The sequence below is a fragment of the Thalassophryne amazonica genome, chromosome 1, assembly GCF_902500255.1.
Source record: "Thalassophryne amazonica chromosome 1, fThaAma1.1, whole genome shotgun sequence".
In the NCBI taxonomy this organism is placed as follows: Eukaryota; Metazoa; Chordata; class Actinopteri; order Batrachoidiformes; family Batrachoididae; genus Thalassophryne; species Thalassophryne amazonica.
This window is the reverse complement of record NC_047103.1, coordinates 41906180-42194537: the sequence shown is the minus strand read 5'-3', so window position 1 is coordinate 42194537 and position 288358 is coordinate 41906180. Positions and strand designations below refer to the sequence as shown.

Genomic DNA, 288358 nt, shown 5'->3' with positions numbered 1-288358 from the left:
TTTAATTTTCCTTTTTGTGTTCTGTTTTGAACTGTTTCATGTTCTGGTTTGTGTTCTGCTTTGCACCATTTTATGGTCTGCTTTTTGTTCTGCTTTGTGCAGTTTTATATTCCTCTTTGTGGTCTGATTTGCACAGTTTTACCCATATGGAAAAGATATACATAAATTTTATAAAGTTTGTATCTGTTCTATCTGGAACTTGTAAGTAATACATGTGACAGTCAAACCAGATATACAGTAGTGTTCAGAATAATAGTAGTGCTATGTGACTAAAAAGATTAATCCAGGTTTTGAGTATATTTCTTATTGTTACATGGGAAACAAGGTACCAGTAGATTCAGTAGATTCTCACAAATCCAACAAGACCAAGCATTCATGATATGCACACTCTTAAGGCTATGAAATTGGGCTATTAGTAAAAAAAAAAAGTAGAAAAGGGGGTGTTCACAATAATAGTAGTGTGGCATTCAGTCAATGAGTTTGTCAATTTTGTGGAACAAACAGGTGTGAATCAGGTGTCCCCTATTTAAGGATGAAGCCAGCACCTGTTGAACATGCTTTTCTCTTTGAAAACCTGAGGAAAATGGGACGTTCAAGACATTATTCAGAAGAACAGCGTAGTTTGATTAAAAAGTTGATTGGAGAGGGGAAAACGTATACGCAGGTGCAAAAAATTGTAGGCTGTTCATCTACAATGATCTCCAAGGCTTTAAAATGGACAATAAAACCAGAGACATGTGGAAGAAAACGGAAAACAACCATCAAAATGGATAGAAGAATAACCAGAATGGCAAAGGCTCACCCATTGATCAGCTCCAGGATGATCAAAGACAGTCTGGAGTTACCTGTAACTGCTGTGACATTTAGAAGATGCCTGTGTGAAGCTAATTCATTTGCAAGAATCCCCCGCAAAGTCCCTCTGTTAAATAAAAGACATGTGCAGAAGAGGTTACAATTTGCCAAAGAACACATCAACTGGCCTAAAGAGAAATGGAGGAATATTTTGTGGACTGATGAGAGTAAAATTGTTCTTTTTGGGTCCAAGGGCCGCAGACAGTTTGTGAGACGACCCCCAAACTCTGAATTCAAGCCACAGTTCACAGTGAAGACAGTGAAGCATGGTGGTGCAACCATCATGATATGGGCATGTTTCTCCTACTATGGTGTTGGGCCTATATATCGCATACCAAGTATCATGGATCAGTTTGGATATGTCAAAATACTTGAAGAGGTCATGTTGCCTTATGCTGAAGAGGACATGCCCTTGAAATGGGGTGTTTCAACAAGACAATGACCCCAAGCACACTAGTAAATGAGCAAATTCTTGGTTCCAAACCAACAAAATTAATGCCTCACAGATGTGAAGAAAACATGAAAAACTGTGGTTATACAACTAAATACTAGTTTAGTGATTCACAGGATTGCTAAAAAAGCAGTTTGAACATAATAGTTTTGAGTTTGTAGCGTCAACAGCAGATGCTACTATTATTGTGAACACCCCCTTTTCTACTTTTTTTACTAATAGCCCAATTTCATAGCCTTAAGAGTGTGCATATCATGAATGCTTGGTCTTGTTGGATTTGTGAGAATCTACTGGTACCTTGTTTCCCATGTAACAATAAGAAATATACTCAAAACCTGGATTAATCTTTTTACTCACATAGCACTACTATTATTCTGAACACTACTGTAAGATCCTTAGTAAGTTTGTACAATGTGACTCATATAAATTGGGAACTTACAAGAACAATATATGACAGTAATTCCACATACAGAATCCTTAGTAGATATGTGTAATATCAAACTGAGACTCATAAGCACAACACATGTCAAATATAAAGTTTATCACTGGAACTGATGTAACTTCTTGTAAGTTTTTTCTATTTCTTTTTGATATGGGTATGTTCCTCTCTGTGTTCTGCTTTGCACTGTTTTATATTCCTCTTTGTGATCTGCTTTGCACCATTTTATGGTCTGCTTTGTGGCCTGCTTTGGGCAGTTTTATGTTCCGCTTTGTACCATTTAATGTTCTCCTTTGTGTTATTGCTTTGCACTGTATTATGTTCTGCTTTACACCACTTTCTGTTCCACTTTGTGGCTTATTGTTGTGCTTTACACCGCTTTGTCCTTTGTCACTTTTGGCCTGAGATCTGAGCCATTGGTTTCATTTGCCCATCAAGATCGGTTTTGTGACATTCACAAACCAGAAAGTAGAACTCCTCATTTTTCTCTACACATCTGCTGAATTGCTTCACATATTAATTAAATATCAAAAACATCTCACATATATAGCAAAATTCCAATCTTTACAATAAGTGCGACGACTTTGTGCTTTTTCTACTCACAAAATATTTCAGTATTGTAAACAACTAAATAGGTTCTCTGCACCATATTTTATATCAATTCACATTCACACACACACACACATTGTTGCATATTATTATTATTATAATGATGAAAATTTTCCCTCTTCAACACCACTCGTCGAGCTCGGGTTTGTGTGTAACAGATCACTGGTTCCCTCCCACTATATGAGAAAAGCACAATTACGCGTTCGTCTGGAGGCACACTGGCCCTGTCAGCAGCACCTCGTGCATAATACATACCTGACATTCTGCTAACGTTACCTGCCACATGTAACCAGTCACACGGTAAAGGTGTTTGTCTGCTCTCCCGCCACTCCAAATGCTAGATATTTAAAATTAATGGCTGTGATTAAGATACTTTAAAACCTGCAAATGGTATATTTAAATATTAAGTCACATGTAATTAAGCAGCAAGAAATATTCATCCCTGTTGTTAGAGCAATTAGAACAATTTCCATCAAGGGATTTCTCAGCTTGACTTTTGTTCTGAGCAATAGCGATTAACATTATGGCTAATTGAAGTCATTTTCCAAGATTTGAGGCATTTCTTATGCCTTGACCCCCCCAAAAAAGGTGGACACATCTTAATGCTATGATTTGTCCTGTGAGCATATTTAACTGTGGGCGGGAGGTGTCCGACCCCAGGTGGCTGAAGAGGTCAGTGTCTCCTGTGGGGGCACCAGACAATCGGCGATGAGGACTCAGTTGGAAAACTCCACTCAGCAGTGGCTGCTTCCTTATCCCACCCAGAAAAATAAATAACTAAAGGGCTGATGCTGTGATGTCCACCATGTTGGCTGATCGCCTTGTTATAGCTCATCACACAATGTTTTTATCTCATCAGGATAATTCCATTAAAATGATATCACTGATTAATCTGACTAAAGTGAATGACAACCTACCACTTGTTAGTTTAACAGCCTTAATTAATTCATTTGACCGCAGCTGGTTGTGCAGGAGTCACGATGGGAAGATTATTTCCCTGACTGGTCATTGTTGCTGGACTTCATGCATGAAATGTTCATCCTCACAAGATTTGACATTAAAAGTGAACTCTGGAATTTTTCAACCTGTATGTCTTTGGCTGTGCTTTTTAGAAGTCTTTGGCTTCATCTTTTCACTCAGAACAAAAATGAAATCAATCAAGGCAATATTAGGTTTAGAACACAAAGGCATCACAGGCTAACCAGCTACTAATGTTATTGGGTGGGGATATCAAAAATGCCCAGCGTAAACCACTTTGTGTCTATAAGACCCAGACCCTCATGGCGAAGTACTTAGGAATGACTCAATGTACACCTTGTGTTTGCAGGAACAATGGTATACAAAGAATGAATATTTATGAGTTCAATGGTATGAATATTTCATGAGTGGTAAGATGGAATGCACCATTCAACTTGGCTTTGCTTTGTTGAATGGCACATTCCAGCTTTCACCAAAATAAATATTTGTTCCATTGAAAGGATGAAAAACATTCAGTATTTGTTTTATGTAATGGCAACAATAGATCCTTGTCATTTGATATTTTATTAATTTATAAACAACAGAAAAGGGACTTAGATTTTGGTGTTCATCACTGGTGCTTTGACGTCAACATAGTCCAACATGAACTTTAAATTGTTTGTTCTTGAATTTTACAATCATTTAAAAAGTATTATCAAAATAAAAAGTGTAAGATATATATTTTTCAGTGTAAATAAATTTTTGATTCAGCTCTGTAATTTTTTTTGATCAAATAATTTATTTTCATTCATATTTCTTTTTTTCACCTTCAGATCTTTTTTCCACTTTCAGATCTTATTTTTTCAGTTTCAAACTTTTGGCCCTGTTCTGGCATGGGAGGGCGTGGCTTCGATTGAGAGGGGCGTGGAATTGTGAGTGACAGGAGAGCAATCAGTCATCACATGAAAACATCAAACATTGAATTTTCAGTTTCAAAATTTTTTTTTATTTTCAGATTACAAAACTTTTGGCCTTGATTTAGCTCCATATGTTTACAGACAAATGTGCTTTTGTAAAATATTCCACTTTTTTATTTGTAAAAAGAGGCATTTTTACGGAGCCCTGGAAGTGTCATCGCAAAATGTTTTGCATGTGGAGAGAATGTGTGCACTTTTTATGATATTGTAAAACATGCACTCAATATTGTCTTGACACATAAATGTTGGCTATTCGCCCTACTGACATTTCAAATCCCACAAAACTTTGAAGAGGTCACCGCGCTGCGAGATCTCAGTAACATTGAGAACTGCACTGAGACGCTCTGATCGGGCTGCACTTTAACCGCTGCACATGGACAACTCCATTAACATCGCAACATAAAACTATTTTTATATTGTGCCTAAAACTCTTGTGAATATATTCTCTGGGTTTATAGACATTGTTATTGTTTATTTTATGTAAACATGCGAGAATCACAGGCTGTCTCTCTGTTATTTTCAATGGGAGCTGCTGTGAGCTACGCTCGCTTCCTGATCATGTCGTTCTGGGGGAAAGTGAAGTTTGCTCTTTAACGTCTTGATTATTGTTCTTTACAACACTGTTTGTCCCCTTTGTTCGACAGTAATATATATAATATGTCTGAAATTCGGTTTGCATTTATTAAATTCCATGCAGATTAAACGTAACAGACACAGATTATTTGTTATAATTGTTTTAGCAAGTTTACAGGGTATCATGCAGCAGTCTCTTATTAACATGACGAAAACCATAAAAAAAATACATTTTTTTAGTATAATATTATTTTACAACTGTCATCGTGTTGATTCTCTATATGTTGTTGTCGACTGCAGTGACTCTCTGTCACGCAAAGGATTATGGGATGCGTCAATAGGGGGAATGAACACTACTGGCCAGTAGATGGCAGTAGAGACCTTGAAAACTTGCCAAAACAAAATTCCAGATAATCCGTGTCTGCTACATTTAAGATGCGTGGAATTTAATAAATGCAGACACAATAACAACATCTATAAACCCAGAGAATATATTCACGAGAGATTTAGGCACTAGAGTTTAATGCTGTTGTCCGTAGAGCCTGATCAGAGTGTCTGAAATGCATTTCTCATGTCGTGAACATACTGAGATTACCCTATCCTACCCATAATGAACTGCTGGGCACAGCATATATCCACACTAAAACCTTAAAAATTAGCGCATTACTTTAAAACTAAAACATATATCTGATATTTTCACTTTATAAAACTTCAGACATGACATTAAATAACTTGTCCAACATTAGTTTGGTTAAAAGTTGAACCATAAGTTAAAAATGTATGCTTCTGGATGACTTGGGTGATATTGCCTGCGTATCAATATGGGGTTAAGAGAAATGAGTTTTTTTATGTTTTGCAGAGGGTAGAACTACACATCAGCTACAAAACATTTAATAGGTAGGTGCTCAACTGATTTTAAGTTTTATAAATATTTGTAGCTGTTCAGCTTTATTTACCACGTTATCGGTCTAAAAATTATCGGACAAAAATTTATTGCAAGACAATTAGTTCAATAATGGTTTTTAAAGTTATCTAAAAAGATAATCCGATAATGAAAACATTATCTTCGATAATTATCCGTTACCGGATTATCGGAACTGTGCCCACCACTGCCAATGGTACAAAAGTATGGAACCAAATTTGCATGGTAAATGCAATGCAACACAAATGGGAGGAATAATCCATGTCACGTGACATACAAAACACCAATCAAATGACAAGGATCCACTCGGCTGTCATATACAACAAAATGACACCTGAAACATTTCATCACTTGGTATACTCAGTCCCAAAATGTGTCAACTCCTGTGAGGAAAAAAATGGTAACATTACAAAGTGGGAAATGCATTAGTATCCCAAATCTTTTGTGATGTGCTGCAGTCCTGAAATACAGAAATGGATGTGTATTAAAAAAAGAATTGAATTTGACCAGAAAAAACCTGAAATATCTCACGTTCATACTATCTGCAATGAAATAAAAGTGAAAGTAAATGTAAAAATCACTCCATTTCTTTTTTTATTCACATTTTTCATTTCGTCCTAACTTGATTTTGATGTACAAGCAACTGCACCTGCTGAGTTTTACTTCATGTAAAGATGCAATTGCTTTGGGTCTATATCTCACTGGGCTGTGACAGCATGCAAATGGAAATTGCAATGGAAATCACTTGATTTCGCGTGGTATTCGCTGGGTGCCACTCTTCCTTTGCTTGACTTGCACAGCATCTCATGCATCATACCTGGGTTTTGAATGTTTCAAAGCTGGAGAGGTGAGAAGGGTCCTCACCACACAGTCCCACACACTCCCAGAGCCATCGCGGGTGTCAGGAAGCCCTCTGAATGTAGTACCCTAAAGGTAATATTTCACTGGGCTGCGACTGTCAGACAGTAGGTGGAGACAAGATTTAGTCATCAAACACATAAATGTGTGTCAGATTCACAGTTGGTATCTCACTGAAGTGGTACAAACTTGTCTGCCTGAATGTCAGCTGTATTTCGCATGGACTCACGGTGAAGATGTCTGTATATGTATGGCGGGAGTGCCATATGGCATTGGCGCGGCTTTCAAGTGGCACAACCTCAAGAGCACAACCTTTGCAGATGCAAGGATCTGCTGTTTTGCATGTGAGTGCCATGAAGCACTGTCACAGATGTCAAATGTCACTTGCAACTGAAATGACGACATTTTTTGCACACAAAGTGTTCAGCTGGTATTATGCTGCTATTATCCTGCTATTATGTGAACAGACATTGTGGAAATTCCCAACTGTACCCATTAAGGAACACTGCTGTAAATAAGGATGGAATAAAATACGATAAATAATAAAATGATAATAAAATGACAACTAAATGGCTCCACAGAAGAGGAAAAAAATACAACAGGAAGAAAACTATGAATGAGGCACTCACCCACTTGCACAATAATTTTCCACAGGATGAAATATGCAATGTCCAGTGGTCTACACTGAAAGAGGTCCTGGATGCAACTGTTACACACACAATTGCCAGACAGAGGATGAAATATGTAACGTTCAGTGGGGAAGAGCATGGATTGCACATGACATCCTCCTGTGAACAGGCGGTTCTCAGGAATGACCAGTATTCATCCACCACTGCGTTGAAGTCCACCTCTATGTGTGGGCTCCTGCTGTGGTCCACTATATAAAATTAAAGATATTCCCATCTGCCACAGTCAGGTCTGTCTAGCCCGCTGACTATGCATGCATGGCAGCATGGAATCCCTTGAGCACTTTCAGAAGCGCTGTCTCTCTCCAATCATCTCTACTATTTTGGCATGCTCTGAAGGCAGCTCCTGTTTGTCTCCCACAGGGAATGTCAGGATCCCCCAATTTTCTTAAATCCTCCAAACTGTGACTATCCAGGGTTGGGACCAGGAAGCAGAGTTGTAGTCTTACACACCTCTCTGCAGCTTCTCTCCCCCTGCCATCCCCTCATTACCCCATCCCCGTAGAGACGGTGCCTGCTCCCAGACCACCAATAACCAGCAAAAATCTATTTAAGCATAAAAATTCAAAAATAAAAAATAATATAGCACCTTCAACTGCACCACAGACTAAAACAGTTAAATGTGGTCTATTAAACATTAGGTCTCTCTCTTCTAAGTCCTTGTTAGTAAATGATATAATAATTGATCAACATATTGATTTATTCTGCCTTACAGAAACCTGGTTACAGCAGGATGAATATGTTAGTTTAAATGAGTCCACACCCCCGAGTCACACTAACTGCCAGAACGCTCGTAGCACGGGCCGAGGCGGAGGATTAGCAGCAATCTTCCATTCCAGCTTATTAATTAATCCAAAACCCAGACAGAGCTTTAATTCATTTGAAAGCTTGACTCTTAGTCTTGTCCATCCAAATTGGAAGTCCAAAAACCAGTTTTATTTGTTATTATCTATTGTCCACCTGGTCGTTACTGTGAGTTTCTCTGTGAATTTTCAGACCTTTTGTCTGACTTAGTGCTTAGCTCAGATAAGATAATTATAGTGGGCGATTTTAACATCCACACAGATGCTGAGAATGACAGCCTCAACACTGCATTTAATCTATTATTAGACTCAACTGGCTTTGCTCAAAATGTAAATGAGTCCACCCACCACTTTAATCATATCTTAGATCTTGTTCTGACTTATGGTATGGAAATTGAAGACTTAACAGTATCCCTGAAAACTCCCTTCTGTCTGATCATTTCTTAATAACATTTACATTTACTCTGATGGACTACCCAGCAGTGGGGAATAAGTTTCATTACACTAGAAGTCTGTAACTAGGTTTAAGGATATGATTCTTTCTTTATGTTCTCTAATGCCATATACCAACACAGTGCAGAGTAGCTATCTAAACTCTGTGAGTGAGATAGAGTATCTCGTCAATAGTTTTACATCCTCATTGAAGACAACTTTGGATGCTGTAGCTCCTCTGAAAAAGAGAGCCTTAAATCAGAAGTGCCTGACTCCATGGTATAACTCACAAACTCGCAGCTTAAAGCAGATAACCCGTAAGTTGGAGAGGAAATGGCATCTCACTAATTTCGAAGATCTTCACATAGCCTGGAAAAAGAGTCTGTTGCTCTATAAAAAAGCCCTCCGTAAAGCTAGGACATCTTACTACTCATCACTAATTGAAGAAAATAAGAACAACCCCAGGTTTCTTTTCAGCACTGTAGCCCGGCTGACAAAGAGTCAGAGCTCTATTGAGCCAAGTATTCCTTTAACTTTAACTAGTAATGACTTCATGACTTTCTTTGCTAATAAAATTTTAACTATTAGAGAAAAAATTACTCATAACCATCCCAAAGACGTATCGTTACCTTTGGCTGCTTTCAGTGATGCCGGTATTTGGTTAGACTCTTTCTGTCCGATTGTTCTGTCTGAGTTATTTTCATTAGTTACTTCCTCCAAACCATCAACATGTCTATTAGACCCCCATTAGTTAATGCTTCGATCTTAAATATGATCAATCTATCTTTATTAGTTGGCTATGTACCACAGGCTTTTAAGGTGGCAGTAATTAAACCATTACTTAAAAGCCATCACTTGACCCAGCTATCTTAGCTAATTATAGGCCAATCTCCAACCTTCCTTTTCTCTCAAAAATTCTTGAAAGGGTAGTTGTAAAACAGCTAACTGATCATCTGCAGAGAATGGTCTATTTGAAGAGTTTCAGTCAGGTTTTAGAATTCATCATAGTACAGAAACAGCATTAGTGAAGGTTACAAATGATCTTCTTATGGCCTCAGACAGTGGACTCATCTCTGTGCTTGTTCTGTTAGACCTCAGTGCTGCTTTTGATACTGTTGACCATAAAATTTTATTACAGAGATTGGAGCATGCCATAGGTATTAAAGGCACTGCGCTGCAGTGGTTTGAATCATATTTATCTAATAGATTACAATTTGTTCATGTAAATGGGGAATCTTCTTCACAGACTAAGGTTAATTATGGAGTTCCACAAGGTTCTGTGCTAGGACCAATTTTATTCACTTTGTACATGTTTCCCTTAGGCAGTATTATTAGACAGCATTGCGTAAATTTTCATTGTTACGCAGATGATACCCAGCTTTATCTATCCATGAAGCCAGAGGACACACACCATTAGCTAAACTGCAGGATTGTCTTACAGACATAAAGACATGGATGACCTCTAATTTTCTGCTTTTAAACTCAGATAAAACTGAAGTTATTGTACTTGGCCCCACAAATCTTAGAAACATGGTGTCTAACCAGATCCTTACTCTGGATGGCAATTACCCTGACCTCTAGTAATACTGTGAGAAATCTTGGAGTCATTTTTGATCAGGATATGTCATTCAATGCGCATATTAAACAAATATGTAGGACTGCTTTTTTGCATTTGTGCAATATCTCTAAAATTAGAAAGGTCTTGTCTCAGAGTGATGCTGAAAAACTAATTCATGCATTTATTTGCTCTAGGCTGGACTATTGTAATTCATTATTATCAGGTTGTCCTAAAAGTTCCCTGAAAAGCCTTCAGTTAATTCAAAATGCTGCAGCTAGAGTACTGACAGGGACTAGAAGGAGAGAGCATATCTCACCCATATTGGCCTTTCTTCATTGGCTTCCTGTTAATTCTAGAATAGAATTTAAAATTCTTCTTCTTACTTATAAGGTTTTGAATAATCAGGTCCCATCTTATCTTAGGGACCTCATAGTACCATATCACCCCAAAAGCGCGCTTCGCTCTCAAACTGCAGGCTTACTTGTAGTTCCTAGGGTTTGTAAGAGTACAATGGGAGGCAGAGCCTTCAGCTTTCAGTCTCCTCTCCTGTGGAACCAGCTCCCAATTCAGGTCAGGGAGACAGACACCCTCTCTACTTTTAAGATTAGGCTTAAAACTTTCCTTTTTGCTAAAGCTTATAGTTAGGGCTGGATCAGGTGACCCTGAACCATCCCTTAGTTATGCTGCTATAGACTTAGACTGCTGGGGGGTTCCCATGATGCACTGAGTGTTTCTTTCTCTTTTTGCTCTGTATGCACCACTCTGCATTTAATCATTAGTGATTGATCTCTGCTCCCCTCCACAGCATGTCTTTTTCCTGGTTCTCTCCCTCAGCCCCAACCAGTCCCAGCAGAAGACTGCCCCTCCCTGAGCCTGGTTCTGCTGGAGGTTTCTTCCTGTTAAAAGGGAGTTTTTCCTTCCCTCTGTCGTCAAGTGCTTGCTCACAGGGGGTCGTTTTTACCATTGGGGTTTTTCCGTAATTATTGTATGGCCTTGCCTTACAATATAAAGCGCCTTGGGGCAACTGTTTGTTGTGATTTGGCGCTATATAAATAAAATTGATTTGATTTTGATTTGATCCTCAGTTTTGTCTCCAATCAGTCACAATGTAATTTCATCCACTGTCAACCCCTCACATGCTATCACAGCCCAGTGAGATAGGACCTTTGACACCATATGTTTCTGTGCAATTCTTCCAATAAAATCAACTAATTGACAATTCGTGCTTACTTATGACAAAATACAATTTCAATTTCAATTTATTTTCTTTTATACAGCGCCAAATCACAACAGAGTTGCCTCAAGGCACGTCACACAAGTAAGGTCTAGCCTTACTAACCCCCAGAGCAGCAGCAGTAAGGAAAAACTCCCTCTGAGGAAGAAACCTCAAGCAGACCAGACTCAAAGGGATGACCCTCTGCTTGGGCCATGCTACAGAAATAAATTACAGAACAATTCACAAAACGAATAGAGAAAATGCTGTTGGTGCACAGGACAGGAGGGTCTCCAGCACAAATACCACACCCATCTCTGGATGGAGCCACAAGGGGTGTGCAGCCAGTACATTCTGAGTGCCGATCCCAAGCCCGGATAAATGAGGAGGGTTGTGTCAGGAAGGGCATCCGGCGTAAAACAAGCCCACCCAACTATGCAGACTAAGAATCAAATTTCCATACCAGATCGGTCGAGGCCCGGGTTAACAACGTCTGCCACCGGTGCTGTTGCCCAGCAGGGTGCCGGTGGAAATTGGGCTACTGCTGGGCAAAGACGATGAAGAATAGGAGGAGAAGAATGTTTCCACAAACAGCGAGAGAAGAAGAAAGCTAGAAGGTGGAAATGAGAGTGGGAACTTTGAATGTTGGAAGTATGACTGGTAAAGGGAGAGAGCTGCCTGATATGATGGAGAGGAGAAAGGTAGACATATTGTGTGTGCAATAGACCAAGTGGAAGGGAAGTAAGAGCAGGAGCATCAGCGGTGGGTTCAAGTTATTGTACCATGGTGAGGACAGGAAGAGGGTCATTTTAAAGGAAGACTATGTTAAACGTGTGTTGGAGGTTAAGCGAGTGTTTGACAGGGTGATGAATGTGAAGTTGGAAATTGAAGGGGTGATGATGAATATCATCAGTGCATATGTCCCACAGGTAGGTTGTGAGATGGGCTTTGGGGTGGGGGGGCTTGGGGAGCACTGCTGGCTTCGCTGGGGGGCCTGGCTGTCGGGGGGCTTTGTGCTCTTCCTGGCCCTGGGGTCAGGCCTCTTGTCTGGGGCTGGGCCCCACCCTCGTGTGGCTTGGTGGTCCCTACCTTGTGCTTCGGATTCGGTTGCGGTGGCTTCTTTGCTCCCCGTCCTTGCCACTACCCGCTCCCGCCCTCGGGGGCCGTGGCCTGGGTGGCGTGGTTCTGGGGCTCCCCCTATTGGTGGGCCCATGCCAGCGCCCTGTGTGCTTCCCTCAAGTTTGGGGCAGCTCCCTGTGACCCTGTGGGGGGGGGGGGGGGTGTTGTCGGGGGTGAGTTCCTGCGCCGTCGGCCGCTCCCCTATTGGTTTGCTGTGCTGCCCAGTGGCTGCGGGGGCTGCCTTTCCTGGCCCCTGCGCCCTTCCATTGCCCCTTTTCTCCTGGCTCCCCGGGGGCCCTGCGTCCTGGACCCACTTCCGTCTTCGCTCGCGGCCGGCCGCGTGGCTTCTGACGTGTCGGAGTGGTCCACGTCATATGGTAAGGCTCTGTACTCTTGTCTTGGCCCAGAACACCAGCCACAGTAGTGATTGGATATTTAGCTGTGATCTGGGTCTCTGTGTGTGGATGGTCGCATGTTTGTGGCCGTCACCACAATTCGGTTTTTGGGTGCTCTTAAGATGATTAACACTACGGCGTTCTGGATTAGGGTATGAATGCTCACTAATTATACAACAGACTGTTGCTGTCACTGTTTTTTGTCATGGTATGTCATATGGTTGGGGCCCCGTCTCCTCAGTGTCTCACGTCACACTTATTGTCTTCACCACTTGTCGCTTGTTCTTGTCTGTCTTTGTGATGTTTTGGTGGTCGGCCCTTCCTGATAGAAGCTGTCGGTTGGCTTTGAGTAGGATGTTGTAGGCTGATCAGGAAGGGCGGATGGGGGTCACACACACACCACATTCACTCATGCACTACATACCTTCAGTCTTGCAAGAATAAATTGCATATATGCATATTAATGTTCATAAATGGTTCTGCCAGTGTGGCACTTACCATTACTATATATGCAGAAAGGGGGGGGGGGGAGGATAGGAATGGGGAAGGACAGATGGTAATTGATTTTGCAAAAAAGATGGAAATGGTTGTGGTGAATACCTACTTTAAGAAAAGGGAGGAGCACAGGGTAACATATAAGAGTGGAGGAAGGTGTACACAGATGGACTACATTCTTTATAGGAGATGCAAGCTAAAAGAAATCAAAGACTGTAAGGTGGTGGCAGGAGAGAGTGTCATTAGACAGCATAGGATGGTTGTTTGTAGGATGACTTTAGAGGTAAAGAAGAAGAAGAGAGTGAGAGTTCAACAAAGGATCAGATGGTGGAAGCTGAAGGAGGAAGACTGTTGTGTGAAAATTAGCGAGCAGGTGAGAGAAGCACTGGTTGGAAGAGAAGCAGTATTGGACAACTGGAAAAGTACTGCAGATGTGGTGAGGGAGACAGCTAGGACAGTACTGGGTGTGACATCTGAACAGTGGAAGAAAGACAAGGAGACTTGAGACTTGACTAAGAAGAAAGAGGTTGGCGAAAACGTTTTGGGATAGTTAGAGAGACGAAGAAAGTAGAGAGGAGTACAAGGAGATGCGGCATAAGGAGAAAAGTGGCAAAAGCGAAGGAAAAGGCATATTTCAAGCTGTACAAGAAGTTGAATAGTAAGGAAGGAGAAAATGACTTGTACCAATTGGCCAGATAAAGGGACAGAGCTGGAAAGGAGGTGCAGGAGGTCAGGGTGGTAAAAGATGCACATGGTAATGTGCTGACAAGTGAGGAGTGTGTGCTGAGAAGGAGGAGGGAATATTTTGAAGAGCTGATGAATGAAGAAAATGAGCGAGAGAAAAGGCTGGATGATGTGGTGAGAGTAAGTCAGGAAGTACAAGAGATTGGTAAGGAAGAAGTGAGGGCTGCTATGAAAAGGATGTGACAATGTGACAAAGTTTTATTCGGCACACAAAATATTCAAATAGAAAATGAACAATTCCACAAACAAACACAGACAAAACTAGTGAGTCCGAAAGGGTGTGGGCTGAAGCAAAGCTTATTAGCGCCCACCCCTGCTCGTACAAGTCCAACAATTCTTATCAGTCATATTTACATAAATACAAATTCACTACTACATGTCGACACACAGACATACACATCAATATACTATTCACTTATAATTATATTTATATAGTACCAGATCACAAGAAATTCGAATCAAGGCACTTTACACCAGTAAGGACTAACCTTACCAACCCCCAGAGCAAGCACTAGGCAACTGTGGTGAGGAAAAACTCCCTATAAGGAAGAAACCTTAAGCAGACCAGGCTCTTGGGGGTGACCCTCTGCTTGGGCTGTGCCATATATACCTATATACATACTTATATACTTTACAAACATAAATATATACATACATACACAGTCACTTATATACATATACACCTACCCATATCTATATATCTACATACGCATATACATACCCACACATTCAAATATACAATGCGTCCCACTTATAAATTGAACATTCCATATAAATCAAATTATATTTGCTTCTTTATGATACTTAGACATGATGTTCTTTTTGAGTAGTTTCTTAAATCTTACTAAGGTACTACTCATTCTAACCTCTGTTGAACATTTGTTCCATTTCCTCACCCCAACCACAGACACACAAAAACCCTTTACATTTGTTCTTACTGGTGGTTTCATAAAAATTGCACAACCTCTTAAACTATATCTGGATTCCCTCAATCGGAACAGACTCTGGACATGTCTCGGTAAGGCTTGGTTTTTCGCTCGAAATAAAGTTTGAATTGTAATGTAATCGACCAAATCTATGAATTTTAATAAATTTAAAGACACAAATAAAGAATGAGTTGGTTCACGATATTGTTTATTGCAGATGATTCGTATGGCTCGTTTTTGCAAAAGGAATATTGGATTGGTATTTGATTTGTAAGTGTTTCCCCATGACTCAACACAATATGTCATATATGGTACCATCAAAGAATGATATAAAGTAAGTAACCCTTCTTGCGGCAGTAGGTCTTTGGCTTTATACAGAATGGCTATAGTTTTTGACAATTTTGATTTCACATAATTTATATGTGGTTTCCAGCTAAGTTTATTATCAATTATAACACCTAAAATGTATTCTCTGTTACTAACTCAATTTCCTTATTGTTTATAGTTAAATTTTTACATTTGGGTGCCTGTTTATTTCCAAATATAATACATTTAGTTTTCCCAAGGTTGAGTGACAACTTATTAGCATCAAACCAAACCTTAAATTTTTCCAGTTCTTTCTCCACTATGTCCAGAAGCTGTTCAAGATTTTCACCGCTACAGAACACAGTTGTATCATACGCAAAAAGGAGACATCTCAGTCAACTCGACACCCAACTTATATAATTTATATAGATTATAAACAACAAAGGACCCAGCACTGAGCCCTGCGGCACCCCACATGTGACATCCCTGAGTTCAGAATTTGTATTATTGAATTGAACATACTGAAATCTGCCTTGTAAATAACTAGCTATCCATTCATATGCCAGACCTCTGATTCCATATTTCTGCAGTTTAATTAATAGTATTCCATGGTTAATTGTGTCAAACGCTTTCTGTAAATAAAAAAAACACCTATTGTGTATTGTTTATTGTCAATTGCAGTTGCTATACTTTCCACAAAGTCCATCAAGCATGTGATGTAGTTCGAGACCTTCTGAATCCATATTGTTCTTCACAAATGATGTTATGCTTCAGTAAATAATCATTTAATCTTTTAGCAAATATTTTTTCCAAAATTTTGGAAAATTGTGGCAGGAGTGATATAGGTCTATAATTAGAAAATGTGTGTTTGTCACCAGTTTTAAACAGAGGAATTACTTTGGCTGGATGAAGAGTGGAAAGGCACTTGGTCCAGATGACATTCCAGTGGAGGCATGGAAATGTCCAGGAGAGATGGCAGTGGAGTTTCTAACCAGATCTTGGAAAGTGAAAGGATGCCTGAGGAGTGGAGATGAAGTGTACTGGTTCCTATTTTCAAGAACAGAGCTGCAGTAATTACAGAGGCATAAAGTTGATCAGCCACAGCATGAAGTTATGGGAAAGAGTAGTAGAAGCTAGGCTTAGAAAACAGGTGAAGATCTGTGAGCAGCAATATGGTTTCATGCCGAGAAAGAGCACTACAGATGCAATGTTTGCTCTGAGAATACTGATGGAGAAGTACAGAGAAGGCCAGAAAGAGTTACATTGTGTTTGTGGACTTAGAAAAAGCTTATGATAGGGAGCCAAGAGAAGAGCTGTGGTATTGTATGAGGAAGTCTGGAGTGGCAGAGAAGTATGTTAGGGTAGTGCAGGACATGTACAAGAATAGTGTGACAGCGGTGAGATGTGCAGTAGGAATGACAGACTCATTCAAGGTGGAGGTGGGATTACACCAAAGATCAGCTCTGAGTCCTTTCTTGTTTGCAATGGTAATGGACAGGTTAACGGATGAGATCAGACAGGATTCTCCATGGACTATGATGTTTGCAGATGACATTGTGATCTGTAGTGAGAGTCGAGAGCAAGTTGAGTCTACTCTGGAGAGGTGGAGATATGCTCTGGAGAGAAGGGAAATGAACATCAGTAGAAGCAAGACTGAGTACATGTGTGTGAAAACCCAGTGGAATAGTGCAGTTACAAGGAGTAGAGGTGGTGAAAGTAGATGAGTTTAAATATTTGGGGTCAACTGTTCAAAGTAAGGAGGGTGTGGTAGAGAGGTGAAGAAGAGAGTGCAGGCAGGGTGGAGTGGATGGAGAAAGGTGGCAGGAGTGATTTGTGACTGAAGAATATCAGCAAGAGTGAAGGAGAAAGTTTACAAGACAGTAGTGAGACCAGCTATGTTGTACGGTTTAGAGATGGTGGCGCTAACAAAAAGACAGGAGGCAGAGCTGGAGGTGGCAGACCTGAAGATGTTGAGATTCTCTTTGGGAGTGACGAGAATGGACAAGATTAGGAATAAACATATCAGAGGGACAGCTCAGGTAGGACGGTTTGGAGACAAAGTCAGAGAGGCGAGATATAGGGTATATAGGGAGAAGGATGCTGAGGATGGAGCCACCAGGCAGGAGGAGAAGAGGGAGTCCAAAGAGGAGGTTTATGAATGTGCTGAGGGAGGACATGCAGGTGGTTGCTGTGACAGAGGAAGATACAGAGGACAGGGCGAGATGGAAACGATTGATCTGCTGTGGCGACCCCTATCGGGAGCAGCTGAAAGGAAAAGAAGAAGATCTCTGGATGGAGCTGCACCTTAAACAGAGAGAAAAAACAGAATCAGGCATCAGAAAGACAAGAAATACAGTACAATCTGCCAGCATTAAACAACAAGAAAAACAGGAAATACTAAGGTGATCGCCGGCCACTACCCCTAAACTAGAGCTCAGGGCCCAGATAAAGACCCAGGATTTAGGTAAAGTTGAGGCTGCGGCACGCTCCGTTTCCTAATAAAATGAATTAAAAGAGTGAAAAGTGTAGAACTATACTATCCCAGTACGAAAGGCATAATAAGTGCGTCTTAAGTCTGGGTTTGAAAGTCTCCACAGAATCTGACTTTTTTATTGACGCAGGGAGATCATTTCACAGAACAGGGGCATGATATGAGAAAGCTCTATGACCCACAGACTTTTTATTCACCTTCGGGACACAAAGTAGTCCTGCACCCTGAGAACGTAAAGCCCGGGCTGGTACATAAAGTTTAATTAGGTCAGCTAAGTAGGGAGGTGCCAGTCCGTGAACAATTTTATAGGCTAGTAGCAGAACATTAAAATCTGATCTCACTGGGACAGGAAGCCAGTGAAGGGATGCCAAAATGGGTGTAATGTGGTCGAACTTTTTGCTTCGTGTCAAAAGTCTGGCTGCAGCATTTTGAACCAATTGGAGAACCCTAATGCTAGACTGCGGTAAACCAGAAAATAGAACATTGCAGTAGTCCAATCTAAAAGAGATAAATGCATGAATCAGGGTCTCAGCATCAGCCATAGACAGGATGGGACAAATCTTCGCTATATTTCACATGTGGAAGAAAGCAGTCCTCGTAATATTTCTAATGTGGAGGTCAAAGGACAATGTGTGACCAAAATTACCCCAAGGTTCCTCACTTTGTCAGTGTGATGTATGACACATAAGCCTCGGCTAAGCATTAAGTGGTCAAATTGATGCCAATGTCTCACTGGATGAAGAATCATCATTTCATTCTTATCAGAGTTTAAAAGTAGGAAGTTTCTAGACATTCAGCTTCTCACTGATGCAAGGCAATCTTCTAAGGATTTATGTGAATGAGATTATCAGCAGTTATCGGCATGTATATCTGAGTATCATCAGCATAGCAGTGAAAGGTAATCCCAAAACGCCGCAATATGTGCCCAAGGGGTGCTATATAAAGGGAGAAAAGCAGGGGGCCTAAAACAGACCCCTGTGGAACCCCCCAATTTCATGCCACTAAGGTTAGGTAGTGTTATTGTAAAAAACAGTGAGAACAACTGGTCAAGTATGACCTGAACCATGCAAGGGCACTCCCAGACACCACTTTTCCAGAATTTTATAGCAAAATGATAGATTTGATATCGGCCAATAGTTTATCAATACACTAGGGTCAAGATTAGGTTTCTTAAGTAATGGTTTAATCACTGCAGATTTGAAACATTTAGGAACAGATCCAGAAGTTAAAGAAAGATTAGTCATTTCCAGCAGAGTCGGCCCAAGAGTGGGCCACAGGTCCATAAACAGTTTTGTTGGTATAGGATCAAATAAACAGGTTGTACTTTTTCTTGACATTACAGGTTTTGCCAGCATGCCTCGAGAGATACTCTCAAATTCTGTAAATCTAGGTAATACCTCAGTAATGGCACCCACCACAATAAAAGGGTGTTGTGGCTGGGTTAAGGCATGCTGGGATATGTTTAACTGAATGTCTTCTATTTTCTTCTCAAAGTAATCCAGGAAATCTTGTGCTGTAAAAGGAGAGCAAACTATAGGTGGCTGTCCATGAATAAGTGTTGCCACCATGTTGAACAAGAACTTTGAGTTATGCTTGTTCTTGTTGATCAAATCAGACTAATTGGTCCACTTTGTAGCCAGTAGTGCATGCTTATAGTCTAAAGGCCCGGTCCCACTGGTGTTTAGGAAGATTTGCGTATGGATTGCACACAAAATTGGCTCATATTCGCCAAACATCCGCAATATCCGTGAAACATGCTTGTATGAGTCGGCCGACACCCGCACATATCCGCAATTATCCACAGAGGCACATTTTTCCATTGCCAGGATTTTTGAGCTGCACAAAATTTTGGTTGTGGATGATATCCGCCTTACAAACTCAATACATACTCAATATATACTGACGCTATGCACTGTATATCCGCTGTTAGCCGCTGATATCCACAACTGATGGGGATTTGCGGCTTGGCAGTGGACTGGGACAGTGTGTAAAACTGATACGTATATTGCGTGCCTATCATGTCCACATCACAAACTAAAATAAGTTGTAGCAAATGCATACAGATTGGACACAAATAAAGCCTTTGGATTACGTCTGCTTTGCAGCTGATTTGCAGACAATCTGCGACTGCATAACAAACACGTCACGTAAACCCAAAGTACTATATGAGGCAGAAAGCGACATACCTGCCAGTCATTGCCAGTCCAGCTGTGGAGATCCCCAAAGACGTAATAGCTGCTGCAATCCAATAACATACTGTAAATCCTCAGAGAAGTCAGCTGTGGACCTCGGTTCTCTTTCAGGAGTTTTATTTAACACCAACAAAAGGAAGAGTTGCTGTTTAGCCACAACTCAAGCTGAAATCTCTCTTTTGAAGAAAAAAAAAAAAACCCACTGTCTCACAACCCCGAGCAGCTCCCCCCCTCCGCTCCCTAAACTCATGAACAGTTAACCCTTGCATGACAACATGAACATCAACGCTGTGATCAACTTGTCCGAGTCCAGCTATTGCTCCAGAGGCTGTGGTGTTGGTGTGAATAGTGATGCTGAAAGGGGGTTCTCTTACCGCAATGCAGATGCCGCGCATGCGCAACATGTGCGCGATGCATTAACAATACATCCGTAATAATTGCAATGCGTCTGATCCGTTTCCTCAATACATGCGTTATACAACCATGACTGTCCGTCATATAGTCGCTATACATTATTAATATATCTGTAATTCATACTGGGACATTTGTCATTTTTGGCCAATTTTGTTGCGGACGACAACGAACGCCCATAATTTGTATGCTCAATTCATGCACAATTAATCCTCCCCCCAGTGGGGCTGAGCCTTTAGATAGCATCACGCCACGCAAGGTGGAATACTTCTAATTTTGAACTACACCATTTCCGTTCCAGACCTCTAGCCTTATGCTTGAGGTCACGCAAGTAATGAGCCAAGGTGACTGTATTTTGGGGGGAGCGCAGTTTTAACAAAGGTGGCGCAATCATGTCAAGTGTAGTTTGGAGCACTGAGTTTAAATTATCCACAAGGCTGTCTACTGATTGGGCATTTGCCAAATGTCAAGCTAAGACATCAGGCAGTCTAGCTTCGGGTTCAGTCTTAGTTGAAGAGTTGATGCATCGCCGTAGTGATATATAAGGTTGTTGTTCCACTAAACACGGCAGCAAAACTGTGTAAACTTAATAAGTGAGTGATCAGAGACCACTGATGTAAGAGGCATGATGTCAATGTTCGTGACAGCAACAGCATGTGCGAGACCCAAATCCAGGGTATTTCCACAAATGTGTGTCGAGTCCCGAATGCATTGCCAAAATCCAAATGCATCAACAATTTCCATAAATGATTTGCAGAGGGGAACAGGAAGCTTATTTATATGAACGTTAAAGTCACCAATGATCAGAATGCTGCACTAGTTGACAAGTTAGAGATGAATCACCAAATTCATCTAAGATGTTGTGTGGGCCGCTGAAGAGGAGGTACTGCTGGCCCACCACCACCAGAGGGCGCCCTGCCTGGAGTGCGGGCTCCAGGCACCAGAGGGCGCCGCCGCCCCACAGGAGCAGCCTCGGTAACAGCTGTCACCCATCACCTGAGACAGCTGACGGCAATTATCACTGGGGTATATCAGCAGGACGGCATCTCCACCTCATCGCCGAGATATCGTTTCTACCAGAGAGGTAACGTATCAAAGCTACGGAGTGTATCTTTTTGGATTTGTGCTTAGTTTGTGGATTACTGTTCCAACGAGAGGTGGAGGTAACTTCCCTGCTGTTCGGAGTCCTGGGTGCAAACGCGCCCCCATCTAACTGTCCTTTGTTCCTCGCCAGCAGTACCAGGTCCGACACGCGGAGGCAGTGGCCACCTGGGAGTTCGGGACTTGGCGGCTCCAGTATTCCCGGGTCCTGTGGCGGAGGAAGCCGTGTGGTTCCGGTCTTACCTTGGAGAGGCGTCTCCTATCTTCGAGCCTGCCCACACGACACTTTTGTGAATTGACTGTTGTCCATTGCTGTGATTGGTGTATTCGTTGTGCACATTCACAACAGTAAAGCTTGTTATTTTGACTTACTCCATTGTCCGTTCATTTGCGCCCCCTGTTGTGGGTCCGTGTTCCTACACTTTCCCAACAGGATATCTCGGCCAGCGTCATGGATCCCGAGGGGCGTCAACCGGCTGTTGAACGGCCAATGGAAGAACAGGACGCGCAGGCGTCCGCGGGAGGGGTATCGGTGAGTTGCAGCGGATCCTCACCGCTTTCACGACTCGGTTGGATTTCATGACCGAGCAGAACGTCCTCCTGAACCGCAGGGTGGAGGCTCTCGCCGCGCAGGTGGAAGTGCGCCCTCCGGGCGCCGCTGCGGCTCTCCCTCCCGTAGATCCTGTGCGTAACGTTGACGTTCCACTGGTTGTTCAACGACCTCTCCCTCCTCCCCGGAAAGCATACATAAGCCCTCCAGAGCCGTACGGAGGCGTGTGGAGACGTGCGCGGATTTTCTGATGCAGTGTTCGCTCGTCTTCGCACAGCGTCCCGGTATGTACGCGACCGATGCTAGTAAAGTAGCTTATGTCATAAACCTGCTTCGCGGTGAGGCACGCGCTTGGGCTACAGCGCTCTGGGAGCAGAATTCACGGCTCCTTCTGACATACGATGGGTTTGTGAGGGGCTCAGAAACCGTGTTCGATCACCCTAATAGGGGCGAGACCGCTTCAACCGTGCTACTGTCAATGAGACAGGGGCGCCGGAGCGCAGCTGTTTATGCAGTCGACTTCCGCATCGCGGCTGCGAGATCCGGCTGGAATAACGCTGCCCTCCGCGCCGCCTTTGTAAACGGACTGTCTTTGGTTCTCAAGGAGCACCTGGTGGCTAAGGACGAACCGCGGGATTTAGACGGGCTTATCGATCTTGTCATACGGTTGGACAACCGGTTAGAAGAACGTCGGCGGGAACGAGATGAAGGGCGTGGCCGGGCACGCGCCGTCCCTCTCCCTTCCGGTTCCGACCGCGCTCCGCCTTCCCCACGCTCCACGGCCCCTGCGCTCCGTGGGGCCACAGCTCCCCCTACTGACGAAGCTATGGACACGAGTAGGGCAACATTTAGGGCACCAGCTGCACAGAGGAGACGGGCCCATGGAGCTTGTTTTGTTTGTGGTGCGCTAGAGCACCATGTGAGAGACTGCGCCGAGCGGTTACAACACCAACGCCCGCCCCTAGAGACTGGGCTAGGGGTGGGCCGAGACATTCACGTGGGACACACCCACATTGCTACACGACTCCCAGTCACGATCCTGTATGAGGATTTAACCCTGAAGGCCCCAGCACTGGTGGACACGGGCTCTGAGGGGAATCTGTTGGACTGCAGATGGGCCAGGGAGATAGGGCTCCCTCTGGTGGCGCTTACCTTGCCTGTGCAGGTTCGAGCGCTAGATGGCTCCCTGCTCCCTCCGATCACACATAAGACACCACCTGTAACGCTGGTGGTGTCAGGAAACCACCGGGAGGTGATCGAGTTTTTTGTGACTCAGGCCACTTCCCGTGTGGTTTTAGGCTTTCCCTGGATGTTGAAGCACAATCCCCGGATTGATTGGCCGTCCGGGGTAGTGGTTCAGTGGAGCGAGACCTGCCATCGGGTGTGTCTAGGTTCCTCGGTTCCTCCCGGCTCCCAAGCTAAGGAGGAGGTCAGAGTCCCGCCCAATCTGGGGACGGTGCCGGTGGAGTACCACGACCTTGTCGACGTGTTCAGCAAGGATCTGGCGCTCACACTCCCCCCCCACCGTCCGTACGATTGTGCCATCGATTTGGTTCCAGGCAGTGGGTTCCCGTCCAGTAGACTGTACAACCTCTCACGGCCTGAGCGCGAATCAATGGAGACCTACATCCGGGACTCGTTAGCTGCCGGGTTGATCCGAAATTCCACCTCCCCGATGGGCGCAGGTTTCTTTTTTGTGGGTAAAAAAGATGGCGGACTTCGTCCATGCATCGATTATAGGGGGCTGAACGAAATCACGGTTCGCAACCGATACCCGTTACCCCTGTTGGATTCGGTGTTCACGCCCCTGCATGGAGCCAAGATTTTTACCAAGCTTGATCTTAGAAACGCGTATCATCTGGTTCGGATCCGGAAGGGAGACGAGTGGAAGACGGCATTCAACACCCCCTTAGGTCACTTTGAGTACCTGGTCATGCCGTTCGGCCTCACAAACGCCCCCGCGACGTTCCAAGCCTTGGTTAACGACGTATTGCGGGACTTCCTGCACCGGTTCGTCTTTGTATATCTAGACGATATACTCATCTTTTCTCCGGATCCTGAGATTCATGTCCGGCATGTACGTCAGGTCCTGCAGCGGTTATTGGAGAACCGGCTGTTTGTTAAGGGCGAGAAGTGTGAGTTTCACCGCACCTCTTTGTCCTTCCTGGGGTTCATCATCTCCCCCAACTCCGTCGCACCTGATCCGGCCAAGGTTGCAGCGGTGAGAGACTGGCCCCAACCCACAAGCCGTAGGAAGCTGCAACAGTTCCTCGGCTTTGCGAATTTCTACAGGAGGTTCATTAAGGGCTACAGTCAGGTTGTTAGCCCCCTGACAGCCCTGACCTCACCAAAAGTCCCCTTCACCTGGTCGGATCGTTGCGACGGCCGCGTTCAAGGAGTTGAAACGGCGCTTCTCGTCTGCACCCGTTCTGGTGCAGCCCGATCCTAGTCGCCAGTTAGTGGTTGAAGTGGACGCCTCGGACTCAGGGATAGGAGCTGTGCTGTCCCAGAGTGGGAAGACCGATAAGGTCCTTCATCCGTGTGCCTATTTTTCCCGCAGGGTTGACCCCGGCTGAACGGAACTATGACGTCGGCAACCGAGAACTCCTTGCGGTGAAGAGGCTCTTGAAGAGTGGAGACACCTGTTGGAGGGAACGTCCGTGCCATTCACGGTTTTCACTGACCACCGGAACCTGGAGTATATCAGGACCGCCAAGCGGCTGAATCCCAGGCAAGCCCGCTGGTCACTGTTCTTCGGCCGTTTTGACTTCCGCATCACCTACCGGCCCGGGACCAAGAACCAGAAGTCGGATGCCTTGTCCCGGGTACACGAAGACGAGGTCAAAGCGGAGTTGTCGGATCCACCGGAACCCATCATCCCGGAGTCCACTATCGTGGCCACCCTCACCTGGGACGTTGAGAGAACCGTCCGGGAGGCCCTGGCACGAAGCCCGGACCCCGGGACTGGACCAAAGAACAGACTTTACGTCCCACCAGAGGCAAGGGCTGCAGTCCTGGACTTCTGTCACGGCTCTAAGCTCTCCTGTCATCCAGGGGTGCGAAGAACCGTGGCAGTTGTCCGGCAGCGCTTCTGGTGGGCGTCCCTGGAGGCCGATGTCCGGGACTATATCCAGGCCTGTACCACCTGTGCCAGGGGCAAGGCCGACCATCGCAAGGCTCCGGGACTGCTACAGCCGCTGCCCGTGCCTCATCACCCCTGGTCCCACATCGGCCTGGATTTTGTCACGGGCCTCCCGCCGTCCCAGGGAAACACCGTGATCCTCACGATAGTGGACCGATTCTCCAAGGCGGCCCACTTCGTGGCCCTCCCGAAGCTCCCAACGGCCCAGGAGACAGCGGACCTCCTGGTCCACCACGTCGTCCGCCTGCATGGGATACCATCAGACATCGTCCTCCGATCGCGGTCCCCAGTTCTCCTCGCATTGTCCTGGAGGGAGCTTTTGCCGGGAAACTGGGGGCCACGGTCAGTCTCTCGTCCGGGTATCACCCCAGACCAACGGGCAAGCAGAGCGGGCCAATCAAGAAATGGAGCAAACACTGCGTTGTGTGACAGCCGCGCACCCGGCGGCCTGGAGTACTCATCTGGCCTGGATCGAGTACGCCCACAACAGTCAAGTGTCATCAGCCACCGGCCTCTCCCCCTTTGAGGTGTGTTTGGGGTATCAGCCCCCGTTGTTCCCGGTGGTTGAGGGAGAGGTCGGTGTGCCCTCGGTCCAGGCCCACCTGCGGAAGTGCCGTCGGGTGTGGCGTGCCGCCCGTTCTGCTTTGTTGAAGCCCCGGATGAGGGCGAAGACCCATGCAGACCGGCGGCGGACCCCGGCCCCTACGTATCGCCCCGGGCAGGAAGTGTGGTTGTCCACAAAGGACATCCCACTACAAGTGGCCTCCCCTAAACTACAGGACAGGTACATAGGACCGTTTAAATCCTCAAGGTCATCAATCCCGCCGCAGTGAGGCTTCAGCTTCCAGCCTCACTGCGGATCCATCCTGTATTTCATGTGTCGAAGCTCAAGCCCCATCACACCTCGCCCCTCTGTACACCCGGTCCGGCACCACCTCCTGCCCGGATCATCGATGGCGAGCCGGCTTGGACAGTGCGCCGGTTGTTGGACGTCCGTCGGATGGGCCGGGGCTTTCAATATCTGGTGGACTGGGAGGGGTATGGTCCCGAAGAACGCTCCTGGGTGAAGAGGAGCTTCATCCTGGACCCGGCCCTCCTGGCCGACTTCTACCGTCGCCACCCGGACAATTAAGTGATGTGTAAATATATGAAATAACAGGGAAAAGTGCAAAAAGACATGGAAAGCCAAGACATCAGCTGAACTCTTTTTCCACGTTTAGTTATGTTATAGCCTTATTCCAAAATGGAGTAAATTATTTTTCCCTCAAAATTTGACTCACAACACCCCATAATGACAACATGAAAAATGTATATATTTTTTAAATTTTTGCAAATTTCTTAAAAAAAATAAAAATAAAATTTTTGTGTAATATATATATATATATATATATATATATATATATATATATATATATATATATTTTTTTTTTTTTATTTTTTTTTTTTTTCTGATGGTATTGGTCCATTTTGGAAGCTGCCAGAAAATGGACACACATATGGACAACATGAATGCAGAGTGTGGACAGAAGACTCCATATTTTCTCCCCTTAAATGAGGCCTGCCCACCAGCATATACATTTAGTCACGTCCTTTGTGATGCGAAGCAAGGCGGGGGTGTTGCTCTTGTTTATAAATCTAGGTTTAGCTTATTAGCTGCTGGGGGTCACATATAAAACTCGTTTGAGCATCTGATTCTCCGCTCTGCTCAGGATATTACGCATTGCCAAGGTCAGAAGAATAAAAATCAGCCGTATTACTTTGTCAGTGTATACAGGCCTCCTGGCCCATATTCTGAATTCTTATGTTGGGAAAGTGTAGGAACACGGACCCACAACAGGGGGCGCAAATGAACGGACAATGGAGTAAGTCAAAATAACAAGCTTTACTGTTGTGAATGTGCACAACGAATACAACCAATCACAGCAATGGACAACAGTCAATTCACAAAAGTGTCGTGTGGGCAGGCTCGAAGATAGGAGACGCCTCTCCAAGGTAAGACCGGAACCACACGGCTTCCTCCGCCACAGGACCCCGGGAATACTGGAGCCGCCAAGTCCCGAACTCCCAGGTGGCCACTGCCTCCGCGTGTCGGACCTGGTACTGCTGGCGAGGAACAAAGGACAGTTAGATGGGGGCGCGTTTGCACCCAGGACTCCGAACAGCAGGGAAGTTACCTCCACCTCTCGTTGGAACAGTAATCCACAAACTAAGCACAAATCCAAAAAGATACACTCCGTAGCTTTGATACGTTACCTCTCTGGTAGAAACGATATCTCGGCGATGAGGTGGAGATGCCGTCCTGCTGATATACCCCAGTGATAATTGCCGTCAGCTGTCTCAGGTGATGGGTGACAGCTGTTACCGAGGCTGCTTCTGTGGGGCGGCGGCGCCCTCTGGTGCCTGGAGCCCGCACTCCAGGCAGGGCGCCCTCTGGTGGTGGTGGGCCAGCAGTACCTCCTCTTCAGCGGCCCACACAACAGGACCCCCCCCTCGACATCTGGTGAAAATTGTATGTCAATAGCACCTTCAGAAATATATTTCCTGAGAAAAATGGCGACGTGTTCAATACTTATTTTACCCACTGTGTGTCTGTGTGTATATGTCAGCCCAGTCTCACGTTTTTTTTTTTTTTTCATCCTCCTGTCACGAAATTATTTAAATTTTCGTGACAGGGGTTTTTTTAACTCACTATTACTAACCCAACTCCTACCCCCAACCCTGACCTTAACCATTACCTAACCCCACTCCTTCCCCTAACCCTAACCATAGCCACCCGAACCCCCCCCCCCCCCCGCTGCACTTTTAATTACATGCAGCCATCACAGAATGAATTAGAATGAATTTGTGCTGCCATGATGAACATTTGCACTTTTTGTGAAAATATGATGAGCCAATAGATTAATGTATATTTCGTGCTGCTGAATCACGACAATCCATGAGACTGGGTTATATATAATGGGTATATATATATATATATATATATATATATATATATATATATATATATATATATATATATTACACAAAAATTTAATTTTATTTTTTTTTAAGAAATTTGCAAAAATTTAAAAAATATATACATTTTTCATGTTGTCATTATGGGGTGTTGTGAGTCAAATTTTGAGGGAAAAATAATTTACTCCATTTTGGAATATGGCTATAACATAACATAACAGCCATGATGAACATTTGCACTTTTTGTGAAAATATGATGAGCCAATAGATTAATGTATATTTCGTGCTGCTGAATCACGACAATCCATGAGACTGGGTTATATATAATGGGTATATATATATATATATATATATATATATATATATATATATATTATATTATATATATATTACACAAAAATTTTATTTTTATTTTTTTTTAAGAAATTTGCACAAATTTTAAAAATATATACATTTTTCATGTTGTCATTATGGGGTGTTGTGAGTCAAATTTTGAGGGAAAAATAATTTACTCCATTTTGGAATAAGGCTATAACATAACTAAACGTGGAAAAAGAGTTCAGCTGATGTCTTGTATATATATATATATATATATATATATATATATATATATACACACATACATACCCACGCCCATGGATCCCCATGGGATTGGGTAGTATTTATTAAATAGGTAGCTGACATTTTTCAAGGGTGGTCATAAATTATGCAAAGTTTCTACAATGAGTTGGAATGGCGTGTGAGTCCAGAATGTTTTTAGAACCTTAGACCTCAACAATTTTTAGAAGAACTTTGTTATGTGTCGACGCGGGTTGAGGAGCGAACCTGCGTCTGACGGAACCCAGCGCTAAAATAACCAGAAAGCGGTTCCAATAACAAAACAATTTATTTTTCCACCCTCTGGTGCATAACAAAGTGTATGAACAAAAAATGCGTCAGTCTGGTGGAGTGAAGGCTGGCACGCTCTCCAGCGCCTAAAAGGATCGAAGCCCAGCGCTTCTGGACTCACTTTTACCGCCAAACACCCCCCAGGTGGACACGACAAACCGACTCTCTGCGAAGGATAGAAGAGGTGAGGTAACTCAGCAGCTACAACCAATATCCTTCAAAAGGCACACACTATCAGCAACACATTCAGGTCTGTATTTAAGCTTTATGTAAATGAGCAGCTTCTCACAACAGGTGGAGGATCACCAGTTCGCACGCCACGGCAGTGAGAAGCGAGCTGCACAATTCTCATCACAATTCAAATATACTGCATAACAAAATACCAAGTTACTATCAACAATTAGTCAAACAATTAATCACCTCTGATGTGTGCTGACAGCATGTGTCCCTCACCCTTCTTCCTTCACAGGCACGATGTGTCAAACCCAGACGCGGTCCTCAGCGTCTCACAAACGAACATCACAAGGTCGAGTTCCCGGCAATTCTGCTTGAATCACACATGGCTTAAATGCAGAACGCCATCTCATTATCTGCTTCAGCTAAAAGTCTTTAAGGTTGCACGTGAGCACCATCCACAGGTGCTGCACATAACGTTGATGAGGGTGAAGGACTCTTCTGCCAGCACCTTCTCCACAGACAAATCAGTTTTCATACCACCTGGAGAGCAAAGAAAAGAAAAGAACACCAAAATGTCCAGCCACACCCCCCCAACACACAACAAACTTAACCCTTTTATTTCCTGTTAATTATGTAATTTTTAATGTTAATGTACTGTTTTAATATATTTATAAATTGTTTAGGTTCTTGTTAACATATACACATATTATCATTATTATCAGCATTAATATTATTATATTTTAATTTATTTTATTATTTCTTCAATTTTGTCATTTGATTTTTAAATGGACCACAATGGAAATAAGTGTTAATTATATTATGTACTTACATTTAACTTACAAAATCGCCAACATCACGCCATTTATGTGGAATAATAATAAAAAAGAAAGAAAAAAAACCACACCACCTAGGATGCGAACTCATGCCTTTCAAAACCTCTGATTCCTAGTCAGAGACTTTACCACTGAGCTACAGAGCTGTTCTTTGAAAGCTGCGGGAAACTGCCTCATATCAGGAAGGACATGGAAGTATTACAAAAAAGAATTGAAATCACACACCATATAAAAACACAGCATTTATCAAGCGAGCAATACAAATATGATCCGTTCTGTTCCTCTGGTGATGACCCATAGTCACAGACATACAGTCATGAAATGACATGAATGAGAAGCAGTGCGCTCTGATGTCCACCTCTACTGGTCAGGTGCGTCCAGTCAGCCATGCGCATGTTCTGCCCGACACACGTCTTGTGTACGGGCGCCACAGCACAGACACCGTGTCATGTGGAACAGAGCTCACATGGGTGACGTGACAGTCAGATCGCCCGCTGCTTGTTCTGATCTGACAATCCGTTTCAACTTGGGGGGCTGTCAGTGTCTGCTCCGTGTGCGCACTCACTTGCTGCAGCTTGTCGCCACCACAGCGGTATACGTTTTTATTTATGTCCACGGAAATACAGCAATCAGACACATGCATCTCACAGTGGACAGTTGTTAGTCCATGACTGTCCAAACACAGTAGGTGTTGTCTAGCTGGAATGTCTAGAATGACAGATCTCCACAGCCGCTTCTGTTGGAATCTACACCTCCCGTGAGTGGAGCGCACACACCCACGTGTCAGTGTGTGTGTTTGCAAAGTCACACTCGTGGGGACCTTAGACAAATTTCACAGCAGTATGACAGTGGTCGTCTGCAATCTGTTGTCGTGTGAAGACTGCAACTGGCCACACATTTTCTAAGTGCCACATGAGCAGTGTTAGATGTTCGTGCGTGTCACCAGGAATTTGTCCAACAGCTGATGAGAGAGGGTGCAATGGGTTCGCACAGCGAACACTTTGTCTTTCAGGCACTTTTGTGTGCAAATGGTTGTAGCAACAGATGTATGAGGCATTGAAGGCAGGGATGATATTACATGGTTTGCACACAATTCCTGCGTCATGCGCACTAAGTGTGCACTTCGTCCAAACTTCGCACTATGTGTGAAGGGGCCCTTTACTACTGAAATCATGCCTTTGGACAATCTTAACTGTCACATGAAATAAGCTGTTTGGCTGATAAGTTCATGCCCTTGCATAGTCTGGTCCATAAGTATTTGGACAGCAGATTTTCAGATTGTCAAAAATGTACATTATTACTCGTCAATTTTAATAAAATTCTCGTTGTCAGAAAGTTCAATCTATTTTATTAAATGGCTTAAATTTTCCACTAAATTTGACATCATCATACTAATAAAAGTACAAGTGTGAACCATTTGGAAAGAAACGGAGGCTAGGCCAAACTGGCCACAAAGTATAAGTCCAATTTACGCGCTACACAGCGACCGATTTATGAAAGATCAAACCATCAGGGTGGTGAATCATCAGGGTTTTATGCCACTTTTGAAAATGTACTTTGCCTTCAACCTGGTGTGAAACTGGAGTTACGAAGGAATTTCAACTGCACAAAAGGGATCATGTGAATGGTGCAAAAGTCCAAATCTGTCCAACAGATGTCAGATTGTGACATTTGTCTTAAATGAAAGTTCTGACCACCAGCCTTAACTGATGCAGAGTTTATAGAATAAAATATAATAATAATAATATAATATCACGCTGATCTCAACTGACCTCCAGTTAGATACATTAATAAAAAAGGCAATAAGCCAATTAACACCATGTGAAATCACTTCCCCAAAAACAATTACTGCACAGAATATTGTATGTGAGGGATAAACACAAATACTTTGCATTTAAAAAATAAATGTGTTTTTTTTCTCTGGCCTAGTGGACATTCTTCAAGTCGTCAACTGGTGATGCATTTTATGAAAGTACTTGCCAGCATTCAAATAAAGGAAAAACTGGTGGCCACCAATATGTCACTTTGAGGGCTTCTACCCAGATATTAATAAGGTGACAGAGGACATTTCCATTGTTGGAACCAATGCACCATTTTATATTTTTATGTGTCATTGTCATGAGTCACAGCCTACAAACAGGCATTTGGTTAGTTCATAGCACATTTAGATCCATCCAGTGGTTTGTGTGTCGATATTGTCTGACTCTAAAACCAATTTTCAACTCACATTGGTGAATTGTTACACCCAAATTAGCAACAGTTGTTGTTTTCTGGTCACATTTTGGAAATCAGAGGTTTCTCATCAAGTATGTCAGATTAAGTTTTAGCCGTATATTTTATGACATTTTATCAATCAATCAATCAATTTTTTTATATAGCGCCAAATCACAACAAACAGTTGCCCCAAGGCGCTTTATATTGTAAGGCAAGGCCATACAATAATTATGTAAAACCCCAACGGTCAAAACGACCCCCTGTGAGCAAGCACTTGGCTACAGTGGGAAGGAAAAACTCCCTTTTAACAGGAAGAAACCTCCAGCAGAACCAGGCTCAGGGAGGGGCAGTCTTCTGCTGGGACTGGTTGGGGCTGAGGGAGAGAACCAAGAAAAAGACATGCTGTGGAGGGGAGCAGAGATCGATCACTAATGATTAAATGCAGAGTGGTGCATACAGAGCAAAAAGAGAAAGAAACAGTGCATCATGGGAACCCCCCAGCAGTCTACGTCTATAGCAGCATAACTAAGGGATGGTTCAGGGTCACCTGATCCAGCCCTAACTATAAGCTTTAGCAAAAAGGAAAGTTTTAAGCCTAATCTTAAAAGTAGAGAGGGTGTCTGTCTCCCTGATCTGAATTGGGAGCTGGTTCCACAGGAGAGGAGCCTGAAAGCTGAAGGCTCTGCCTACCATTCTACTCTTACAAACCCTAGGAACTACAAGTAAGCCTGCAGTCTGAGAGCGAAGCGCTCTATTGGGGTGATATGGTACTACGAGGTCCCTAAGATAAGATGGGACCTGATTATTCAAAACCTTATAAGTAAGAAGAAGAATTTTAATTTCTATTCTAGAATTAACAGGAAGCCAATGAAGAGAGGCCAATATGGGTGAGATATGCTCTCTCCTTCTAGTCCCCGTCAGTACTCTAGCTGCAGCATTTTGAATTAACTGAAGGCTTTTTAGGGAACTTTTAGGACAACCTGATAATAATGAATTACAATAGTCCAGCCTAGAGGAAATAAATGCATGAATTAGTTTTTCAGCATCACTCTGAGACAAGACCTTTCTGATTTTAGAGATATTGCGTAAATGCAAAAAAGCAGTCCTACATATTTGTTTAATATGCGCTTTGAATGACATATCCTGATCAAAAATGACTCCAAGATTTCTCACAGTATTACTAGAGGTCAGGGTAATGCCATCCAGAGTAAGGATCTGGTTAGACACCATGTTTCTAAGATTTGTGGGGCCAAGTACAATAACTTCAGTTTTATCTGAGTTTAAAAGCAGGAAATTAGAGGTCATCCATGTCTTTATGTCTGTAAGACAATCCTGCAGTTTAGCTAATTGGTGTGTGTCCTCTGGCTTCATGGATAGATAAAGCTGGGTATCATCTGCGTAACAATGAAATTTAAGCAATACCGTCTAATAATACTGCCTAAGGGAAGCATGTATAAAGTAAATAAATTGGTCCTAGCACAGAACCTTGTGGAACTCCATAATTAACTTTAGTCTGTGAAGAAGATTCCCCATTTACATGAACAAATTGTAATCTATTAGACAAATATGATTCAAACCACCGCAGCGCAGTGCCTTTAATACCTATGGCATGCTCTAATCTCTGTAATAAATTTTATGGTCAACAGTATCAAAAGCAGCACTGAGGTCTAACAGAACAAGCACAGAGATGAGTCCACTGTCCGAGGCCATAAGAAGATCATTTGTAACCTTCACTAATGCTGTTTCTGTACTATGATGAATTCTAAAACCTGACTGAAACTCTTCAAATAGACCATTCCTCTGCAGATGATCAGTTAGCTGTTTTACAACTACCCTTTCAAGAATTTTTGAGAGAAAAGGAAGGTTGGAGATTGGCCTATAATTAGCTAAGATAGCTGGGTCAAGTGATGGCTTTTTAAGTAATGGTTTAATTACTGCCACCTTAAAAGCCTGTGGTACATAGCCAACTAACAAAGATAGATTGATCATATTTAAGATCGAAGCATTAAATAATGGTAGGGCTTCCTTGAGCAGCCTGGTAGGAATGGGGTCTAATAAACATGTTGATGGTTTGGATGAAGTAACTAATGAGAATAACTCAGACAGAACAATCGGAGAGAAAGAGTCTAACCAAATACCGGCATCACTGAAAGCAGCCAAAGATAACGATACGTCTTTGGGATGGTTATGAGTAATTTTTTCTCTAATAGTTAAAATTTTGTTAGCAAAGAAAGTCATGAAGTCATTACTAGTTAAAGTTAATGGAATACTCAGCTCAATAGAGCTCTGACTCTTTGTCAGCCTGGCTACAGTGCTGAAAAGAAACCTGGGGTTGTTCTTATTTTCTTCAATTAGTGATGAGTAGAAAGATGTCCTAGCTTTACGGAGGGCTTTTTTATAGAGCAACAGACTCTTTTTCCAGGCTAAGTGAAGATCTTCTAAATTAGTGAGACGCCATTTCCTCTCCAACTTACGGGTTATCTGCTTTAAGCTACGAGTTTGTGAGTTATACCACGGAGTCAGACACTTCTGATTTAAAGCTCTCTTTTTCAGAGGAGCTACAGCATCCAAAGTTGTCTTCAATGAGGATGTAAAACTATTGACGAGATACTCTATCTCCCTTACAGAGTTTAGGTAGCTACTCTGCACTGTGTTGGTATATGGCATTAGAGAACATAAAGAAGGAATCATATCCTTAAACCTAGTTACAGCGCTTTCTGAAAGACTTCTAGTGTAATGAAACTTATTCCCCACTGCTGGGTAGTCCATCAGAGTAAATGTAAATGTTATTAAGAAATGATCAGACAGAAGGGAGTTTTCAGGGAATACTGTTAAGTCTTCTATTTCCATACCATAAGTCAGAACAAGATCTAAGATATGATTAAAGTGGTGGGTGGACTCATTTACTTTTTGAGCAAAGCCAATAGAGTCTAATAATAGATTAAATGCAGTGTTGAGGCTGTCATTCTCAGCATCTGTGTGGATGTTAAAATCGCCCACTATAATTATCTTATCTGAGCTAAGCACTAAGTCAGACAAAAGGTCTGAAAATTCACAGAGAAACTCACAGTAACGACCAGGTGGACGATAGATAATAACAAATAAAACTGGTTTTTGGGACTTCCAATTTGGATGGACAAGACTAAGAGACAAGCTTTCAAATGAATTAAAGCTCTGTCTGGGTTTTGGATTAATTAATAAGCTGGAATGGAAGATTGCTGCTAATCCTCCACCCCGGCCCGTGCTACGAGCATTCTGACAGTTAGTGTGACTCGGGGGTGTTGACTCATTTAAACTAACATATTCATCCTGCTGTAACCAGGTTTCTGTTAGGCAGAATAAATCAATATGTTGATCAATTATTATATCATTTACCAACAGGGACTTAGAAGAGAGAGACCTAATGTTTAATAGACTACATTTAACTGTTTTAGTCTGTGGTGCAGTTGAAGGTGCTATATTATTTTTTCTTTTTGAATTTTTATGCTTAAATAGATTTTTGCTGGTTATTGGTAGTCTGGGAGCAGGCACCGTCTCTACGGGGATGGGGTAATGAGGGGATGGCAGGGGGAGAGAAGCTGCAGAGAGGTGTGTAAGACTACAACTCTGCTTCCTGGTCCCAACCCTGGATAGTCACGGTTTGGAGGATTTAAGAAAATTGGCCAGATTTCTAGAAATGAGAGCTGCTCCATCCAAAGTGGGATGGATGCCGTCTCTCCTAACAAGACCAGGTTTTCCCCAGAAGCTTTGCCAATTATCTATGAAGCCCACCTCATTTTTTGGACACCACTCAGACAGCCAGCAATTCAAGGAGAACATGCGGCTAAACATGTCACTCCCGGTCCGACTGGGGAGGGTCCCAGAGAAAACTACAGAGTCTGACATTGTTTTTGCAAAGTTACACACCGATTTAATGTTAATTTTAGTGACCTCCGATTGGCGTAACCGGGTGTCATTACTGCCGACGTGAATTACAATCTTACCAAATTTACGCTTAGCCTTAGCCAGCAGTTTCAAATTTCCTTCAATGTCGCCTGCTCTGGCCCCCGGAAGACAATTGACTATGGTTGCTGGTGTCGCTAACTTCACATTTCTCAAAACAGAGTCGCCAATAACCAGAGTTTGATCCTCGGCGGGTGTGTCGTCGAGTGGGAAAAAACGGTTAGAGATGTGAACGGGTTGGCGGTGTACACGGGGCTTCTGTTTAGGGCTATGCTTCCTCCTCACAGTCACCCAGTCAGCCTGCTTTCCCGGCTGCTCGGGATCTGCCAGGGGGTAAGTAACGGCGGCTAAGCTACCTTGGTCCGCACCGACTACAGGGGCCTTGCTAGCTGTAGAATTTTCCACGGTGCGGAGCCGAGTCTCCAATTCGCCCAGCCTGGCCTCCAAAGCTACGAATAAGCTACACTTATTACAAGTACCATTACTGCTAAAGGAGGCCGAGGAATAACTAAACATTTCACACCCAGAGCAGAAAAGTGCGGGAGAGACAGGAGAAGCCGCCATGCTAAATCGGCTAAGAGCTAGTAGCTACGCTAAGCTAGCGGATTCCTAAAAACACGCAAAGTGAATAATGTGTAAATAATTTAGAGGTGATTCAGCAGAAGGAGTGCTTTAGTTAAGGCACGTAAAGATTACACTGGGAAACAAATCGTAATCTAGATAACTAGATCAATCTAACTGCGCAGATTAAACAGCTAACAGATACAGAAAAACACCGCTGTGCTCCGGAACAGGAAGTGATACAATACCGCAGTGAGAGCCAACCACCAGATTTTATCAAGCAAACATACGTCAGGCCTCGTCGGTCAACCTGTGGGAAGGTTGGCCAGAACCTTACTCTCACGAGCGCCACTAGCTTATCTTATGGCAAGCTAAAAGTGGATGCTCTCGTTTTGGCTGAACTAGTTTTTGTATATTCTGTGTTAGTACGCACCCAGGGCCGACGTGCTTGATGAATTCCTGCACAAAACGTAGTTCCCAACCAGTGCTGTATTTGTGATGACAGTGCGTTTTCATGGGTAAGGAAAACATGAGTATATTTGACACAAGAACTTGTGTATCTCGTGTGTTTTTACGCTTAAATTATTGTAAGTCAATACTCACACTCATCCAGCAGCATCTTCTCATATCGGCAAATTCAGCACTGGGTCAGGCCAAAGTAGTCCGGCGAGCTATCCCACAATGCCAAAATAGCAGAGATGTCACTCCAACTGGGCAGGGTGGGCCAGAATTTATCATCTGTTGAAATGAAAGCTCTTTTTTATTTGCTTGTTGGTGGCCTTACGTGAATTCTCCTACTACCATGTGTGTTTACATGTTGATTTATATAGCACCCCTTGCAGCGTTTTGGGGTTGCTTTTCATTGCTATGCTGATGATACTCAATTGTACATGCCGATAACTGCTGGTAATCTCATCCACATAAAATCCTTAGAAAATTGCCTTGCATCAGTGAAAAGCTGGATATCTAGCAATTCCCTACTTTTAAACTCTCATAAGACTGAAATGATGGTTCTTTGTCCAGTGAGACATCAACATCAATTTGACCAGCTACCGCTTAGCCGAGGCTCAAGTGACATAGATCACATGGACAAAGTGAGGAACCTTGGAGTCATTTTTGATCCTACTTTGTCCTTTGACCTCCACATTAGAGATATTACGAGGACTGCTTGGTTTCAACTGTGAAATATAGCGAAGATTTGTCCCATCCTGTCTATGGCTGATGCTGAGACCCTGATTCATGCATTTGTTTCTTCTAGATTGGACTACTGCAACGTTCTATTTTCTGGTTTACCGCAGTCCAGCATTAGGGCTCTCCAGTTGGTTCAAAATGCTGCTGCCAGACCTTTGACAGGAAGCAGAAAGTTTGACCTCATTACACCCATTTTGGTGTGTCTTCACTGGCTTCCTGTCCCTGTGAGATCAGATTTTATGGTTCTGTTACTAACATGTAAAATTATTCATGGGCAAGCACCTCCCTACTTAGCTGACCTACTTAAACTCTACGTACCAGCCTGGGCTCTGTGTTCTCAGGGTGCAGGACCACTGTGTGGCCTTGAGTGAATAAAAAGTCTGCAGTTCACAGAGCTTTCGCTTATCGTGCGCCTGTAAAGTACCTGTTCTGTGAAATGATTTCCCTGCATCAATAAAACAGTCAGATTATGTAGAGACTTTCATGTCCAGACTTAAGACGCACTTATTTTCCCTCTTGTACAGCTAGCACACTGGCATAGTATGTTACTATGCTTTTTACCCTTTTAAATCAATTTTATTAGGAAGCAGAGCAGGTTGCAGCCTCAACTTTATCTCAAGTCTGGGGTTTGTAGTGAAGCTTAGGGCTAGTGACCGGCGATCACATTAGTATTTCTTTTGTTTTTCTTGTTGCTTAATGCTGACATATTATACCGTATTTGTTGTCTTTCTGCCACTGGATTCTGTTTTTTTCCTCTCTGTTTGAGGTGCAGCTCCATCCAGAAGTAGGAGTGGGTTTTTTCTTCTGCAAGTCTCCCATCCTGTACACCAGCATGGACTCCCAAAATTTCCTGAATATTTGTATTGTCACCTGTGTCAGTAGCATGGCCCAAGCACAGGGTCACCCCTTTGAGTCTGGTCTGCTTGAGGTTTGTTCCTCAAATCATCAGAGGGAGTTTTTTGTTACCACTGTCACCTGTGAAGCAGTTTTGCTATGGTTTGGCGCTATATAAAATGAAAAATATCGAAAATTGAAATTGATTTGATGATGTACCTCGAAAGCAGATGACTGCTTTCTGTAAAATGCACTGCCATCCAGTGATGTTCTCATGTGTTTGAACATTCAAATCAAGGCTTAACTGTCCATCACCATTCACATCAGACTGTACAACTCCATTTCCTCAACTCAGCGTAAGCATGCCATCATCACTGATACTGGCCCCCTTCTCCATGGTGCCGTGACCCATTTTAAAGATCAACGCGAGCCTACGAGCACGCACCCAGCAGTTGTCCTCCCTCTGAATGTTATTACAGAGGGAACCAAGGTCAGATTGCAGGGATGATGATACATGGGAAGCACTTGAAATAAGAAAGTCCTCTTTTTTTCACTCCTGCGTAGCATATTGACCTTGGCATTTTTGACAATCGCATCCATCACACACATGAAACCATTCCAACAGGCAACGCTGGTCTACCGAGCAGCCAAATGAATCAGATTAAGGAATAACACCAGTAGATGGATGCCTGACGTCAAAGCGGCAGAGGGATCAGCCTCCATCTTCCTCATGCTTCCACTGCCCCCATCACCCCCGCACTGCCACGCTGGCTTAACTTTCTCTGATTTTGACACAAATGATGAACGGCCTCCTTTGTTTTTGATCGATACTGCAGCATCATTGTGGTAATTAATTCAGTAGAGGATCGAGAGCTTGTCGATTGAATCATCTCTCAACACGGGGTGCATCGCTTCATCAAAAGTGAAAGTTCTGTGAAATTTAAAGTCTGTCCCCCCTGTACAAATTAGTACTCCCTCTGAATTCTTGCTTTGTATGTGTATGTGTGTGTATTAGTTATAATGCAATTCATTATAAATGGAAATCCGGCTTTATGAAAAAAACAACAGTAATTTAACAGCCTTTTTTAACTAATCTCGACAACAGATCACTTACATCACTAATAAAGTGTTACAGTGTTTACAAATCTTAGACTTCTGCTCTCAGTTTTGCTGAACAATTAACAGTCACTTAACTTAGCTAGTAATTTTTATAGAACTCATATCACAGTTTAGTTCTTAAGATCGCTCAGCAAGAATTTTGAGATATGGGCCAGTCCGAGTTTAAAAATATGCAGGATACTCTGGTCTCAAGCACAGTGTTTAACCACTAGACCATCACCTCCACAAGCATATTAAACTACAGGATCGTGTTGTGCAAAGACAAAGGCAAGAGGGGGACCAGCAGCTCATTTTGATTTAAAGCAACAGATGCAGAAACAGGTTATTTCTTACACTGGCTATGTCCCAATTCAGTGGCTGCACCCTGGTAAGACTGCATTCATATAGGCAGGCACATCATAAGTGTGGCGACGAGGCTGTTCCATTTTAAGTTGGCTCTTTTTTCAGTGAAGGATGTGGCCCTGAACTGAGACACAACTGCTGAAAAAAGAGAATTGTTGGACCAACTTAAAAAGGTGCTTCAATTGGTGAAACTCAAAAAAATTAGGTTAATCCAAATGAATATTTCTGACAATTTGTGAACTTAATTTAGACGAACTGAATTCAGTTATTAAAGATTCTTAAAGTTTTCTTGTGTTGAGGTTTAAAAAAAATGAATATTTTTTTAAAGGATTACTTCAGTCGATATTTTTGGCTGCAGCCTTGAATATCTGGTGACCGACATTAGCTTTGTAGGAGGAAAAAATTGTTAATATAATATAATCCGCTTTAACAGATAAACTCTAAAATATTTCTTCATCAAAAAACACCCTCATCCAGCTCATATCGACAGACTTATCTACTACTCGCCGAAATAAAAAAAATTACTATGAATGAGAAAAACAGTTGTTACGGCTTTATGCTTGCTGCTGGTGGTTTATAGAGGGTGCAAGCGTGGAAAAATACATTAACACCAGTGCACGTCTGAATGTGTGTGCATGTGTAGGTGTGCATGCACATACTGTAAAGTCAGGGCTACACTGAAGTACTCAGCTGGGAGCATCCAGTCAGTGACCCCTGTCTGTCAAACTGTGTGCAGAGAGCCCTTCAGCATGCAAGCAACACAGAGAGAGAGAGAGAGAGAGAGATGAGGAGGAGAGAGAGAGGAGAGAGAGATGAGGACGAGAGAGAGGAGAGAGAGAGAGAGAGAGAGAGAGAGAGAGAGAGACGGTGCAAGGTACGAGTACAACACAAAGAACAGAGGAGCATTGTGTGGCACTGATCCTGCTCAGGTTCAGTCTGAACATGTCGCCCGCACACTCCGGCACATGCAACACGGCCCGAGGAGACGTCCTGAACTGCCACTGGCCTTTGCACTCCACACCGACGGATTCACACAGGACATTGTGGCGAACTTGTCCAGTCTGCCTGATGAGTCAAAGGTCAACACGATCGCCAAGCTGCAAGGAAACACGTATTTAATATTCTCAAGATAGAAGTAGTGTTTTAAAGTTATAAAGCACCATATTTTCTGAAATACAAGTTTTTTGTAACTAGTTTTGGAGGTCCTGTGATTTATCCTCTGGTGTGACTTATATACCAAAAATTGCACATTTGTTGAAAATAATAATAATATTTAATATTATGATGATTAAAATTATGATATTATGATTATTATTATCATTATTATTATGATAATTATATGGCTTTCCTAGAGATCAAAACATGAAGCAAAATAAACTCCAATAATCAAAGCATAAATGCCAATAATAAAAGTATACAACAGAAAAGTACAAAAATCCCAATTTAAAGAGCTGACATACAGAAAAAAGTGCAAGTTATTCTACTATGGAAAATGTAAAGTTCTACAATCAAAGCAAAAATGTAAGTTGTAACATTTTTAAATTCACGTTAAACATTTGAATGAATTATTTCTCTGGTTTTGTTTTGCCCCAGTTAACAAACTTATGAAAATTTCTTTCAAACTGTTCTGAATTGTTGATTCAAATCAATTGTAATTACAAATTTTCTCAGTGTTTGCATGTGACATTTATCAAATAAACCCACAATGCATTTTATTTTACATATAATTTAGCTATGATTCCTAAGAAATTACATATTGAAAGCCACGCAGTGAAGAACAAAGATCATTTGTAATTTGAAATATATCTATTTCTAATGTAGTTATGTAGTTATCCAAACTGTGAGACCAGATGGCAGTGTGATTTTAACAAGATTTTTCATTTTTGAGCACTAAATAAATAAATAAATAAAAACTGGCAGAAAAATTTTATGAAATTTTAGCCAAAAACCTACAATAGACTAGATTTCTCGTTCTGTTGTTTAAACCAAAATGTGACTATAAAAATCTGTCTTTTTCTTTTCTTTTCTTTTATTAATCTCAGCATGATGGTGTTTCCTCAGTTTTTTGTTGCATCAGCTGGACTCTGCAGCCACAGTGGACTTTTTTCTCTCTCATTTTTACCTTGCGTGAACCCTTCCCCCAACCCTGAAGACAACAGGATGGCACCACAACAGCTGTAGGTTACGCAGCTTTGTCCATTTACAGCATATGGTAGAGTCTTCATGGACGATTTTGGTGAAATGTAGCCCTCGCTGTACCCAGCAAAAAAAACAAACAAAAAAAAAAACGCGGAGGATTCATTTTGTGTACACAACTTGCGAGCGTAAAGGCACAAAGCTAAAATGGAGAGGGTGACTTGGGGTTTTTTTTGGGTAGGGGTGGGGGTGGAGGTGGGGATGAGGAAGCATATTCCAGGGTTGCACAGAGTGTTTGTGCCCAATCAGTGCGGACTTGGAGCTCCCTCTACCCTTCAGAAACCAGAATGCAGGTCTCCGAGTTGCTTCGCCTGGAGCCGTGAGGGGCCAGGCCATGCTCCTGCTCCCCAGAATTTTAACAGAAACCATGAGAGGGAGGATTCTTTAAAGGCTTCATCAACTGTGACCAACCACCGTCAGCAGTAACCCATGTTATACAGGCCGCAGTTATGACACCCTCAAAGGGCTGCCCCCGAGGAGGCAGGCGACAGGGAGGGAGTACAAGGGCAGCAGGGCCTCAGAAGGTTCCCACCTTCCCTTGAACCACAGCCGTGCACCCTCGGCAGGAGGCGGACAGGGCCAGCTTTGAAAAATAACACCTTTGTGATCCCCGGTGTTTGGGGATGGATCGTGGCCTGCAGATGTATGGAGCTGTACAACGAGATGGGGAAAGACAGGGAGCAAAGTGGGAAAAGACAACAAAAAATATCTATCTAAAAACCTTTTGAATATTACAGTACATCTTACACCATGATGATGTTAGTTTAAAATACTATTTTCATCATGCACGGTCAACTCTGTGCATTCATAAAAGATTTTTTTTTTTAAAAAGGTTGTTTGCCTGGAAAACAGATTTCTAATACATTGCAAACAGCAAACAGTTATGATGAATCGAGGCTCAGATTAAGTTACTAAAAAACACACCATCACTCCGCGTTCACACGTGTCCTGCATGTGGCTAGCTAATGGGAGCGAGTGGAAAAACTAAGGAGCAGACATCGAGACGAGGAGCCAACAGAATTTGTACAGGGTGGAATAAATTATTACAGGCCCGGCAATTGTGACAGTGGGGGAAGAAAACAGCGCGCTGAACTTCTAACCCCAGATTCTGAAATCATTTTTAGCCGCAGCTGACAAGTCAGTTTAAACAACCACCCGAGAGAAAAAAAAAAATCACAAAGGTGAGCGGCGCATTTCCGGTGGCGCCACAGGAAGGCCGATCAGCTGATTTGATTTTTATTTTGGATTTCAGCGGGGAATAAAAGCATGTTGATGCTTTTGCAAACTTGCATGTTTTTACCGCTGCAAACATTTTGACTTGTGCATTGATTACACTTAATCAGAATGTGTCCAAATAACATACTTTTCTTGTGGTTCTAATTGAGAACCACATGAAAAGTATGTTATCTGGACACATTCTGGTTATGTGCAACCAATGTACATGTCTTAATCGTGTAAATTCAACCAACGTTTTCTGTGTAGTTCACAATGTGAAGATGTGCATGAAGGAAAATAATGTCACCATAAGATATTTGGACTTTTGTGTTTAATTGATGGATTATATTGACTTCTTCAGCGCAACTCTTCCTAATCTGGTTTATTGATTTCAGTGGATCTTGACATACTGGTAGCGCATCATACGAAGGTGTGTATGATGGAAAATAATTCCAATCTGATGTTTTCAAGCAGAACTCCTCCAACACTGGTTGATGTGTGATATCATAATGTGGTTGTATGCTATGTGAGCATGACAGAAAATAATTCCTGTCCAATGTCCTCAATGTAAAATAATTGGACTTTTGTGTTTAATTGATGGATTATACGTTATTGACTTCTTAAGTGCAACTCCTACTAGAACGGCTTATTGATTTCAGATGATCTTGACGAAATGGTAGAGCACCATATGAATATTAGTCATGAAGGAAAATTATTCTGGTCCAATGTCTTCAATGAAAGACAACTGGACTTTGGTGTTTAATTGATGGATTATATGATAATGATTTTTTTTTTTTTTAAGGCAGACCTCTTCCTGGATTTCAGTGAAACTTCACACAGTGGCATAGTACACAAGTACACGATAGAAAATGATTCTCACCTGATATTTTCAAGAGGAACATGTGTGTTGAGGGTATGATTAATTGCATTTTGTAAGCCTGAATGCAGATTTCATGTTCTTTTTTCAAACAGGGATCATATGATGCAGCTTTCGCTCTGCCAACAAAGTTGGGTGGAAATTATGTTTGTATGTTTGTTTGTGAACAGCCTGTAACCCACAATTTTTCATATATTGTTATGAAATTGTTGCAGAGGTTACATATCCTGATAGGCAAAAGCTGATTCAATTAACAATCGAATTTTCAAGAAAAAAAAACCATTCATATTTGAAGCATTATGTTGGATGGTGTCCTTTATCGACGGACAAAGTTTGATCCAGATCTGATCCAGATTACAGATTTTGTGGTCATTTAAATTTAACATTGAAACCCCCATTTAATGTATATTTTAAATTATATCTTAATCAAATGTGTCCCAATCACTGTCATAGGGAGGTGCAGACTGGCACTTACTATCACCCAATAAAGTTTGATCTGGATCTGATCCAGATTGTGGATTTTTGTGGACATTTTAATTTAATATAAAAGCCCATTTGGTGTACATTTTGCATTATATCTCAATCAAAGGTGCCTCAATAACTCTCATTTTTCTGTTATGGATTTACCTACACCACCAAAAATGGATGGAGGTTTCAGCTTTATGTCTGTTTGTCTGTCTTCCAGGTATCAGTCAGAAACCAAGTGTCAAAGAGGAATGATAAACTGTATAGCAGAGAGAACCAGTGTTCTGTGAAAATTACCTGAAAAAGAATTCAGAAACCAAAAAACTTGAAAAAAAGACCTGACAACCACACAAAAAAAAACCTTTGATTCAAGTGCGTGAACTAAATACATATATACGGGTGATTCTTTAACTACGGGCACTATTGGCCTTGTAAATGTCATTTCCACCACACCATTGCCTTACCATATAAAGCGCCTTGGGGCAACTGTTTGTTGTGATTTGGCGCTATATACATGTGCTCTGATGTCACTCTTTATCTCCATAGAAACTACCCAAACAATCTGTTTAAAGGGACATTACAGTGTTGTGGTGGAAATTACGGCAATAGTGTGGGACAACTACATTTTGATTAAAAAAATCACAACAGTTGTATGACATTGAATACCCCAATTATGTTTTGATTATTTTACTGATATTTTATTCAGAGATATTTTAAAACATTACAAAAAAACGTTTTTTACCATTCATTTTTATCATTGAAGATCAAAAGTCTGGGTGTGGGACAAGCACAAAACGGCAATATTTGCATATAATGATGCTGAAAAAAGGTGAAAAAGTCATCATAGACTACTAGAACAAATTTCTTAAAACACTTTCATTATAAAGATAACTATAAAAGTGTGAAATTTCCCCTTTTTTCTGTTTTTCATACAATATGATCAAAGGACATAATAAGTGCCCGTAGTCTAAGAATCACCCATACATGACAGTTGATCACATTTAATTTAGATATTGAAAAGCCACTTCTAACCAGGAATTTGACCTTGAAATTTTTTTCCAAGGTAAAAATTTGTGGAATTGGAAACTATTGTTGGCAGAGGTTTGCGCTCTACGTGCTCTAGTTTCAGAAAGTTTTCAGTCACCATGTGTCTTAAAACATATTACAGATGATGCTTTGTAAAAAAAAAAAAAAAAAAAAAAACATCATTTACAGGTATTTATCATATTTCTATGCCTGTTAATTTAAATAAGGAGTTGCTGGGTGGGATGATGGGTGTTATTGTTGCTGGGTGATTCTTCTTCTTCCAAGAGACTGTGTAGATGATGTAGTCATCTGTGACATATGTCACAGAAATCTCAAATGAGCCATTTCATGCCAACAATTTACTTATTACAGGAAACGAGCACAGCCGCAGAAATCTGGAGCATTGTAGATTTTGAAAGTGAAACCCCAGACATATATATATAAAAAAATGTATGTAAAACATAGACCATACTAATTTTGCATTATGACCCCTTTAAAAGACTGGGGACGCATGGGAACACCACTGTCTTCTGTTTAGTAGATGTAAAATTCACCTGATGATCGTGTTACTGTATTCATCCAACAACTCGGCTCTCGGAGTCGCCGTGAGTGTCCGTCTGGGAGCTCGGTGAAGGAGTCGGTGCCTCGCGAAGGCTTGTGTTGCCTCCAAACAGCTGTGCTACCGCTTTTGTGTTATTTGGAAGGCCTGTTGCCCCCTGCTCTATTCAGGGCTTTCACACCAGTCTCACTCACTTCTCACTCTCTAGGTTGCTCCTCACAGGTCATAAATTAAGCTGAGGAAGGGGGGGGGTTGAGATCAGAGGGAAAAGATCAGTCAGAACCTTATTTCACTTTGTTTTTTAATCACATATTCTATGATATAAAGGCACAGAAAGAGTCCAGGCTTTGGGACCAACAGAACAAAACAAACCTACCACTTGAACAGTAAATGTCTCATGTGAGGACAACCTGCTGGATTTTTGGTTTTAAGGTGAAGCATTTCAGCTTTATCCACTTTGGGCCACAGTGCTGTTGACACTATATGTTATTTTAATGAGTGCTGTGGTTAATGTGGTCACGGTGCCTGGCACAGGACTGCATGAGGGATGGAGTGAGTGCAGGCAGGTGGGGGTGCTGACAAGCACAGGGATGACTCCTACTGGCTTTCCTGTCAAAACAACAATGTAGCCAGCACGGCCCTGTCTCTTCAGATGGACGCCGTATTCAGATTTTTTTTTTTTTTACAAATGTGATGGGCATATTGTGTTCCGTAAGATCGCCACACACTCAACCCAGCAGTGCGTACTGTGACAATGATTTAATAGCATGAATGGTGGAAATATTGCACACTTCAGTGGCTCGTATTGCCTGCTATATCCCTTTGTGGCATACAGAAAGCTAAAAACAAAAAAATGAAATATCATGCGACACGTGGGATCTATTCAAAACTCCCATTGAAAAACGCTTAAATGGCTTCGTGTGAGGCTGTGCCGCGGAACCATATGGACGCTTCCACATCTCCTCATTTCATACATGTTTCTTTTGATATCAATAATGCCTCGGTATCCAGTGGCGTTTGGAAGGCATCCAAAACAATTATAAAGTTGCCGTGGAAACTGAGGTCCTGTGCCAGGGCGAGGCATACTGTCTCCGCTCAGATAACCACATGGAAAGTCACAGCAAACAAAGCACTTGACAGGGGTGCAGAAATGGGAGAAATAAAAAAATTTAAAAAGCAAGGAGGGAGGTAAGGGATGGGCGAAGAGGTGAAGAGAACAAAAGCAGGGAATGTGGCAAATTCGGACACAATAGATTTGTGTTTGTTTTGGGTTCGAATTACAGACCTTTTGTATGAAGAAACCCAACCACACGCTCTTTTATCATAACATGACCGCGAAAGGGAAAAAACAAGGCTTATTGTTGGATTTTGTCTGCATGTGCACCAACGAACATTACCGCAGAAAAGTAAAACGGGGCCGCCCAGTGACACGTGCAATTTTGTGCATGGAACACTGGAACTGGAGGTAATGCATTGTAACCTTATGCTCACCTAATGAACACGAAGATGAAAGCGGCGTAATGGAGGCATTTTTACATTTATCTTTAGCCTCCTCATTATGCTGCAGGATATGACAAGCTCGTTAGGAGTGCACGAAAGATTACCCATGCGGGTAAAGAGCACCACCTTCGACAAACACGCAGAAAAATTGTAAAACAGGTAGAAATGCAGAAAGCACCGACTGTACAATTGGTGCACGCAGACAGACAAACCCCCAGTGGGAGACAGCGGCCTCTCGGAGTCAGATAGACAATCTGACTGGCGTTCAAAGACCCCCTGACCGTCCGGCGTGTTTATTCAGATGGGAGCCGAGAACACCAACATTTCAAAGCACTACTTTGTTTTGATCTCGCTGATGAAGAACATCAGTTCGAGCACTTTGGGTGATGTAACGGACCCTTGATTCAAATGCAATGCAGCATGCCTGAAGACTGATTTGAATACCATTTTTTTAAAAGCACATATTGTAGTGATAATTAATGAACTTCCTATTTGTTTATGCACGATTTACAAAATAAGCTGGATTGTATGTCAGGCCACTATAACCACACGCTGTAACATGAATCAATTAAAACATATTTTAGTCATCAGAGGCTGAGGTGTCAGCAGATCTGTGTGCGAGTCATCATTTATTCTCATTAGTGTTTCTAGGAGAAATCAGTAGAGCTTGAGGAAATCAGGTAATTTGTATTCGCAAATAAGGATACTCGACCCAACATCGCGTCATTTGTAACAGCGTGGCTATCGTCCACGTTTGTGTGTTTGTGTGTAAGTATTTGTGGCTATTTTGTTTCACAATGAAAATGTAATTCCTGCATTAGTCTTAGTAATGGCCATGAGGCTGAGCATCATTAGCTCAACACTGCTCTCCAGTGGATAGAAAGTATAATGACTCTTACATAAACTTCCCACTGCACATCAATTATGTTGTTTTTTTCCTTCCATGTGCAGCTATGTTACTGAATTATGGTATGTGCATTGTTCATTTTATATTCATTTTTTTTAAGTGTATCATACAGTGATTTCAAAATGTAAAAAAAAAATAAATGAAAAAGGCATTGGTGGTTGATGCACACACTGTGCTTAAGGTGTTTTTTAAACTGTACATAAGTCAGAATTACATTTCCTCTTGAACTCACTTTCAAATATCAATCACAAATATTTTACTGATTAACATGAGCTTGGGATCAAATCTCTAGTCACACTGATACTGGAGATATGATGGGCTGTATATTTGTTTGACTTTAATTTTTGATCAATCTTTTCAAAATGTCAATCATCTGAAGACATTAACCCCAATAATACTCCTACCAAGTGTGGTGAAAATCTGTGCTGTGACAAATGTTTAAACATGTTGTTACCTCCACCGTCAAGATAATGTTTTCACCAGCATTTGTCTGTTTGTCTGTTAGCAAGATATCTCAAATGGTAATAAATAGATTTCAATTAAATCCGGTGAGCAGATAGCTAATGTTTGAGGAAATATGTGATTCAGTTTTGGACATGATCCAGATTACATTCTAAAACTGAGATGCATTTGGCACACAGCAACATTTAATCCTCTAATGCCACCTGTATCATTTCTGATACATACATTTTGTTGGTCATGCATTATAGGGTTAATAAAAAAAGTTGTGAGAGGATGTTGATGAGATTTGGTCAGCAGATGATAAGGTCCTAGAAAATGAGGGGTTTTATTTTGAATTTTATCTGGAACATACTCTTTAACTGTGGATTCAGAGAAAGTTTCAATTAAATTCAATTTATTTCATTTATACAGCCCCAAATAACAACAAAGCTGCCTTAAGGTGCTTCACACAAGTAAGAGCTATATGGGGTTAAAATTGTCTCATTAATATTTGTAAATGCATGCAGAGTGATCTACAAATCATTGATTTGCAAATATGTTCAGCTATCCACAAATGCAAATTTCACATTTGTAACTTGTAAATTGGTCTTTGCAAATAATGTTGTATTTGCAAATATAAAACTTAATTTGTAAAAAAAAAAAAAAAAAAATTACATTTGTAAAACTGGAAATTGTATTTGTGAATTGAGTTTCAGCATTTGTGGTTCCATTCATTGATGTGGCAAGCTGAAACTATATGCTCCCGGATGAGAGAAGACCGACATTTCAGAATAAATCATTTCACATTACCGTAATGGAGGCGTCTGATGGATGGGTATGTATGTGGTGATATTGTCTGCAAGGTCAATTATTTTTTAAAATTACGTGTCCGCGGATTTCATCATGGGTAGGGGGGGCGGGGGTGTTAGTGTTGTACTCTTTAACGCAGTGGTTCAAATAAGCGTATTAAACAGCATTGCGCCTGTGCATGCTCCGTGACACAGACATGCTGCAAAATTCTTCTTTTAAAAACTTGAAAGTTCTAAAAGTTTGCGATGTTCACATAATGTTGAGGAAGAAACCTCAAGCAGACCAGACTCAGAGGGGTGACTCAGTGCTTAGGCCATTATAACAGTTACAAGGTTTTTACAAAGTTTTACAGAGCTGAAGAAAGCGGAAACAGGAAATCAAAGCAACATCAGAAGCAATGTGCAACTGTCGAGATGACCACACAAGCATTTATGCTGCAGGCAGGGGGTCATCCAGCACCCTGGGGTGCAGGGCCAGTGCTCATATTGTTTGCAACAATATGTGGCCTTGCCAAAGGTATGCACTCTGTTGAGTGCTGAGTAGTTGGGCAATGTTTTACTTGACCTTGAACTTTGACCAATCTGCTTCAAAACACAGTCATCTGAACCAATGATGCCGGTAACGCGTTACTTGGTAACCCGTTACTTAGTAACACGTTACTCTAATCTGACCACTTTTTTAGTAACGAGTAATCTAACGTGTTAATCTTTCCAAATCAGTAATCAGATTAAAGTTACTTCTCCAAATCACTGTGCGTTACTATTATTTTTACATTGTGGGTCAATAGCAGCATTAAACTTGGTCCGTGGGCGAGAGGTCGGGGTTCGACTGAACTGCCCACTTTAAGCGAGCTGTGAGCTTTTCATCCGCGGTTTTCTGCAGCAGCTACGACTCGTCCTCACCTCTAAAAGCGCAGTGACAACAGCACACCTGCACTGAGCTTTACAAAGACATTTTTTAATGCTTTTTTCTCCTTTATTTAGAATTCTGAGCTGAGCTGCTCCGTATCTGCTGCTAAAAACAGCTGATCCTCTGCGACGCGTCAACAACTAACACTATTTTCCACTCAAATGCACCTAAACTCTCTTTCTGAGGACCACATGATGTGAAAACGCAATAAAACTTTCTTACCTGTAAATCTGGTCATGTTTTCTGCATAAATAAATGTTATCCATTCTTTGAGCTCAAACACCAAAACAGGGGCGAATGGAATGGGGGTGTGGGGCAGGGATGTGCCCCCCCACAACACCCCTAGATTAAAGGTCCAGTTTTGAAGCCATTTTTTTACTACAACTACTAATACTACTTAAAATAATAATAATTTCGACAAGTAAAATGTTTAGAGAGAATGTAAATGTTAGAAAAATGTTAGAATGAATTTAATAGTTACATTTATAAACAATGTAAGTTCAAAATTGCAAGTTTTACTGTTACAGTGCTGTCAACAGTTAAATATGAGGTCAAGAAAGAGGTCTTTATTTTACTTTTTATAAAACAAGTATTTATTTTCATTGAAGTCAAGAAAGGGTGACTATAAAGTGAGTTTTGGCAAAACAGGTATCATTGTCATGTTGACATGGGTTGTTGTCGGCAGCTGGGGAAAGTAACTAAAAAGCAACTAGTAATCTAACTTAGTTACTTTTCCAATTGAGTAATCAGTAAAGTAACTAAGTTACTTTTTCAAGGAGTAATCAGTAATTTGATTACTTTTTCAAAGTAACTGTGGCAACACTGATCTCAACACACTAAACCAAGAAATTGGAACTTCACTCCAAGTTTGATGAAAATCTGTCAAGCCTTTTTAAACGAGCTATTTGTTTTTTTGTTTGTTTGTTTGTTTATTTTTTGGGTGTTGTTTTGTTAAAGATTTCAAAGAGGACAAATTTAAAAAATCTAATTTGTAAATTCACATTTGGATCTGGGAATATATTGACTCTGCTACATTTTCATGAGCAGATCTACTCCACTGTGTGTAAAGCTAATGGACTGTCTTCACATTAACTGCATTCATCACTCAAGCACACACCATCTTTTATAATATCCATGTACACATGAGACTAAATTGTTGGTACCCCTATAGTTTATGTACATATTTTAACATATAATCAGAAATAAATGCAAACAAAACAATTTTTAATCAAAATATTTTTCAAAATGTCCAAAATTATTTGGGAACAAGAACAAAATAAATTGTTTTCATAAGGTGAAACCCATTGACCCTTTACAGTAAATCATCACTTTTACAGCCACTTTTCTTTAGATAGGTCAGGGGATGGATACATGAACATTTCCAAGTCAATGATTGTGTCTTGTATTTTATTTACATCAATCTTTAAGAAATGCAAATGGTATCATACTGTATGGTAAATCTTTCTGGAGGAGGCAGTTCTCAAAAACTGAGTGACCGTGCAAGGAGACTACTGAGGAAAGCCACCAAGACACCCAAGACAACTCTGAAGAAGATATTATCTTCTGTGGATGCGATTGGAGAAATTGTGCATAGTGCAACTTTTATCTGTTGCACCACCACTCACAGCCTCATAGCTGTTTTGTTTTTTTTATAATTGGGGTGTAGAAATTATTAATACGATATCAGAATATTTAATTTGATGATAAGAGACTCAATTATTAAAGCTCAGAATCTATATAATTCAAATTCAGTTTCTGGTGGAAATGTGTGTATTGTGGTTCTAATCTGCATATTACGTGATGTCACCTCAGTTTCAAACAGCAACCAGAAAAAAAAAAAAAAAATTATAACAATTATGATTATGAAATTATGACCACTTTTCATGCAACCAAGTCTAGAGTTGTAGATACAGTACATTGGCGGTTTACCTCAAAAAGTGTTTTAGCCATTTATTTACCAAATGTGCAGTATGGTTCACCTGAAGGAAAATGCACATCCCATCAAAAATGTGATGAGCATTAATGAAAAAAAAACCACTTATGATATATAGTGTTTAGAAGCTGGTTCAGTGTTACAATGGTTCAGTGTTACAAAAAGCAAACAAATCACAATATGTTATGATACCAAACTGCAACATTGTAGAATCATATGTATTATGTCAGGAGATAAGTGTATCGTTCCAGCCCTACTTTATAACATGTGGTGCGACTGTTACATGGTGCCCCTTTAACTGTTGGGTTTCTTCCCCCCCACCTGAATAAAGTTTCTTCAGGTAAAAATCAGTGGTGAAAATCACCTGGTGTACTTCGCCTTGTCAGTTAACAATAATAATAATAATAATACATTTTATTTGTATTGCACCTTACATTTCAAAGAAATCTCAAAGTGCTAGTTAACATGATGGCCGGTCCAGTGGTGCTATTTCTCGCCAAGTCCATCCTGACTGAAACACCTCTTAAGTGTCATGCAGAAATTGTAGTTGTAGTTTGGCAGATTGGGGTGGTGATTCCTGTTTTTATAAAGAACAGAAATGGAGGGATTAAGCTAACAATCAGGGGAAACAGTGTTCAGTCTTCACAAAATTTTATGCCAGGGTAGTGGAAAAGAGACCTTCAAACTCTCTGGACTCATTGTTCTTAAACTGTTTGACTATTTTTTCATGCAGTTGTTCACAAATTGGTGATCCTCGTTCCATCTTTGCTTGTGAATGGCTGAGCCTTTGGGGTATGCTCCTTTCACCTGTTTCGAATTAGGTGTTCTTTGAGCATTCATCAACTTTCCCGGTTTTTGTTGCCCCGTCCCAACTTTTTTGAAACATGTTGCAGGCATCCATTTCAAAATGAGCAAATATTTGCACAAAAACAAAAAAAAAGTCTATCAGTTTAAACATTAAATATCTTGTCTTTGTGGTGTATTCAACTGAATATAGATTGAAGAGGATTTGCAAATCATTGTACTTTCTTTTTATTTACATTACACACAACGTCCCAACTTCACTGGAATTGGGGATGTACCTGTGGCCTTTCTCTGTGGAGTTTGCATGTCTCCCCATGTTTGCATGGGTTTACTCCGGGTGCTCTGGTTTCCTCCCACATCTAAAGACATGCAGGTTAGGTGAATTGGAAACTTAATTGTCCAGGTCTCCCTTGTAAAAGAGATCTTGATCTCAATGGGACTAACCTGGTTAAATAAATAAATGAGGGGAAGCTTGAATCTTCGACTGGACTGGGTTGCTTGATGCGAGGACGTTTCGCTTCAAATCGCAGAAGCTTCCTCAGCTAAAATTCTTGCTCTGGTGGTCTGACTTCTGTCTTGACTCTTGTAGAGAAGAATAATCAAGAAGTCACAAAAGCTGGAGTTTTAAACCTAACCAGACCCCTCCTACTGAGAGGCAGACTGCTATAGGCTGGTGACTAAACAATAGCTCTAATTAGCACCTATTGTGCTCTAGTTAACACCCTCCTAATGACAGGGCAGCTGTCCCTCTCCTGATGGCTCCCTTGACGACTCTGCTGATGACGTGAATGACTCATTACCATGAACAAAAGACTGAAACTGCTTTGACCTGAGTACCCCACTGTAAACAGGGGATAAAGCTTGGGGTGATCAGGACGCTTCAACACAGAGCCCTACAGGTGCCCACAACTGCAGAGGGAAGGGCTAAAGAACAACAACTTGTCCGGAAAGCCCTCACAGTATGTGGGTACCCACGATGGTCCCTGGACAAAGTGCAGAAGTCCCAGAGAACAAAGAGACCAGATAGACAGGAGACGGAGACAAGAAGAGGAGGAGTGTCTCTCCCTTATTTAGCAGGAGTAGGGGAAAAACTACAGAGGATCTTCAGACAGCACAAAATCCCAGTTTACTTTAAACCAGTTAACACCTTGAGACAGAAATTAGTTCACCCTAAGGACAGGATCCCTAGTTACAAACAGAGCAATGTAGTGTATTCTATCAGATGTCAGGAAAACTGTAACGAACACTACATAGGTGAGACTAAGCAACCTTTACACAAAAGGCTATACCAGCACCACAGAGAGGGCTCCAGTGGACCTCAGTCTGCAGTTCATCTCCACCTTAAAGACACTAACCACACGTTTGAGGACAAGGAAGTTAAAATATTAGCTAGAGAGAAGAAATGGTTTGAGAGAGGGGTCAAGGAGGCATTCTTTGTGAAACGTTTGAAACCTAGCCTTAACCGGGGAGGAGGTCTGAGACACGCTTTATCCCCTGTTTACAATGGGGTACTCAGGTCAAAGCAGTTTCAGTCTTTTGTTCATGGTAATGAGTCATTCACGTCATCAGCAGAGTCGTCAAGGGAGCCATCAGGAGAGGGACAGCTGCCCTGTCATTAGGAGGGTGTTAACTAGAGCACAATAGGTGCTAATTAGAGCTATTGTTTAGTCACCAGCCTATAGCAGTCTGCCTCTTGGTAGGAGGGGTCTGGTTAGGTTTAAAACTCCAGCTTTTGTGACTTCTTGATTATTCTTCTCTACAAGAGTCAAGACAGAAGTCAGACCACCAGAGCAAGAATTTTAGCTGAGGAAGCTTCTGCGATTTGAAGCGAAACGTCCTCGCGTCAAGCAACCCAGTCCAGTCGAAGATTCAAGCTTCTCTACTATGGAAACCACCTGGACAACTGAGAGCCTACACAGAAAAAATGAGGGGAACTATGTCGTATTGGGTACCTTCTCTGTTGTCTGTTCCTAATCACTTTTTGATGAATGGCCAAAGGATGGAGAATATCTCTTACAGTGGACTGAGGACTGTGTTAGGTGGATGATCACGTTCTGGTCGCTTATTCAGAATGTGACTTCCAGTGGTCACTAGGGTGTTTTGTAAGTAAGTGTGAAGTGCTCAGGAGGCTACTCCCTTAGAGGTGGGACAAAATTAAAGCCCAAATGAAGAAACTTGAGAATCTTGGAGTCTTGTTCATGAGTGAGAGGAAAAGTGGAGTGCAAGATCAACAGACTGATTGCGCTTTGAGGGAACTGAGCCAGAATGAAAAGCTCCTAAACTGGTAAGAAGTGGTGGTGGGGGTCAGTTCTGTGACAGCATTTTTTGGTGAGTGTCTTTGTTGGAGGATGGCGAGCCACATAAGGACAACTTTTGTTACTGCTCTTTATTCCAGCCAAAAGTAATTTCAATTGCCATAGTGACAGTAGTTAGTAACTCTAGATTTTTGTTGGTGGCTGTATTTAGCAGCTAGCATTGTTCTAAAGGCACAGCAGAACCTCCGGATGTTCTAAACATCTCCATTTGTCGAACGTTTGATGATAATTGAAACCACATTTCCATTTGATGCCTCCTACACCTTCATCAGTTCCTTGATTGTGATTCTAAGGTCTTGGTGGAGCTTCAGAACTCTGTTAATTGTTGTGTGTTAATTTGTTTCAAAGCTTTTTATGGTTAGTTTTTATCCGAAGCCATCAAATATGGCCATTGGGTATTGCCAAGACTTTTTTCCTTAACTGTCTGTCTGTCCATCCATCCATCCATCCATCCATCCATCCATCCATCCATCCATCCATCCATCCATCCATCCTCAGCATAAATCCAGTCCTATTACTGCCTGGGTCTTCAAATTCCAGGGAACAGTCTTGGGAAAAAAAACGCTGTTTTTGGAACCAAATAACACCTCTGGAGTGATTTATAAGACATTTAGTGGGCATTAGCATGCATGCTGATGTCCTCTAACTCAAAACTAACTTGCTATGGAGTTAGATTTGTCTCATTAATACCTGAAAATGCACAGATATTCCTTGATTTGCACGACTTTTGCTCTTGTCAAAAGCTCATGTAAACACACATGCAAGGCCTCCTACAGATGCTGTTAAAACATATTGGTTTTGATTGACTGATTGATAGAGGGGCTTGAACATGTACAAATTGTACGTAAGACAATAGGATCTTAATTAATTAAACAATTTCAATTTTTCAATTTATTTTAATTTATATAGCACCAAATCACAACAGAGTTGCCTCAAGGCGCTTCACACAAGTAAGGTTTAACCTTACTAACCCCCAGAGCAGCAGTGGTAAGGAAAAACCCCCTCTGAGGAAGAAACCTCAAGCAGACCAGACTCAAAGGGGTGACCCTCCGCTTGGGCCATGCTACAGACACAAATTACAGAACAATTCACAAAATGAATATACAAGAAATGCTGTTGGTGCACAGGACAGGAAAAGCAGGAAAAGAGGACGGTCTTAAATAAATAAATACCAAACTAAATACCACACCCATCTCTGGATGGAGCTGCACCTTAAACAGAGAGAAAAAAACAGAATCAGGCATCAGAAAGACAAGAAATACAGTATAATTTGCCAACATTAAACAACAAGAAAAATAGGATACTAAGGTGATCACCGGACACTAGCCCTAAGCTTCACTAAAAGACACAGAATTTAAGTAAAGTTGAGGCCGCGGCACGCTCCATTTCCTAATAAACTGAATTAAAAGAGTAAAAAGCGCAGAACTATACTATGTCAGTATGCTAGCCATACGAAAGAGAAAATAAGTGCGTCTTAAGTCTGGACTTGAAAGTCTCCACAGAATCTGACTGTTTTATTGACATGGGGAGATCATTCCACAGAACAGGGGCACAATAACAGAAAGCTCTATGACCTGCAGAGTTCTTATTCACCCTAGGGACACAAAGTAGTCCTGCACCCTGACAACGCAAAACCCGGGTCGGTACGTAAGGTTTAATTAGGTCAGCTAGGTAGGGAGTTGCCAGTCCGTGAACAATTTTATAGACTAGCAGCAGAACCTTAAAATCTGATCTCACGGGGACAGGAAGCCAGTGAAGGGATGCCAAAATGGGTGTAATGTGGTAAAACCTTCTGCTTCATGCCAAAGGTCTGGCTGCAGCATTATGAACCAACTGGAGAGCCCTAATGCTGGACTGCGGTAAACCAGAAAATAGAACATTGCAGTAGTCCAATCTAGAAGAGAATTTTAATTAATTAATTTAATTTAATTTTTTATTTATTTTCCTTTCTATAGCACCAAATCACAACAGAGTTGCCTCAAGGCACTTCACACAGGTAAGGTCTAACCTTACCAACCCCCAGAGCAACAGTGGTAAGGAAAAACTCCCTCTGAGGAAGAAACCTCAAGCAGACCAGACTCAAAGGGGTGACCCTCTGCTTGGGCCATGTTACAAACATAAATTACAGAAATAATTCACAGAACAATTCACGGACAAATATACAAAAATTGCTGTTGGTGCACAGGACAGGAAGGTCGCCAACACAAACACAACTCCCATCTCTGGATGGAGCTGCATCTTAAACACAGAAAAAAACAGAATCAGGCATCAGAAAGACAAAAAAATACTGTATAATTTGCCAGAGAAACGCATGGATCAGGGTCTCAGCATCAGCCATAGACAGGATGGGACGAATCTTCACTATATTTCGCAAGTGGAAGAAAGCAGTCCTCATAATATTTCTAAAGTGGAGGTAAACGACAATGTAGGATAAAAAATTACCCCAAGGTTCCTTACTTTGTCAGTGTGATATATGACACATGAGCCTAGGCCAAGCGTTAACTGGTCAAATTGATGCAGATGTCTCAATGAACCAAGAACCATCATTTCAGTCTTATCAGAGTTTAAAAGTAGGAAGTTTCTAGACATCCAACTTCTTACTGATACAAGGTAATCTTCTAAGGATTTTATGTGAATGAGCTTACCAGCAGTTATCAGCATGTATAACTGAGTATCATCACCATAGCTGTGAAAGGTAATCCCAAAATGCTGCAATATGTGCCCAAGGGGTGCTATATAAAGGGAGAAAAGCAGGGGGGCTAAGACAGACCCCTTGTGGAACCCCAAATTTCATGCCACTAAGGTTAGAGGTAATGTTACTGTATAAAACACAGTGAGAACGACTGGTCAAGTGTGACGTCAACCATGCAATGGCACTCCCAGTAATCCCAAAGTGATTTTCCAGCCTCTCAAGTAGAATATGATGATCCACGGTATCAAATGCAGTACTGAGATCTCACAGCACCAGAAACGTAGTGGTGTCTGAATCCATTGCAAGCAGAAGATCATTCACAACATAAACAACAAAACAACACTATGCTCATACAGCTGAGGATATTTTAGCACTGAGTTATATTTATAGTTTTGTATAATAGATGGTACAGTTACTTGTGGTACCATGAATCTTTTGGAGATGGTTCCCCAACAGGAACTGTACTTAGAGATCAAAAATTGTGCTCCTTGGCTTAATCATTTACTCTCCTCCCCAAGATATAAAAAAGCACTGGTTCTTCAAATAGGCCCTTATATACAGCCAAAGATATCTCGGTTAATCTCAGATTCTGCCAATAGGATTCAGAAGAGTTTACCAATAATTCTATCAATTTATGGATTTTTCTGGAATCTTCACTGCTCTTTAAAGAGATGGTGATTGGGTATGTAAACTGTTGACTGAATGGAAATTTGACATTGTGAAGAAAAACTGATACAAATCTATACTTGTAACCATTGTTATCAAATACTTTTATATGGAAATAAAGTATTGTATTTTCCTGATGATAAATTGCCTTTTTATCTAATCTGCAGGTCCGATGACATTCTGAAGCGATTTATATGTGAAAAACACTGCACTGTCATCTATGGCCACAAGATGGCACCATCTACACATGTAACAAGTTGCTCAGAAGGTGCATTACCACAGCCTCCTGCTCAAAAGGCATTGGTAATGCATCTTTAAGCTGGATGCCAACCACCATAAAACAATAAGATCTGTATGAGAGAGAGATACAAACAATTTCCTTTGGGATTAATAAAGTTTTTTCTTATTCGTATTCTTACAGACAGTGAAAGAGAGAGAGAGAGAGAGATTCTGTCATAGAAAATGAATAAATTTAAGAAATCATGCTCTCAAACTGAAAGTCCACACTCTAGAATAAAAGAGAGAATATAACTGTTTGGACTGTGTGAGACAATAAGATCAGCAACAGCAGGTCAGCAAGCCAAATCTAAGGTAAGTGCGTTAGAAATAAATAATGCACTGTTTGCAAACATTTAATTAATTTGCTTGTTGACCTCACCTATGATTGTGCATTCAGTTGTGACTAGGGATGCACCGATACCACTTTCTTCCAGACTGAATACAAGCACGAGGACATACATTTGGGTACTCGTCAATACAGAGTACCAATACAAATATTTAATGATACCATTATAGTTTTATGATGACATTGAAATCATGTTTTATTCATCAGTTGTTCCTTACTTTTTGACTGTAACTGCTATCAATATAATTCCCTTTGTTTTAATTACAAACATTTCACTTAAATCGTGTAACATCACTTTTTGACAACAACAAATTGTCCTTTAACATTAACCGTGCGTTTTGTTAAACATAACACTGCCAGACATCTCACTTAAATGTAACCTGTGGACTTCAGCATAGCATAGTGCTGCGGCTATGACCCAAAAAGAGCCATAAAAATGGATTTAGCTTGCACAACTTTAGAACAAAACAAATTAGGTATCATTTTGTTCATTGGGATGTCTACTATAAGGAAATTGAGGCTGTACTCATCAAATCTACTTTCTACAATGTTTATTAACCCCTTATGTGTGGCAACCATGAAAACTCTGAAAATTTATGTCATTTGTTTGTGTTTGTTACTTTGCACCGACAGGTGGAAATAAATCATATCTAATGTTTCCTCTGCTTTAGTTTCAGACATGTACACCCCATTCCTGCTGATTTGAAACATTTTCATAGGTTTCTACTCAATATTAACCCTTTATTTCGCAGGACAAAATACACATCAAGAGCTAGTTTCAGCTCTTCTTGAAATGGCCTTCAATGGATAATGATTATAGAGTAACCAATTAATTATAGGTGGCTGTACTGTCTGTCTTTTGTTTCTTATTCAATGAGGTGAAGCCATGATGACCTTGATGTCTCAATTTAAAGTAACATTTGACAGAATTTGACCTAAAAGTGGAATTTGTAGTGGTCATATCAGGTGAATTTCAAGTGCTACAAACAGGAAACTTCATGAAATAGATGACAGTTTGTCAGATGTCTTACGTCTTAAAATTAGCAAGTGTGGTTTCATAATATTCAGTGCTTGCCATGCAGTACATGTGATATGCATACACTATGTGTATATGATGTTGATTCATAATCTAGAGACAGAGGTCTCCTGCCAGCCCCTATGGTATCATGAGTTACTGCAATCCATACAAATATTGCTGAAATCTCTGTTTTTTTTATCATCCTACAGGTAGATGAAGTCATGTCATAGACAATTTTGATGAAACTGTTGCACCTCAGCAGAGACATCTGGTGTTCACTTCAGTAACTAAAATAAATGCTTCTCATTATGGGGCTTGTTCATTAAAGTGAACATGTTTGAAAAATCATCCGACCTCTGCAATGTTTTTACACCGAGGCAAGTCGGGGTACTGTTACCACTGGCGGCGCCTGTCCATCCATCCATTGAATCTGCGCCACTAATACTGCTTTTCAACCATTTTCTTGGCATATAGGGGGGCACTTTGTGAAAATCAGAAAACTAACTCTCTGAGGCGAACGCTTCAAGCTAGGTTACTGTTGTTTTTACTGTGGCCACCTCTGATAAGGATTCATCATATATTAGATGTTTTTGTTTTATTATGTAACATCCATGGTTAAGTTAATGGTCGTCATTACTCAATGCCTATGAATAGTAGCTTGCTGATATCAACAGAGTGTGTGTACCTAATGTGGAACCTTTGCACTGCAGCAATAATTATGCTTTTTCACCATTCAACCAACTATGTACAAAAATGAGTCAGCTCCAGTCAAAGTTAGGGATGTTACACATTTGTACTGCACAGACAAAAGTTGCAATGGTCAGAAGTGTCAATGCTTGCAGGCTGGTCTTGAATGCATTGAGATCTGCTCCTGTAGTTCAGAATGCCAAAATCCAAATAATAGAAAGAATTTGCGTGAGGTGGATGATGGGGATGAAGTAACAGATACCGACTAACTTGATGTAAATCAGTGATAAAGACTCTTCATCTACGATGATATAATTGAGCACTACAGGATTTTTGTCCTATTTGATGAGGAAGGAAGGTGACAGGTAACCCAAAACACAGTCAGATTTAATCAAGATACTTATTGATATTTAGTCCTTTACCGAGAAATCCGCATGTATAGGTAACGTCTCAAATCTAGCCCGCTCTAACTACCATATCAGTGTAGCACTAAAACTTACATTTGGTGCCAGATTCGAAAACGTAAATGGCTATTTGCATTTTTCTGGATGGGGTCTTGAATTTTAAAAATGGCATATTTGCTTACATTGATGATATTTAGTAAAGCATTTTGTTGACCATATATAAGCAACTACAGCAGTGAAAGGGTTAATGATCACATCAGTACCAATGTGCATTCCACAACATCAAAATCTTTTTGATAATTAAAGAAGGTAAACTGAACAATATATCCAGTTGTTCTTCAATTTTCTGATTTTAGTTTGCAGGGCCATTGCCCCGGATTTTCACTATGTATGCGGCTACAATAAATAAGGGGTTAATGCACCATTTTAAAGAATAATCACATTTATCAAATTTTTCAGGTAGATATCCCAAGGAATAAAATATCATAACAGTCTATCAGTAAGTTGCCATTTTCAGAACTAAAATGGCAATATTTGCTATGAGTCCCTTTATAACCAAAAAGGGATAAAAAAAAAAAAAAATGGTGCAGATGATGCCAGAGTACATCATAAAATCATAAATATGAGTAAAAAAAACTGCAAATGGTTATCAATAAATCCATATATTGATAAAAGGATGTTTATCCACCAAATGAAAGCAGAAAATGTCAGCCCCAGCGTTTTCTGGTAATTACCACGTTTTTCAGGGGAGCCGCAAACAAGGGGTTAATTCATCATGTAAAAAGTATATTCCATGAGTACAACCTCAATATTCTATTAGTGCACATCTCAAGGAACAAATTGATACCCATTTTGTCCTGTTCTAAATTTATGCAAGGTACCCCAAAATTAAGGTCCCTGAACTGCAGCACCATACACCAGGAACAGAACTGAAACTGTCCATCACTAACTACTTATGTTTGTGAGCAATAAGCCTTTTTTGAAAATGTGAGGGGCAGATTCTTTTTGATGAAATGAAGCTTCTCTGCATTATTTCTGTTTCTGTTTTCATCTACAATGTGTGACACTGTTAAACAGCCTCTCCACACTATTTTTTTTTTTTTTTTTTTTTACTTTTAATTAAACACACGGTGACATACACAAATAGTAAGTCCTTTCGGCTGCTCCCTTGTTTTGCACTTGGGGTCGATACAGCAAATCCGAGGTAGACCTGCATCTTGAATTGGCAAATGTTTTACGCCAGATGCCCTTCCTGACACAGCTCCACAGTAAGGGAGAAATGTGGCAGGGGTGGGATTTGAACCAAGAACATTCTGCACTGAAACCAAGTGCATTAAACACTTGGCCACCACCCCGCCGGTAACACAAATACATACCGGAAATGTTTTTTTCCCCCAAAGGTGGAACATTTAAATATTAGAGGAGCACAGCGTGCATGTACACACGCATCTCCACTCCACACAGAGGCAAAACATATCAATTTTAACACTATTTTATTTTTTCTTTGTGGATCACGGGATAATTTCATCGCCTGCAGACAGAATCACCTGATGTCTGTGGTCACGGAGACGTTAATGAGGCCCAGTGACTCTTTCAACTTCTGGCGCATATTTAGTCTGGCCCATGAAGGGGAGAGGAGGCTCTGAATGCAGCGCCACAGACATCCAACAAACAGATTACACATGTAGCGGAGCGAGCCGGTCTCCCATCAGCCTGGACAGTCACACCAGAGGCTGAAACTCAACAACCTGATAGACAATCTCTGCCACTGAAACCGTGATCTGAGTTCTGACGGAGCAACTGTGGCACAAAGTGCTGAAGTCACAGAGGAACTTTTTTCAGCCACAACAAGGAATTAAAGTTTTCAGATGTTGTTTTCCAAACTCAGAAGGCTTTATGTGGATCATTTTTCTTCAGAATGTGATGATGAATTCCGCTGAAATGAACAGGTAAGACTTGATATTTCCTCCGTGTGTGAATTTACTCCGCATGATGGACTGCAGCTTTCAGCCAATCCATGGACAGCATTGATGGGTCTATTTCGACTTATGAGTAAATTACATGAAAGCCTGTAAAAATCCATATATTAGCCACATCACTGTTTAAGCTGCAATGTTCAAAAAGTATGAAAAAAGTAGCAACTTATAGTCCAGAAATTACAGAACATGTGCATGAAAATCCCCCATTGAGAGGTTGACATCACGCTGCTGTAAAGGGGTATCGGGTGTCATAGTATCTGAGAAGTTTATGATTACAAGTACAAGTAAATGAATACAGTATCTGGCTGATACCCAATACTGGTATTGGGATCGGTGCATCCCCAGTTGTGACAAGAAGTATCTGACTTGCATTTTGTGCCCCATACAAAATATTAATTAGCTTATTAGCTTCTGATATGTCATGCAGTGAGGCAGCACGGTGGATTAGTGGTTAGCACTGCTGCCTCACAGCAAGAAGGTCATGGGATCGATTCCCACCTGTGGCCTTTCTGTGTGGAGTTTGCATGTTCTCTCCATGTTTGCATGGGTTCCCTTCAGGTGCTCCGGTTTTCTCCCACATCCAAAGACATGCAGGTTAGGTGAATTGGAAACCATAAATTGTCCATAGGTGTGTGTGTAAATGTGTTTATTTGTCTATATGTGGCCCTGTGACAGACTGGTGTCCTATCCATGGTATACATCGCCTCATGCCCTATAATTGCTGGGATAGGGTCCAGCCCCCTTGTGACACTTAATTGGAGTAAGTGGTTGATGTTGAGTGAGTAAGTGAGGTCATGTAGTATTTGAATTGTAAATAAGTGATGCGCTGAATTTCCAAACATTTAATTACATTGCACGTTTACCTCTGTTCAGTGGAAGCTGTTTACTGGAGTTCTTAGAGCCTTGTACAATAAGATTAATTAGCTTGTTAGCTTCTGATTCCTGGCAGCACGGTGACTTAGTGGTTAGCACTGTTGCCTCACAGCAAGAAGGTCGTGGGTTCAATTCCCATGGCCTTTCTGTGTGGAGTTTGCATGTTCTCCCCGTGTGTGCGTAGGTTTCCTCCGGGTGCTCTGGTTTCCTCCCACATCCAAAGACATGGGGGTTAGGTGGACTGGAGTCTTTAAAATCAAATTGTTCGTAGGTGTGTGTGTGTGTGTGTGGGTGTGGCTGTGTTTGTTTGTCTGTTTGTGGCCCTGCGACAAACTGGCATCCTGTCCTGGGTGTACCCCGCCTTGTGCTCTATGACTGCTGGGATAGGCTCCAGCCCCCCGCGACCCTTAATTGGACTAAGCGGTAGGAGATGGATGGATGGATGGCTTCTGATTCCTAATGCAGTGATTGAGTTATAAATAAATAATGCACTGAGTCTTCAAATGTTTAATTGCATTGGACATGTATGTACCTTATCTCACTTATGATCATCTGTACAGTGGCCAAAAGAAGTAGTTTATTCATGTTTTTTGTGCCTCACCCAAATAGATCTTTAGCTTATGACTGCTAATGCGGTGCTTCAGTTAGAAACAAATGATCACCTGTTCAGTGGAAACAAGAAGCAGGTTACTCGCTTTTTTGCCTCATACAGTAACATCAGTTAGGTCATTAGCATCTGCTCGCTGAAAGCAGTGTTTGTGTTATAAACAAATAATGTGCTGATTAAATTCATTTTGCTTCTTATTCCATGAAGCAACACATTTTAAAAATAAATATCATTTATTGGTTGGTGCAACCTATACATGATTTTTCCTCTTGTTGATGCACAAATGCAACAAATGCTCTGGTGCAACTTGTAGTCCAGAAACTATAGTGAACATTTAACTTGCTTGTCATACATATTGGTGGTCAAAATACAATATTTGCACCAGAGGGAAATGGAGTTTGAAAGTTTTTAGCAACTGTATATATTTTAAAACATACTGATAAACAATGATTTACAGCAAATTTTGGACAGTGCTATGGAGGCACAGTAACCATGGCAGGAGGGGCTAGAGCACCTCGAAGCCAACCGCTGGCACCGCTGATATTACAGTGTTCAGTGCAGTGTGCTTTTATGAGTTGTTTTGTTGATTCCTGTTAATATAAAAACAACAACAAAAAACAAGAGAAATTAGAGATTTCTGACGTCCAACAATCTTGATCCGTAGCACCTCCAAAATTCAGTGGAGTCTTCCATGGCCTAATATCTATCTGTGGTGCAAATTTGGTGAGAATCCATGAAGTATTTTTAAAGTAACACTTCAAAGCATATATATAAAGTGAGATCTTGATCCAGAATATGGATCCCCTCCAAAATTCAGTGGAGTTTTCCATGCCCTAATATCTATCTGTGGTGAAAATAAGAATCCGTGAAGTTGTTTTAAAGTAATCCTTCAAAGCTTATATAAAGAGAAATCTTGATCCAGAATCTGGATCCAGATCACTTCCAAAATGTAGTGGATTCTTCCATGGTCTAACATGTATCCGTGGTGAAAATTTGGTGAGAATCCATGAAGTAGTTTTGACGTAATCCTTCAAAGCCTATATAAAGTGAAACTTGATCCAGAATCTGGATTCACATCCGGATCACCTTCCAAATATAATGGAGTCTTCCATGGCCTAATATGTATCTGTGTTGAAAATTTGATCAAAATCTGTGTAGTTGTTTTGATGTAATCCTGCTAACAGTAATCCTTCAGACCCTATATAAAGTGAAACCTGATGCAGAATCTGGATCTGGATCACCTGCAAAATTTAACAGCCAGCCAGCCAGACAAATAAATAAAGGCCATTAATTTTATTATGTCCTTGACAGCCGTAATAAAGGCCGATGATTTTATTATGTCCCTTACAGGCGTAATAAAAGACATACTATCTGTGAGGAACCTCAACAAGGATTTATGAGGATATCTGCTCAGTTACAGAGGTGTGAAAACCAAGCATCAAAGCATTTGACCTCTTTCTGAGGAAGCTGCATTCTTGTAACCAGTAAGGCATTTTGTAATAAATACAAATTGATAAATACTGATGATGGGTGTAAAAGGTGCCATTCCATTAAATCTGCCCAACACTGGCTGTACCATTCTTGTGGCAGGCACCTATTGTGATCAGTGCACTGATACTAATAAGATAATTCCAAGTGAACAGAATATTCTCCAGTCGTTACGATCCTTTGGTGTACCCTGGTACATTGCTGTTGGAGAGCTACCACTTCAGAAAGGATTAAATGATTTTATTAATTTATTATGACAGTATAATATCTGTATTATCTATTACCTCTGTTACTACCACAAGAAGCCCAGTCTCTATACTGTGCGTTTGAAGCCTCCAAACAGCATTAACCACTGATTACAAAATACTGGATTTGGTTGGTGCTGTAGTAGAGCTCACACTGCATATTTCGGCCCTGATCTTCCACCACATGAAAACAGTGTGACACATTGCTAGTTTCCACCTAGCCAACAAGGTGGGTACTGGCTTTTGCTGCAAACTGGTGTCCCATGCAGGGAGACTGTCATCACACTACAGAATTCAGAGATAAGCACCAGTGCCAGCAGGTCTCAAGATCTGTATAGGAGCTACTTCTTCTATGACAGATTGGGGCTGTGACTGAAGATGGATGACACGAGTCTGTCATGGTGAACAAAGAGCTAAACCAGAAGGCAATGCCATCGATTTACAAGTCAATTTACGCTCTTATTCCTACTTATGGTCATGAGCTGTTGGTAATGACCGAAAGAACAAGGTTGCAGAAACAAGTGGCAGATATGAGGTTCCTTGCTTGGGTATCTGGGGTTACCTTCATGGACAGAATGAGAAGTTCAAATATCCGTAAGGGACTTGGAGTAGAGCCATATGAGGAGCCAGCTGATGTGGTCCAGGCATGTGGTGTGGATGTCCTCTGATCATCTCCCTAGGGAGGTCTTCCAGGCACTGCCAAGTGGGAGGAGGACGTGGGGAAGACTCAGGACACGCTGGAGGGATTATATTCCTCATCTGTCGTGGGAACGCTTCAGGATTCCCCAGGAAGAGGTAGAGGACTTGGTCAAGGATAGGGAAGTGTGGGACAAGCTCCTTATTCAGATGGCACTGCGACCTGGACCCAGATAAGAAGAAGAAAATGAATGAATGAATGCATGATTATTGCTACATTGACTACACTGTAGCTGCAGCACCAAGCTTTTAGCCCCTCCCATTTAAATTTGGATCGTGATTCCCAACATTAAACAAAGGCTGACAGTAATGACAGAATATTTAACAATTTATAAGAAAACAGAATATACAATGCCAGATTTCAGGTTTCTGATCTTCAATACAAGTGCTAATTTGTTAACTGAATTATTTAAATAGATTTTCATCATTTCTCTTGTGTCTTTGCAAGACCAAATTCAAGACAGCATTCACTAAATAATCTCACAAACTGTTTTATCAATCAATCAATCAATCAATCAATCAATCAATCAATCAATAAAATTAGTTTAATGGACTTTCAGGGTCATTATTAATAATATTTGCAATTAAATGAACACAAACGTATATTTTCATTTCATAATGGTTCGCGCGTTATAAAGCCACTTTATAAATTCGAGTTTATTCGTTTCGGTTCGACACTGTTTTGTCATTGGCTCTTTAAGAAGCGACGTAAGATGACGTAACCAATGGTGTTATCGTTTTATTCTAGGCTTTTGTTTCCGGAGTGGCCCGTTCTTTTTGTAAGGTGCAGGTGAAATTCCGGTGAGTATTTGTGATTTGTGAGCTAAGAGCTATTCGTTTTTGTGGTTAAACGCTTTTTAAAGACGTCACACTGGGTCGTGTTAAAAGCTCCGTGAAGTGCCGCTTCACATTGTGAAGCAATTTACCGAACAGTCGAATCAAAGCTCGGGTTCCTTTTAGCTGACGAAGCAGCGAGCCGTTAAAATCGGAACAGGTGTGTCGCAGATATTTCTAAGGCGCTGCTGTATTCTGTGTGGGCTTATTGGTGCCTGTTATTTATGTGGAAGCTAAGGAATTAAGAGGATTTATTTATGGTGACTTCACGACTCGAAGCAGTCACGTCCTGGAAAAAAAATCAATAATAAATATTGTTCTCAGATATCTCCTACTGTTAATGCCCATTAATAAGGATTTCTGGCGCACATTAGACTGGACAAAGTGTAATTTTAACTTCAAAGTGATAGACAAACGTGTCTGGGAGCTATTTCTGCCTGTTTGTGTGTCACTAATATCACCAGCAGATGGCGCTGCATCGCTGTTTTAAAACGTGTGTGGGAGTTCAACTGAATTTATTTCAACAGGTTTCCGTCCAGTTCCCAAAATAAATATGTACTCCGTGCCAAATCCAGGAATACCAGGCTGTCCGCCGGGATTAGAATATCTCACACAGGTAAGAATTAACCACAGTTTGTATCACAAATACATAGGTCCATAAGTATGTGGACAGAGACAAATATTTGTCATTTTGAATCTGCACCACCATAATGGAGATTAGATTAAACAATCAAAATGTGCTTTAAGTGTATATTCTCAGCTTTAATTCAAGGGGTTGAGTAAAAACATAATATTAACCATTACGATATCTTTGGGTCCATTTTGGGGATCCGTCTGTACAGCTGGTATGACTGTGTCAAACAAGTGGGATTCAGATGAAGCATATCTCTTGCACTGTGAGGGAACGTTAGTTACAATATGTTGGCCATGCATGAGCCAGCGCACAGTGTTGAGTATCCCAGCGGCTGGAGAAGGCCAAGGTGATGCCCCGGTTTCCCCTGGCTGCAGCAGATAGATGGTTACTTTTAAGAGGAGGGGATACACCATGGTCTTACTGGTTGGTTGCCATCCAGGACTCAAGGCAGTTCCATAGTGTGGTGGATGCAGCAAAGCACAGCACCAGCACATGCTCTCAGACCTGATCGGAACCATGAAGGAATTACAGAAGTGCGCGTGTGTGCAAGTGAATCTGAGTTATTATTGGATTTCATTTACCAAACTGTCCCACATTGCAAACCTGATTATCTGTTGCTCCAGTACTGTGCACAATTTACAATCAGGCCCATAAGTATTTGGACAGTGACACACTTTTTGTAATTTTTCACAATGGAACTGAAATGAAACAATCAAGATGTGCCTGTAGTTTAGTGTTTTAGCTTTAATTTAAGGAGGTCAAACAACATCACATCAACCACTTTGGAATTACAGCCACTTGTATACATCATCCCTCAGACACCATAACTAATGTGACAAACAAAATATAAGAACTATTGTGAACAAAAATCAGAACTTTTAATTTTACCAGCCGCCAAGACAGACGTGACGACACTAAAGGAGTTCTAGGCTTCTGTGGCTGTGACTGGAGAGACTGGACTGGACAGAGTGCATCTTTTGTCTGTTGCACCAGCAGCCACAGCTTCCTGATCGGGTGTAACAGAGAAGGATTTTAACAAGAAAACTGATCAAATCTTGGCTTGAGTCTTCCATTTGTCTTCTGGCTAACTGTATCTAAAATGTATTTATTTAATTTGTTCAGTTACACATGGCCGGTGAAAACGGGGCCCTGTGTTTAAAGGAGACCTGCATTGAAAAAAATGCAGTCAGATTTTTTTGAACAAAACATGACTTACATTTACACATGAGATCCTTCTGAATGTAGTAAAGTAAATCTGCAAGCCCAGATCTGTCATTCAATGGAGAAATCTTCATTTGAAAATGACAAATTTACAGCTAACATTTAGCCCTCTGCAAATTGTCCCTCTCATCATGGACGCTGCCAAGACGTCACAGACAAGACCCTCTCCCAGCATGCATTGCGCCAATTGTAATTTGTGGATTTACGTGTTTGCATCTGCACCTTTTTCTTGCCTTATACGGAAGGATCTACTTTTTAAAACTTCATATTGTCTTGCGGCACGTTTGGTGAGTACACATTTCTTTTATTTGTGCTTGAAAATTATTTTGGGGGACTTTTTCATACACCCGTTTGATTGAGTGGTGTCGCAATGAAAATCTACTGTCTTTCACCTCCGGTACCATCGCGGGATATGGAGGCGAGACCCGCAAAGAATCCCAGTCATTAAAAATATATAAACCTCTCTCAGCGTCCATGGAGCTCTGGGGCTCCGATTGCCGAGACGTGCGGTGCTGTGGATTTTGCAGCAAGAAGTCTGTCCTTGCAGCAACAGGTGTCACCGGCCGCTTCGCATTAAAACAGCGAGCGTAGTCTCTGGACTTGTTCCAAGTTGGCTGCACCTCCATTCAGTAGACAGAGAGGTGATGCCGGTGTTGTGCGCTGAATCTAGCACAACACCGGCTGCAAAGCAGACACGGGCGGTGTGAGTGGCCCGCGTCGGCGGTTAACGAGCCCGCAGACTTAATAAGCGCAGCGGAGGCAGAGAGCGGGAGAGGAAGAACGGCGCCCGCTGTTGATGTCGTTGCTGATCTGAGCACACAGATCTGTATCTCACATTCATTGCAGCTTACTTTTGGATGTTGAAACCAGGACGTGTATAAGTAACATTACTAACAGATAAAATCAATTTCAATGCGAGATCGGACTGAAGGCGGGAGCGCGTCATCTTGTCACTGACGTCATGGAAATGATACGGCTGTACAAACTGTTTTCACAGAGGGCTAAATTTTAGCTGCAAATTTGTCATTTTTAAACGAAGATTTCTCCGCTGAATTACACATTTGGGCTTACAGATTTACTTTACTGCATTCACAAGGGTCTTATAAATACATATCAGCTATTTCTTTCTGAAATTTGACCACATTTATTTCAATGCAGGTCTACTTTAAAAGTAGCTGTAATTCCTAAGTGGTTAAAATTATAGTTTTGTTAAAAACCTTAAATTAAAGCTGAAAGTCTACGCTACAAAAATATCTTTATTTAATTTCAACTCGATTGTGGTGATGTTCAGAGGCAAAATTACAAAAATGGTGTCACTGTCCAATTAATGATGGAGCTGTATGTATGTCAACATAGCGCCTGTAGAGGGCGCTAATGCCACATCAATTTTCATAAGAAACATTCTTTTTCATATCTAAATAAAGAAAATATGAAATGTTTGCAAAAATTGTGTTCATTATATATATATATATATATATATATATATATATATATATATATATATATATATATATATATATATATATATATATATATATATATATATATATATATATATATATATATATATATATATATGGTTGAGATGGGGGCTGGTAATTAAGCACTTATATTCCATGTAGCTCTGGTCCATGTACTATAAAGTATGAAGTGTCCCTATCCACAGGGTACAAGGACTTTCTTTCACCAGTCTGTAGGCTCAGAAACTAAACTGTATAAAATTCTGTCACTGATGATCTACCAGCAGTAACTTCAGCATCAGCATGAGGTCCCAATACCCAGAGGATGCAGTTCATGCAGAGTTTCTGTGTGAGGATGTGTGCACACCAGTGAACCAGAAGATGTGTGACATCCACTGGAACGCAGTATGTCCACTTATTAAAAGAATAGTTGTCCTCTGTTTTAGATGGTTTTTAGTGGCTGCAGACAAAACTGGGGTATCTTTTGGCCAGCTTCATATCACAACCACAATATTCTAAAATGTGTCCCATTAACAACTGACACTGGGGCCAAAGGTGTCCCTGTCTGTCTGATTACAAATTGTGCTGAATTTTTGTTGCAAGAGCGTTGTTGGGTAAAGGAACTTTTTATTTCTTACTTTAAAGTCTATAGCCTGATTTTGGCTGCAAGGTTTCGCAGCCAATTTGATGGGGTTTCACAAAGAACCTCAAAACAAAAGAATCTCCACTTTATTGAACAGAGTAATTGAACTGAGTTGAATTGAGTAATTGAACACAGTAATTTAATAGCTCTTTTTTGTCAGAACCAGCTGACTTTTTTCATATCCCCACTCCAATCAGTCAAAATAAATAAACTAATCTGTATGATTTATAACCCGGGCAACACGCTGGGTTAGTGGTTAGCACTGTTGCCTCACAGCAAGAAGGTCCTGGGATCGCTTCCTGCCTGAGCCTTTCTATGTGGAGTTTGCAAGTTCTCCCTGTTTTCATGTGGGTTCCCTCCAGGTGCTCCGGTGTTGAAGCCCGAACGGTCAGCCCCTAAAAATCAGTCCGCCTTTTGAATCTGCGCATGCATCATTTTAGACCACAGCAGCACGTCTGAGACGGAGTCTCTTCACCCAAAGCAATCAAATGGATTAATGGGATTATTAACCATCAGATGATAAAGGTAAAACCTCTTACAGCCATTCTAAAGTCAGTTTTAGCAGAAATGAGGTGAAATTCCATGACGCTTTGAAATGTCCAACGTGTAGTGAAGGCATCAGCTAGCAGCTCGTTTAGCCGTGGTGCTCTGATCACTTCCACTGCCTTTTATGATGGAATAATGCTGAATTTTTGTGGAAATGATTGTTGTACAAAAGCTTCAGCTATCTGTCGCTGAGATACAGTAGTGTTCAGAATAATAGTAGTGCTATGTGACTAAAAAGATTAATCCAGGTTTTGAATATATTTCTTATTGTTACATGGGAAACAAGGTACCAGTAGATTCAGTAGATTCTCACAAATCCAACAAGACCAAGCATTCATGATATGCACACTCTTAAGGCGATGAAATTGCGCTATTAGTAAAAAAAAAAAAGTAGAAAAGGGGGTGTTCACAATAACAGTAGTGTGGCATTCAGTCAGTGAGTTCGTCAATTTTGTGGAACAAACAGGTGTGAATTAGGTGTCCCCTATTTAAGGATGAAGCCAGCACCTGTAGAACATGCTTTACTCTTTGAAAGCCTGAGGAAAATGGGATGTTCAAGACATTGTTCAGAAGAACAGCGTAGTTTGATTAAAAAGTTGATTGGAGAGGGGAAAACTCATATGCAGGTGCAAAAAATTATAGGCTGTTCATCTACAATGACCTCCAGTGCTTTAAAATGGACAAAAAAAAACAGAGACACATGGAAGAAAACGGAAAACAACCATCAAAATGGATAGAATAATAACCAGAATGGCAAAGGCTCACCCATTGATCAGCTCCAGGATGATCAAAGACAGTCTGGAGTTACCTGTAAGTGCTGTGACAGTTAGAAGACGCCTGTGTGAAGCTAATTTATGTGCAAGAATCCCCCGCAAAGTCCCTCTGTTAAATAAAAGACGTGCAGAAGAGGTTACAATTTGTCAAAGAACACATCAACTGGCCTAAAGAGAAATGGAGGAATATTTTGTGGACTGATGACAGTAAAATTGTTCTTTTTGGATCCAAGGGCTGCAGACAGTTTGTGAGACAACCCCCAAACTCTGAATTCAAGCCACAGTTCACAGTGAAGACAGTGAAGCATGGTGGTGCAAGCATCATGATATGGGCATGTTTCTCCTACTATGGTGTTGGGCCTATATATCGCATACCAGGTATCATGGATCAGTTTGGATATGTCAAAATACTTGAAGAGGTCATGTTGCCTTATGTTGAAGAGGACATGCCCTTGAAATGGGTGTTTCAACAAGACAATGACCCCAAGCACACTAGTAAATGAGCAAAATCATGGTTCCAAACCAACAAAATTAATGCCTCGCAGATGTGAAGAAATCATGAAAAACTGTGGTTATACAACTAAATACTAGTTTAGTGATTCACAGGATTGCTAAAAAAGCAGTTTGAACATAATAGTTTTGAGTTTGTAGCATCAACAGCAGATGCTACTATTATTGTGAACACCCCCTTTTCTACTTTTTTTTACTAATAGCCCAATTTCATAGCCTTAAGAGTGTGCATATCATGAATGCTTGGTCTTGTTGGATTTGTGAGAATCTACTGAATCTACTGGTACCTTGTTTCCCAGAAATGAACTCAAAACCTGGATTAATCTTTTTAGTCACATAGCACTACTACAACCCCTGGCAAAAATTATGGAATCACCTGCCTCTGAGGATGTTCATTCAGTTGTTTAATTTTGTAGAAAAAAAGCAGATCACAGACATGACACAAAACTAAAGTCATTTCAAATGGCAACTTTCTGGCTTTAAGAAACACTATAAGAAATCAGGGAAAAAAAATGTAGCAGCCAGTTACTTTTTTAGACCAAGCAGAGGGAAAAAAATATGGAATCACTCAATTCTGAGGAAAAAATTATGGAATCATGAATCACGAATCATGGAATCATTTTGTTGCACCACCTCTGGCTTGTATAACAGCTTGCAGTCTCTTAGGCATGGACTTAATGAGTGACAAACAGTACTCTTCATCAATCTGGCTCCAACTTTCTCTGATTGCTGCTGCCAGATCAGCTTTGCAGGTTGAAGCCTTGTCATGGACCATTTTCTTCAACTCCCACCAAAGATTTTCAGTTGGATTACGATCCGGACTATTTGCAGGCCATGACATTGACCCTATGTGTCTCTTTGCAAGGAATGTTTTCACAGTTTTTGCTCTATGGCAAGATGCATTATCATCTTGAAAAATGATTTCATCATCCCCAAACATCCTTTCAATTGATGGAATAAGAAAAGTGTCCAAAATATCAACGTAAACTTGTGCATTTATTGATGATGTAATGACAGCCATCTCCCCAGTGCCTTTACCTGACATGCAGCCCCATATCATCAATGACTGTGGAAATTTACATGTTCTCTTCAGGCAGTCATCTTTATAAATCTCATTGGAACGGCACCAAACAAAAGTTCCAGCATCATCACCTTGCCCAATGCAGATTCGAGATTCATCACTGAATATGACTTTCATCCAGTCATCCACAGTCCACGATTGCTTTTCCTTAGCCCATTGTAACCTTGTTTTTTTCTGTTTAGGTGTTAATGATGGCTTTTGTTTAGCTTTTCTGTATGTAAATCCCATTTCCTTTAGGCGGTTTCTTACAGTTCAGTCACAGACGTTGACTCCAGTTTCCTCCCATTCATTCCTCATTTGTTTTGTTGTGCATTTTCGATTTTTGAGACATATTGCTTTAAGTTTTCTGTCTTGATGCTTTGATGTCTTCCTTGGTCTACCAGTATGTTTGCCTTTAACAACCTTCCCATGTTGTTTGTATTTGGTCCAGAGTTTAGACACAGCTGACTGTGAACAACCAACATCTTTTGCAACATTGCGTGATGATTTACCCTCTTTTAAGAGTTTGATAATCCTCTCCTTTGTTTCAATTGACATCTCTCGTGTTGGAGCCATGATTCATGTCAGTCCACTTGGTGCAACAGCTCTCCAAGGTGTGATCACTCCTTTTTAGATGCAGACTAACGAGCAGATTTGATTTGATGCAGGTGTTAGTTTTGGGGATGAAAATTTACAGGGTGATTCCATAATTTATTCCTCAGAATTGAGTGATTCCATATTTTTTTCCCTCTGCTTGGTCTAAAAAAGTAACCGTTACTGACTGCCACCATTTTTTTCCCTGATTTCTTATAGTGTTTCTTAAAGCCAGAAAGTTGCCATTTGAAATGAATTTTGTTTTGTGTCATGTCTGTGATCTGCTTTTTTTCTACAAAATTAAACAACTGAATGAACATCCTCCGAGGCCGGTGATTCCATAATTATTGCCAGGGGTTGTATTATTCTGAACACTACTGTAGATGATGACTGGAGTGCAGTTTGAAGCAGAAACGACGTGTTAATCTGTGAACCGCGTCATCTGGGAGGACCGATTTTTAGGGGGACTGTTCGGTCGGTGACACCGGCTTCCTCCCACTTCCAAAGACATGCAGGTTAGGTGGACTAGGAGCTTTGAATTGTTTGTGGGTGTGCGTGCGGGTGTGACTGTGTTTGACTGTGTATGTGGCCCTGCAGCTAGCATCCTGTCCAGGGTGTTACCCTGCCTTGTGCCCGTGTCTGCTGGGATGGGCTCCAGCCCCCCCTTGACCCTTGATTGGAGGAAGGGGGTACAAAAAATTTATTTATTTATTTATAAACCTTCCAGCTTTAAATTTTGAAACTAAATATTCTGTTTTATCCAAATCCCACAGTGGTAGTGTGCTTATGTCAACAAAACAGCATTTTGTTTTTATTTTGAAACACAGTATGACAGCAAAAAAGAAACAATTCATTGACTATATCCTCACTCATCTTCAACCGTTTATCTGGGATCAGGTCACAGGTTGCTCAGTTACATTTAATTGATTAATCTGCTATTAATCTTACAAACAGATTTTATCCCCCACACCCACGCACACACACATCATTAGACTCCTCAATAATGTTAAAAACTAACCCCAACCCAAACCTTCATCTTCATAGTGATGGCCACTGAATGTCATTCAGCACTGTGCATTTCATCACATTTAAGGATTTTTTTAGGACTTTTTTTTTTTTTACTTTTTCATTTATGCATTTTAACTTTCTTACCTCATTTATTCTTAATATTGTCTTTGCATTAGTGAAGGGAAGCAAGTAAAGTCAGAATTTCATTGCATGGTCTTAACGTGTTTTTACTGTGTATAAGACAATAAATGTCTTGATCTATAGGTATAGTTTATGATAAATGGTAAATGGACTGCATTTACATAGTGCTTTTCCATCTGCATCAGACACTCAAAGCACTTTACAATAATGCCTCATATTCACCCCGATGTGAGGCGGCTGCCATGCAAGGTACTCACTACACACTGGGAGCAACTGGGGATTAAGGTCCTTGCCCAAGGGCCCTAAGTAATATTCCAGTCAAGCTGGGATTTGAACCGAGGATCCTCTGGTCTCAAGCCCAGGGCTTAACCACGAGACGACTTTCAGTTGATTCAGCTACTATATTAGGGCAGGTATGTGAAACAACTGTGCATTTTATGTCCTAGAAACACCAAATTTTACACAGACCTTGTTTGATATATATATATATATATATATATATATATATATATATATATATATATATATATATATATATATATATATCATGGGCAAGCTCAGATTATTTTTTTTATCTAAGGTTCAGTGTGTAAGAAAACAGAAAACTACACTGTCAGTGTCTATGAGTGTGTGTGACACAGTAATAAAGACAGCATTTCGAGATACTGTGGAAGAAACGGCACAGTGGCCAACTTGGCTTTTGCTATTTCTTATTCTCCTGGGAAAAATTAAGCATGGCATATTAAAAATCCCCCCCCCCCCACACACACACAACATCTTTAAAGCAATGTCTGTGTAAAAATTGTTGCTTTTACCATAAAACTCTGATTCTAATCCAATTACATTTGTTCCGCAAATCTGATTGGTTAATCATTTGAGATTTCTGTACATAAAATATCATGTTGACGGTGGCAAAATATTCGACCGTTTCACATTTGATGTATTACTCCGCGCCCTGATCGTGTTGCTAGGCAGATGTCAATAATGGCAATGTCAGCTGAGAGTGAGAGAATCTGGTGGAGCAACGACGATGCTGAAATGGGTGAATTTAATCTATCATATGAAAGTACTGATGTGAATTCTGATACAGAATTACTCAATGCAGTTGACCAGATGGAGAAATCTGTGGGTCTGCTCATAGAATTTCTTGTTTGGCATGAAGACACTGTTGCTATGGTAAGCTTCGCCGACTGATGTAAATATTGCAATTACTGCTGTGATAACCAATAAATACAATACTAATGGAGATTATTTGATGACTCGGGACCAGGAATCTAGCAACATTTCCCTAAAACTACAGTCTGCGTAACAGTTTTATCAAACTAGAGGTGCACTGATCAGGATTTTTTAGGCCAATCACTGAAATTTTGATCTGCCGATACCGATCAAGTACATATTTGGATCATGCCCAAAATAAGAATATAGGTCTAATGTATAGGACTATTTTTGCATTAAAACTTAATGATGAAAACAAAAAACATGCATTAAAATAAAGACACTAGAATAAACTGCCAACTTTTGTTTTATTACACTGACTTTGTTCTACCAGCAAGCTTTTTTTTTTTCCATGTTTCATGTTGCTCAGGTTACAGCCTACAGAGAATACGCTGAGAATGTAAAATACAGCCCTCATTCTATGGGGTTAAAATTGTCTCATTAATATTTGTAAATGCACACAGGGTGATCTACAAATAATCATTGATTTGCAAATATGTTCAGATATCCACAAATGCAAATTTCATATTTGTAACTTGTAAATTGGTCTTTGCAAATATAAAACTTAATTTGTAAAAAAAAAAAAAAAAAATTACATTTGTAAAACTGGAAATTGTATATGTGAATTGAGTTTCAGCATTTGTGGATCACCAATTACATGCATTCATCGCTTTCCTCTGTGACGTAATTTTGAGACATTCTTTTCCCGAAATCCACAGATCCACAAACAAATCAATCAATCAATTTTTTTTTTTTATTTTGAACTTAGTTGTCAATTCCAGTATCATGGCAGTTCACAATATAAGCAAATCAAATGAACAAAGCTTCTTTGTACTCTCTGTACCTCTACACTCATATGAAAAAATGAACAAAATCAAAATGCCTACTGATTCACAAACACACACTCACGCACACTGGATATCCACTAGATGGCAGTGTGGTTCCATTCATTACACAGCAGTCTATTTAGATCTCTCAGAGCCATTTGACTCATTTTGACTTCTGATATGAGCTGGACGGACATGGACTACATTAGATGATGGCGACTGCTCTCCTTGTCCGCCCAGCTCATATCAGAAGTCAAAATGAGTTTACGTCACAGAGGAAAGCGTGTCATGACAGGACCAAGCGCTCCCTGCGCTACTGCCTGCACTGTTGTGATCGGTCCTTTTGATTGGCGCATTTTGCCGATCACCAATCAAACCGATCAAGGCGTGATTGGTGCCCGATCGATCGGTGCACCTCTATATCAAACTATATTATTATGCGCGTTTAGATGTAGCCTTCAGTGGTGAAGCGGTCTTTCGCTGAAAACACATATACAGGCCGAATTACTTACAGAAATATAAACCGTGCAAATGATGGAATTTGAGAATGGGAATAACCCCCTTGTGTCTGATGATTTGCAGACATTAATGCTGGATTTTACGGTCACAAGTATACGTTTTACAGTTTTAAAAATCAATTTGCAACCGTAAAATCCAGCATTAACATCCACAAATCATCAAACACAACTTAATCTGCGACGTCATAGAGGCCCAAATAAAGCCTTGTTTTCTTTGTCTTCTTGCACACTGACTGAATCCATTCCAACCATAATTGTATTTTTAAAAAAATAAATAAATAAATGTAAAAAAAAAACTTGCTTTTAAATGCACACTCGTAGCGATATTTTACATATATCTGCCCTAGTAATACCTTTCAGCGGTTTAACATGTCTTTTTCTGTTTTGATGATACACTCAGACAAATACTTTTTGCTGGTCAAGCACCCACCATAACTGCAATCTCCTCTCCCAAAATTCTGGTATTTTTTACTGTCCTAAGATCAGTGCTCACTCATGTACATCATCATACAGGGGACTTGTCTTTTTGCTGTGGAATCCTTGTTGGATTCTTACAGCGCTCCCTCCAGGAGCAGAATTTCTGACAAATATATCTTGTATCACCTTTTATTGGGGAAATCCCTTGATATAAGTGTGGCAGAGATTTACACTATGGTGTGTGTCATTATCTTGTTTTCCAGGTGGACCAACTACTCATCAAGCAGAAAGTTGAACTTGTGGAAGGTATGGAATATAAGCATGCCAGCTACGTTGAGTACAGATGCACTTTACAGGCTGTTTTTAGAAGTAACTATTTCCCACATTTTCTTCTCAAACAGCACTTCTTGGTTTTGAAAGTAACAACAAATATGAAGTACGTAACATCATGGGCCAGAATGTGTTCTATGCCGTAGAGGAAAACGACTGTCTGAGTCGACAGTGTTGTGGGCCCATGCGTTCTTTCACCATCCACGTCCTGGACAATTTCGGGCAAGAGATCATCACAATCAACAGGCCGCTCAAGTGCATGTCCTGCTTCTTCCCTTGCTCCCTACAAGAGGTGGGTAACGTTTCAGAGATACTTCTCTTTTTTTTTTTGTTGTTGAAGGCATGGCTACAAATCAAATTCTGTTCACCCACAATCCCTCACCCAGCTGGAAGTGCAGGCCCCTCCCGGTAACACAGTGGGGTACGTTATTCAACAGTGGCACCCGTTCTCCCCTAAATTCATCGTTGCAAATGAACACAAAGAGCCTGTACTGAAGATCCACGGACCCTTCTGCGGATGGAGCTGCCTTCCAGATGTTGACTTTGAGGTGAGTTTATCGAAACACATCATGACACAGTCACTCCTCTCCTCCCCATCCCAGATGGACTTTCCTTTTTCGGGATCTGCTTTGTGGTACTGTGAAGCAGAAATGTTGTTTCCAATCAGAGCATGCTGTGGTTTGGATGAAGCCGGCACACAGGGTTTGATCCTGTGTGGTACTGAATGGACATTTCTCCAGAATTCAGCTGCGACGGGTCAATGACTTTTTGCTAAATCCACAGCAGACTTAACTGAAGCATGATATTACCATTTTGAGTCCTTCCAACATGCTTTGAAGTCAGCATTTCGAAACTCGAGATATTGTGGTACTGTAGCGGGAAAAAGTTTTCCATGAGCCCACTCCAAGTCAACCTCACAAGTTTAGAGATTGGTCTGGATCCTGATGCAACAAGTCTGTAGTCAATTCTTTTTCTCCCTCTCTCTCCAGATTCTGACAATGGATGAGATCAGTAAGATTGGGAAAATCAGTAAGCAGTGGACAGGACTTCTTCGAGAAGCTTTCACAGATGCAGACAACTTTGGTATCCAGTTTCCCATGGATCTGGATGTGAGAATGAAGGCCGTAATGATTGGCGCATGTTTTCTGATTGTAAGTGCAATATTAAGGTTTTTTTATATATATATATAAATTTTAAGGTGTATATGTTATTTCAAAAGCAAACAGTGTGTCAAATAAGTTATAATTTCTTATGTGGTCAAATTTGAATATAAAGGACACAGAGCAAGAATCATTGCTAATTTTCACCAATGTAGTTAAGCATTTTGTGATAAAAGCATCAAATTTGACATACATATTCTAAATTAACTAATGTTTATTTTCAGCTATAGGGCCATCCTGGAGCTGACCTCTAATGAGCTACAGGTGTAAAGAATTACACAGTGGCCAAAATTTTAAAATGCTCCAATTATGTTGAAAACTATACCCAGGGCACAGTTCCTCTAATCCGCTAACCGCTGATTATCAAAGATAATGTTTTCATTATTGAATTAGCTTTTCAGATAACTTTGAAAACTATAATTGGACTAATTATCTTCCAATAAGTTTTGGTCCGATAATTTTTGTACCGCTGACATATTTCTGCAGACGTGGTAAACAAAGCTTAACAGTTACAAACATTTATGACGTCTAAAATCAGCTGAGTACCTACCTGTTAAATGTTTTGTAGTAGATGCACAGTTCTATCCTCTGCAAACAGGGGAGATTTGGTGCTAGAAGAAACTACTCTATCCTCTGCAGGCAAAGGAGAACTAGTCACAGAAAAGGAGAAGCTCATTTCTTTTGACCCCATACTGATATGCTGGCAATATCACCCAAATCATCCAGAGGCATACAGTTTTAACTTATGGTTAAAATCTAAACTAATTTCGGACAGGTTATTTCAATTAAGTGTGAAGTTTTAGAAAGTGAAAATATCAGATATATGTTTTAGTTTTAAAGTAATGCACTACTTTTGAAGGTTTTAGAGTGGACGTGCTCTGCCCAGTGCATTATGGGTAATCTCAGTACATTCACGACAGAAGAAATGCATTTGAGACGCTCTGATCAGGCTCCACATGGACAACAGCATTAAACCCTTTGTATATTGTGCCTAAAACTCTCATGAATATATTCTGTGTTTATAGACGTTGTTGTGTTTGTGTTGTTGTAAAAATGCCAGAAGAAGCTCAGGTTGCTTCTACATTATTTTCAAATGGAGTCATTGCAGTTGATTCCTGTTTGCTATTTAGAGTCCTGCTTATGTCAAACACTGTCTGTCGTCTTTGTTCCAGAGTAATATATATAAGTTGTCTGAAATTCAGTTTGCGTTTATTAACCCTCTGGGGCTGACGCTGACGCATACGACGGCTAAATTATAAATAACTTTTTAATATGAGATAGAAACTTTTTTTTTTTTGCTGAAAAGTTAACTCCGTGAACTTTCAGCCAGCCATCCACCATCTTTGTACTCCTCATAGAAGCTGTGTGATGACGTGCACAATGTGAGTGTCCAATCGGAATTGGTTCACCGTCACATGGTTTTCCAATATCCAATTGTAAGGCAGAGCAGTCTCACATGGTAGGGCCAAAGATTGTTAGGAGCAGTGATCTGTTACTCTGTGGCATGTGAATTCTGTTTGAAGAGCCCTGTGGCTGCTGGCTCCATGCGTAAAAGCGCAGTGATGCACATATGAATGGAGGTCATCAGTGTTAAGAGGACCTCATACAACCCCACGTGGTCGCCCAAAGAGTGTCACTGAAACAAATGATTCACTACTTGCCCAAGGTTCTCTAAAAAGCCTCTCTCGCTCTCACTCATAAAGTGCCGTTTATGCATATGAATTGAATGAGGGGGGAGGGGTGTTAACAGGGCCTCAAACTGTGAAGATAGGTTGTTTACAGTGCAGGAACACATTCCAACAGGGCGTTAACTCCATGGAAATAAAAAGTTTGTGTTGTAAGCCTTTGTGTAATAGCAGACAGAAATTGCTTTGAGATGTGGCATAAAGACAAACAAAACCCATAGACCATATTGTATATATTGTTCAAAATGTGCATTTGTGTTTATTTTTGAACCTTTATTTTTGTACATGCTTTTAAAAAGACCCCAAACAACCTTTATAAAGTGTCAAAATAGTTGTTTATTATAGTTTGCTGTGTGTTTTTAATAAAAGTGTGTGAAAATTATTTTCCACTTTATTTTTTCCTTTCTTATTTCTGATTGTAAACCTTTATTACACTTATAAAACACCACAAGCATATATATTTTCAAAGTACAGGTTGTCCAGAAAAAAGAGACAAAAAACTTGATTGTGGGATGCAGGGTGATCTTTTTACAACAATAATAAAACATTTATGCCAGGCGAGTGAACTGTACAAAAAAATGCCCTCAGACCCCAGAGGTTACATTCCACGCATCTTAAACGTAGCAGACACTGATTATCTGGAAGTTTGTTTTGGCAAGTTTTCATGGTCTCTACTGCCATCTACTGGCCAGTAGTGTTCATGGCAGTATTTACCCTAAGTACTGAGCGTCTGGGCACCAGTAGATGGCAGCGTTCTATTTATTTGGACACCGGTTATATCAGACGGTTATCTAATTACAACTTGGCTCTTTTTTTTTTCTTTTTTTTTTGTAAAAAAAAAAAAAAAAAAGGCATATTTTACAAAAGCACATTTATATGTAAGCACCAACACACACCTCACATTAACGTGTTGGTTTTTACATAGAATGAATGAGTCAACCAATCAGTGTTAGTGGAGGCACATTTTACCCATAATCCCTTTGACATCTGTCTGTGTTTGTTACAAAACTTCAGAATTAGTGCATTATTCAACGTTCAAAGATATGTTATATTTTAACTTTGTACAAATGACAGAATTGACATTAATGGAGTTATTCTATCGGTATTAATTTTATTAATCAATCAAAGAAACCGTAAGTCAGCACTGCTTTATTTTCCAAGACCTCCACCTCATGGCAACACTGCTATTGAGTAGAGAGTTCAGCTTCGCTGCTCCTCTCAACTGCTTCTCTGCTGGAAGCTATGTAGTAAACAGGAGCTCCCAGCAGAGAAGCTGAAGCTTCTGATAAATTTTTGGGTGGTTTATCGGTTTAGCTTTGTAAAAGATAACTGTTCAGCTAGCTGATTATCTGTTATCGAAGGTAACCTTTTGGTTAGCTGTGCTCACCACTGACTATAACAGTTCCAAAAAGGTATGGTTGGACTGTCTATGACTAAATGCTCTGGAGTTATGGGGTAAAAACACCAAAAATGGTGACAAAGTTCAGTTTCAGTTTGGACAAGGGTCAAAAATTAAAGTTGCTACAATTTTGGTAAAAAGTGATGCAAATTATTGGTTGAAATAGAAGGATTAAAACATTTAATATTTTTGACTGTGTTGAATGCTTGGTCTCCAAAGTAAAATTCAAACAATTTCGACGTCCATTGGATTCTATGACATGTGACATATGATACCCTGTAACATGATAACTAAGCATGACAGATGGTGCAAACTATTCCTTTTTAAAATGCTATTAACGCAATCAATAATTTACATCTTTTTTTTAACCAAAACTGGAGCAACTTTAAGTTTTGACTCCTGTACAAACTGAAACTGACCTTTATCACCATTTTTGCTGTTTTTACCCCATAACATTCAATCACAGATAGTCTAAACTATACATTTATGGAATTGTTATGATCAGACAAATAATGTGGTAGTTCAACATGATTGGAGTATTTTTAAATTTTGATGTGTAATTCTTTATTGACCCCTGTAGCTCATTAGAGGTCAGCTAGCTCCAGGATGGCCCTATAGCTGAAAATAAACATTAGTTCATTTAGAGTATGTGTACCAAATTTGATACTTTTATCACAAAATACACAATTGTTATGGAAATTTTACTTCAGCTGCTTCACTATAAATAAGACATGGGCCCCAAAAAAGTGTGTGTGTGTGGGGGGGGGGGGGGGGGGGGGGGGGGGGGGTGGCAGAAGAATTTCACAAGATCTGAAATGTAAATAATTGTGCCAGAGGTTTCTGTAACATGTTGCTGAGTGACAAGTTTAAAAAATAATAATAATTAAGCCTGGACTGCAGTGGTGAGCTTCAGACGGTTGTTAAAGTTAAAATAAATAAATAAATAATAATCATAATAAAGGTTTGACAAAGGTGAAAAAATGACCAGCAGATCACAGTAAAATATCAGGAGGATGACAGAGGCTGTCAGCAGTTATTACACAGTCATCATTGAGTGAAATTTGTTCAAAAACCAAGAATAGTCACAGAGGTAATTTCATAATTGATAAGATGCTATTTGCAGTTGCTTGTGTCTGCTCTAACTGAGTGCAGTTCAGTCAGAGCATAATTTATTTAAATGAAAATAGCATAACTGCTTGCAAAAGTAAATTAATTTTGCTAAAAACAATAGCATTGTATATGCATGCATGCCCATTTCCTATGCTACCAATTAATAAATTAAAATAAAGTACACATGAGCACAAGAAATTGCCAAGAGTGACAAATCAGTTACAGGCCAATGAACAATTTAACAAAAGCCAAAACTGAGCATTCTTGTATTCTCATTGTAAACTAACTCAACAATGGCTACAAATGATGAGGATTAAAGGGTGTCAAGTGCATGGTTATTTAATACCATGCACTGCATGGTATTAAATGGTCAATGCAGTAGTGCATTAAATTATTTCATTTAGTTAAATAATTAAATTATGAATAAAGCCTTTAAGTGACAAAGTTTTGTGACAAAGTTTTTTAATTCGGCACACAAAATATTCAAATAGAAAAAAATGAACAATTCCACAAACAAACACAGACAAAACTAGTGAGTCCGAAAGGGTGTGGGCTGAAGCAAAGCTTATTAGCGCCCACCCCTGCTAGTACAAGTCCAACAATTCTAATCAGTCATATTTACATAAATATAAATTCACTACTACATGTCGACACACAGACATACACATCAATATACTATTCACTTATAATTATATTTATATAGTACCAGATCATAAGAAAGTCAAATCAAGGCACTTTACGCCAGTAAGGACTAACCTTACCAACCCCCAGAGCAAGCACTAGGCAACTGTGGTGAGGAAAAACTCCCTATAAGGAAGAAACCTCAAGCAGACCAGGCTCTTGGGGGTGACCCTCTGCTTGGGCTGTGCCACATATACCTATATACATATGTATATACTTTACAAACATAAATATATACATACATATACACAGTCACTTATATACATATACACCTACCCATATCTATGTATCTACATACGCATATACATACCCACACATTCAAATATACAATAAGTCCCACTTATAAATTGAACATTCCATATAAATCAAATTATATTTGCTTCTTAGACATAATGTTCTTTTTGAGTAGTTTCTTAAATCTCACTAAGGTACTACTCATTCTAACCTCTGTTGAACATTTGTTCCATTTCCTCACCCCAACCACAGACACACAAAAACCCTTTACATTTGTTCTTACTGGTGGTTTCATAAAAATTGCACAACCTCTTAAACTATATCTGGATTCCCTCAATCGGAACAGACTCTGGACATGTCTCGGTAAGGCTTGGTTTTTCACTCGAAATAAAGTTTGAATTGTAATGTAATCGACCAAATCAATGAATTTTAATAAATTTAAAGACACAAATAGAGAATGACTTGGTTCACGATATTGTTTATTGCAGATGATTCGTATGGCTCGTTTTTGCAAAAGGAATATTGGATTGGTATTTGATTTGTAAGTGTTTCCCCATGACTCAACACAATATGTCATATATGGTACCATCAGAGAATGATATAAAGTAAGTAACCCTTCTTGCGGCAGTAGGTCTTTGGCTTTATACAAAATGGCTATAGTTTTTGACAATTTTGATTTCACATAATTTATATGTGGTTTCCAGCTAAGTTTATTATCAATTATAACACCTAAAAATTTATTCTCTGTTACTAACTCAATTTCCTTATTGTTTATAGTTAAATTTTTACATTTGGGTGCCTGTTTATTTCCAAATATAATACATTTAGTTTTCCCAAGGTTGAGTGACAACTTATTAGCGTCAAACCAAACCTTAAATTTTTCCAGTTCTTTCTCCACTATGTTCAGAAGCTGTTCAAGATTTTCACCGCTACAGAACACAGTTGTATCATCCGCAAAAAGGACACATCTCAGTGAACTCGACACCCAACTTATATCATTTATATAGATTATAAACAACAAAGGACCCAGCACTGAGCCCTGCGGCACCCCACATGTGACATCCCTGAGTTCAGAATTTGTATTGAATTGAACATACTGAAATCTGCCTTGTAAATAACTAGCTATCCATTCATATGCCAGACCTCTGATTCCATATTTCAGCAGTTTACTTAATAGTATTCCATGGTTAATTGTGTCAAACGCTTTCTGTAAATAAAAAAAAACACCTATTGTGTATTGTTTATTATCAATTGCAGTTGCAATACTTTCCACAAAGTCCATCAAAGCATGTGATGTAGTTCGAGACCTTCTGAATCCATATTGTTCTTCACAAATGATGTTATGCTTCAGTAAATAATCATTTAATCTTTTAGCAAATACTTTTTCCAAAATTTTGGAAAATTGTGGCAGGAGTGATATAGGTCTATAATTAGAAAATGTGTGTTTGTCACCAGTTTTAAACAGAGGAATTACTTTGGCTATTTTCATTTGAGAAGGAAATTTACCAGTACTTAGTGACATATTGCAAATATAATTGAACGGTTTTACTATACAATCAATAACTTTTTTTAATAAAGCCATATCCAAATTATTAAAATCAGTCGATTTCTTACTTTTTGAACCATGAACCAGATCAAGTATTTCCCTTTCATGAGTACCACCAATGAACATTGAAACAGATTTGTTAAACGTTGAATTATTTACCCAGAAGTTATTAGTTGATGAGTCAGTCTTACTGGCAAGATTTTTACCCACATTAACGAAGTATTCATTAAAGTGTTCAGCAATAGACTCGTCGTTATCAATCATGATGTAGTTGTTACTCTGAAAAAATGAAGGATAATCTCTAGTTACTGTATTCTTTTTTACTATTTCATTTAATATGTTCCATGTGTTTTTGATGTTATTTCTATTTTTGACAAGTAACTCATTATAATATGTTTTTTTACTGAGTCTCATGATATTGATTAACTTATTCTTATATGTTTTATACTTACTTTCAGCTTCCTTAGTTCGTAGTTTTATGAATTGTTTATATAGTACGTTTTTCTTTTTACATGCCCTCTGAAGTCCCTTAGTTATCCATGGTTTGTTGCTATATTGATTTCTATATATTTTGTCAACAAATGGACAGTGTTTATTATACAAACTGGAAAAAATGGAAATGAAAGCATCATATGACCTGTCAACATCATCAACAAAAACATCTGACCAATTCTGACTTGATAAATCCTCCCTTAAATTATCAATTGTTTCAGGTGTTACTTTTCTACTCATGAATTTGATATTGCTTCGATACATACAACAACCCTCCAATGCAAAGACTGAGAAAACTGGCAAGTGATCACTGATATCACTGACCAGTAGTCCCCCACTAAGATTACCGGATATAACGTTAGTTAAAATATTGTCAATGAGAGTTGTTGAGTCCATAGTTATTCTGCTAGGATGAATGATGGTTGGAAACAGCCCTAAACAGTACAAGGTGTTTATAAATGAGGTAATTTGTGGATGATTGTGAGGGTTTAAAAAATCTATATTGAAATCTCCACAGACAAATGCTTATTTCTGTTGATTTTGTTGTACATTCCTAAGATAATGTCTTCAAAGGTGTCAATATTTGTCCCAGGAGCTCTGTAAATGCAACTAACAACTATGTTTTTGGAGTTTATAGATGTCATTTCTATGGTAACACATTCCATGATGTTGTCCACTGTAAATGACATGTTGTTAATGAGTTTACAGTTATACTCTGACCTTACAAACAATGCAACGCCTCCGCCCCTTCTCGTCTGCCTATTAACCAGGAACAATTCATAACCATCAAGATATACCAGATCTTTATTATCCTCATTTAACCATGTTTCTGAAATTGCAATAACTGAAAAACGTTTTTTGGATGTTTTCAAACAATCATTTTTAGTGGACAGATTACGAGAAAGTCTTCTGCTGTTGAAATGTATAATTGAAAAATTTTCATCATTGATTTTATAATTTTTGAATTGTTCTTCTGTAAAATATTTGCACTGTCTCACAATATTCTCACTGAAAAAGGTATCAGGATCATTTTCAGATTCGAAGGGGTGGTTAGCAGAGTTATTATAATTAAATGTATCTAGACAGAGCTCCTGGGCAGAAATAAACGGATCATTATCCTTAGTCATTATGTCTCTCTTGTCTCCGGGTGTAGATGATGTGGATGAGTGGGTTGCTCCAGTCTGCATCATGGTGCTGTGATGTGTTTGAGTCCTCATACCTATTTTTCATATTTGTCCAGTTCCTCGATGTTCCTTATTGCCATGACTTTTGCTTGTTCTGGTGATCCGTTCAGTTTGATGAATATTTTACAGTTTGAAGTCCATGTGTGCTGGATTTTTCCCTGTTTCTTTAAGAAGCGTGCTTTCCTGGCGATGTCGACATTCCGTTTGGTGAGATGTTCATTGATGAATACGTTTGTCCCTTTCAGTTTTCTTCCTTGTTTTAACAGTGCTGTTTTGTGTTTTCTGTTGATGAATCTCATGATGACGGTTCGTTTATCACCGTCATTTCTCCGGGGCAGAGGGTGGCACGCTTCAATGTTATTTAAATCCATTTCTATACCTTTAGATAGGAGGAAATCAGCAACCTGTTTTTCCACAGAGCTGACCTCCTGTTCACTGGGCTCCCCTCCGCTCTCATCTGTTACCGCCCGTGCGTAGGACCGTGGTTTGATGTGAAGACCTGTGATGATGACGTTGTTAATTCTGGTGTACTGCTCCAATTCAGCCACTCTATTTTCCAGCTGCATTGGGCTGAAAGGATGTGTTTTTATTGTTTCATTTTATAATGGAAAATCTGATGCAAGGCTACTCCATTCACTACAAATGTCTTGTTCAATTTAAAATTCCTGTTTTGTCAGATATCAAATATATAGCAGATCCCTAAACTACTTGATTTGAATTTACAATTAGGTATTATTACAATGATATATTAACGCTTTTCTCCTCTATTAACATATTCTTCTTTGTTTTCCAGGATTTTATGTTCTTTGAGAGTGCCAACGACTAGAAGCCAAACTGGGTTTCCACATCAGCACACATAATTCTTGGAAGAAGAAATTTAAAAAAGCCATGATGATTAGCCCAAAAATGCCCAAACACAGAACAACCATAAAACAGATGAAAGTTACACAAAGTGCTTATTTGTTGTCCTAGTTTTCATCATTTTGCATGAACATTGAATTACGGTTTCTTTAGACTTTAGCTGCTCCAGTTGTTCTGTTAGAATCTTAAAATCTCAGTTGGTGTACAACGGTTTTGTCTTGTGTTATGGTCAGATAAATTAGAAGTGAACATAATGGGAATATGACACATTTAGAAGGTCAAGCAAATCGTTTTTTGTTTTTTTTTTGTAGGTCAGAATGGGATAGTCTGTCTTTCTCTTCCCCCCTCCCCAAAGAGAGCCCAACTGGGTGTAAACCATTAGCACGTGTTGTATCTGAGCTGTGAGTGCATATTCCTGTGCTTGTGAGCACAGGTTTATTTGTCATTTATCCAAACGTGTTTGGAATGTTCCGTTCTTGCTATAACCACTTGAGTAGAAGGGTGACGAGATTAAATTATTTAAAACGTCTACACTATCACAGTGCTTTGCTACAGTTTGTAAAAGATTTTAATGAAAACACCAGCTATGTGCCAATTTGGTCATTAAGATATTTAAGGTATTTTACACCTCTATTCCACAGGGCACTGTTCTCTTACAATCCTCCACAATCCAGACATAGTGCAAAGATGGGATGAAACTGTTTACTCCGGCATGCCTAATATCAGGCTGACTTATAAAGTCAGACCTGGCAACCATCTGTCTTATAAAGCGCGTAACTGGCAACCAGCTTGAAAATGAACCACAATCTAACAGGTTTCAAGCTGTACTCATTAGGACTACCTCATATAAACATGTTTAAACATGATTGAAGCTGTTACGACTACGAAGACCCAGATGTGACCGTGTAATGGTGCAAATTTGGTGAATTGGGATGAAATTTTTAAACAGCTCGAAAATTTCACTCCGATATCAAAACTGGTGCCGAAGATGGCCATAACGACTGTGAATACCCAGTTTGTTCAAGATGGATCTTAGTTACTGTGATGCTTCAAAACCTGCCCCGATTTGCTGTTCGGGATGAAAAGGAGAAGGAACGGCGCTCTGTGGAATCTAGGGGTATTATTGATTAATTTAAAAACACTAACTGCAAATTTAGACTCTCAATATGCTGATTTAATAAAGAAACTTTTAGTCTTGTTAATGATCTTTCACTATAGAGCAGTGTGAGCACACAGTTTATATATGTGTGTGTATGTGTGCGTGCATTATGACTGCATTTGTACTTAAAGTGAAACAAGCCTACACAATAACAATTTTGATGCCACTGAGGTTTGGGAACACATGGTGTCAGTCTTGTCCACAAGAGGGAGCCAACGTTTCACTTAAGAGTATTCCATATCACAAAATGAAACAAACTTGATGTACTGATGATATTTATTTTATTCAGATATTAGTGTCTAAAGATACTTTATATTTTTGGACAGTGTAGCTTTCTGTTTGGAATCACTTGCATCTGGTAACATGAATAAAAAGAGTTTAGCATTTAGATTTCAGAAACGTTTTTGTTACCATTACATTGCTAAATGTGTCAACAGTTGTATTAAAGGTGATTTGATTTTAAAGTATTGTAGCAAAACATTTATGGTTTGTCAATAATATTCAGAGCTCTTCTGTAGCACAGAAGCATCTTCATAAAACATGTTCTCGCTCCCCAAAATCTGTCACATGGTTTAAACCTGTGGCTCGGGTGGAAATAATTAGAATATGTGGGATATGTCAGAATTTAACATAGTAATCCTATTTTTGTAAAAACTGTAGTCTTCTAGTCAGAATACTGGCAGTGTAGTGTCTTCTGCTTGGTTTTAGTCTTTTGACAGTTTGTAGAATTACCAAAAGTGGACTTTTCTAACTCTGAGAGCAACATTTTTAACCTCATTTAAAGGGGTATACGTATATTGTGTGTGTGCATGTGTGCTGTTTTTATGTTATTCTAATTAACTGTTAAATATAGCTGGGGTTTCATGTTAAACATTGTGAAAGTCCTACAGTTCTGTGTTTGCACATGCAGAATCTCACTTGCTTCAAGCAAATAGGCCTGAAATAGTTTTTGTTAAGGCTTCTGTGAGGTATGTTACAAAAGTTGACATCTAAACCAGTTTGCTGTGAGTGGCAGTCTGCACTTCATTTTCATCAACAGTCACAGGATACATGGCGGTGGTTGTTTGTTTGTAGAGACTTTAATGGTGTTCATCCTTCAGCTGTCCCCATTTTGTACAGGGTCACCACAGCAGATCCTGTACTAAATATCTTGATTTAAAATGCCTTGCATCTATACCTGAAGATCTACATGAGTTTCCAGCAAAACAGTTTAATATGGACACAGTTACAGCTTTGGATGTCTTTTTTGGTCTACTTTGTTTCCATAACTTCTGGTGAGAAAATTTATTATTATTATTTTAATAAGTAAATCTGACCCAGTTTTGACAAATGTGGTGACGCTTTACATGTGCTAATTAATTTGGCATGATGTGTTCATTTGTTAAACTATTATCAGCATAAAATATTGGTGCTAAAGTCTCTATGGTTGTGCTAAAAACCAGAATGTGAGTTATTCCCATTGAATGAAAATATTTATAGTAGTTATTCTACTTTTGCACTAATACTGTGAACTAATATAGTTATGCAGTGAATGCAAAACTCTGTGAGCTATGCTTAAATTGTGCAAACTGTCAATAGATACATTTAAATAAAAAGTATATTGTGATGTGGCTCAGCTGCATTTCTTCCAGGATATTTACAAGTATCACACTGAAGACCTCATAGTTCATATGTGAACCTTCTAGGCTTCTGTACCTTACAAGAGTCAAAGTTTATAAGTGGTCATCTAAAACCATTTAGCTGTTTATCTTGTTCACAATTCTGTTTGAGTTTACCAGCTCCCAGTGTTATCATGTTGGATGGATCTGGAATATTTGGCACTTTTTCAATTGCTTTCCAAAATGTGATTGTTGCTGTTTAAAAAAAAAAAAAAAAACAACTATCCAATGGAGAACTAATCTGGACATATTGTGGTAAATACAGATGCTCTTGTGATGTGGGGTCATCTGAGAGAATGTCTTTGATGATTAATCTTAAACTGTTAACTTTGGGTGTAACAAGAAAGGACTCATTTCAAACTGCCTTTTAAAGTTAAAAAAAAACAAACAAAACCAACACCACTGAAATGAGGGCAGTATTTAAATTGTCAACGATTCTGAATCCGTTCGAAGCAGCACCTTAACACATGGTACTAGGTTTATAAATAAATGCACGCCACTGGTGTTCAAAAAGTTGATGGCCCATTCAGAATTTACATTCCAACATTATGAACCCTTCTCCAGCCAATAACAGTGACATTCTACAATGATGGTTATTCCACTACATTTCAGTTTAAACATTTGATTCTCAGTGAACACACTGCTCTATGTTACTGTCAGCCCAAGTAAAAGGCATTTGATCTCCATTTTTATTTATTTATTTGGTCATTTCTAATAGTTTTTACATTGCCTGACCTAGTTTAGCGTTCTCTGGAATATATGACCCAGCTTTGCTCTGAGCGTGACGCTTAATTAAGCTGCGGTTGGAAAACAATATGAGCTATGGAGAACTGAATTTGGACACACATTCACACATTGAAGCTAAAAGTAGCTCCTACTGGGCTGATGTGGGACAAACCCTAAAAATTATGGATGTGTCACTTCTGACTTCTGAGTGAACATTCAAAATGAACATTAAATGGGTCATTTTGAGCAGAATGTGTTTTTGCTTTGCTTTATACGGTTAAATATGGTCATGATTTCATGTTAACAGTTATGTTTCACACCCCCTAAGGAAAGGCGCACATGGCACGCAGCTGCTTCGTTTCATTTAAAGCCACGGATATAAAACTGAAAAACCTAAAAACAAATTTATTTTCTATGCATCACCTCAGTGTCTTTAATTTCTGTTTATAATAGTACGTACTTAGCTTGTTAGAAAACTTTATAACATGATCCTTTTACACCAATATTAGCCCCCGATGACTTAACAGATCACATGAATGCCCTGCCAGTACTACACTTTAGCACATCACTTAAAATAAAGAAACAGAAATAATAATCTACAAATTTATCAACAGGTTTATGGGAACATATTGAAGGTGCTGCTTTTTGCAGATGATGTAATTCTGTTGGCGTCATCAGGCAGTGACCACCGAAGCAGACTGAGTAGATTTGAGGCCCAGTGTGAAGCGACTAGGATGTGAGTCAGCACCTCCAAATCTGAGACCACGGCCCTCTTTTGAAAAAGGTTGGATTTTCCCCTTTGGGTCAGGGGAGAGTTACTGCCAGAGATGGAGGAGTTTAAGTATCTCAGGGCGGTATGTTTGAGCATGAGATTGATAGAAGGATTGGGGCAGTGTCTGATGTTTTACAGACGTTTACCGGACCATCGTGGTGATGAAGGAGCTGACGCAGAAGGCCAGGCTCTCAATTTACCAGTCGATTTGTGATCTTATCCTCACCTATGGTCATGATCCTTGGGGAATGACAGAATAAGGTCGCCGATACAAGCAGCAGAAATGAGATTTCTTCATCGGGTATCTGGGCTTACACTCCAGGACAGGGTGAGAAGTTTGAGGATTTGGGAGGGACTCTACGTACAGCCATTTCTTCACATTGGAAGGAGTCAGTGGAGGTGATCTGGGCATCTGGTGAGGATGCTCGCTGGTCATCTCCCTAAGGAGGTCTTCCAGGAACGTCCAACAGGGAGGAGGCCCTTGGGGAAAATCCAGGACATGCTGGAAGGATTATATTCCCCAGCTGTCTTGAGAATGCCTCAGGATCCACCAGGAAGAGTTACAGGACTTGGCCAAGGATAAGGAAGTGTCAGTGAGCTGCTCAGTCTGCTGCCCCCATGACCCAGGCCTGGATAAGCAGCAGAAAATAAATGAATGATTATTGAAGGTGGTGCAGTAAAAAGATGGAGAACGGCACATCCCCTTTGGAACAGTCTGTAAAGTCATCCTTTCAAACCGCCCTCTACAGGGGTCAGATGTTGAGGGACTTGTGGTTTTGGGAAAACTGTGGTGTAACATGATATGTCTCAAACAAACACTGCAAGTTTGGTGTGTATTTAACACCCAGACCACACACCACCGTTGATGTTACTGATGTCCTTGCAGCTGTAAGTTACTGAGTGAAATGTCCCAAACTGCACACACACAGATGTTCTCTCGACTCTGGTTTCTTATAGGCACCACCCACTTTATTGGTCTGGCCTCATAAATGCTTCTGCAAAATTAAACAAATTGCCCAACTTCAGTAGATTCCGTCAAAATGAAAATGTGTTGTACAGCTGTTTGGGAGTGATGCAGCTCGAGAATTAAACACAGGGATCGAAGCAGACATGAATTTTGGAAAACCAGCCAGCTATGTGTGGAAACCATTGTTGTGTGGGCCGCCAGAAGAGGAGGTACTGCTGGCCCACCACCAGAGGGCGCCCTGCCTGAAGTGCGGGCTTCAGGCACGAGAGGGCGCTGCCGCCACAGACACAGCCGGGGGTGACAGCTGTCACTCATTATCTCATGACAGCTGTCACCCATCTACACTTCATCTTACTACTCCATAAAACCCGGACGTCATCTCCACCTCATTGCCGAGATATCATCTACCTATGAAGGTAATATTCTCTGCTGTACTGAAAACTGTGTCAGTCTGAACTCTTTTTGCAGCCGATTTCCTGTTGTGAGCCTTATCTGCTGGATTGGCGTTTGGTGTGAACAGCGACGGCTTCGCTTCATACCCCAACCAGCTAAGTGGTTAACAGGAGCTGCACGAGTGTGTGATTAGGGGTGGAGGTGACTTTCCACCTTCTGACTGTTTTGGTTACTGGATGTGCACACACCCACATCTCACTGTTTGTGCTCCTCGCCAGCAGTACCAGATCCGACAGTCGGGGATGGTGATCACCTGGGAATTCGGGACTTGGCGGCTCCAGTATTCACCAGGTTCGGTGGCGGCGGAAATCGTGTGGTTCCGGCTCTTCTCAGGACAGACGTCTTCTATCCTCGAGCCTGCCCACACGTCACCTTTGTGTATTGACTGCTATCAGATTCTGAGATTGTCTGTATATTCGTTGTGCACATTCACAACATTAAATTGTTACCTTTTGGCTCATCTATTGACCGTTCATTTGCGCCCACTGTTGTGGGTCCGTGTCACTACACTTTCCCCAACAACCATGTTAAAACTGTTGCTGAACATAAACAGAAAATATACATCTCTGATCATCTTGAGCAGGGCCGGCCCAAGCCTTTATGGGGCCTTAAGCACCTCAGCACCAGATGCCTCATTATTCCATAGGCATAGCAATGCACACACATTGCACTGGGGGCTATTGCTTTAACTTTGGCCTGGAAACCATTGAGAGCTGAGCTACTTTTCCCCACCTTTTGCACCAAATTAATCTGAGGAGTTGATCTGCCCTGCTGTTTTAAATTTTTCTTCGTAAGGAAGACTATCAAATGTCAATCAAAAAGGGATTCAGCCTCAGACAGATCATCCAATCATCATTCACAAGCTGAGCGTCCGGGCCAGCCGAGGCCAGCCCACTGCCCCATAGACCCCCAGACACGCTGAGCGTCCGATGGGCGGGACAAAGCCCAGCATTTATCCAATGACGCGCCTCGTTTCGCTGCATGCTTTGTGTCGCTATTGAGCGTCCACACTGTTTAAAGCACTGTGAAGCTGCAGGTTTGAGTGAGAGGGAAGCCGCGTCGTTACCAGTGATAAGAAGCTGATTCTGAACAAAAGTTGAGCGCGTTGTAGCGCATATTTAGTCAATGACATGTACACACAACAGTATATATTTGATCACTTATTTTTTGACATTTTAGGGGAAGCTGAGCTTCCCTTGCAGTCTTAGAGCAATCGCATCTGACGTTAAGACACCTAAAGCACTTTACACTAAACGAACGGAACATTTCGCAAATAATGACAACAAAAATTGTAATATTGGACATGCAGACCTACCTTTGTCTTGTTGTTTTTTCTCGTGTTCCTACTTCTTTTTTCTTTTCTCCGCTCCAGAGGGATAATTTCTTTTCTGAGACATGACTTTCACTCACTTCTTTCCTCACGATTAGTCATCGACCACCTGACCCAAGCGGTGCATCTAAATTTGCCCAACGGTGGCAGCAGCCAACAGGAGGCATCAATTAACCTAGTATTGGTATTTTGTCAAAATTAATTTATTTTTTTCGGGTGTAACACAATTTCGTTTAAATTATTCAATATTATTTTAATTTCATGTATATATTTACTTTTTTATCACAACGTCTCGGTGCTCTCGGGGCCCCCTGGTGGCGTGGAGGCCCTAAGCGACCGCGTAGTTGGCGTATGCCTTGGGCCGGCTCTTATCTTGGGGCCCCAAGCAGCCGCACATCAGTGAAACACACATCTGTCGGGCTGCTTGGAATTCATGGTGTCTTTACCAACACTGTGATAATTGTCAGAAAACATCTGTGCAAACAAAGCTCAAGAAAACACTGAACACTGTTCAGTTTGGGGGAAGGAGAAGAGTGCTTTACTTTTGCATTAACCTTCCTTTGACTTTAAACAAATACAAATTGGACACACTCACCGAGAGGATATACAGCAGTTGTGTGTGAGTGCTGTGGTATTTCTTCAGCCCTATAGTGACTCAATTCATTCACTAACTGTACTACAGAAATAAAGTAGAAGGAGGACCACTCAGATTCCACCGCATCTTGCATGTTTGACATGAATTTGTGCAGATTAATTCATTGTGTTTCAGTGATAAAATAATAGTATGGTTTTGTTTTGTTTTTTACATTTGATCAATTCTGTCCAAAAAGGAGCTCATTTTAATGCATTTGCCTTGGCCATTATGTAATGACTCTGTCTTGGCTTTGGCATCCTCTGGACTGAAGAATAAGCCAAGGCTGGTTCAAGGCCAGACATGGGGTGATTACAATTACCATTACAGTTACAGTTGGAAAGTTAGATTACAGTTAAATTATATTACAATTATGATTACTAACATAAGACTAAAGTAAAATAAATTTCTTCTTAAATATGTTTATTGAAATACTTCAACTTCTTGTTGTCTTTCCTCCAAAATTACCTTAAATTTCTTGTATATTGTTGTTAGTAATGGGAAGGAAATCTGAACAAATCTGTTGTTGAACTGTTTAAGTTAATCAGTTTTATTTTAGAGTCATCTTGGCTAACTGTCACAATTACAATTTTTTTCTCCAAAGATTACAGTTAAATTATGATTGCAGTTATGATTACTAACAAAAGACTAAAGTAAAGTAAATTTCTTCTTAAATATGTTTATTGAGAGAAATAAATCAACTTCCTGTTGTCTTTCCAAAAAATACCTTAAATTTGCTACATATTGTTGTTACTACTGGGAAGGAAATCTTCTGAACAAATTTGTTGTTGAACTGTTTAAGATAATCAATTTTATTTTAGAGTAATCTTGACATAACTGTCACAATTACATTTTTATCCAAAGATTACAATTAAATTATATTACAATTATGATTACTAACATAAGACTAAAGTAAAAATAAATTTCTTCTTAAATATGTTTATTGAAATACCTCAACTTCTTGTTGTCTTTCCCCAAAATACCTTAAATTGGTTGCATATTGTTATTAGTAATGGGAAGGAAATCTGAACAAATTTGTTGTTGAACTGTTTAAGATCATCAATTTTATTTTAGAGTAATCTTGACATAATTGTCACAATTACAATTTTTTTCTCCAAAGATTACAATTAAATTCTGATTACAATTATCTGATTTGCTAAAATTACACATTACTTTAGATTACATGAAAAAAAAATGTAATGATTACAATCAAGTACGATTATAGTTTGTGATTACCCTATGTTTATTCAAGGCTGCTCGTTATTACCTATTTTTCACAGTTTACTTCCCACCAAACATAACAAAGTGTCCGTCAAGGTAAATTCATGCATATGATGGTCTATTCACGCAGTGTTTGACTGCATTGTTTTTTAGCCACCACAGTACTAAATGCACACGTTTTAACCTGATGCTCTTCTACAAGGAGAAACATGTACAGTTCCCGGTTTTCCCAAGCAGTCTCCCAGCCAAGTACTAATGAGGATCAAGACCTACCCTGCTCAGAGTAGCATAGCTGTAGCAAGGAACCATAGTTACACGTTTAACCAATTAACTGAAGCAGCTTGTTGTGTGGGCTGCTGAAGAGGAGGTACTGCTGGCCCACCACCACAAGATGGCGCCCTGCTTGAAGTGCGGGCTTCAAGCACGAGAGGGCGTCGGCTTTGCTGGAGGTGACAGCTGTCATTAATCAACACAAGCTGTCACCCATCACCACCACTACAAAGACCGGACTGCAACTCCACCTCCTCGCCGAGAAATCAACTACCATTCAGGTAATTTCTCTGCTGACTGACACTTTGTGTGTAATAACCTGAACTTCTGTTGCAGCCGTTTTCCTGGAGTGTGTCCTTATCTGAGGGATTGGCGTTTGGTGTGACAGCGACGGCTTCGCCTCACACCCCAACCCAGATAAGTGGTTGACCAGGAGCTGCACGAGTGTGTGTGATTGGAGGTGGAGGTTTTCCCTCCTTTACTTAATACAGACTGTGGGATTACTGAGTGTGCAAACTCACACTCATCTGGACTGTCTCTGTTCTCTGCCAGCAGTACCGGTTCTGACTGCTGAAGACAGCGGCCACCTGGGGCGCAGGGCTTGGCTGCTCCAGTGTTCTTCAGCTCCATTGGTGTTGGAAGCTGTGTGGGGATCCGGCTCTTCTCTCTCCAGGCGTCTTCTATCGTCGAGCCTGCCCACACGTCACCTGGTGTATGATTGACAGTCCACCATATTGTTATTGTCTGTACGTTGTTGTGCGATTCACAACATTAAATTGTTACTTTTTGGCTTATCCATTGTCCGTTCATTAACGCCCCCTGTTGTGGGTCCGTGTCACGACACTTTCACAACAGGATTTCTCGGCCAGCGTCATGGATCCCGAGGGGCGTCAACCATCGCTTGAACAGCCAATGGGAGAGCGAGGTGCACAGGCAGGAGGCGTGGTGGGTGAGCTGCAACACATCTTAACCGCCTTTGCCGCTCGGTTGGACTTAGTTACCGAGCAGAGCAGTGTTCTCAATCGCAGGATAGAGGCTCTCACCGCCCAGGTGGAAGCGCATGATCAGGGCGCTGCTGCAGCACCTCCTCCTGCTGACCGTGTGCCAGAAACAGACATTCCACTGGTCGTTCAACGACCCCCCCCCACCTTCCCCTGAAGCATACATAAGCCCTCCGGAGCCGTACGGAGGCTGTGTGGAGACGTGCGCGGACTTCTTGATGCAGTGCTCGCTTGTCTTTTCACAGCGTCCCGTCATGTACGTGTCAGACGCCAGCCGGGTGGCTTACGTTATACGTTGCGTCGAGGAGATGCACGCGCCTGGGCTACGGCGCTTTGGGAGCAGAATTCACGGCTCCTAACGGTTTATACTGAGTTTGTGAGGGAGTTCCGACAGGTGTTCGACCACCCTCATAGAGGCGAGACCGCTTCAAGTGTGCTGCTGTCGATAAGACAGGGGTGTCGGAGCGCAGCAAAGTATGCAGTCGACTTCCGCATCGCGGCAGCGCGAGCCGGCTTTAATGCTGTTGCGCTCCGCGCCGCCTTTGTAAACGGACTGTCTCTGGTCCTCAAGGAGCACCTGGTGGCGAAGGACGAGCCGCGGGATTTAGATGGGCTTATCGACCTGGTTATACGGTTAGACAACCGATTAACAGAACACCGACGGGAGTGAGACGAAGGGCGTGGTCAGGCACAAGCCGTCCCTCTTCCTCCCGGGTCTGAAAGGGAGCCGACTTCCCCACGCTCCACTGCCAGGGCTCTCCACGTGACAACAGCTCCCCCTGCTGACGTTGCTATGGAAACGAGCAGGGCCAAAAAACGATCAGATCAGAGACAAAGGAGGCTGATCCGTGGAGAGTGTTTTCTCTGTAGCTCAACTGAGCACACACAGAGAGAATGCCCCAAACGATCAAAACAGCAGCACTCGTCCTTAGAGACTGGGCTAAGGGTGGGTCACAATACCCACGCGGGGAGACCCCGTAAATCTGCACGAATCCCAGTCACGATCCTGAGTGAGGATTTAACCCTTCACGCCCCAGCACTGGTGGACACAGGGTCGGAGGGAAATCTGCTGGATAGCAGATGGGCAAAGGAGGTCGGGCTCCCTCTAGTGGCCTTACCGTCACCATTGTCGGTGCGGGCACTAGATGGCACCCTTCTTCCACTAATCACACACCAGACTCAGCCAGTGACATTGGTGGTGTCTGGGAATCACAGGGAGGAGATTGTGTTTTATGTAACACCTTCTACCTCCCGAGTGATATTGGGTTTTCCATGGGTGTTAAAACACAATCCCCGGATTGATTGGCCGTCTGGGGTTGTGGTTCAGTGGAGCGAAACCTGCCACCGGGAGTGTTTAGGATCCTCGGTTCCACCCGGTGTGACAGCTAAGGAGGAGGTTTTAGTCCCCCCCAATCTGGCGGCGGTGCCAGCCGAGTACCACGACCTTGCTGACGTCTTCAGCAAGGATCTGGCACTCACGCTTTCCCCGCACCGTCCGTACGATTGTGCCATTGATTTGATACCGGGCGCTGAGTACCCGTCCAGCAGGCTGTACAACCTCTCACGTCCGGAACGCGAATCAATGGAGACCTACATCCGGGACTCGTTAGCTGCCGGGTTGATCCGGAACTCCACCTCCCCGATGGGTGCTGATTTCTTTTTTGTGGGCAAGAAGGACGGCGGACTCCGTCCATGCATTGATTGCAGAGGGCTGAACGAGATCACGGTTCGTAACCGATACCCGTTACCTCTGTTGGATTCAGTGTTCACGCCCCTGCATGGAGCCCAAATTTTCACGAAATTGGATCTTAGGAATGCTTATCACCTGGTTCGGATCCGGGAGGGAGACGAGTGGAAGATGGCATTTAACACCCCGTTAGGTCACTTTGAGTACCTGGTCATGCCGTTCGGCCTCACCAATGCGCCCGCGACGTTCCAAGCATTGGTTAATGACGTCTTGCGGGACTTCCTGCATCGGTTTGTCTTCGTATATCTAGACGATATACTCATTTTTTCTCTGGATCCTGAGACCCATGTTAAGCATGTACGTCAGGTCCTACAGCGGTTGTTGGAGAAACGGCTGTTTGTGAAGGGCGAGAAGTGTGAGTTCCACCGTTCTTCTTTGTCCTTCTTGGGGTTCATCATCTCCTCCAACTCCGTCGCCCCTGATCCGGCCAAGGTTGCGGCGGTGAGAGATTGGCCCCAACCAACGAACCGTAGGAAACTACAACAGTTCCTCGGTTTTGCAAATTTCTACCGGAGGTTCATCAAGGGTTACAGTCAGGTAGTTAGCCCCCTGACAGCCCTGACCTCCACAAAAGTCCCCTTCACCTGGTCGGATCGGTGCGAAGCCGCGTTTAGGGAGTTGAAACGCCGGTTCTCAACAGCACCAGTTCTGGTGCAGCCCGATCCCAAGCGCCAGTTTATTGTTGAAGTGGATGCCTCTGACTCAGGGATAGGAGCCGTGCTATCCCAGAGCGGGGAGTCCGACAAGGTTCTCCATCCATGTGCCTACTTTTCCCGCAGGTTGACCCCAGCTGAACGGAACTATGACGTCGGCAATCGGGAACTTCTTGCGGTGAAGGAGGCTCTTGAAGAGTGGAGACACCTGTTGGAGGGAGCGTCGGTACCATTTACAGTTTTCACGGACCATCGGAACCTGGAGTACATCCGGACCGCGAAGCGTCTGAACCCCAGGCAAGCCCGCTGGTCGCTGTTCTTCGGGCATTTTGACTTCCGGATCACCTACCGCCCCGGGACAAAGAACCAACGATCTGATGCCCTGTCCCGGGTGCACGAAGAGGAGGTCAAGACCGAGCTGTCAGACCCCCCTGACACCATCATCCCCGAGTCCACTGTCGTGGCCGCCCTTACCTGGGACGTGGAGAAGACCGTCCGGGAGGCCCTGACACGGAGCCCGGACCCGGGGACCGGTCCGAAGAACAAACTGTACGTCCCACCAGAGGCCAGGGCTGCGGTCCTTGACTTCTGTCATGGTTCCAAGCTCTCCTGTCACCCAGGGGTGCGAAGAACCGTGGCAGTGGTCCAGCAGCGCTTCTGGTGGGCGTCTATGGAAGCCGACGTCCGGGAGTATGTCCAGGCCTGCACCACCTGCGCCAGGGGCAAAGCTGACCATCACAAGGCCCAAGGCCTCCTCCAGCCTCTGCCAGTGCCTTGTCGCCCCTGGTCTCATATCGGCCTGGACTTTGTCACGGGCCTCCCGCCATCCCAGGGAAACGCCACCATCCTAACGATAGTGGACCGGTTTTCCAAGGCGGCCCACTTCGTGGCCCTCCCGAAGCTCCCGACGGCCCAGGAGACTGCAGACCTCCTGGTCCAATACGTCGTGCGTCTGCATGGGATTCCATCGGACATTGTCTCGGATCGTGGTCCTCAGTTCTCCTCCCAGGTCTGGCGGAGTTTCTGTAGGGAACTGGGGGCCACCGTCAGTCTCTCGTCTGGGTACCACCCCCAGACGAACGGGCAGGCAGAGCGGACAAACCAGGAACTGGAGCAGGCCCTCCGTTGTGTGACCTCCGCGCACCCGACGGCCTGGAGTGACCATCTGGCCTGGATCGAGTACGCTCATAATAGCCAAGTCTCGTCTGCCACCGGCCTCTCCCCATTTGAAGTGTGTTTGGGGTACCAGCCCCCATTGTTCCCGCTAGTGGAGGGAGAGGTCGGGGTGCCCTCGGTCCAGGCCCATCTGAGAAGGTGCCGTCGGGTGTGGCGTACCGCCCGCTCTGCCCTGCTCAAAGCCCGGACGAGGGCCAAGAACCATGCAGACCGCCGGCGTGCCCCGGCCCCTGCGTACCAGCCTGGGCAGGAGGTTTGGCTTTCTACAAAGGACATTCCCCTGCAGGTGGAATCCCAAAAGTTGAAGGACAGATACATCGGACCTTTCCCTATCCTCAAGGTCCTCAGTCCAGCCGCAGTGAAGCTGAAGCTGCCAGCTTCACTGCGTATCCACCCAGTTTTCCATGTGTCCCACATCAAACCTCACCACGTGTCACCCCTCTGTGCCCCCGGACCGGCGCCGCCTCCTGCCCGGATCATCGACGGGGAGCCGGCTTGGACCGTGCGCCGGCTCCTGGACGTCCGTCGGAAGGGCCGGGGGTTCCAGTATTTGGTGGACTGGGAGGGGTATGGACCCGAAGAACGCTCCTGGGTGAAGAGGAGCTTCATCCTGGACCCGGCCCTCCTGGCCGACTTCTACCGTCGGCACCCGGACAAGCCTGGTCGGGCGCCAGGAGGCGCCCGTTGAAGGGGGGGTCCTGTTGTGTGGGCCGCTGAAGAGGAGGTACTGCTGGCCCACCACCACAAGATGGCGCCCTGCTTGAAGTGCGGGCTTCAAGCACGAGAGGGCGTCGGCTTTGCTGGAGGTGACAGCTGTCATTAATCAACACAAGCTGTCACCCATCACCACCACTACAAAGACCGGACTGCAACTCCACCTCCTCACCGAGAAATCAACTACCATTCAGGTAATTTCTCTGCTGACTGACACTTTGTGTGTAATAACCTGAACTTCTGTTGCAGCCGTTTTCCTGGAGTGTGTCCTTATCTGAGGGATTGGCATTTGGTGTGACAGCGACGGCTTCGCCTCACACCCCAACCCAGATAAGTGGTTGACCAGGAGCTGCACGAGTGTGTGTGATTGGAGGTGGAGGTTTTCCCTCCTTTACTTAATACAGACTGTGGGATTACTGAGTGTGCGAACTCACACTCATCTGGACTGTCTCTGTTCTCTGCCAGCAGTACCGGGTCTGACTGCTGAAGACAGCGGCCACCTGGGGCGCAGGGCTTGGCGGCTCCGGTGTTCTTCAGCTCCGTTGGTGTTGGAAGCTGTGTGGGGATCCGGCTCTTCTCTCTCCAGGCGTCTTCTATCGTCGAGCCTGCCCACACGTCACCTGGTGTATGATTGACAGTCCACCATATTGTTATTGTCTGTACGTTGTTGTGCGATTCACAACATTAAATTGTTACTTTTTGGCTTATCCATTGTCCGTTCATTAACGCCCCCTGTTGTGGGTCCGTGTCACGACACTTTCACAACACAGCTATTTTAAACATCTCCAGTACATAAGCACTGGACCAAAATTTTGACCTTGGCCTATGTGCTTGGGTTTTAAAAAAAATCATTTTGTTCTTGCATGATGCTAGATCCATCCATCAAGTTTGGTCCAAATGGGGTCAAAACTTCAAGTTATTTTGTTCACAGATGGATGGACAGGCACATGACCACCAACAACAGTGCCTTCAAATTTTCACAGTGCATGATATAATATATTTCATTTGATCCTGCTTTGTATGTGCTTCAATGGTTGTTATATCTCAGGAAACACTGGTTGCCTCAAATGAACTTTGCTGTCAAATTATTTGCAATATACAGTTTTCTACATGGCCTAATGGGCCACTTGGTCTGAAGCTGAAGCATTACTACATGTCCAAAACACCATTCACCCACGACTTGAATCTCAGTAACCACTGAAACTACAAAGCCAACATTTGTGCTTGATCCAGCAAAGCATTTTTTTCACAGAAAATTATCAGGAATACCTATTATTGACCCTATAATAAAATGAAAAGTTTCAATCATTAATAAAAAGCTAATAGTACAAGAGCACTGTGCTCGTAGAGCGCAAACCTCTGCCAACACTAGTTTTCAATTCCACAAATTTTTACCTTGGAGAAAATTTTCAAAGCCATAGTCTTGTTAGAAACGGCTTTTCATAAGCTAAAATATAATCCAAAATCACAGATCAAAAGGGCTTTTCTATGTTAAAAAAAGAATCAAATATCCGCTAAATCCGCAATACGGATGCGGATCAAACTTAGTTGAGTTGAGTGCCAGTTTGCACCTCATTGTCATAAATGAAAGTGATTGAGGCACTTTTGATTGAGATATAATGCAAAATGTACACCAAATGGGCTTTTCAATATTAAATTAAAATGTCCACAAAATTCACAATCCGGATCAGATCTGGATCAAACTTTATCAGGCGATAGTGAGTGCCGGTCTGCACCTCACGTCCAAAAATTAGAGTGATTGGGCTACAGTTGATGAAGATATAATGTAAAATATAGATTGAATAGGGTTTTCCATGTTAAATTCAATTGTCCACAAATCCACAATCCGGGTCAGATCTGGATCAAACTTTGTCAGTCGATAAAGGATACCATCCTACATAATGGTGTCATATATGAAAGAAATTTGATCTTTTTTGACAGAAAATTTGTTCAAAGTTAAAGATGGGGATTTTGCCACTTTTCCAAGATTTTTCCTGGCTTTGACCTATGACCTTGAAAATTTAATCAGTTCTTGCTCATCAGGATATGAATCGTTAGTAAACAATTTCATAATGATATATGAAAAACTGTGGGTTCCAGGCTGTTCACAATCAGACAGACAGACAAACAAACAGACAAACAGTGGCAATAACATAATCTCCTCCAGCTTTGTTGGCAGAGGTAATAATAAAATCACTCACTGTTGGATCTTGGTAACTACTAACACTACAGAAAACATATCAGGGATCTCACTCACTCATTCATCTTCAACCGCATATCTGAGATTGAGTCGCGGGGCAACAGCTCCAGCAGGGGACCCCAGACTTCCTTTTCCCGGGCCACATTTGACCACCTCTGACTGTGGGATCCCGAGGCGTTCCCAGGCCAATGTGGAGATATAATCTCTCCACCTAGTCCTTCCATGGCGTCTCCTCCCAGATGGACGTGCCTGAAACACCTCCTTAGGGAGGCGACCAGGGGGCATCCTTACCAGATGCCTGAACCACCTCAGCAACTCTACTCCGAGCTCCTCACTAATGACCGAGCTTCTCACCTTATCTCTGAGTTAGACACCAGCCACCCTCCTGACAAAACCCATTTTGGCCACTTGTACCCGCGACCTAGTTTTTTCAGTCATGACCCAACCCTCATGGCCATAGATGAGAGTAGGAACAAAGATTGACCAGTAGATCGAGAGCTTCGCCTTCTGGCTTAGCTCCCTTTTTGTCACAACAGTACATTAGAGCGAATGCACCAATTCTCCGGCCAATCTCACGCTCCATTGTCCCTTCACTCGTGAACAAGACCCCGAGGTACTTGAACTCCCGAGGTACTTGACCCCAAGGTACTTGAACTCCTTCACTTGGGGCAGGACCGCATTCCCTACCTGGAGTAGGCAATCCATTGGTTTCTTGCTGAGAACAATGGCCTCAGATTTAGAGGTGCTGATCTAGTGCCATAATGGTTCATGCAACACACTTAAAAATTAAGCAAGTTTCTGTTGTGATTTCTGCATCTTTGGTTTATGAGATGATCACTGAAATATTATAGTCTATAAAAGGTCCAGATCTCCAGAAGAAAACTAACCCATAATGTCAGTTTGCCCTTGAAAAATTCAGATTTACAGAACTGAAAAACAAGCTAAATCATTAAAATTTCTTGACAGTTCAGCATTAACTATGAATCGTTGTTCAAGTTTTTAAGGTAAGCTCAGGCTCAGGGAGTTAGACAATAGATGAAAGCTTAACCATCAAAGTGAACTAATCTGTGCCTGTGCAACCTCTTTCCACTGAGGCCAGACGCTGAGGTGGCATAAAAGTCTGCTTCCTTTGCTAGTTAAAGCGCTTTGGTCTCCGTTTAATGTAGTGTTGATGAAACCCCTTTAGTTGGCTCTTCCTGAACCACACCCCGGGGCCACTGGATGTCCTGTGGCTTCTTAAGTGGAAGATCATGGCCAGAAATGAGGTAGCGGTGACGTGGAGATGAATTCTCAAGGAGATGAGCTCGATGAAAGAAGCTGCTGCTGCCCGTTGCATCGATCTGGACTAGTAATCAAGCTCTCTGCGGAATGATCAAAGCATCTGGACTAAAAATGAAACCCATTCTTTGGTGCAATTGTGGGTTTGAAAGTAAGGATAAGGGGACTAAGTGTCTAGGATGTGTGACTCAACACTGGAATTGAAAAAATATCTGGTTGTACCACGAAGAGTAAAAATAGGTTTTCCAGAGTAGAAGGAAAGCTGACATGTGTCCAAGTCACTGACAGTTCATGCAATGCAAATCAGCTCAATAGTACACTGGAAAGGCATTACTTTTTATTTTTTTGGTGTACCCCCAAAGGCAAAGGAGGTCTAGGAATTGCTTGATTCTGTGTGTGTGTCTGTGTGATCAATGTATACGTGATATCTTATAGCAAAGCCTTCATGCATCAAGGTGAACCCTTGAATAAAGGGTAACCTCACTAAAATCTCCATCAAGTTCAACAATGGACACATTGATTCTAATTGTGGCCACCAAAGTGTGGCCTGTTTGTGGCATTATCTTGTGCACTAGGTTTCAAAACCTAGTGCACCCGATAATACTACAAATAAGCCATGGGCCAGCGTGATGGCATGCAACTCCAACCCCCCACCCCCACCGGCCCTCTAAATTTGTTATTCGAAAGCTTCGGATGTCTAGATTACAAAGATAACTGGTAACAGTAAAAATAATGGGACTGACTATGACATACGAGCACTTTTATTGACCTACCCTAGCCAAAAGAAAATGTTCAGATCTGATATTTTTTTTCTGCTCAATATAGTTACCAAATTTCACCTTTTAAGTTAATATAAGATACCAAATCAAAACTGTCTTTAAATAGAATCTACTACATTTTAAATTATGTGAACAGTTTTATTGTATCAAAAGTATACTTGATTGAAATATGACACCCTGTGAAAAATAAAAACACCTGCATAAAAACAAGACTATAAGGCTTAGATGTAGAGCCCGACCGATATGGATTTTTTGAGGCCAATGCCGATAACGATATTTGGATGAAAAAAATGGCGATAATCGATAAATCGGCTGATTTGCTGATAGTCGATAAATCAGCCGATATATATTTTTTAAATGAATAAAATGTTCTTTTTTGGACCCTTAACAAAAAAAGGTATGAGCTAAAAGCTGAACCTTTGTCCTCATATTGATTAACTTAATAACAGAGAAGAATTTTCAAGTTCAAAAAATGCAAAAATGCAATTGGAGCAGTTAGGGGGCTATTCAAACGGGCCAACTCCTGAAAAACGATCTTTGCCATATCACGTGAGGCTTAATAAAAAGCGTGACCGACGCAATGAAGCACATTTGACACATTACTACATAAACTGAGTTAATCAAACTGAGTTGAACTGAAATGGGAGAAATGTTGGGTGAATGTAATCACAAAGTTATTACAAACAACATCCTTATAAACTTACTTGTATGCTTTTGTCAGCTGATCACTGCAGTGTGACGGCGAACTACGGGGGCCAGTGATGAACACATTTAAGCAGGGGTGTAAGCAGCTCTCAGTTGAATGGAATCAGAGTTCCATCTACTGGAAAAACGGTGCAAGGACATTTTACATTGCCGACACAAACATTATTTCAGTAACTGTTCTGTTTATGAGAAATTATCGGCGTTCTATCAGCAAAATTTTGGACGATAGTGAGTACTTTTAAAAGGGTTTATATCGGCCGATAATATCGACTGGCCGATATATCGGTCGGGCTCTACTTAGATGTTCAGCACAATGAAAATCTCTTCACCTATCTGTGGATGTATGTACCATTCAAAAGTGTGACTTTTTATCTTTCGTTTCATACAAAAAGTTTTCAAATCATATATGGACAAAGATATTGGCCATTTCACAAGTGCCTGACATCATATACGCATAAACCAGGTGGAATGTACCAATGAGCACATTGTGCCTCTTGTATCTTTTAGGCTGCTTTCAGATCAGATGGTATCCCTTCATACAAACCCTCATGCTGAAGGTTGTAATGACATACTCTTGACCTACTTCATGTGTGACTATAAGGTTTAAAATCTCTACATATATCTGCACAAAATGTATATACCATTCGAAAGTGTGAGTTTTCAAAAATTTGCAAAAATCATTCAAATCGGACATACATTGACAAAGATATCGGACATCATATATGCACAAACCAGGGGGAATGTACCAATGTGTACAATGTGCTTCTGTTAGAACTGTTAGAATGGCTTAAGCAGTGGCTCACCCCTCTGAGTTTGGTCTGCTTGAGGTTTCTTCCTCAAGAGCACCTGAGGCTGTTTCACCTGGCCACTGTTGCCTGTGTGCTTGCTCAGAGGGTTGGTAAGGTTACACCTTATCCATGTTAAGCGCCTTGGGGAGCTTTGTTGTGATTTGGTGCTATATAAATAAAATTAATTGAAACTGAATTGAAGAAACACTTGCATTTTGAGGAAACCAGTTAAGACATTTGGGCAATGTGGTGCACTTCTTTGTGTGTAATCCAGTGGCTGGAGAAGGCCAAGGTACTGTGCTTGTTTCACCCAACTGCAACAAATATGATTAGGTACTATCAAGAGTTGGACTCTGTCTTGCCCTGTGAGACATGGGACAAACTATGCCCCATGGGTCACTGTCCTCTGGTCACACCACAGCAGCTCCTGTCCATTTAAAGCAACAAGCATAGAAGCAGGTTGTTTCTTGGTGCACAGAAACTGGACTCTTGCTGTGCTATAATATCTGTGTCCAAACTATCTATAGATAACATTTTGCCTGGAGATATGAGCACCTGCATTTAAGACATATGTCAATGTTTATTAGCATGCTGTAAAGGTGTGTAATCATCTTTCAGCTGCTCCTGTTAGGTGTCGCCCCAGCAGATCAATAGTTTATAATATGACCCCTTTTAATATTGGGAACATCTGTCTGTGTGATGTTCCCCGTTCCTGCTTTCAACTTGTTTAAATTCAAACAGTTCCTGTAAAGCCACTGTCTCCAAAACAGTACTGGAAATAGAAGGCCGGTGTGCTGTCATCCAGGAAGCTGTGGTACTGTTCAGTTGTTGTAATGGAAGGACAGCGGTGGCTGGATTCTGGTTTTGTGTGTTTTATTTGGCACCGACATGAGCAAAAATGTAAAAACAGGCTCATGTACGCAGCAGCTAATATTCCTAACATTCTGTACCTCCTTAGGATTATTAGCAGCTCTATTTAGAGTTTTTGGCCACGTTTACTCAGTCCAAAAGCCTGTTGTTAATCTGCAGTTCCAACACCCAGGCAGATATAAAGACGGCCTAATGAAGGGCAGGTACCTGCTTTTCCTGACGAGCTCTTAATTTACTACAGCTTCTATATATGGAGCTTTTTCTTTAATCTTTCGTAAAAGCAAATAAACTAAAGAAACTCTATTTTGTGGATTATTATTACGTTTTAAGTCAAACAAAGAATTTTCTTTGGCACTACTAGTTTTATATGTTACATATGGTCGTGTTTGCATCATTTGGAAGCGTGCACTGGTGCTCCACTTTGCTGCAGCTATAACACCACAGAACCGCCTTTGGTCTTGGATTGCAACCACCCACGCAGACAGCCGGTCCATTCCCACATCTCTAATATAACTATCTGCTGCAGCAAGGTGAAATGTGGGCGCCCCCTTGGCCTTCTCCAGCTACTAGGGTCCTCAACACTCAGGCACCTACATGCTGGACAGGCAATGCACAGACAAATGGACCACATGGCTCCCTCACAATGCAAGTGATACTCATCCGAGTCTCTCTTAGTAACCTCTTGTTTGATACAAAGTCATTTCAGTGGTACCCAAGGATCCCTCGGAAACACTTAGTACCAAAGACATCCAGTCATCGCCTTAAGCCACTGGTTAGCATCCAAGTCTCATAACTATACAGCAATACAGGCAGCACCAGGACCCTAAACACTTGGACCTTTGTTCGCCTGAAAAGATATCGTCATCACCAAACACCTATGTCCAGTGACCTCATGATGCATCAAGCTCCTCCCTGGCACCTCTCAATCTCAAAGGCAGAGGACCCAGAGACATGTACAGTATGTCACTGCTGAAATAAGTTAACATCTCTACAAGTTCAATTGTTTCATCACATACAGACAGACTTCTGATTGCTGGTTCCAGGAAGTCATTAAAAAAATTTGCATCATCAACGTCAAAAAAATGTGACAGAGCTTTAATTCTGACTGAAAATGCAAAGAGTAAAATGGAGGCAGCAGAAAGACAGTGATAGACACCAAACACAGGTGACCAGAGGTCCCACAGGGCAGAAATACAGTAAGATTTGGACAGATTTCACATGAAGGTTTTGCTGGATATCTGCTGACATAGGTAAAACAACATACACACACACACACACACACAGAGGTCTGCTGTATCAGTTGTTAATACTAACAGTTATATTTACAACATTTTTACTTGGTGTTCCAAAATGGTCCTGTGACAGACTGGTGTCCTGTCCAGGACGTACCCCGCCTCATGCCCTATGACTGCTGGGATAGGCTCCAGACCCCCGAATGTGCCAAAATGAGTCAGTGGGGAAACTGACATTTTATTATAATTATTAGATGTATTTGTTCTAATTGTAACTTAGAAATTCTGACGTTCCAATTTCTATTGAAAGCAGCACCTCCAGCGTTGTGCATGCACTTCCTTCTTCATGTTGTCGACATGAACTCATTGAATAAAGTCACTAGATTTGCCAGAGAATCCTCACAAAATAAGTATTTTACCACTAATAAAATTAGCTGTAATCCAGTATACCACAGACATAAAAGTACTTCACAATAACGAGATGTAAATGTTGCCAATCTGGTGAAAAATCAAAAGATACGACACCTTTAACTTTCTACTCTTAACATGTACATTTCTGAATGATCTTATCTGATAGTTCTTGTAAAGCCTGATGTAACTTTCTGTGCCCTTGCTCCCCAGCATATGGGATTACTTTGAGCTCCAAAGGTTTCCAAAAAAGAAGTCAGTGGGCTGTACAGACAAGCTCTTTTCTTTAGAAGAGTCTACTCACTGAGATAATTCTATTGAGTCCTTTAAATCCACCCTGAAAACACTCTGGTCCCTCTGTCACTCATGATGAGTTGTTCTGCATCATTGGCCCGCCTCTCACTTTTGTGATTCACATCACCCATAGGGAAGAATTCAATCTTAGAAAACTGTCATTTTGGGTAGTATTAGCTGAGTAGGGGATCTTTGCTGGTGGACCTGCTTTCTGCAGCTCTTCAGCCTCCAAATGGATTGAGGTTAATCTGCTACTGAATGAATTCATCAAGCTAACTTTGCCGACTCTGTTCTAGTCTGTGGCTAAATCAATCCCTGTTCCTGTTGAACACAGGAGTCCCACAAGGGACTATTTTATCACCACAGCTTTTTTCTGTATATACAAATGGTTTTAAGATTGATTCGACCTGATTTAATTTATTTTAGTACTGTGATGATGTGGCCCCGGTGGCTCTACTGCAGAAAGGAGACAGCAGAGGAGAGAGAGAGGGTTTATGTTTTAACCCTGTGTTAACTCTTCAGAAATGTCAGGCAAACAAAATAACTCATCATACAAAATAGCCCAGATGAACACAGCCAGTTAATTAATGGGCAAGTAGGTGAGCTGGTTGTTGATTTCAAAGACCTTGGTACATTTATTGACAGTTGTCTACCCAAAATAAATACAACTAGATTTTCAAGAAATGCTCCCATTGTCCCCACAACTTAAACAATTTCAGAATGAGCTAAAATATTCTGAAAGTTGTATATAAGGAATAAAGATGGTCTCCCATTGGCAATCTCTGGACACGACTGACATCCCGATTCTTAAACGGAAGAAATTGGGCCCGATTGTCCACAGCAGAAGTCTAAAATGTGTGTCATAGTCCACTCTAATAAAGGAACTGCTGTCTCAAAATTGATCTAACAATTTGCATCGATTTTTTAAAGTTATTTCAACTCAGTTATTTCAACTTTAAACTGCGTTATGTATCAAAACTTCTCGAGTTTAGTTGAAATAACTTTAGTTAAGTCAATTCATAAGTCACACATCAATTCATATATTTAAACAAGTTATTTCAACATGCACTTCACTCATCACTCACTCATCTTCAACCACTTATCCGAGATCGGTCGGGGGGCAGCAGCTCCAGCAGGGGACCCCGGACTTCCCTTTCCCGGGCCACATTGACCACCTCTGACTGAGGGATCCCAAGGCATTCCCAGGCTGGTGTGGAGATATAATCTCTCCACCTAGTCCTGGGTCTTCCCCGGGGTCTCCTCCCAGGTGAACGTGCCTGGAACACCTCCCTAGGAAGGCGCCCAGGAGGCATCCTTACCAGATGCCTTGCCTTTTGGCTCAGCTCCCTTTTTGTCACAACAGTACAGTAGAGTGAATGCAACACTGTACCTGCTGTGCTGATTCTCTGGCCAATTTCACGCTCCACTGTCCCTTCACTCGTGAACATTCCACGAGGTACTTGAACTCCTTCACTTGGGGCAAGACTGTATTTCCTACCCGGAGTCCAACTTACTCCTGAGCACCCGAACACAGCTCTGGCTTTGTGAATACAAAGATTGGATGGCCCTGAGAAGGTACCCCCTCACTCCATACTCCCGCAGCACCTCTTACAGTATCTCCCGGGGTACCCGATCATACGCCTTCTCCAAGTCCACAAAACACATGTAGGATGGGCATACTCCCAGGCACCCTCCAGGATCCTCGTGAGAGTGATGAGCTGGTCGGTTCTTCCACAACCAGGACGGAACCCACATTGTTCCTCTTCAATCAGAGGTTCGACTATCGGCCGAACCCTCCTATCCAGCACCATGGAGTAGACTTTACCAGGGAGGGAAAGTAGTGTGATGCCCCTGTAGTTGGCACACACTCTCTGGTCCTCCTTTTAAATATGGGGACCACCATGCACTTATGAAATAAGAAAAAAGCTGTATGTAAAAGTAAAGTAAAAGAAGCATTTCTATCTGCACAAATTATACCTGATTATTCACTTTTGTGGATGATACTGAGTCACAATGTAACGTGTTTTTTTTTCTCGAACACATTTAAAATGTTCCCAAATTATCACTACAATGCCACTATTACCACAGACAACACGTTTCATGTCCCGATTGGATATCCAAGGTTTGTTTGTTTTTTCACAAAAAAAATACACAATCGGGGGTCAGAAATCTGCAATGGGAAGCCAGCTTCAGTGGAAGGCATTCTCTCTTTTAACATGATTATATGGTAATTTAAACTTGGAGAGGAAGATCAAGCTGCAGAAAATAGTGAAAATGGCTTCCAAAATCTTAGGTAAACCACAAAAAGCTGCTCAGTAAAACATATGAGATAAAGTTGACACAATTATTAATGACCTGTCACATCCACTGTACAGAGAACTTGAACTTTTACCCTTCAGGAGATGTTATAAAGTACCAAAGACAACAAGAATTCCTTTGTACTGAGTGCTGACAGAGTTTTAAATGAAGTGAGGCTCTTGTGGACTCAGGACACAGGAATGTTCTCTTGTCTTTGCAGTAGGTCAGTGTGATATGTGACAGGTGTTTTAGGCAGGTTCGTGCACGGTGAGCTTTAACTTTATTTGTAGGAATGTGTATGAGTTGTATGTTATTTAGAGGTATTCTTATGGATCTTTGTTGTGATTATGTAAGACTTTTTATGAGATGATATATATTATTTATTTATGTCTATAATGGCTGAGTGGATCCTTTTCATTTGATTGGTGCTTTGTATGTCACATGACATGGATTAATTCATCCCATTGCTGTATGTAAACATTACATGGAATGGATGGTCACTGAAATTTCTGTGAAATGATGATATAATGATTGCTGCATGCTATATGCCATCTCATATTTCCTATGCACGATCCTGGTGGGATGTAAAAAAGGTGGAGCTGTTGTCAGAGTATAATGAAAAGCAGAGAACTTTTATAGTGGCTGTTCCAAATGTCTGGTAGATGCCAGCAGTGAATTAAATCCAGGCTTAGTTTATTCTCTGTGATGACGCCAAAAGCATCAGGGATTCCTGTTCCATAAATAGTGACATTTCCCTGTGGTAGAGATTTAATAAAGTGTGTTTACTAAGCAATTTCATTTTGTATTTTTTTCTTCAGGGTCACTTTGTTGCAAAGAATACAACTGATCTGATTAACCACTGTTAATCGAAGTCTGTTTGGCACAGTGTGTGTTTGCACAGACATAGCTACTTGGGTGGATTTAGAGCTTAAACCATAGAGCTTCATATAAACATGCTCAATGGCAGGCTCCTTATACTGTGTTGTGTAGGTGCTCTCACTGTGACAAAATAGAGGGTCGTCCAGCGTTACCAAAGAGGGTTAGAAGCTATGCAAAATACCAAGATGTGATTGTTTGCATACATACATACACACAGCCAAAAATACCTCTAAGGGTAAGAAAGGTGATGAGAAGCCTGTTGTGGGCTGGGGTGTTTGGCTGGTTCATAACAAAGCCAGTTCAACAGGAGGAATAAGCCATCAATCCATACACCCTTCCAGTCATCACATACCCAGCTGGAATAATAAGTTGGCCACATGAGGAGATAAACACCACTGATCACTGATGCCAAGATACAAAAACTTTCACAGTGCACTGAGGTTTCCACTCAAACTGCAACACCCTGAGGCTTTATGACAAATGTAAAGATAGAGGGCGAGGATTATATATTGTCCACAGGGAAACAGAACTTTCCCTATGCAATCTTTTTCTTAGTCGGTTTCAAAAAGTATTCCATAAACATGACAACATTTCAAGAAATATCTCCATCCACATGGAATTGCTGAAAAGGCTGTGGTACATATGCCAGACCTGTGTGAGGCACTGTAATGCTTCTACAAAAAAATGGAGACGATGTGGTGCATGCTCATAACCAGTGTAAGGAGCTGATCAATGTAGCAGCAGAAGCAAGAAATTGACACAGCAGCACACAAAGTAAATATAAAGTCTGTTAATCTGACCTGTTGCATCCTTTCAACTGGATTCATCATCACAGCCTGCCGTGTTATCCAAATAAAATTGAAAGAAAGAAAAACAATTGTTTTACAAAAAATTCAGTGTTCAGTCATGTCAAGTCACTAGACAAAAATTTGTTTCAGAAAATTATTTACTGTTTTGACGCAATCAAATTATGAAACAATTCCTCAGAAAATTTCGAAACATCTGAATAACAAAATGAAATAGTTGCATTTGTGTGTAAATCTGCCTTGAAACATGTTAAGCACTGACTAAATGAAACAATGCAGCTTGAGGAAAAAACATGAAGTATTTTGGAAAAACTTGAAACACTGAATGAACTACATGCTTCAAAAAAAAAAAGTTTTCTTAGCAACATCCACATGTTTCTTGCTGAAAACAGGTTTGCCTTTTTAAGCTATTTTTTGGAGACATTTCTATGCAGGTTTTTTTTATTTATTTTTTTTTTTCTGATAGTGTCAGACCTACTTTGAAACTGGTAAAGGAAAAAGGCTGACCTCTCACTAATCTATGTTGTGTTTTCTGACACTGGTGTACAGTTTCTAGGTTTATTGGGCCCCACTGGAAAGAAATAATGTCTCCCATAAAACACAGCGTCTCCCCTCTCTGCATTCACAAGCGCAGCTCCCGTGATGTCATTAAGTGAAACAGTCTGGGCCATGGCAGGCTTCGTAATGGCTGCTCAAACTATTTGCCAGATAGTTTGGAGCTAGGGGGCAAGTCTGCTACTTCTAATCAGGAATGAAAGTCACAAATGAGAGAAAATGCTGCCTTCAAGGTCAGCGGAGACACATTGAGATGCAGACATAATTTGCCTGCAAATGGAAGCTGGATTTAATGTCTGGTGTCTGTTTTCACTTTCATTTGAGTCTGCGCTGTCATGTCTGCAGGCACGATCAACTTCTGCAGCATCGGTTTACATATTCGAAGGGAAAAGTCGTGGAGTTGTTTCTGCTGTGCCGAGTCTTGTCCCGAGCAGGGACGATGTGCCGACTTTCTAATCTGTCATCCCTGACTCAGGTGCACTGTTCAAGAATGTGGAATAAATCTTTTTTTCTGCAGTAGTGTGCACCAGTGGACTGTCGGTGATGGAGGGGGAGAAGCAGAAGTCTCTGTCATTGTGGATCGACTCGGGAGAAAGTGTGGAACAGGAGGATGATGGTGAAACATCCATCCATTATATTTATTATTATCCATATATATTATCCATTATATCCATATATTTTTTTGTACCACTATAAACATGTTTATTTGTGTTGCAAAGTTGGACATTTTAACATGGGCTTCTCTGAGAAATCCTGTTTGGAGGACCCTCAAGTTGCCATTCAAGGAACTGCAAGATTTCCACCTCCAGATTTGTGTCATTTCAACTGGCCAGAGGTTTGTGCATGAATGTACCTGTACGGCTGTCTCTTTTTCAAGCCCCCGTAATGAAAATGGGGTGTTTTTCGTGATGTGTTTTTTATTTTATTTTATTATTTATAATCCTCCCCCTTCTCCTAACTCTAACCATAACCTAAGTGTCTCCCTAACCCTAACCACAACTCCCCAGATTTTCACTCTGCCCATCACGAAATGCATTTGTACTCCTGACCTGTCATGACAGGGGTCACGAGAATGGGGTGCTTTTTGTGCACAAAAAGCACCCCATTCTCGTGACCACATCACAAACCCATAGATGAACTGACTTTTCATAATGCCATCACGAACTGCCACAAGACTGGGTTGGATTAATCAGCACTGGCACCCCATCATGCATCATGCCATGCTGCTCATCTTACAACACCACAGAAATACATTTATATGTCAGTATCTGAACACAACAGTTCACCGCTGTGCATGTCACAGGGTGGGTTTGCATAATAAAAATGTAGATGAGTGGGCGAGTGAGTTCGTCTACCCCAACCAGTTTGACACCCAGTAGACAATAACTCAAAAACAGTAAATGCTGTCATCTTGTAACACACCACCCTAAAATAACATGAGGGCAAACTTTATTTCACATAGTGAACATTGATGCACCAAACGATCAATGGAGCAACTTTGTTTTTGCTTATGTAATAATCCATAGACGTGTTTGGCAATCTGCTGGATGTGGAGTGGATGATGGGTAAATTATCAAAAATCTGGAGCAGCTGTGGTTGAACTCATATGTAATTTGTCTTTGTCCTGAGCACTGGACACGTGCGTTGTGTGCTCATTGCTCCACTCTGCCCAGGCAACAAGCACAAGAACGCGACACCTAATTATTGATTGATAACAGTAGATATCAAGCTATCAAAAAAAAAAAACAATTACTTATTCAGCCAATACTGAATCATACAAACAAAAACATATGTAAATGCTTATTTCCAATGTGGCTCTGAGTAAAACAAAGATAATAAATACAACAAATAAATGCCAGAGATAAAATACATATAAATGTCACAGAGCAGTGAAGCAGGATAATGTAATCCATCCTCTGTGTGTGTCTGTCTGTGAACAAGAAACTTTTTAAAAAAATGGCTGGATGAATTTTCACCAAACTTGGTGGGAATATTACTTGAGCAGATATCTCAGGATATTTTACTTTTGAAGAGGACTGCACAAAGCTCAAGGTCAACAAAATCATGGTGAAAAAAAATACTAAACAAGACATTTTCTGCTGTATCTTTGCAACCAATAGAGCTAAAGTGATGACGGAAAGTTTATACTGATAAGCAAAATATTTGTGATTGATTAGTATATGTTTGGCCGATAGTCAAACCTTAGATTGAAGGGGAACAATGTGGGTGTCATCGTGGCCATGGAACAACGAACCAGCTCACTCTCACAAGGATCTTGGGGGGTGCCTGGGAGTATGCCCATCCAGTCTACATGTGTTTTGTGGACTTGGAGAAGGCGTATGATTGCATACCCCAGGAGACACTGTGGGAGCTACTGCTGGAGTATGGAGTGAGGGGGGTCCCTTCTCAGGTCCATCCAATCTCTGGACTCACAAAACGAGACCTGTGTTCAGGTTCTTGGCAGTAAGTCGGACTTGTTTCGGGTGGGGTTAGCCTCCGCCAGGGCTGTGCTTTGTCACCAATCCTGTCTGTGATATTCATGGACAGGATATCGAGGCGTAGTCGGGGGGAGGAGGGTTTACAGTTTAGTGGGCTTAAGGTCTCATCACTGTTTTTTCCAGAAGATGTGGTCTTGTTGTCTTCATCAGTCTGTAACCTCCAACACTCACTGGATCGGCTCGCAGCCGCGTGTGAACCGGCGGCTGGGATGAGGATCAGAAACTCTAAACCTGAGGCCATGGTTCTGAGCAGGAAACTGCTGGATTGCCGAGTCTGGGTAGGGAATGAGGTCTAGTGCCAAGTGAAGGAGTTCAAGTACCTCGGGAGTTCAAGGACCTTGGGAGTTCAAGTAACTGGGGTCTTGTTCTTGACACGATAGTGGAGCGTGAAATTTGCTGGAAAATCAGTGCAGCAGAGATTGTGTTGCATTCGCTCTACCGCACTGTTGTAAGGAATTGGGAGCTGAGCCAAAAGGCGAAGCTCTCGATCTACTGGTCAATCTTCCTTCCTACTCTCAACTTTAGTCATGAAGATTGGGTCATGACCGAAAGAACTAGGTCGCGGGTACAAGCAGCCGAAATGGGTTTCCTCAGGAGGGTGGCTGGTGTCTCCGTTAGAGATAGGGTAAGAAGCTTGGTCATCCATGGGGATCTGCTCCTTCGTGTTGAAAGGAGCCAGCTGAGGTGGTTTGCATCTGGTAAGGATGTCTCCTGGGCACCTCCCTAGAGAGGTGTTCTGGGCACGTTTAGCCCAGGACTAGGTGGAGAGATTATATCTCCACAGTGGCCTGGGAATGCCTCGGGATCCCCCAGTTAGAGGTGGTTATGGTGAAAGGGATGTTTGAGGTCCCCTAATGGAGCTGTTGCCCCTGTGACCCGATCCCGGATAAGCAGTTGAAGATGTGTGAGTAAAGTAAGTCCCTTCTCTCTTGTTTGTACTCGGGGTTGCCACAGCAAATCTGCATGTTGAATTGGCATAGGTTTTACGCCGGATGCCCTTCCTGACGCAACTCCACATTACATGGAGAAACCAAGTGCATTAACCACTTGGCCACCACCCCTGCAGTTGAAGATGTGTGAGTGATGATGATATAAGTGGTGTCATGATGATGGCACGAGGAAGTCATAAACGTCAAATTTTGCTCAAAAATACATTGTTCACAATATTTCCTTCTATTTGAGGTTATAAATGACTCCGGTTTGGGAGTGAGAAAACTAATTATAAAACCACTGTCCACACTGAAAATCCTACTGGACATGGATATATTTTTTGGGTTTCCATCATCCCTCTGATGCCTTTCACAGAGTAATAAAAAGGTTCATTACTATTTCAATGACACTTATCCTCCATAAACATGAAGCCTGCGCGCGCGCGCGCGTGTGTGTGAGGAGTGGAGTGGTAAGAGTGGGAGGGGTCCAGGGGGAGGGACAGCCCATCATCCACTCTCAGGGGGCTTTAAAAACAGCTGTGCGTTTTCTCTCACTTTCACTCAGAACGCTCCTGTGTCAGGCCGATAAACTGTTATCTTTATTTTAACTTCACTGGGAACCACGCTTTGTGCGGGCGGAACATCAGAGAATTTTACTCTTTAGACACTCTTCAGCGCAACTTTTGAGCCAGAAAAGTGATATTAAGGATTTTCCCTCCCTTAATTGTTTAACTATCGCGAGATTTGACCACCCTCCGGGGCTGAAGCGCTGACTGTCTGACCGCCGCAGGGAGCCCGCAGCCCGGTCACTGCTCTGGAATCCGCCCGGGAGCTCCACACCGGCCATGGAGTACCTCAAGTTTTGTTTTATACTTTCATGCTGGTTGAAGTTTGCCAGTTCACTTTTCTCTTTTGAAAGCCGTCCACCTCCTATTCTTAAAGGTAGGTAACAAGTTTTGCTGCTGTTTCTTTGCGGTTCCTTTCGCAGCTTCAATCATGTTTTAAACGACATATTAATAAAAGAAGTCTGCGGGGGTGTTTTTATTATTATTATTATTATTATTATGATTATTATTATTTAACTCCCCACATGTTTTCAGTGTAGTTTGGCTGCGTTCAAGCTGCAAGATTTCACAGGGGGGAACCAAAAAAAAATAATAAAAATAATAATAATTGAACTTGTTTTTCATGTTTTTATACTTATTTTTCATAGTTTGCACTGAGCTCAGTTTCATTGCAGTGCACAGCCAGCAGTACTGTGCAAAAGTAAAATGTGCCTGATTTCTTAAATAATATTACATTTTGATTAATGCTAATTTTCAATTAATAATAATAAACTAGTGTACAGTCACTTGTTATATTTAAAAACAGAATTTCTTTGCGCTCCTGTAACATTCATTTCTTTTAGATGGTGTCTTGCCATTTATAACAAAATCTGGTGGGTATTTAAAGAGGTCTTATTGTTGAAAAAAATATTTTTAATCTCTATCTCTCTTTTATTAATCGGTCAAAATACAGCAGGTATTTTATGTTACGAAGTAGCTACTGGTACAGGTGACATGTCCCAAAGGCAGACTTAGAACAAATGTTTGTGAACACATGGGAAATTCAGGTCTCTTAAGGCACCTTGACACTTGCACAAATTTAATTCCTGCACTGCAGCGCAATTCATTGTGCCAGTACGTCCCGCTTGACGCCGCTCTATATAAAATAATAATTTCGTAGCCAATTATGCATTTGCTCTCAGAACTTGGTTGATAAAACCATTCTCTCATTGCTCCCAAAATCACTGAGAAATTATCTACAGCTACAGGTTGTCTCGTGCTTGTCGTGTGGTGGAGCACGCATTTGGACTCTTGTCTCAAAGGTAATTTTATATATATATATATATATATATATATATATATATATATATATATATATATATATATATATATATATATATATATATATATATATATATATAGATATATATATATATATATAGATGGATGGATGGATGGATTGATTGATTGATTTCTAAAGCAGTTGGATTTTCATTCCTTCTTACGAGTTAGATAATGTATCTGTAAAGTTATAGCTGTAACATATCATAATCTAATTTCAGGTTCAGATGCTCTGCGTGTAATGACAAGCATTGAGACGCAGTGTTTTTGAATAGTTTGCACAATGTTCACGACTAGTTCATGCAGGTGGCACGCAATTTATGCATGCTAGAAATTTTGAACATTTCAAAATTTTCTTTGCGCACTGACACGCAGCCATGCACAATTTAAGATGAGTTTACTCATTGGCATGTAAGATTGCATGCCAGTGTGGGGATCACATTCGTGCAAGTGTCAAGGTGCCTTTAGTGTTGGGGTTAGTGTTAGGGTTACGGGATGACACAGGAGTTGCCACGTGGCGCCAATCAACCACTCAGAGACATTCCTTCTCCCATGTCTGAAGCCAGTGCCTTTATGTTAAACATCCTTAAAGTCCCACAATTCTATGTCCGTGCTTGTCGAAATTATAATGCTATTAGTGCAATTATCCTTTTTTGAGACTTATGTAACATATGTTACAGAAGACCATATCTGATTTTCTGCTTGCTTGATGGGACGGACTAACATACAGACAGACTGTTCTGCTCCCCCTTGCTTCAGAGATGTGGCACCAGGGGTTCAGATCCTTTCCATTTAAAGCAGCAGGCACAGAATCAAGTATGTCCTTTGGGTACATTACCACTGCAGCAATAACTGGAACCACAAACCATAACAACAACCCCAAAACTGGCCTTAGAGACCTGAAAGTGTTTTTAAGGATACTGGGTGTTCATGGTGCATTTTTGGCTAAGACACCTAATAGGATATATTGGCTTGTATGATGTCTTTAATTATATTTTTACACTTGTCTTATTACCAAGTGATCATTTGTGGCGCTTTTAGTGTTGTCATGTAGTAACTAACAGACCTACAAAGGAATCAAGGGGTTTAGCTTTGGTTGTAGTTTTGTATGTTTTAAATTTGAAAATGAAGTCGGGTTTTAATGAAAAAGAAAATTACACAGATTTATTTATTTTATTTTATTCAGTGAAGGGGAAGGACAAATCAGTGTACACAAAAACAAATGCATGAAAATGTATACCTTAATTAACCTTGTTCTACCTGACTTACAATGTTGAATAAACGTAGTGGTATTTAAATTTAATAGCCAACAAGCAATTAAGTGCTCTTCATGGCAGCTGGAAACATGTTATCTTATGTGGAGAAGAGCCAAACAGAACCTGCTCGGCTGCTGAGTGCAGTATATGTACAGCTTTAGGTTTGGAAAGCAGTCCTGATGTGTCATGGCTTTACTGACTTGCGTGAAACTCAACCCCCCACCCCCCCTTAGCACCATGCTAAATTGCTCTCGATTCATTTCAGTAACACAATGCTCCTCAGAGTCACGGGGCTTCTTGTAAAACACTGCACAACAACATAAGTGGATGCATATGTGTTGTCTGTGCTACTGCTGGTCTTAAAACTAATGGGTTTATTTTATAGAGAGAGAATTCTGTTTCTTCTAGGAACTCTTATAGAGTACATACATTCTTATAGAGTACATACATCATCTTTAAAAAAGCATCACTCACTCATTTTCTAGCACTTTACTCCAGTTAAGGGTCACGGGGGCGGCGGGGGGGCTGGAGCCTATACCAGCAGTCAGGGTGTGAGGCGGGGGTACACCTGGACAGAACGCCAGTCTGTCGCAGGGCCACATATAGAGAAACAAACAGATTCACACTCGCACGCACACCTTTGGACAATTTAAAGTTCCCAGTTCACCTAACCTGCATGTCTTCGGATGTGGGAGGAAGCCGGAGCACCAGGAGGGAACCCAAGCAGACACAGAGAGAATATGCAAACTCAGAGGTATCAACCTAATTCCAGAAAGGGCAAAGAGGATGGAGTTTTTTTGTAACCACCAACTCCACCAGGTGATTTCAATGATCAACAGCAGACGGGATGAGTTCATCAGTGAAATCACCTGGTGGAGTTGGTGGTTACAAAGAAACCACCATCCTCTTTGCCCTTTCTGGACTCAGGTTGACACTTATGCAAACGCCACACAAAAAGGTCACAAGTGGGTATCGATCCCATGACCTTCTAGTTGTGAGGCAACAGTGCCAACCACTAAGCCACCGTGTTGCTTAAAAAGAGAGCATATTATTTGACATACATGTCACTGGATTATCTTTCACTATTTCTCTGACTGAGTTCTACTTATAATCTCCTAATTTCAGACCACAGTGCTTTTTCTCAAAATGGTGAGCCTCTTTTTTCTCCCCTTCTTTTTTGGCAAAGGCATTCTATGTGCAAAATAGTCGAGTACATGCTGTTCTTTTTTTTATTTTTTTATTTTATTTTTTTAATTTATTGAATTCAGACTTGCATTTTCATACTGACAATGTTCTGGCGCACTGAACAAAGTGATGATGAGTGCAGTGTATTTCACTCCAGACTCAACAAACACTTGAGACGGCATTACTTCACAAACAGTTTAAAAGACAGACGTAGAGGTATAAGCTAAATACAGAGGCACCCCAAGCCACAAATATTCCAGATACTTGCAGATTTTTCTGCTGCAGATAGTAATTTATTCTGAATTTTAAAAAAACAAACAAAAAACTAACTAACAAGAAAACTGCAAATCCCAGCATTTGGGGGCTATTCTGTGTTGAGAAACATTACCACAGAATGGTTTGATAATGTGATGACAGCGCTTGGAATAAAGTGATAAGTCAGTTTTTCCCAGATATTTTCTCCTCTTTTCATTCCCAAAGAATTCAGGAGAATTTTAGTGGAAAGCAGAACCAATAACATTGGTGACCTAGTTGGATAACAGGACAGATGAACTCTTCCAGAACAATGTTGTATTAACACATCTGTGTGAAGTTGTACACATAGAATAGATTTATATATATATATATATATATATATATATATATATATATATATATACACCAGCTACCGTTGGAATGGAAGTGAGAAGTTTATTGTCATAGACGAGGATGTTACGAGAAGCAAATGGAGCAGTTGTAAGGGATCAATAAACTGGCCACATGAAGTCAAAAGTGTTTATGAGCAACACAGTGGAGAGTTTTTTAGTGAGCAGCTGTAGAGTCAAATCAGTGTCAGAATTTGATCCAGCTCAAAGCCGTCTTTTCTTTGAAAGCATACTGCAGTGCTCTTTCAGCCAACACAGATAGGACTGGACACATAGTTAGAGGATGAAGGAATGTGAGGAATGCAAAGAAATCTGACTTTAACTCTTGAAGCTCTGCCCATTTGCGTCTCTGTGCGCACCTGGTTAATTATTGTGAAACCAGACAGTGACAGTGTTTGTCAAGTCTGGAAAGCCACAAACATTTGACCATGTATCAACAACATAGTAAATTTTGCAGTGTTAAATAAACACTGCAGAGAGTGAATGTGGTCTATTTGAAAACAGTTTTAAATCATCTGTCATAGTGTTTATTAATTCTGTTTGTAATGATCAACTTGGTTTCACACTCTAAATGATAGAGTTTTTATTTATAGTGGAAATAATGTCATGCTGCCATGCAGTATGCAGTGTTACTGTACAGGTTTGAAGAGAAAGAGCCACACATTATGTTGAAAAGTTGACCTACAACCAGCTGGTGGTACCCCTGAAAACTGAATAACCCATTGTTGACCGTTTGCTGAGAACAGTACAATACGTTCACATTTTGGCTTCAATAAGGTCCTTTAATGTGTGTGTACTATAGCTGTTGTGGTATGTCTGATTGTATAAACTACTTAAATTTCAGTCCATGGTTTAAAGTATCAACTTAATAATAATACATTACTTATATAGCACTTTGAAGTAGAAAATGTATCATTCTTTCCATAATAAACCATCAAAGCAGTAAAATAAAACATTTTTCATCCATAAAAACCGTTAAAACTGAACATCAAATGCAAGTAACACATCTAAACCATTAAATATAAATAATGCAGATAAAGCAAAAAAAAAAAAACAAAAAAACAAACAAAAACCCCATATTAAAAACAGAAAAAAATAAATAGGTTTTAAGATTTGCCTTAAAGTATTCAACCAAAAGGCATTTTCATGGCAACAGGCAAACTGTTCCACAAAGTAGGAGTACTATAGACAAAGGCTCTGAAGCCTGCTGACTTCTTTTTAACCCTGGGAATACAAAGCAATCCTGCATCCTGGGACCACAGGGCAGGAGAAGGCAAATGTTTAACAAGGTCAGTAAGATAAGTCAGTGCATAAATATTGAGAGCCTTAAATGTCAGCTGCAAAACCGTGACGCCTGCTCTTACAGTGAGAGGAAGCCAGTGAAGGGAAGCCAAAATAGGTGTAATGTGTTCAGATCTCCTGTTTTTTATCAAAGCACTAACAGCAGTATTCTGAACCATCTGCAAACATGTCAAACTCTAAACTGGTAGTCCAGGGAAAAAAAGCATTATTTTAGTCAATTCTGGAAGACACAAAGGTATGATTCCAATTTTCTGTATCCTCCATCGACAAAGACAGGTCTTTATGGTATTACAAAGAGATTCTTAAAGTTTTCACTGTGATGAATCACACCACCACCATGTGTCAGTGTTAACTGATCATAAAGACGTCTCAGTCTAGCAGGGCCAACAACAGAAAATTAGAGAACATCCAATTTCCCACTGCAACTAGGTAAGCCTCCAGTGCCCTTTTTCTCTTTTTTGGCATTTGTTGTTACGAGTGTATATATGTAAATGGTAAAAGGAGTGGGTGTTTATAAGCCTTTTCTTCTGCCTACACCCTGTTGGTCGCACAGAACTGTGAAATTGTTTGTGTTTTTTGTTTTTGTTTTAAAATATTTTTTGTTAAGTATGTGTGTGTGTGTGTGTGTGTGTGTGTGTGTGTGCCAAATTCATTCATTCATTCATTCAGTTTGAAAGACATTACCTACAGAGACAGGCATGTACAAGAGTATAACAGTGAAAATCAATTCCAAGGCTCTGTATAATATAATCAAGAGGTGCCATATAATGGGAGAAAAACAGTGGGCCCTTCTCCCACTTTCAAAGATATATAGGTTAGTTGAATTGGAAACTTTAAATTGACCGTACATGTGAGTGTGATTGTGAATATGTTTGTCTATAGGTTAGCACTGAGATGGATTGGTGGCCTGTCCAGGGTGTACGCTGCCTCTTGCCCAGTGACCACTGGGATAGGCTGTGGCTCCCTGTGACCCTTAATTGGAATAAGCAGGTATAGAAAATGAATGAATGAATGCACATTGAACCCAGAACAGAACCCTGAGGTACTCCATATTTCAAAGTTGAGAATTCAGATATTACACAGTTATAATGGACAGCACTGTAACTTGTTGCAATAGTTCCCTGCATACTTTGAGTGAAGATAAAGGTTTCAAGAAGGTCTCATGCGTGGCCAAATGTGGCTCAGTTTCATGCCATAATCAGCTGACTTGCAAGTTACAAATTGGTGTACCTCAGCTGATTTCCTCAATCAGATCTCATCTGGTCGCAGTCAGCATTGAGTCGTCCTGCGCAGACACATTATTCAGAAGAAAGCTGTCAGTCAGACTGCCTTGATTGAATCTTGTTTGATTTCAGATGGGTCGGTGCAACTCTATTGAATTCCTTAGAAACTCCAGTGTGCATTCTCTTATCAACTTGTGATATCTTGGATAACTCTTTCCATGCTTGGTATGAAATTGGGTGCCGAGTTGTGCTTCGTCTAGACAAAGCTTCCTAGCTAGGGCATGAGAGTATTGAAAATGCACCTCAAGCAGCATCATGTTGGTTTTGAAGAATGCATACATGGAATGGTTCAAAACACAGAGTACATGTGAATTCATGTGTACAGGCAGTGGTGGGCACGGTTAACCAAAACATTAGCTTCGATAACTGCTAACTGAAAAGTTAACTTTTACAACGATAAAACTGATAAAAATGTAGCGGAAGCTACAGCTAACCGATAACCGCTAACTTTTAGTATTTACTCCGGTACACTGTCAGCTACTGACAAGCCAGTTTTGAGTTTAAGCACTGCCAACGCTTCTGAGTAGAATCAAAGATCACAAACCCAACACAATGAGTCCAAGCTTCTGTCTTTGTGCGCCCTGCCCCTGCTGTAAGGAAGAGTCATTTACATTTACAGCATACAGTCCGCCAGACATGGGCAAAAGGTATATGTAATTTTTTTCATTTGTTAAAAAAAAAAAAGGCATTTGCAATTCTGTTTAAGTGTGATACAACGCACCAAATGGTGACTGTATGACGGTTCTGCTATTTATACTCCCATCCAGTAGATGGCGGTGTTCTATGGATTTTACATATTTACAAATACAGATTTATTTGTAAAAACCTACACACACGTTACAGTAACTTGTATGCTGGTTTTTAAGAACCAACCAACCAGTGATGAGGAGGCTCAATTTCCCATAATGCCTTTTGGCGTCTGTGGGTTTTAATGCTCAAACTTTCAGAATTACTGCATTACTTTAAAATTAAAAGATATTTGTGATATTTTCATTTTTCTAAAAATGACAGAGTTAACGTTAATATCAGTAAACCTTCCAGAATTAGATGGTTTTTAAATCAAACCATGAGTCAAACCTGCTTTTCTGTTTATGCCCTTTGCCCACATCCGTGGGACTGTATGCGGTGAATATAAATGACTTTTTTTTTTCCCCCTTTCTTTGTAGCTGCCAAGCAGCCAGGTCCCTTCTGCTGGGGTAGGGTTGAGCTCAGCTTCTCACAGCTGCCTGACAACAGACAGGAACTAACATGTGATTTTTAGGGTTTACAAACATTTTTGATCATTCGGCTTTACTTGCTATGCCAGCAAAAAAAAGCGTTAGTAGACTAAAAGTTAGCAAAACAAAATTTAGTGGAAGCTAATTGGTCCGCTGATGGTTTTTGTTGTTAGATGAAAAGCTAATCAGCTAACAGAAAGTTAGCTTTGCTAATTAGCAGTTAGCGGATTAGCGGAACTGTGCCCACCACTGTGTATAGGCATGTGGTTAAAAAGAACAATGTGCAGCATTTAGGCTGTTTATACATTTGCTATGTTTTTCACACATTAACAGAGGCCGGTGATATTGTGAGCACACACATTTCCGCAATGCCATCACAACATGGAACTGCAGAGTTTCTTCCAACCAACACTGCTGTATCTTATTCATGTAGCAACCACATAAGATGTCATCATAAAAGACCACAATTTTGACCTTTTCTTGGCTTGCTGAGATCTTCTTTCACTATTGCAAAATAAAATGCAACATATGGCAAACTACACAACATCCAGCACTGCTCACATTAGTAGCAGAACGTTTTCACTGATCGCATTTTTGTCGCTGGCACAGACCTCAGGATTAACTTCAACAACATCAGTGGTGTCTATTTTAGTTGTATGGGAACCTACATCTGCCAGGATCTGATAACTGTTCACCTTATGGTATGTATGAAAAAGTTTTCTAAACGCCTGCATCTTTGGACGCGTCCGATTACACTGAAGTGTTTGCTGTGTAAATATTTATTCACAAATACTTTCATCTGTTTAGATTGCAAGATCCGGTATCAGGATGTGTGTTTTGTTTTTTTGTTTTTTTTTTTAATAGAAGTTCCAAGTAGTCACAAAGCAAAAATATCTGCAAACCTCTTCTACTGTCTGAAGGAAGCTGAGTAAAATGCCATTTCCCCAAATACAATGAGCGGCATGCTCAGCTGTCAAACACAATCAACATCTTTAGATTACTGATCTTTCAGCAGGCAGCCTTTTATAGAGGAGAAAAGGAAACGCCATCTAAGATTGCCTGTGTCTTTTGTACTATATAATAGTGTACTGTACTGGCCATAATTTCAGCGTAACAAACTGACAAACCCTATTGGCATGCTGAACCTACAATCACATCTAAGAACATTATCACTGTGAGGTTGGTACTGCGTGTCCTTTCCAGCAAATTGTGCTTTTTCCTTTTCCACATTTTTTTTTTTTTTGGTTGCTTTGTCTGAGGTATTTTATGCCAACCATCAAAGAACTTCAGTGTGATATCACGGTGACACTGGCACTGTTACAAAGTCTCACATAATCTTGTCTAGCCAGACTGAAAACTTAGTAATGTTGTCATCACCATGTTGGCAGTTCAGAGTCATTCTTCCCACGAACTTAGCATTTTTTAAATGACTGTGACTGAAGAAGGTGAGCAGCTGTTAAACTTTGGCAGGAGCCGTTTTGGCACAATTGTATGTTTACACAGCTGCAGTAAAGCTCAGATTTTCCTGTCATGTTGTCAGTAGAATGTGTGTGTGAAATAAAAGTTAGAACATAGACCATGTACACACACCAAAAGCCCCTATAATTGTTTGATTAAAAAAAAAAGAAAAAAAAAAAGGCTTGAGTACAAGTTAGAGCTGAATAATTTCCCTGACTCCAGTCAAGTGAATAATATTTGATGAAATGTACTTCTAAAATGGTGCACAATAAAAAGGCTTAAATATACATTGAAGATAACTACACATATACTGCTGCTGGTGAGCAGGAGTTGACATAGACTCAGAGCATTTTGCTAGGAGGCACCACAATAAAACAGCTTACAGTAATTGTAAAATCAGTTTTGTGGGGAGTATACAAGTGCAAGGGTAAGAATATTTGTATGAGTTGAAAGCTGAAACAGTCAATCTTTCAAAGAATGAAAATATTTTTCCCATTGCACGAATGTAAAACATTCATTATGTCGCGGCTCGACTTTAGTCTTCTCAGGATGTCGTCTTTTAGATAACACAAACTAATTGCAAGTGATATGCTAGAAAAGGACACAACACTTTAGAATAATTCAGCCTTAAGCAAGATAAAATGCACAGAGTTTTTAAGTTTATTTAAGCCTTTGACACAGAGCTTAGACAAACTGAGTCCTCTAGAGAGACTGAATAAGTGACAACCACGCTCATCTATTTATTGGAGACCCGCGGGCATCGCTCCTCCTTCGACTGTTTTATTTATTTCATTCCCAAGACATGGTTTTCTATTGGAAGCGTCCTCTAGTGAACCCTAAGCAGGTGTTAGGCCATTATTTCAATGTGACAAACGCTCCCATTAAAACGTGAAGGATTTACAACTGATTTTTTTAAAAGACCTTCAGCCATAGGTGCAGCTGGCCTGAGGCCCCCCCCGCACGTGGCCTCAGCCACAGGTGCAGCTGGCCTGAGGCCCCTGCACGTGGCCTGCGGGAAAGCACCTAAAAGGCCTTGGAAAGCCCCTGACAGACTGAATGACTAATAGAGCCCTTTTTTTTTGGGTTGAACACCTGCTAGTTCAACCAGAGGACATACAGTTCGGATCAGGACACTTGATAGTTCATCACAGTTCAAATATGGACCTACAAATTCTTCTACAGTCCCTCCTCTGGGACTCGAAAGAGTCCCATTACATCAACTATACTCTTGGGTTGTTTACTGACAAGACATCTGCATTTGTGCATTGCAATAAAAAAGAAAAACACATCACTCGAATTACTGATAACTCTGGTGCGGATATGAATATCAGTGATACTTCACACGGTAAATATAGTGAAGTGCAGGTGAACCTACATACTAAGGCACAAGGTGATCAATTAGCTGGATTATATCAACGCAAGGTGACATTCAAACATTGAGTTCTGGTGTAATTCAAGGCACTTAAAATGGCCACATAAAACAAGTTACAGCAACCTCTTAATCATGGCAAAGTAAAGGCTTTACATTGACATCAGTGCAACCAATCATCTTCTGGCATCTATTGACTCACTCAACCAGAGGCTCCAACCCATTATACTTGGTTCTACATATTATTTTGTTAAAGCGTCACACATTTATTATTTAAATGCATCAAATAACCCCTACGTTACCACTATTTAGTCAACCAATCAAGAAACTATTCTAAGGTTAGCGCAGCTATGGCTAGTTAAATGATTAACACAATAAATGGTTTCCCTTCATGTCCGTCCTTAAGTCATTTGCCTTAGTCAATCATATAATGGTTTTCATTATAGGCCATTTCTCAACATTCTTCACTTTGTTTTTCTTCTTTTTCAGCTTGTTTTCTAATGCCCTTTTTGGCCAGACGCCAAATTTAGGCGATGCATGTCTCTTGAGGCATGCTATAATTTAAGAAAAAGGGGTCCCTATGGTGCATCTTTACTACTAAATCTACAAACACGCCGTGTAAGGGTCCCCTTTTTATAACTTTGCAATGTGATATCTATGTGTATGCATTTAGCTTTATCTGTGTTACGCAGATGATGGTAAGGACAGACATTTACCCGACCTTCGTTACTAACATATATCCTTCTTTGTTTTTATTTACACTCAGATTTCTGAAACCAGTCCGCAATTCAAACTCAAGAACCAAGATCATAGTCCGTGTTCAGTGCCATTACGTCAGTCCGCGCTCCTCAGCATTTACTCAGCGTCTGAAGTTTTGGGAGAAGTTGGGGAATATGGGGAGGTTGGCCTTTCAGGGGTAGTGGGGGAAGGATCAGGAATTCTGGCTTTCAGACAGTCGCGCAGTTCTCTGATGGATCTTTCCAGCTCCTTGTGCTGCTTGGCCAGGTTGTACAGGGCCCCCAGATAATTCTTGCCCACATTCAGGGTGGTGGTGGCCAGCCCTAGCTGTTCCCTCTCCATATGCTCCATCATGCTGGCTAGCATGTCCATACTAGACTGAAGACCACACAGTTGAGTATGGAGGCCCTCCTGAGCACAAGAGATGTTGGCATTGTCACGGTGTATCCTTAACAGGCATGCAGCTGTCTGACTCAGTTGTGGCATGATTTCCTCAAATAGCTCATGGGGAATGTGATTTGTGAGGGGCAGGAGCTGCTCCAAGGTTTTTGGAACAGACTCTTGTGGAAGACGAAGCTCTCGAACCAAGATTGCCATGTCCAGTGGGGTGACCATGACCAGATTAAGGTTGTGCAGTCCAGGGGACAGGAAGTACAAGGGGGAAGGCATTTCGTGTGTGGGGGGAGTATTGTTGATGTCGCACAGGCAAGTGGTTGGGACACTCTGGGCATTTAGCAGCCTGTACAAAGCTCCCCTCTGTCCTGGTGGGTGAGTTCGACTAAGGTCCACCCCTGCTGATCCTCCTCCAGAGGTACTGGGCTGATCGGAATATCTCTCCTGCCTTGGGGGTGGAAAGCTGGGGACAGGTCCTAGCAGTGAATTGGGTCTAGGATGCACTCGGGCAGTTGCTGCATATGGCCGACCTTGGCTGCCTCCCCTGGAGGGTATCGTTGCCACTGGCACATGTGACTGTCTCCATGGCATCTGCGGAAGGGGTGTGTTCCTGAGTCCAAAGGGTCCTTCAGGTGATGGTGGAGTCCTCGGGCCGACTCTTGCTGCAGGCAGATTCTGTGAAGCCGTCATCGCCAGGTGCTGGAACGATGAAGATCCTTCTGTTGCCAACTGGTTTAGCTGCTGGATGGATGGCGGCTGTGGCGACCAATCATGTCTCGACCATCCCTCCTGTATATCCTCTTAATCCAAACAGTTCTGAGAGTCCAATCAGACTTGATAGAGGCAGATCAGGCATAGGTCCCTGATCAGGGGAGTCTGGTCTCTCAGCCATACTCCTGTGTCCTAGTAATATACATATACGTTCATTATTACAGCTCCATGTCATTCTTTCAGATATTGTCTATCCTATCCCTCATTTTTGTGGGTGCATGTGTGTGAATGTAAATGTGCGTGCATGTCTTCTTCCTCGTCTACAATATCACCAAGCACGGTCCATCCCAGTCCTCCCTATCTGGGGTATACGCCACAATATTAGGGAGCTGGGGGCTGTCGGGGAGGATAATTGGTATTTCATCCATTTCCATATATTCTGGTTCTCTGTCTGTTTCGTTTGTGCTTTCTTCCAGGGCTCGGATGGCTAACAGTGGGAGCTGTCCTACTGTGGATGAAATTAATTTATTGACCAGAAATTTTATCAAGGGAATACCACAACATATTACCAGCAAGACCGCCACCCCTGTTAGTGCCAAGACTACACCTATCTGGTATAACCAGTCTTTCCATGATATCCACCCTCTCCTTAGAGTCCCAAACAGTGAAAATAGTGGGCCAATATTCATTCCATTCCCTACAATGTATCCAGAATCGTCAGTTTCATTTCTCCCTCCTATGGAGTTACTTAACAGTTCCTGTTGCATCTCTTCAAGTGTGATTAAGAGCTCTGTCAAATTTCCGTCTTCCCCTGTACGCATGGGAATAGCTGTGCAACATTCGGTGGCTTTGATCATAATACAAACTCCTTGTTCATCAGCCATCATCATCTCGATAGCTAATCTATTTTGCATTGTCATTAGCGAGGTGGCGTGCAGTTGTTTGGTTAAGGCTCCTACAGCTGCCAATGTCCAATTCAAATATCTTTGTTGATTATACCACAAGTAATTAATCCACTGCACCTCCTGGAACCTAGAACGGATTTTTGGAGTAACCCCGAACAGCGCCAATGCCCATCCCCATTTATCCGCGTCTTCATCTGCTTTAACTCTGCTACTGTCTATGGCTTCTAACTGTCGGGGTATCCCTTCTGGTATCCCGTTTCTTACTGTGATGTTGTAGTCTGTTTTAAGTGTCATTATTCCTCTTTTCTTACGAAGTTTCTGTGGCATGGGTTGTATTGAATTTGGCATTTCAATTGCTGTTATAGCTCCTGTGAGCATCACAGGAGCACAAAGGCCTTTCCAATTAGGGGACAGCGATGACAGGAGTTTCCTTCTTTGTCTGCATATCCAAAAGATGTCAGCTAAGGGTACCGTTCCCTTAGCTAAATTTGGGGTAGATACCCATGAAGCATGGGTGAGATTCAGTCCAATTACAGACCCCCCTGTGGCCGGTACTATTTGTTCACACTGTATGCCTGCTGCTGGCAGGGTGTGACAGACGGTAATGTTCCATGCTGTTTTGGCCGGTTTGTATTCTTGCTGCTTTTGCATACACTGTATGTGGTGTTTTGACTGGGTCGTCCCTACCTGCCAATCGCTTATGTATTGTGCTACTAATCCTTTAGCTATACAGAATGGGTGTATCATCCCTTTCTCTATTTTAATCATAGGTGGAACGGTTCCTTCTGTACTTAGGGGCACTGGACAAAGTTTACTGTCGGCAGCATATTTTTCATCACCTACTGCCATTTTCATAACACATTGTGTATAGCATTCTGCTTGGTCTGAGTTATGTTGGGGACTCCTATAACAGTTGTTGATATCAGGTAGGGGTTTAGCCTGAGGTATCACACCTTTCCGGTGACAGGCTATGCAAGGCTTTTCACTGATCTGCCTAGCCGAAAATTTCAACCATTGGTAAAATAAATTGGTCTTCAACCCTTGTGTGCGGGCTAGGTCTGTACTGGGATCCCATCTCCCTAAGTGACTGCTTGTTTCTAGGCTTCTAATTGTCCTCTTTTTCCTTGGTTTGATTTTTACCCATTTTGTGGCTTCATGTACTGTAACAGTTACGTCTTGCTTGGTTTCCCTGCATCCTCTTTTATCACAAATTACCTCTATGTTGAGTGTTCCCTCCTCTTCACATTTGATGCTAATGGCTTCGCCTAATATGTAATCCCCCAGCTTTCCCTGTATTCCTATGTTCTTGTAGGCTTTTGATTTAATGTATACCAAATTATATGTTTTTCCTGTGTTTAGAATGCCTTGTTTAGCTGCTATTGCAGCCATGGCCACGGCACAGTCCGTTGTATGTTTTGGATGTCTATTTTCTCCCATACTGACCACCAGTAGTATTGTCAATCCTTTGAATAATTCCTTAATCATTGCTCTGATGACTGTTGAGATGTGCTACTAGATGTGCTACTGAGTGAGCCGTCACTAGATGAGCTGTCACTAGGGATGTGTGGTGTATCTGTGCTTTGTCTGGGTTGTACTTCCTGCGGTTCTTCTGTCGGTAAATCTACTGAGTTGCTGTCCGAGTCTGATGTCTCCTGTGGCCTGTCTATCTGTCGGTCTGTATTTCTGTCTGTCTGTTGGCCTGCGTCTCCAGTTGTTTCTGAGTCTGCATCTGAGTCTGTCACTGCTCTATCTGGCAGGGATCCACTACTCTCTGAAGCTGTGCATCGTCTTTGTTCAATCAGTCTCTGTGAGCGCCTTGGCCTGTGTTCGCCTGGCTGCAGGGAGGCGTGGCCTTCCCTCGGTGCTTCTTCTGGCTGCAGGGAGGCGTGGCCGTCCCTCGGTGCTGCTGTAGGGTCTCTGGCTTCTCTTGCTTCCCCCCTTGGCCTGGCGGCTCTGCCAAGACGAGCTTGCCGAGGCCGCAGGGGCGCTGGGCCACCAACCTTACAGCAGTGGTTTAAATGAAACCAAGTGTCCTTACCGTCTACTTTGACTGCTGTATGTGAGGCAAGAATAACTTTAAAAGGACCTTCTCGGCGGGGCCTGTCCCACTTCTTTTTGAACACCTTGACGTAAACCAGATCACCAGGCTGGATGCTCTGATTTTCGAGTGGAATCTCTGCTTCTCTGTCTTCTGTAGCACCTTTGACCTGCAAAAAGATAGTTTTGTGTATTTGGGTTAACTGTCTCAGATAATTATGCCATTCGTCTTGTAGCTGCTCCAGCGATGGTCCTTCGTAGGGTCCTCTCAGGTATGGAATAGGCATCGGCCGACCTGTAAGAGCTTCAAATGGTGTCAAATGGGTTAGACGGTTAGTTTGTGAGCGCATTGACAATAAAGCAGGCGGCAACGCATCTAGCCAGGTTAGTTTGCCATTGCTGTCTGCTATGATTTTTGCTAGTTTGTTCTTTAAAATGCCATTAGCCCGTTCCACCGCCCCATTTGATTGGGGGTGATAAACACACCCAAATTTCTGTTTGATACCCAATTGTTTGAATGTTTCTTGTGTAACCTTGGCTACAAAAGCCCTACCGTTGTCAGATGAGATAGTATCTGGAATGCCAAATCTTGGAAAGACATCTCGGCACAAGAATTTGGCTACCGTTTTATGGTCTTGATTTGCAGAGGCTACTGCCTCAATCCATCGGCTGAATCTGCATATCACTACGAAAACATATCTCATTCGTTTAACTCGATTTTCAGCTCCCATGTCTATGAAATCCATCATAAGATGTCTGAATGGCCCATCAGGGACCGGAATGTGGGCTAAAGGGGCTGTGAATGATTTCCGGACATTGTACTGTGCACATACCTCACACTCATTCAACAACCGGTCCACTGTAGCTGCCATATATGGTGACCACCAGACAGCTTTTAGTTTGTTCATAATTTGGACTCGCGAACAATGATCGGGTCCGTGGGCCCAAATGATTGCATGTCGTAATAAATTGGTGGGTAACACAAAATGTCCATGACTACTGCGCCACAGCTTGTCCGCTGGCCCCTGACTACGTGTCTCAATAGTGCCTCGTTTAACCCACATTCGTTTTTCTTCTCCACTGGCCCTACTTTGAGCCACTATCAGTGCGTCAAGTGAAACCAGTGGGGCACAATCTTGGATGGTTAGCAGGGGAAACATATTTTCTCCTTGTGCTCCTTTGCGAGCTGCGTCATCTGCTAGGTTGTTACCTTGAGCTATGATGTTATTATTCTTTTGATGACCTGCACATTTAATGATGGCTACCTCAGACGGTAATTGGAGAGCTTGTAACAGTTGGGAAATCGCTTCTCCATGAGTGACAGGGGTGCCATCTGCTCTCAGGAATCCCCTTTGTTTCCAAATGTTTGCATGTACATGACATATGCCATAAGCGTAGGCTGAGTCTGTGTAGATATTAACACGTTGATCTTTAGCTATCTGGCAAGCCATTGTTAAGGCTTTGATTTCTGCCAGTTGGGCTGAACAAGGCTGATCAATTCCTTGGGACTCCAGTAATTCAAAGGTCTCGCCATCCGTGTTTAGTTTAACTATCCCCATACCCGCATGCAATCCCGCGGCATCCCGAAAGCATGAGCCGTCCACGAACAGGGTTAGATCTGCATCTATGGCGTGATTATACAAATGTTCTCTGGCTCTCAAAAATTTCTCTGTCTCTGCCACACAGTTATGTGGAGTACCATCTAACGGTGTGGTCAATTTGGTGGCAGGATTCACCGTGTGACAACGTTGTATTGTTATTTCTGGAGCGGACAACACAACTTCATATCCAGTGCGTCTAGCTTGTGTTAAGACAAAACGTTGACTGGTTAGCAGGGCATGTAACTGATGCGACGTGTACAACGTTACTGCATGTCCCATGATTATGGATGATGCTTTTTGAAATGCAAAGGCAGCTGCTGCTAGACCCTGATAGCATGGTGGCAATCCTGTTTCAATGTTGTCAGGCTTTGTACTATAATAGGCCAATGGTTGTTTTCCTTCATTTGTTTCCTGCATTAGTACAGCACATGCATATCCAGTTTTTTCAGTAACATACAAATGGAAAGGTTTCCCATAATCTGGGTTACCTAACGCGAGAGCAGATTGCATGTCTGTTTTTAGGGCCTCAAAGGCTCCCGTTGCCTCATCTGTCCAGACAAGGAGAGCTGCATTGCTTGTTTGCCCCACTGCTCTAATCATGGCACGCAAAGGTGCAGTTTTTATAGCATAATCACAAATCCACGGCCGACTGTACCCTGCCATCCCAAGGAATGAAAGCATCTGTCCCACTGTTTGGGGTTTGGGAGCCTTGATTATAGCCTCCACTTGGCTTGGGGCTATACATCGCGTGGTCCCACACAACTGTCTTCCCAAGTATTCTACTTGTTGTTTGCAGAACTGCAATTTGTCCTTACTTACTTTATGACCTCCATCTGCCAATGCATGCAATACAGTTAATGAATCTTTTTCACACTGTTCTTGAGTCTCTGATGCAATAAGGAGATCATCCATATATTGCACCAATGTACTGGGTATATCAAGGTGTTGTAAATCTTCAGCCAGGACTTTGTTAAAGATGGCTGGGGACAGGTTCAGTCCCTGAGGTAGCCGTGTATACGTTAGCTGTTGTCCCAGAAATGTGAATGCAAACAAATGTTGTGAGTCTGGGTGCACAGGCACACTGAAATAGGCTGAACACAGATCGATTACTGTGTACCATTTTGCTCCAGCAGGGATGCTTGATAGTATAGTATGCGGATCAGGTACTATAGGTGCATCCATTTCTATTATTGCATTGATAGGACGCAGATCATGTACCAGCCGATACTTTTTGGTATTGTTTTTAGGGATAGGGTAGATAGGAGTATTGCATGGGCTTGCAGTTTTTATTAAAACTCCAGCTGCCATTAGTCCCTTAATTACTGGTTTTATGCCTTCAATAGCCTGAGGTTTTAATGGATACTGCCTTTGGTGAGGCAGTTTTGCTCTCGGTTTTACTTTTATTTTTACTGGTAAGGCTGTTTTTACTAGTCCTACATCCGTTTTGCTTTTGGACCACACCACTGGTGGTATTTGCTCTAACAATTTCTCTTGTTGGGCCGATAACACCATCTGTCCCTCTGGTCTAGGACTGAGCTCCACTTTTTGAGCTATAGCCTCATCATTTACTTTTAAATTAATTCGTACAAACTGCTGGTCTTTTGACAGATGTACTTGTGGACTTTCCATGTTTTGCCATTCTTCAACTTCTGAGGCTGTCTTTACCATTGGACCTAGGTCATGGGATTCGTACTTTTCTGAGACTAAAAGGGTCACATGAGGCGTGGCATTCGGCACTTGATACCATTGTTGTTCAGCTGAAGTTAGCTTGACAGAAGCTGCGGCCCCTTGGGGGCCTAAATAAATTTCTGTGGTGGTTATGTGAAACAGCCGTTGATTCATCAATACATCCCAGCAGCATGCATAGTCAGTCTGTTCTTGTTTGGCATCGAACATCAGGGTGACATGTAAAGGTAAACTAGGTGTATATACTGCTTCATAGTGTTGTTCTGCCCAGGGCTTCCATTTTTCCCATTCCAGTTGGAGATTTGAATTTTCTGGTTGTAACTTCAGCCAGTATACCATGGGTTGCACAGGTCGGACCTTGTTTTCTATGTCCATAAGCACCATAATGTTGGCGAGTGCTTCGTCAGGAAAGTGTATTTGCAGTCCTTGATGGGTACACACTATCTGGGTTTGTAGCTTACATAAAATGTCTCTTCCCAGCAAATTCACAGGTGTATTTTGTGAGTATAACAGGGGTGCTTCAATTGTTTTTCCTGCAATCGTTACAGGAAGTGGGCGTGTAAAAGGTATTATTTGAGTCTTCCCAAAGAAGCCGATGGTCTTAATTACAGACCCAGAGAGGGGGAGATGAGCGCCCATTTTCCCTATGCAAGAGTATGTTGCCCCTGTATCCACCATGAAAGGGAAATCTCTGTTTTGTATATTAACGGTGACGGTTGGCTCTTCCTTAGGTATCATCGAAATAGCCAATGCCACCGTTTCCCCCTCTGTCTTCTCTAGGCCTCCCTATTGCCAATAGGCAGAGGGTCCAACCCAAGGTTGGGCCGGACAATTTCTCATTCGATGTCCAGGTTGTCCACAGCTCCAACACTCATTAGAGGGTTGATCCCCTATTGGGGGTGTTGGTCCCATAGGCGGTCCCGCTTGACTGTTCCTGGGAGCTGAGTTCTGGAATCTGCTTCCAAATGAAGGTTGGCGAGATCCTCTTCGCCACCCTCCTCTTTGACCTGGAAAGTTCCGTGACTCTCCTCTCCACCCATGACTGTAGGTGGGTCCATTTCCGGGTGTGCCAGTGCTATGGTAGTGATAGTGATGCTCCACTGGTGCTGAGACTTCTCCTGTAGGAGTGCTTCCTGCTGCTCCTTGGGGGCTCTGTGTGGCTGTTACCACAGGTGCCTGTATGGTGGCAGCAGTGTTTGCCGTAAGGCCCGTGCTTGCCGGCTCAGAAGGAACAGGGGTCATCATTGGTGCCTGGGTCTTTGTTTTTTCTTTCTTGACTTTGGTTAGCTCTCCCAACTGCATCTGCACCAATTTTTTCGTCAGGGATTTTGCTGCATCTTCTTCTTTTTGTTTTTCTTTCTTGTAGATTTCAAGATGGTGACAAATATGCTCAGAGTATAAAGCCCAATTCATTTTTGATAGTCCCACGACTCCATCTAGGGCTTTCTGAACCTCATCTGGTAGAGCCTTTTTTACAGTTATTTTAAACAGGATTTCAGTTGCTGGAGAATGGTTCCATGCATTTCCTGTTTCCTCCGCCCATCTTTTCTGGAATCGGTGCAGGAACTTCTTTGGGCACTCTTCAGGTGTCCACTCCTCATCATCCAATTTAGAGGGATCCAAGACCTCAGGGTACTTTCTTCTCAGTCCTTCCCACATGGAGTTTCTATAGCGATTAAAGGGGACTTCATCATGTTGATTAGTGCCCATCATTTGTGTTAGTCCAACCTTTCCTGCTAATTCTTCAGTGTCATGTTTTCCCATGACATGCATTAGCAAGGCTTTTATGTCACCTAAGACAAGGTTACCCCTGCAGTGCCTTCTTCTAAGGCAGTTATCCATCTCCCAGCTCCTTGGGTGATGTCTGGCAGCCTGTTGGCCAGCCCCACCATGTCTGTCCAGCTCCATGGGGTATACACATGATGACCATTTCTAACCACCAATGGGCATATGAGGTCTTCGTCCTCCTCTTCTTCTGTGGGGGCTCCATACTGTCTTCCAGATCGAGTGCGACTGACTGGTTCCAGGCAGCCCATCCAGTTGGTTATATTCTGTTCTAAAGCCGCTATGTCTTTGGCTACACATTGTTGTCTTTGCCTGAGTCGGGCCTCTTTTGCACTCTCAATGATGATCTCACCAGAAATTTTTCGGGTGGGTGGCTCTATAATGTGATTCCCTTGATTGGGCGTCGATTGTTGTAATATTCTTCTTTCCTCGGCGTCCCTATGTCTTTGTATTCTTTCCTTCGCTAGCCGAAGTTGCTCAGCTAGTTCTTCATTATCTCTTCTGGCCAGATCCAGTGTGTCACAGAAGCTCTTGTGCCACTCTTCGGAGCCTCTATAGCCTGTGAAGGTCCAGTCGGCTGACTTATGGTGGGAGGGGACGGTTTTCAGTGGACCTCGATGTGCAGGCGGAGCCTTCAGGTCTCTCTCTTTATCCTCGTCTGCCTCCGTGTCACTGTTATTTGTGGCCCCCCCTGCTGGTCGTGGTGAGCGACCACTTACTTTCGGACTTGGAGACCTTGTATGATCCATTTGACAGACTGAGGACCTGTCTCCTTGTGGCTCTCGAGCTTTTAGTGTCAGTGTAAATTTGCCCTCCACATCCATGCCTTGGTCCTCTTCACGAGTTCCTAATACAAATTGTCCAGCTCTCTTTCCCATATCATGACATTTATATGGGGGTGGCTCTGCTTCCCAGCTCGGTGCACTGGCTTTAGTGTCTTTGGATCTTTCCTCTGTCATTTTTTCTCTTTTCTGCTGTAGCCTCTGTGCTTCCTGCTTGAACAAGGCCAAAACTTCTTTTTCTTCAGTGCGTTTTTTGTTGTTATTTACGTTCTTCTGCTGATCTTTAATTTCTTTTTTCTGTATTTCTACCGCAACTGCTTCACACATCACCGGATCAAATGATCCCACCAAAGGCCATTGCCTGCCCCCATGTGACCTTTTGTGCCACTTTCTCATACATTGGTTGGCCTTAGTGCGTTTTCCTGGATATTTTCGTAGTACTAAGTCTAGCGGGGTACTTTCCCGACCTTGACCTTGAGAGTTACCCATGTAACCCTGACAAACGCTATGTGAGGTGTTTCTATGGTGTTCTGGTAGTCCCTCAGGGGCTGTCCTGATCCAGACCAATAACTTGCTGGCTGTAACACCTGTTTTGTATTTTAAACCCTTAAAAGGATTAAATTTCCAACTGTTATGCCCGTCTTCTTTTTCTTTAACTAAATACGAAAATTTACCTGTTTCCCACCGAACCTTCCTTGGGACCACAGTCAGAGTCAACCTAGGAAACAGTTCTTCACCTGGATCGGTTGGCAGTGTTATTAAATGATTTAATGGTATGCTAAGTTCTTTATTAGGATCAGCACAAAGGCAGCTCCAGCCACGGGGTTAAACCCTGATGCCACAGACGTCTTATCAGCAGCTCCCAATTAATTAGAGGGAATTGTTCTTTCTTTTGCTTCAGATTGATTACCTTAGTAATCTGCCATAATTTCTGATTGATCTCTTGTTCGTCCTGCCAATGTTCTGCTCCTACCCTGTCAAAATAGGTCCTTTCCAGCCAAAAATGTGTCCTGATTCCCTGGGTTTCGATGTCTCCGTCAGTCAAGTAATGTTCTGGGAGTATTATTTCATCATCACTTAAGTCTCCCATCAAAGACTGTCCCAAGCATTGATCAGTCTGTCAGCTTTTTCACTATAATCTAAGCTTTAACCTCTTTTGATTTATAACCAACTTTATTTATTTAATCCTCTTACAACCCTAACACTTCCTAATGTCTTTGCTCCCGACTTTCTATTTTCCTTCTAATTTTTTAACTTTCTGCTTCTCGTCTTTTTCTGCTATGTTTGTTTATTAGTTTTCTTTCTTTGAAATAATATCTACCTTCTCTGTATTTACATAGCAGTCTCTTATCCTGTCTTTTTCTTCACTGTCTCTGTTTCACACTTTCCTCTCTGCCTGTCATGCTCCTCCCAAGTCCTTCTGTTGGGTCTAAACACCTCCTCCTCGTACTCTTTCACATTAATCTTGTATGTCAGCCAGCCTGCAAGCCCTCACAGCTTTGCCTGCAACTCCCCGCTCTCCCACACACCAATCTTCAAAAGCTTTATACACAAAAATTATTAAAAACAACTTTCTATATATCTCTATCTAGACTTCTGCCACTTTTCACTCCGCGGCTTTAAACAACCTTTTTATTCACTTAACACCAATGTGTTCTGTTTAAGCATGTTCACGTTAGACAGCTTCTCCGGCGCTGCCAGCAACTTTCATATATTATTTTTTTACAAGCCCTCTTTGAGCGTACAATATTTCATTTACTTCTACGCCTTACCACGCCTCGCGTGCGTATCCTGTGCTTAATATATTATTTTTCACCAGCTCCTCTCTGAGCATACAATATTTCATTTATTTCTACGCCTTACCGCGCCTCACGTGCGTATCCTGTGCCTTTCTGCACTTTCTTCTACTTTTTTTTTTTCACTTACTGAGCTCCTCGTGAGCTTAATGTGCCTTTGCACTGAAAATACTCTCTTTTTCTTTTCTTATAAAAAACTCATATTACTGTGTACTTAATTACTTATTCTTCTCCCACGCCCCACAAGCGTGTATTTGGTGCCTTACTGCACTATTTTCTGCTTCATTAATTCTCATGTATTCTGCACTAACTCTTCATTCATTTTTTTAAATTTTTTTATAGTTTTTTTCTCTTTTCTTAAAAAATGACGTCCTTTATTGAGCTCTTTTACTTACTGTCAGCTGTGCTACTTTGCACTTTTCTCTTTAAATCTCTTTATCACGTACGGTATTTCTACTGCGCCCCCCTCAGGCGCTTATCTTGTGCTCCTCTGCACGTATTCTCTGTTAAACTCTTTTTCTCACTTATTAAACAACAAAATTACAAAATTAAACAACTGAATGAACATCCTCCGAGGCTGGTGATTCCATAATTTTTGCCAGGGGTTGTATAAAAGACACCTGTTCACACACTCAATCAATCACACTCCAACCTGTCCACCATAGCCAAGACCAAAGAGCTGTCTAAGGACACCAGGGACAAAATTGTAGACCTGCACAAGGCTGGGATGGACTACAGGACAACAGGCAAGCAGCTTGGTAGAAGACAGCAACTGTTATGCCGTGTTCACACCAGCCGCGATCAGACGCCACAAATTCGCAGGGGTCGTGTGGCGACGGACGCGCCACCATCGCTCTCCTTCGCTGCGAAAATTCGCCCCAGTGCGTCATCAATAGGAGGAGCTTCCCTTCGCCTTGCCGGCTCCCGTTGTCAGTCAAGTTAATATGACGGACCTTGATCACACAGAGCGAGTTGTTGTGGGAAAGCTGACAAACGTATGAGATGTTCCCAGTTCGGGGAGTATTATTATTTGTTGCAGGAGCTGCATCTGGATGACGGCTGCTTTCAGCTGTCCTTCCACCTCTGCGGGACCCAGTTTGAGGACCTCCTGGCCCGTTCACGTGCGCACATGTAAACAAAAAAAAAAAACCTCCGCTGCTTGCTGTGGGGCTGCTGCTCACTCCAAAAACTCTATCATAATTGTGTTTAGAAACCAATCACCATTTGTTTTATTCTACATTTGTGTAGTTAATTAATAAATAATCTTCAGGGACGATTCGCTCGCGTGTGCACATAATAATAATAAGAATAATTTATTAATTTATATAGCGCCAAATCACGAGTAATCGCCTCAAGGCACTTCACAAACATTTAAAAGCAGAATAAAATGAAATAAGATTAAAACAATAAAAAACATTTAACCATAAAAGGTAAAAGAAGTAAAATAAATAAAATGAATAAAAAAAGACACACAGTCATATAAAATACTAATGATAAAACAGGGAGAACAGATGTGTCTTCAACCTGGCTTTAAAAGTCTCCACAGAGTCCGACTGTCGTATTAGCGCAGGTAGATCATTCCACAGAGCTGGGGCGCGGTGATAAAAAGCTCTGTAACCCGCTGACCTTTTCTTCACCCTCGGGACACAAAACAGTCCTGCACCCTGTGAACGCAGAGCCCTTGCGGCACATAGGACTCAACCAGGCTGGCCAGATAGGGGGGCGCCAGTCTGTGAACAGTTTATAGGCAATAGTAACACCTTAAAATCTGATCTCAAGGAGACCGGAAGCCAGTGAAAGATTCCAGAACAGGTGTAATATGATCAAACCTAAAAGATAAAAAAAACATAAACAAAAGAAACTCCGCTCCCCCTGCTGTGAGGCTGCTCCTCGCTCTTCCCCAAAAAACTCTGTCATAATTGTGTTTAGAAACCAGTCACCATTTGTTTTATTCTACATCTGTGTAGTTAATTAATAAAATAATCTTCAGGGACGATTTGCATGCGCGTGCACGTAAAAGGAAAAAAAAAAACCTCCGCTCCCCCTGCTGCGGGGCTGCTGCTCACTCCAAAAACTCTGTTATAATTGTGAAATAAAGGACAAAAGGGACATAAGTCCTGCTCACAGGCTGGCTATCAGAGACAGGACATGTTCACATCCTCAGTCAAACTCCAGACATCTCCACGTCACTACATATTCAGTCCCTGATTGGTCATCGCAGCGCGACAAGACGAAAAAGTTCCGATTTTTCAACTTGGGGAGGAGGGCAACGCGACGTGATGTGATGCAATATCGCGCCACAAACGCACCAATCGCTCAAAATCGCTTCATTTGCATCCATCGCATCGCGCTGCGCGGCTTAGCGCCAAAACGCGTCCTTCCATAGGGATTACATGGCAACCTGTCGCTGCTGTCGCTCGCGTCGTGCCCGGTGTGAACGCGGCATTATGATTATTTATTAGAAAGTGGAAGAAACACAAGATGACTGTCAATCTCCCTCGGTCTGGGATTCCATGCAAGATCTCACTTTGTGGGGTAAGGATGATACTGAGAAAGCTTCGGACACAGAATTCTGGCAGGATCTGTGCTGCCCTGGCGCCTTGTGGATCCGGTTAGAGCCTGTGTGGTGCCGCTGGTCGGCTCTGAGGACTGTCGGCTCGGCCGTCCACGTCTTTGGCGGATTGATGTGCGCCAGTGGCGCTCTCTGAACCTGGGCCTGCTTCGCCGGGTTCTGAACAGTGAGACTGTCATCCCCACTGAGGTTCTTACCCTGGGTCTCCTGAACATCAGATCACTGTCCTCGAAATCATGGATCATCATTTAGATATGATTGGCTTGTGTGAAACCTGGCTCAAACCCACAACTCTCCTTCCTCTGAATGAGGCCTGCCCACCAGAATACACATTTAGTCACGTGTCTCGTGGTGTGAAGCAAGGCGGGGGTGTGGCTTTTATTTACAAATCTAAGTTTTCTTTATTAGCTGTTGGGGGTCACAAATATAATTTGTTTGAGCATCTGACTCTCCGTTATGCCCATGATGCTAAGTACTGTCAGGGTCATAAAACTGGAGCTCAGCTACGTTATTTTGTCACTGTTTATAGGCCCCCTGGCCCATATTCTGACTTCTTAGATGAATTTGGTGCATTCATCTCTAGTTTGTCAACTAGTGCAGGTAACATTTTGATTATTGGTGACTTTAACATTCATATAAATAAACCCTCTGATCCCCTTAGAAAATCATTTATGCAAATTGTGGATGCTTTAGGATTCCAGAAATGCATTCAGGACCCAACACACATTAGTGGAAATACCCTGGATCTGGTTCTTGCATGTGGGTTTGCTGTCACAAATATTGACATTTTGCCTCTCGCATCTATAGTCTCTGACCATTCACTTATCAGGTTTACATTTACGTTGCCACGTTTAGTGGAACAACAACCTTGTCTACTACTGCAGCGTCGTATTAAACCCTCAACTATGACTGAACTTGAGGCCAGACTACCTGATATTTTAGCTTTGAATCTGGAGAATGCTAAATCAGTGGACAGCCTCGCGGATAGTCTAAATTTAACGCTTAAAACTACACTTGATAAGATTGTGCATCCTCTTTTAAGGTCATGCCCTCCTAAGGCACAGTCACCTTGGTTCAATGATTATTTGCGTGACCTCAGGCAGAAGGCTAGAGGTTTGGAACGGAAATGGCGTTATTCCAAATTAGAGGTGTTCCGCCTTGTGTGGCAGGATGCTATTTTAGATTATAAGAATGCACTACTGGCCACGAAGTGGACCTATTACTCTGATTTGATCAGTAAAAACAAACATAGCTCAAAGTTTTTGTTTGACACGGTTGCATTTCTTATTCATGGGCAGCCACCTGTTAGTCGTTCTCCCTTTTCAGCACAGGATTTCTTGGATTATTTTGAGAAGAAAATAGAAGATATTAGGCTGAGCATATCTCAGCACGCCTCGGCCCAGCCATTAAAACCTATTATGGAAGTGAGCACTACCATTGAGGTGTTACCTAGATTGACAGAATTTAATAGTATTTCTTTGGGCGTGCTGACGAAACTTGTGGCGTCTACAAAAAGCACAACCTGTTTATTTGATCCCATACCAACAAAATTGTTTAAGGACCTGTGGCCCACTCTTGGGCCGACTGTGCTGGAAATTACTAATCTGTCATTAACCTCTGGATCTGTTCCGAAATGTTTTAAATCAGCAGTGATTAAACCATTACTTAAGAAATCTAATCTTGACCCTAGTGTATTGAAAAATTACAGGCCGATATCAAATCTATCATTCTGTTCCAAAATTTTGGAAAAGGTGGTTTCACGGCAGCTCATGGACCACCTCACTGAGAATGATCTTTTTGAGCCGCTGCAGTCTGCTTTTAGGAAATATCACTTCACAGAGACAGCGCTCACTAAAGTAGTGAATGATCTTCTGCGAGCAGTGGACTCAGACACCACTACGGTTTTGGTGTTGTTAGATCTCAGTGCTGCGTTTGATACCATGGATCATCATATTTTGCTCAATAGGTTGTAGAATTTTTTGGGGATTACTGGAAGTGCCCTTGCCTGGTTGACGTCATATCTGTCCAGTCGTTCTCAATGTGTCTTGTATAATGGCACTACCGCTGACCTTGCTGACATGAGATTTGGGGTTCCACAGGGATCTGTTTTAGGCCCCTTGCTTTTCTCCCTGTATGTGGCACCCCTTGGGTGTATACTGCAGAGTTTTGGGATTGCCTTTCATTGTTATGCTGATGATACTCAGTTGTACATGCCGATAACTGCGGGAAATCTCATTCCCATAAAATCCCTGGAGGACTGTCTTCTATCAGTGAGAAGCTGGATGTCTAGTAACTTACTACTTTTAAACTTTGATAAGACTGAAATGATGGTTCTTGGTCCAGCGAGACATCGGCATCGGTTTGACCAGCTGGCACTCAGCCTGGGTTCCTGTGTCATACATCATATGGACAAAATGAGGAACCTTGGGGTAATTTTTGATCCCACGTTGTCTTTTGACCTCCACATCAGGGATGTTACTAGGACTGCTTTTTTCCATCTAAGAAATATAGCGAGGATCCGCCCCATCCTGTCCATGGCTGATGCTGAGACCCTGATTCATGCTTTTTTTTCTTCTAGACTAGATTATTGTAATGTTCTATTTTCAGGGTTACTACAGTCCAGCATTAGGGGTCTTCAGCTGGTTCAGAACGCTGCCACCAGACTTCTGACACGTAGCAGAAGGTCTGAATATATCACACCCATTTTGGCATCTTTGCACTGGCTCCCTGTCTCTGTGAGAGCAGATTTTAAGGTTTTGTTATTGACTTCTAAGGTTGTTCATGGACTGGCGCCATCTTATCTGGCTGATCTGCTGGAACTCTACATGCCGGCTTGGGCTTTGCGGTCCCAGGATGCCGGACCTCTCTGTGTTCCCAGGGTGAAGAAGAAGTCAGCAGGTCAAAGAGCCTTTTCGTATCATGCAACCACCCTGTGGAACAGTCTTCCTGCGACCATGAGGCAGTCTGAGTCTGTGGACATTTTTAGGTCAAGACTCAGAATCTATTTTTATTCTCTTTCTTATAGATAGTTTTTATTTTTATTTGTTTTATTCTTTTACTTCTGTTTATTTATGTATTTAAATTTTTTTTCATTTTTAATTATTTATTCAATTTTATGTTGACTTGTTTTATGTAAAGCACCTTGAGACGGCTTTTGCTGTGATTTGGCGCATTATAAGCTAATTAAATTAAATTAAATTAAAGCTCAGAACTACACAGGAGGACCTGGTCAATGACCTGAAGAGAGCTGGGACCACAGTCACAAAGATTACATTAGTAACACGTGATGCTGTCATGGTTTAAAATCCTGCAGGGCAGCAAGGTCCCTCTGCTCAAGCCAGCACATGTCCAGGCCCGTTTGAAGTTCACCATTGACCATCTGGATGATCCAGAGGAGGCATGGGAGAAGGTCATGTGGTCAGATGAGACCAGAATAGAGCTTTTTGGAATCAACTCCACTTACCATGTTTAGAGGATGAGAACAACCCCAAGAAAACCATCCCAACTGTGAAGCATGGGGGTGGAAACGTCATACTCTGGGGGTGCGCTTCTGCAAAGGGGACAGGTCGACTGCACCGTATTGAAGGGAGAATGGATGGGGTCATGTATTGTGAGATTTTGGCAAACAACCTCCTTCCCTCAGTAAAAGCATTGAAGATGAGTCATGGCTGGGTCTTCCAGCATGACAATGACCCCAAACACACAGCCAGGGCAACTAAGGAGGGGCTCTGTAAGAAGCATTTCAAGGTCCTGGAGTGGCCTGGCCAGTCTCCAGACCTGAACTCAATAGAAAATCTTTGGAGGGAGCTGAAACTCCAAACCTGAACGATTTGGAGAAGATCTGTATGAAGGAGTGGACCAAAGTTCCTGTTGCAGTGTGTGAAAACGTGGTCAAGAACTACAGGAAACGTCTGACCTCTGTAATGGCAGACAAATGTTTCTGTACCAATTGTTAAGCTCTGTTTTTGTAGGGGGTCAAATACTTATTTTATGCAATAAAATGCAAATTAATTATTTAAAAATCATACAATGTGATTTTCTGGATTTTTTTTTTTTTTTTAGATTCTGTCTCTCACAGTTGAGGTGTACCTACGATAAAAATTACAGACCTCTCCATTCTTTGTAGTTGAGAAAACCTGCAAACTGACAGGGGGTCAAATACTTATTTTCCCCACTGTATATCTCTCTATAGATAGATAAGAACATGTATCCAACATATCTAATGATGGGTTATTACAGTTTTTTTTTTTCAAATTAAGGTGCATTTTGTTGAAATGAAGCAGGCTGTTCTGTGACTCAGTGGCAGAAATAATGACTTAACTGATATGAATAACTATGACAGGAACCCCATCACATTGCTCACATTAACGTCACTGTTTATTCTCACTATTATTGTTGTTTTGGTACGTAAATAAGTTAGCTGCTCTTCATTTGTAATGACTCGTGACAAGACGTCGACATTACTTCCTGTGCCAACGCCCATGACATCATGCCACATCCTAAGGCTCAGCAGCCTGTGGTTTGACATGTGTAATTGGAAACAGAGCCTTTACTGCACACACGGCACGGTTCTTGCAGTAGGGAACTGGAGTATTTCATCAATTATGGCAACTTCAAAATCAGTTTTGGACAGCTAAAATTAGTTCTGCCAACCCATCTCTATGCCACCCAATTTTCTGGAACCTTTTCGATTTGTCTTAAAAATTGTGTTAGTTGGTTTAGTGGTAATACATGATTTACTCTGCCAGTTACTGACAATAGTACTTATTTGCTGAAAAGAAACATCTACGTGTCTAAAGGCTTCTGGTTCTTATGGCTACAAAAAGCTGTTACCTTTTTTCCAAATCTCTTTTTGGTTAACTTAAAATTCTAACGTGGAAGACTTGTAGCATGCAAGCATGTTTCTATGTGTGTCAGAAGGCTCAGGAATGGAATGATGCGTTTACTCCTCTGTGCGTCTATGAAGGCAATCATTCACAATTTAATAATGCAACATAGGAGAGCCTGAGTACTACAAATAAAAGATTTTCTGAACTACATTTAGGAGGAAGGGCATGTTATCTCACATACAGCTAGATCATCTATACCACAATTCTCTCACAGCCCAAACTTGCATGTCTGTTGCGTTAGTCTCTCTGGTGAAAAGTGTAAAAACCACACATACCCTGGATTGTCTTTTTTTTTTTTTTAAAGCAACATGTAAAATTATCTGAAGATGTGCAGGAAGATTGTTATAAGCAAAATTGAAACTGTTATTTGAAACATATTATAAATGCAGTTGCTCACAATGTAGGCACTCTGTTTGTGCTAATGTTAGCCCATTAGCATTGCTATGTGACAAGATTCAGCATCATTGCTATATGACACTCTTGAGGTTTTCATGCTAATGTTAGCCAGATAGCATCACATTACGAGACGTTAGTGACTGTTCAAGCCCTGTGAATCCTCGCTCAGGTCCTCAGCCACCACAAATATGTACTTTTAAAACACATTATAAAGCCCATGCTTTATTATATATATAGGTACGGTTGGACCTATGTCACTTCTGCATAGTTACGGTCGCCATTTTGGGTCGCCGCTGAAAACAAACTGTATGTGCACTCACGACCATTGTTGATATAGTCGTCTTTACTGCTGTTTATTTGCAAAGGCCTGCCGATTTGGTCATGCCAAATGGCGCATGTACGGTTGGACATCCGGGTCCCTGATGTGTGTGCACATAGCAACACGCATAGTAACCAGCGAGCCGCTGAAAACAAACCGCTGTCGTGCTCATTTCCTACTTGACGTCCATTGTGCTTGCATCGTTCTGCCACATTTTTTTCTACTTAATATACACCAGTTTTCACAGACAATGCCACGATCGTGTGCTGCAGTAATAGTGCTTCAAAGGCTGTGGAACACCACGGCCGCAGCCAAAGCAGAATTGTGATACATTTCGACCAACCACGCCCCAGGCATGTCATGGTTGGTACAGCCAACTGCAACAGAATCCGGAATCCAGAATCCGGATTCGGATCTGGCTCATCTCCAAAATTTAATGGAGGTGTCCTTGTCAGGTGTACGAGGCGTTCGGGGCAGGGACGATTTTACACGCTTTGCACACGATTCCTGCTTCATGTGCACATTGTGTGCACTTCGACCAATCTTCGCACTATGTCTGAAGGGGCCCTAAAGAAACCTACTGGGTTTTATATGTTGGGTGTTTTATATGTCATAATGTAATAAGTTAATTTTGTGGAATTTTGGCTAGATTTAAGTGGACAGGGATTGCACTAGTATATTTATGATCAAGCCCTTTTGTTTCCAGCTCGTACCTAAAATCTGAATTGCACTTCACCGTTTGACTCACATTAACAAGACAGATTTAATAAACGTGAACCATGAATCCAAGTGGCAAAAACTTTCTTTCATCTTAAAATTCAATACAAACTGTGCCCAAGTTAACCTTTAAAGCTAAAGGAGCCATGCACACATGCCCATTAAGCCCCTGTCACACATAGCAAGAATGTGGAGGAGCCATTTCGACACTGCAAATATTGCCATAATCTGACGCAGTCAGGAGGAAAAGAGACATGGCCACCCGTGGTCTAAGCTGCCTCGTACAAACCTGCAGGATGCAGCCAAAACATATTTCAGACAACAGTCAGATGACACAGATTGCTGTCAGATGGCACCAACCGTCAGAATATCTAAACTGCGGTCAGATGGTCGTGAGATTACACATGGACCGCTGTCAGATCGGTGTTCCATCTGGATGGCGCCTGGAGAGTTTTGAACATGTGCATCACACTCAGGGCTGCCGGAAGGATTTTGACCAACTGTGTCGACTTCTGCAGATGGCTGTCAGAACGTTTTGGAACTGAAATCCAACACTTTTTGGATGTGCACCAATTTATAAGTCCGATGCCACTCTGCATGATTCTGGCTATGTGTGATGGAGGTATTAATCTTTCACAAAACAGACTTGAATCAAATTGAGAAAAGTTATGTAGGTCCTTGGGGAGAAAGATAACACTGTTCCTGCTCTCACTTCGTCTGTTCAGTCGACACAAATGAATATATTCAGCAGACTTTTGTGTAGCCATCTACATATTCAAATTATTGGCCTCTGTCCTTTTTACAATGCAGAATAAAGTAGAGAAGCTTGAATCTTCGACTGGACTGGGTTGCTTGACGCGAGGACGTTTCGCTTCAAATCGCAGAAGCTTCCTCAGCTAAAATTCTTGTTCTGGAAGTCTGACTTCTGTCTGACTCTTGTAGAGAAGAATAAAACAGAAGCCAACAAAAGCTGGAGTTTTAAACCTAACCAGACCCCTCCTACTGAGAGGCAGACTGCTATAGGCTAGTGACTAACAATAGCTCTAATTAGTAACTATTGTGCTGTAGTTAGCACACCTAATGGCAGGCCAGCTGGCCCTCTAATGATGGGATGGATGCCTTTCTGATGGCTCCCTTGATGACGTGAATGACTCATTACCATGAACAAAAGACTGAAACTCCTTTGACCCCGAGTACCCCATTGTAAACAGGGGATAAAGTGTGTCTCAGACCCCCTCCCCGGTTAAGGCTGGGTTTCAAACGTTTCACAAAGAACATACTGTGAGGGCTTTCCGGACACGTTGTTGTTCTTTAGCCCTTCCCTCTTCAGTTGTGGGCACCTGTAGGGCTCTGTGTTGAAGCGTCCTGATCACCCCGAGCTTGTGTTCAAGGGGGTGGTTTGAGCCGAAGAGCAGATATTGGTCAGTGTGAGTTGGTTTTCTGTAAGTATGTGGGTACCCACGATGGTCCCTGGACAAAGTGCAGAAGTCCCAGAGAACAAAGAGACCAGATAGACAGGAGACAGAGACAAGAAGAAGAGGAGTGTCTCTCCCTTATTTAGCAGGAGTAGGGGAAAAACTACAGAGGATCTTCAGACAGCACAAAATCCCAGTTTACTTTAAACCGGTTAACACCTTGAGACAGAAATTAGTTCACCCTAAGGACATGATCCCTAGTTACAAACAGAGCAACGTAGTGTATTCTATCAGATGTCAGGAAAACTGTAACGAACACTACATAGGTGAAACGAAGCAACCTTTACACAAAAGGCTATACCAGCACCGCGGAGAGGGCGCCAGTGGACCTCAGTCTGCGGTTCACCTCCACCTTAAAGACACTAACCACATGTTTGAGGACAAGGAAGTTAAAATATTAGCCAGAGAGAAGAAATGGTTTGAGAGAGGGGTCAAGGAGACATTCTTTGTGAAATGTTTGAAACCCAGCCTTAACCGGGGAGGGGGTCTGAGACACACTTTATCCCCTGTTTACAATGGGGTACTTAGGTCAAAGGAGTTTCAGTCTTTTGTTCATGGTAATGAGTCATTCACATCATCAAGGGAGCCATCAGAAAGGCATCCATCCCATCATTAGAGGGACAGCTGGCCTGCCATTAGGTGTGCTAACTACAGCACAATAGTTGCTAATTAGAGCTATTGTTTAGTCACTAGCCTATAGCAGTCTGCCTCTCAGTAGGAGGGGTCTGGTTAGGTTTAAAACTCCAGCTTTTGTTGGCTTCTGTTTTATTCTTCTCTACAAGAGTCAGACAGAAGTCAGATTTCCAGAACAAGAATTTTAGCTGAGGAAGCTTCTGCGATTCGAAGCGAAACGTCCTCGCGTCAAGCAACCCAGTCCAGTCGAAGATTTAAGCTTCTCTACTATGGAAACCACCTGGACAACTGAGAGCCTACACAGAAACAGTGCAGAATAAAATGAGGTAAAATGTTCTCTGCAGCAGAACTTTGCTTGAAACATGTTCTCCATTGAGAATGTTCAGTTGGACAGCCAAACTAGGAGATGTTTAACATGTCTAGAACACCATTTGTACACTTTTTCTTCTCATAAATGTCTTCTGTAACCTAACTTTAAAAGTTTCCACGGGATTCATATTGTTTTTGCTATGAAATGCTCGGACGCTGCGACTCTGCATATGAGAAAAAATTACCATCTTCCATGTACACTGATATTGATGTCTCCCTCCTTTTTTCAGATGGAGGAAGAAAAATGGCCTGATTTTGAGATAGTCAGAATGTTATTTCATATGGAAATATTTGCCATTTATAGTATTTTTCCCCCTTAAGTGAATTTTAAGGGTTGACATATTGGAATAACAGTCATTAAAAAAAAGTGCAGTGCACCTCATACCTCTTGCCCTTGTTTTTTGAGAACTATACACAGATTTGAAATGCAGCTGGTCTGCTCTGTGTCAGCCTGATCCTGTCAGATCTCAGAAGCTAAGCAGTGCAGCATCTCGTTAGTACTTGGATGGGAGACCTCTTTGGAACACCAGCGGCGGTGTGTGTTTCTCTGGGTGAAACTGGAGTTGCATCAGGAAGGGCATCCGGTGTAAAACTTGTGGCAATTGTCAGTGTGGCTCTGGCTGTATCCGCTGTGTTGACCCCGTCCCAAGACGGGAGCAGCCGAAATGACAACACACAAATGCAGATCTGAAATAACATTTCAACTAATATTATGTAGGGCCCCTGTTGCCACCCAAACAGCTCTGACCCATCGAGGCACTTGACCTCTGAAGGTGTCCTGTGGTATCTGGCAACAAGACACATCAACTTTGAGGACAAAATTGCTGCCTTATATATCCCACCAAAAAGTGTTAAAATTAATTAATATTTTTGACTTCACCTGTCAGTGTTCACAATGTTAGGGCTGATGTTATGGTGTATATTACGTGTGTTAAAAGTGTATGTGCACCATCATACACTTTACACAAAGGAAAACACAAAGGCACATACCTGTCAACATATAAGGTCTCACAGTTGACAGTGCACATCAGAGCACACACCAAGCATGAAGTCTAAGGAATTGTCTGTAGACCTCCAAGACAGGATTGTCTCAAGGCACAAATCTGGGGAAAGGTACAGAAACATTTCTGCTGCTTTGAAGGTCCCAATGAGCGCAGTGGCCTCCATCATCCGTAAATGGAAGACATTTGGATTCACCAGGACTCTTCCTAGAGTTGGCCGTCCGTCTAAACTGAGTGATCGGGGGAGAAGGGCCTTAGTCAAAGAGGTGACCAAAAACCCAATGGTCACTCTGTCAGAGCTCCAGCATTCTTCTGTGGAGAGAGGAGAACCTTCCACAAGGACAATCATCTCTGCAGTAATCAGCCAATTCGGCCTGTATGGTATGAGTGTCCAGACAGAAACCAATCCTTAGTAAAAAGCACATGGCAGCCTGCCTGGCGTTTGCCAAAAGGCACCTGAAGGGCTCTCAGACCATGAGAAACAAAATTCTCTTGGCTGAAGATTGAACTCTTTGGCGTGAATGCCAGTCATCGTGTTTGGAGGAAACCAGGCACCATCCCTACAGTGAAGCATGGTGGTGGCAGCATCATGCTGTGGGGATGTTTTTCATTAGCAGGAACTGGGAGACTAGACAGGATTGAAGGAAAGATTAAGGTAGCAATGTACCGAGACATCCTGGATGAAAACCTGCTCCAGAGCGCTCTTGACCTCAGACTGGGCTGATGGTTCATCTTTCAGCAGGACAATGACCCTAAGTACACAGCCAAGATATCAAAGGAGTGGCTTCAGGACAACTCTGTGAATGTCCTTGAGTGGCTCAGCCAGATCCGAAACCTGAATTTGACTGAACATCTCTGGAGAGATCTGAAAATGGCTGTGCACTGATGCTCCCCATCCAACATGATGGAGCTTGAGGTGCTGCAAAGATGAATGGACAAAACTGCCCAAAGATAGATGCACCAAGCTTGTGGCTTCATATTCAAGAATATTCGAGGCTGTGATTACTGCCAAAGGTGCATCAACAGAGTATTGAGCAAAGGGTGTGAATACTTCTGTAAACGTGATTTGTTAGTTTTTATTTTTAATAAATTTGTATAAATTAAAAAAATGTAAAAAAAAATAAAATAAAATTCATGTTGTCATTATGGGGTGTTGTGAGTAGAAGTTTGAGGGGAAAAAATGTATTTACTCCATTTTAGAATAAGGCTGTACCACAACAAAATCTGGAAAGAGTGAAGCGATGTGTATACTTTCTGGATGCACTGTACATATCCAGGTTGTAAATTATTTGGATTGGGAGACTAAGGGCCAAGACATCCCTCATTACAGTATGATTGTTAGTGCCACAATGACAACACAATAGTTACCACTAAAAGTCAGTGCATACCTGGGCTTTCAGCTTCGCCCATTTTTCTTGAGGTGGCAGATAATATTTTACATTGCCAAGGTCTGTTGTGGCTTGTTCCTAACATTGTATTTATCCCCAAGCTTGGATACTGAATGGTCGTATAGCTCCTGAACCACTAAAAAGGCATCAGTCAGTGCTGTACTGAGTACAGAGTTTCCTTGTAGTTGGTGTGTTAAATGAAGAAGAACATAGTTTATTTACAATGATGACTAAAATGATTTGTGTTCATTGGCAGGGTCGGTTGTCAAAGAGGAAAGATTCTATTATTCTTATGTTAAAGGCCAAGATATATTCTCATGATACTTTTCATTCCAACTTGGAAAGTTTCATTAAGATGAGAGCAGGTCTGAGTTTTTGCTCATAGAAGTGTGAATGTTTACATCACCCTTTTGGTGGAGAGTCCTGCTGGCATTCCAGCCTTTCTTGGAAAAAAAAAAGACAGAGCAGCAGTGTCGAGCTGCATTCCTCTCCTCTCGAGGGCTGCTCATACTGACCTGTCAAGTGAACACGCTGTGTTTACACTGACTAAACACTCAGCCCCCAAAATCACAGCTGTCTGAAAACAGTTTGCTTTGAGCAGAGACATCTGTCTCTTAGCTCTGCGTCATCATTAGCTTTCATCATATTTACAGTGTGGTCTTTATATGATGAGCACGTCCAAATTGGACAGTTTGTTTTATGCAACACTGAGATGTTTAAAGTTGTTGCACATCTTTCTCTCTCTGTATGTATTACATACGAGGTCTGTTAGAAAAGTATCGGACCTTTTTATTTTTTGCAAAAACCTGATGGATTTGAATCACGTGTGCTTGCATGAGCAAATCTTGAACCTTCGTTCACATGCGTGAACTTTTTCATGCCTGTCGATTGCATCACTTTCTGGTAAGCAGCCTTTGTGTGAGGACGTGTAGTGCGCTCGGCGGATTTTCATTTAAAGGAAAAAGACAGAACTACTGGAGTAGCGCCGCATCAAATTTTGCCAGAAACTGGGCGACAGCTAGGTGGAAACCATTCGGATGATTCGGACGGCTTTCGGTGATGATCCTATGGGCATCACACAGATTAAGGAGCAGTACAACCGGTTTAAAGATGGCCGCACAACGGTGGAGAGCGAGCCATGCTCTGGTCGGCCATCAACATCCTGAAACGACCAGATCATTTCCAAAGTGAACGGTGTGATGATGCGGGACCGTCGTGTGACTATCCGAGAAATTGCGGAAGAGGTGGACATCAGCACTTTTTCGGTACATTCCACTGTGACAGAAGATTTGGCCATGAAAAGAGTGGCGGTGAAATTCATGCTGCTGCTAACAGCAGAGCAAAAGCACCTCCGTGTTGAAGTCTCACAGGACATGCTGTGACATGCCCACCTCTTCCACAATTTCTCGGATAGTCACACGACTGAAAAGTCACCGAAAGCTGTCTGAATCATCCGAATGGTTTCCACCTGGCTGTCGCCCAGTTTCTGGCAAAAAATAAAAAGGTCTGATACTTTTCTAACAGACCTCGTGTGTGTATATAGTAAAAGTAAGTCCCTTTGGCTTCTCCCCTGTTTTCACACAGGGTCACCACAGCAGATCCGACGGATCATTCCATCTCAGATCACTCCCAAAAAAGTGATTTTAAACCCCATCCCTTCAGATTTTGATGATTTTACCCTCATTTATATATATATATATATATATATATAAATATATATATATATATATAATGTTAGACAGAACATATGGGGCTACAATTTTCATTAAAGAGTATTGCAATGGGAAGACATATTCAGTGGCAGCTTTACCATCAGAGAGCCTCGTCCACAACCACCACAAAAGACTCCACGCTGTCATTGATGTTAAAGGGGGCAATACACGGTATTAAGAACAGGGGTATGTAAACGTTGGTCAGGGTCATTTGGTTAGTTATTATGATCTAAAAAGAGTAAATACAGTTGTTTGACAATAAGTGGCTTCACCCAACCACTAACCATGAGTGAAAAAAAACTTTCTGTGTTATCGTTCATGTTTTCTGAAAAATGGCCAAAAAAAATAAAAACTCCACCAAGGTATGTAAATGTTTTAGCACAAGTGTGTGTGTGTGTGTGTGTGTGAGAGAGAGAGAGAGAGAGAGTTGGAAAATTGCTGTGAAAAATTACTGCACACCTGTATTCCAATAATTAAATAGAATCAACATTTTTCATTCAAACGCCGATGAAAGTTGTATGTGCTTTCAAATTTCACAAAACTAACAAAATGTAGTTTCTACCAAAATCCGAGCATTATAATGTAGGTTTAATTTTGAAACCTGTGGCAAAATTACAGCTCCTTTTAATGAAGAGAACACATTTACCTGTGGGGAATTCCATAGCAAATATTTTCTTTTCCTTCTTATACCGTCTACAGAAGGAAGCACATAATAGAGAAGCTTGAATCTTCGACTGGACTGGGTTGCTTGACGCGAGGACGTTTCGCTTCAAATCGCAGACGCTTCCTCAGCTAAAATTCTTGCTCTGGTAGTCTGACTTCTGTCTAACCCTTGTTGAGAGGGGTCAGACAGTAGTCAGATGGGGGAGGTGATGGTCTAGTGGTTAAGGTGTTGGGCTTGAGTCCAGAAGATCATGGGTTCAAATCCCCGCCTGACTGGAAAATCACTAAGGGCCCTTGGGCAAGGTCTTTAATCCCCTATTGCTCCTGGTGTGTAGTGAGCACCTTGTATGGCAGCACCCTGACATCAGGGTGAATGTGAGGCATTATTGTAAAGCGCTTCTGATACAGATGGAAAAGCGCTATATAACTGCAGTCCATTTATCATTCCAGGGGGAATTTGCATCGATTGACGCATGACTTGGTGGTGGTCACTGGTGCAGTGGTCACTGTGAAGTATGAAGTTGCACCTGATTTCCGCAGACGAGTCACCAAGCCTGGAAGATGCACAGATACCACAAAGGCCACGCAAAACACCTCACTGAGCACCGCATGACCACCAAACGGCCACACAATAACCGAAGCGTTTTTCTCAGTGGCAACAGCAGATCGTCCACTGACACATGACTGGAGTGAAGTGAGTTTGAACTCAGGAAGAAAAATATCATTTCAGTATCACAGCCAATGGGCACACATTTATCAGGGCTGTGTGCTGTGATTTTCATGAATCAAATTCATTTTATAAGGCGCTGTTATAAAGTGCAAAATGAATTCATTGTCCACTGATGTCCACAGAGTACATCAGGAACTTTTGTGTGTGTTCAAATGTGAGCGACGATCAGGCGGACAGATTTGTCATCTACTTTTCATGTGCCTGATGATTCATTCTGGCCTTCTGAAAGCTCTGGTGTCAATTTAGCACAAGCGGACATGCAGCTCAGCTGACACCGAAAGCGCACGTTACCTTAGACACGTCAGACGAGTAATCTGTGAATACTGTTACAGTTTGATGACTGAAAACCTGACAAAGCTAAAATGAGCTAAATTAATTAATTAATCCTTTTTTCATGTTTCTCTACATGCACATTTAGTTTGGATTATGTGTGCATGTGCATTCCCCGCACTGCTGTGCGCCTGACATCACCTACCTGAAACACCTCGCATGGAACGTTTTAATATGTAAGGTACATTAAGTTCATTATGCACTCACCACAGTGTTGTCTTTTTTCCATTAATTGTATAATCCAGGAGCAGCACGGTGGATTAGTGGTTAGCACTGTTGCCTCACAGCAAGAAGGTCATGGGATCGATTCCCACCTGTGGACTTTGTGTGGAGTTTCCATGTTCTCCCCATTTGTGTTGGTTCCCTCCGAGTGCTCCGGCTTACTTCTACATCCAAAGACATGCAGGTTAGGTGGATTGGAAATTTTAAAATTGTCCGTGCGTGAGTGTGAATGTTTTCTGAAGAGTACGTCAGTCATGTGAATTTTTTTTTTCACTCCCTGCAATGGTTTTTAAAACATCTGTTTTTGTTTTTCATGGCTGTCAGTTTTTTTTCCAACCGTAGAAAGTCTAGTGATTTTCAAGTTTCTGCAGATTTCGCTGGCACTTTTCGTCAGTGATGGGGCAACACATGTGCGCATCCACACAAGAGACTGCCGAGCGTGAAAAATGAACCATTTAATATTTAACTCGTTTTGTCCCCCCCCCCCCCCCCCCACACACACAAAACAAACAGTGAGGAAATATGATGGCAAACTTCTCAAAATCCAGCATATATTTGTCAAAAAAGCAGCAGATCTTCATTGAAATGTGACGCCATCTGTAGCACACAAACTCCATGTGAGACACCACCATGCACAAGGGCTGCTTGAGTGGTTACACAGAAAGGTGTTTTTGCATTACCTCTGCAGATCGGGCACGCTTTAAGCTCTACAACAGACTCACAACTGCTGCTGTCCTGTGTAAAGCAGGCCTAACATCTGTAAGAAGTCTTGTAAATTACTTCTGAGGTGTTCTCTGATTTCAAAAACTATATTTTTAGATTTAGAAGTGTTTATTTTTCGCTAACCTGTACAAAATGTATGAGAAAATATTAGAGATATACAAAAATAAGCTGTTTCAGAGCATTTTCTGCCATTTTAGTTTCTGACTTTGTTTATTTTGTCTGAGCAAGCAGCCAGCTGGCATCATGCTGCCTTTCTTTGCTCCGATTGGCAGTTGCAGCGTCTTTCTCAGCATCCCTCGTGCATACCGGAGAAGTCCCTACATGATCTATTACATCACTACCAAATGTAGGACATGGCGTCTGATCACTCGAAAATTCTCTCCTTCAGGGAAAGACATTCAAAATTGTTTCCATACAGCAGTAGTCTCCAAACTATTCCAGAAAGGGCCGAGAGGGTGCAGGTTTTCTTTGCAGCCACTGACTTCAGCAGGTGATTTCACTGATTAACATCACTTGGAGCAGGTGGGATGAGTTCATCAGTGAAATCACCTGCTGGAGTCAGTGGCTGCAAAGAAAACATGCACTCTCTCGGCCCTTTCTGGAATAGTTTGGAGACCACTGCCATGCAGCATGAATTTTGATCATGATATATATGAATATAAATATGATATTGGGAATATCATATTTTGAATTCTTATTTACATTTGATGGAATAAAATTATACTGGTGCCAAATATTTTTTTTTTTATGACTTATACCTGTTTAAAAATAAACAGAGACTGTACAGCTTTAAATACTCTCAAATTTCAGCTTTAGGGAGCACATTGAAAATGTGTGTAATGTAAAATTTGATATATGGCTTTGGCTGGAAGAAGTATGAGGGAACCATAATTATCAGGATATGCTTTCTGTTGTGTTTGGAGATAGGAGCGCAGTGTTCAGTCCAAGTTTCCAGTTCAAAAGACATTGCCACTTGCATGTTTGAGTCAAACTTGTAATGTTGGAAATAAAAATGTCAGTCTCATCTTTTTTACATGAGAGGTGGTTTACATCTTCACATACTTAACTGGAAGCCTGCAAACATTTGACCTGCTTGTTTACAATCTATGGAAATTATGGTTCCATAAAATTAGCACAAACTCACAGAAGGATAATTGGTGTCAGCTGTCAGTCTGCTTCTCGTAGACAGGAAATGTTTTCCTGGCATCAAGGACAAGACATCACATTAATATTTAGCACAGTAGAAAGTGTGGCCTTTATGCAAACGCTCTAGTGAATGTGGCATAAATAAAACAAGATTACTGTTTCCTCATTCATTCAGTGGGATACAAAGGTGACTGGAAAAAAGCAACTAAATCATATCTTGGCTAGAATGGCACGATTACGTATTAAAGAATTTTCATCGAGGTGTTTGAACACAGCCAAGAAATCCCAACTGAAAGAACCTACTGGAATGTAATGTGCAGACTCTGCAGCAGACTGATTTCATCTGCCAGTACTTCATTCTGGCTACACAGCCAGTGTAGTATTTGCAAATGCCGCATGCACTCACGCAAATCTAAATGTTTACAGCAAGTGGTCGTCTTGTTTGACTTAAAAAAAAGTTTTGGCATTCATTCAAGTGCGTTCTTCAGTTTATTAACTGATGAGAAGACTGGGATTTCATGCATATGTTGGATATGGTGTAATTAACATGATTTGGCCATGAACATTTACTCCAGGATAGTTGGAGTTAAAGCATGACAACTTCAACAGTTACTATGAAATCAAGCAGTATAGAAAATGTGTTTCCCTGATGTGAGACACTGCATTACAATTTATCTTACAACACATCTGGAAAACATTCAGAGCGCTTCACTTTTTCCACATTTTGTTGTGTTACAGCCTGATTCAAAAATGGAGTAAATTCATTATTTTTCCATTATAACACCCGCTAATGACGACATGAAAAACGTTTGTTGAAAAATTTTGCAAATTTATTAAAACTAAAATCATGTACATAAGTCTTCACAGCCTTTGCTCAATACTTTGCTGATGCACCTTTGGCAGCAATTACAGCATCAGGTCTTCTTGAATATGATGTCACAATCTTGGCCCACCTATCTTTAGGAAATTTTGCCCATTTCTTTTTGCAACACCTCTCAAGCTCCATCACGTTGGATGGGGAGCATCGATGCACACATTTTCAGATGTCTCCAGAGATGGTCAATCAGATTCAGGTCTGGGCCAGGTTTCATAAAGCAGTCTAATCTTGTTTAGTGGACTACACTCACTTAGTCGACTCATCTTTTGATGTTAGTCATGGCACAAAGTGCTTAGTCAGTTAAAGTTTTGTGATACCTGACTAAGGTTTTTAGCCTCTGACAGAGGAGGCTTAGCTTATTTTAGTCTACAAAACTTCAGTATCTTACCTCAAAAAAGGCAGATATTATTTACCACCAGTTGATGGAGGAGGAAGGAAGGAGAGACCTGCGGTGGGAGTGGGTGTCCCGGGACCAGAATAATCCATTGGAGATGTTTATGGATGCTGAGGTCGAGAGCGCTAGCTAACTAGCTGCGACTCAACGATGACACCGGTGCAGGGGATTCCTTCATGCCTGCCTGTTGGCTTGATGTTTACGTGGTTTGCTCATATGAGCTGTTCTGTCGTGAGTCGCCTTGATTTGTACTATGTGTGAAGGGGCCCTAAGAATTGTTACAGTGTTCTTGGGGTTGAATACTTGCATAGTTTCTCCTCCAGACATACTTCTGGTCATTGTAGTTACAAAAAAATTCAATGTTTATCTTCCACCATAAAACCTTCACAGAGGTCTTTTCTTTGTCTTTGTGGTCAGCTGCAAATGCTTGTCAAGCTTAAAGGTGTTGATTTTGGAGCAGTGACTTCTTTTTGGTTGGCAGCTTCTCAGTCCATGATGATGGCTATCTGAACCAATTTTTTTCACAGCTGTGGATAATAAGTTGAATTTTCTTCCAGACCTTGGCAAGGTGGATACACCTCCCAATAACTTTGACTTGTGTACAACCCCTGGCAAAAATGATGGAAAATGATAGAAAAAAGCAGATCACAGATATGACACAAAACTAACGTCATTTCAAATGGCAACTTTCTGGCTTTAAGAAACACTATAAGAAATCAGGAAAAAAAAATTGTGGCAGTCAGTAACGGTTACTTTTTTAGACCAAGCAGAGGGAAAAAATATGGAATCACTCAATTCTGAGGAAAAAATTATGGAATCATGAAAAACAAAAGAACGCTCCAACACATCACTAGTATTTTGTTGCACCACGTCTGGCTTTTATAACAGCTTGCAGTCTCTGAGGCATGGACTTAATGAGTGACAAACAGTACTCTTCATCAGTCTGGCTCCAACTTTCTCTGATTGCTGTTGCCAGATCAGCTTTACAGGTTGGAGCCTTGTCATGGACCATTTTCTTCAACTTCCACCAAAGATTTTCAGTTTGATTAAGATCCGGACTATTTGCAGGCCATGACATTGACCCTTTGTGTCTTTTTGCAAGGAATGTTTTCACAGTTTTTGCTCTATGGCAAGATGCATTATCATCTTGAAAAATGATTTCATCATCCCCAAACATCCTTTCAATTGATGGGATAAGAAAAGTGTCCAAAATATCAACGTAAACTTGTGCATTTATTGATGATGTAATGACAGCCATTTCCCCAGTGCCTTTACCTGACATGCAGCCCCATATCATCAATGACTGTGGAAATTTACATGTTCTCTTCAGGCAGTCATCTTTATAAATCTCATTGGAACGGCACCAAACAAAAGTTCCAGCATCATCACCTTGCCCAATGCAGATTCGAGATTCATCACTGAATATGACTTTCATCCAGTCATCCACAGTCCATGATTGCTTTTCCTTAGCCCATTGTAACCTTGTTTTTTTTCTGTTTAGGTGTTAATGATGGCGTTTGTTTAGATTTTCTGTATGTAAATCCCATTTCCTTTAGGCGGTTTCTTACAGTTCGGTCACAGACGTTGACTCCAGTTTCCTCCCATTCGTTCCTCATTTGTTTTGATGTGCATTTTCGATTTTTGAGACATATTGCTTTAAGTTTTCTATCTTGACGCTTTGATGTCTTCCTTGGTCTACCAGTATGTTTGCCTTTAACAACCTTCCCATGTTGTTTGTATTTGGTCCAGAGTTTAGACACAGCTGACTGTGAACAACCAACATCTTTTGCAACATTGCATGATTTACCCTCTTTTAAGAGTTTGATAATCCTCTCCTTTGTTTCAATTGACATCTCTCGTGTTGGAGCCATGATTCATGTCAGTCCACTTTGTGCAACAGCTCTTCAAGGTGTGATCACTCCTTCTTAGATGCAGACTAACGAGCAGATCTGATTTGATGCAGGTGTTAGTTTTGGGGATGAAAATTTACAGGGTGATTCCATAATTTATTCCTCAGAATTGAGTGAGTCCATATTTTTTCCCTCTGCTTGGTCTAAAAAAGTAACCGTTACTGACTGCCACCATTTTTTTTTTCTGATTTCTTATAGTGTTTCTTAAAGCCAGCAAGTTGCCATTTGAAATGACTTTAGTTTTGTGTCATGTCTGTGATCTGCTTTTTTTCTACAAAATTAAACAACTGAATGAACATCCTCCGAGGCCGGTGATTCCATAATTATTGCCCGGGGTTGTATAATTGTTTGAACGGTTAACTTTTTTTCTTTGCACTTGTCTGGCCATGGCTCCAAGAGACATTCCTCACATCTACATTTATGATACACTTTCTCAGGTCTACGCTAAACTCCCCTGGACTTCATTGTTGTACTGTATTTTGGTCAGTCCAATATGCGTTGTCAAACTACTTTTATGTCACCATAGAGAAGCTACCAGCTGCAGGCAGTCATGACCACTTGGGCCAGATCATTATTCCTAAGGGCCCGGTCACACGGCACACAATGACAGCTAAACGAAGGAAAAAAGTCGCAAAGTCATAAATCGTTGAGAAAATGTGGATGAATGAGCTGGCACTTCTCCCATCACTGAAAAGCCTGTGAATCAAGAGTGTATAAAGGAACGAAACAAAACTGAAACTAACAAAAGAAAACAAAGCGAACGGCAACCTTGACACTTTAAACAAAATCAAAACAAAACATTCATGATGACGTGACTTGACAGCGGGTATGAGAGTGAGCGCAGCCAGCCTTGTCCTCATTTCTGCAGCATCTGCAGGTGCGGAATCTGGTTGTCTTGACAACAGGTCTGTCTTCACAACAACAACGTGTACGCACATGCAGACCAGCCACAAACGGCTGCAACGTGCGCAAATAGTTAAAGTAGTTGACAAAATGTTCTTGCTGCTATTGTTTCTGCATGAAAATGTTGCTTTTTGTCCCACACATGGACAAGTCCCGTTCAGCTTGTTGGATCTTTAGTTATTGATCCGTTCAGATAACATCAACATTTGTGGAAGACGTTGGACTTCAAACAGAACAGTGATGGTACAGGAACTATGCAAACGATAAGGAACCATCAAGACAGAAAGCAAAACAGAATACGGATGAATTGAAGTTGTTGTTGGGATTCGTTCACATTTTTCAACATTTTGAAAATTCTGACAAAGCGCCAGCTACAGGAATGAAACTGGACAACGGTTAAACAGTGCCTTCGAAAGTCAACGTAAGTCCATATTTCTTGTTTCATTTTGGCTTTGGTGTCGTTCATTAGTGCCGCGTGACCAGGGCTTTAGGTTCAGTGGTCCTAAGGTCCCTAAAGAAGGCCGGTCAGCTAGTTAGCTAGCAAAGTGTTCAGAACAACAGCAAGACTTTTCCATTCTCTAATCTTCCTCTGCATTTGAAAGTTTTTCTACATGGCACATCCTCATTTCACTTCTGGCCTGACAGCAGGGAAGTGCTAAAGCTCCGGTCATCTGCCTGCACGCTTGTCCGCCGCTCAGGGGCTTCTCGGTGGGGCATTAGGCCGTGTCCACAACCAGCCTGATGGACCTTCAAACCAAAGCGCTTTCAGAATATTGAACAGTCACCCTTAAGGTTTAGAGACCTTGACAACTTTACATTTTTGATCTTTCAGCACCTTTCAGCTGAACTAATCATCTCAGTAGGTGTATGCATATGTTTGATCGTGTATGTTTAATATTGACACTGTACGGATTTCACATAACGCTAAATAAATTTAAAACATGGACTCAATTATTACAATTGGTTTTTTTTTATTATTATTATTCTGACTATTAAAGATGTATCACGTACAATCGTCCTGTCACAGAAAAAGAATAGTTACAACAAATGACACAATATTGCAGACATTTATTCCTATAATGAACTTAAGACTGTATGTTGACTAACAGGGCAAACAAAATCTTTGTTCTTTTTGAAGGACCCAGATATTTACAGAAAACTGTATTTTAATTATGTGGCTCAAGCTGTTTTTGACAAGGGTATGAAACAAATTAATACTCACCCACCCAAAAAATGCACAAGACACAAAAGAACTCAGGATTTTGTTCTTCAACCTGTGTTTTATTTATTTTCTTCATGTGGACATGACACAGTTTCCTCAGACTGGCTGCTTTAATCCCTATTGTTCTTTTAAAGATAGCTGCTTTTGTCAACGTCTCAGCCATTCATAGCAGCTTTACATTTTTTAGGTTATTTTGTGGCGTCCCACATGCCATGCATTGTATTTGAAGGGTTATTTTTATTTATCTGGAGTCTTTGTGTGTGCAGAGATAAGCAGAGATTAGCTGTGCAGTCTGCACAGCTCATAAAAATAACAGGAAAAATCCCATCTGTTTAATTGAGTTTTAAATCTTAGACGCTGTCACGGGCTCCTGGTATGTACCGCCTCACACTTCTGGTTGTACTTTCCAATGTACAATAAATGATTTATAAGGGATTATTGGACAGTAGTGCTTTATAATAAATAGGAGACAGATTGACCCTTGAAACATGAAAAGTGGGACTTGTATTCAAGTGGTGTATTAAAAGCATAATAAAAAGTCATTAACTTTTTTCTCTCAGTGCCGCAACTATCTAAACAGATTGGAAGGATCTGTTGGGTGCTGGAAATGAGTTAGCACACCCTCTTCGTGTAAAAGCAGATGTAGATGAATCAGAGCTTGAGAGCTTGTGTGCACGCTTCTCCTGCGCACTCAGCGGGTCTCCATGAAGCGGCACATCTTCAAAGTGAGGGTTTGGAAATAATTTGTATTTGGTCTAACCCTTCCTCAACCTCAAATTTCAGCACTCAAGTCCATCGGAAATGTCCTAGAGGTTTGTGGGACTTTGTTTAACCCAAGAAGAAGAAAACTGTTGAGTATACAGATAAAAATATACTTGTGTTTTTTAATCTAATTAAAACTCAGACATACAGAAGATGTCCCAAACTGAAGATGTAGCCACAGACAGCTGAACCAGTTATCAATGTGTTTGCATAGGTTTGAGGTTTACATGGAGTGTGGTTTCTAGAAATGGCATTCCCAGTTCTTATATAAGCATGGAGGACTTATATTTGGTGGATGTCATTCACTGGAAGTCAGGATTTTGCAATAAATGCACATCTTTAAATGTAATGACTTTTTCTAAGAAAAAATTTGAACCCCTGTAATTTGGTCATCAAAAACTGTGACGTTTTTGCCACACAAGTAAAGGCGTTGGATTTTTTTTTTTTTTTTCAGAAAAATTGCTTGTTTTAACTGTCGCAACGGAGGAAACGGACGGCTTCCTGCGCTTTATGCAGTCTGCAAACTATTTCAATTACACTGTGAAGGTAAGATTGGCTCTGTTTGCAGAATTCTGTTTTACAATGTGCAGTTTGTCATAGCCAATGACACCACATGCAAACACAAGCCAATACACTTTCCAGATTTGATGAGGCCTGAAGAAGTGCAGGCTGCAAAAAAAGAACAGAAAAGTAAAAAAAAAAAGAAAACTAAAACTTGTCCAGACATCCCCTCTGTAGTTGACAGGCAGTGAAAATGTTTGTACCTGAGAGCGCTCTACTCACATTTATATGCCTTGAAAATGTCTAAAAGTACCGGTAAATGTGATAAGAGAACGCCTTTAAGAAGAATCTGTTAATGCTCTATGTGCTTTATGTAAGAACATGTCTGGAATGTGTTGTTTTTTAGGTGTTAGGGATGGGGACGTCATGGAAGGGTGGTGATGTGGGACACTCTATTGGTGGAGGTCAAAAAGTCAAACTACTGAAGGAGGCCCTGGAAGGTTTGGCTGACCAGGATGACCTTGTTGTCCTGTCTGTGGATAGGTATGTTGACACCCAAAAGCATTTTCCCCCCTTAAAGGCACAATAAATGTTTTAGTTATTTCAGTTTGCTCCTTAATTGCTTGATTATTTACTGACAATTTTACCTAAAAGAATCACATACACAGCAAAGACCAGTGAATAAAAAAATGTATTAATTTTTTGCCATTCAATATTTCATTGCTAGTGTTTGTTATCTTGAAGGTTCAGGTGTTTTGTTTATAGTTGCTTCAATTCAAGCATCAGTTTGATTGAGCTTTAAAGTGTAGGTGACATGATATGTAATGTCTTTTTTTTATTTTTTTAGTATTTAAGACTAAAATTAAACAAAAGTTTGAAATTTATCCTTTCCTGGTGCTCAGTTACTGAAGAGATAAATATTCAGATTTTGAACTGCGCGGCACTAAAAACCAGGAACTTCCTGGCTGGTCCCAACATTGGAGAAGGAGGAGGAAGTGGCATCACCGCCGGAACCATTATCTTAATAGTCCTATTAATTTATGGATTTTTACAGGCTACTGATAGCGCCATTTTCATCGAGTGGTTCGGGTCGGAGCTGCACCGTGTTTTCGGTGTCAGAATGGTTAATTTTTGCCAGCAGAATCCTTTTGATTGGCAGGTGGAACACTTTTATATTGATGAGCGTGCACGCATGGTGTCGTGCAGATTCTCCACTCCACACGGAGGCAAAACTGAGTATTTTCAGAATATTTTATTTTATTGTTTTATGGGATAATTTAGTCACGTGCAGACTGAGATGTTATAAGCAGATGAGGAACTGGGAGTCTTTCAACTTGTAGCGCAAAGTGGCTCGTTAACAGCGGGACTCAATCCATCAGCCACAATTATGGATTACAGTCTGCGCTGTAACCTGGCACCAAACTCCCGTGTGACAAATTTGCTTTTCTTCAACCAGAACAAAAGGAATTATATTATTTTCAGATGTCATTTTGTAAAGGTGGATAAGTTTTCAGATGAGCTTACTGAAACGGACAGGTAAGACATTATTTACTCCTTGTGTGAATGGTTTTAATATTTAATAATAACTTGTGCTACTAACGTGTAGTAGAAGGAAACAATATTTATAGCTGATATTTTCAGTCCCTCATGACATTTTTCAGATTTGAAATATAAGTAAATGTTTCTAAGAAAAAAAAATATAAATAAAAATTCCACACTTCCCCATGACATTTTTTCTATCTGTCACAGATAGCAAAACTATTTTTTTTTATGACCACAGAGCTTGCAACCCCCCCCCCCCCCCAAAAAAAAACCCAAAACAGTTTATCATGCCAAAATCACCTGCAGTATTTCTTTTTTTAATTTATTTTATAATCACCATTCTGTGTTCTGAACTCTGCCAATATCATCACTGTTGTCAGACTGAAGGTTTTCCTCCAACATTTAGTCTCTCTCATTGTAATCTAATAAGGCTCAAAGCCATAAGGCTGTGCCTGCCACAGCTTATTCAGACACACGTTCAGACTGGACCGAAAAAAAGCTCCACACTAGAAAAAGAATCGTCCGAAAACAGCTTGACCTCCGCCATGTTTACAGTATGGCCAAGGCTGAAGCTTCAGACAGCTGTTTATCAAATTTTATTGTTCGGGATTTTTTAAAATATCGACATTTCATTATTTTTAGTGATTATTTGTGCACATTTATTGGCATCACCTACACTTTAATATGTTAAACTGAAATGTCAAGAAAGGGTGCAGATCATGTTTAACTGTTGTTTTGATTTACAAATTGTAATAATCTTCACAATTAAGCCTTTAATAAGTGATTTGAAAGCAGTGCCTTGTCAATGATGTTTCTGCTTGCCTATATTGTGCTAAACCATCTCCCTCTCATTCATCTGAGCGCACTGTTACAGAGCATCAATAAATATATGAACACAGCCACTTTCACAAGCAGGTATCTTATATAAGCATCTCCATTGAGCTTTTCAAGCAATGGAAAGGTTCACATAGAAGTGGTTTAGCAATAATAACAGCTTTGCATACTATATGAGAAGAAAAAATGAATAAAATCAATGTGTAGTGCCACACCCTTTCAAATATGTAAATGTACTGTTTTTTTCTGTTTCTTAAATAAAAATATTTTAAATTATATGCATCTGCACTTCATAGGAATTTAAATACAGTCATTTAAATGTGAAATCTGTACTGATGCACCTTGGTTTGACTGGAACTATTTTGCTTTTTAAACCTGTTCAGGACTTTTGGGGTCCATTGGACCCCATGGCAGTTGCTTTCTCCATATTGTGCACACTAATGTCCTGAAAAGGGTTAATATTAAAATGTATGAAATATGTTGTAAAATCTGTAATACTGCTGGTGCACCTTGGTTCAACAGTTGCAACAATTCTGCTTTTATATTTAAAACATACTTCTTTTTTTTAACTGGGTCCACAGTTCAGAATGGTATATATAAACTGGCATCACTTACTTTGTTTACATTAGAATTTGGCAGATTTTTTCAGCATTTCACAATGTAAAATGACAGAAAACAGGTTTTAGAGGTCTCTGAATGAAAGACCTCATTTTAAACATCACCATTACAAAGGTCGCGCTTGCACATTAAATTCATGAAATGTTGAATAATATGTTGTTGTTTATAGTTAACACTGTATTCCAGATGAGTTGTATTTCCCTGTTGGTTGGTGTTTCTAGGATAAAAGCCAATGCAGAAGCGGAATGGTCCAACAAAACAGCGATGTACATAAAAACTTAACTTTTCCAAACACCTAACACCGCCTCGTTTTTCGCATCATTAGGCACATATTTAAACACAGACATTCAATGGTAAATTACTCAAAAACCAAAAAAAAAGAAAAAAAAAACACGCTGCAGTAGCACACAGCACTGATTCTGCAAAAGGATGCTGAATGCAACAGTAAGACGATGGTTTCTGCCCACAAAAGGTGTTAATTACAATCCTTGTGATGACCATTGCTCAGCTGGTAGGTCGGCAGTCCATTAACTCAAGAGTCAGACCAAATCCTGGTTTTGCTGTCTGTGCTGTGAACTGTCCTTCAGCAAGACACAGAATGTGAAATTGCTCCTGTAGCGAAGGGCACCATCTTAGGTGGAAGTTCCTGGTATTTGGATGTGATACCACTTGTAAGTCGTCTTGGATAAGAATGTCTGCCAAACCTGTCGATGTAGTGTACTTTCTTTATTAAATTAATTCTCCTCATTCTTGTCTGCTTATAATCACTTATGCTGTGTTTACATCACTTACAATGGGTTAAAGTCAATTGGCAATTTGTGGGCCAGCTAGAAGATAAACAGTAAAACTTAAAGGTTAGTGGTTGATTTCAAGCACAAGGCAAAGAGCCATTTGTAAGATGGTGTTTCATAGTCAGTAACTCTGGGAACATGGTTTGTGAATCAGCTTTTAATTAATTAACAGTTCAGATTCATAACATTACTCAAACTACAAAGAGTTTCCCACCCTAAATTGTCTTTTACACACCATTCTCCCAAAGTGTTATGTAATAGGAGGTGATTTATTTTTTCCTGATCATAGAACGTACTGCACCTATTGGTGTTCCTTGCAGTGCAACTCAAACATACCAGTCTACAGAAATGTTGAGTCAAGAAGAATGTTTACTGTTGAAATAAAGATTTCTATAAATAAATCAAGTTTAAGCTGTATCAAATGTAAAAAACAAAACAAAAAAAAGTGACTTTTAAGCTGGCCGAAAAGGTTTTAAAAACAACGATTAATGCATGTCATCTGTCCTGCTTCCCCTTAGCTATGATCTTATCTTTGCTGGAGGACCAGAAGAGATACTCAGGAAGTTCCAACAAGCCAATCACAAAGTGGTTTTTGCAGCAGAAGGACTGATATGGCCCGATAAGCGACTAGCTGAAAAGTACCCCTCTGTTCGCAGTGGCAAGCGCTACCTCAACTCTGGTGGTAAGTTCTAGAAATGCAAGCATGATTTAAATATTATGAGAAATGACACTTTTATTTATTTTACTGAGTGTCACATGATTACTTATGAGTCTTGACGTCATTTTCTTCCATTCATACCAAATAACCTAGAGCCATTGTGGTTACAATATCATGACACTTGAAACTTTTGTTAGTTTCTATGTGGGGAGGTACATCATTACGATGTTACCATAACATCAGTCCTACCATTTGATTACTAAATATTTACCAATTGATATAAGCTTCACAAAGTCTCTCTAGACCTATTGATTATTGCCGTATCCTAGACAGTGTTATGTGCCGACGCGGGTTGAGGAGTGGACCTGCGTCTGACTGAACCCAGCGCTAAATAACCAGAAAGCGGTTCCAAAAACAAAACATTTATTTCCCTTTCGTGCAATAATTGTGTACAACATAAAAGTGCATTTGTCTGGCGGAGTGAAGGACGGCGCGCTCTCCAGTGCCCAAAGGGATCGAAGCCCGGCGCTTCTGGACTCAAGTTCACTGCCAAACACCCCCCAGGTGGACATGACAAACTGACTCTGTGAAGGATAGAAGAGGTGAGGTAAGTCAACAGCTACAACTAATATCCTTCAAAGGCACACACTATCAGCAACACATTCAGGTCTGAATTTAAGCTTTATGTAAATGAGCAGCTTCTCACAACAGGTGGAGGATCATCAGTCCGCACGCCACAGCCGTGAGAAGCGAGCTGCACAATTCTCATCAATGTTCAAATATACTGCGTAACAAAATACCAAATTACTATTAACACTTATTCAGACAATCAATCACCTCTGATGTGTGCTGACAGAATGTGTCCCTCACCCGTCCTCCTTCACAGGCACGATGTGTCAAACCCAGGCGTGGTCCTCAGCGTCTCACAAATGAACGTCACAAGGTCGAGTTCCCGGCAATTCTGCTTGAATCACTCATGGCTTAAATGCAGAACGCCATCTCATTATCTGCTTCAGCTAAAAGTCTTTAAGTCTGCACGTGAGCATCATCCACAGGTGCTGCGAGTCATTAGGCCTGCACATGAACATCCTCCACAAGTGCAGCCAATAATGTTGATGAGGGTGAAGGATTCTTCTGCCAGCACCTTCTCCACAGACAAAAACCAGTTTGCATACCACCTGGAGAGCAAAGAAAAGAAAACAACACAAAAACGTCCAGCCAAACCCCCCAACACACAACAGTACCCCCCCATCAACGGGAAGCCTCCCGGCGACCGAACAGACCAGGCCCGAGAACAGCACCTCCCTCCGGGGTCCATAACAGCAAGCAGATGGCGTAACGCTCCCAAGGTCCACAGCAGGACAGGGCACCGCGGCTGGAAGGCTGGCTGGCATCAACAAAACCCCAAAAAAGTCCCATATACAACCCAACATACAAGAAAAACACAAAACCCACCCAAAACCTCCCCAGGGGACTGTCCCATCCAACCCCGGGAAGAAAAGGAAAAACTCCCAAATGCAAAAACCCAACACAGCCCCAACAACACAATACAAACACAAATTCACAAAGAAAAACAACAACCAACCCCCCCCCCCCAGAACGATATGCAGAGCCCAACCCCCCCCCCCCCCCCCCCCCCCCAGAAGACCTTTACCGCCAGTTCTAGGAGAGACAACCAAAACCGGAATCCCACAGAGGTCCCCAGGTTTACATGGAGGAGCAGCACCCCCCAGAGGACCGTACCATCAACCCCAGGAGGCCCCCTCCCCACAACCCAGGAACCCCAGACCCGGCCACACTTGGTGAGTCGGCCCCACAATCAGTTCCCCCCCAGAGGACCGTCCCATCAACCCTGGAGGTGGAACCTGGAAGGAAGCATAAAAACACAAAAATCCAACCCCCGGCGGACTTCATTAAAACACCCCGGGGGCAAATAAAACAACTGGAAAACCCTGTTACCTCCCCCAGCACCCCGAAAGACCCCAGATCACTCCCAGAGCCAGTCGTTAGCTCCATTATGGCGAACGGCACAAAATTACTAAGCCGGGGAAAGAAACAGGAAAAACTAACCCGATCCCAACCCCAAAGCGCAGCGGAAAACCGGAAATACGTCCGGTGCCCCTACCCGACCATACCACCAGCCTATCGGGAGGGGCGGAACTACGGAAATGGCGAACGGCAACAGATCGGCCCACCCCTCCGACTGAGGTATGTTCCCGCTGCACCACACCAGGGTAACACCAATGACGAACGGTCAAAGGCCCACCGAGGCTGGAGTGGAACCGGGCCCTAACCAAACCCAAAAAAATGCCCCTGACAACCCCCCCCTAGGTGCAGAGGTCTTCTGAGAAACACTCAGCGTGACCAACCTGCACCACCCCACAACCCACAAGACGAACGGTGTTAGGGCAAGTGAGGTTGGGGTTAGGGAAGCAGGGAAATAAAAAACAACAAAACGACCCAATCCCAAACAGAAAATACCTAAGTTCAAATGATAAAAACCAACGATTGGCTGAGTCCAGCCGAGCTCCGAACCGCCAGTTGTTCACTCCACCAGAACCGCCTCTAAACACCCAAACAATTTATAACCTCTTACAAAAAAACAAAAACAGCCCAAATAACTGATTGTTTTTTTTTTTGTTTTTTTTTGTGTCCATTATTGTGCCTGTCCAAGAACACCTGGAGATATCCTTAAGGATCCTAACAATGGAGAGTCATTACTCCACAACGCAGTGACCCAAGCTAAGGCGTCACCTCGGAGCAAATTTGTCACATATGAGACACGGCTACCATCAGAAGAGAAGGAAGCCGAATCTCTGGGTGATGGAGTTATCTGCACCGGTATCGATAGTGCCGCAGCCGGAGGAACAGAAAGCAGAACGGCGTGTGCTGCAAGCTCCGTAATGCAGGCATCTATTTGTTTAATTAGGTTTGCGAGATACTGTAATTGCTCCCATATTTTCTCCAAGTATTCTTGAACTCTTTCGGCAAATGGAACCGCTTCTGCCGCTGGGTCCATTTTAGAATGGCCGGAAACTACTGTTATGTGCCGACGCGGGTTGAGGAGCGGACCTGCATCTGACTGAACCCAGCGCTAAATAACCAGAAAGCGGTTCCAAAAACAAAACATTTATTTCCCTTTCGTGCAATAATTGTGTACAACATAAAAGTGCATTTGTCTGGCGGAGTGAAGGATGGCGCGCTCTCCAGCGCCCAAAGGGATCGAAGCCCGGCGCTTCTGGACTCAAGTTCACCGCCAAACACCCCCCAGGTGGACACGACAAACTGACTCTGTGAAGGATAGAAGAGGTGAGGTAAGTCAACAGCTACAACTAATATCCTTCAAAGGCACACACTATCAGCAACACATTCAGGTCTGAATTTAAGCTTTATGTAAATGAGCAGCTTCTCACAACAGGTGGAGGATCATCAGTCCGCACGCCACAGCCGTGAGAAGCGAGCTGCACAATTCTCATCAATGTTCAAATATACTGCGTAACAAAATACCAAATTACTATTAACACTTATTCAGACAATCAATCACCTCTGATGTGTGCTGACAGCATGTGTCCCTCACCCGTCCTCCTTCACAGGCACGATGTGTCAAACCCAGGCGCGGTCCTCAGCGTCTCACAAACGAACGTCACAAGGTCGAGTTCCCGGCAATTCTGCTTGAATCACTCATGGCTTAAATGCAGAACGCCATCTCTTAGGTCTGCACATGAACATCCTCCACAAGTGCAGCCAATAATGTTGATGAGGGTGAAGGATTCTTCTGCCAGCACCTTCTCCACAGACAAAAACCAGTTTGCATACCACCTGGAGAGCAAAGAAAAGAAAACAACACAAAAAGATCCAGCCAAACCCCCAACACACAACAGACAGGGGATTTTAAGAACTATATTTTTGAGGACCATTGACCAGTCTGCTTCAAAAGATAATCATCTGGTGACATCAGCACAAGTGATATTCCTACTAAGTTTGATGAAATCCTGTTAACCCATTTGCATGTTATTTTGTACACAGATACACGAGTGATTACAATACTACAATACAGGTACATGGTGAAAAACCCAACAAGAACATCAAACAGCAGCAGCATGACCAGTAAAAAAAACGCATGTTGTAGTATTAAAGTAGAACCTGATCATATTTTTTGCCATAATTGACATAAAGAAACACAATGCAAATGCCAAAAATGATTAAAAACAAACAAAAATGGTCATTTCTCATTATTTTTTTACCATAAACAACAAATTTACTGTTGTAAAGTCTTATTTCATGGTCTTATAAATGCATGTCTGCTGTTAAAGTGTCACATAAGCATCTGAAAACTTAAAAACCACAGATCATCTTTATGGCTGTCACTGTTGCAACATGTCAATTTTTCATTCTGAAGCATTAGTCTGGATAATGCAGTGGTGATGTTCACCTTCTTCCCCTGCAATGCAAACAACACTGTACTGAACGTGGGGATGACTGTACATCAAAAACGATTATTCTCTTTTTTTTTTTTTTAACCATGCAGATAAAAGCAACGCTGTGGTGAAAACTGGCCTTTAGTGACCTCTGCCCTGCACAAGTTCTGGTGATATCCACTTGTTGGCCGTCTAAATACACCATAATGAGATAAAGTAGCTCTGGGTAGAACAGGGGAGACGTCCATGAGGAATGACAACACTGATGTGTATATAATCTGTTAACCTGAATCGTGATCTTCATTTAAGACGAACCATATTGCAATATATAATATAATTTATTTTCCCTCAGGATAAGACAAACATCACTGGAACAATGGCTGCCATTTATAATCATTATATTTTGGGCCATTGTAGCATACAAGCAGTTCATTTTTTATCCTGTAGGTTCTTCTTGCTTTAAAAATTCCACCATCTATGCAAAATTAACACATACGTCTCTAAATATTTAGCAGGGACTGAGCTGAAATGGTTCTAAGAGTTCATTTATAAATATAAAAACACAGGGCTTTTTATTATCTCTTGCTGCAAAAGTTTGTTTTCCTTTTAATCAGCTCTTGGTGATGTTTCCTGTTCAGCTGAACAGGATGCGACAGAAGCCCCATTCATGTGACCACTAACAGCACACCATGTTCATTTTCAACACTTTCACTCTGAATGTCACTTTTTAGGTTTTAACTGATGGACCTTGTCATTATAGAGTTTCACATCTACAGTAGGTTTGAAAACCTATTCAAATCTGGATTAAGTAACCAAAAGCTTCTGAAATTGGAAAGCAGTGCAGCTGCAGATATTTTTAACCAATGGACAGTCACAGTACTGTATGTTCTCATGAATAAATCAAATGGCATGGTTGCCATACTGCCATTTCTTCAAAACATTGGAATTACTGCTCTCGCAGTGGTCATCAGCCTGGCATGACCTCCCATTCAGGAGCAGAGTTGTCTCAGTCTGATCAGACACTGTAGGGTTTGTTGTCATTAAGATTACATGCAGAATTGTCTTATATCCCCAGAGTGCCACGGTTTGTTTAAAATTGAAGGTTTGATCTGTCTTTTTGTGGTCACCACACAAGTGACCACTGAAGGAACTTTATAGAATCTGGAAGCACACGACTGTGCCACAGAGCACACAGTATTTCAAGAATCAATATGGTTGGTTGGTTTCTGTTTTCATCCATGACTTTCTGTTTTGTTTTTGAGTTTGTTTGTTTGTTTATTTATTTATTTGTTTGTTTTTTTGGCCTTTTTAAAGCATTTGAGAACATTTTAGCTGAGCAGCCTATCATTTTCTGCACTTCTTTATATGTTTTCCTCTCTTCATTCTACTTTGTAATCAGAGTATGATGTTCTTCTGAACAGTATCTGGATTGACTGATTTTACTCAGATTTTTAGAGAGAAATGCACGACAACCAGCATGTACAACATTTGCTGCCTTCATCCTTAAATAAGGGCCACCTGTAAGGGTGTAATAAGAGTCACAGAAAGAAAAATGCAGACACTGTTATTTTATTTATTGAACAGTCTGTAGTCCTTTTTTCTTCACTTTCAGGTAAAGTAATAACAAATTTGATACATTTTTCTTCATGTTTTGATTTGGAATAGAATATGCAGTGTTCCCAATGCATTTTGTGTGTTTGGAAATACAAGCTATTCTAAGGATTTTGAGCTTTACTCACTTTTTTAAGCATACTGCAGTTATTTTGAACACAACTGTATTCCCACTTGCACTCAGTTTCAACACACTGCAAAATACCACATGCAGCAAAGAAAAGAGCTTTTGCTGCCAAAACAGTATTTCATAAAGAACATGACCAAAATGGCATGTACCCGCACCATTTTTCTGAGATCTGTGCATTTCACAAATTACTGCACAGTTAAAGCCATCATTGTAAGGATTATCTCCTTGCAATATGATGTGCGTAAAATATCGTGATTTCCTTTAAAAGGTTTTCTCAGCTCTGCCACTTAGAATTATGTCATGTCTACCAGTCAACTTGTTTACCTCATCTGAGGCCTTTTTTAAATGATGGGATTTGAAGCAGCACACACCAACAACACAGCCAAACCCTGCAATCTTCTGCTGTGGTCAAAGTCTTTGAGAAAGAGGGAAAATACTTTAACTGTGGAAATGAAGTTGGCGATAGCTAAGAAAATGAACAGTTACAGGGGTGTGATATGCAGCAACAGAAGCATGGCCAGTACTGAGCTTTCTTAGTGAGCCTGTCTATCTGTAAATTGTGGGAAGAGAAAGAACCTGCTCCATATTTGTGTGTATAGGGTTCGTGCCAAAAATCACACTTCATATAAAACGTTACGTTTCCCTTGAATGAATTCTTTTTTTAGCAAGACATAATTGATGCCAACAGTCAAGCTGGTGGTATATGACCTTATAAACTCGTCTAAAGCTATACTTTAGTACTTGAGAAGTGTTTCACACTGTATTATGCTACTTGCAGGAATAATCGGCTACGCCCCATACATAAACAGAACTGTTTCACTCTGGAACCTCCATGACAATGATGACGATCAGCTCTTCTACACCAAAATATACCTGGACCCATTACAAAGAGTAAGTATCCTGTACCACAAATAATAGGATGCTCTTTTTATTTTATTATCTTACACCTATAGTCAACTGTTCTGGGCTGGTTATTTTTCAGCATACACACATAGAAAAGCTAAGGACAGAAACATAATGCAGCTCCGCGACCTCATCTGAAGGATATTAACTTGCTGTTGTAGAAAAGGCAATAACATAAAACCAAATCTCACCGTCATCTGAAACAGAGGGGAACATTCATTTTCTTGGATATTGCCTGCAATAAATCTTGTCTAGCAATAACTAAGCAAAGCTCAAAGAGACCACAATGTGCTCATAACATACCTGCTTCATTATGTGAGCTACAGCTGTGAAAAACTTTTATACTACTGGTGAAAACTTTGAGGGAAGGTAATGAGGTTGAAGGCTGTTTTCTTTCCATCTTTTATGTGACTTGCTAGATTTTAAGAGGTATTTAAGGCCAAATTATACTTTAAAACAGTCACAGACAGGCACAGCGTCAATTGTTGTCAACATTATGTCTGTGTCCCAGCTTCTGTAGATACCCAGAGAGACGGCACCCTGCTCAGAATGGACAGCTATTTTGGCATTGTGGGATAGCACAGATTGAGCTTGCCAGATTACTTTTGCCACACTGCTCAGCTTGTCACTCTCTTTGGAACATCAACACACAGAATGTGTCTCTTCTCAGATAGATCCCTTTCAGTGTAGCTTTTTGTTCTGACTTTAACACAAAGTTAACACCCAAGTCTTTCATCGCCAACTGTAAATGGTAATCAAAACATTCCAATTGTATCTTTCTGAACTTGTCTGCATCAAACTCCATTGTGTCGATGTTTACAGTGTGCTTGAGTGATAACAGGTGAGGTTTCTCATAATCTTTAAGTTTCTTAAATATTTATCATGGCCACTCTTCAGTTATCTTTATAATTTTATTACTGGTAAATTTTAGAATTGATTTAGATGAGATATACTCATTATCTCACAGGAATATATCACAATTATTTGGGAACTACTTTCTTTGCAGGAATTCATCAAGCACATCAGCTGCGGGCGCGTACTAACACAGAATATCCAGAAACTAGATAGTTGTCAGCCAAAACAAGAGTGTCCACTTTTAGCTTGTCATAAGCTAAGCTAGTGGCGAGTGTGAGAGTATGGAGAGATGGCTCAACAGAGCCACACCAGGGGGAAACACACACACACACACACACACACACACACACACACACACACACACACACACACACACACACACACACACACACACACACACACACACACACACACACACACACACCTGTCTGCTGCATGGCTTCCCTGGAGCTCCTTCTTGGCTTCAGCAAATGTCAGTCAGATCGTGTGCTTCCACTTAAATGTTTTTAAAACACAACTTCAGTTAATCATTAGTGATTGATCTCTGCTGTCTTCCACAGCATGTCTTTTTCCTGATTCTCTCCCCTCAGCCCCAACCAGTCCCAGCAGAAGACTGCCCCTCCCTGAGCCTGGTTCTGCTGGAGATTTCTTCCTGTTAAAAGGGAGTTTTTCCTTCCCACTGTCACCAAGTGCTTGCTCATAGGGGGTCGTTTTGACCGTTGGGGTTTTTCTGTAATTATTGTATGGCTTTTGCTTTACAATATAAAGCGCCTTGGGGCAACTGTTTGTTGTGATTTGGCGCTATATAAATAAATTGATTTGATTTGATCTCTGTCTACTATTCGGACATTTTCCCTGCAACTGTATTTAGAGACTACCGTGTTTGCTGGAGTATAAGTCACACAGCATTATAAGCTGCACCTGTCAAAAATGCCTCTTAAAGAGAAAGAGAAAAACAGATTTAAACAGGGGAGGTGATGGTCTAGTAGTTAAGGCCCAATCTCAATTCTCTTTTGTACCCCTTGTCCCCTTGACCCTACCCCTATGCCTACCCATTTAAAACAAGGGGTAAGGTGAAGGGGTATGCCTCTAGCCCTATGAATTGAGACACACCTCCACCTTACGGGAAAAAAAAACTGCCCGTCTCAAACTGCCATCTTCACTGTTTGTTAACATGGCAACCGAAGCGCAAATTGTTGCAGTTGCCTGTTTGCTCTTTTTATTTTCTCACCTTTCTGCGTAAATGCAAAGAAATAGAAGAAGTTGCAGATTTCTTTGATGCATCACAATCATGTCGGAGAATTGTGTGGTATTAATCATTAATTTAATTAATTAGTAATTTATTATAATAATAATTAATAAAATTAAAATTAATAAAAATTAATAATTAATAATTAATAGTATTTGTAATTAATCATTAATTAATGTTAATACTAAGAATTAATATTGTTAATTGATTAATCATTAATTGATTGATAATTAATTAATTAGTAATTAAAATAAATAAACACTTGAAATATATCAGTCTCTGTGGAGTGAATGTATACATTATACAAGTTTCACTTTTTGAATGGAATTACTGAAATCATGATATTCTAATTATATGACCAGCACCTGTATGTATGTATGTATGTATGTTATGGGCTGCATCTAGTTCTGTTCACCTTATATTTCTTTTTCAAATTCTCCCATTTTTTGCATCCAGCACTATTTCCTTGACAAATAGTAGTCTATTAGGACATCAGGTTATGTGTTACACATATACACGTGTGTGTGTGTGTGTGTGTGTGTGTGTGTGTGTGTGTGTGTGTGTGTGTGTGTGTGTGTGTGTGTATACATTTTCCAACTTAGTCCCATTGGTGAAACTTGTCATTTTCTGCCTGAAAGCTTATTAGGAAAGGAGTTTGCTCAGGGCTCCCTGTTTGTTTACACAATACACATGCGTTACAGACCTTGAAATCCAACAGCAGGGATCGCTATTATCCAAAGATTTATGAACATACGAATTAATGTGTTTATCCTTTATCATGATTTTCTCCATTGTGAGATATAAAAGTGTCTTATCGTAGCGTTCGTGTGTATATGCATTATAACGCCTCAGCACACAAAGTTACGATATTCTTCAGAACGACAATATATGCAACATGCATCCAGCAGCATACACGTTGCTGTCATAAGCAACTGCCTGTAAAGTTTTTTGGCAAGTTATAACTTTCTAAACAGCGTAGTTTGTAATGAAAGCCGCGTACATTTGTGCGGCTCTTTCGGCGCCATGTTTGTTGCTGTGGAGACAGTGGTAAGCTCCTCCTACTCCTCCAAATGGAGTGCGCATCCAGATTCACTCCATTTGGAGGGGTTTGTAGCCCTCTGCCAAACGGAGTGAATCTGGATGCGAGGCGGAGGGCTACACCCCTCTGTCTCTCGTGCCCATGCAAAACGGAGGGGAAGGGGAAGGGTCAAGGGGTGGAATTGAGATTCAGCCTAAGTGTTGGGCTTATTTGCCCTCATCTAACTCGGGTGAATATCTGTCATTTTGGGCGACTAGGCATGGACGTCGGGCCTCTGAAAATGCATACTGCCCTCCAAAAGCTTGTTATTGTATTATTGATATCTGCTCATGGATTGGCAAAAATAATGCAGGAAGCTACTCCAGAATTAACTTCTTACTTGTCATTTTTATAGTAAGCTTCTGCGATGTCTTCATGTTTTATGATGATGTATCAGTTTTCCTGAAACGTTCCAGTGCATGTGGTGATGGTTTTAGGTGTTTTTCTTTTGTTTTGCAATGAAACTGCAGGAACAAGTAAAAATAGCAAAAAATAGTTGCAACCATTACTGTTATTTTCTTATGATGCAATAAGTTTTTGCAGTGACACAATTTACTTAAAACTATTTTCTTTATCAGTATTGGAATTTTTTTTGCTCCCTAATATTGGCATCAGTATTGGTTGGGCTCTGCCAGTGTACAGGCAACTCAACTGGCACAACCAGCCACAGAACAAAGGAAGAAAATTTTGCTGTCATGTGTCTGTGTTGTTTCTGTGTTCCAGCTTAACTGCTGTGGAAAGGTCACAAAATAACATTTTGTTTGTCTGATTAACAGTTTTGTTTAAAGGGACACCATCATATTCTATGACCACTGCGTTCTATGTCTTGTCACTTTTCTCTCATTTTGACCAACACGTTCTCAGGCTGCAGCCAGGAAAAACACGTAGCCAAGTTCCTTTAATGGCAGTGATGACTGGTGGATTTTACATGCCACTCATTCCGTTCTGAACCATCTGCAAACATTTTGTGTTTCGTTGGTCTTATGACCATTTAATCGGCCGGTGCTGATTAAGGAAAATGGCATGAATCAGCCCAATTAATCGGTCGACCATTCATATTAGTCATACCTTTTTTCTGGAAATGGACCTCACAGCATTTCCCCAAGGGCTGAATATAACAACGTGCAGAAACGTAGTAGCATATGTACACAAAACAGCCTGCGCTCTTACTTAAATTCCAAAAATAAGCAAGAAGGACAAATACATGTGTGTTGCACATATCAGATGTTATCTGATGCAGTTTGAACAAAACAAATCAGCAGATGGACACGGATTGCTGGTCCACATGTAATATTAAGAGGTGAACACTGGATTTATCTATGAAGCCCTGAGCTCGTGTTGTGTACCTAGGAGTTTTAAATTCTAAAACTAAGCAAGATGGAGAAATATACATGTGATGAACAGCATATTGAATATTATTTGATGCACATGAACACAGAATACTGCCCCTCAGCATCGGAAACACTACAATAAAAACAAGTCCATTTTATTTTTATTTTTTTTAAATGAGCTCTTTTGGGATTTTTGTGCTTTTAATATTGGAGTTTATTTTGTTTAGTGAGTTGATTCCTGGGAAAGCCATATGTAAATAGTTATAATAGTAGTAATAGTAGTAATAATAATAATAATAATTATTATTATTATTATTATGGGCCTCGTCACACTAGAGCACAAATGCCATACCAATCACACAAATTGGAAAAACAAAAAAAATTTGAGCTGCATTCATACTGGACAGACATTCATACAGCCATGTATGAATGCCGTACAAATACCCGGAATGTGGTATGAAGCCAGCTCGTAAAACTGTTGGTGACATTTGGTGCAGATATCCTACTGGCCAACAAGGAAGGATGGAGAACAGTCATTTATAGCTACACAGTCATGCCAGATTTTAATAATAATAATAATAAAATAAATAAATAAAATATAAATAAACAACTTTGCAAGCATCACCACCACCAACCACTGCAAAGCAACCAAATGCGATGGTCTTTGCACTCTCGAATCCAAAACATGCCACTGCATAAAAGTAGCACCACATTTTATTAGTTTTCAAATAAAATAAATAAAATGAAACAGCCACACCAGCCAGTTTTGTCGGTACTGAAGTTTTCCCTTTACGTGTGTTAACGCCGATTGTATGCTCCACTACATAGGGAGCCGATCTGTGTGTGTGTGTGCATGTTGAGAATGCAGATGGCCCCCTTTTCACCCTCAGCAGTCTCCTCTTCCTCAGTGGGGGCGCAGATTCAACCTGTCATGTTTTATTTTTTTGTCTTTTAAACTTGTTTTATGTACAGTCAAACTCGACACATGATGCTCAGCGTCACAGTGACAGCCCGGTCAGCCAGCTCTGACACGCACTGACTCGCTGCACAGCTCACCTGACCGAGCTGTTACAGATACATGGGCTAATGTATGTGAAGTATGATCATCATCTTAGCTGTAATATCACCTGCAGCAGCACGGTGCCCTGCCCCATGGCAAGTCAAAGGCTCTCCGTGGTGCACCACTTGTGCCCATAATGTGCATGATATTACAGATCCATTGTCAGTTCAACTCTTGTGTCAGAGGATTTATCTGTATTATCATGTTATCACGGCTGTTAGTCCCCATCCAGATGGCCGCAGTGTGTGTCAGTGCGTTATGGAGATGTGCAACACGGTGTATTCGGTGCGATTGCGCGGTGTGTTCACATCTAGTGCACATGATGATTGCGTACCACAGACTTTGCACATTACAGTATTTCATTTGTACACCCCAAACAGGATACAGGGGGTGGGGGGTCCGGCTCACAGGAGGCACAATCAGGACGTTCCGATGCCATCAGACTGCTCCGAATGCTGGTGGGTTGCCATTTTGTATGCCATTTGAATACCAATCGAATGCCAATATGAATGCAGCACGAATGAGATACGATTGCCCTTTGACCACCGTTTGAATGCAGCATGACAGTGGTGTGCATGCTCTCTACATTCGTACTGGATGGTGCATTTTGTTAAGTACCACACGAATGCTATACGAGGAATTTGAATCCTGCTCAAATTTCACAAATGTCATTTGAATGTCAATTCGCACGGCATTTGTGCAGTTCGTGCTCTAGTGTGACGGAGAGACATTTGACGTGCTTGAACAATTCATACAGCCCCTCGAATGCAGTTCGAATTGTGTACGAATTGCCATACAAATGTCATACCACATTGGTACGAATGCAGCTCGACCTGTGTTCAGATATTTTCCGACACGAATGTTTAGTGCATGTGCTGTGGCCGTTCAAATGTCCCGAATGCTGCTCGAGGCATTTGAATGTCGTTCGAATGTCAATTTGTTTGGGATTCGTACTAGTGTGACTGGGAAATAAGGAATGTATGATTTTTCAGTATATGTCACACTGGAGTATAAGTCACAGGACAGGTGTTCTGTCGAGTTGAGCTTCCCTGTGGAGTTGAGCTGCCTATCGCGTTTCACTTTCATTCACTAAATATATGACTCTTGGCAAAGTTCGCTCATTTTGTCACAATAATTCTCATTTATTTGCACTTCAATGCCCTTTGGACTTTACTGGACAGATAATTTATTACATTAATATAAGTTCAGTTGATATTGGCGCATAGGGAAAACTATATAATAAAAATATTAGTTTTAACCTACAATAAAAAAGCACTGTTGTGATTCCAGCATTTTAAGGCCTTTTTAAAAACTTGTACACAATATTTATTCATTATTGTGATATTATTGTTAACTGCAATTACTATGACCAGGATAGTCATGACAGAAAAAAAAAATCAATATCCCATGCCTAACATAAAGATTGGTAAATTACAGTGTACACTTTTCAAAACTGCATTTTGTTTCAACAATTAATATATTTTGTAGCTCAACTTGACGTTTGAGGTGTTAAAGCGCATGCGCAGTTGCGCGGTAGAACTCATCTCGATGGGTAGTTCGACGGGACACTGGACAAACTATTAAAAAAGAAAACGTGAGTCATACGCTAGGCAATATGGTAATTTTATTAATATGGGCAGCAATCATCTAAACTCCCAAAAGGACCTGCAGTTTATTTATGGGATGCACTACTGAAATACTTTTAGACCTGGTCAAAGCAAACTGGATTTACACAGACACATGTGGGTATCACTGCTGCAATTAGCTCACAAAATGTACTGAAGTATGATTTGGACATTGTAATAATGAAAACATATTTCAGATGGTGAATGAGTTCTCTTTTCTTGCCTTTCAGGAAAACCTCAATATGACGCTGGACCACAAATGTCAGATTTTCCAGAACCTGAATGGTGCAGTTGGTAAGAAGCTACATACATTTAACTGCATGACTCAATGTCTTACTTATGATGACATTGCAACTACAAAATAATGACATACTATACCTACCCTTCATCTCTACCTTAAAAAAAACAAACGCATATCATTACTTTAGACAGTCCAGTTTTTGACCATATGGTAAAATGGTATTCTTGTCCTGGCTTATAAAGTGCTGTGTTCTTGTTTTGGCAGATGAAGTGCTTCTCAAGTTTGGGACAAACCAAGTCCGAGTGAGAAACACAATGTATGACTCTCTGCCAGTGGTCATCCATGGCAACAGAAACACAAAAGTAAGTAAGAAACTATGGCCTCAGCCATACCTGAAATTTGTATTTACAATAGACACCAGTGTAGAGTAGATAATTTGTGTGTACAGCTTCACTGGATTTGAGTTGATTTATTGAACTTGTCTTTCACATCTGAGAATGCAGTTATTTTGATTTACATCTTGTAGATTTTTATCCAACAATCACTCATCACCAAAGAGGTCATTAAATATATAAATCCCACACATCCAGAAAATATACGTACCATTCTTTGTGGGACTTGTCAGTAATCCTGAAAAACCAGCTCATTATTCAAGAGAGAAGAGAGGACTAGCCAAAAAAACAGGTCGTAAATTTTCTTGCATATTTCTTCAATTTTCTTTACATAATCCTGAAAAACCAGCTCATTATTCAAGAGAGAAGAGAGGACTAGCCAAAAAAACAGGTCGTAAATTTTCTTGCATATTTCTTCAATTTTCTTTACACCATCTCTTGCTATACTTTCGAGGATCTTGGCAGGAGACTATTCATTATGATGGCATTTCTTTTCATCATCCTTTTTGCCCCTCTCCCCCTATCTATTCATATCTTTGCACAATACCAGCACCTGTCTTTGCTCTTCCTTGGTCAAGAACCAAACCCACCAAACTATTGAGTCATTTTGCCCAGATGTTTCTGTATCTGGAGCAGAAGATCTAAAGCGTAGATCACAGAATCTGTGTCACAGTGGTTTACGTACAGCGTCCACAGAATCATATTGGTCCATCTGACATTTGACACATTTTAATTTGTTTATGCCATTTCAGTTACAGAAAGGAAATCAGGCGTCTCAATATAAAAAAAATTCTAAGATTATCTTCCTTAAACTCAAATCAAATTTCTACAACTTGATATAAATCTATTAAAAATATAGAAGCCAAGATGATGGGCTGCATAGGTAATGGTCCACTTTGGTATAATACCTGTAAATAATCAGTTTAATTGCCAATGTGTTAAAAAAAAGTCAGGGGTTATCAAGCAGCCCAATACTTTTGGAGGGCACTGTATATCATTGGAGATGTCTCAGTGATCCTGTTATATTACATAATTAGTATTTTCTAGAAGTCAGACAGATTTGTAATGAGTGTTGTGACGGGAATTTTATGTTCAGAAGGACTTGAAATATTTTGTGCACACTAAATACAGAAGTGATTATTATTATCAGTAGTAGTAGTAGTAGTAGTAGTAGTATATTGCAATATACTTTAACTTTTTAAAGAAAACTAAGCAGAGGGTCACCCTTTTGAGTCTGGTCTGCTTGAGGTTTCTTCCTCAGAGGGAGTTTTGCCTTACCACTGCTGCTCTGGGGGTTAGTAAGGTTAGACCTTACTTGTGTGAAGCGCCTTGAGGCAACTCTGATGTGATTTGGCACTATATAAGTGAAAAAAATAAAATAAAAAAACTAAGGAAAACTTGCCAAGTGATTCAATCTCCTTATTCAACATTCCTATAATAAAATAGTTAAGGAAATGTCTTTACTCACTTACCAGGGGGTACTGCATGTCCTTTTAAATTTCTGAAAGTACCTTTTCTTAACAATACAAAATGATGAATTTGAGTCATTACTGCTGTCAAGAAGGGTGTTTATCTATTTCTTTCATAGTTTGCAGGATTATGCAAAAACTACTGAATCAATTTTTGTGAAACTTGGTGGCAGGGTGGGGTATGAGCCAAAGAGGAAACCATTACATTTCCAAGTGGATTCAATTAAGGGGGTAGGAGCAGGAATGTTTTTCCAGTTTCTTTAATATTGCAAGATGGGACATTTTTTTTTAACATTTTTGTAAATTTCTCAAGAGATAATAATGCACAGACCTTTTTGAAAAAAAAAATAGGCATATGTAGAATGCAGATATTCAAGAACAGGTGTCATTTTGCACAGACTTGGATAACAATCCACATTTTGTGGCTCATCTGTGCATTTGCTGTTACGAAATTCGTGAAATTGTTGAAAAATGCCCATCTCGCAATGGTAAGGGCCCTTCACACATAGAGCTGCCTCTAACACCTCGTACACCCGTCACTACAACCATTTGCACACACAAGTGGCAGAAAGACAGAGAGTGCCCTGTGAGAGCCCATTCGATCCCTCTTGTGGCAGGTGTCAGCCAAATTCCAGGTGACACACACGAACATCTAATACTACTCGTGGAGCACTTAGGAAATGTGTGGCCATTCGCACTGTTAGCAAGAAAATAGTGAGCAGGCGATCATGTTCGAGCTGGATGTGAAATTTGTCTAAGTACCTCCGCAACTGTGGAGTTGCCAAGTATATGTGGCGTGCCAGAGTGTCGGCTCCCCCACAACACTTGTGCTTCGCGCACTCCCCCCACAACACGTGTGCGTGTGTTTCACGCGCTCCCCCCCCACAACACGTGTGCATGTGTTTCACGCGGCCCCCCCACTCCCCCCTCCCAACACGTGGCATGCATGTGGTTCGTATCTCCCCCCGCAGGCGAGGTGCCTCTCATCTGATCACAGAGTGACACCTTGGTCTATGTGCTGAACAGAAGACACACATGTGGAGATGCAGCAGGTGAACTAAATGTCACATCTGTCTGACAGGACATGTGTGTCCTGTGGGCGGTGCACTGCATGGCAAGCCAACAGTGCGACAAATACGCCACTTTCAGTCATGTATCAGCAGAAATAAGCCATAACAAATGCCGTTTGTTCAGTTATCATGGTGCTTCTTTCTCTTAAAAAAAAAAAAAAAGTTTATGTCCTTGTTGATTTTAGCCATTTTATGCTCCTGTTGTAAGAGTGATTGTAGGGCAGTGGCAAAGTTTCTGTTTTGTAATCAGAGCTTTCGTAAATTACAGGTTCGAATCCCGTGAGAGGCATTTGTTGTTTATTTAACCAGGGTTATTTATATTAACCCAGTGATATTCACTAATTATACACCTGTTTTTATTTTTGTTTTTCTCCACATCAGTGACGCGATGTGGTGCAACATGTCCTAGCTGCTTGCACTGTGCATGTGCATGCGCACTGTGGTTCGTGGTTCCCCATTTCGTGTTTAGTTCGTGTTTGGATCACAGATTTTCTTTTGGTTTCTGCGTCTTTCGTTTTGTGTGTCAAGGGGCCCTAAAGAAAGTTGGGGGGTGGGCGGGGGGGGGGGGGGGGGGGGTCACTGATATTTAAAAAGATCTATAAAGCTCAATTTTTGAGCAGATCCAAATAGAGGGATGGTTCCAGGATTTTTTTTTCCAACTTAAGAAAAATGTGTAACAGAATGGGTACCTGTTCAGCCCAGTCTCATGTTTTTGTCGTCCTCCTATTACAAAATGAGTCAAATTTTCATGACGGGGTTTTTTTTTTTTGTTTGTTTAACTCACTATTACTAACCCTACTCCTACCCCCAACCATAACCTAATCCTACTCCTCCTTCCCCCCACCCTAACCATAACCACCCCGACCCCCGAACCCCCCCCGCTTCACTTTTAATTTTGTGCAGCCATCACGGAATGAATTAGAATGAATTTGTGCTGCCGTGACGAAAATGAGGCGCTTTTCATCACAATATCATGAACCAATAGATTAATGTATATTTCGTGCTGCTGAATCACGACTTGCCATGAGACCAGGTTGACCTATTAGAGCACTTTAAGTGTTGGTGGAGGTATGTGCTCTACGAATGCCGTTCTAGTTACTCATGTTATTTGTTTCCTTGTCCTGAATCATTTTGCTCAGATATACTTGAACTACTTGGCCAATTATGTCCCCAATGCCTGGAGCTATGAACGGGGCTGTGGCCATTGCGATGAGAATCTCTTGGATTTCTCCCAGTTAAAAGTAAGTGCTTTTTTTCCCAATTCAGTTGTTTCTTTTCTATTTCTTATTCTCTCTTTTTTGTTGCCTTGGAAATTGTCTTTAGCCTCCTCCCTCTGAACATCGGAAAAGATGAAACATGGCTGAGTCTTCCAAAATAAACCATCCATCAGGGCTGTCTAGACAGCACAATAGGAGTGCAGCTTGCGTTGTTTGAACAGATGAGATAAGGCAGATTGTGTTGCAGATACTCTCACAATAATAGTTAGAGATCCTCTGCCCGTTGGTCCTTTTGGACCATTTTTAAACACATTCTAAGTGCCAGGGAGGGGAAAAAAAAAAAAAAAACCCAACCAAAAAACTTGGACAAGAGGAATCAGTGTGCTACTGTGGTTCAGGATATGGCTTCTGAGGTTTTCTAAAAGGTTCATTTAAAAGGGTGTCACGGGTATCCAGTCTGCTTTTTGTGGGATTCTCAGTATGGATTTATCCACAATAGTAAATTAGAGTGGTTACACTGAAAATTTGTCAGAGTTCAGCCAAGGCTGGCAACGTATGGACAGCTGGAATGGCAGTGGGAAATGTCTCTGGCTGTGTGGCTATATGTCAGTCAAGATTGTTACCCAACTTTGCTTCAGTCTTTGAGGGCACAGTATAAAGGAAAAAAAAAAAACTAGATTTGCAAGCAAATATTAAGGGTCCAAGCACCGCTTGCACCACTGTAGATCCAGGTCTGCCCCAAACTGGAACCACAGGTTAGCAAGCAGCAACACAAAGCGTACCTTTCATTTTTCCCAAAATGTATGCATTTGTATTCCAGGGTGGTCACGGACTTCCCACCAAATGGAGGCAGTAATGCACCAGTGAGATGATTGGCCTACCACCAGAACAGAAGAAGAATCCCTGTTTGCTGCAACCACATTCAGATAATCACAGTTCAGTCTGAAACTGTGACAGTAGAACACTACATTTCCAACCTAACAGTTCTTCAAAATGTGATCTTTACAAATATGGATAAATGTCCTATTCATTGTGAACAGCTCAACAACATTTAGGACACCTTGTAGTACATTTTACCAAATTGAGTCCAAGAAATGTTAACAGTTTCCTGAATGAATGTGGCAAATTTGACACATTCATTAACGTGAGGGGATTTCGATTTATTTAAGCTGTTCTAAAGTGAATTAACTATATGCAAATGTTTTTTTGTTTGTTTTTGTTTTGTTTTGTTTTTTTTGTAAAATGATTTATCATCGTCTTTGGTCTAATAGTAAACTGGGACCTTGTAAGACTCTTAGCTAAGATCTTCATGAAATTTAGACCATGTGAGTGCTCTAAAATTCACAGAAGTATGCTTTGCAGCGCCATCTGATGGCATAGGTTCACCAGATTTGGCACTGTGACTAACTGTCATACAAGGGTGATTCTTTAACTACAGGCACTATTGGCCTTGTAAATGTAATTTCCACCACACCATTGCCTTACAATATAAAGCGCCTTGGGGCAACTGTTTGTTGTGATTTGGTGCTATATACATGTGCACTGATGTCACTGTTTATCTCCATAGAAACTACCCAAACAATCTTTCATACAAACTGTTTAGGGACATTACAGTGTTGTGGTGGAAATTACGGCAATAGTGTGGGACAACTACATTTTGTTTAAAAAAAATCACAACAGTTGTATGACATTGAATACCCCAATTATGTTTTGATTATTTTACTGATATTTTATTGAGATGTTTTAAAACATTAGAAAAAATGTTTCTTTACCATTCATTTTTATCATTGAAGATCAAAAGTCTGGGTGTGGGACAAGCACAAAACGACAATATTTGCATATAATGATGCTGAAAAAAGGTGAAAAAGTCATCATAGACTACTAGAACAAATTTCTTAACACACTTTCATTGTAAAGATAACTATAACAGTGTGAAATTTCCCCTTTTTTCTGTTTTTCATACAATATGATCAAAGGACATAATAAGTGCCCGTAGTCTAATAATCACCCACAACAGCCACCAAATTTCATGCCATTCGGTTATCCCAGTATGAGAAAACCCATCATAAATTAAATAGCTGTGCAAACAGTCAAAGTCAAAGCCACAAAACTTGTAAACTGAGGAAAATATTTGAAAATTTCGGGTCCAGCTTTTTTCAGTCATGAAGCAGAGAATATTTTGACAGCAATCTGGCCTTTCTGTGTCAAAAATCCAGAGATGCATTCGCGTCACACCATTTTGGAATTTTGCAAAAAAAAAAAGTATCAAGGCATAAATGTGCGTGGCTTATACCAGTGACAAAAATTTCACAAATTATTAGAAGTCGTTTTTGTCAAAACATATTATTTATAGCGCTACCTACGGGTTGTTACCTGGCATTTTCTGTATATGGCTAGATTGTTCTGTGCTCTACCAAAATCCCAAATTTTATGTCATTTGGTAATCCCATTAATGAAAAAAACATACTTAAATAACATCACATATGGTCCAACTCAAAGATATATGGTAAAAGGGCTGCCTACACCCTTTCAGCCACATGTGTTACTGTAAAATCTTTTCTTTTTTGATATGGAGTTTTGTGTGCTGAATCATTCATTAATTAATTCATTCATTCAGAAATGGCGTGTTTCAGCAACTGTCACTTTAAATGGAAAGGAACAGGCATCTTTAGAGAAGGAGAGTGGAAACAGAAAGAGCAAAGGGGCTGAACAGTTCATCTTTCTTCCCCAGACAGTGTGGGCGTTTGTCACCCATTGCCATTTCAAATATGGACTTCTGTGACATAAGTAATGCAAGTCTATAACAAGGCATTTCATGGCTGAACTGAGAAACTCCAAAAAAGGATTCTGACAAGATGAAACGAAAAGGCACAGCAAATACAACCAAAAAGCACATCACATGACATCAATCATACATTTGCCTATTTCTCTATGCAATGGTACAAATGATGAATATGATGTGCCATGCAAACCACCAATCAAATCACATGCATCTATTTTTGTGCCATGTCTGATAAATCATCAGAAATTAACATGAACTCAAAGTCTTTCATGTGTGAGCTCATGCATGAACAATACAAAAATTAAAGCTTTAATGGAGGAGAGTGCATCATCATGAATAATGATTTAAGAGGCACAATCATAATGAATTGTTTGATGGCACGTAATGGGGTCTTTATCATTTATGCAGGATGGTTACTGTCCATGACTTGTCATGTAATTAATGCATGAAGTAATGCACAGGTCATGCACGCAAACCTGACTTTTTTTTGAACATTCATGACAAATGTGTCCTCCTTTTCTTATGGGGAGAGATCAGTTTTACAACACAAGATCAGTTAAAGGTTTAAGTCTGTGTAGTTTCTTCCATTCATTTGAGACTTTTGTGGCTTCAGGGGTTTCACACAGATGTGTTCTGCCCTCCGCATTCACATAACCTTCTATGGAAATAACACTACGTTCTGGCAGGGTCCTTCATACGTCTCCCACCTCAATTTAGCTCATAGCAAAGAAATTTCATGTAGGCACAGATGAAGAATTGTGATTTGTTTAAGTTGAAACCCAAACTATATTTAACTGTTAAAAACAAGATTTTAAATGATTTTGCATAATGGGACGACTTTAAGCTGTCAATCGAAAATAATACATCTTTAAGAAAAAAGTTATAATTCTAATGAAAATTATCAGTTGTAGTTTTATTGTTTGTTTGTTCAGTATTTACCTGGAGGTAAATAACCACAAATCCAGCTTTATTAAAGGTCTATCTGTGAAGGCGAATAAGAGACGAGGCTTCAGACACAGTGAGGACATTTCATCACACTATACCACTTTTTGTGTGTTTGAAATGGAGACGTCAGGCCATTCAGGAACACTGGTCATACTGTTCGGACCTTGGCAGAGGTGAACTCAGGTCACTGGCAGTCCTGTCTGGTTCTGTGTGTGCTTTGGTTTTGGGTGTAACCTTAGCTTTTGCTCAAAGATGGTATTACAGCAAAGGCCATTTTCAAGGCAGTTAGACTCATCATCTTGTCTATTCTGTTCTTTTTGTTTTTCAGGATGAAAGTTTCTGGGTTGGCAGTGTTGATTTCAACAAAAGCTTTTTATAATTTTGCCCGTTTTGATGCTGGTCTTCATTACTGTCTGTCTGTAACACTTTTGGCGTACACTGGCCAGGCGTGTGCGTTTCACTTTTCTATTTTTTCTGGAAACAGTCATTGTGGAACTCACAAATTAGATGGTTCTGCCTGGCCCCTTTTCATCCCTGGCCCAGACCTCTGCTGTGAACTGGTCAAAGTCATCATGAGAGCAGAGTGAGCTACGTGGGCTGCAGCAGACTATCATGGGAAAATGTTTTCTGTCTCTTTATTTCTCCTTTTCCTAAACCGTCTGCTGAAAAGATATACATGGCATTCCTGAAAAGTGGTATTTTACATTTACAGTCAGATCCATTAGTGTTTGCACTGGCATATGTTTTGTAATTTTGTGTCTGTACACCACCACAATAAATCAAAATAAAACAATCAAGACATTTCGGTAGTGTAAACCTTTAGGAGTTTAACAAAATAGCACATGAACCATTTATGCATTACAGTAATTTTTATTCAGTCCCTTTTCTCTGACACCATACGCAACTGGACAAGCAAAATAGGAGGATTATTCTTAATACAAACAAACAAACAATACTGCCAGTTTTCTTTAGACTGGTAGTGCAGACTACAAACAAATTTGAAGAAGAGCTTTTGTGCCTACGCACAATGGTACAATCTACACCCCAATGTCTGCGGATATAAGAAGACTTTTTCACAAATGTAAAATGTATCGGTTAACTGTCTTCTGCTGAAGAGTGCAGCATGCTATTCATGGGATTATGGATGTACATTATATTTCCAGAGGAAATTTAAGGTGTTCAGTGAACAGTGAGTCTTTGAATGCACCACTGCTCACATATACATGTAATGACTACTGCGCTTTGCTGCCTCATCCAGTCAATTTCACTCTGCTGGGATTGACCACTGCAGACCACTCCATATTATATTACACTGTCAGTCACTGAGCAGCCAAATTATGAATTAAAGTTCAAAGTCTCCACTACAAGCACCTCTTCAGTGTTTAATTTCAGTACCATTGTAGTGGTGTACAGAGGCAAAATGAGAAGGGTGGGGGGGAAGATCACTGTCCAAATAATTATGGGCCTGACTGCATGTGACTTTTTTGTATTTAATCATAGCTACTCAGTCAAGACAGCACAGTGGTTTAGTGGTTAGCACTGCTGCCTCACAGCAAGAAGGTCATGGGATTGATTCCCACCTGTGCCCTTTCTGTGTGGAGTTTGCATGTTCTCTCCATGTTTGTGTGAATTCCCTCTGGGTGCTCTGGTTTCCTTCCACATCCAAAGAACATGCAGGTTAGGTGGATTGGAAACTTTAAATTGTCCCTAGGTGTGTGTGCGGGTGTGAATGTGCTTGTTTGTCTATATGTGGCCTTACAACAGACTGGCGTCCTGTCCAGGGTGTACCCCACTTCACACACTATGACTACTGTGATAGGCTCCAGCACCAATCATGAGCCTTAATTGAAGTAAGAGTGTATAGAAAATGGATGGATGGATGGATTGGTATTCATCAGATGGCAACTGGCGACAATTCATTACACGTAAAATAAATAAATATATATATTCAGCCATAATATCTGGATGACATCAATTAATAACTGCAAATGAATGTCATTCATGCAGCAAAAACAGTGCCACTGACCATTTGCCTTTTAGCTTGCTTGAAGTGAAATGTCAGAGATCCATTATTTATATGCAGTATTTGGTCAGTACTGACGTTTTATTTGCAAAAAGTACTAATATATCTCTTCTCTTATCTAAACAGGAATATCCAAATGTGTTTGTTGGAGTGTTCATTGAGCAGCCGACTCCATTTGTTCCAGAGTTCTTCCAGCGACTGCTCGCCTTGGATTATCCCAAAGATAAACTTAAAATCTTTGTACACAACAGTGTGAGTGTCTGCAGCTGCTCAAAACCTAAATCTCTAATATAATGTACAAGGTTAAGTTAGGTTCCATGTACGCGGCCTGTAAACCAGTAATGTTGGTTCTCTTCTCAGGAGGTTTACCACGAGAAACACATCCAGACGTTCTGGGAGGAGAACAGGAATGTGTTCAGCAGCTTCAAGGTTATTGGACCAGAGGAAATATTAAGCCAAGGAGAGGCCAGGAACATGGGCATGTAGGTGTTCGTTTTCTGCACAATGATGTAATACCGCTTTGAACTTTTAGTTTCCTGCTCTGAGAACATGGGCATGTAGGTGTTCTTTTTCTGTGCAACCATGTAATACCACTTAGAACTTGTATTTTCTTGCCCCACAAGTCATTGTTAGAAAAAAAAGAAAAAAAAAAAACTGAGGCTGAATATTTGTCTGTGAATCCTAAACACAAGCCACTTTTCCTGTTTCATAAAAAGTTTTACATTGATAGCCAAACACTTGTGTTTTTCATGATGGCCTTCTTCTAACCTCTAGGTCACAAATGACCTCATACCACCATCATATCTGCCTTCAGCACCAACATCCTCCCGTCCATCTTACTATGACCGTAAGAAGTTGGTTTGAGAATCTGACCAAGTTTATTGATCCAAAAGGACCATTTAAATTTGAATATTGAAACGTGACTGTGCAGCAATATTTAGTTTTCAGAAGAACTGGGTTTGCAACATTATTCTAACAATGTCATCTCCAGAAAGATCAGAATGTTGAATTAGACATTTTGCTCAGTATAATACTGTATGTGATGTCCTAGATTCATGTAGTTGCAGAAGTACATGTGATCTTCTGTTATTACTCCATTAATTCATCTGAATTGTTTGCTTCCAGTCCTTGCTCACTGTTGTGTAATGGTCTGTTGTCATGGTAATGGGTCTGTTATGTAGATCCAATCAAAAGCACAGCAGGCCTGAAAAGAGCAGTCAGAGAGACCTGTAATAAGGAAGCTGAAGGTTTATTAGCAGTCTCTAATCTTAGAAATCACATTATTTGTTCATGACATGAAGACAGTAAGTTAAGTTTAACTCTGTAATTCAAAATTACATCTTATACTTAGGATCTGATAAATTTGAAATTGCTTTGATTGCTTCCAAGTACAACCCCTGGCAATAATTATGGAATCACCGGCCTCGGAGGATGTTCATTCAGTTGTTTAATTTTGTGTCATGTCTGTGATCTGCTTTTTTCTACAAAACTAAAGTCATTTCAAATGGCAACTTTCTGGCTTTAAGAAACACTATAAGAAATCAGGAAAAATAATTGTGGCAGTCAGTAACGGTTACTTTTTTAGACCAAGCAGAGGGAAAAAAATATGGACTCACTCAATTCTGAGGAATAAATTATGGAATCACCCTGTAAATTTTCATCCCCAAAACTAACACCTGCATCAAATCACATCTGCTTGTTAGTCTGCATCTAAAAAGGAGTGAACACACCTTGGAGAGCTGTTGCACGAAGTGGACTGACATGAATCATGGCTCTAACACAAGAGATGTCAATTGAAACAAAGGAGAGGATTATCAAACTCTTAAAAGAGGGTAAATCATCACGCAGTGTTGCAAAAGATGTTGGTTGTTCACAGTCAGCTGTGTCTAAACTCTGGACCAAATACAAACAACATGGGAAGGTTGTTAAAGGCAAACATACTGGTAGACCAAGGAAGACATCAAAGCGTCAAGACAGAAAACGTAAAGCAATATGTCTCAAAAATCGAAAATGCACAACAAAACAAATGAGGAACGAATGGGAGGAAACTGGAGTCAACGTCTGTGACCGAACTGTAAGAAATCGCCTAAAGGAAATGGGATACAGAAAAGCTAAACGAAAGCCATCATTAACACTTAAACAGAAAAAAAACAAGGTTACAATGGGCTAAGGAAAAGCAATCGTGGACTGTGGATGACTGGATGAAAGTCATATTCAGTGATGAATCTCGACTCTGCATTGGGCAAGGTGATGATGCTGGAACTTTTGTTTGGTGCCGTTCCAATGAGATTTATAAAGATGACTGCCTGAAGAGAACATGTAAATTTCCACAGTCATTGATAATATGGGGCTGCATGTCAGGTAAAGGCACTGGGGAGATGGCTGTCATTACATCATCAATAAATACACAAGTTTACGTTGATATTTTGGACACTTTTCTTATCCCTCAATTGAAAGGATGTTTGGGGATGATGAAATCATTTTTCAAGATGATAATGCATCTTGCCATAGAGCAAAAACTGTGAAAACATTCCTTGCAAAAAGACACATAGGGTCAATGTCATGGCCTGCAAATAGTCCGGATCTTAATCCAATTGAAAATCTTTGGTGGAAGTTGAAGAAAATGGTCCATGACAAGGCTCCAACCTGCAAAGCTGATCTGGCAACAGCAATCAGAGAAAGTTGGAGCCAGATTGATGAAGAGTAGTTTGTCACTCATTAAGTCCATGCCTCAGAGACTGCAAGCTGTTATAAAAGCCAGAGGTGGTGCAACAAAATACTAGTGATGTGTTGGAGCATTCTTTTGTTTTTCATGATTCCATAATTTTTCCCTCAGAATTGAGTGATTCCATATTTTTTCCCCTCTGCTTGGTCTAAAAAAGTAACCGTTACTGACTGCCACAATTTTTTTTCCTGATTTCTTATAGTGTTTCTTAAAGCCAGAAAGTTGCCATTTGAAATGACTTTAGTTTTGTGTCATGTCTGTGATCTGCTTTTTTTTTCTACAAAATTAAACAACTGAATGAACATCCTCCGAGGCCGGTGATTCCATAATTTTTGCCAGGGGTTGAATATAACTGTAATCAACTCTGGATTGAAGAATCACTTCTCTCTGATGAGCCTCTGTTTGTGAATTTATTAGGGATCTATGCCGTCAAGATTCTGCATGTGACTACTATCTCAGCATAGACGCAGACGTGATGCTCACCAACCGACAGACACTCAAGATCCTTATTGAGCAGAACAGGTAATCCCATGCAAGAGGAGAGGGTGGGGAGTGCAAAAAGGTTTAGGCAGCAACACACAAAATATTGTGTCTTATCTTTTCTAAATAATCTCCATGCACATACAAATCAGGTGTCTGAGCATTTACCATGTTCTTCTGAGTATAAGTTACACTGGAGAACAGACCATGTAGTTTCCCCACATACAACTTCTCTGGACTTCCAAATTTAGAGCCCAGGAATGCAGTGAAATTGATGAGTAGGGATGTTGCCCCGCAGTAACAGCTATCTAGTATGGTTTGTGTCATCCATTGACCAGCATGTTGGTTCCTCCACCAAGGTAGCTGCACCACTGAGCCAAATGGATTCATCTGCCAAAGGGTACCATAAGATGCCCTGCTGCTGATGCCATTTTGCCAGTTGGTTTTGTCACCGAATAAAGTGCATTTGATCCAAATAGCTTGAACCACATAAAACATTTTTTTCCAGTTTTCTTCCTTTAGCACAGGATTGAAGCTCATGATGGTTCTCCAAAAGATACATTAATAAATAATAATTAAAAGGGCGAGTGTTGCAGCCATATGCAGAGCATGAAAATGCAATTTATCAAGTCTAGGAGCATGCACTGGTGTTGAGTCACTGCATCCATGAAACCACAGAATTGCCTTTGGTCCTTGATGACAACCACTCAGGCAGACAACTGATACATGCCCATCTCTCAAAAGTAACCATGTATCTGTACACGCAGGTGAAACTTGGGCATCTCCTTGGCCTTCTCCAGCCCCTAGCATCCTCAGCACTGAGGCCGCTGTGTGCTGGTCATGCACAGAGCAACACAGCACATGACCAAAATGTGATAGCTGGCATTTGCTCACAATGCAAGTGATACACATCTGCTAAGTAATCGCTCATTTGACACAGTCATTCCAGCAGTACCCAAGAATCCTGTGAAGGGGCCTATTACTAGTACATCCAGTCATCACCTTACGTCATTAGCCTCCAGGGGCCTGTACTACAAAGCAAGGTTACTGGCTTATCAGGGTAACTTCGGGAGTAAGTTGGTGACGTGTGGAATAACTTGCCGGTTAATCCGTACTACGAAAGGTGGATAGGTTTTGATCGAGGTATGCTGCCATGGCAATTCATGCTGTGTGCCAAACCTGCTCCGAGCAGGTTATGTTCTTGGTTAGCTTGAGGTTTTCGCTTAACCACTCCCTTTGTAAGTACCGTCCATCCACCTTCAATCACTCCGAAGACAATCCGTTTGATATTGGGGCACAAATTGTGAGGGGCTGTCTTCGCAGAATCTGCTGACATACCCGGACGATATTCTCTATGAAAGATATAGATTCTCAGCCGAGGGAATTCGTTATCTTTGTCAGCTGATCGGGCCAGAAGTCTGTAACATCACCCTTCGTAAACTGTAAAAAAAGACTGTTGGTTTTACAGGAAAACACTGGCAGCTGTGGTTACCAGGGAATTCCTGTAAAAAATACAGCAGTTAAATGTACAAAAAAGAGAGCTCTTGTTTGTAGATTTAACAGTTCTTTTAATGTGAGTCAGCCGTGGTTCATTCACTGTAAATCCATATACATATTATGTCTGTAATGGTATCTACTGTGCTGCTGTATGTTTTACAGGAATTCCCTGGTAACCACAGCTGCCAGCGTTTTCCTGTAAAGACAAGTCAATTTTTACAGTGTAGCAATCGAGCAGATAATATGCCTTGTGCCAATTTTGCCAGTGGACAATTTATGTATTCCATCGGTGATGCTGAACATCTGAGCAAGAATACTGTATGTCGTATGATTCGCAAGGTGGTACTTGCTCTGTCTAAACTGTTGGATGCATTTGTCGTTTTCCCTGGCCATTTATCCGCAATGCAAATCAATGAAGGGTTTTATGCAATCGCGGGTAATTACTAATATCAAAATAGGTCTAATGCATGTCCATTAATTAGACGAAGTGGGGCTTATCAAGCTATGAATATAAACCTACCGTTCTGAAGGATGTTTTTATATTTCATCTTCACCTGCTGCCAGGTGCGTTTGTCACTGCTATTGCATCTGAAATATTGACAGGATTACAAATAGCAATCATACAGTCAAGGTAGCCTATTTAGGAAACATTAAATTAACCTTACATCTATTAGTAGGCCTATGCCAACTTCTGAATCGTGTTGCATCTGGGTGTAATTAATGAAAGGATGTCATTTTTTTTACACATATTAGACATTCCACAGGTTAATCATCTGTAACAGATTTGGAGAACAATTGAATTGTACTTACGCATTTACCCGATCAGCAATACGTTGCCAACAAGCCTGTCTTGCTTTATTGGCAGACGATGTGTTCGATTTCCCCCATAACGTTAATTTAAATTCCTCGTAGTTCCGCATAATAATCGTGCGTTCTCCTTCGGTAAAGTAAGGTGGCCGCGCCATCATTGAAAAATGGTGACGTGTGCTGCAACCTGCCCCTTTTATGTGAACGTGCACAAACTCCAGTTAGGTTAACACAGGTTCAACAAATCAACATCTTATTCAGCGTCGTAGTACCGATTAACACCACTTGAGAACACCAGGTTTTGTGAACCCCGGTTTAAGAGGTTGACCCTGGGTTACATCTGAGTAAGTTAACCCCGCTTCGTAGTACAGGCCCCAGGTCTCACACTCATACAGTAAGACAGGAAGTACCAGGACCACTAAGCCTTGGTCATTTGTTACCCTGCAAAGATATATGCATGGGCAAACACAGAGGTGACCGCATGACTCCATAAGCTGTTCCTCGGCATCTCTCGATTTAAAGGCAGAGTACCCAAAGAAATGGATGTCACAGCTGAGATAAATGAATGTATCTCCAAGTTCAACACTTTCTGCGCATCCAGGAATTCACTAAAATCTTGGATCTTAGTCTTGCAGCCGATCTGCTCTGTGTAAGCCTGATCCCATCAGATCTCAGAAGCTAAGCAGTGCGGGACCTGGTTATTACTTGGATGGGAGACACTCTTTGGAACACCAGTGGCTGTGTGTGTGTTTCTCCAGGTAACACTGGAGTTGCGTCAGGAAGGGCATCTGGTGTAAAACCTGTGCCAAATATCAATGCGGATCTGGTTGTATCCGCTATGGTGACCCCGAACACAAAACAGGAGCAGCCGAATGGACAACCAAACCTTGGATCTTATGCTGCATTTACACATAACGAGGATAAGTCACGAATGCCACGAAGTACACATTCTTGGCCGCTGATCACGAATGTGATGATTTGGGGCAGAGGTGTCAGGTGTCCTCAGGAACTGCTGCAACCTGTTACCACATGTTACGATTAATGGCACATGTTGCTGGAGAATTATCAGGAACCATTACGCACGGTCAAGAATAGTGTTCCATGTTGTTGCGCACATCGTGAAGTTCTGTCTCGTTGTGAACGAGGTGAATTGTCTCCACACACACACCCATATTCATCCAGATCGCTCCAGTTTTTCAGAAGAACTTTGTGACTGCATGCGTAGTTGTGCTCTGTGCCATGGAGTGGCGCAGAGAGGAGGAGGAGACAGACAGAGCCAGATGTGTGGCTTCATGTGTCTCGCGTCTCATGCGTTTTCCCAAACATCAGGTACATGCAGCAGGTGGAACACCTGCAGGAACGCGCTGAGGAGCACTGAAATGAGACTTTGAGCCGACTTGGTGTCAGCAATCAAACTGAATGTGGTGCAGCAGGGTTTAATTGTGCGCTCACTTCTTCCTCTGCCTAACTCGAGGAGGTGCAGAGATGTCTGGCTGCACGTGAGTCTCCTCTCGCTTCTCTGGTTCCTCTGGCTCAGACTCGTTCTCCCGCTCATCGGTTACAACAGCAGGTGGAACACCTGCAGGAGCGCCCTGAGGAGCTTCAGAAGGAACTGTGGAACGACACTTGGTTGAATTTGCGTCACTGTTCCTCTTCGGCATCCTGCATCAAACTGAACGCTGTGAAGCCGAGTTTAATTGTGCGCACGTGAAAAAACTGATGAAATGTGACGCCGCGTTACAAGTTGTGTCAAAACTTGACAGTTTTCGTGTCACTTCGTAATAACACATGACAGTTTGGGCTCCAAGAATCATCACAGGAACCACTACGAACGTTGTCACGTTCTATTAAGGATCACTACTCATCAAGACGGATCAACACGCTCAGTTGCGACCTCCACGGTGTGAGATGAAATGAGGGTGGTGTGTGACATTCGTGGAAGATTTTTTGACAGGCAAAAACATGCTCCATGAATATCAAGAATATCACGCACCAACACGCCCTATTAAGAAACCTATTCAGATGCGTTAAGTCACATTAAGAATGTCAGGAATGTGTCACGAATGACAGAAAAATGACATTCGTAATGCGTCTTGCTCATGTGTAAACGCAACATTAGTCTTGATCCAGGGTAATCGCAAACCCAGGCACTCCAATTCCTCACTCACCATCTGGAGTGCAGCAGACAGGATGTCCATTGATTCTGCAAAGCCATAAGATTCAAAATGAGAGAACATTGAAGAATGGGATCAATGGTTTACTATTTGTGGTTGCTGGAGAAGCCTTTTCTTGCCAGCCAAGATGGCAGTTGCTTGCTTTAATGATGTCATCTGCACAGGGTCTTTAGCATGGACAGGTTAGACACAAATTTTTCTTGGTTTGATTGTGGTATAGGATGGGACAGAATGTCCACGGACTGCAATAACGGCTTTATGGATTCTAAGTACTGCCTCATGCTTTAGACAGTAAATAACTAATAAAAGATCACAGGCATTATTGCAGAAAGCAGAAAATGGACCTCAAAGATTTAATGAATCTCTTTAGAAATGGATTAAAAAAGAAACAACTGCACTCTTGTCCAAATAATTCATCAGTTTCATCATTTTTCATTTTCTGTCACTATATCAGATAAATTTGCTCTCAAACCATCACAAATCAAGAAAATTAAGATTTTTTTTAATGCTCACGCTCTAAAATCTTTGTCTTCCTCATTCGTTCAGTCTATGAACTGCATATTTGTGTTATACTGGCAAATTGAAATTTCAGCTGTCTCACCTGTCCACGTTGACTGCAGTTGTCTTCATGTTTACCAATGTGCCCACATCCCTGTGAAGTAAGAAGATGTTCATCAAGAAAAGCTCGAGGGGAAAGGGGCCGGGTGGAGAAGAGGTGTGTCGGCTAATGACCTCTTCTTAGAAGTGGGAAAAGATGGAGGCCAGCGAACAAGTCTCCATGGCAGTTGTGTTTGTTGTTGAGTTTATTCCTCAACTTGCAAAACCACATGAACATTACAGCTGAATGAATAAAAGTTTAAAAATGAGTACTGGCTTCCTGTTTTCGCATGGGCACATGGAAACAGTGAATGGGACTTTTGCACTAACCCTGAAGTGCCACTGAGTTTTATACAAAACAAACATGCAAACGTTTCTCCACATCTACAGCTCGTGACTTTATAAGCTAGATGGCATTGTGGCTGTGGCAAAGCTTTGAGACTTGTTGGACACATGCGATGCTAAATCCCTTCTTGGATATTTAAAGACTGCATGGGAATTCTCTGCTGCCACTGAAGCAGTGGGAGGAAAGTGGAAAACTTTCGTAACCACAAATATCTTGCAATACTACAGCATCCTTTTGCATCCAAGTCAGCCAATCATTTCATGGTTCAAATATGTTTCATCTGTATGTCCATTTCATTACATATAATAGAAAATGACTACTTTCATTGTGGCCAATGATTGAAAGAACTTCAGTGTGGGGGACAAAACGATCTTTATTATTAAAGTTTATGCAAAATTGGAGAAATGCTTATATTAAAAGATTATATAATATACGAGGTGTATTAGATAAGAAACCAACACTTTTTTTAACTATATGGATTTGAATGACGTGCGATTACACCAATCATGCTTGAACCCTTGTGCGCATGCGTGAGTTTTTTCACGCGTCAGTAACGTCATTTCCCTCTGGGCAGGCCTTGAGTGAGATGTGGTTCAGCCCTCTCGGCTGAATTCCTTTGTTTCACACGCTGCTCGAGACGGCGTGCGTTGCTTTATCAAAATTTTTTCTGGACCTGTGAGGAATATCCGAGTGGACACTATTCGAGAAATTTAGCTGGTTTTCGGTGAAAAGTTTAACGGCTGATGAGAGATTATGGGGTGTTTCTGTCGCTGTAAGGACTTCCCACGGAGCAGGACGTCACGCAGCACTTCCAGGCGCCATCGTCGGCCTGTTTCGAGCTGAAAACATCCTAATTTAAGGCTTAATTCACCCAGGATGTCGTGAGAGAACAGAGAAGATCCAGAAGAGGCCGGCATGAGGACTTTATGCGGACATTCCACCGTTTAAGGACATTTTGTGATGAAAGACGTGCGCGCAAATTCGTCACGGAAACGACTCGGCGAATCTGTGTGCTCTGCGACAGGAAAAACACCTCCATGTTGCAAAACCATTTGTAAAATTCAGGCGGCTTTTGATGGCTTTCAACAAGTGAGTAACTGAGAAATTATTTAACAGTTGGGCATGTTCCAACTTGCCCGTTAAGGTTTCCAACGGAGGTGTTTTTCCTGTTGCGACCCCCAGCGGTCGGGTCCGGCCCGACATGCGACTCTGCCCGCACGTTCTTTCATTACAAAATGTCCGTTAACAATGGAATGTCCGAATAAACTCCTCATGCCGACTTCTTCTGAAAGTTCTCTGTTCTCTGACGACTTCCTGGGTCAACAGAGCCTGAAATGTGGAAGTTTTCAACTTGAAACGGCGAGACACTGCCGCCTCAAACCGCAGATCGCCGTCAGGCGCCGTTCAAATTTTTACCGAAAACCAGCTGAATTTATCGAATGGTGTCCACTCAGTTGTGCCTTACAGCTTTTGAAAAATTTTTTTATCAAACAAAGCAGCAGTCTTTGAGCCATTCCTAAACAATGAAAAAATTGACGAGAGGGTGGGCCACTCTTCACTCAAAGACTGCCCACAGGCGAATGACGTAACCGACAGGCGTGAAAAAACTCTTGCATGCCCACGAGGGTTCAAGCATGTCTGATGTAATCACACGTGATTCAAATCCATATGGTTTTTGAAAAAAATAATAAGGTTGGATACTTTTCTAACAGACCTCGTATAAATGCAATAATACAGTGTGATGTAACGATCTGGTTTGTATTATAGTCTGCTGCAAACTGTTACTCACTTGGCATTTAGCAGATCTTTCCACACAGACGCTGGTCTTTAAGATACAGTCGTGTGGGTCTTGTTGGGAAGGTGTCGTAACACGGACCCACAACAGGGGGCGCTAATGAACGGACAATGGATAAGGGAAGGAGTAACAATTTAATGTTGCACAAGAACACAACGTAAAATAAACAAAGGTACTGCCAATCACACACAAGAGGATTGCGGGCAGGCTCGAAGATAGGAGACCTCAGATGAACGAAGAGCCGGGACCCACACCGCTTCTACCACCAACGGCCTGAAGAACACCGAAGCCGCCAAGCCCCGAGTCCCCAGGTGGTCTCTGTCCTCCGTTGTCGGCCCTGGTACTGCTGGCAGAAAAAACAGAAGGTAGTGAGTGTGAATCCTCACACCCAGCAACCTTGATTATTGATTCTTGTGGAGGGAGAGCCTCCACCTCCAATCATACACACGTGCAGCTCCGAAAATCCAGTCAAGGAAATACCACCAGGAAAAAACAGCTGCAAAACAGATCAGATTATTATTTGACGGATAAGTCAGCAGAGAGATTACCTTGTATCGTAGGAGATTTCTCGGCGAGGAGGTGGAGTCGCCACCCGGCCTTTATGGTGATGGTGAGATGATGAGTGACAGCTGGTGTTGAGGATGATTGACGGCTGTCACTCCCAGTGGTTCTGGCGCCCTCTTGTGCTTGAAGCCCGCACTCCAAGCAGGGCGCCATCCGGTGGTGGTGAGCCAGCAGTACCTCCTCTTCAGCGGCCCACACAACAGGACCCCCCCCTCAACGGGCGCCTCCTGGCGCCCGACCAGGCTTGTCTGGGTGTCGGTGGTAGAAATCGACCAAAAGGGCCGGGTCCAGGATGAAGCTCCTCTTCACCCAGGAGCGTTCCTCGGGTCCGTAACCCTCCCAGTCCACCAAGTACTGAAAGCCCCGACCCATCCGACGGACGTCCAGGAGCCGACGAACGGTCCATGCCGGCTCCCCGTCGATGATCCGGGCAGGAGGTGGGTCGGGTCCGGGGGAGCAGAGCGGTGAGGTGTGGTATGGCTTGAGTTTGGAAACATGAAAAACCGGATGGATCCGCAGTGAAGCCGGGAGAGTTAGCTTCACTGCGGCCGGACTGAGGATCTTGGCGATGGGGAACGGCCCAATGAAGCGGTCCTTGAGTTTGTGGGAGGTTACCTGGAGCGGGATATCTTTGGTGGATAGCCACACCTCCTGCCCTGGTTGGTATGTAGGGGCCGGGGAACGCCGGCGGTCTGCATGGGCCTTGGCCCTCGTCCGGGCCTGCAACAGGGCAGAGCGGGCGGCCCGCCACACCCGGCGGCACCTCCGCAGGTGGGCCTGGACCGAGGGTACCCCGACCTCTCCCTCCACAAGTGGGAACAACGGGGGCTGGTAGCCCAGACACGCTTCAAAGGGGGAGAGGCCGGTGGCAGAGGATACTTGGCTGTTGTGAGCGTACTCGATCCAGGCCAGATGGTTACTCCAGGCCGCCGGGTGAGCGGAGGTGACACAACGAAGAGCCTGTTCAAGTTCCTGGTTCGCCCGCTCTGCCTGGCCGTTCGTCTGTGGGTGGTACCCGGACGAGAGACGCACGGTGGCCCCCAGTTCCTTACAAAAACTCCTCCAGACCTGCGAGGAAAACTGGGGACCACGATCCGAGACGATGTCCGACGGTATCCCATGCAGACGCACGACGTGGTGAACCAGGAGGTCTGCCGTCTCCTGGGCCGTTGGGAGCTTCGGGAGGGCCACGAAGTGGGCCGCCTTGGAGAACCGGTCCACTATCGTCAGTATGGCGGTGTTGCCCTGGGACGGCGGGAGGCCCGTGACGAAGTCCAGACCGATGTGGGACCAGGGGCGATGAGGCACAGGCAGGGGTTGGAGGAGACCCCTGGTCTTGCGATGGTCCGCCTTGCCCCTGGCACAGGTGGTGCAGGCCTGGACGTAGTCCCGGACGTCGGCTTCCAGTGACGCCCACCAGAAGCGCTGCTGGACTACTGCCACGGTCCTACGCACTCCAGGATGACAGGAGAGCTTGGATCCGTGGCAGAAGTCCAAGACGGCAGCCCTAGCCTCTGGTGGAACGTAGAGTCTATTCTTCGGACCGTTTCCCGGGTCCGGGTTCTTAGTCTGGGCCTCCCGGACGATCTCCTCCACGTCCCAGGTGAGGGTAGCCACGACAGTGGACTCGGGAAGGATGGTGTCGATGGGGTCCGACAACCCGACCTTGGCTTCCTCTTCGTGCACCCGGGACAATGCATCAGATCGTTGATTTTTGGTCCCGGGACGGTAGGTGATCCGGAAGTCAAAGCGTGCGAAGAACAGGGACCAGCGGGCTTGCCTGGGGTTCAGCCGCTTGGCGGTCCGGATGTACTCCAGGTTCCGGTGGTCCGTAAAAACCGTGAAAGGCCCCGTAGCCCCCTCCAACAGGTGTCTCCACTCTTCTAGAGCCTCCTTCACCGCGAGGAGTTCTCGATTGCCCACGTCATAGTTCCGTTCAGCGGGGGTCAACCTGCGGGAAAAGTAGGCACAAGGATGGAGAACCTTATCGGACTCCCCGCTCTGGGACAGCACGGCTCCTATTCCTGAGTCTGAGGCGTCCACCTCTACTACAAACTGGCGAGTAGGATCAGGCTGCACCAGAACTGGAGCAGATGAAAACCGGCGTTTCAACTCCCTAAACGCGGCCTCGCACCGGTCCGACCAGGTGAAGGGGACTTTGGTGGAGGTCAGGGCGGTCAGGGGGCTAACGACCTGACTGTAACCCTTAATGAACCTCCTGTAGAAGTTTGCGAAGCCGAGGAACTGTTGCAGCTTCCTACGGCTCGTTGGTTGGGGCCAATCCCTCACCGCCGCAACCTTGGCCGGATCCGGGGCGACGGAGTTGGAGGAGATGATAAACCCCAAGAAGGACAGAGAAGTGCGGTGAAACTCACACTTCTCGCCCTTCACAAACAGCCGGTTTTCTAACAACCGCTGTAGGACCTGACGTACATGCCGGACATGGGTCTCAGGATCCGGGGAAAAGATGAGTATATCATCCAGATACACGAAGACAAACCGGTGCAGGAAGTCCCGCAGGACGTCATTAACCAAGGCTTGGAACGTCGCGGGGGCGTTAGTGAGACCGAACGGCATGACCAGGTACTCAAAATGACCCAACGGGGTGTTAAATGCCGTCTTCCATTCATCTCCCTTCCGGATCCGAACTAGATGGTACGCATTCCTAAGATCGAGTTTGGTGAATATTTTGGCTCCATGCAGGGGTGTGAACACCGAATCCAAGAGGGGCAATGGGTATCGATTGCGAACCGTGATCTCGTTCAATCCCCTGTAATCGATGCATGGACGAAGTCCGCCGTCTTTCTTGCCCACAAAAAAGAAACCAGCACCCATCGGGGAGGTGGAGTTCCGGATCAACCCGGCGGCCAAGGAGTCCCGGATGTAGGTTTCCATTGATTCGCGTTCCGGACGTGAGAGATTGTACAGCCTACTGGACGGGAACTCACTGCCCGGAACCAAATCGATGGCACAATCGTACGGTCGGTGTGGTGGAAGGGCGAGCGCCAGATCTTTGCTGAAGACGTCAGCCAGATCATGGTACTCCCCTGGCACCGCCGTCAGATTGGGAGGGGTTTTAACCTCCTCCTTAGCCGTCATTCCGGGGGGAACCGAGGATCCTAAACACTCCCGGTGGCAGGTTTCGCTCCACTGCACCACGACCCCAGACGGCCAATCGATCCGGGGATTGTGCTTCACCATCCAAGGAAAACCCAAAATCACTCGGGAGGTAGAAGATGTCACGTAAAACACTATCTCCTCCCGGTGATTCCCAGACACAACCAAGGTCACAGGCTGGGTCCGGTGTGTGATTAGCGGGAGTAGAGTGCCATCTAGTGCCCGTACCTTCAAGGGCGAAGGCAGAGCCACTAGGGGGAGCCCCACTTCCTTTGCCCATCTGCTATCCAACAGATTCCCTTCGGACCCCGTGTCCACCAGTGCTGGGGCGTGAAGGGTTAAATCCCCACTCAGGATTACCACTGGGATTCGTGCTGATTTGCGGGAACTTCCCGTGCACATGTTATGGCCCACCCTTAGCCCAGTGTCTAAGGACGGGCGTTGGTGTTTGACCGTTTGGGGCAGTCTTTTAACAGGTGCTCACATGAGCCACAGTAAAAACATTCCCCGCGGGCCAGTCTCCTTTGTTTAATATCTGATCTCACTTTAGCCCTGCTCGTGTCCATAGCTTCGTCAGCAGGGGGAGCTGTTGCCACACGGAGCCCACCGGCAATGGAGCGTGAGGACGACGTCACCCCGTCAGACCCGGAAGAGAGAGGGACGGCTTGTGCCCGGCCACGCCCCCCGGCCTGCTCCCGACGGTGTTCATTCAAACGGTTGTCTAAGCGTATAACCAGAGTGACAAGCCCGTCGAAAGTCTGCGGTTCGTCCTTAGCCAGTAAATGCTCCTTCAGTACTGGAGACAGTCCGCTTATGAAGGCGGCGCGGAGCGCGACGTCATTCCAACCCGACCTCGCAGCCGCGATGCGGAAGTCGACAGCGTAATCGGCCGCGCTCCGACGCCCCTGTCTCAGTGACAGCAGCACGGTCGAGGCGGTCTCGCCTCTGTTGGGATGATCAAACACCTGTTTGAACTCCCGTATAAACCCAGCGTATGACGTCAGAAGCCATGACTGCTGTTCCCAGAGCGCTGTAGCCCAAGCGCGTGCCTCACCTCGAAGCAGATTAATTACATAAGCCACCCGGGTGGCGTCTGCCGCGTACATGACTGGACGCTGTGCAAAAACGAGCGAACACTGCATCAAGAAGTCTGCGCACGTCTCCACACAGCCTCCGTACGGTTCAGGAGGACTTATGTAAGCTTCAGGGGACGGGGGGGGGGTAGTTGAACGGCCAGTGGAACATCTACATTAGGCCCCGGACCAGCAGGAGGAGACACTGCAGCGACGCTTGACTCGCGTGCTTCCACTCTGGCGGTGAGAGCCTCCATCCTCTGATTGAGGCTTGCATTTTGCTCAGTTACCAGCTGTAACTGAGCAGTGAAAGCGGTAAGGATTTGCTGCAGATCACTTACCACGCCTCCTGCTGACGCCTGCGCTCCCTGTTCTCCCATTGGCTGTTCAAGCTGTGGTTGACGCCCCTCGGGATCCATGACGAATGGCCGAGAAATCCTGTTGGGAAGGTGTCGTAACACGGACCCACAACAGGGGGCGCTAATGAACGGACAATGGATAAGGGAAGGAGTAACAATTTAATGTTGCACAAGAACACAACGTAAAATAAACAAAGGTACTGCCAATCACACACAAGAGGATTGCGGGCAGGCTCGAAGATAGGAGACCTCAGATGAACGAAGAGCCGGGACCCACACCGCTTCTACCACCAACGGCCTGAAGAACACCGAAGCCGCCAAGCCCCGAGTCCCCAGGTGGTCTCTGTCCTCCGTTGTCGGCCCTGGTACTGCTGGCAGAAAAAACAGAAGGTAGTGAGTGTGAATCCTCACACCCAGCAACCTTGATTATTGATTCTTGTGGAGGGAGAGCCTCCACCTCCAATCATACACACGTGCAGCTCCGAAAATCCAGTCAAGGAAATACCACCAGGAAAAAACAGCTGCAAAACAGATCAGATTATTATTTGACGGATAAGTCAGCAGAGAGATTACCTTGTATCGTAGGAGATTTCTCGGCGAGGAGGTGGAGTCGCCACCCGGCCTTTATGGTGATGGTGAGATGATGAGTGACAGCTGGTGTTGAGGATGATTGACGGCTGTCACTCCCAGTGGTTCTGGCGCCCTCTTGTGCTTGAAGCCCGCACTCCAAGCAGGGCGCCATCCGGTGGTGGTGAGCCAGCAGTACCTCCTCTTCAGCGGCCCACACAACAGGTCTCCCCGTAAAAAACTCAGTGCATTAGTGGTTGGCTGTTTGTCACATAGTTTTATGGTATCGACTGACTAGCCATCTTCCTGTTCTGTCTCCTGCTTCCTACAGAAAACTAATTGGTCCTCTTGTCACTCGCCATGGCAAGCTGTGGTCCAACTTCTGGGGATCCTTAAGCCTGGATGGTTATTACGCCCGTTCAGAAGATTATGTCGACATTGTGCAAAGAAAACGTGTGTAAGTGCAGCAAAGGTGGATTCTACTTCACACATGCACAGTAATGTGGCTCACATGCATGCTTGTCAGCATTAAATTTCAGGCACGACAACAAATAAAAACTGTTTTATTGCGCTGGATTTTTCAAAGTTGTTGGAAATTTTATAGTACCTCCTAAAATACGCATACTGTATGAGCAGTCCTTAAAATGATAATCACAGCTGAGAAGTGCTTTGCACCTTATTATCAAAGCTTGAAGCTGGAGCTACTGTTAATTCTGTAAGTATTAACTAGAATATTCCTCATGATTTTACTTTCTCAAAAGGCACAAAAATATTTTCATCTTAGGAAGTTTTTTTTTTTTTTTGTCAAACGTAATATGTAATGGGGCTATTCCACAGAGCACCTTCCCTTCTCATTTAATCCTGAATAGCAAATTGGGGTGCCTTTTGAAGCATCATAGTACATTGGGGAGAATAAGTATTTGATCCATTGGCGATTTTGCAAGTTTTCCCACCTACAAAGAATGGAGAGGTCTGTAATTTCTATCGTAGGTACACTTCAACTGTGAGAGACAGAATCTGAAAAAAATATCCACAAAATCACATTGTATGATTTTTTTAAATAATGAATTTGCATGTTATTGCATGAAATAAGAATTTGATACAATTGAAAAACAGAACTAAATACTTGGTACAGAAAACTTTGTTTGCAATTACAGCAAAAAACATTTGCTGTAGTTCTTGACCAAGTCTGCACACACTGCAGCAGGGATTTTGGTCCACTCCTCCATACAGATCTTCTTTAGATCTTTCAGTTTTTGGGGCCGTCACTGGGCAACATGGAGTTTCAGCTCCCTCCAAAGATTTTCGATTGAGTTCAGGTCTGGAGACTGGCTAGGCCACTCCAAGACCTTGAAATGAGTCTTTCTGAGCCGCTCCTTAGTTGCCCTGGTTGTGTGTTTTGGGTCATTGTCTTGCTGGAAGACCCAGCCATGACCCATCTTCAATGCTCTTACTGAGGGAAGGAGGTTGTTTGCCAAAAATCTCACGATACATGACCCCATCCATCCTCCCTTTAATATGGTGCAGTTGTCCTGTCCCCTTTGCATGAAAGCACCCCCAAAAATGATGTTTCCACCCCCATACTTCACAGTTGGGATGGTGTTCTTGGGGCTATTCTCATTCTTTAAACACGGCGAGTGGAGTTGATACCAAAAAGCTCTATTGTGGTCTCATCTGACCACATGACCTTCTCCCATGCCTCCTCTGGATCATCCAGATGGTCACTGGTGAACTTCAAACAAGCCTGGACATGTGCTGGCTTTAGCAGGGAGACCTTGCGTGCCCTGCAGGATTTTAAACCATGACGGTGTAGTGTGTTACCAATGTACTCTTTGCGACTGTGGTCCCAGCTCTATTCAGGTCATTGACCAGGTCCTCCCGTGTAGTTCTGGGCTTCCTCAGAACCATCCTTACCCCACGAGGTGATATCTTGCATGGAGCCCCAGAGTGAGGAAGATTGGCAGTCATCTTATGTTTCTTCCATTTTCTAATAATTACACCAACAGTTGTTGCCTTCTCACCAAGCTGCTTGCCTACTGTTATATCTATGATTTTTTATTGCCATGTATGGGGTCTCTCAGGTATTGAAAACCAACTGACAATTTTAAAATCTTGCTATGAGAACCAGGCGTAACTCCTTATTCCAGTGAGCTAGAGTTTTAAAGAATTCACGTGGTTATATTTTAATTCTAAACAAAAATGGCTGTTACCCTTGTGGCCACCTGACCTAAATCAAATCAAATCAATTTTATTTATATAGCGCCAAATCACAATAACAGTTGCCCCAAGGCGCTTTATATTGCAAGGCAAAAGCCATACAATAATTACAGAAAAACCCCAACGGTCAAAACGACCCCCTATGAGCAAGCGACAGTGGGAAGGAAAAACTCCCTTTTAACAGGAAGAAACCTCCAGCAGAACCAGGCTCAGGGAGGGGCAGTCTTCTGCTGGGACTGGTTGGGGCTGAGGGGAGTGAATCAGGAAAAAGACATGCTGTGGAAGACAGCAGAGATCAATCACTAATGATTAAATGCAGAGTGGTGCATACAGAGCAAAAAGAGAAAGAAACACTCAGTGCATCATGGGAACCCCCCCAGCAGTCTAAGTCTATAGCAGCATAACTAAAGGATGGTTCAGGGTCACCTGATCCAGCCCTAACTATAAGCTTTAGCAAAAAGGAAAGTTTTAAGCCTAATCTTAAAAGTAGAGAGTTGGGAGCTGGTTCCACAGGAGAGGAGCCTGAAAGCTGAAGGCTCTGCCTCCCATTCTACTCTTAAAAACCCTAGGAACTACAAGTAAGCCTGCAGTCTGAGAGTGAAGCGCTCTATTGGGGTGATATGGTACTAAGAGGTCCCTAAGATAAGATGGGACCTGATTATTCAAAACCTTATAAGTAAGAAGAAGAATTTTAAATTCTATTCTAGAATTAACAGGAAGCCAATGAAGAGAGGCCAATATGGGTGAAATATGCTCTCTCGTTCTAGTCCCCGTCAGTACTCTAAAAAGCAGTCCTACAGCAGTCCCTTAATATGCACATTGAAGGACATATCCTGATCAAAAATGACTCCAAGATTTCTCACAGTATTACTAGAGGTCAGGGTAATGCCATCCAGAGTAAGGATCTGGTGTTGGAAATAAAAGAAACTGACAAACAAGCTCATTTGAAGCCACACACACACACACACACACACACACACACACACACACACACACACACACACACACACACACACACACACACACACACACATATCTTCAACCGCTTAGTCCCATCAAGGGTCGCGGGGAGCTGGAGCCTATCCCAGCCGTCATAGAGCGCGAGGCGGGGTACACCCAGGACAGGACGCCAGTCTGTCACAGGGCCACAAACAGACAAACAAACACATTCACACCTGCACACACACCTATGGACAATTTAAAGATTCCAATCCACCTAACCCGCATGTCTCTGGATGTGGGAGGGAACCGGAGCACCCAGAGGGAACCCACACAAACATGGGGAGAACATGCAAACTCCACACAGAAAAGCCACAGGTGGGAATCAATCCCATGACCTTCTTGCTGTGAGGCAACAGTGCTAACCACTAAACCACCGTGCTGCCTTGACTGAATAGCTATGATTAAATACAAAAAAGTCACATGCAGTCAGGCCCATGCAAACATGGGGAGAACATGCAAACTCCACACAGAAAGGCCATAGTTGAAACTACCTGTATCTTCAAATCTTCATATATGTTGAAAGAAAAGCAAGACATCTGCTGCAGCTACAGTCATGTGGAATACTGTATTTTCAGTGGGACGTGGGGTTGTGTGGACTTGTGACTGTGCTAGGAATATGATTTTGAATGGTTAGTTGTTTTTCCAGATTTGGAATATATAATTTTTATCCTCAAAGATCAGTAGTTATGGATTGAAAAAACAATTTTAATGGTAACTGCAAAATGAGGCCTTTCTTTCTCTATCTGGGTGTTTTGCAGAGGTGTCTGGAACATTCCTTTCATGGCTCATATATACCTTGTCAAGGGCAGCACCTTGAGGCATGAAATGAAAGAGAGAAACTACTTTGTTCTGGAGAAACTGGACCCTGATATGTCTTTGTGTAGGAATGCCAGAGAATTGGTGAGAACACTCAGAGTATGATTCACAGATAAATGTTCAGTTATATACTGGATATGTCAGCATAAAGACATTCAATTTAAATGTTTATGTACCTATTTAAAATCGAGAAAAAAAAAAGCTAGTTTAAAACTGAAGTGAAGAAAAATGTCTGCAGCTCATTAAAGAATAAAGTGCAAATGCACCATATTTTCAGGACTATAAGTCTGCTGTACTTTTTTGTTTTGGGAGGAGTTTGGGAGATTATATGACATTCTGAAGCAACTTGTATATGGAAAAAAAAGACATGCGTGACAATTTGCTGCTATATATTGACTGAGGTACTCTGATTCACACTCCGGAGCAGAAGGTGTCTGAGAAATCGTGAATTTAATAAATCATGCTCTCAAATGGAAGGACCAGGCTCTTGAATAAAGAGAGGGAATATAACCTTCATACTACTCAGCACAACACTGCATCAAAATAATAAATGTGATTTATAGACTGGTGTGAATTGTGTTTTTTTTCCTTCCTCTTCATAATGCATATGCAACGAATACGCTTGTGCAACTTATAGTCCAGAAAATATGGTTTAAGTGCATTGAAATGTCTGTCACCATGGCATGCTCTTTTGTGTTTATGTGTCCCATTTATGTCCCATCATCCTTCACTATTGCCTTGCTTTCATTTTCAAACCTCCACAGACGGTACAATGCGATGTCTGAATGGCCAGCTGGCCAAAACCCTAATGCTGTCATGTGTTTTCCTTTCCCACTTTCAACCTTGCAACCTCTGCAACCGGCCTTGTTAGATGATGTCACTGACATGCAACCTGTGCTGAGCATTAAACATGCCTGATCCAAACACTGTGCATTTGGATTGACTTTTCCCTGCCATGCTTTCAATCCCTGATAACTCACAAAAACATCAGCTTCAGAGGGATTCTTGCTCCTTTATCATGCAGGTGCATTTCCTCTCCTCCTCTATGTGACATATGTTCATCTCAACTGTGACCTTTGATATTATTATGCAACAGTAAATTTACATGATGCTTCTCCTTTATTTTAGACCAGTCACAGAGAAAAAGACTCCCCTTCTCCGGAATCATTCCATATGCTCAGGCCCCCAAAGGTTTTGCTTTAATTATTGTACTTTCTAAAAATAATCCATTTCCAATGGGTATGCAAACAGACGGCAAATTAAATTTTTCATCATCTTTTTGGCATAGGATTAATTACTTCATTTGTCACAAAGTATTTTCATGTTATGCAGCCAATTTGAATCATGACTTATTGTTCACTGTGATTTTTTTTCCACGTGAATGTTTAAGGTTTTTCATGAAGATAGAATATTCAATATTAGTTGGAACAAGAAAATCAGAATGTCTGTCAACCCTTTGGAAATTGATGATGACCTATTGCTTGTGCTGCATTGAGGCCCAAAATAAGATATTATTTTCTTAATGCCAGAAAGACAGAGTTTATGTCCACTACCAATAAGAGATTATGGAGGAGAAAGGAGTTAAGTCGGTTCATGTGCAAGTCCCCTGTCCTGATGCTTTACTCCAAATAGACCAACTCTAATGAGTCGATTCACATGCAAGTCCCCTGTCCTGACGCTTTACCCCACGTAGACAAACTCTAGCACCCATCTGCTCCCTCCAAACTGGCTGATCTCAGACTAGGCTCCAACATTTATCATATAGACCATCTGGTCTTAAATTCATCAACCAGAATGATTTTGAAAATTTGAAAATTTCCAACTGAAAACAGAAAAAGGTTTTGCAAAACCAATAATAATTTAAAAAGCCTAGTCTGATAGAATCCAAATCCTGCCCGTCCTCCACCACCCTTCCCATGCTTCACAGCAGAAGGAATACCATTCCTGGATTTTCTTTATCCCAGTCTGACCAGCACCCCTCTATCCCTGTTCTGCCCCTCCTTCACCTCACTGCCCCAGCCTGTCCTGCCCCCCCACCTATTACCTATAAATAATCTCAGATTATTTATCTGGCACCTGTCTGTTTTAATTCTATTTAGACATCAAACATCTGATTTCAGTGTGCTAAAACACACTTAAATCACACTTCTGTATGGATTTTTTTTTTTTATTTGTAATTTTCCACAAATAATTGTGTCCACTGATGTGTGAGCCATGAAGAGTTACAGTAATTAGGTTTTGCAGTGTGCTTATGAGGATGTGCATGTCTGATGTTACATTGATGTAGATCTGTTAGACGTCTAGGAGACATGAAAGTGTTTTTGAGTCTTCAGCTTTTGATTTGCAACCGACTGAACTTTGTTTTTTTTTTTTCCTGTTTACTGCAGGGAGTCTTCATGTACATAACAAACCTGCATGAATTTGGGAGGCTAATTTCCACAGCCAATTATAACATTTCTCATTATAACAGTGACTTGTGGCAGATATTTGAGAACCCTGTGGTAAGTCGTTATGCTCTCCCATTATTCCTCATGAGAAAAAGAAAAAAATCCTCAGAGATGAAACAGCAGCCACCTGCAAAGATCATTATCCATAATGGACAGACTGCAGATGTGAAACAATTTTGAAATAATGATATGGTTCCTGACTGATAAGGCTGGGTAATTTACTCCTCCATTTGACATGCCGAGGCCTGTGTGGATGGGTGGTGGGGGGTGTTAGTGAGGTATGGAGGTCAGCAAACAGTCAGAATTGGCCAATCATGTGAAATTCTCTCTCTTACAGGACTGGAAGGAGAAGTATATCCACCAGAACTACACTCACATTTTCACAGAGAACTACTTAGAGGAGGTTTGTATCTGTGTTTCCAGACAGACAAGGAGATAAGGGAAGGGAGTGACATAACAATGTAGTGAGAACACGGCCACACCAACATCTGTGAAAGAGATCTGTTGTTCCACTGCAGTAACTGTAACTCAGGTTGGACCATCTCAGTAGTCACCTTGTGTGTGTGTGTGTGTGTGTGTGTGTGTGTGTGTGTGTGTGTGTGTGTGTGTGTGTGTGTGTGTGTGTGTGTGTGTGTGTGTGTGTGTGTGTGTGTTCCAGCCTTGTCCAGATGTATTCTGGTTCCCGGTGTTCACAGAGAAGGCCTGTGATGAAATCGTTGAGGAGATGGAGCACTATGGTTCTTGGTCTGGAGGCAAACACGAGGTGTGTGCCATTAGCTCAGTTTGAGTGACCACAGTGCTGAAACAGAATCAACACTTTGCTGCTGCCCTTAAAGTTCAAGTTTAGGGCCCCTTCACACATAATACAAATGTGGTCGCATTGCACATGAAGTGCACATAAAGCAGGAATCATGTGCAATACGTGTAAAATCGTAGCTGCCTCCAACACCTTGTACTGTCAGGGCTCGTGGTGGGCTGAAACCGGAAGCAGTAGGAGACCAATGCAGACTCAGGCATGGTTGGTTTAGATGAATAATAGGCTTTATCTTGAAACCAGGCATTAGGTAGGGTACACTGGTAGTTAGACATGGAAGCAGAGGTATCAGACATAGTACAGGCTGGGACGTGGTCCATAAACCAGGCGGGGTTCGTTCACATGGTATATAGCAGGCAAAACAAAGGCAGAGTCAAAATACAAGCAGAGTTCAGGATACGGCAAGGCGGAGATCGGAGCACAAAAGCAAGGTCAAAACACACAAGAGCAAACTGGACAAGAACGAGAGGCGAGAAAGTGAACAAAGTCAACAATTGGGCAGTGAGCTGTGGAACTGTGAGGGTTTTTAAAGAGGAGCAGACTAATCAGGTTGATGTGAAGCAGGTGTGTGGAAAGTTCAGGAAAGAGGTGTGGTGAAGTGAACAAAGAAGAGAGAAGAAAGGCGAGAGGGCAAAACAAAGCAGTGCAAAACAAGAGAAGAGAGTGACCAGAAAAACTAACTGAGAAACAAGACGTGTGCAAAAAATGAATGCGAGCAAAACAAAAGGGGAAAAACTAAGAACTACCGTAACAAGAGGAAGACCAGGAAACTACTACTTAAAACTAAAACTGGAATGGAACTGGTCCAATAAAAATGGCAGAACAAACTATGGAATGAACAAAAAACAAAACAGGTGACAACTGAATAATACAATAAACAACAAATAAAACATAAACTGATAAGCAACATCAAAGATAAATAATAACAAAACCTGTGACCGAGCATATACAATAAATGTGATAAACTGAACAAAACTAAAGAAACCTAAAGGACCATGACAAAACAAATACAAAAAATGAAATATAGAATAAATAAATGCGAAACAAAATGATAAGATAAAGAATGGAACCAGTGACTACCTAGAAAGCAAAGCATTAAACAGAACCACACTGAGATTTACAAGAGAAAGAATAAACAAATGAAAACAAAATTATAAAACCATAAAGGACATAGTGCCAAAATCAGGACCTAAACCCTGAGCCGGGGCCAAGCATGACATGTACACCTGTTGCTATAGCTATTTGTGCACACCAGCGGCTGAAAGACAGAGTGTGCACTGTGAGAGCCCATTGAACCCTCTCGCAACAGGTGTCAGACAAATCTCAGCTGACACACACAAACATCTAACACCGCTCGTTTGGCACTTACAAAATGTGTGGCCATTCGCTCTGTTAGCACGACAACAGTCAGGAGACGATCACTGTCGAGCTGGATGTGAAATTTGTCTAAGTGCCCCACCAGTGTGGTTTTGCAAAGAGACACAGTGCCACATTGGTGTGTGCACTGAACTGACAGGGGTGTGTCTGCCGACAGGAGCGGCTGCAGAGATCTGTGGTTCTGGACGTCATGGTTGGGGAACACATACCGTGTTTGGACAGACATGAACTAACTGTCCACTGTGATGCACGTGTCTGCATGCTGTCCTCCCATGGACATACGTAAAAACATATATCGCTGTTGCAATGAACTGCAGCGAGCACGCACACGTCACACACAGTAACAGGCTACCCCAGGTGAAACGGGCCATCAGATCATAACACGCAGCAGGTGATCTTAATGTCACGTCACCCACGTGAGCTCTGTTCCGCATGATGCAGTGTCTGTCCTGTGGCGTGCCGTCTACAAGACACACGCGTGGGGTCATTATTGTACGTCTTTGAGCATGGGTCATCTACAGAGGAACAGGTGGTTCATACTTGTGTTGCCCTCTTGATAAGAGGGATTCAATAAAATGCAGTGTTTTTATATGGTGTGTGGTTTTATTTTTTTTTTTTAAATGCGTCAGTGTCGTTGATATCAGGCATTTTCCTGCATCTTTTACAGGACAGCGATGGTAGCTCAGTGGTAAAGTTTCTGCCTGGCAGTCAGAGCTTTTGGAAAGTGCAGGTTCGGATCTCATGGGTGGCATGTATTTTTTTTATTTTCACAGCAGCTGCGCGATGTACTTACACTCAACAAAAATATAAACGCAACACTTTTGGTTTTTGTTTCATTTTGTATGAGATGAACTCAAAGATCTAAAACTTTTTCCACATACACAATATCACCATTTCCCTCAAATATTGTTCACAAACCAGTCTAAATCTGTGATAGTGAGCACTTCTCCTTTGCTGAGATAATCCATCCCACCTCACAGGTGTGCCATATCAAGATGCTGATTAGACACCATGATTAGTGCACAGGTGTGCCTTAGACTGCCCACAATAAAAGGCCACTCTGAAAGGTGCAGTTTGTTTTATTGGGGGGATACCAGTCAGTATCTGGTGTGACCACCATTTGCCTCATGCAGTGCAACACATCTTCGCATGGAGTTGGTCAGGTTGTCGATTGTGGCCTGTGGAATGTTGGTCCACTCCTCTTCAATGGCTGTGCGAAGTTGCTGGATATTGGAAGGAACTGGTACACGCTGTCGTATACGCCGGTCCAGAGCATCCCAAACATGCTCAATGGGTGACATGTCCGGTGAGTATGCCGGCCATGCAAGAACTGGGACATTTTCAGCTTCCAAGAACTGTGTACAGATCCTTGCAACATGGGGCCGTGCATTATCCTGCTGCAACATGAGGCGATGTTCTTGGATGTATGGCACAACAATGGGCCTCAGGATCTCGTCACGGTATCTCTGTGCATTCAAAATGCCATCAATAAAATGCACCTGTGTTCTTCGTCCATAACAGACGCCTGCCCATACCATAATCCCACCACCACCATGGGCCACTGGATCCACAACATTGACATCAGAAAACCGCTCACCTACACAACGCCACACACGCTGTCTGCCATCTGCCCTGAACAGTGTGAACCGGGATTCATCCGTGAAGAGAACACCTCTCCAATGTGCCAAACGCCAGCGAATGTGAGCATTTGCCCACTCAAGTCGGTTACGACGACGAACTGGAGTCAGGTCGAGACCCCGATGAGGACGATGAGCATGCAGATGAGCTTCCCTGAGACGGTTTCTGACAGTTTGTGCAGAAATTCTTTGGTTATGCAAACCGACTGTTTCAGCAGCTGTCCGAGTGGCTGGTCTCAGACGATCTTGGAGGTGAACATGCTGGATGTGGAGGTCCTGGGCTGGTGTGGTTACACGTAGTCTGCGGTTGTGAGGCTGGTTGGATGTACTGCCAAATTCTCTGAAACGCCTTTGGAGACGGCTTATGGTAGAGAAATGAACATTCAATACACGAGCAACAGCTCTGGTTGACATTCCTGCTGTCAGCATGCCAATTGCACGCTCCCTCAAATCTTGCGACATCTGGGGCATTGTGCTGTGTGATAAAACTGCACCTTTCAGAGTGGCCTTTTATTGTGGGCAGTCTAAGGCACACCTGTGCACTAATCATGGTGTCTAATCAGCATCTTGATATGGCACACCTGTGAGGTGGGATGGATTATCTCAGCAAAGGAGAAGTGCTCACTATCACAGATTTAGACTGGTTTGTGAACAATATTTGAGGGAAATGGTGATATTGTGTATGTGGAAAAAGTTTTAGATCTTTGAGTTCATCTCATACAAAATGGGAGCAAAACCAAAAGTGTTGCGTTTATATTTTTGTTGAGTGTACAAATACTGCAGCTGCTCTCACTGTGTTCGCCAGTGCACAAAACCGTCGCAGCAGCATCGTGCATGCCTGCCAAATTGATGTTCCACTGTGATTCACCCTGATTTGTATTTAGTCATATTATGTGTGAAGGGCCCTTAAGAAAGCAAAACCACTGTGGTGGGGGTAAGATAAATGTATGTGCTGTGGGATTACCTCCTGCAGAAGTGAGTAATGCACAGGCTTGTCTTGGCTGCAGGTCAGAGACCTGAAATTTTATGGTACCTCACATTTTTCTCATATACTATACATGATAACACAAAGTCTAGCAAATCAACACACTTAACAAAATAATCAATATCACAAGCAAGTACTTGACATACCAACAATCAGAAAGGAAATGTAAACTGAGGCTCTTCAGGACATATCATTTTTATGTTAATTAAGGCAGAAATTAAAAATCAATTTGTTTCTAAAAGTACTAGTCAAAGTATACCACTGTTCCCCTATATTACTGTGATCAAGATTGGACTATTAGGGCTTCGAGACAAATGTAAGACAGGGACCCATGGCTAGTTTATAGGCATGGGGAAAAATTAATGATACTCATGATATTAAGATATTTCATTTATGATACAAGAATCGATTTTTAAAGTCCAGCATCAAAATAACTCAAATTCAATTGCTAGTTGAAATGAGGTGGAAATGCAGTACTGCTTTCTTTCAGCAAAGGAAGCTGTGTGTTGTAGATGTCATCTTATTTGATGTCACCTCCACTTCAAGCAGTTAGAAAAAATAATATAGACTGTGATTAATTTCCCAGGAGATCAGATTAAGCACTGATGAGAAGATTTACTTAAAGGAATGGCAGAACCATTTCAGAGTCAAATGTGTGGTGGCATGAGGCCGGCCGTTGCAGCAGGTCGCTCTGAGGCCAGCAGCCGTGCTACTGATTAACTTGGCCAGCTGCTCTGCTCAGAGTGGCCCGCTTCAGTAGTACAGGTGTAACATGGAGTCTAATTTTCACTTTGTGAATGTAAAAAAAAAAAAAATCCAACTTAGATAAAATAGTAGGGGATTGCCTCTTGGGGTGAAGTACATTGGTGTTCATGTGCACCTAATGGCTGCTACAGTAGCCGTGAAGGTCTAACAGGAACCCTGACCATGAGGCTGCTAAAGGGGCTGTAGTTAAGCTTGTCAGAGAGGCTTAGTCAGACAAGTCTAACAAACCAGATTTTTGGCAGTCCAATGCAACTCCTTGCTAGGCCAAGAAAGTCACACCTTTTGTGCCACAAAGTTCAAACCTGGAGCCACAGTGTTTGAACTTCATCCTGGCAAGTTGCTGCCCAACCTAAACAAATTGAAGTCAGTGGCTTTCTTCTGGCTCAGCTTAAAAACTTCAGCAACGACAGGATAAGGATGGTAGATGCAGGTTTTGGTGAAACCGGAAGCTCTTAATCCAGACATGCATATTAGTGGCAGATGTGTGATGGCCACTTCTCCTACAAATTTGTGGCTACACAGGAATCCGGTCCTGTATCTGAACCTGATTAGGCCTATGAAACACATTTTAAAACAGTATAAAGAACAGAACAAGCTCATTTTGACAATATGTCACTTTTTTTCAAGTTTCTCCACTGCAGAAGAATTAAAACTACCACATACAGTATCCATCCATCACTGAAATTTAATTTGTGATTGTTTATGTTTGTACGTATCCATTTATACGTAAAATCATATGTGGCTCTCTGCACTAAGTAGAGTGCAGAACAGTTTGCTGGATGCAAATCCAGGTTTGGCTGAGCAACGCACACGTTTCCTGAATTGATCTGCCATATGTGAAAAGTAACATTAAAGCTCTGCCATAGTAATGGATAATTTTAATGACTGATTTTGTTTTGATTAATCAGTTCATTGTTTGTGGAGTCAAGGCCAGTGAGAGGTGCAGTGTTATTGTAGGAGGGAGTACAGATGACTGGGGGGAAATGGAAAGTGTAACTAAAGCTGAATGAAAGAGATTTTTGTAAGTACAATAAAAAAATGAGTATTTATCTGATTTTGCAAGATTATCAAGATGTATATGGACGGGATTTATTTATTTAGAGAATGAGATGACATTTAAAATGGACTCAGAGATATTAACAGAAAAAAGAAAAAACGCCAACATTCATCAACTGACAATGTTGTTTAAACACTGGATCATTACATTGCCATTTTCAGTCATATAATTAACACTTGATGAATGTTATGTTATTACTTTGGGTAGGTAAGACATGTTGTTTAAAGGGAGTAGTCCAGAGTCCGTAACATTAAGTGGATGAGAATCTACTACTCCCCCTGGATTGAACTCAGTTTTCTTCCCCAACCAAGGACGCTGCACATTTACAACTGGGATGATGTAGATAATGTTGCTTAGATGTCTTGTCCAAGCACACAAATAGTGAGAGCAGGATTTAAATGTAGAAGTAAAAGAAAAAGTTTGAAAATTTAAGCTTTGCAAAACTTGTTGGCTGATCTTGATCATAGTTTCATTTGTGTTGAACAGTATTAGCGCCCACAAAAACTCTCTGGACTTCCTCCAAACTTTTCTTTATGCAATTCAAGCTGTTGTGTGGCTGTTGGCTGCTAGGTAAGAAACCTGTTAGGCCTCAGGACATGTTGACTTTTAGCTGTTTAGCTGGTACTCACTATTTAGTCTAGTTGTTGTGGGGTAAGAATAATTAGCATATGATCTCTACTGGTATTGACAACACATCTTATTACTGATATTTATCACTGGTGCCATTCCCTGTGATTAACAGGACAAGCATAGGATTAATGGAGTAAGTCAGTTGGTGACTGAGTCAGCAACATTACCTTAACTAACAACTACATATAAATGTACTGGATATGTAGCTCTGAGATTTTGGGTACTGACAGATACAAGTGAGAACCAGTGAATATTTTATTTTGGGCTATGATGGCATTGTTTAACATACACAATAACCATAACATTTTTTATTTAACCTTTATTTAACCAGGAAAGTCCCATTGAGATTAAAAACCTCTTTATCAAGGGAGTCCTGGCCAAGAGGGAGCAGAAGTTATGCACAAGTAAATTACATAAACATTATGAGAAACAATTGCAGTTTGATAACATCATCTCAGGTGCTCTCAGTCTGGACTTAAAGTTGCTCAATGAAATAAGTTCAGTCAACATGAAACTTAGACAGGACTATCACATTGGTTATGAAGCCTTGTTGCTAATTGGGAAGTTCTGGTGGCATCTCGGACATATTTGTCTCGGTAGCCTTCGTAACTGGTTAATTTTTCATATCCTGGGTAGACTAGCCTTAGTTCTTTTATGGAGGCACCATGAATTTCATTTAGGACACGTTAGCGTGGTTCCCTTCTCCGGGAACCATCACCTTATCGTGGTGGAAAGGTGTGTGTGTGTGCCCCTATGAACCTGAGAGCTGTGTTGTCTGGAGCCTTTGTGCTCCTGGTAGGGTCTCCCATGGCAAATTGGTCTCAGGCGAGAGGTCAGACTAAGAATGGTTCAGAAGACACCATGATAAAACGAGGCAGAGGAAATTTGACCCAGCCCGGAGGAAGCCCGGGGCCCTCATCTGGAGCCAGGCCTCGATGTAGGTCCCGTCAGTGTGCACTGGTGGCTGGCTTGCCACGGAGCCCAGTCGGGCACAGCCTGAAAAATCAGTGTGGACTATCCATCTCCACCCTGTGGGCTCACCCCCCACAAGGGGAACCGCTGGTGTCGGGTGCGCTGTCCTTTGGGTCTAGTCTTCGACGGACCAGACCCAGGTGGCAGGGGCTAGCTCTGGGGGTGTGGAATGTCACCTCGCTATGGAGATTGTGCGGAAGGTGGAGCGATACCAGTTAGATCTGGTGGGTCTCACCTCCATGCACAGCCTCAGCTCTGGAACCACTATCCTTGATAGGGGTTGGACCTTATTCTTCTCTGGAGTTGCCCAGGGGGTGAGGCACCGGGCGGGTGTGTGGATACTCATGAGTCCCCGGCTGAGTGCCACTACATTGGAGTTTACTCCAGTAGACGAGAGGGTTGCCTCCCTGCGTCTTCGGGTGGCAGGGGGGAAAATTCTGACAGTTGTTTGTGCATATGCACCGAACAGCATTTTGGAGTATTCAGCCTTCTTGGAGTCCCTGAATGGAGTCCTGTATGGGGATCCGGTGGGGGACTCCATTGTTCTGCTGGGGGACTTCAACGCACACACGGGCAATGACAGAGACACCTGAAGAACAGACCTAAGCACTTAGCTTAGGTCTGTGTGTTATACATCATACGGATAAAGTGAGGAACATTGGAGTAATTTTTGATCCTACGTTGTCCTTTGATCTCCACATTAGAGACATTACAAGGACTGCTTTCTTCCATTTGTGAAATATAGCGAAGATTCGTCCCATCCTGTCTATGGCTGATGCTGAGACTTTGATTCATGCATTTGTCTCTTCTAGATTGGACTATTGTAATGCTCTGTTTTCTGTCTTACCGCAGTCCAGGATTAGGGGTTTTCAACTGGTTCAAAACGCTGCTGCCAGGCTTTTGACACAAAGCAGAAAGTTTGACCACATTAAACCCGTTTTGGCGTCCCTGCACTGGCTTCCTGTTCCTGCAAGATCAGATTTTAAAGTACTGTTATTAGTTTATAAAATCGTTCAATGGACTATCCGGCTGACCTTGTAAGCCCTTATGTACCAGCTTGGGCCCTGCATTCTCAGGGTGCAGGACTTCTGTGTGTTCCCAGGGTGAATAAAAAGTCTGCCGGTCACAGAGCTTTCTCCTACCGTGCCCCAGCTCTGTGGAACGATCTCCCAGCACACATTCGGCAGTCGGATACTGTGGAGATTTTTAAGTCACGTTTAAAGACTCATTGGTTTTCTCTGTTTTATCATTAGTATTATGAAGTGGTTTTATTCTTGTATTCTTTTATGGTCCATTTTTTATTGTGTTTTAATTTTAATTATTTTTGTGTGAAGTGCCTTGAGACGATTTATCGTGAATTGGCTCTATATAAATTAATAAATTTGAAATTTGAGAGGTGTGATTGGGAGGAACGGCCTCCCTGATCTAAACCGAATGTTCGTTTGTTACGGACTTCTGTCGGTCACAGACCGTCCATAAGGACACCATGTTTGAACATAAGGATGCTCATAAGTGTACATGGTGCCAGAGCACCCTAGGCTGAAAATCGATGATCGATTTTGTGATCGTATCATCTGATTTGAGGCAGCATGTTCTGGACACTCTCGTGAAGAGAGGGACAGAGCTGTCAACTGATCACCATCTGGTGGTGCGTTGGCTCAGAAGATGGGGGAGGACTTTGGACAGACCTGGTAAGCCCAAACGGAAAGTGCAGGTGAACTGGGAACATCTGGAGGAGCCCGCTATCCAACAGATCTTCAACTCACACCTCCGGCAGAGCTCTCTAGAATCCCTGTGGAGGTTGCGGGGCATTGAATCAGAATGGGCAATGTTCAAAGCTTCCATTGCTTGAAGCTGCAGTGGGGAGCTGTGGCATGAAGGTCTTAGGGGCGGCAGCCCTCAAACACCGTGGTGGACACCGGTAGTCAGGGAAGCCGTCTGACTGAAGGAGTCCCTCCGGAGGACTTATCTCGGAGGACTCCAAAGGCAGTTGCAAGGTATCGACAGGCCCGAAGGGCAGCAGCCTTTGCTGTGGGGGAGGCAAAACAAGGCGGGTGTGGAGGATTTCAGAGCAATCATGGAGAAGGACTTTTGGTCGGCACCAAGGTGCTTCTGGCGGACCATGCGGCACCTCAGGAGGGGAAAACAGGGGAACTATCCAAGCTGTCTGCAGTAAGGATGGGACTCTGTTGACCTCAACTGAGGATGTAATCCGGCACTGGAAGGAACACTTTGAGGAACTCCTGCATCAGACCGGAGCGCCCTCTATAATAGGGGCAGAGCTGGAAACTGATGGAGGGATTTTCATCAATTTCCCCAGTGGAAGTCACTGAGATAGTCAAACAACTCCTCAGTGGCAAGCCCCGGGGTTGATGAATCTGTCCAGAAATGCTGAAGGCTCTGGGTGTGGAGGGATTGTCTTTGATGAGATATCTCTTCAACATTGCATTGAGGTCTGGGACAGTGCCTAAGGAGTGGCAAACTGGGGTGTTGGTCCCTATATTTAAAAAGGGGGACCAGAGAGTGTGTGCCAGCTACAGGGGAATCACACTGCTCAGCCTCCTTGTAAAGTCTACTCCAGGGTGCTGGAAAGGATGGTTCGGCCGATAGTCGAACCTCAGATTGAAGAGGAACAATGCGGGTTCTGTCCTGGTCGTGGAACAACCGACCAGCTCTTTACTCTCACAAGGATCCTGGAAGGTGCCTGGGAGTATGCCCACCCATCGACGTGTTTTGTGGACTTGGAAAAGACGTATGATCGGGGTACCCCCGGGAAATACTGTGGGAGGTGCTGCGGGAGTATGGAGTGAGGGGGTCCCTTCTCAGGGCCACCCAATCTCTGTACTCGCAAAGCGAGAGCTGTGTTCGGGTGCTCGGCAGTAAGTCGGACTCATTTCAGGTGGAGGTTGGCCTCCGCCAGAGCTGCTCCTTGTCACCAATCCTGTTTGTGATATTCACGGACAGGATATCAAGGCGTAGTCGGAGAGGAGGGTTTCCAGTTTGGTGGGCTCAGGGTCTCATCGCTGCTTTTTGCAGATTATGTGGTCCTGTTGGCTTCATCGGCCGTGACCTCCAACACTCACTGGATTGGTTCGCAGCCGAGTGTGAAGCGGCTGGGATGAGGATCAGTACCTCTAAATCTGAGGCCATGGTTCTCAGCAGGAAACCGATGGATTGCCTACTCCAGGTAGGGAATACGGCCTTGCCCCAAGAATTGACCCTCACTCCACACTCCATCCAGTACGGTAGAGCGAATGTTATTGCATTCGCTCTACTGTACTGTTGTGACGAAAAGGGAGCTGACCCAAAAGGCGAAGCTCTCGATGTACTGGTCAATTTTCATTCCTACTCTTCACCTATGGTCATGAGCGTTGGGTCATGACCGAAAGAATTAGATCGCATGTACAAGTGGCCGAAATGGGCTTCCTCAGGAGGGTGGCTGGTGTCTCCCTAAGAGATAGGGTGAGAAGTTCGGTCATCCGTGGGGAGCTCAGAGTAGAGTCGTTGCTCCTTTGTGTTGAAAGGAGCCAGCTGAGGTGGTTCGGGCATCTGGTGAGGATGCCTTCTTGGCGCCTCCCAAGGGAGGTGTTCCAGACACACCCAACTGGAAGGAAACCCCGGGGAAGACCCAGTACTAGGTGGAGAGATTATATCAACACACTGGCCTGGGAACACCTCGGGATCCCCCAGTCAGAGGTGGTCAATGTGGCCCAGGAAAGGGAAGTCTGGGGTCCCCTGCTGGAGCTGTTGCCCCCGCGACCCGAACCCATAAAAGCGGTTGAAGATGAGTGACTGATGAGGTATGCGTGTGGGGGTGGTGCTCCGGGTCGCCTCTGTGCACAAAACACCTACTGATAATGTATTAATTAATATATTATTAGGACGTTCAAATTAACATTAAAATCACAATTTGATATCATTTGGTGCCAAATTACAAAAACCCTTTAGTTAAACAAAGCCCACACTTTTGACTGCAGTAAAGTACTGTTGATATTTTTCTGTCAAATTAATGTAACAACTAATCATTTCTGTTTTTTTTTCTATTTTTATTACTTATTTTTAAAATAAATTATGCTGGGAACATGCTTAAAAAACCTCCAGACAATCCAAAGACAGGTCATTTACACAAATCTGTCATCAGATTTATTTCTGTGATCACTATTTACTGGACTAAACTCTATTACAAGGACTGGGTGCTTGGTAGGGTTGTGGAAACCAGCAACTTAGGTTCTTTTGTTAGCGAGCAAAACTTTATTGACCTTGACATCACAACTGATGCTCTGATCTTTGCAGAATCAACAAAAGCTGACTGAGGAATTAGTGTGTCTGGGTTTACAACTGTCCTTCATCAAGACTTCTTGAACGTGGCCATTAGAAGTGTGCCTGTATTCAGGAAAAGTGCTGAAGATATTCATTTATCTTGGCAGTGACATTCATGTCCCTGGGTCCTCCCTCGGCCTTTGAGATTCAGAGACACCCAGAAAGAGCTTCTGAAGACATGAGGTTGCCGGACAGAGTTGTTTGGCGATGTTGATATCTTTGCAGGTGAATGAAAGCCCAAGTCTTTAGGGTGAATTTCATCCCTTTTGGAATAATACTACAACATGAAATGTGGAAAAAAAAATAAAGCGCTGAGAATACTTTCCGGACACACTGTACCCCTGCATCCAAATACTTGGTATGTACTAATGTTGATTAGGAACCTACTGCCCAACTGTTACTGTAGTACACACTAAAAGTAAGCAAGCGACTGCACTCTGCCCCTTCCATTTTACGTCCTTTGACACAGATCATTACAAATGACAGCTTTTGCGCTATCCTACGTATGCCGTGAAAATTTATGTTTTGCAAAGGGGAATTTTTTTTTTTAAGCTGTTCCTGAAGTATTTGTACAGCGCCCCTTGGACACTGTTGCCATTTTCATGTATGTCCACTGTGCTCATTGAATTTTCCTAGGAAGTTCTTTATCCATTACCAGATTCAAAGTGCATCATGGGATTGTGTTGTGTAGTCCATTTGTGCACTATTGAGGTAGTAGATCATCCGGGTACTGTTCAACTACTACTAAATACATACAGACTATTCAGACACCCTGTGGGTTGCGTTACCAAGTATACAGTGAGCTAGTATGAGTACTCTGACATAACCGATTATCTAATATTGTGAAGCAATGTGTAGTCAACAAGCTAGTAACAAAATAAAAGCGGGATTTTTAGAGTTGAGTACTGTGGAGCCCATGACTGGGATGTATGGAAAATGTTGATAAGACATTGATCCAACAACACAGAAGTGGAAAAAAATAAAGAGAAGACATTTTGGTGCTGTGTTTGTACGTTGCTTCATTCACATGGCAGCCTGTTTTATTTAGATTAAGATTAGTAATCTAGGTTTTTGAGAGTTTGCCTGGGAGTCAAATATGCACAAAGATTCTGACAATGTAAGCGCAGTCTGTGGTTTTGAGACTGACAAACAGACACATCACCATCATCATCACTTTGAAAACTCAGATCACACACATAGATTATGGGTAATTTTTAAGAACACGCCTGTTCTCTTCCTGCCCTCAGGACAGCCGTATCGCCGGTGGCTATGAGACTGTACCCACAGATGACATTCACATGAAACAAATTGGCTTTGATAAAGAGTGGCTGCACTTCATCCGAGAGTTCATATCGCCTGTCACTTTAAAAGTTTTCTCTGGCTACTACACCAAGGTTAGTGTGACCTCACTGAGAAATAATTATGAAACCCTAAATCTGAAAAAGAAGAAATAGTTCTGTTTTTACACGTATGTAACATTCTTTCATGAAATGGGATCTGTCAGGTATTGTCAGCTAGCCTGATGTCCCTTTTTTTCCCCACGTAGGGTTACGCTATAATGAACTTTGTAGTCAAATACACACCTGACAGACAAGCCTACCTGAAGCCCCACCACGACTCCTCCACCTTCACCATCAACATTGCCCTCAATAACAAAGAAACAGACTTTCAGGTAAGGCGTTGTACTAATAGTGAAGAATCATGCTAACCTTATAGTGAAACGTTATCTTGAGAAGTCCAATCTCAAAAGATTCGTATTGGGTTAATCAGGTTGTTTGGACTGATCAGAATCGGATTTCCAGTCCTTTCTAGAAGCAATGTGTTGACAGAACTGATTGCCACTGTTTTGTTCAAAACTTTCTAGCTCACCAACAGTGTGGCAGCACAATAAGAAAGAAAAAAAAAACAACATCTACGCTCTACTTCACTACAATTACAAACCAAGTGTATTTCCGATTTCAGCTGCTTCACCCTTTGTAGTTTCAAAACAGATTTTTCTTCTTCTTGTTCCATAGAGTTTTACAACACGTGTAACTAACTTTACTGACACCGAGTAGTCAGAATTAGTACACTCTAACCATCACATGACACTTTCTATATACTACTACAGTGAATACTATTACAGTGTTTAATTTGGTTTTGTAAAAAAAAAAAAATTGAATAATGAGCATGGATTGCGCATAGTTTTTTCTTTTTTTTTTTTCTTTTTTAATCGGGAGATAGTTGATATTGTAAGATTGATCCAGATCGGGGCAAAAACACTTGATAAGGGCATCCCAACTGTTACCAGATATCTGCTATATGGTAATACGAGCAAGAAACATCTCCTGGATGCACTGGGGCACTTCATCAGTGATGTATCCTGGGGTCATCGAGTGTTTCGGGTCTCACAACATCAGACACCCTCGCCCTGGTGACCCAGCCAGGGTTGATCAGGCCCTAGCTGTGTCCCAGCAGCAGCCCACGGATCAGCCCTCTTCAACCATAGCCACCTGGTGGCTTTCTCTGCAGCCTCGCTTGCGGCACGAATGGCCTTCTTTTTGGCTGCTCCTGTGATGCCCAGCCGACTGAAAACTTTGCAGAGCGAGCATCCTGCAAACCCTCTACAGCCAACTTCTACTTGGTTCCTGCACTTTTCCACCAGCTCTTGATACCTGGCCCGTTTCCTTTCGTTTGCTTCCTCTATGCGGTCCTCCCAAGGCACTGTGAGTTCCAGCATGATAAGATGTTTTGAAGCTTCGGAGGTGATGATCAAGTCTGGTTGTAGCAATGTTATGGCAATGTGCTGTGGGAACTTCAACTGCTTTCCAAGATCAGCTTGTAGCTGCCAGTTAGAAGCTGTGTGGAGGAGGCCTGTTGTTTTTGCCTGTGCCTGGGGTTTTTTCCTGCTCTGATGAAGATGACTTCCTTCCTCTTACAGTGGTGCCGCCCACAAGTGTTAATAGCTGAGGCTAGGCTCTCAGCAACTGATTTGAGCACCTGGTCATGGCGCCACCGGTAACGACCATCCGCCAGGGCTTTGGGGCAGCTGCTGAGAATATGCTCTAATGAGCCTCTTCCAGTGCAGAGTGGGCAGGAAGGTGTTTCGTTCCTCCCCCAGGCATAAAGGTTCACCGGGCTTGGCAGGGCATCATAGACTGCTTGCACCAGGAATCGGACGGGGAAGAAGTCTGCCTGCATGATGTTTGCCCAGATGATCCTGCGCTGCAGTGTACTCTCCCACTTCATCCATGCTCCTTGCTGCCGGAGTCCTACTGCCCTGCTCACCCGTTCCTCCTCCACCCCTGCACGGACCTCCTGCAGAAGCAGCTGGTGTTTCTCCTTACCCTTGGCCTTGCTGACCTGGGCTTTTGGGAAAAAGCCCAATCCTGCTCGGCCAGTTGCCAGGGTGCCCACCAGGGCCTTCTGTCTCAGGCGTGACGCCGCCATTAATATACTTGTTATTCTGGTATGTTTCACACTTAGTGTATCATTTTTTAAGTACATCCTTTTTTCTTAAATTACCTTTTCTCTTGTAGGGGGGAGGATGCCGTTTCCACAGATATAACTGTTCTATCGAATCACCAAGAAAAGGCTGGAGCTTCATGCACCCAGGGCGACTGACTCATCTCCACGAAGGCCTGCCCACTACCAATGGCACCCGCTACATAGCAGTGTCCTTTATTGACCCTTGATCGATTTGACTTTAGCCTTCTGACCAAGATGTCCTTCTTTCTCATTTCATTTCGTCATTCGATGTTTTGTGCCTTTTCTTTTACATTTTTTTAAAGCAATTGATAATTGCATTATAAAGCTCTCTGTTAAACAGAGTGAAACGTGACAAAAGTAATTCATACTTTCTAGTGGAAAACAAATGGTGCTGGCCAGTCAGAATGAGTATTGAAAACTGGTATTCAGTCAGAACCTAAACATGGATAAGCATCTTGATAAACAGGGCTTCTACCGACACTTTGCTGATATAACAGGGGGACAAAACCTTTTTCAGTGTTGCTGCTTATTCTGGATTTGGTGTGACATACGGTCATTTTTTTTTCTACATGAGCTAAGCTACTATACTCTTTCACTACAGAAAGCATTTTCTGAAGTAAGTTTACAATAAAACAGTTTAAATGTCAATGCAGTTTAGGCTTCATAAAGTAAAAGCTTTATTTTGAAATGCAAGAGTCGGACTAGCCTTAGCAGATGCTAGCTAACGCTAATTAACATTTCCTTAAAAACAGATGCAACATTTTGCATGCGCTGAACAAAAGTTTGTTTCACACCATTATGCCTTATTGGAGGAGGTTTCACATTGTCGTTTGCTGGTTCTGTTTAGGGTTTAATGAAACGCGTTCATTTTTTTTATGCTATGACCAGCATTGGGCGCATCAACCCAGCAGCGCATCTAAAACATCGTTAGTAGTTTAAAGAGTGCAGAGCGGAGTTAACATCAATGTGGGTGGCTCTAAGGTGGGGCTTCTTGGTGCTACAGCTCCTCCCCCATAGAAAGTCACAGACGAATACTGATATATGAAAGATAATTGTACCCCAGTAAGTTGATGCTTCCCATGATAATGGTGATCCTGATTTGCAGAATATACGAAGTTACACCATTTTGAGTGAACAACTTGCCAATTCTGCCTTTCATGACTTTATGACTTTCAACGTCTTTGTAGCATTGCTCCCAGTTTGGCTATATCATACAAGTATGCATATGGCCTTTAGGTTTAAGGACAGTTGTCACTGAACACTTTATTGTAATGAATCATTTGCTTAATTTTCTCTGCTTTTTAATGTTGCTTGTTCTTGTATTAGAGGTTAAAGTAATTTGTCATGGTGTAATTGATAATTTTGTCTACCATCTAAAATGGTTATGGTTGAATTTGTTAACAGCATTGAATGAACAATATGTGGTGCTACACAGTGGGAAACATGTTTTTGTAATTTCTCACACACACAATCATAATCAGTAGCTGTATTCAAAACTACTCACCATTTGCTGTCAGTTGCACCAGTGGACATTTAGACCATTCATTTGTGGATGCAAATTCTGATTTAAGTTTATGAAATGTCATTTCACTGCTTACCAATGGATTTTGTCAATGTACAATGTATGAAATCCTTTTGAGTGAATTTCAGACCTCAGTTTTCTTAACTTATTGTGAAGTGATGAAAAATGAATAAAGACGAGGAAAAAAAAAAAACGATTTAGAAATTCAGTTTGTGAGTCATTAAAATTTCATAACACACACAGGTTGTGTCTTCAAATAACCAACACTAAAGTTTGATGGCATCTGCAGACTGTTCTGGCTAGAGGCTGCCCGAATCTGGAAGTGCTCAGCCGCTGCTACAGACACTGTTCTGCTGTCATGCAGAAACAATCAGCTTTTGTCTGTATATTACTCTGCTGTATGATGTAGTGAAGTTTTGTGAGCGGGGCATGATGATCTACATCATCAATCAATCAATCAACTTTTTTCTTATATAGCGCCAAATCACAACAAACAGTTGCCCCAAGGCGCTCCATATTGTAAGGCAAGGCCATACAATAATTATGAAAAACCCCAACGGTCAAAACGACCCCCTATGAGCAAGCACTTGGCCACAGTGGGAAGGAAAAACTCCCTTTTAACAGGAAGAAACCTCCAGCAGAACCAGGAGGGAGGGGCAGTCTTCTGCTGAGACTGGTTGGGGCTGAGGGAAAGAACCAGGAAAAAGACATGCCGAGAAGGGGGGCAGAGATCGATCACTAATGATTAAATGCAGAGTGATGCATACGGAGCAAAAAGAAAGCAACAGTGCATCATGGGAACCCCCCCACAGTCTACGTCTAAAGCAACATAACCAAGGGATGGTCCAGGGTCACCCGATCCAGCCCTAACTATAAGCCTTAGCGAAAAGGAAAGTTTTAAGCCTAATCTTAAAAGTAGAGAGGGTATCTGTCTCCCTGATCATCAACATCAGCGTTAATATACTTCAGTTTACCTTGGGGGCTTATGAAAGCCAAACAGATATGTAATAATAAAACTGACAGAGGACCACCAAAACCTTTCAGAGAATTTACCGTCCCTCTTCAAAAGGTCCATGTTCACCTCACGTCCAAAGTAAGATTTTAATTGTGTGATATGTGATTGTCCTATAAATCATTAGCACTACTGTCAGAGATTTCACCCTTTGCAGCTTACTGCCAGTCTGCAGTCACTGTCGACAAGCCAAACTGTTACCATAATTACTGTGTTTCAGCGTTTCAGTTCATTTCAATTTATTTTCCTTTATATAGTGCCAAATCACAACAGAGTTGCCTCAAGGCACTTCACACAGGTAAGGTCTAACCTTACCAACCCCCAGAGCAACAGGGGTAAGGAAAAACTCCCTCTGAGGAGCGTTTCCATTTTGCTTGGCAGTGGAGGTTTATGCAGGGCTTTCTGTTGTATTAGCATTACAAACGTCTGCTTTGCTTCCTTTCTCTCTCTGCATGCCCTAAATTGTTTTCCAGGTAGGACAGTAATCCATGTGCATTGGAGTGCTCATAGATTACTGGTGGATTATGTAATATTAAAGTGAATGTTGACTGTATGGAGCACTAGCGGGGTCTTCTATACAGATGGCCACTTGCTCACAGTCTTGTTTCAGATTGCGTTTGATTTGCATCTATTCCTTCACCAAAGTAAAACTTTTCTTCGACACCTATCTTTATCTGTACCATTTCAATTTCTTGAAATATTGGGAGAAACCTGGCTACTGTTCTGTTTCCATGGCGCTGTTGACGCTGTAAAGGCTGCACAGAGACCACCACACAAAGTGTTAGGGTCAGTCATGTGATGTCGTGCAAATAATCTACCTGCCATTGATGAATTGAGGCAACCACGAGTTATTCAGTCTGCAAACGGCCACGTATACAGCCTGCGGGGTCAGATCCCTCACAGGATGTGTTTCCACACCCTGGTGAAAGCTGAATGACTGCGTAGCTGCTCAGAGGCAATGTGGAGGAGGAGGAAATTTAGGTCAGTTATGGGGGGGATGGTTCTCTACTGCTGAAAGGCCTCTTTGTCATCATCATTTTCCCGGTTGGTCCAGTGTCCAGACCCTCTGAAAGGTGACATTGAGCACAGCCGGGCAAACAGGAAAACCTGCATACCAGCAGCTTCTAATGAGTTTCTAAAGGCAGGCATAGTGTACAAAGGCGCATCTTGTCACCAGACAAGGCAGGCAGCTGCTTGGGGCCCCCGATCCACTAGGTGGCGAAAGAGAGTCGAGATTTGCGAGTCGAGTCGAAAGTAGACACTTGCGTTTTGAGAAGTCATTCACTTGCACGTCCATGTGTCTGCAAATTCTCTGCACCTGCAAATGATCAAACTATCAAAACAAGATAATGACAGCTATAAGAAAATGAAGAGGAACTATCCTTCCGGGAGTGAGAAAAGAGAAGAAAAAAGAAGAAGAGGAGAGAAAAAAGCAAGATAGTGGTAAGTCAGTGATCGAATATAACAAATATAGAATGGTGCTAGTCTAGTTTCATTCGCGTTGGCATGGCCATACTTTTCTATGTTGATTTTAATGAATGTACTACAGACTACAGTTGCTTGGTTTAACTTGACAGCGAAGTTACTTCGTCTTGCTGAAGACCCAGCCATGACCCATCTTCAATGCTCTTACTGAGGGAAGGAGGTTGTTTGCCAAAAATCTCACGATACATGACCCCATCCATCCTCCCTTTAATATGGTGCAGTTGTCCTGTCCCCTTTGCATGAAAGCACCCCCAAAAATGATGTTTCCACCCCCATACTTCACAGTTGGGATGGTGTTCTTGGGGCTATTCTCATTCTTTAAACACGGCGAGTGGAGTTGATACCAAAAAGCTCTATTGTGGTCTCATCTGACCACATGACCTTCTCCCATGCCTCCTCTGGATCATCCAGATGGTCACTGGTGAACTTCAAACAAGCCTGGACATGTGCTGGCTTTAGCAGGGAGACCTTGCGTGCCCTGCAGGATTTTAAACCATGACGGTGTAGTGTGTTACCAATGTACTCTTTGCGACTGTGGTCCCAGCTCTATTCAGGTCATTGACCAGGTCCTCCCGTGTAGTTCTGGGCTTCCTCAGAACCATCCTTACCCCACGAGGTGATATCTTGCATGGAGCCCCAGAGTGAGGAAGATTGGCAGTCATCTTATGTTTCTTCCATTTTCTAATAATTACACCAACAGTTGTTGCCTTCTCACCAAGCTGCTTGCCTACTGTTATATCTATGATTTTTTATTGCCATGTATGGGGTCTCTCAGGTATTGAAAACCAACTGACAATTTTAAAATCTTGCTATGAGAACCAGGCGTAACTCCTTATTCCAGTGAGCTAGAGTTTTAAAGAATTCACGTGGTTATATTTTAATTCTAAACAAAAATGGCTGTTACCCTTGTGGCCACCTGACCTAAATCAAATCAAATCAATTTATTTATAGCGCCAAATCACAATAACAGTTGCCCCAAGGCGCTTTATATTGCAAGGCAAAAGCCATACAATAATTACAGAAAAACCCCAACGGTCAAAACGACCCCCTATGAGCAAGCGACAGTGGGAAGGAAAAACTCCCTTTTAACAGGAAGAAACCTCCAGCAGAACCAGGCTCAGGGAGGGGCAGTCTTCTGCTGGGACTGGTTGGGGCTGAGGGGAGTGAATCAGGAAAAAGACATGCTGTGGAAGACAGCAGAGATCAATCACTAATGATTAAATGCAGAGTGGTGCATACAGAGCAAAAAGAGAAAGAAACACTCAGTGCATCATGGGAACCCCCCCAGCAGTCTAAGTCTATAGCAGCATAACTAAAGGATGGTTCAGGGTCACCTGATCCAGCCCTAACTATAAGCTTTAGCAAAAAGGAAAGTTTTAAGCCTAATCTTAAAAGTAGAGAGTTGGGAGCTGGTTCCACAGGAGAGGAGCCTGAAAGCTGAAGGCTCTGCCTCCCATTCTACTCTTAAAAACCCTAGGAACTACAAGTAAGCCTGCAGTCTGAGAGTGAAGCGCTCTATTGGGGTGATATGGTACTAAGAGGTCCCTAAGATAAGATGGGACCTGATTATTCAAAACCTTATAAGTAAGAAGAAGAATTTTAAATTCTATTCTAGAATTAACAGGAAGCCAATGAAGAGAGGCCAATATGGGTGAAATATGCTCTCGTTCTAGTCCCCGTCAGTACTCTAAAAAGCAGTCCTACAGCAGTCCCTTAATATGCACATTGAAGGACATATCCTGATCAAAAATGACTCCAAGATTTCTCACAGTATTACTAGAGGTCAGGGTAATGCCATCCAGAGTAAGGATCTGGTGTTGGAAATAAAAGAAACTGACAAACAAGCTCATTTGAAGCCACACACACACACACACACACACACACACACACACACACACACACACACACACACACACACACACACACACATCTTCAACCGCTCAGTCCCATCAAGGGTCGCGGGGAGCTGGAGCCTATCCCAGCCGTCATAGAGCGCGAGGCGGGGTACACCCAGGACAGGACGCCAGTCTGTCACAGGGCCACAAACAGACAAACAAACACATTCACACCTGCACACACACCTATGGACAATTTAAAGATTCCAATCCACCTAACCCGCATGTCTCTGGATGTGGGAGGGAACCGGAGCACCCAGAGGGAACCCACACAAACATGGGGAGAACATGCAAACTCCACACAGAAAAGCCACAGGTGGGAATCAATCCCATGACCTTCTTGCTGTGAGGCAACAGTGCTAACCACTAAACCACCGTGCTGCCTTGACTGAATAGCTATGATTAAATACAAAAAAGTCACATGCAGTCAGGCCCATGCAAACATGGGGAGAACATGCAAACTCCACACAGAAAGGCCATAGTTGAAACTACCTGTATCTTCAAATCTTCATATATGTTGAAAGAAAAGCAAGACATCTGCTGCAGCTACAGTCATGTGGAATACTGTATTTTCAGTGGGACGTGGGGTTGTGTGGACTTGTGACTGTGCTAGGAATATGATTTTGAATGGTTAGTTGTTTTTCCAGATTTGGAATATATAATTTTATCCTCAAAGATCAGTAGTTATGGATTGAAAAAACAATTTTAATGGTAACTGCAAAATGAGGCCTTTCTTTCTCTATCTGGGTGTTTTGCAGAGGTGTCTGGAACATTCCTTTCATGGCTCATATATACCTTGTCAAGGGCAGCACCTTGAGGCATGAAATGAAAGAGAGAAACTACTTTGTTCTGGAGAAACTGGACCCTGATATGTCTTTGTGTAGGAATGCCAGAGAATTGGTGAGAACACTCAGAGTATGATTCACAGATAAATGTTCAGTTATATACTGGATATGTCAGCATAAAGACATTCAATTTAAATGTTTATGTACCTATTTAAAATCGAGAAAAAAAAAGCTAGTTTAAAACTGAAGTGAAGAAAAATGTCTGCAGCTCATTAAAGAATAAAGTGCAAATGCACCATATTTTCAGGACTATAAGTCTGCTGTACTTTTTTGTTTTGGGAGGAGTTTGGGAGATTATATGACATTCTGAAGCAACTTGTATATGGAAAAAAAAGACATGCGTGACAATTTGCTGCTATATATTGACTGAGGTACTCTGATTCACACTCCGGAGCAGAAGGTGTCTGAGAAATCGTGAATTTAATAAATCATGCTCTCAAATGGAAGGACCAGGCTCTTGAATAAAGAGAGGGAATATAACCTTCATACTACTCAGCACAACACTGCATCAAAATAATAAATGTGATTTATAGACTGGTGTGAATTGTGTTTTTTTTCCTTCCTCTTCATAATGCATATGCAACGAATACGCTTGTGCAACTTATAGTCCAGAAAATATGGTTTAAGTGCATTGAAATGTCTGTCACCATGGCATGCTCTTTTGTGTTTATGTGTCCCATTTATGTCCCATCATCCTTCACTATTGCCTTGCTTTCATTTTCAAACCTCCACAGACGGTACAATGCGATGTCTGAATGGCCAGCTGGCCAAAACCCTAATGCTGTCATGTGTTTTCCTTTCCCACTTTCAACCTTGCAACCTCTGCAACCGGCCTTGTTAGATGATGTCACTGACATGCAACCTGTGCTGAGCATTAAACATGCCTGATCCAAACACTGTGCATTTGGATTGACTTTTCCCTGCCATGCTTTCAATCCCTGATAACTCACAAAAACATCAGCTTCAGAGGGATTCTTGCTCCTTTATCATGCAGGTGCATTTCCTCTCCTCCTCTATGTGACATATGTTCATCTCAACTGTGACCTTTGATATTATTATGCAACAGTAAATTTACATGATGCTTCTCCTTTTTTTAGACCAGTCACAGAGAAAAAGACTCCCCTTCTCCGGAATCATTCCATATGCTCAGGCCCCCAAAGGTTTTGCTTTAATTATTGTACTTTCTAAAAATAATCCATTTCCAATGGGTATGCAAACAGACGGCAAATGAAATTTTTCATCATCTTTTTGGCATAGGATTAATTACTTCATTTGTCATAAAGTATTTTCATGTTATGCAGCCAATTTGAATCATGACTTATTGTTCACTGTGATTTTTTTTCCACGTGAATGTTTAAGGTTTTTCATGAAGATAGAATATTCAATATTAGTTGGAACAAGAAAATCAGAATGTCTGTCAACCCTTTGGAAATTGATGATGACCTATTGCTTGTGCTGCATTGAGGCCCAAAATAAGATATTATTTTCTTAATGCCAGAAAGACAGAGTTTATGTCCACTACCAATAAGAGATTATGGAGGAGAAAGGAGTTAAGTCGGTTCATGTGCAAGTCCCCTGTCCTGATGCTTTACTCCAAATAGACCAACTCTAATGAGTCGATTCACATGCAAGTCCCCTGTCCTGACGCTTTACCCCACGTAGACAAACTCTAGCACCCATCTGCTCCCTCCAAACTGGCTGATCTCAGACTAGGCTCCAACATTTATCATATAGACCATCTGGTCTTAAATTCATCAACCAGAATGATTTTGAAAATTTGAAAATTTCCAACTGAAAACAGAAAAAGGTTTTGCAAAACCAATAATAATTTTAAAAAGCCTAGTCTGATAGAATCCAAATCCTGCCCGTCCTCCACCACCCTTCCCATGCTTCACAGCAGAAGGAATACCATTCCTGGATTTTCTTTATCCCAGTCTGACCAGCACCCCTATCCCTGTTCTGCCCCTCCTTCACCTCACTGCCCCAGCCTGTCCTGCCCCCCCACCTATTACCTATAAATAATCTCAGATTATTTATCTGGCACCTGTCTGTTTTAATTCTATTTAGACATCAAACATCTGATTTCAGTGTGCTAAAACACACTTAAATCACACTTCTGTATGGATTTTTTTTTTTATTTGTAATTTTCCACAAATAATTGTGTCCACTGATGTGTGAGCCATGAAGAGTTACAGTAATTAGGTTTTGCAGTGTGCTTATGAGGATGTGCATGTCTGATGTTACATTGATGTAGATCTGTTAGACGTCTAGGAGACATGAAAGTGTTTTTGAGTCTTCAGCTTTTGATTTGCAACCGACTGAACTTTGTTTTTTTTTTTCCTGTTTACTGCAGGGAGTCTTCATGTACATAACAAACCTGCATGAATTTGGGAGGCTAATTTCCACAGCCAATTATAACATTTCTCATTATAACAGTGACTTGTGGCAGATATTTGAGAACCCTGTGGTAAGTCGTTATGCTCTCCCATTATTCCTCATGAGAAAAAGAAAAAAATCCTCAGAGATGAAACAGCAGCCACCTGCAAAGATCATTATCCATAATGGACAGACTGCAGATGTGAAACAATTTTGAAATAATGATATGGTTCCTGACTGATAAGGCTGGGTAATTTACTCCTCCATTTGACATGCCGAGGCCTGTGTGGATGGGTGGTGGGGGGTGTTAGTGAGGTATGGAGGTCAGCAAACAGTCAGAATTGGCCAATCATGTGAAATTCTCTCTCTTACAGGACTGGAAGGAGAAGTATATCCACCAGAACTACACTCACATTTTCACAGAGAACTACTTAGAGGAGGTTTGTATCTGTGTTCCAGACAGACAAGGAGATAAGGGAAGGGAGTGACATAACAATGTAGTGAGAACACGGCCACACCAACATCTGTGAAAGAGATCTGTTGTTCCACTGCAGTAACTGTACTCAGGTTGGACCATCTCAGTAGTCACCTTGTGTGTGTGTGTGTGTGTGTGTGTGTGTGTGTGTGTGTGTGTGTGTGTGTGTGTGTGTGTGTGTGTGTGTGTGTCCAGCCTTGTCCAGATGTATTCTGGTTCCCGGTGTTCACAGAGAAGGCCTGTGATGAAATCGTTGAGGAGATGGAGCACTATGGTTCTTGGTCTGGAGGCAAACACGAGGTGTGTGCCATTAGCTCAGTTTGAGTGACCACAGTGCTGAAACAGAATCAACACTTTGCTGCTGCCCTTAAAGTTCAAGTTTAGGGCCCCTTCACACATAATACAAATGTGGTCGCATTGCACATGAAGTGCACATAAAGCAGGAATCATGTGCAATACGTGTAAAATCGTAGCTGCCTCCAACACCTTGTACTGTCAGGGCTCGTGGTGGGCTGAAACCGGAAGCAGTAGGAGACCAATGCAGACTCAGGCATGGTTGGTTTAGATGAATAATAGGCTTTATCTTGAAACCAGGCATTAGGTAGGGTACACTGGTAGTTAGACATGGAAGCAGAGGTATCAGACATAGTACAGGCTGGGACGTGGTCCATAAACCAGGCGGGGTTCGTTCACATGGTATATAGCAGGCAAAACAAAGGCAGAGTCAAAATACAAGCAGAGTTCAGGATACGGCAAGGCGGAGATCGGAGCACAAAAGCAAGGTCAAAACACACAAGAGCAAACTGGACAAGAACGAGAGGCGAGAAAGTGAACAAAGTCAACAATTGGGCAGTGAGCTGTGGAACTGTGAGGGTTTTTAAAGAGGAGCAGACTAATCAGGTTGATGTGAAGCAGGTGTGTGGAAAGTTCAGGAAAGAGGTGTGGTGAAGTGAACAAAGAAGAGAGAAGAAAGGCGAGAGGGCAAAACAAAGCAGTGCAAAACAAGAGAAGAGAGTGACAGAAAAACTAACTGAGAAACAAGACGTGTGCAAAAAATGAATGCGAGCAAAACAAAAGGGGAAAAACTAAGAACTACCGTAACAAGAGGAAGACCAGGAAACTACTACTTAAAACTAAAACTGGAATGGAACTGGTCCAATAAAAATGGCAGAACAAACTATGGAATGAACAAAAAACAAAACAGGTGACAACTGAATAATACAATAAACAACAAATAAAACATAAACTGATAAGCAACATCAAAGATAAATAATAACAAAAACCTGTGACCGAGCATATACAATAAATGTGATAAACTGAACAAAACTAAAGAAACCTAAAGGACCATGACAAAACAAATACAAAAAATGAAATATAGAATAAATAAATGCGAAACAAAATGATAAGATAAAGAATGGAACCAGTGACTACCTAGAAAGCAAAGCATTAAACAGAACCACACTGAGATTTACAAGAGAAAGAATAAACAAATGAAAACAAAATTATAAAACCATAAAGGACATAGTGCCAAAATCAGGACCTAAACCCTGAGCCGGGGCCAAGCATGACATGTACACCTGTTGCTATAGCTATTTGTGCACACCAGCGGCTGAAAGACAGAGTGTGCACTGTGAGAGCCCATTGAACCCTCTCGCAACAGGTGTCAGACAAATCTCAGCTGACACACACAAACATCTAACACCGCTCGTTTGGCACTTACAAAATGTGTGGCCATTCGCTCTGTTAGCACGACAACAGTCAGGAGACGATCACTGTCGAGCTGGATGTGAAATTTGTCTAAGTGCCCCACCAGTGTGGTTTTGCAAAGAGACACAGTGCCACATTGGTGTGTGCACTGAACTGACAGGGGGTGTGTCTGCCGACAGGAGCGGCTGCAGAGATCTGTGGTTCTGGACGTCATGGTTGGGGAACACATACCGTGTTTGGACAGACATGAACTAACTGTCCACTGTGATGCACGTGTCTGCATGCTGTCCTCCCATGGACATACGTAAAAACATATATCGCTGTTGCAATGAACTGCAGCGAGCACGCACACGTCACACACAGTAACAGGCTACCCCAGGTGAAACGGGCCATCAGATCATAACACGCAGCAGGCGATCTTAATGTCACGTCACCCACGTGAGCTCTGTTCCGCATGATGCAGTGTCTGTCCTGTGGCGTGCCGTCTACAAGACACACGCGTGGGGTCATTATTGTACGTCTTTGAGCATGGGTCATCTACAGAGGAACAGGTGGTTCATACTTGTGTTGCCCTCTTGATAAGAGGGATTCAATAAAATGCAGTGTTTTTATATGGTGTGTGGTTTTTTTTTTTTTTTTTAAATGCGTCAGTGTCGTTGATATCAGGCATTTTCCTGCATCTTTTACAGGACAGCGATGGTAGCTCAGTGGTAAAGTTTCTGCCTGGCAGTCAGAGCTTTTGGAAAGTGCAGGTTCGGATCTCATGGGTGGCATGTATTTTTTTTATTTTCACAGCAGCTGCGCGATGTACTTACACTCAACAAAAATATAAACGCAACACTTTTGGTTTTGGTTTTCATTTTGTATGAGATGAACTCAAAGATCTAAAACTTTTTCCACATACACAATATCACCATTTCCCTCAAATATTGTTCACAAACCAGTCTAAATCTGTGATAGTGAGCACTTCTCCTTTGCTGAGATAATCCATCCCACCTCACAGGTGTGCCATATCAAGATGCTGATTAGACACCATGATTAGTGCACAGGTGTGCCTTAGACTGCCCACAATAAAAGGCCACTCTGAAAGGTGCAGTTTTGTTTTATTGGGGGGATACCAGTCAGTATCTGGTGTGACCACCATTTGCCTCATGCAGTGCAACACATCTTCGCATGGAGTTGGTCAGGTTGTCGATTGTGGCCTGTGGAATGTTGGTCCACTCCTCTTCAATGGCTGTGCGAAGTTGCTGGATATTGGAAGGAACTGGTACACGCTGTCGTATACGCCGGTCCAGAGCATCCCAAACATGCTCAATGGGTGACATGTCCGGTGAGTATGCCGGCCATGCAAGAACTGGGACATTTTCAGCTTCCAAGAACTGTGTACAGATCCTTGCAACATGGGGCCGTGCATTATCCTGCTGCAACATGAGGCGATGTTCTTGGATGTATGGCACAACAATGGGCCTCAGGATCTCGTCACGGTATCTCTGTGCATTCAAAATGCCATCAATAAAATGCACCTGTGTTCTTCGTCCATAACAGACGCCTGCCCATACCATAATCCCAACTCCACCACCACACCACCATTGGCCACTGGATCCACAACATTGACATCAGAAAACCGCTCACCTACACAACGCCACACACGCTGTCTGCCATCTGCCCTGAACAGTGTGAACCGGGATTCATCCGTGAAGAGAACACCTCTCCAATGTGCCAAACGCCAGCGAATGTGAGCATTTGCCCACTCAAGTCGGTTACGACGACGAACTGGAGTCAGGTCGAGACCCCGATGAGGACGATGAGCATGCAGATGAGCTTCCCTGAGACGGTTTCTGACAGTTTGTGCAGAAATTCTTTGGTTATGCAAACCGATGTTTCAGCAGCTGTCCGAGTGGCTGGTCTCAGACGATCTTGGAGGTGAACATGCTGGATGTGGAGGTCCTGGCTGGTGTGGTTACACGTATCTGCGGTTGTGAGGCTGGTTGGATGTACTGCCAAATTCTCTGAAACGCCTTTGGAGACGGCTTATGGTAGAGAAATGAACATTCAATACACGAGCACAGCTCTGGTTGACATTCCTGCTGTCAGCATGCCAATTGCCGCTCCCCAAATCTTGCGACATCTGGGCATTGTGCTGTGTGATAAAACTGCACCTTTCAGAGTGGCCTTTTATTGTGGGCATCTAAGGCACACCTGTGCACTAATCATGGTGTCTAATCAGCATCTTGATATGGCACACCTGTGAGGTGGGATGGATTATCTCAGCAAAGGAGAAGTGCTCACTATCACAGATTTAGACTGGTTTGTGAACAATATTTGAGGGAAATGGTGATATTGTGTATGTGGAAAAAGTTTTAGATCTTTGAGTTCATCTCATACAAAATGGGAGCAAAACCAAAAGTGTTGCGTTTATATTTTTGTTGAGTGTACAAATACTGCAGCTGCTCTCACTGTGTTCGCCAGTGCACAAAACCGTCGCAGCAGCATCGTGCATGCCTGCCAAATTGATGTTCCACTGTGATTCACCCTGATTTGTATTTAGTCATATTATGTGTGAAGGGGCCCTTAAGAAAGCAAAACCACTGTGGTGGGGGTAAGATAAATGTATGTGCTGTGGGATTACCTCCTGCAGAAGTGAGTAATGCACAGGCTTGTCTTGGCTGCAGGTCAGAGACCTGAAATTTTATGGTACCTCACATTTTTCTCATATACTATACATGATAACACAAAGTCTAGCAAATCAACACACTTAACAAAATAATCAATATCACAAGCAAGTACTTGACATACCAACAATCAGAAAGGAAATGTAAACTGAGGCTCTTCAGGACATATCATTTTTATGTTAATTAAGGCAGAAATTAAAAATCAATTTGTTTCTAAAAGTACTAGTCAAAGTATACCACTGTTCCCCTATATTACTGTGATCAAGATTGGACTATTAGGGCTTCGAGACAAATGTAAGACAGGGACCCATGGCTAGTTTATAGGCATGGGGAAAAATTAATGATACTCATGATATTAAGATATTTCATTTTATGATACAAGAATCGATTTTTAAAGTCCAGCATCAAAATAACTCAAATTCAATTGCTAGTTGAAATGAGGTGGAAATGCAGTACTGCTTTCTTTCAGCAAAGGAAGCTGTGTGTTGTAGATGTCATCTTATTTGATGTCACCTCCACTTCAAGCAGTTAGAAAAAATAATATAGACTGTGATTAATTTCCCAGGAGATCAGATTAAGCACTGATGAGAAGATTTACTTAAAGGAATGGCAGAACCATTTCAGAGTCAAATGTGTGGTGGCATGAGGCCGGCCGTTGCAGCAGGTCGCTCTGAGGCCAGCAGCCGTGCTACTGATTAACTTGGCCAGCTGCTCTGCTCAGAGTGGCCCGCTTCAGTAGTACAGGTGTAACATGGAGTCTAATTTTCACTTTGTGAATGTAAAAAAAAAAAAAATCCAACTTAGATAAAAAGTAGGGGATTGCCTCTTGGGGTGAAGTACATTGGTGTTCATGTGCACCTAATGGCTGCTACAGTAGCCGTGAAGGTCTAACAGGAACCCTGACCATGAGGCTGCTAAAGGGGCTGTAGTTAAGCTTGTCAGAGAGGCTTAGTCAGACAAAGTCTAACAAACCAGATTTTTGGCAGTCCAATGCAACTCCTTGCTAGGCCAAGAAAGTCACACCTTTTGTGCCACAAAGTTCAAACCTGGAGCCACAGTGTTTGAACTTCATCCTGGCAAGTTGCTGCCCAACCTAAACAAATTGAAGTCAGTGGCTTTCTTCTGGCTCAGCTTAAAAACTTCAGCAACGACAGGATAAGGATGGTAGATGCAGGTTTTGGTGAAACCGGAAGCTCTTAATCCAGACATGCATATTAGTGGCAGATGTGTGATGGCCACTTCTCCTACAAATTTGTGGCTACACAGGAATCCGGTCCTGTATCTGAACCTGATTAGGCCTATGAAACACATTTTAAAACAGTATAAAGAACAGAACAAGCTCATTTTGACAATATGTCACTTTTTTTCAAGTTTCTCCACTGCAGAAGAATTAAAACTACCACATACAGTATCCATCCATCACTGAAATTTAATTTGTGATTGTTTATGTTTGTACGTATCCATTTATACGTAAAATCATATGTGGCTCTCTGCACTAAGTAGAGTGCAGAACAGTTTGCTGGATGCAAATCCAGGTTTGGCTGAGCAACGCACACGTTTCCTGAATTGATCTGCCATATGTGAAAAGTAACATTAAAAGCTCTGCCATAGTAATGGATAATTTTAATGACTGATTTTTGTTTTGATTAATCAGTTCATTGTTTGTGGAGTCAAGGCCAGTGAGAGGTGCAGTGTTATTGTAGGAGGGAGTACAGATGACTGGGGGGAAATGGAAAGTGTAACTAAAGCTGAATGAAAGAGATTTTTGTAAGTACAATAAAAAAATGAGTATTTATCTGATTTTGCAAGATTATCAAGATGTATATGGACGGGATTTATTTATTTAGAGAATGAGATGACATTTAAAATGGACTCAGAGATATTAACAGAAAAAAGAAAAAACGCCAACATTCATCAACTGACAATGTTGTTTAAACACTGGATCATTACATTGCCATTTTCAGTCATATAATTAACACTTGATGAATGTTATGTTATTACTTTGGGTAGGTAAGACATGTTGTTTAAAGGGAGTAGTCCAGAGTCCGTAACATTAAGTGGATGAGAATCTACTACTCCCCCGGATTGAACTCAGTTTTCTTCCCCAACCAAGGACGCTGCACATTTACAACTGGGATGATGTAGATAATGTTGCTTAGATGTCTTGTCCAAGCACACAAATAGTGAGAGCAGGATTTAAATGTAGAAGTAAAAGAAAAAGTTTGAAAATTTAAGCTTTGCAAAACTTGTTGGCTGATCTTGATCATAGTTTCATTTGTGTTGAACAGTATTAGCGCCCACAAAAACTCTCTGGACTTCCTCCAAACTTTTCTTTATGCAATTCAAGCTGTTGTGTGGCTGTTGGCTGCTAGGTAAGAAACCTGTTAGGCCTCAGACATGTGACTTTAGTTTAGCTGGTACTCACTATTTAGTCTAGTTGTTGTGGGGTAAGAATAATTAGCATATGATCCTACTGGTATTGACAACACATCTTATTACTGATATTTATCACTGGTGCCATTCCCTGTGATTAACAGGACAAGCATAGGATTAATGGAGTAAGTCAGTTGGTGACTGAGTCAGCAACATTACCTTAACTAACAACTACATATAATGTACTGGATATGTAGCTCTGAGATTTTGGGTACTGACAGATACAAGTGAGAACCAGTGAATATTTTATTTTGGGCTATGATGGCATTGTTTAACATACCAATAACCATAACATTTTTTATTTAACCTTTATTTAACCAGGAAAGTCCCATTGAGATTAAAAACCTCTTTATCAAGGGAGTCCTGGCCAAGAGGGAGCAGAAGTTATGCACAAGTAAAATTACATAAACATTATGAGAAACAATTGCAGTTTGATAACATCATCTCAGGTGCTCTCAGTCTGGACTTAAAGTTGCTCAATGAAATAAGTTCAGTCAACATGAAACTTAGACAGGACTATCACATTGGTTATGAAGCCTTGTTGCTAATTGGGAAGTTCTGGTGGCATCTCGGACATATTTGTCTCGGTAGCCTTCGTAACTGGTTAATTTTTCATATCCTGGGTAGACTAGCCTTAGTTCTTTTATGGAGGCACCATGAATTTCATTTAGGACACGTTAGCGTGGTTCCCTTCTCCGGGAACCATCACCTTATCGTGGTGGAAAGGTGTGTGTGTGTGCCCCTATGAACCTGAGAGCTGTGTTGTCTGGAGCCTTTGTGCTCCTGGTAGGGTCTCCATGGCAAATTGGTCTCAGGCGAGAGGTCAGACTAAGAATGGTCAGAAGACACCATGATAAAACGAGGCAGAGGAAATTTGACCCAGCCCGGAGGAAGCCCGGGGCCCTCATCTGGAGCCAGGCCTCGATGTAGGTCCCGTCAGTGTGCACTGGTGGCTGGCTTGCCACGGAGCCCAGTCGGGCACAGCCTGAAAAATCAGTGTGGACTATCCATCTCCACCCTGTGGGCTCACCCCCCACAAGGGGAACCGCTGGTGTCGGGTGCGCTGTCCTTTGGGTCTAGTCTTCGACGGACCAGACCCAGGTGGCAGGGGCTAGCTCTGGGGGTGTGGAATGTCACCTCGCTATGGAGATTGTGCGGAAGGTGGAGCGATACCAGTTAGATCTGGTGGGTCTCACCTCCATGCACAGCCTCAGCTCTGGAACCACTATCCGTGATAGGGGTTGGACCTTATTCTTCTCTGGAGTTGCCCAGGGGGTGAGTGCACCGGGCGGGTGTGTGGATACTCATGAGGTCCCCGGCTGAGTGCCACTACATTGGAGTTTACTCCAGTAGACGAGAGGGTTGCCTCCCTGCGTCTTCGGGTGGCAGGGGGGAAAATTCTGACAGTTGTTTGTGCATATGCACCGAACAGCATTTTGGAGTATTCAGCCTTCTTGGAGTCCCTGAATGGAGTCCTGTATGGGGATCCGGTGGGGGACTCCATTGTTCTGCTGGGGGACTTCAAACGCACACACGGGCAATGACAGAGACACCTGAAGACAGACCTAAGCACTTAAGCTTAGGTCTGTGTGTTATACAATCATACGGATAAAGTGAGGAACATTGGAGTAATTTTTGATCCTACGTTTCCTTTGATCTCCACATTAGAGACATTACAAGGACTGCTTTCTTCCATTTGTGAAATATAGCGAAGATTCGTCCATCCTGTCTATGGCTGATGCTGAGACTTTGATTCATGCATTTGTCTCTTCTAGATTGGACTATTGTAATGCTCTGTTTTCTGTCTTACCGCAGTCCAGGATTAGGGGGTTTTCAACTGGTTCAAAACGCTGCTGCCAGGCTTTTGACACAAAGCAGAAAGTTTGACCACATTAAACCCGTTTTGGCGTCCCTGCACTGGCTTCCTGTTCCTGCAAGATCAGATTTTAAAGTACTGTTATTAGTTTATAAAATCGTTCATGGACTATCCGGCTGACCTGGTAAGCCCTTATGTACCAGCTTGGGCCCTGCATTCTCAGGGTGCAGGACTTCTGTGTGTTCCCAGGGTGAATAAAAAGTCTGCCGGTCACAGAGCTTTCTCCTACCGTGCCCCAGCTCTGTGGAACGATCTCCCAGCACACATTCGGCAGTCGGATACTGTGGAGATTTTTAAGTCACGTTTAAAGACTCATTGGTTTTCTCTGTTTTATCATTAGTATTATGAAGTGTTTTTATTCTTGTATTCTTTTATGGTCATTTTTTATTGTGTTTTAAATTTTTAATTATTTTTGTGTGAAGTGCCTTGAGACGATTTTATCGTGAATTGGCGCTATATAAATTAATAAATTTGAAATTTGAAGAGGTGTGATTGGGAGGAACGGCCTCCCTGATCTAAACCCGAATGGTCGTTTGTTATCGGACTTCTGTGCTGGTCACAGACCGTCCATAAGGAACACCATGTTTGAACATAAGGATGCTCATAAGTGTACATGGTGCCAGAGCACCCTAGGCTGAAAATCGATGATCGATTTTGTGATCGTATCATCTGATTTGAGGCAGCATGTTCTGGACACTCTCGTGAAGAGAGGGACAGAGCTGTCAACTGATCACCATCTGGTGGTGCGTTGGCTCAGAAGATGGGGGAGGACTTTGGACAGACCTGGTAAGCCCAAACGGAAAGTGCAGGTGAACTGGGAACATCTGGAGGAGCCCGCTATCCAACAGATCTTCAACTCACACCTCCGGCAGAGCTTCTCTAGAATCCCTGTGGAGGTTGCGGGCATTGAATCAGAATGGGCAATGTTCAAAGCTTCCATTGCTGAAGCTGCAGTGGGGAGCTGTGGCCTGAAGGTCTTAGGGGCGGCAGCCCTCAAACACCGTGGTGGACACCGGTAGTCAGGGAAGCCGTCTGACTGAAGGAGTCCCTCCGGAGGACTTATCTCGGAGGACTCCAAAGGCAGTTGCAAGGTATCGACAGGCCCGAAGGGCAGCAGCCTTTGCTGTGGGGGAGGCAAAACAGCGGGTGTGGGAGGATTTCAGAGCAATCATGGAGAAGGACTTTTGGTCGGCACCAAGGTGCTTCTGGCGGACCATGCGGCACCTCAGGAGGGGAAAACAGGGAACTATCCAAGCTGTCTGCAGTAAGGATGGGACTCTGTTGACCTCAACTGAGGATGTAATCCGGCACTGGAAGGAACACTTTGAGGAACTCCTGCATCAGACCGGAGCGCCCTCTATAATAGGGGCAGAGCTGGAAACTGATGGAGGATTTTCATCAATTTCCCCAGTGGAAGTCACTGAGATAGTCAAACAACTCCTCAGTGGCAAGGCCCCGGGGGTTGATGAGATCTGTCCAGAAATGCTGAAGGCTCTGGGTGTGGAGGGATTGTCTTTGATGAGATATCTCTTCAACATTGCATTGAGGTCTGGGACAGTGCCTAAGGAGTGGCAAACTGGGGTGGTGGTCCCTATATTTAAAAAGGGGGACCAGAGAGTGTGTGCCAGCTACAGGGGAATCACACTGCTCAGCCTCCTTGGTAAAGTCTACTCCAGGGTGCTGGAAAGGATGGTTCGGCCGATAGTCGAACCTCAGATTGAAGAGGAACAATGCGGGTTCTGTCCTGGTCGTGGAACAACCGACCAGCTCTTTACTCTCACAAGGATCCTGGAAGGTGCCTGGGAGTATGCCCACCCAGTCGACGTGTTTTGTGGACTTGGAAAAGACGTATGATCGGGTACCCCGGGAAATACTGTGGGAGGTGCTGCGGGAGTATGGAGTGAGGGGGTCCCTTCTCAGGGCCACCCAATCTCTGTACTCGCAAAGCGAGAGCTGTGTTCGGGTGCTCGGCAGTAAGTCGGACTCATTTCAGGTGGAGGTTGGCCTCCGCCAGAGCTGCTCCTTGTCACCAATCCTGTTTGTGATATTCACGGACAGGATATCAAGGCGTAGTCGGGAGGAGGAGGGTTTCCAGTTTGGTGGGCTCAGGGTCTCATCGCTGCTTTTTGCAGATTATGTGGTCCTGTTGGCTTCATCGGCCGGTGACCTCCAACACTCACTGGATTGGTTCGCAGCCGAGTGTGAAGCGGCTGGGATGAGGATCAGTACCTCTAAATCTGAGGCCATGGTTCTCAGCAGGAAACCGATGGATTGCCTACTCCAGGTAGGGAATACGGCCTTGCCCCAAGAATTGACCCTCACTCCACACTCCATCCAGTACGGTAGAGCGAATGTTATTGCATTCGCTCTACTGTACTGTTGTGACGAAAAGGGAGCTGACCCAAAAGGCGAAGCTCTCGATGTACTGGTCAATTTTCATTCCTACTCTTCACCTATGGTCATGAGCGTTGGGTCATGACCGAAAGAATTAGATCGCATGTACAAGTGGCCGAAATGGGCTTCCTCAGGAGGGTGGCTGGTGTCTCCCTAAGAGATAGGGTGAGAAGTTCGGTCATCCGTGGGGAGCTCAGAGTAGAGTCGTTGCTCCTTTGTGTTGAAAGGAGCCAGCTGAGGTGGTTCGGGCATCTGGTGAGGATGCCTTCTTGGCGCCTCCCAAGGGAGGTGTTCCAGACACACCCAACTGGAAGGAAACCCCGGGGAAGACCCAGTACTAGGTGGAGCGATTATATCAACACACTGGCCTGGGAACACCTTGGGATCCCCCAGTCAGAGGTGGTCAATGTGGCCCAGGAAAGGGAAGTCTGGGGTCCCCTGCTGGAGCTGTTGCCCCCGCGACCCGAACCCATAAAAGCGGTTGAAGATGAGTGACTGATGAGGTATGCGGATGTGGGGGGTGGTGCTCCGGGTCGCCTCTGTGCACAAAACACCTACTGATAATGTATTAATTAATATATTATTAGGACGTTCAAATTAACATTAAAATAATCAATTTGATATCATTTGGTGCCAAATTACAAAAACCCTTTAGTTAAACAAAGCCCACACTTTTGACTGCAGTAAAGTACTGTTGATATTTTTCTGTCAAATTAATGTAACAACTAATACATTTCTGTTTTTATTTTCTATTTTTATTACTTATTTTTAAAATAAATTATGCTGGGAACATGCTTAAAAAACCTCCAGACAATCCAAAGACAGGTCATTTACACAAATCTGTCATCAGATTTATTTCTGTGATCACTATTTACTGGACTAAACTCTATTACAAGGACTGGGTGCTTGGTAGGGTTGTGGAAACCAGCAACTTAGGTTCTTTTGTTAGCGAGCAAAACTTTATTGACCTTGACATCACAACTGATGCTCTGATCTTTGCAGAATCAACAAAAGCTGACTGAGGAATTAGTGTGTCTGGGTTTACAACTGTCCTTCATCAAGACTTCTTGAACGTGGCCATTAGAAGTGTGCCTGTATTCAGGAAAAGTGCTGAAGATATTCATTTATCTTGGCAGTGACATTCATGTCCCTGGGTCCTCCCTCGGCCTTTGAGATTCAGAGACACCCAGAAAGAGCTTCTGAAGACATGAGGTTGCCGGACAGAGTTGTTTGGCGATGTTGATATCTTTGCAGGTGAATGAAAGCCCAAGTCTTTAGGGTGAATTTCATCCCTTTTGGAATAATACTACAACATGAAATGTGGAAAAAAAAAATAAAGCGCTGAGAATACTTTCCGGACACACTGTACCCCTGCATCCAAATACTTGGTATGTACTAATGTGATTAGGGAACCTACTGCCCAACTGTTACTGTAGTACACACTAAAAGTAAGCAAGCGACTGCACTCTGCCCCTTCCATTTTACGTCCTTTGACACAGATCATTACAAATGACAGCTTTTGCGCTATCCTACGTATGCCGTGAAAATTTATGTTTTGCAAAGGGGAATTTTTTTTTTTTAAGCTGTTCCTGAAGTATTTGTACAGCGCCCCTTGGACACTGTTGCCATTTTCATGTATGTCCACTGTGCTCATTGAATTTTCCTAGGAAGTTCTTTATCCATTACCAGATTCAAAGTGCATCATGGGATTGTGTTGTGTAGTCCATTTGTGCACTATTGAGGTAGTAGATCATCCGGGTACTGTTCACTACTACTAAATACATACAGACTATTCAGACACCCTGTGGGTTGCGTTACCAAGTATACAGTGAGCTAGTATGAGTACTCTGACATAACCGATTATCTAATATTGTGAAGCAATGTGTAGTCAACAAGCTAGTAACAAAATAAAAGCGGGATTTTTAGAGTTGAGTACTGTGGAGCCCATGACTGGGATGTATGGAAAATGTTGATAAGACATTGATCCAACAACACAGAAGTGGAAAAAAATAAAGAGAAGACATTTTGGTGCTGTGTTTGTACGTTGCTTCATTCACATGGCAGCCTGTTTTATTTAGATTAAGATTAGTAATCTAGGTTTTTGAGAGTTTGCCTGGGAGTCAAATATGCACAAAGATTCTGACAATGTAAGCGCAGTCTGTGGTTTTGAGACTGACAAACAGACACATCACCATCATCATCACTTTGAAAACTCAGATCACACACATAGATTATGGGTAATTTTTAAGAACACGCCTGTTCTCTTCCTGCCCTCAGGACAGCCGTATCGCCGGTGGCTATGAGACTGTACCCACAGATGACATTCACATGAAACAAATTGGCTTTGATAAAGAGTGGCTGCACTTCATCCGAGAGTTCATATCGCCTGTCACTTTAAAAGTTTTCTCTGGCTACTACACCAAGGTTAGTGTGACCTCACTGAGAAATAATTATGAAACCCTAAATCTGAAAAAGAAGAAATAGTTCTGTTTTTACACGTATGTAACATTCTTTGATGAATGGGATCTGTCAGGTATTGTCAGCTAGCCTGATGTCCCTTTTTTTCCCCACGTAGGGTTACGCTATAATGAACTTTGTAGTCAAATACACACCTGACAGACAAGCCTACCTGAAGCCCCACCACGACTCCTCCACCTTCACCATCAACATTGCCCTCAATAACAAAGAAACAGACTTTCAGGTAAGGCGTTGTACTAATAGTGAAGAATCATGCTAACCTTATAGTGAAACGTTATCTTGAGAAGTCCAATCTCAAAAGATTCGTATTGGGTTAATCAGGTTGTTTGGACTGATCAGAATCGGATTTCCAGTCCTTTCTAGAAGCAATGTGTTGACAGAACTGATTGCCACTGTTTTGTTCAAAACTTTCTAGCTCACCAACAGTGTGGCAGCACAATAAGAAAGAAAAAAAAAAACAACATCTACGCTCTACTTCACTACAATTACAAACCAAGTGTATTTCCGATTTCAGCTGCTTCACCCTTTGTAGTTTCAAAACAGATTTTTCTTCTTCTTGTTCCATAGAGTTTTACAACACGTGTAACTAACTTTACTGACACCGAGTAGTCAGAATTAGTACACTCTAACCATCACATGACACTTTCTATATACTACTACAGTGAATACTATTACAGTGTTTAATTTGGTTTTGTAAAAAAAAAAAAATTGAATAATGAGCATGGATTGCGCATAGTTTTTTCTTTTTTTTTTTTCTTTTTTAATCGGGAGATAGTTGATATTGTAAGATTGATCCAGATCGGGGCAAAAACACTTGATAAGGGCATCCCAACTGTTACCAGATATCTGCTATATGGTAATACGAGCAAGAAACATCTCCTGGATGCACTGGGGCACTTCATCAGTGATGTATCCTGGGGTCATCGAGTGTTTCGGGTCTCACAACATCAGACACCCTCGCCCTGGTGACCCAGCCAGGGTTGATCAGGCCCTAGCTAGTGTCCCAGCAGCAGCCCACGGATCAGCCCTCTTCAACCATAGCCACCTGGTGGCTTTCTCTGCAGCCTCGCTTGCGGCACGAATGGCCTTCTTTTTGGCTGCTCCTGTGATGCCCAGCCGACTGAAAACTTTGCAGAGCGAGCATCCTGCAAACCCTCTACAGCCAACTTCTACTTGGTTCCTGCACTTTTCCACCAGCTCTTGATACCTGGCCCGTTTCCTTCGTTTGCTTCCTCTATGCGGTCCTCCCAAGGCACTGTGAGTTCCAGCATGATAAGATGTTTTGAAGCTTCGGAGGTGATGATCAAGTCTGGTTGTAGCAATGTTATGGCAATGTGCTGTGGGAACTTCAACTGCTTTCCAAGATCAGCTTGTAGCTGCCAGTTAGAAGCTGTGTGGAGGAGGCCTGTTGTTTTTGCCTGTGCCTGGGGTTTTTCTCCTGCTCTGATGAAGATGACTTCCTTCCTCTTACAGTGGTGCCGCCCACAAGTGTTAATAGCTGAGGCTAGGCTCTCAGCAACTGATTTGAGCACCTGGTCATGGCGCCACCGGTAACGACCATCCGCCAGGGCTTTGGGGCAGCTGCTGAGAATATGCTCTAATGAGCCTCTTCCAGTGCAGAGTGGGCAGGAAGGTGTTTCGTTCCTCCCCCAGGCATAAAGGTTCACCGGGCTTGGCAGGGCATCATAGACTGCTTGCACCAGGAATCGGACGGGGAAGAAGTCTGCCTGCATGATGTTTGCCCAGATGATCCTGCGCTGCAGTGTACTCTCCCACTTCATCCATGCTCCTTGCTGCCGGAGTCCTACTGCCCTGCTCACCCGTTCCTCCTCCACCCCTGCACGGACCTCCTGCAGAAGCAGCTGGTGTTTCTCCTTACCCTTGGCCTTGCTGACCTGGGCTTTTGGGAAAAAGCCCAATCCTGCTCGGCCAGTTGCCAGGGTGCCCACCAGGGCCTTCTGTCTCAGGCGTGACGCCGCCATTAATATACTTGTTATTCTGGTATGTTTCACACTTAGTGTATCATTTTTTAAGTACATCCTTTTTTCTTAAATCTACCTTTTCTCTTGTAGGGGGGAGGATGCCGTTTCCACAGATATAACTGTTCTATCGAATCACCAAGAAAAGGCTGGAGCTTCATGCACCCAGGGCGACTGACTCATCTCCACGAAGGCCTGCCCACTACCAATGGCACCCGCTACATAGCAGTGTCCTTTATTGACCCTTGATCGATTTGACTTTAGCCTTCTGACCAAGATGTCCTTCTTTCTCATTTCATTTCGTCATTCGATGTTTTGTGCCTTTTCTTTTACATTTTTTTAAAGCAATTGATAATTGCATTATAAAGCTCTCTGTTAAACAGAGTGAAACGTGACAAAAGTAATTCATACTTTCTAGTGGAAAAACAAATGGTGCTGGCCAGTCAGAATGAGTATTGAAAACTGGTATTCAGTCAGAACCTAAACATGGATAAGCATCTTGATAAACAGGGCTTCTACCGACACTTTGCTGATATAACAGGGGGACAAAACCTTTTTCAGTGTTGCTGCTTATTCTGGATTTGGTGTGACATACGGTCATTTTTTTTTCTACATGAGCTAAGCTACTATACTCTTTCACTACAGAAAGCATTTTCTGAAGTAAGTTTACAATAAAACAGTTTAAATGTCAATGCAGTTTAGGCTTCATAAAGTAAAAGCTTTATTTTGAAATGCAAGAGTCGGACTAGCCTTAGCAGATGCTAGCTAACGCTAATTAACATTTCCTTAAAAACAGATGCAACATTTTGCATGCGCTGAACAAAAGTTTGTTTCACACCATTATGCCTTATTGGAGGAGGTTTCACATTGTCGTTTGCTGGTTCTGTTTAGGGTTTAATGAAACGCGTTCATTTTTTTATGCTATGACCAGCATTGGGCGCATCAACCCAGCAGCGCATCTAAAACATCGTTAGTAGTTTAAAGAGTGCAGAGCGGAGTTAACATCAATGTGGGTGGCTCTAAGGTGGGGCTTCTTGGTGCTACAGCTCCTCCCCCATAGAAAGTCACAGACGAATACTGATATATGAAAGATAATTGTACCCCAGTAAGTTGATGCTTCCCATGATAATGGTGATCCTGATTTGCAGAATATACGAAGTTACACCATTTTGAGTGAACAACTTGCCAATTCTGCCTTTCATGACTTTATGACTTTCAACGTCTTTGTAGCATTGCTCCCAGTTTGGCTATATCATACAAGTATGCATATGGCCTTTAGGTTTAAGGACAGTTGTCACTGAACACTTTATTGTAATGAATCATTTGCTTAATTTTCTCTGCTTTTTAATGTTGCTTGTTCTTGTATTAGAGGTTAAAGTAATTTGTCATGGTGTAATTGATAATTTTGTCTACCATCTAAAATGGTTATGGTTGAATTTGTTAACAGCATTGAATGAACAATATGTGGTGCTACACAGTGGGAAACATGTTTTGTAATTTCTCACACACACAATCATAAATCAGTAGCTGTATTCAAAACTACTCACCATTTGCTGTCAGTTGCACCAGTGGACATTTAGACCATTCATTTGTGGATGCAAATTCTGATTTAAGTTTATGAAATGTCATTTCACTGCTTACCAATGGATTTTGTCAATGTACAATGTATGAAATCCTTTTGAGTGAATTTCAGACCTCAGTTTTCTTAACTTATTGTGAAGTGATGAAAAATGAATAAAGACGAGGAAAAAAAAAAAAACGATTTAGAAATTCAGTTTGTGAGTCATTAAAATTTCATAACACACACAGGTTGTGTCTTCAAATAACCAACACTAAAGTTTGATGGCATCTGCAGACTGTTCTGGCTAGAGGCTGCCCGAATCTGGAAGTGCTCAGCCGCTGCTACAGACACTGTTCTGCTGTCATGCAGAAACAATCAGCTTTTGTCTGTAGTATTACTCTGCTGTATGATGTAGTGAAGTTTTGTGAGCGGGGCATGATGATCTACATCATCAATCAATCAATCAACTTTTTTCTTATATAGCGCCAAATCACAACAAACAGTTGCCCCAAGGCGCTCCATATTGTAAGGCAAGGCCATACAATAATTATGAAAAACCCCAACGGTCAAAACGACCCCCTATGAGCAAGCACTTGGCCACAGTGGGAAGGAAAAAACTCCCTTTTAACAGGAAGAAACCTCCAGCAGAACCAGGCTCAGGGAGGGGCAGTCTTCTGCTGAGACTGGTTGGGGCTGAGGGAAAGAACCAGGAAAAAGACATGCCGAGAAGGGGGGCAGAGATCGATCACTAATGATTAAATGCAGAGTGATGCATACGGAGCAAAAAGAGAAAGCAACAGTGCATCATGGGAACCCCCCCACAGTCTACGTCTAAAGCAACATAACCAAGGGATGGTCCAGGGTCACCCGATCCAGCCCTAACTATAAGCCTTAGCGAAAAGGAAAGTTTTAAGCCTAATCTTAAAAGTAGAGAGGGTATCTGTCTCCCTGATCATCAACATCAGCGTTAATATACTTCAGTTTACCTTGGGGGCTTATGAAAGCCAAACAGATATGTAATAATAAAACTGACAGAGGACCACCAAAACCTTTCAGAGAATTTACCGTCCCTCTTCAAAAGGTCCATGTTCACCTCACGTCCAAAGTAAGATTTTAATTGTGTGATATGTGATTGTCCTATAAATCATTAGCACTACTGTCAGAGATTTCACCCTTTGCAGCTTACTGCCAGTCTGCAGTCACTGTCGACAAGCCAAACTGTTACCATAATTACTGTGTTTCAGCGTTTCAGTTCATTTCAATTTATTTTCCTTTATATAGTGCCAAATCACAACAGAGTTGCCTCAAGGCACTTCACACAGGTAAGGTCTAACCTTACCAACCCCCAGAGCAACAGGGGTAAGGAAAAACTCCCTCTGAGGAGCGTTTCCATTTTGCTTGGCAGTGGAGGTTTATGCAGGGCTTTCTGTTGTATTAGCATTACAAACGTCTGCTTTGCTTCCTTTCTCTCTCTGCATGCCCTAAATTGTTTTCCAGGTAGGACAGTAATCCATGTGCATTGGAGTGCTCATAGATTACTGGTGGATTATGTAATATTAAAGTGAATGTTGACTGTATGGAGCACTAGCGGGGTCTTCTATACAGATGGCCACTTGCTCACAGTCTTGTTTCAGATTGCGTTTGATTTGCATCTATTCCTTCACCAAAGTAAAACTTTTCTTCGACACCTATCTTTATCTGTACCATTTCAATTTCTTGAAATATTGGGAGAAACCTGGCTACTGTTCTGTTTCCATGGCGCTGTTGACGCTGTAAAGGCTGCACAGAGACCACCACACAAAGTGTTAGGGTCAGTCATGTGATGTCGTGCAAATAATCTACCTGCCATTGATGAATTGAGGCAACCACGAGTTATTCAGTCTGCAAACGGCCACGTATACAGCCTGCGGGGTCAGATCCCTCACAGGATGTGTTTCCACACCCTGGTGAAAGCTGAATGACTGCGTAGCTGCTCAGAGGCAATGTGGAGGAGGAGGAAATTTAGGTCAGTTATGGGGGGGATGGTTCTCTACTGCTGAAAGGCCTCTTTGTCATCATCATTTTCCCGGTTGGTCCAGTGTCCAGACCCTCTGAAAGGTGACATTGAGCACAGCCGGGCAAACAGGAAAACCTGCATACCAGCAGCTTCTAATGAGTTTCTAAAGGCAGGCATAGTGTACAAAGGCGCATCTTGTCACCAGACAAGGCAGGCAGCTGCTTGGGGCCCCCGATCCACTAGGTGGCGAAAGAGAGTCGAGATTTGCGAGTCGAGTCGAAAGTAGACACTTGCGTTTTGAGAAGTCATTCACTTGCACGTCCATGTGTCTGCAAATTCTCTGCACCTGCAAATGATCAAACTATCAAAACAAGATAATGACAGCTATAAGAAAATGAAGAGGAACTATCCTTCCGGGAGTGAGAAAAGAAAGAAGAAAAAAGAAGAAGAGGAGAGAAAAAAGCAAGATAGTGGTAAGTCAGTCGAAATATAACAAATGATATAGAATGGTGCTAGTCTAGTTTCATTCGCGTTGGCATGGCCATACTTTTCTATGTTGATTTTAATGAATGTACTACAGACTACAGTTGCTTGGTTTAACTTGACAGCGAAGTTACTTCGGCTCCCCCCACACACCGCACTGTGTGCCATGCATGCCATGAGTGGTCAGCCTCGCACAGCAGATAAACTACCACCGTCATTATCAGGCTGGAAGAACGCAGGCAGTAGCTAAAAGTTGAAGAAGACACTTGAATACTTTCAGACCAGAAAACTTAATTTATGTATTGCTTTTAAATTTGGCATGTTTATTGGTTTACAGCACACACACACTAGTTGTTTGGAAAGGGCTAAACTGTCAACTGGAGATGAAAGCTGTTATCAGCCAAGCTATGACAGGCTACTAGTCTGTCTTTTTTTTTGTTGTTTTAGCTGCAACTGCATTTTAAGCTGTGCATCTCAGCATAAACCATTTTTATTTTTCAGCAACCAACCAGTGCCGATTTCACAAATCCTTTGTTGAAACTAAACCATTCCATTGGTTTTAGTCTACAATAAACAAAGAACTGTGTTTTTGAAGAATTGTTAAAATAATGTGGAAATATTAAATCAATGTAATGGATATGTGACTATTATAGCCTATTTATCATCCATTATTTCCCTTTTATATACATTTATTTAGGATCATTGCTGAAGTTTTTTACACCAGTGGTGCCTAGTAAAGAGAGCCAATGCGATAACTGTTCACAATTTGTTGTTGATTTATTGAAATGGTGAAAAATTCACGTGTTTGTAACTTCACTATTTGTAACTTGTGAAAAAAAACTATACTATTTACAATTTGTTGGTGATTTATTAAAATAACGCAAAACCAACCAGGCAGTGAGTGAACTTCTGCTTGGGGCCCCAACAGACCCTAGAATCGCCTCTGATAGTGTAAGTATGTTTGCAAGCTTAACTGCAAACACTGAATCCCCCCCAATGTTCCACATAGCATGAGGTTATGAACTACACTCAACAAAAATATAAACGCAACACTTTTGGTTTTGCTCCCATTTTGTATGAGATGAACTCAAAGATTTAAAACTTTTTCCACATACACAGTATCACCATTTCCCTCAAATATTGTTCATAAACCAGTCTAAATCTGTGATAGTGAGCACTTCTCCTTTGCTGAGATAATCCATCCCACCTCACAGGTGTGCCATATCAAGATGCTGATTAGACACCATGATTAGTGCACAGGTGTGCCTTAGACTGTCCACAATAAAAGGCCACTCTGAAAGGTGCAGTTTTGTTTTATTGAGGGGGGATACCAGTCAGTATCTGGTGTGACCACCATTTGCCTCATGCAGTGCAACACATCTCCTTCACATAGAGTTGATCAGGTTGTCAATTGTGGCCTGTGGAATGTTGGTCCACTCCTCTTCAATGGCTGTGCGAAGTTGCTGGATATTGGCAGGAACTGGTACACGCTGTCGTATACGCCAGTCCAGAGCATCCCAAACATGCTCAATGGGTGACATGTCCGGTGAGTATGCCGGCCATGCAAGAACTGGGACATTTTCAGCTTCCAAGAATTGTGTACAGATCCTTGCAACATGGGGCCATGCATTATCCTGCTGCAACATGAGGTGATGTTCTTGGATGTATGGCACAACAATGGGCCTCAGGATCTCATCACGGTATCTCTGTGCATTCAAAATGCCATCAATAAAATGCACCTGTGTTCTTCGTCCATAACAGATGCCTGCCCATACCATAACCCCACCGCCACCATGGGCCACTCGATCCACAACACTGACATCAGAAAACGCTCACCCACACGACGCCACACACGCTGTCTGCCATCTACCCTGGACAGTGTGAACCAGGATTCATCCGTGAAGAGAACACCTCTCCAACGTGCCAAACGCCAGCGAATGTGAGCATTTGCCCACTCAAGTCGGTTACGACGACGAAGTGGAGTCAGGTCGAGACCCCGATGAGGACGACGAGCATGCAGATGAGCTTCCCTGAGACGGTTTCTGACAGTTTGTGCAGAAATTCTTTGGTTATGCAAACCGATTGTTTCAGCAGCTGTCCGAGTGGCTGGTCTCAGACGATCTTGGAGGTGAACATGCTGGATGTGGAGGTCCTGGGCTGGTGTGGTTACACGTGGTCTGCGGTTGTGAGGCTGGTTGGATGTACTGCCAAATTCTCTGAAACCCCTTTGGAGACGGCTTATGGTAGAGAAATGAACATTCAATACATGAGCAACAGCTCTGGTTGACATTCCTGCTGTCAGCATGCCAATTGCACGCTCCCTCAAATCTTGCGACATCTGTGGCATTGTGCTGTGTGATAAAACTGCACCTTTCAGAGTGGCCTTTTATTGTGGGTAGTCTAAGGCACACCTGTGCACTAATCATGGTGTCTAATCAGCATCTTGATATGGCACACCTGTGAGGTGGGATGGATTATCTCAGCAAAGGAGAAGTGCTCACTATCACAGATTTAGACTGGTTTGTGAACAATATTTGAGGGAAATGGTGATATTGTGTATGTGGAAAAAGTTTTAGATCTTTGAGTTCATCTCATACAAAATGGGAGCAAAACCAAAAGTGTTGCGTTTATATTTTTGTTGAGTGTATATTTAAAAAGTTCTATAAAACACAATATTTTCTGGACTATAAGTTGCAATTTTTTAACTTGCTTGGCTGGCCCTGTGACTTAATATTTCAAAGCAGCTTATACGAGTATTTCAAAAAATACACTGCATTATCATCTGTGGCCACAAGATGGCAACATCTACACATGATAACTGAACAGGCATGTCTGTACTTTGATCTGGAAGAGGAGGCGGGGCTGGGTCTGACAGAATGTCCCCCTACTCAGCATGGTAAAACTAACCCGTTGTTTAATTTTTTTGTTTTAGTTTATTTGCAGTTTCTGCAAAGAAGATTTGGAGGGGAGTGGCAAGATGGCGTAGAACGGCACAGCACAACGCGGCGTTTCAATTGATGGAAAAAAAACCCGCTGGATTTGATTTAATATCCACAAACAACAAACGAAAGAAAGCCTTAACGACAACAGCTCTTGGCGGACGTTGTTGTGTGGGCCGCTGAAGAGGAGGTACTGCTGGCCCACCACCACAAGATGGCGCCCTGCTTGAAGTGCGGGCTTCAAGCACGAGAAGGCGTCGGAGCGACCAGGAGTGACAGCTGTCACTCATCATCCGCACCAGCTGTCACTCATCCACTACTCATCACCACCACCATAAAGGCCGGACTGCAACTCCACCTCCCCGCCGAGAAATCAGCTACCATTCAGGTAACCTTCTCTGCTGTAATTATTGTTGTCCAAAACATTGTTCTGTGTGCAGCCGTGTTCCTGCGGGCTCTGTCGGAGGCTGGATTGGCGGACAGTGAGAGGACGACGTTCTTCGCCTGTCACTCCATCCAGGAAAGAGACCAACAGGAGCTGCATGGGTGACATTGTTGCTGGAGGTGGAGGTTCTCCCTCCTAATTGTGTACAGACTGTGGGATTACTGAGTGTGCGACCTCACACTCATCAGGACTGTCTCTGTTCTCTGCCAGCAGTACCGGGTCTGACTGCTGAAGACAGCGGCCACCTGGGGCGCAGGGCTTGGCGGCTCCGGTGTTCTTCAGCTCCGTTGGCGATGGAAGCTGTGTGGGATCCGGCACTTCTCTCGCCAGGCGTCTTCTATCGTCGAGCCTGCCCACACGTCACCTGGTGTATGATTGACAGTCACCATATTGTTATTGTCTGTACGTCGTTGTGCGATTCACAACATTAAATTGTTACTTTTGGCTTATCCATTGTCCGTTCATTAACACCCCCTGTTGTGGGTCCGTGTCACGACACTTTCACAACAGACGTGGCTTGACTGCCTGGTGGAAAACCTTAGAAAATACAAACTCGCTAATGGAAATCTGTACAGTTGCTCCTATTTGGCACAACCCAGACTTTAAGATCAATCAAGCAACTCTTCATGTCAGCACATGGGAACAGAAAGGAATCACACACCTGCATCACCTCTTTCAAAATAACAGGTTTATACCATTTAACAACTTGATGCATAGGTTTGGAATTATAGGAGAAAATTTCATTCATTACCATCAAGTAAAGTATGCTGTGATGTCAAAAATTCAGACGCATCAGTGCTCTCCAGAACCACCCACATTAGTGACAGACATCAAGAACCTCCTCCCAATAAAGAAAACCTTGTCTAAGGTATATAAGTTAATATCAGGCGTGAACACCGTCTTACATTTATCCAGCTTAAAATGGGGGGTGGACTTCCTCCTCACCTCTGACCCTGACCACTGGACACAGATCTGTAAAAACACATTTTCAATGACAAAAAACATCAACTTACAACTCATCCAATACAAAGTTCTTCATAGAACACCCATCACACAATATAAGATGTATAAAATGGGCTTCTTAGACTCTGATGTTTGTTCACAGTGTGAGCTAAACACCACTGATACCTATTATCATGCTCTTTGGCTCTGCTCACCTGTCCAGTGTTTTTGGTCAAAAGTCATTGAAAAATTGTCCTCTATCTTGGGATATAGAATTCCCTTATCTCATAATTTATGTTTACTTGGAGACACAACAATTATTGAACTGCCAACTAAACAGTCTAAAACGATACTTATAGCACTGACTATTGCCAAAAAAACAATTTTGCTGAACTGGAAAAAATAAACAATCAATATTAACCACTGGTCAAACCTCCTTATTGAATATATATCGATGGGAAAAAATAGCCGCTTCATCAAAAAACCAAGTACCAAAATTTAATGAAACATGGCCCTTATTTATCAACTCATTAAATTTGAATTTGGAGGGCTAATAAAATAAATAAATAAATAAATAAAAATTAAAAAATAAAATTCTCTTCTTTTCTTTTTGCCTTTTAGGGAATGCCACTTTTGCACACGTACTGTATTAATATTAGATTATGATTTGTTCCTATTATTGTTGACCTACTGACTTTTCTCTCTCTTGTGCCGCTGATCCAGGTTGCAGTTCTTTGGGGTACTCTTGTTGTCAGAGACTGACTACTGTGTGGTTTTTTTTTTTTTTTTTTTTTTTTTGTTTGTTTGTTTCCTCTTTTCTTGAATATGATTGAATTGGTGGAGGAGAGAGTGTCTTTTAGAGTGGCTGGCCCCTCGGGTGCCTGGCCATGTGTGGATGGTTTGGCGTCCGGGTGTTGGGTCCTGCACTTGCTGGGGGATTTGGGGTTGGGGCTTGGGGGGTCTGGGGGGGTTTGCTTCCCGGTGCTGCCGGTTGGCACCGCGGGCTTCTGGGGGGGTTGGGTTGGGTGCTGGCCCACGCTCCCTTCGGCTCCTCCCTTGCGGGGCGTGGGTGTGCCTCTGTGCCTGGGGTGGGGGGCTGGCTGGCCCGCCGGTGGGGGCCCGGGTGCCGCGCCGCGGGGCTTCCAGTCCTATTGTCGGTGGCGGTGGTGGTGGCGGAGGGGAGAGAGTTTGGTGGCCATCGTTCCTTTTCAGTTGGGTCTGTCTGCTCCACCGTTGGTAGGTTGGGGTCCAGTGCCTGAGCGGGGGGTGGTGCCTCTCCCCGGGGCTTGGGTGTGCGTGGCCCCCCATGCCCCGGCCTCTCCCTCCGTGTTTGTGGGCCCACCTGTCTCCCCTTTGCTCCTCAGCTGCCCCTGCCGCTCCGGGGTCTCATCCTGCACCTTCCCTGGTTCGGGGACCTCCGGACGTGGTGGCCCATCCATCTACGGCTCCCTGGCCCCCTGTCCCCCCTGTTGGTTTGCTCCTCCCTGGCCTCCGGTGCTCCTCCGGGGCTGCCCGCCTCCCACCGTCCCTTGGTTTCCCTGGCACCTCCGCCAGATCTGGGGTTGGGCTGGGGGCCCGGTGGGCCGGTGTGGGTGGCCTCCTCCCCTTGCCGTGTCTCTCCCTCCGCCTGCTGCTTGGGGTTGGGCCTCACGTGTCACACCCATTTAATGCACTTCACCAGGTTAGCACCTGCACGCACATCATATTGGGTTGTAAATAGCACATTGTAGGGTTCACATGATTTGTGGTAGGGTGTTGGGGATGGGTATGCAGGGCAGTCTGTGGCGCAGCTGTGCGCTGCAGCCTTCCACTGCAGTTTCCATCCGCCACCCCTGCCTTGCAATTTTAATGCACACACCTTACTTCTACACATTTAGTAAACAATTTCACCAATTTAGAGTCGGGGTCACTAGGCGGTGGTGGCCCTCGTGTGGCTCGGTGGTCCCTACCTTGTGCTTTGGATTCGGTTGCGGTGGCTCCTTTGCTCCCCGTCCTTGCTGCCGCTCGCTCCTGCCCTCTGGGGCCGTGGCCCAGGTGACGTGGTTCTGGGGCTCCCCCTATTGGTGGGCCCATGCCAGCGCCCTGTGTGCTTCCCTCGGGTTTGGGGTGGCTCCCTGTGACCCTGTGGAGGGGGTGTGTGTTGTCGGGGGTGCGTTCCGGCGCCGTCCGTCCCGCTCCCCTGTTGGTTTGCTGTGCTGCCCGGTGGCTATGGGGGCTGCCTTTCCTGGCCCCCGTGCCCTTCCGCTGCGTCTTTTCTCCTGGCTCCCCCGGGGCCCTGCGTCCTGGACCCACTTCCGTCTTCGCTTGCAGCCGGCCCTGTGGTTTCTGACGTGCTGGAGTGGTCCATGTAAGGTTGGTGGTAAAGTTCTGTACTCTTGTCTTGGCCCAACACACCAGCCACAGTAGTGATTGGATATTTAGCTGTGATCTGGGTCTCTGTGTGTGGATGGTCACATGTTTGTGGCCGTCACCACAATTCAGTTTTTGGGTGCTCTTAAGAGGATTAACACTACGGTGTTCTGGATTAGGGTATGGATGCTCACTAATTAGACAACAGACTGTTGCTGTCACTGTTTGTTCATGTGTGGTTGTTTGTCATGGTATGTTGTATGGTTGGGGCCCCGTCTCCTTGGTGTCTCGCGTCACAGTTATTGTCTTCACCACTTGTCTCTCGTTCTTGTCTTTCTTTGTGTTGTTTTGGTGGTCTGCCCTTCCTGATAGAAGCTGTCGGTTGGCTTTGAGTAGGATGTTGTAGGCTGATCGGGAAGGGCGGATGGGGGTCTCACACACACACACACACACCACATTTACTCATGCACTACATACCTTCTGTCTTGCAAGAATAAATTACATATATGCGTATTAATGTTCATAAATGGTTCTGCCAGTGTGGCACTTACCATTACTATATATGCAGACAAGGGGAAAAAAAAAAGTTTATTTGCATTCAGTGAGGTAAATGTGCACGCTTAGCACTGGGCACTTCCAATGACCACATAATGCAGTTTGGCATCTGTGTGTGTTAATGTTCAAAACTTCAGAATTAGTGCATTATTTTAAAATTAAAAGCTATGTGTTATATTTTGACTTTGTGCAAATGACAGAGTTGACATTAATGTTGTTAAACTATCCGGATTAATTTGGTTTATAAATCAAAACCATAAGTCATACCTGCTTTCCTTTTGAGGACTTCGGCCTCATGGCTGGACCGCTGTATGCTGTAAAGGGTAATGACTTTTTTTTGTAGTAGTAGTAGTAGTACTTGTAGTAGTAGCCTGGTGGCCAGGCTCCTTCTACTGGGGTACAGTTGAGCTCAGCTTCTCTTAGCTGCTCCACTGCATGTTTTTCACCGTTACTATGTAAAAAATGTTCGTGGTCTAAAAGTTATCAGAACTAAATTCATCAGAAGCTAGTTGGACACCAGAATTCAGTCTCTATCTGTAATGGTTCTTGAGATACAGTCTATTTGTAGTTTTACATACACTCAAGGACGGCAATTTGGTTTGTGTCCTATTACATTAAAAATATTGCAGTTAAGACCCAGAAATGTATTGAAGTTGAATATAAACTTGTGTATTGTGGACATTTTAGCACAAAAAGAATGGCTGTAGCTCTTACAGTTTTTGAGATACAGCACATAAGCCATCTACACTTGGCTAAAAATGGTGAAATTATGTTGAAACCAAGTAACTGTTCTGAAATGTTCATTTAAAGAATGTAATAATAATATTCTTAGTGCTTGTCAGCTGCACTAACTTTTTAATGACACAGATGTAATCACACCCTATACAGTAAAACCAATGAAGCATGATAATAATAAAATTTCAGGTGAAATCAGTATTGTGTACATCATGACACTTGAAATTTTACTTGTTCAAATTTCAATCTCATCATCCTGGTTATCTTTGAGTTGGCCTGCATTTGTACACCCTGTACCTCTGCAGTTGCCACACTCTGCAATCTAAGCAAGCAATCTAAGTTAAGTTTGCGACATGTACATCGCAGTGTACTGCAGTCAGTACTGCAGTTACATCTCACAGCATGCAGAAGAGAATCTGGTGCTGCTTGCAAGTCAGTCATGATTGGGACAACCTCACTATCAGAAACTTTCCATCCCCATTCTTGCAATGGCATGTTGTCACCTTCATCTTCACCTTTCCATTCCTGAACTTGCAAGTAAACTCTCTGACTATGAAACGTGGCAGCTGCTGAAGTGGGTGGCAAACACTGTGGCTGCACATGAGTTGTCTTTGTTGCAACCTTATCACAAAAGCACCTGTATCTGAGAGAACTGAGGCTTTCTCCAGGTTGTCCACACAGCAGTGGTGTCACCAGTGTGCCCTGACATCCACTCTATTATACATAATATATGAGTAACTTCTCTATTCATATTCCAGTGAAATATTGACTCAAAAAGATTATTATTACCTTCTTTAGATGAACATTTCAGAAATGTTACTTAGTTTTCAACATAACAATGCTCAATTTCATCAATTTTTGTCGAGTGTAGATGTATTTTTATACCATATCTCAAAAACTGTAATAGCTACAGCTATTTTTTTGGTGCCAAAATGTCCACAATGCACAAGTTTATATTCAACTTCAATATATTTATGGGCCTTAACTGCAATATTTTTAACGTAATAGGACACAAACCAAATTGCCATCCTTGAGTGCATGTAAACTACATATAGGCTGTATCTCAAGAACCGTTACAGAGAGAGACCTAATTTTGGTGTCAAAATGTCCACAATATTCAAGTTTATATTTAACATCAATACATTTATGTGCTTAAATATTGATATTGTTTGAGTTATTTTGGAAAAACTACATTTTGCATGTTTTCGGACGGCCATCTTGGATTTTGGGAGTGTTCCCGATTTTTTTTTATCTTTCTAGACTTTTAATATGTTTTATAAAACAGTTTCAGGGTTCAAATGCCACCAGAATCATTTCTGTTGCAATTTGTTCCGGGTTGACCCCTTTTTAATTTTTTTCATAAAATGACTGGACTAATGTCTTTTATTTAACAGAGGGACTTTGTGGGGGATTCTTGCAAATAAATTAGCTTCACACAGGCGTCTTCTAACTGTCACAGCACTTACAGGTAACTCCAGACTGTCTTTGATCATCCTGGAGGTGATCAATGGGTGAGCCTTTGCCATTCTGGTTATTCTTCTATCCATTTTGATGGTTGTTTTCCATTTTCTTCCACGCGTCTCTGTTTTTTTTTGGTCCATTTTAAAGCATTGGAGATCATTGTAGATGAACAGCCTATAATTTTTTGCACCTGCATATAAGTTTTCCCCTCTCCAATCAACTTTTTAATCAAACTACGCTGTTCATCTGACCAATGTCTTGAACGTCCCATTTTCCTCAGGCTTCCAAAGAGAAAAGCATGTTCAACAGGTGCTGGCTTCATCCTTAAATAGGGGACACCTGATTCACACCTGTTTGTTCCACAAAATTGATGAACTCACTGACTGAATGCCACACTGCTATTATTGTGAACACCCCCTTTTCTACTTTTTTTTTTTTTACTAATAGCCCAATTTCATAGCCTTAAGAGTGTGCATATCATGAATGCTTGGTCTTATTGGATTTGTGAGAATCTACTGAATCTACTGGTACCTTGTTTCCCATGTAACAATAAGAAATATACTCAAAACCTGGATTAATCATATTTGTCTAATAGATTACAATTTGTTCATGTAAATGGGGAATCTTCTTCACAGACTAAAGTTAATTATGGAGTTCCACAAGGTTCTGTGCTAGGACCAATTTTATTCACTTTATATATGCTTCCCTTAGGCAGTATTATTAGACGGTATTGCTTAAATTTTCATTGTTACGCAGATGATACCCAGCTTTATCTATCCATGAAGCCAGACGACACACACCAATTAGCTAAACTGCAGGATTGTCTTACAGACATAAAGACATGGATGACCTCTAATTTCCTGCTTTTAAACTCAGATAAAACTGAAGTTATTGTACTTGGCCCCACAAATCTTAGAAACATGGTGTCTAACCAGATCCTTACTGTGGATGGCATTACCCTGACCTCTAGTAATACTGTGAGAAATCTTGGAGTCATTTTTGATCAGGATATGTCATTCAAAGCGCATATTAAACAAATATGTAGGACTGCTTTTTTGCATTTACGCAATATCTCTAAAATCAGAAAGGTCTTGTCTCAGAGTGATGCTGAAAAACTAATTCATGCATTTATTTCCTCTAGGCTGGACTATTGTAATTCATTATTATCAGGTTGTCCTAAAAGTTCCCTAAAAAGCCTTCAGTTAATTCAAAATGCTGCAGCTAGAGTGCTGACGGGGACTAGAAGGAGAGAGCATATCTCACCCATATTGGCCTCTCTTCATTGGCTTCCTGTTAATTCTAGAATAGAATTTAAAATTCTTCTTCTTACTTATAAGGTTTTGAATAATCAGGTCCCATCTTATCTTAGGGACCTCGTAGTACCATATCACCCCAATAGAGCGCTTCGCTCTCAGACTGCAGGCTTACTTGTAGTTCCTAGGGTTTGTAAGAGTAGAATGGGAGGCAGAGCCTTCAGCTTTCAGGCTCCTCTCCTGTGGAACCAGCTCCCAATTCAGATCAGGGAGACAGACACCCTCTCTACTTTTAAGATTAGGCTTAAAACTTTCCTTTTTGCTAAAGCTTATAGTTAGGGCTGGATCAGGTGACCCTGAACCATCCCTTAGTTATGCTGCTATAGACGTAGACTGCTGGGGGGTTCCCATGATGCACTGTTTCTTTCTCTTTTTGCTCTGTATGCACCACTCTGCATTTAATCATTAGTGATCGATCTCTGCTCCCCTCCACAGCATGTCTTTTTCCTGGTTCTCTCCCTCAGCCCCAACCAGTCCCAGCAGAAGACTGCCCCTCCCTGAGCCTGGTTCTGCTGGAGGTTTCTTCCTGTTAAAAGGGAGTTTTTCCTTCCCACTGTAGCCAAGTGCTTGCTCACAGGGGGTCGTTTTGACCGTTGGGGTTTTACATCATTATTGTATGGCCTTGCCTTACAATATAAAGCGCCTTGGGGCAACTGTTTGTTGTGATTTGGCGCTATATAAAAAAAAATTGATTGATTGATTGATTGATTAATCTTTTTAGTCACATAGCATTACTATTATTCTGAACACTACTGTAGGTCCATATCAAAACTAAAAAGTATGCCTTGTTTGGATTGGAGTTATAGATCTAAAAATTGAAAAAATAATTATGCTTGGCTCCTTTGCTAATGTTGTCACCGTGGGGTTTCCACAAAGGCAAGCTCGTTAGACTTTTAAACTAGCTTCAAAACAGCCAGGGTCTAACAGGACCAAGCATATACTTTACTTACTTGTCAGCATACGATGGATAGGCCCTGCAGATTTGGCAGAAAACCTCATTCTTCTCTTGGTCATGACCAAGCCACGGCCATTTCTGTGGCCAGGTCAGGACAAAACCTCTCTTCCTCTTGTTTCTTTCATATAGCCTGTCTCGCTCCCTTAACTCATCATCACTAAGCTTCCTCTTCTGGCCAATTCCTTTAGCAAAATTCTTTCCTGGTTGTTGCCTGGGTTTGGGTGGTTGTCATTTAAACATATTTCAATTTAAATTTCAAAGCGTTCTGTTAGATTTGCGTCTTGTTCGTCTTTGTTTCCTGCAGCTTCCCGCACATTTAAAGATGCTAACGAACATTGCCGAAGATCGGTGAGGGAAACGGCCGAACGCACGCTCCACGCATTGACAACATACAATTTCAATGTACACGAGATTCTGCAGGAGCATGGAGCATGGTGCGAGACCAAAACAAACATGACGGACTCTGTGATGTCTGATGACATGGAGATGTGAAGAAATTCGACTTTACTGCCACAAAATATGGTAAAATAAATAGAATTTTGCGTATTTTTGTAGTGGCCCGAGCGGGCCATCATTTGATGAATTGTACTGGCCCATAGTGGCCCGAAAGTGGGCCAAATCTGCACCGGGCCAGCGGGCAAACAGCTATGTTGAACCCTGTGATATCAAGAAGGACATGGACATATTTAAAAAAATAAATAAATAAACCCACACACACCATATAAAAACACCACATTTTATCGAATCCCTCTTAACAAGCGGGCAATACAAGTATGTTCCGTCTGTTCCTCTGTAGATGATCCATGGTCACAGACGGACAGTCATGAAATGACATGAATGAGAAGCAGGGCGTTCTTATCATGTCCACATCAGCTGGCGGCATGTCCAGCCGGCCCCGCGCATGCGTCCTGCCTGACACACGTGTCTTGTGGATGGCGTGGCGCAGGACAGACACCGCATCATGCAATGGGCTGTAGCCAACAGCGATATTTGTTTTTATGCATGTCCACATGTGGAAAATGGGCAGTTGTTAGTTCATGTCCGTCCATACATGGTATGTCTTCTCCAGCTGTGATGTCCAGAACCACACACTCCACAGCCGCTCCTGTGGGTGGACACACCCCTGTCAGTTCAGCGCACAGACCAAAGTGTCACTGCCTGTTTTCAAAGCCACACTCATGGGGTACTTAGACAAATTTCACATCTTGCTCGGCAGTGATCCTCTGCTGACTGTTTTCGTACTAACAGTGTGAATGGCCACACATTAGATGTTCGTGTGTGTCACCTGGAATTTGGCCGACACCTGCCGCAAAAGGGTTTGATGGGTTCTCACAGTGCAACTCTGTCTTTCAGCCGCTGGTGTGCACAAATAGTTGTAGCAACAGGTGTACGGTCGTTAGAGGCAGCTGCGATTTTACACGTATTGCATATGATTCCTGCTTCATGCGCACTTCGACCAAATTTGTACTATGTGTGAAGCGGCCCTTAAAGATCCACTTTGAAATCATAGATCACCTTTCTTTTGGTCATATCAACTTGGACCTTAGGTGACCTTGAAAGGTCAAACTCAAAACCATAACTGTTTAACTCAAACCCTTTGTATCTAATAAGGATTAACATGGTGCAATTGGTGTGTGTTAGTAAAGGATGAAGTGGCAATTTATGACAAAATTGATCAAAAACCCAAGGCTGCACAGAGCCATATACAACCCCTGGCAAAAATTATGGAATCACCGGCCTCGGAGGATGTTCATTCAGTTGTTTAATTTTGTAGAAAAAAAGCAGATCACAGACATGACACAAAACTAAAGTCATTTCAAATGGCAACTTTCTGGCTTTAAGAAACACTATAAGAAAACAAGAAAAAAAAATTGTGGCAGTCAGTAACGGTTACTTTTTTAGACCAAGCAGAGAGAAAAAAATATGGAATCACTCAATTCTGAGGAATAAATTATGGAATCACCCTGTAAATTTTCATCCCCAAAACTAACACCTGCATCAAATCAGATCTGCTCGTTAGTCTGCATCTAAAAAGGAGTGATCACACCTTGGAGAGTTGTTGCACCAAGTGGACTGACATGAATCATGGCTCCAACATGAGAGATGTCAATTGAAACAAAGGAGAGGATTATCAAACTCTTAAAAGAGGGTAAATCATCACGCAATGTTGCAAAAGATGTTGGTTGTTCACAGTCAGCTGTGTCTAAACTCTGGACCAAATACAAACAACATGGGAAGGTTGTTAAAGGCAAACATACTGGTAGACCAAGGAAGACATCAAAGCGTCAAGACAGAAAACTTAAAGCAATATGTCTCAAAAATCGAAAATGCACAACAAAACAAATGAGGAACGAATGGGAGGAAACTGGAGTCAACGTCTGTGACCGAACTGCAAGAAACCACCTAAAGGAAATGGGATTTACATAAAGAAAACCTAAATGAAAGCCATCATTAACACCTAAACAGAAAAAAACAAGGTTACAATGGGCTAAGGAAAAGCAATCGTGGACTGTGGATGACTGGATGAAAGTCATATTCAGTGATGAATCTCGAATCTGCATTGGGCAAGGTGATGATGCTGGAACTTTTGTTTGGTGCCGTTCCAATGAGATTTATAAAGATGACTGCCTGAAGAGAACATGTAAATTTCCACAGTCATTGATGATATGGGGCTGCATGTCAGGTAAAGGCACTGGGGAGATGGCTGTCATTACATCATCAATAAATGCACAAGTTTACGTTGATATTTTGGACACTTTTCTTATCCCATCAATTGAAAGGATGTTTGGGGATGATGAAATCATTTTTCAAGATGATAATGCATCTTGCCATAGAGCAAAAACTGTGAAAACATTCCTTGCAAAAAGACACATAGGGTCAATGTCATGGCCTGCAAATAGTCCGGATCTTAATCCAATTGAAAATCTTTGGTGGAAGTTGAAGAAAATGGTTCATGACAAGGCTCCAACCTGCAAAGCTGATCTGGTAACAGCAATCAGAGAAAGTTGGAGCCAGATTGATGAAGAGTACTGTTTGTCACTCATTAAGTCCATGCCTCAGAAACTGCAAGCTGTTATAAAAGCCAGAGGTGGTCCAACAAAATACTAGTGATGTGTTGGAGTGTTCTTTTGTTTTTCATGATTCCATAATTTTTTCCTCAGAATTGAGTGATTCCATATTTTTTTCCTCTGCTTGGTCTAAAAAAGTAACCGTTACTGACTGCCACAATTTTTTTTCCTGATTTCTTATGGTGTTTCTTAAAGCCAGAAAGTTGCCATTTGAAATGACTTTAGTTTTGTGTCATGTCTGTGATCTGCTTTTTTTCTACAAAATTAAACAACTGAATGAACATCCTCAGAGGCCTGTGATTCCATAAATTTTGCCAGGGGTTGTATTATGGGTAACACACACAAAGAACGAATACTTGGTATCAAATATGTAAGACACCAGTGTTGCACTCACTAAATGCCCTTTCTTTTTCAGACATGTGAAATATTCATGCCATTTCCTGAACAACAAATGGTGATGAGCTCCACTGAGTAACAGATCACAAGACAAAATTGTCAAACTCTTCCTTTAGCATCCCCAAGTATTTGATCCTTTTGGTGAGGATGGCTGTTTTATCACATCCATGAGTAAAATAGGTTGAAAAGAAAAGAGTACACTACTTACTGCCCGGCATAGGGTCTTCTCACCTGTCGACAATGATGACACAACCACTTACTGATATACTGTAGTTTTAATGTAACTGCTAATATGGTGGAATACAAGCAAAATCTGGGGATTTGCCAAGTGTGCTACCTCAGAGGCAACCCTCCTATGGGCCATGATGATGTCCTCCTCCTGATGTACTGTAGTGTCTTTCCAACATATGATTTGAAATCTGCACAAAAGTCAAGTTTGGGACTATGTGCTGGTGTCATGTATCACTGCATCCACCACACCATGGAACTGCCTTGAGTTATAGATGGCAGATAAGTGGTCTATCCCCACTTCTCAAAAGTACCCATCTATCTGCCACAGGCATCAGTGCCTCCTTGACCTTTTCTAGCTGCTGGAGTCCTCAACACTCAGGCACATGTGCACTGTATCACACCCAGAGAAATGCACCACATGGCAAAAATGTTGGAGCTGACATTTCCTCACAATGTAAGTGACTCTACTCATCTGAGTTTCCCTAAAAGTAACCACTCATTTGACACAAAGTCCCAGCAGTACCCATGTATGCACTGAAGCGACCTAGTACCAGACATCTACTCTTAGGTCAGCTGCTATCATTCAAGCCTCACAAGCGTATAGTAAGACGGGAAGCAACGGGACCCTTAAGACTTGTACCTTTGTTCTGCTGCAAAGATATCGGAACTACTAAACACCTCTGTTCAGTGATCTTAACAGGTGTCTCTCAGTATGAAAGGCAGAGAACCCAGTTACATGAATGTCACTGGGAAGATAAGTGAATATCTCTAAGTGTTCAACACTTTCACCATATGATGACAGAGTTCAGGAAGTCACTGAATTCATGGGTTGTAGTCTTGATCCAGGATAATCTCAAACCCAGACACTCCAATTCTGCACTCAGTTTCTCGAGTGCTGCACACTGATTCAGCAAAGATCACAACAATCATCCACGAAGTCAAGGCAAAAAAAAAAAGAAAAAAAAGAAAAACGTTTGCTCATAAAAAGAAAAGGCAACTAAACCTGTGGTTTCCACAACCTTACCCAGCTCCCAGTCCACGCAAGCACTGAACAGTGTAGGAGTCAGAACACACCCCTGACAAACAGTCAAAGGCAGAGACGCACAGGCAGCCTACACACAGATATTGTGAGTGTATGTATTACATATTATACGAGGTCTGTCCAAAAAGTATCAGACCTTTTTATTTTTTTCAAAAACCATATGGATTTGAATCATGTGTGCTTGCATGAGCCAACCTTGAACCTTCATGCGCATGCGTGATTTTTTTCACGCCCATCGGTTGCATCATTCGCCTGTGAGCAGGCTTTGTGTGAGCACTGGTCCTCCCCTCTCGTTGGATTTTCATTACGAGGTGGAACGATTTGGAGCTTTGCTGCATCAAATTTTTCTAGAAACTGTGAGACAGCCAGGTGGAAACCATTCGGAAGATTCAGGCGGCTTTCGGTGACAATCCTATGGGCATCACACAGATTAAGGAGCGTTACAACCGGTTTAAAGACGGCGCACAATGGCGGAGGGTGCGCCGCGCTCCGATCGGCCATCGACATGCTGAAACGACCAGATCATTTCCAAAGTGAACGCTGTGTTGATCCGGGATGTCGTCTGACTACCAGAGAAATTGCAGAAGAGGTGGACATCAGCACTTTTTTGGCACATTCCATTGTTACAGGAGATTTTGTAATGAAAGACGTGTGGAAGTTGGAAGTCTCACAGGACATGTTGTGACATGTCCAGCTCTTACACAATTCCTCGGATACTTACTCGACTGAAAAGCCACCGAAAGCCGTTTGAATCTTCCGAATGGTTTCCACCTGGCTGTCTCTCACAGTTTCTGGAAAAATTTGATTCAGCACTGCTCCAATCGTTCAGACAATTTCCTCAAAATGAAAATCCAGTGCTCACTCATAGCCTGCTCACAGGCGAATGACGCAACCGACAGGCGTGAAAAAACTCACACATGCACACGAAGGTTCAAGGTTGGCTCATGCAAGCACACATGATTCAAATCCATAAGGTTTTTGAAAAAAATAAAAAGGTCTGATACTTTTTGGACAGACCTCGTATATACAGTGTATTTCCTGTGAATGATCCATAAAACATGAAAATCAACATGTTGGTCAAGAAACGCCTGACACACAGCAGGTCAAATATGTGACATGATGTGTTATGTGTCTAACCTCTTATCAAATGCTGAGTGAAATGCTGTGGGGAAAGAGGGCAGAGGGCAGCTGGGGGACATCTGGCTTCAGGGAAACTGAGAGTCAGACAGCAGTGGAAGATTACTGGGAATCTTAGAGTAACTTTCAAAGAAGTGACTGACTGTCTCTAATGACCACTTAGGGAGACTCAGATGAGGAGCATCATTTGCATTGTGCATGCTTCTCTGGACATGATCTGGCACACCACATGCTTTAAAGTCATGTTGGAGATCCAGACAACTGAAAAAAGTCAAGGGGATGCTGATGTTTCTGCAGCAGGTAGACGCAGATATTTTTGAGAGGTATAGACTGACTGGCTCTCTGCCTAGGTGGTTGCCTTCAAAGGCCTGAGCCGGTTCCATAGTGCGATGGATGTGGCAACGTGAGGTACTCAAACATTCAGGGTTTTGTGGACTTGTGAATGTGTTTGAGTTTTAGAACGTAATTGGAAACTATCTCTGATTTTTTTATGGTTTGTTTGATGACGAAGTGGTCAGCGCACTCATTTCTAAAACAGAAGGGCCCTGCTTCAAGATCACCCATGCCCATTCTCCATGTAATGTGGAAGAAGGGTATCTGGTGTAAAACCTTTGCCAAATCAACACGCAGATCCATATCAGATCTGCTGTGGTGACCTCGATCATAATCAATCAATCAATCAATTTTTTTTTATATAGCGCCAAATCACAACAAACAGTTGCCCCAAGGTGCTTTATATTGTAAGGCAAGGCCATACAATAATTATGTAAAACCCAACGGTCAAAACGACCCCCTGTGAGCAAGCACTTGGCTACAGTGGGAAGGAAAAACTCCCTTTTAACAGGAAGAAACCTCCAGCAGAACCAGGCTCAGGGAGGGGCAGTCTTCTGCTGGACTGGTTGGGGCTGAGGGAGGAGAACCAGGAAAAGACATGCTGTGGAGGGGAGCAGAGATCAATCACTAATGATTAAATGCAGAGTGGTGCATACAGAGCAAAAAGAGGAAAGAAACAGTGCATCATGGGAACCCCCCAGCAGTCTACGTCTATAGCAGCATAACTAAGGGATGGTTCAGGGTCACCTGATCCAGCCCTAACTATAAGCTTTAGCAAAAAGGAAAGTTTTAAACCTAATCTTAAAAGTAGAGAGGGTGTCTGTCTCCCTGATCTGAATTGGGAGCTGGTTCCACAGGAGAGGAGCCTGAAAGCTGAAGGCTCTGCCTCCCATTCTACTCTTACAAACCCTAGGAACTACAAGTAAGCCCGCAGTCTGAGAGCGAAGCGCTCTATTGGGGTGATATGGTACTACGAAGGTCCCTAAGATAAGATGGGACCTGATATTCAAAACCTTATAAGTAAGAAGAAGAATTTTAAATTCTATTCTAGAATTAACAGGAAGCCAATGAAGAGAGGCCAATATGGGTGAGATATGCTCTCTCCTTCTAGTCCCTGTTAGTACTCTAGCTGCAGCAATTTTGAATTAAGTGAAGGCTTTTTAGGGAACTTTTAGGACAACCTGATATAATGAATTACAATAGTCCAGCCTAGAGGAAATAAATGCATGAATTAGTTTTTCAGCATCACTCTGAGACAAGACCTTTCTAATTTTAGAGATATTGCGTAAATGCAAAAAGCAGTCCTACATATTTGTTTAATATGCACTTTGAATGACATATCCTGATCAAAAATGACTCCAAGATTTCTCACAGTATTACTAGAGGTCAGGGTAATGCCATCCAGAGTAAGGATCTGGTTAGACACCATGTTTCTAAGATTTGTGGGGCCAAGTACAATAACTTCAGTTTTATCTGAGTTTAAAGCAGGAAATTAGAGGTCATCCATGTCTTTATGTCTGTAAGACAATCCTGCAGTTTAGCTAATTGGTGTGTGTCCTCTGGCTTCATGGATAGATAAAGCTGGGTATCATCTGCATAACAATGAAAATTTAAGCAATACCGTCTAATATACTGCCTAAGGGAAGCATGTATAA

At 42.2% G+C, this 288358-nt stretch overlaps 3 protein-coding genes across 6 annotated transcripts; all 3 read left to right on the top strand.

Annotated features, from left to right (window-relative positions):
- The first annotated feature begins 68925 nt into the window (after positions 1 to 68925).
- On the top strand, positions 68926 to 91318 carry si:ch73-206p6.1 (phospholipid scramblase 1). 2 transcript variants are annotated; one of them, XM_034168668.1, is made up of 7 exons: positions 68926 to 68996; positions 69557 to 69645; positions 80860 to 80902; positions 80998 to 81218; positions 81313 to 81474; positions 81916 to 82077; positions 91211 to 91318. In XM_034168668.1, exons 2-7 carry the CDS (start codon positions 69583 to 69585, stop codon positions 91241 to 91243), a joined length of 684 nt encoding a protein of 227 aa, XP_034024559.1. In that variant the 5' UTR covers positions 68926 to 68996; positions 69557 to 69582; the 3' UTR covers positions 91244 to 91318. The 2 variants fall into 2 exon arrangements, with proteins under 2 accessions (XP_034024559.1, XP_034024568.1); XM_034168677.1 differs by lacking the exon at positions 68926 to 68996 and adding an exon at positions 69171 to 69189.
- Positions 91319 to 122829: 31511 nt separating this feature from the next.
- On the top strand, positions 122830 to 239988 carry plod2 (procollagen-lysine, 2-oxoglutarate 5-dioxygenase 2). 2 transcript variants are annotated; one of them, XM_034168650.1, is made up of 20 exons: positions 122830 to 123217; positions 172117 to 172208; positions 172570 to 172706; positions 176467 to 176630; positions 183544 to 183656; positions 191097 to 191160; positions 191372 to 191469; positions 195178 to 195279; positions 201132 to 201257; positions 201366 to 201487; positions 204148 to 204252; positions 217438 to 217563; positions 221084 to 221225; positions 222270 to 222332; positions 223529 to 223642; positions 223926 to 223991; positions 224247 to 224351; positions 237393 to 237539; positions 237692 to 237817; positions 239664 to 239988. In XM_034168650.1, the coding sequence occupies exons 1-20, from the start codon at positions 123121 to 123123 to the stop codon at positions 239817 to 239819; spliced, it is 2265 nt and encodes a 754-aa protein (XP_034024541.1). In that variant the 5' UTR covers positions 122830 to 123120; the 3' UTR covers positions 239820 to 239988. The 2 variants fall into 2 exon arrangements, with proteins under 2 accessions (XP_034024541.1, XP_034024550.1); XM_034168659.1 differs by lacking the exon at positions 222270 to 222332.
- A 6256-nt stretch (positions 239989 to 246244) lies between these two features.
- Positions 246245 to 265693, top strand: LOC117508798 (procollagen-lysine,2-oxoglutarate 5-dioxygenase 2-like). Of its 2 annotated transcripts, XM_034168631.1 has the most exons (8): positions 246246 to 246427; positions 247470 to 247532; positions 248726 to 248839; positions 249123 to 249188; positions 249419 to 249523; positions 262583 to 262729; positions 262881 to 263006; positions 264856 to 265693. In XM_034168631.1, exons 1-8 carry the CDS (start codon positions 246308 to 246310, stop codon positions 265009 to 265011), a joined length of 897 nt encoding a protein of 298 aa, XP_034024522.1. In that variant the 5' UTR covers positions 246246 to 246307; the 3' UTR covers positions 265012 to 265693. The 2 variants fall into 2 exon arrangements, with proteins under 2 accessions (XP_034024529.1, XP_034024522.1); XM_034168638.1 differs by lacking the exon at positions 247470 to 247532 and having other exon boundaries at positions 246245 to 246427.
- Positions 265694 to 288358: the final 22665 nt, after the last annotated feature.

What these genes read in the sequence shown, in the direction of transcription:
- si:ch73-206p6.1 (XM_034168668.1), top strand. Translation starts at nt 69,583, where the DNA reads ATGTACTCCGTGCCAAATCCAGGAATACCAGGCTGTCCGCCGGGATTA. An exon ending in GATTAGAATATCTCACACAG is followed by an intron (nt 69,646 to 80,859) that starts GTAAGAATTAAC and finishes CTTGTTTTCCAG; the next exon opens with GTGGACCAACTACTCATCAA. An exon ending in GAAAGTTGAACTTGTGGAAG is followed by an intron (nt 80,903 to 80,997) that starts GTATGGAATATA and finishes CTTCTCAAACAG; the next exon opens with CACTTCTTGGTTTTGAAAGT.
- plod2 (XM_034168650.1), top strand. Translation starts at nt 123,121, where the DNA reads ATGGAGTACCTCAAGTTTTGTTTTATACTTTCATGCTGGTTGAAGTTT. An exon ending in TCCACCTCCTATTCTTAAAG is followed by an intron (nt 123,218 to 172,116) that starts GTAGGTAACAAG and finishes TTTTTTTTTCAG; the next exon opens with AAAAATTGCTTGTTTTAACT. An exon ending in TGGATTTCTCCCAGTTAAAA is followed by an intron (nt 195,280 to 201,131) that starts GTAAGTGCTTTT and finishes TTATCTAAACAG; the next exon opens with GAATATCCAAATGTGTTTGT.
- LOC117508798 (XM_034168631.1), top strand. Translation starts at nt 246,308, where the DNA reads ATGGCTCATATATACCTTGTCAAGGGCAGCACCTTGAGGCATGAAATG. An exon ending in GTAGGAATGCCAGAGAATTG is followed by an intron (nt 246,428 to 247,469) that starts GTGAGAACACTC and finishes TCCTTTTTTTAG; the next exon opens with ACCAGTCACAGAGAAAAAGA. An exon ending in AGATATTTGAGAACCCTGTG is followed by an intron (nt 248,840 to 249,122) that starts GTAAGTCGTTAT and finishes TCTCTCTTACAG; the next exon opens with GACTGGAAGGAGAAGTATAT.